We start from the raw sequence: 288,358 nt of genomic DNA, 5'->3' as shown, positions 1-288,358 counted from the left end.
ACAAAATTGTAAAAATACTTCACAAAATGTTACTGTGCTTTCGGACTCTTTAGCCTTTCTGGCATGATAAAAAACATTTACTGCATAAAACACTGTGTTTGAAATCAGATAAATGTGTTGCTGTGGTAGAGCTGTCAGAACTGTTGCTCTCGGTTCATTCTTTTGGTTTTAAATTCCTTATATACTTCCTGTCTGTCTTAAGCTAGTGTGAGGACTGTATTATCAGGGTCTTGTCAGAATTTCACACCTATATTAAAAATGCCTGCAGTTTGCCTTCACTTTGACCTGCTTTGGTATCATCTCCATGCTCTCTCGCTTTCTTTCACACAGACACACTAGAAGCATGGTCACTTTAATCTTCAGCTGAGAAATATCTGGTCAAAAGCATTGAGCCATATGTATATATGTAACAGAAGAACTAACATGTCTGAAGTTATTTTAACGGCTGTAAAGGATAAAGTAAACAAGAGTCTGTGATTTCTGCCGAGAGCTGATCTGTGTGTGTGTGTTTGTTTTGTGAATACTGGCAGCGATCTTAAAGAGAAGGTCAGAAAGTCAGTCCGGGGGTTTGTGAGATGAAAAGTTGTCACTTGTCTCTCCTCACAAGAATCTCTGATCTGTAATCTCTCACACCTTCTTTCCATAAAACCGCCTGAGATTTTCACAGTGCTCTGTCAGAGTTAATATTTACCGTGACCTCTTCTTGTACAGAGCGAGAGAGCCGAGGAACGTCTCTTTGCATATAAGTTAGAATTATTACCATCAAGTCAAACTGACAGTGTTTGCAACCCCTTTTACCAGTGATGTATAGTGTACTGACATACAATATTTGATGGAAAAAATACAATCAAAATAAAGAAAACGTGGCTGTCAAATTTAAGATAAACATTAAGAAAAGGTTTTTGTCAGAAATGAGAAATATACTCTACTTTTCAAAATTTCATAGTCATAATATTTGAAAGAAGCCTTGAAGCCTCATGCAAGCCTGCATTTATTTAATCAAAAATGCCATAAAAAACAGTAATATTGTGAATTATTATTATGATGTAAACTAAGAATTTTTTTTTTATTCCAGTGATGCAAAATGTCTCAAGGTTACGAATGTAACCCTGGTTCCTTGAAGGAACGAGACACTGCGTCGAGCGCTTTGGGGGAACGTCCCTGACAAGACTGACTCTGAATATCGTGTGCAATCTGTCCAACGGAAGGGCGTGACGTCACGAGCGGGGTGACATAGCGACCAGGAAGCTATAAAAGCACATGCCGTGCAGCTGGCTTCAGCTTCGAGTAGGGAAGCAAGCGCCGGCAGGGGTGACGGGAGTATGGCTCTGCGACGCACCGTCTCGTTCCTTCAAGGAACCAGGGTTACATTCGTAACCTTGAGACTTTCCTTTTCAGGAACTCGAGCTGCGTCGAGCGCTTTGGGGAACGATGTGCCCACGCTGCCAGACTTCCAAATCCCTGCCTAGTGTGTATCCGAGCACAGCTAAGATGAGAGAACAGAAGAGCCCGGAGTGGCTCGCATATCAAGGTCATAAAATCTGACAAATGTTGAGGGCGTGGACCACCACTGCTCGCACTGGACACATACAATTTAGCTTTTCCTGGTCTGGCTCCCGAAAGGGAGGAAGGCAGAAGGCCTGCAGTACAATAGGTTGTGGTGTAACAGAGGGAACCTTCGGAACATAACCCGCTCGAGGGTATAAGAATGCTTTGGCCATACCAGGGGCAAAGTCTAGGTAAGTAGGGGCCACCGAAAGGGCCTGAAGATCTCCAACTCTCTTTAGCGAGGTGATAGCCAGTAACAGGGCAGTTTTAAGCGTCAGATGTCTATCTGAGATATCTTGTATTGGCTCGAATGGAGCTTTACAAAGAGCCTCTAAAACCACAACCAAGTCCCAGGGGGGAACACGGGACCGTACTGGAGGTCTCAGCCTCAATGCACCGCGGAGGAAACGTGTAACTAGGGGGGGGTGTCTACCCACTGACTGATCATTGAAAGGGACATGGTAAGCAGCTATGGTCGCCACGTACACCTTTAAGGTGGAGTGGGTTAACCCCGCAGGGAGCCTACCTTGTAGAAACTCCAGAACTGTACCAACTGGGCAGTTAACAGGTTCAAGCTGGCGGTCTCTGCACCATGAGGTGAAGAGTTTCCACCTCAGGGCGTACAGTTTCCTCGTAGAGGAAGCTCTGGATTGGAGGAGGGTCTCAACAACCTCAGTTGAGAGACCGGATTCTATGAGCTGTGCCCCCTCAGGGGCCACACCCACAGTTTCCACAACTCCGGGCGAGGGTGAATTATCGTGCCCTGCGCCTGTGAGAGTAGGTCTGTCCTGATCGATATCTCCCACGGAGAGCCGTCGAGGAGCGAGACTAGATCTGCGAACCATACTCGGCCCGGCCAGAACGGGGCTACTAATAAGAAGTTCTCGCCAGAACTCCCGGGAGCAGAGCGATAGGGGGAAATGCGTACAGACGAAGCCTCGGCCAAGTCTGTACCATAGCGTCCAGTCCCAGAGGAGCTGGATGAACTAGAGAGAACCAGAGGGGACATTGCGATGTCTCCTGAGTCGCAAAGAGGTCCACCTGGGATGTGCCAAATACTCTCCATCTCTCCAAGTTTCCATTCCCCGGGCCTCGGCCCCTGTCTCGACAGTATGTCTGCTCCCATATTCAATCTCCCAGGAATATACACTGCTCTGAGCGAGAAATAACTGGGAGCAGCGCTCGCTGGAGGCCACTGCGCCCTGAAACTCTGGCAGGGTTGGCAGACCGACCTCCTGAGGGCACTGAGGTGAGGCGGGCACCGTATAATGATGTGGACCGCGCTCTACCCCAGAAGGGGCTACCCTCTGGATCCCTGTGGCACTGGCGTCAGGATCTCTTTTTCGAGGACTTCCGGGCCTCGATAACTGTTCTTAAATCAGGCTTAGATTTGGAAGTCTGACTGTGCTGTATTGACTGTGTCACCAAACAGGCCAGAAGGCTGAAGCGGGGCATCCAGGAGGCAGACCCTGTCCCTCTCTTTAATTTCTGACAGGGTCAGCCATAAATGCCTCTCCGCGGCCACTAAGGCTGCCATAGACCGCCCAACCGCGCGAGCGGTCTCTTAAGTGGCGCAGAGGGAGAGATCAGTGGTCCTTCTAAGCTCTTGAATATCATCAGACTTGATCCCCTCCCCGTCGTCGATATCTCCCAGCAGGTCGGCCTGATATGCTTGTAGGACTGCCATAGTGTGAAGGCAAGCCCCAGCCTGACCTGCTGCCACATAGCCTTTGCCCACCAACGAAGATGTAACTCTAAGATGCTGTGTGGGCAACATCGGAGCCTTTAGAGACGATGCCGACCCGGGTGACAGATAGTCCAAGAGCGTCTGTTCGACCCGTGGCACCGCTCTATAACCCCGCTCTCCCAGCCCCATCACGTTGCCATAATATAGTGAATCAGGGACGAAGAGGGGGAATGAATATGGGTGATTCCACGATCTCGCGATTTCGTCGTGGAGATCGGGAAAGAATGGAAGGCTCCGACGTGGAGGTGGTTGCCTCGGCCGCAGAAAGCGTTCATCTAGCTTTCTTTTCTGTGGCTCAGTATGTTTCTCATTCGATTTTTAATCTATCAACTGCGCGAGTAACCACCTCCAAAAGCTCCTCATATTGGGGCGACAGGGGTGGCGAATCCCCAGCAACAGTCTCCACATCGACCTCCTCAGAGGAAGAGAGGTGAAGAGCTGATCCCTCACCCTGGGGGGAAGAAACCGACGAGCGTGCTTCCGAACCCAGGGTTTGGGCGCCGGATCTGGCAGATGAGGAAGGAGATAAGGACTGGCCCGTCTCCATTCCCTCTGACAGATCCACCTGCGAACCCCACAAGTGCAGCAGCCATTCTGCCTCGGCAGAAGCGGGACCAGCACCGCGGGGAACGCTGGTGAAGGCTCCCTCCTCGAAGAGAGCCCTCCGGGATCGAAGCGTCCGCATTGGCAATCGTTCACAATGCGGACAGTCGGCCCCTTCGAGAGCCGACTCAGCGTGCTTCGATCCCAGGCAAGCCACGCACAAACTGTGTGTATCCCCACCCATGATGTAGCGAGGGCAGGGAGGAACACACAATCTATAACGTGGCTTGGAATCGCCCCTCACATGTTTGGTCTTAGCTTTCACTTTTGCCATATTGAGCTGTTCTAGTGATCTTTTAATGCTTAAGAGACAGACAACAATAAATAGGACCAACAGGACAGACTTTTGACATGCACACACAGACTGCTTGCTGACAGACGCGAAGCTGAAGCCAGCTGCGTGGCGCGTGCTTTTATAGCTTCCTGGTCGCTACGTCACCCCGCCCGTGACGTCACGCCCTTCCGTTGGACAGATTGCACACGATATTCAGAGTCGGTCTCGTCAGGGACGTTCCCCCAAAGCGCTCGACGCAGCTTGAGTTCCTGAAAAGGAACTGGATTTTCAGCGTCATATGATCTTCAGAAATCATTCTAATATGCTGATTTGCTGCTCAAAAAACATTTCTGATTATTATCAGTATTGAAAACAGTTAATAATTTTACAGAAAGCAAGAAACTGTACATTTTCATGATTGTTTTTATAAATACTAAGTTCAAAAGAACAGCATTTATTTGAAATAGAAAAGTTTTACAAAGTATCCAATGTCTTTACTGTCACTTTTGTTTAATTTAACGCATCCTTGATGAATAAATTGATCAATTTCTTTCTTACTGACCCCAAAGATTTGAACTCTAGTTGATTTGTTATATAATTTTCAAGTACTAAAAGAATCATTAAAAGGTTAGTTCACCCAAAATGAAAATCCTGTCATCTTTTACTCACTCTCATGTCGTTCTAAACCTGTATGAATTTCTTTCTTTCTTCTGCTGACCACAGAAGAAGATATTATAAAGAATATGGGTAACCAAACAGTTAACTGTAACCATATTTTTTTTAGTCAGTGGCTACTGTCATCTGTCAACAGAAGAAAAAAACTCAAACAGGTTTGAAACGACCAATCCTAATTTTTCACACTGAGTAGTATGGATATTATGTGAGCCGGGATGCAGCATGTTTGTCTGTTTTCTCAAGGTAGTTGTTCATAAAGCAAATGAGAGGGCTGAATACATACCCAGCCTGTAGGAGGCGCTGCAGCAGGATTTACCCTGAGTATAGAGCGCTTAATTCTCCCGAGTGATCGCTGGTGGGGACAGAGATGCTCAGCATGGGACTCCGCCCCCTTCTTTTCAGAGTCTGCGAGGAGCTTTGGGATGGCGTTAAAAAAGAAGATTAGGTTTCCTCCCAAGAGCAAAGCTCCTTAAGGAGTATCGCTGTGCCTCTCAGTCTCTGGTCACTAACAGTGAGAGGAGGAGGGGAACCAGACTGCATTCATAACACGCACCCATGCAAAGGCCACCAGGGTCATCCCATACACTCAGGTCTGAAAGATAGACGTGATGTGATTATCGAGTCACCCCTTCATGTGGCTTTCATGTGGGGTGGAGAGATATTTTTAACACAGGCCACGTTCATGGCATTGATATATAATGTGCTTTTGCTCTTGCATATAGCTTTTGCTTATTTAATCCTAATTACTGTGTGATTGAGGACACCATTAGCATCCAAATCAGGAGGAGTCACGCTGAGGCGAGAGAACAGTGTGAAGACAATCTTTGTGACATAAGTGCAAGGTCAGAAATTAACAAGGTGTCTTGAAAATAAAGTTTCTTTTTTGGAATTGATGGTTCCGTGAAGAACATTTTTAACGTCCATGAAATGTTCATTCCACAAAAAGTTCTTTATAATAAAAAAAAAGATTTTTATCTATCTGTTGCATCTTGCATTTAATATATTACAATAATTGCTCAATTCTAGTTATGGGTTTAATACCTTTACTGGTTTTGTAATTAGCAAATACTGGATGTGAGATGTCAGCAGTGAGCATTGTTCAGTGTGTAGCTAATATAATAGTGTTTATTATATATATATATATATATATATATATATATATATATATATATATATATATATATATATATATATAGATAGATAGATAGATAGATAGATAGATAGATAGATGAGTTACAGTCATATTTAAAGAGGTTATGCAGAGGAAGAATGACAGATTTGACACTGAAAAAAAAATATATAGTGTTAATAGTTAATTGTAATTGTATTTTCTTGTAAAGTATTCTATAATAATCTTTAATACTTCAAAAAATATTCGTTACAGTATGATTACAGTATGATTTGACTTTATTGCTATTATACTGATCTGAATTTTTTTGCCAAAATATGTATATTGGGCATAAATGCAAATGTTCTTCTCAGAATACCCTGATGACTGGCATCATTTGCTAAAAATGTGCAGTAAAAAGCCAGTGCTGTGTTTCCAAAAAGCATCGTAAGAATAAGTTAATTGTAGCTCCATTGGGTTCAATGGGTCTATACAATGTGCTTACGATGCTTTTGGGAAACAGACAATGTAACGCAGCATCGTGTTCTCTGCTGTTATGTGGCTGCAAACATCAGTCCAGCATTTCATTCACACTTGAGAGAGAGAGCAATAGAGGCAAATAAATTCCTTGCACATTCCTTTAGCTGACTGAAAACACCGATGACAGTGCTGAATGAAAATGTGCAGCCAAAAAAATCTAATGACTTATTGAGCTTTGTAGCAGGGGCTGGATAACTTTATCTGGTCCATTCAAATTCATGACGGTTCCCAGGAGGCTGGATAACTGCTCACGTTTCAAGACTGTCAAGGCCTGCCAATGGCTATAATGGCTCCTAATTCCACATTAATGCAGTCTAAATGAAGTGTCAGAGGAAGATTGATCTGTGGAAGTCGCTGTCTGAGTACAGCAGTGCCTCGGGCCCAAAGCATCAGCTGACTGTCCAGCATCACTGAAGACCTGCTAAATGTGTGCGTTACACAGCAGACACACGGACGTCGTGAATATCAAAGTGATGGGGGTTGTTAGTTTGTTAACAAGAACATGGGATGCTTTGATTTGACAGTGATTCTCGCTTGGTGGGCAACAGCCCAAAATCCATTCTGTTACCCTGGACAACAGGGAAAAGCAATGTAAAAAAAATAAATTAATAAAAACCAACAATTTAAAAATGACTGAATTTGGAATAGCATACCAGCATGCTGTCTATTCTGTTAAAAAAGCTGAATTAAAAAATGTTAAAAGAGAGCTTTAAAAACACAGAACAGACAAATATTTATTTGTTGGTTTATTAATTTTTTTATTTTCTTTTACATATATATATATATATATATATATATATATACATATATTTTTTTAGGCCTGGATTCACCATTGTAGAGAGTATATAGTTCCTATAAAAATATAGATCTCTTTATTTTCCAAAAGATTGTTATAAGGGTCCCCTGAGTTGTCATAAATTTATATAAATAAAATGTGAATCATTGGTTCTCATCTGGTGGGTAACAACCAAAAATGTACACATACATACATACATACATACATATAAAGTATGCTCATGTGCTATTTTATATTTTGTCTATGTTTCTCTTGCCTTTCAGTGTTGTCAATGATTTTGCATTGTTTGACCTACATACTTCTGCTCATACGTGAACTGAGGCTTTTTTTCAGTGAAACTATATCTTTTGCATCTGTTTTATCGCAGTATCATTGAATCCATTATTCTGTATTGTGTCACTTGCTACTTTACCATGTTCTCTTGCACAAACAGATATAACCTTTTAAAATCACTAATACCTCTTCAAAAATAATTGATCTTTCTATTCCTAATTTGTCAGCTCTTATTGATACTGCCATCATTCACAGGGCGGGAATATATACCGGTATGTATCATTTGTATTTGGTGGAAAGAGGTGTGTATTATGTGGACTTTGGATACAGTCTGTGAAAACAAATTCCCTCTTTCTGAGGACAATAAAGAATGAATCTGAATCTACACATCAGCTCATCTAAAATTTTTATTCCTATTCACTTATCTTATTCTTTAATGAATTTATAAATCTTATGATTATGACAAAGAATTCAGGGAACTTAAAATATTAATGGGTCTTAGTTGTGCTTAACAAAGCTTGGTAATTTTTTAAGTTATATTTTTCCCCAAAGACAGGAAACAAATGTATATAAAAAATGATGTTTTAAATTTAATTTAATTTAATTTAATTTAATTTAATTTAATTTAATTTAATTTAATTTAATTTAATTTAATTTAATTTAATTTAATTTAATTTAATTTAATTTAATTTAATTTAATTTAATTTAATTTAATTTAATTTAAATACAAAATATAATTATTATTATATGGTCACACTTTATTTTAAGGTCCAATTCTCTCTATTAACTAACAATTAACTATGATATTTGCCTCAAAAAATTCTCAATTTGCTGCTTATTAAAAGTTGGCAGTTGTTAAAGTTAGGTATGCTGTAGGATTAAGGAATCTAAAGTATGGTCATTCAAAATATTATCTTTTCATTTAATGTAATTTCTCCTCTCAGACAGTTACTGTTCCTTAATAAATATACAATCTGATATAAGTACATAAATGTCTGACCACTGTTATATAATAATACAGTGCACACATGTCTCTGTCTCTCTTATTTTAGACGACCCTCACTGGACTGAAGCTGTTTTGGGTCCATCACACATCCGGCCTGCGGTGGATGCTGGGAAAAGCGTGTGGATCCGCTCAGGAGCCCCTGACTAGTGCTGAAGCTGCAGCGGCTGCAGTTTGATTAAGCGTAAAGCAGGGTTTTAGGGACATGCAGGCAGGTTAATGAAACTCTGCAGGACAGCAGCTTCTCCTGGTTTACACCCTGCCTGAGAACCGCGGGTGACAGAACAAGGTTTAGTATCTGCAGTTAAATCCCTCACCTCAGCCTACCTGCTGACTGCTGGGCCACCAAACTCCCTGCGTCCTGTTCCAGCAGCACACTGCATCTCTCACACTACACTTCATATTAATATCAGTTCTAAATTACTAGATGTTTTACACTCTCCTTGTGTTATGCAAAGCTTTGATGCTGGGCTGTTCTCGGTGGATACCAGGATATTGGAAGGTTTTTAGTTTAACTCAATTTTTTAAAAAATTGTGTTTTCAAAACAACTTTTTAAAAAGTCCATGGTTCTACATTACGAATAAAAAAAATCTAGTATTTATCGTGCAGATAATGCATTCATCCATAACTGACGTCATGTACGGTATATATAATTAAGCAGAAACAATTTCATCATAGTATTACAACATATGGAAAATATTTGTGTATTAATACTATTTTACATATTAATCAGGAGTTTCTGTCATCCTCACAGTCCTCACTGGGGACTTTTAGTCTTCTATTAAAATTAAAATGATATTAAAAGTTATTTTAAAATAGCAAAAATGTATTAAAAAAATATAGCGTTTTTCTTTACAATTATAAAATTAAAAAATTCAAACATTAATGATGGGAATGGTCTAATGCATCTGTTCCAAAATGCATCCTGTTTACTTTAACTTTTTAATATAAAAGTGTTTTATTCTGAATTAAAGTGCATATTTATTAACAGTTTTTGTTTACAAAGTAAATGTAATATATAAATATATATATTAAATAACTGCCTTGAGACACATTCGTAGAACAGGCAAATAAACATTTTCTAATTACTATTTATTTATTTATTTATTTATTTATTTGTTAGTTAGTTGGTTGGTTAGCTAGCTAGCTAAATAAAGCATCAGATCTAAAATCATGTCTGCTGTTTATTTCAAAATATAAAAATATTTTAATTTGATATATAGTGCCTTTAATTTACATTTTTATTGACAATAAATTCAATTCTGTGAAATATGAAATAAAAAAACTTTCAGGATGAGCCTTGAAACACAGACATATAACAGGGAAATCATTTCTTTTTATTTGTTTGTTTGTTTTGCTAGCTAGTCAGATAGATAAATCCAAATTACAAGATTACAAACCAACAAAATCATGCATCCTGTTTTAATTAAGCCAGGATTCGAAAGGACCAGGTTTCACCATTGTATGGATGGCAGAGATCCTGTAAAACTATGGTAAAGACCTCATCTGCTCATAAATCAGCTGTCGAACAGAACAGAGGTATGTACTGTTTATGGCAATAGTCAGGGAATGTAGGTTAGTCTAAAAGCACCTGCCTTTCATTTCCACCCTATAAACTAGCTCCTTCCAGCCCAGTGGCTGACAGATGCAGAAGTAGGACATACCGTTGGGAGAGGAGCGCAGTTTTGATGGTTCCCTGCCTCCTCGGGTTTGGGCTGGGAGGGGTTCGTCTAATCTCCAGCGATCCACTTGGGTCTCAGATTTATAAATTCCCAGCAATCTTGGATTCTCAAATCCGTCTTGATTTTGTAGGTCTGAGGGTGCGGGGTGGCGTAGGGGTAGTGCTGGGGGGTTGCAAGTTGTTTGTGGTGTCCTTTAGAAAAAGAGCTTATGGGTTCAGTAGAAGAAACGTGGGGAGCTAATGTGAAGATTTAGGACTTTCTGTGAGGCTTGGCCTCCTTTAAGCTCTGTTTGCTTGAGCCGTTTGTGGGGTCCTGCTCGTACTAAACCCAGATTAATATTCCTTTATATCCAGCAGCCCAGAATCACACTTACACACTCACAGAGGAATCAGTCCCCCCTGCAAACGCACACACACACACACACACATATAGACATGCACACCTCCTCTTGGCCATAATCGCCTCCAGTTTCTAATCCATAGCTGCTCATCTTTCCTCCTATCTGTCTTAAGTAAGCACCTTTCTCACGGGTTATTTCCATATGGAGGGTGGGAGGAATGACACTGCCGTGTTTGCTGTGTTTCCCTCAATGTCCTTGACCACATACACCATTTTTATTGATGAAAATTTCAGTCACATTCAGCCTCATGATGTAACACGTTTAGAAAGACAACAAAGAAGGTTCATGTATTGTTTTGGTCTCTTGGTGTAAAGTTGTTTCTTTTCTAACATCAAGACATGCACCATTTGTATCCAACTACACAAGTTGGACAAACATTGGATGAGTAGTTATATAGTATATATATCTAATTGTATCTAATGGTTGAAACATCTGCTATTTTACATATTATACAAGTCAGAAAAAGTAATGAAAACGTATTTGAATGTTATGTACAAATCAAACATTAAGAGGTGGATCCTGGGATGCTCTTTAATAGTTTGCATGATGAGCACTTGTTTGCTACATGCTTTAGTGCATGTATTAAAAATAATAATAATAAAAAAGTATAATAAAAATGGTTTCATAGAACCATACGACTACACATAATTTACATAGACTAATGTATTTAATAGTTAATGTAGTCTCTCAATTAACAAATCTCAACTGGATAATATTAAAATTAATCATTCTAATATACTGAATTGCTGCTTAAGAAACATTTCTGATTATTATCAATGTTGAAATAGTTGTGCTGCTTAATATTTTTGTGGTAACACGATACATTTGATCAGGATTCTCTGATGAATAGAAAATGCAAAAGAGCAACATGTATTTGAAACAGAAGATTGTAGAACCCTTGTCAATTAAATGAATGCTTCCTTAATAAAATGTAATGTCTTTGAAAAAAATCCCAAAGCTCTTGAGCAGTGTAGTGTAACAAGTAGTCCACCAAACGCAGGTTATCAGAACCCATGTGCAGTTTATTCAACAACAGTGTGAAATCCAAAATCCAAACGAAGACTTAAAACAAACTTGACTTGAAACAGACTTGACTTGGCATGAACAGAAACACAACTCATCAACAGCAGGTTACACAGATAATAATCGACAAGAGAGTTCCAAATGCTTTTTTAAGACAGAAATGCCCTACTCCCTTCAAAGAACACACTTCAAAGGCTCTGCCCTTTGAAGGGAGTAGGGCATAGGGATGCACACTTCTGTTGGGACAGTCACATGGCGTCTGCGCCATCTCAAGTCAGACAAAGTTTCTAACAGCCATGCACTGCTTCAAGTCAGAATTTGATTGATCTGCACAGTGCTGTGTTAAGTCGAACACACCTACAGACAAGAGTAGCACATGACATGATCACATGAGGGGCAAGGCACATGAAACAAGGCAAAATATCAAAATAAAAGACCAGAAAACCTAAACAAGAAACAAAACCCATTACCCCACATTGCATGTAGTGTTTAATTGTCTACATTAGAAAACATAGTGTTTCACAGTTTCATGTCAGCTTTCCAGTTCCTTTTTTGTTGCTTTCCATTCTCGACGTGAGGCATGATACGGCCGCTGTCCGCAGCTCTCAGCCAGATAAACCCGAGTTGTGTTCCTAAAGCAGTTTACAGCTCCTTCAGTGCTTCTGATCTCCCGTCTGCTCAGCCTAAAAGCCTCTTCCCTTTCCCGCTTTGTCTTCCCTTTTGCTTTCTCACCTACTTTTCTCTTCTCCAGAGTTGTCACAGTGATAAAAAAGAAAACAAAGTGAGAAGAAAGAGGATGAGTTTTAGCATGCTGAAGAGCCTCTCTAAACCAATTACCTAAGTGTCTTTTATCCGCTATATGCTTTTGTGTCTTGATCAGCTTTGAATCTCTTGAAATCCCTCCCAAAGATAACAAACAAATGTATGAGGAGAGAATGAGGAAGAAAAGCTTTTTGGCATGGGGAAATAAACCGGCAATGGTTGGAGATTTCATCTGTAGGGAAAATGCATAAGATTATCCACAATTATCCATATTCTTTCTCTTGTAGGTGAAAAGTTTGTGAGAATATCATAGAGGAGACTGGGGCTAGATGTCAGGCTTTCAGAATACTTCTAAAGCCAGGTTTCTTTTTAAAAGTAAATTTTTGTGTATGTGGCAGATTAGTCAGATCCTCCCTGTAGTGACGTCATGTTATTGGTAGCCTATCTCCCCGCAGGGAGGTGTGTTTAAATGGCTGTTTGGTGCGGGCCGGAGGTGCGTCATCTGTTCTGTGCCTGCGCTCTTCCTGTTTACCGGCATTCAACAGAGGTCTGTGGTTAAAACACAGCCGTTTGGGCATTTTAACACCGCTTGTGTTATTTCTGTGGGGCTTTGCGTGCACTGGAGAGTCTATTGTAAACAACCGTTACGTGCGGTCTGGCTCGTTACACTGCCTAGTCCCAGCATTCCCGTGTGTTTACCGGTTGAGTGGGGATATCCAATATATGCTGTTTGGCATCTACTTCATTTCTATCCCGTGGATACTGACGTCAGCTCTGCTTTCTGGTGTGGCGAACGGCTGCGTTATTTGGTATGTGTGTTTATATTTCCGATTGCTGTTCATAAACTAGAACTAGTTTACTAATCGTCTTCTTATCTATTAAGGGCTAAGACTGGGCGTGCTGCATTTCCCTACTACATATAGAAGCACGCTGCTGTTTTGTTCCTGCTGGATTTGCTTTCGTTTCTTTTCTGTATATTTTTGCTGTGTGTTTTCATCATTTTGTTCTGGGTGATTTAGCGCGGCCCGATTTTGGAGTTGTTGGTTAAAACCTGCTCCTACTGTGACTGTATTTTGAAGATCTTTTCCTCGTACGTTGGGAAATAACGAGTTCGAGGGCCGCGCTCATTCAGATATTTATTTCTTCATTTGCCCTTTGTGGTGTTTCTCATTTTGGACTGGTTCAGAATGCTGAGATTTTCTCTTGGACATTGTTGTCTTTAAATTTATTTTTCCTTTTCCTTTTGTGTTATTATCTAGCTGTTTAAGCTAGAATTTATTTCTTTTCTTTATGTTGGAAGGGTTTCTTTTGCTCCCCTGCATTTAAGTTTTTATTGATTAATTTTTATTAATTTGATTTATTTTGGTTTGTATTACAATTACAGGAGCTGTGTGTCCGACGGCAGTGAGGCTTTCCTTCACCGTGTGCTGTGTTATGCTGTGTGAGCACCACTGATAAAATCACGGGTATTGGAGAGAGTGTGTGTGTGTGTGTGTGCACTTAGTGTGATTTTCCTCTTTTGCTCCCTCTCTTAGCCCATTTGATGCCAATAGGCCACAGCTCCGAAGTAATTGTGAATCCTTATTGTGGATTGTGATTGCCAGTTTAGTAATTGGCTGGGTGACTATTCCTGCATTTTAAACTTTTGTACTAATAAACAAACTCTATTTTGCTACCCACGTCTCTTGCTCACATTATTCAGTGGAATGCACCTGGGTTCCTTATAACATTTTAAGTGAACTGTGATTCCCTGGTATAGTCCCAGGGTGGCGTAGTCTATTGTATATCTCTTGAGGGTTGAATATCGCCAGCAAAAAGACCACTTGGCCACATGTAGACACAATGTACACTAGAAAAAAGCTACAAAAGCTGTTCGTGAGCAGTACCCTTTTAAAAGGTACACAATTTTACCATATTTGCCACTTAAGTGTGCACATAAGTAACTTAAAGTGTTTATATTATTATTTTAATGTTACTACCTTTTGAAAAGGCATGCCGTTTTTGGACCTTTTTTAGTGTGTACCTAAAATCTTAGCTTAAACCATTTAATCACTACTGCTCTGGAACAGAATACATTTTTTTACACTCTCACAAACACTGCCTTAAGTAAAAAGCAATAATTTATTAATTTTTGCAAATGCTGTTATCCAAAATCACTTACAATAGAGGAGCATAGAAAATTAATCAACAGTATTCACTGTATGTCATGGTTATTAAAAAGCTTCTTTGATTTTAATAGGAACCTTGATTTGAACCTTGAATGCTAAAAGGATATAGAACCATGCAGATTTTCTTTAAGAGTCTAATCTATTGATTTCATTGCAATAGTACTGGCCACATGGATGACAGGAGTTAATCTTGCTTGGTTGTGGATATCTTTATTGTGCAAAAGTAGAAAAGAAGATTCTCACTCACTGCAAGTAAGAGAACCCGGTATTTGAAAGTGACGTATAATGAATGCACCATAATCTCACAATGGTGGTCATTCTTATCAGATTCACTGCAAAGACTTTTCTAATAGTTTTGTTTCTCTGTAGCCTGAGGCACAAACAGCAGAACAATTGAGGTGATGGGTCAAGAGCAGCTTAATCCGAACATTCTTCATCCTGGAATATAATATCACTGGAAACCAAGGGGCATGTAAGGGAAGAATGTGTTCGGAGAAGGTAAAAACATGAAAGAAATATTAACCTTCATAGGAATTCAATCACAAATGAAATTTCTGGCATTATTTACTTTACTTGATGCTTAAAATCCCCACTTTTGTTTTCCACAGAAAAACTAACAGCATATGGATTTGGAATGACATGAAGGTGAGCAAATAATATGATCTTTATTATGTGACCTGTAATATATGTATATGTTTGATAGTTGTGATAAACTATGGCGTTTCCTCCAGTAGCTCTCTCTCTCTCTGTCTCTCCCAGGATACTGGAGAAAATAGATGTCATTAATAACAGCTTCACTCTTCCACCCGATGTGTGGTTCATCAGCTCCACCGTGCTCTCCTGGAGCAAGTCGTCGTTTCTAAGATGTCACTCAATTACCTCTTAAGTGCTCAAACAAATGGAGAGACCTGGCAAGTGACATCAAATCAACTCTGTCACAGGTGATTGAGTCTAGTCATCAAGTCAGGGCGAACACCGCTGCCTGTCAGGAGCGGGAAAACACAAGAGCAGGACAGAGATTGTAATGGACTCTTATTAATACAGAAACACTTTCAGGTGGTAAAGATTGAAATATATTTCACCTGTCCTCTAGTGTATTGCCGTCTTATGCACGCTTGTGGGTCATGTCATTCCAACCCTGGCAAAGACCTCGTTTTGTTTAGTATAAGGATGTGCAAAGTTTTACAGTGGCCATGTTTATGTGCACATGACAGTTTCGGTCATATTCTAATCTGTGATGTAAATGCATAAACTCTAAATCATTATGAGCAATTATTCTGGTTTCTAGAAGTTTGAATAAGACAGTCAGCATATGCTTGTATTAACCCGAATTCTGTGTAAACATCTCATCTTGAATATGCATTTTAATGCACTGTAATAGAAAAGCGACATATTTTCCAGTTTACGTGATCTTTTGAGTCACAAATACAAAAAATTTGAATTACTTGAAACTACAAGAAAACTTGCATCAGAAATCCCCAAATGTTGTCCCAACACAATTGTCTGAAGATTGATATACTGTGTTGCTATTTGAACATTTGCTGTATAAGAAATCTGTAGTTGTCTTGATAAATTTATTGGATGAATGAGACATTTATAAATCCACCATTCATTCATTCATTTTGCATGGAGTGAGCACATTAATAGTTTTATTTGGGACAATATTTAAGAAAATAGTTGGAAGCAGAGCTTACAAAGCATCAGGTTGCCTTCATTATTTTAAGTTTTCACTGTTGCTTGTTGCTGTGTAAATTAAATTGTAATACATTTCAAGTGTAATCATCAGATTGACAAATAATTCCAATAACTGAAGCATAATTGTGTTTTGGAATAAAGCTTAAACAATAATTTTGAGAATGATGTGCATGTAAATGTACCCATTGTTTGCATATACCTGCATGTTTTAATATGAATCTAAATTTGGTCCTACTGTGATTTAGTATGCATCCTTTAAATGCATTAACCTGATTGCCATTCGATTTCTATACAGACAGCTTGCTTTTGTCAGTGTAAATTGGAATATTTGGCTATGTAAACACTTCTTATTTTTTTGCAAATTATTTGAACACCACTTTTTAGAAAGCATCATCAAAAAAGTGATCTTTATCCCTTTTTTATCCAAATGTTAACCAGTCAACATGAGCAAACTTTGTGAGCATAGTATGTAAACGGGCCTTGAGTGCTGGAACACGCATCTGATGGAGGCAGGAGGCCGTAGGACATTATCAGCGAGATAATATTGTCAGTGGCTGATGTAAATTGCAGGGCTACATAGTCAACAGACATGGCTGAGTGGCTGCAGTGTGTCGGGGCCGTGACACTGACAAATGGAATATTTTTCGAGGGCTTAATCGTAGGAAATGGGGTTCTGTCTGATGGTGACATGCCCACCCCCCGCTCCAATGGCCGCAAAAAAGAAAACTGATTGTCTGGACCGCTCACTCAATCTCACCTTCTTCAACCTTGCACCCTCCTCCCTTTCCAAACACACACTGATACACAATTGCTTTTTCCCTCGCTGTCAACAGAAGAGGCCTGAAATGAAAGACACACTCATCTGTTTCATTAAATAGGCAAATTAAGACATTGCGTGCTCTTTTTCATATTCATTCCACCCCAGAAAATGTTTTTATTGCTCAGAGATGGATTTTCCCACACTTAATAGGGTGAAAAAACACTTTTCCCTCTTAAAATCAATATAATGTTTAATAATAATAAATGTAATAATAAAAGAAAATAAAAGGTGATGTGATTAGTGACTTTTTCTCAAGTGAAACATATAAGATATTTCACATACCCTCCACTTTCTGTCAGTTATTGCTGTCAGTGCAAAACAAACTAAATCACATTACCATAGTAATATCGTGTTTCAGTGCGTTTAAAGGGTTAGTCCACCCAAAAATGAAAATTAGCCCATAAATTACTCACCCTCAAGGCATCCTAGATAACTTTTTTCTTCCCTACGAATCCAGTCAGAGTTATATTAAAAATTGTGTTTGGTCTTTCAAGTTGTTTAATGGCAGTCAGCGGTTGTTGCAGTGGATCAGTCCAAAAGAAGTGAAGTAAAAATTGCCCATCCATAAAAAAAAGTGTCTCACAGTGCTCCGGGGGGTTAACAAAGGCCTGCAGCGAATCGATGTGTTTTTGTAAGAAATATAACCGTATTTAAAATGTAATAATCACTTTAATCTATCTTACACTCACTGTTGATATTATTGGGATATTATTGTGCTTTATTGCAGATTTGGATCTTCAGGATGTGATCAGTGCACTTAAAAAAATAATGTTTAGTAAAAAAAAATTATAATAATAATTGTCAGACTAGATATAGGATTGTTCAAATTAAAATTGATTAATCAGAAATCAATATTTTTACCCAGTTCTACTATATTTCTGCATGAACCCAGTAAAATATTTTGCCTGGGATAATGACAATGGTCTTTTACAATTGATGCCACAATTGATGCATTTTACCAACTTTGTTCATAATTCTTGCGATGTTGAAGTTATGGCTAGCAAGCGCTTTTGTGCTGTATTCTTCAGAGCACTATAACCATGAGCTGCTAATGAATGCTATTCAGCTTCATGATGTCTGTGACTAGAAAAGTTCAGATTTTATGGTCTTATAGTTTCCTGTAATGATTTTGATAATGATAGCTTGTGGCCTTGAGGGCCGAATGTCAGTGTCTGGGGCCAAATTAAACCTCTCAGATTGAGAAACAGGAGCTGTGCTTTATTAGGCGGCTAAGAGCTGCCGTCTGATGCTGGACGTTCAGGTGGAGAGACGTCCCCTCAGCAGCGCTTCATCACTGTTGTTACCCGCTGAGAAAGAGCAAGACCGTCCCACTTCAGGCATGAATTATTTCCAAATGCGTCTGACCCACTCTCTGTAGATCAATGATAATTACCAGTGTGACATGAGTACAGTTATTACTGTACAGGATCAGGGGCTGCAGGGGAATGCTGGGAGCTCGATGGAGCTTGAGTTATGGCTCTCAAGGCCCGTGTGAGTCTCGCTCACTAAGCAAGCCATTTTACACTCTTGTATGACAGCTTACAGCAGGATATAAGCCTTAACGCTTGATGGCCATGGAAAGAGTGGCCTGTTTCACCTCTTCCTCGGTTCTCTATGATAGAAATCACATTTTATACTTGATTTTTGAATAAAATAGTACTATGGAAACAATCAATTACTGTGCCTGCCTGGTCACTTTGCAAAAGTTTACAGAAAATATAGGCCCATTTTCAAGTTTCAGTTAAAGCCCTAAAAACATTTAATAAAAGAAGTTAATACTTTTATTAACAAGGATGCATTAAACTGATCAAAAGTGACGACATTTATGATGTTACAAAACATTTTGGTTTCAAATTAGTGCTGTTCTTTTGAACTTTCTATTATATCCTGAAACATTGCAGTTTCACAAAAATATTAACTACTTTTGAAATTAATAATAATCAGAAATGTTTCTTGAGCAGTCAGCATATTAGAATAATTTCTGAAGGATCATGTGACACTGAAGACTGGAGTAATTATGCTGGAAATACAGCTTTGATCACAGGAATAAATTATGTTTTAAAACGTATTCAAAAAATTTATATTTTAAATTGTAATAATATTTTACAGTATTACTGTATTTTAAGTGTATTTTGGATCAAATAAATGCACCCCATTCTATTTGAAGTGTTTGGTTATTCTGAAGAAGTTGGTGTAAATTAGGGCAGTGTGAACTAGCAGCATAAAAAATACAAATATTTGAACCTAAAGTGTCAGAAAGAGAGTTGAACATGTTAATCAAATCAAATGTAAAACGTTCCCAGGTGCCAAAACATTGTAAGTGGACCTTGAGAAAAAGCTCAAAAAAATATTTGACCCATTAATGGAGCTGCTGGATAAGTAAAGCACCTCTCATTCACACACACACACACACACACACACACACACACACACACACACTCACATCCTCTTATCCCAGTATTTCCAAGCTATGTTTGGCAGCTCTCATCTTCCCTTTGATTCCCTAAGTCTGCTTTCCTGCGGTGTGTGTGTTTTCAAGGATCCAGTCGTACCTGTAATCATAATCTACGACAGGAAACTTCAGAGAATCAATTAGTCCAACCCTCATCCTGCGAGCGAAGACGATTCCCCTCGACTTGAGCCGCAAACACCTTCTATCACGAGTCATTTTGCCTCCCTAACACCCGACTTCTCTTCCCTGAGCCCGGATAGGTTTGACTCTAAGCCTCTAAAAAGTTGACAACCCAAAAGCGCCTTTCCCCCTCTCGCTCTCTCCACGGCCCTTCTCCCCTTTCAGCCTGTCGCAAAAGAAAGCTGGATTTGTTTTCCTGCGCCACCGATAGCGGAGCCCGTTATGGCATTTCATCCCCAATTAAATAAACAGTCTTTTAGAGTCGTCTACAGCAAAGACTCGGGTAAATAGGTGAGTCTGCAGGGGAAGCCAGTGGCTCTACACTTTCCTTTGTCCCGGGGAAAATGAGCCTCTGAAGAGAATTCATTGTGGCCCTGTTGTTTTTAAACGCGGCAGTGTCGCACAAAAGGAAACGTAAACCTGGCTCGCTCCTCTCGGCTAAAGTGGCTCCTCGGCTGGAACAAACACCTCATTCAGGGGTCAAATTTAATCCACCCCGCCTCAAGCTTTTGTATTCAGATTAGAGACTAAGGAGGATTTGCAGCGACTCGAAGCCTCTTGTTAAAAGGCTGTGTTCCCCACTTAACTTGCAATTTACCTGTCACTTAAGCCCTGAGTGGAGATGGAGCTCACCTCTTCAGGAGAGGTTCAAGCCTTTCTCCTTCCCTCTCAATAAGTGCTTTCTCAAATGCTTACTGTACCGAGAGAGGCAGAGACAGATTAGAAGAATCAAAACCACCCGGCTGTTTGGATAAGTAAAAAAGCATATACACCTGAATGAAACCGAGAAATAAAACACAGACTTGTGAGGCGAGCAAATAACTCTTTTATGTTCCAACAAAAACCTGACTGTGGTAAATCCACATGACAACACTGCAGTAACAAAGCAATTCCATAATGCACTTTTGTAATGATAAGCACTACTAACTGTTTAACCGAATGCTGCATGTATTCATGGCAAGTTTTTATGCTGTTAAAAGATGTTTACTGAATATTAACAAATCAACACAATTTGTTTGAGGGTTGTTTTAAAACTCGTTGCAGGAGTCTTGATGCCTGTACTTTGGATAAATGGCACCTCAGTATGAGTTAAGACGGCCCTTAGAGTGATATAGTGTAGATAGGGACAATAATTTTCCAAAGCATTTTGATAAAGCAAGTTTTTTATTATTATAATGTTTTCAGATAAATACACTGGAGTAGGAGTTTTTAATGTTGTCTCTTCTGCTCACCAAGACAGCATTTTTTTTATTTTATATTTTAATATACTGTTTTCTATTGTTATATATTTTAGCATGTAATTTATTCCTTTGATGTAAAGGTGAATTTTCAGCAGCATTACTCCAGTCTTTAGTGTCACATGATCCTTCGAAAATCATTTTAATATGCTTTGAAAATAAACTCTTACATCATACTTGTCTCTTATGCCACTTTTGATCAGTTTAATATACCTCCTTACTGAAAAAATATATTTTTGATTGGAAAATTGGAATAGCATCGTAGCATCTTTGCCAATCATTCTTAAGACCTGTCATTGTGATCATAAACAACTGGTTGGCCACCTACTTATTCTTGAGGAGCATTCATAGACAGCTTGTGTCTCTCGTCCTCACCTTAAACCTCTCTCACTTTGTGTCGCGCCACAGACTAATTACGAGGGAAGCGTATTTCACTTCTATTTACAAACCACATTATTCTTTTTCATTAGCTCAAACTAGTCAAGCAGCTCGACTGGAAATATAAAACCAAAAAGGAATGAAACATGGCACGATTATGAACGCTGCAAGACCGTAATGGTCTTTTCTGTACTGCTGCCATCATCCTCAACATTAAACAGGCCACAGTTAATCAGAACCCACTTTGATTTTTAATGGGAAGAAGAAGAAAGAAGTGGGATGCGTTAAATGCCGTCTGTCATGGCGAAGCTTTTCCATCTGAGTAAAATCAGTGTTTATAAATATGGATTATTATCGAGGAGTTCACAATGTGTTTTCTGCCCTGGATGGTAAAGATGAGAGGGTTGTGTTTGTGTGTGTGTGTGTGTGTTTGTATATGTGTGTGGATACTACCTCCACTCGTCTGGAGTCCCTAGGCTCCTCGGCGTTCTTCTCCATGAAATGATTTAGTAAATTCAGAAGGCCCTGGGGCTACAGAGGCCCGGGTCTCTTTCAGAACTGGATAATTGACTCTTTTACCTTGATAAGTCATAGCTTGCATATGCCAACTAATACATCAGCATGAAAGCCTGTGGCTGCTCTTGCATCACCCCTGAGACCCTCGAGGAGATTGAGACAACAGACAGTGAGAAATCACCCTTTCTGGCTTTATGTATGAATTTTGTCGACAAAACATCTTGATAAGTGCATGGTGTCATCTTGTGTTTATGACATTACTAATTTGCTAGTTAAAACGAGGAGGAGATGGATGGAGGGGGAGATGAATCCGCCAATCAGCTGGTAGAATGATGATGTCTCTGGATTTTGTTGGTCTTTTAATACATTCATCAAAAGCTGCCATGTTCCTCCCCCAGTCTTTAATATTGCCCTTTTCAGGAATGAGATTAGCATTATTGTGAGAAGAATAGACGTCATTTGTTATTTCAATGGGCATGTCAGATCCTCTAGTTTTCTTCATGGATTCATTTGTGTGCTCATTGAAAAATCATGTGATGTAAAGTGGATTTTCATCCTTTTTTTGATGAATTGTCTAAAAAAGAGAAAGAACAAGGACAAATTTTTAACATAACATTTGTCTACAATGTGACTTTCTGTATGTAAATTCAGTTTGCATATTCAGATCCATGTTCTGCAATCCATTAAAAAGGTTAATTCTATAAAATTAAAAGTTAGAAGTATCACACAGTACTATGAAATGTATAATTACATTTTGCAGATGCTTTTATCCAATGGAATGAAATGGATCCCAGGTTTTGCTAATTTGACTGAAACAATCCTACAGATGCTAATGTGTTTTGTTTTAAACTACTCAAGTTTGTGCAGCATATGGTGTACTTTCTTATTCCAATTTTTGTTGTTGTTGTTGTTTGTAATGTCTGCGCTCAGGTGTTGGTCTTTGGGGAGATGTCTAAATGCAAAGAGGTCAGAGGATGCTGGGAATCAGACATTTGGGAATGTGGAGGCAAATGCATGAGTTCATGGCCTTGGCACTCTGCAGTTGCATCAGTGCTTTCATCAGTGCTTTCACACAGAATTGACTAATACATCCTTGAGGTATTTAATATTATTGTGAAACTTTGTTTTGAGCATCTATTTTTTATATTTATGTAAAATGTTTGGTTTGAACTGGCAGGTTTCATGTGTACATATGCAATCCACATTGCTATGCACCCTCTAATGGTTCTAAACAGAAAATTTTATGTAAAAATACATGGTTCTTCTGCCCCCTGCTGGCATATACTCATACAGGAACAGTGCACTATTGCATAGGCCTATATTTTACAGCCTTCATCTGAATAAATTACAGAGGGACTGTAATTTAATCATTTCACCATGTAGGTTCAAATTGTTTATTATATGAAGCAAACTAGGCATGTGTTCTATGCTGTTTTTACTAAATACAGAATTTCAGAATATTATGTGAACAAAAGGCATATACTTTAAGTGGTAAGTGTGGGGGAAATAAACATTGAGGTAAATGCACAGTGCATATAATTTCCAGTCAACCTGTACTTTTTAATCTATGCCTAAAATGTGAAAATATAATTGTGTATATTTAAACTACATAAAATGCTGTCTGTGAAGGTTTTTTTTTTTAATGCGTATTTCCAACGCGGCTGTTGACTCCATACATAATATGAGATATGGTGGATTTGCCACTGTAGTGAAAGTTTTATAACTTTCAGGAGGGGAAAGATAAAAAAATAAAATAATTTTAAAAACAATACTAAACATATTTTCTGTTTACCCAAATGACAACCAGATCTCTAATACATCCAGTCACATAAACTAACACAGAGTGATAGTGAATTAGTGTCTTCTTCCAAACATCTTTGTTTCCCTCAGCTCTTACTCCCATTTGTTTGTCATCAGTTTGAAATTATGCAGACTTGATTTAGGAACTCACTGATGTCTGGTCTGCTCTTCACATAATCATGATGGCATGCTCCCTAGTTATATAATGGGTCTGAACATAAGTGGTAAAGTTGCTTATTGCAGGAGAAAGGCGAGGGATCAGCTGTAGTGGATCCTCAGGCAGAATTAACACATGGCACTGACTCATAAATGGTACCGTATGTCTGGTTTATTGAGATGATGTTACATTTACTTGTCCTCCACGTTACAGCTACTGTATGTTTCCTAATCAAATAAGTTGTTAATATATTTTTTTTTTTTTCACAGATAGTATTTGGAATTTATTTATTTATTTTGCTCCAGTTTGATGGTAATTCAAAAGAGAATAAGTGAATTTTCTGTTCCAATTTTCAGATATGCACTGTAGTAAGACAATTTTTATAAAACAGTTTCAAATTTATTTGCATTAAGTTAACAATAATGATAATCATATTATTAATGTCATACTATTATTATATTATCATATATATATACAAGTTTACAGTGATGTGTAAAGCCACATAACTTAATAGAGCTTGAAGAATTTTTGCAACATTAAAACAAACCATCTGTAGTCCCATATGCTGATATATGAGATGAACCTGATTTTCAGGTGTTTTGACTTCACTGTGTGTAAGAGGCCGTAAAGATGTCCATGATCATGGATGTGAGGCAAAGGTTACCGTATTTTTCGGACTATAAGGGTGTACTCACACTAGGCACGGTTGCCATGAACCGGGCCCGAGTACGATTGTCCCCCCTCCCCACTCCCCCTCTGGCCTGCACTCACATAGGGTTTCAGCATTCGTGCCGGAGCACGCTTACGTCATTATGGTGCGCGACGGTTTCGGGATAAACAGGAAGAGCGGCGCTCTCTGAACACAATGGAGTCCATCGCTCTGTTTTCTTTGTGGATAATTTTGTGTCGTTTGGTCCACGGTGGTCCACAGCCCTCTCACAGCCTGTTGTTAAACAGATGTGTCGCGGCGCGAAAATTTTCACGTAATCGTGCTGCTCGTATGAGGAGGTTTGCAAGGTACCAGCTGAAGTGCAGCAAGGACTTTGCAGCTGCACTTTTGGAGCATCGCAAAACCGTGATGCCTCACATCCTGTTCCGTGCTCCAGCACGGTTAGCGCTCACACTGCATGCGAACCGCGCCCGAGTCCAACTGAACCGTGCTCTGGCCCACCTCTTCCAAGCGGGCCAGGGCCGGCTAATCGAGCCGCGCCCGGGCACGGTTCAGAGCACTCACACTAGTCAAACGAACCGCGCTTTGGTGGTCAAACGCACTCGGGCACGGTTCAAACTGGCTAGTGTGAGTACACCCAAAGACGCACCTGAGTATAAGTCGCATCAGTCCAAAAATACGTCATGATGAGGAAAAAAACATATATAAGTCGCACTGGACTATAAGTCGCATTTATTTAGAACCAAGAGAAAACATTACCGACTCCAGCCGCGAGAGGGAGCTCTGTTTTCAGTGTAGACTACAGGAGCACTGAGCAGCAAAGAGCGCCCTCTGGCGGCTGTTGGTTCATGTCGCTTAGTTCATTTCTCTTGGTTCATGTCAAATTAATTTTGATAAATAAGTCGCACCTGACTATGAGTCGCAGGACCAGCCAAACTATGAAAAAAAGTGCAACTTATAGTCTGGAAAATACGGTATATGGTGCTTCAAACAAAGGTAATATGCTTCTAATTTGAAGCAGAAAAATAAAGTAACATGCACTGTTCATATATTTCTGATATAGAAAACAGTGTACGCTAGTCATGTATTGATAGTTTACACATTTATGCAGCTCTGCGTGAAGTCCAGTTGTTGGAGAACATCCCTGATAATGGTGTTATCCTGATTGTTTCCAGCTCTGTTCACTTTAAGCCCTGTCGTCATCACTGGAATAAAACTGAATTTATGTTTCTGCTCAGATTCACGTTTTATTGTTTTTTTTTACTGCCTGACATGCCTTGAACACCACATGCTCTGATGTTTCAGCTTCAGTTCATTGGTAAGGTGTTTCCGCACAGCATGCTGATGTACATGTCATGTAGCTGTATATCACAACAGGTCAGGACGTTAACGATCCATGCTGGAATTGAATAAAGGATTTCTATGAATCCTTTAAGCATTTTTCAGACACCAACAGTAATTATTTGAGTTAAATGTTTTTACATAAAAATCATTAAAAGGTTATTTTTGTCCATTTAAAATCATAAATGAACCTAATAGCTGGTTTATTTAGTTGGTAAATGTCCGATATTAGATTCATCCACAACCCTATATACAGGAGATGCTTCAAAGTCTTCAGAGTTTATTCAGGAGAATAAATAAATAACACTCCTGGCATGTGAAACAATAATTGTTAAGCTTCTCACTACCTTCAGTGGTACAGTATCTTAATCGACAATATTTACTAAAACAAGTCTGCCGTACTTCTGCATGGCAGATAAAAGCAGGAACTTTCACAATGTATGTTAGGGTCAATGAAATAGCAAACATTTATTAAATCAATGGTAATTCACAAAATTCTTGACATTTCGATACCCTGTTTAAAAAAAACCCAGCAGGTTTGGTATGTTTTGAAGCATGGGAGCTGGTTTGAGCATTTTTAAGTTGGACCTTAGTTGGTCATGAGCTTGTTTAAGGTGGTCCTGGCTGGGTTATAAGCTGGTTATTAGCTAGTCCTGAGCAGGAGCTAGTTGCTTAGGACCAGCACTAGACCATCTTAAACAGCTCATATACTCTGGTTAGTGACAGGAGCCAAATGCCAGATTGCCCTCCAACAGGATGCCGCAACCCAAGTTGGACGTGTCTGTTGTGACTACCTTCCTTCTGGAGGTCAGGCCTAATCTTGTTCCTGTTAAGAACAGGCGAGAGGTCATGGGCAACAGCTGACTCTTGTGCGGGTTGATGATCAACCCGAGGCACTCTAAGTGGCTGAGTAACAGTCCTCTGTGAGCAGCAAACTCCCGTTCTGTCCTGGCTAGAACCAGTCAATCATTGAGGTAGTTCAAAATATGAATTCCCATCTGTCTCAGAGGGGAAAGAGCTTCATCTATGCACTCCGTGAAAGTACGTGAGGCCATAGACACCCCAAACGGAAGGACTGTATATTGATAGGCCACTCCCTCGAATTCAAATCTCAAGAACTGTGTCTGTGATGGGGGGCTAGTGTATTTTCGTTTGTCATGGATCTGAGGAATCACACAGTCTCTGGGTTTTGTTTCCAGAAGAAAGATTTTATTTTCAAGAGAAAATCAAACCGTGAAAGCTCTGCAGAACAGTCTGTCGAGTCTGTGTCGGTTCTCTATTTTATACAGTGCTTCTGAAGGCGTGCCCATGTTCAATACATTTCATACATATGGTTCTGTTTATCAACTCTTTTACCTTACATGGCTGTCTCCAGCTTGCTTGTAGGATGTAGAATTTATTTGAAGTGAAACGAGGAGGCATAATCTTATATTTTGTCTTATGGCAAAACAGGACATGCAACTTTACTATATGCTGTATTTTGGTAATGTCTGCACCAAGGAGGTCTGATCATATATTTTGTCTAATGTCCAAATAAGGTTTGCAGCTGCACCATATATTATACCCCTGCACTCTCTGCACATTCCATTCTCAGGCAGGCCTCTACATACAGTCAAATGCATGATTATAACAGTAGAATAACTTGATACATAAATGGCTAGATTCACATTGATTATTCCTGATTAGTTTACATATTGACCAATAAAAATCTTCCACATTCTCCCCTTTGAGACTTAGTAAGTCTCACATTTGATTATTTTTATCCAGAGTGCTACTCCATAATCTAGTCATATTAGTTACACTACCTAGTAACTAAATAAGTCACATTGTATTATCACCAGTGACTAGATTATGAAATTCCACTCTGAGGGATTACTGAACCAAACATCTCTCTCCTAATTTGAAGAGGAGGGAGTAAAAGATCCAGTCTCCCTAATTCCTTCTTTAATAGTACACAATGTTATAAGCATGAACATGCAATTGGTTCAGCATTAACTCTGGTTATCCCAATTATGTATAAAAGGCATAAAAATACATACATCATTGTCCCCCAAACATAACACATACTTTTCCTTCTTCAGGTTTCAAATAATCTCAAGCTTTTCTGTTTTGCTCTTTTCATTCTATTTGTTGCATTCAATTGCTCTATTCTCCCTTCAAATCTTCCTACATCCATATTTCCCTTCTCATAACCTTCAAATTCTTGATCTGACATTACTTGACATTATCTTTCTACTTTTTCTTTTCCATTTGTTGGCTCACATCTGCTCCCAAGTATTTTGATCTCAGTAGCAGTCCCATCACTCTCTCATTCCATCTTCACCAGGGAGACTCTTTGCGAGTCGTTGCAATGGTCTTTCCCTCGTTGGCAAGGGTGGGTCGTTACTAGCACGCCCTTCATCCCTCACTTCATGCTGAGTGAAGTTGTGACAGGCAGTCTGGTCTCTGTTTCCCTGAGTCTCCACTAGTGGTCTCACTTCCCCATAGGCACCTCACCGTAGGCACTACAATTCCCACAAAGCCTTGTCCCTTCATCACAGTATGACACTTTCAACACCGGGCTGGATGACCCAGTTCCTCGTAATTAAATGGAGCAGTTGGACGCTTATAATTTCTGGGAGTTTGTATTCTATTTACAACATCTGTCTCCGTGGAATACTCCAGCCACACCTGTCTCTCCCGGTGGGATGGTCGATTCTAGACTGGGGTCTACAAACAGGAGGACCGCCAGCCCAGCGCCACTGCACAAGATGGCCGCCAGCCCAGCGCCACAGCACAAGGTGGTCGCCAGTCCAGCATCACGGCGCAAGATGGCCGCCAGCCCAGCACCATAGCACAAGATGGCCGCCAGCCCAGTGCCACAGCACAAGATGGCCGCCAGCCCTGCACCACAGCACAAGATGGCCGCCGACCCAGCGCCACTGCCCAAGATGGCCGCCGGCCCAGTGCCACTGCCCAAGATGGCTGCCGGCCCAGCGCCACTGCCCAAGATGGCCGCCGGTCCAGCGCCACTGCCCAAGATGGCCGCCGGTCCAGAGTCTTGGCAAAAGATGGCTGCTTGTCCAGCACCTCTGCACAGGATGACAGCCACAGTTGACCCTCCAGAGTCGAGTCAGGTTCTCGTTGACCCTCCAGAGTCGAGTCAGGTTCCCGTTGACCCTGCAGAGTCGAGTCAGGTTCCCGTTGACCCTCCAGAGTCGAGTCAGGTTCCCGTTGACCCTCCAGAGTTGAGTCAGGTCAAGTCACCGTTGACCCTCCAGAGTCAGGTCAAGTCACCGGTGACCCTCCAGAGTCATGGCTAGTCACCGTTGACCCTCCAGAGTCAGGGCTAGTCACCGTTGACCCTCCAGAGTCAGGGCTAGTCACTGTGACCCTACAGAGTCAGGGCTAGTCACCGTTGACCCTCCAGAGTCAGGTCTAGTCACCGTTGACCCTCCAGAGTCAGGGCTAGTCACCGTTGACCTTCCAGAGTCAGGGCTAGGCTAGTCACCGTTGACCTTCCAGAGTCAGGGCTAGGCTAGTCACCGTTGACCTTCCAGAGTCAGGGCTAGTCACCGTTGACCTTCCAGAGTCAAGTCAAGTCACCGGTGATCTTTATGGGCAAAGGCAAGTCACCGGTGATCTTTATGGGCAAAGTCAAGTCACCGGTGATCTTTATGGGCAAAGTCAAGTCACCGGTGATCTTTATGGGCAAAGTCAAGTCACCATTGATCTTAATGGTCAATATCCAGTCACCGGTGTTCTTCATGGGCAAAGGCAAGTCACCATTGATCTTCATGGGCAAAGTCCAGTCACCAGTGTTCTTCATGGGCAAAGGCAAGTCACCATTGATCTTCATGAACAATTGCAAGTCACCATTGATCTTCATGAGCAGAGTCATGTCACCAATGATCTTCATGAGCAGAGTCAAGTCACCAATGATCTTCATGAGCAGAGTCAAGTCATCTTTGATCTTCCTGAATCCAGTATAAACACCACGGAATTACCAGAGTCTCTCCACGTCTCTGCGGAACTACCAGAGCCTCTCCAAGTCTCTGCTGAACTACTAGAGCCTCTCCTCATCTCGGCTGAATTACCAGAGCCTCTCCTCGTTTCTGGGAACTTCCAGAGCCTCGTCACATCTCAGCTGAACTCTCTGAGTGCTCGACTGATCATATCGTGGCCACGGAGGCCACCCTTAACTTGTTCATGTTCTCTGTTTCAGACTTGTCTAACCAGAATTGCTCTCCTGTGTCATTGATCCCACTGTGGTTGTCTTCTGCGCCGCCCTGGTGGTCTTCTGTCTCGACCGCACGGATGTGGTGGTCTTCTGCGCCACCCTGGTGGGCTTCTGTCTCGACCACACGGATGTGGTGGTCTTCTGCGCCGCCTTGGTGGGCTTCTGTCTCGACCGCATGGATGTGGTGGTCTTCTGCACCGGACGGGTGGGCTTCTGTCTCGACCGCACGGATGTGGTAGTCTTCTGCGCCGCCTTGGTGGGCTTCTGTCTCGACCATATGTATGTGGTGGTCTTCTGCGCCGCCCGGGTGGGCTTCTGTCTCGACCGCACGGATGTGGTGGTTTTCTGCCCCGCCCGAGTGGGCTTCTGTCTCGACCGCACGGATGTGGTGGTCTTCTGCTCCGCTCTGGTGGGCTTCTGTCTCGACCGCATGGCTCCAATTCCACCTTGCTCCTCTCTGGATTCCTGCCCTGTCGGTTCGGCCCTGGGGACTGAACGTTATGTCTTTCCTGGACTTGTGTTTTGTTGTTGTTTTGTTTTTTTGTTTTTTTTGCTCTTCTCTCTGTTTCCATCTATGGACCTGGCCCTCCGTCCCTCCCCCTGATCCTCTGCCGGTCCACCTCTCTCCTGGGCTCCTTGTCTTTGTTTTTCTCTCTGTTTCCCTCTATGGACCTGGCCCTCCATCCCTCCCCCTGATCCTCCGCCGGTCCACCTCCCTCCTGGGCTCCTTGTTTTTGTTTTTTGCAATTCTTGTCTCTGTTTCCCCATTTTACCTGGCCCTCCGTCCCTCCCCCTGGTCCTCCACTGCTCCACCTCCCTCCTGGTCTCTGTGTTCCTTGGTCTCTTCTTGGGTTCGGGTGGAGCATCTGGTAGCTGCTCCGTGGAGGAGGGGGTAATGTCACGCTGTCTGGTCTCTGTTTCCCTGAGTCACCACTAGTGGTCTCACTTCCCCATAGGCACCTCACCGTAGGCATTACAATTCCCACAAAGCCTTGTCCCTTCATCACAGTAATTGCACTCCTGTTAATTGCACTCAGGTGTCTTCACTTGTTAGTCATTATCCTCCCTATATTAACCAGTCCTTTTCTGTTTGTCTGCATGGAGTCCTTTCTTTCCGTCACCCAGTTTCCTCGCCTTCCGAGTTCCTCATCTTCCGAGTTCCTGTTCCCGTTCCTTTTCCTTCCCTGTTTGTTTATTTGTTGGATGGATTTATGGTTTTGACCCCTGCTTGTTGATTTCTCTTTGGAATGACCCATTAAAACCCACACTGCGATTGGATCTCTTGTCTCCTGTGTTTCCCTGGGTCTCTGATCGTAACAAGTTGTTGAAGTTGGTTGGCGTATATTAAGGTTAGAGATGTGAACTCAGGTGTCACTCTGTAACCGTTTTGCTGATTAATGCAAGGCTCTCCCTTGAGATCATAACTGCACCCTCACTGGTTCTCTTTGATGGAGCAAAGCATTCCTTGGCCTTACTAGAACTGCTGTCACCTGTTAATGTAAAACTTACATTTTTTGTTAGTGATAGAGTTTATTTTCTCACACAAACACAGCCAGTCACACAGACACTTACATTAAAACGTATATAAATACAGAGTACTCTACACTCCTTCTGATTGACCTGTCAGTTCTACTCGCTCTTTCACTGATGCACTTTTTCAACACAGTAAAAAAGCAGTACCTGCAGGATTTCGCCTTCCCGTTCAGACCTCTGTATCTTACTACATATACAGAGCGGTAGCCAAAGGACTTTTCCAGGCTTTCTATACTACATCTGGTTCATGTGTATTGCTGTCCCTTTTAGGCCCAGTCTGCAATAAACACAGACCATTGCATGCAATGTATTTCTGCTTACACTATCCAGATTAAAATGAGGCCTTTTTCAAAGACCTTTCAGTAAACCAAATATGTGCATGCAGTTTTTCTTCTGGAAACAAAACCCCACATTTTTATTTATTTATTAAGTTCTAAATTTGGAAGAGCAGATTTTAAGTGACCTTACTGCTCAGAACTGACCGGTCAACAATACACACTAATTATATAAGCAAAAATGCTTACCTTATTCTATGGTGGCCACCACTGTGTGTGTATTGCTCATCAGTCAGCTCAAAAGTGGTCGTCCACTCTGCGGCTCCTTTCCAGTCCCTGTTTGGGCGCAAAATGTAGTGTATTTTCATTTGTCATGGATCTTAGTAATCACACAGTCTCGGGGTTTTGTTTCCAGAAGAAAGATTTTATTTTCAAGAGAAAATAAAACCGAGAAAGCTCTGCAGAACAGTCTGTCGAGTCTGTGTCGGTTCTCTATTTTATACAGTGCTTCTGAAGGCGTGTCCATGTTCAATACATTTCATACATATGGTTCTGTTTATCAACTCTTTTACCTTACATGGCTGTCTCCAGCTTGCTTGTAGGATGTATAATTTATTTTAAGTGAAACGAGGAGGCCTAATCATATTTTTTGTCTTATGTCAAAACAGGACATGCAACTTTACTATATGCTGTATTTTGGTAATGCATGCACCAAGGAGGTCTGATCATATATTTTGTCTAATGTCCAAATAAGGTTTGCAGCTGCACTCTCTGCACATTCCATTCTCAGGCAGGCCTCTACATACAGTCAAATGCATAATTATAACAGTAGAATAACTTGATACATAAATGGCTAGATTCACATTGATTATGCCTAATTAGTTTAATATTGACCAATAAAAATCTTCCACATGTGTCACAGTGTTCTGTCTGTGTTTCCCTGGGTGTCCACTAGTGGTATCACTTCCCCATAGGCACCACACTGCAGGCACTACATTTCCCACAAATCCTTGTCCCTTCATTACGGTTAATTGCACACCTGTTAATTGCACTCAGCTTTCTCCACTTTCATCGGCTTCACCTATCTATATAACCGGTCTGTTTTCTATCTGTGTCATGGAGTCCTTTTTTTCTGCACCCGGTTTTCTCGCGTTCCCTTGTGTTTTCTAGTTTCTTGTTTTTCTTGTTTCTGGACTGATTCTGTGTTATGACCTCTTGCCTGTTCTTGGATTACGATTTTTGGATTACCCCATTAAATACACTGCTATTGGATCTCTCGCTTCCTGTGTTCAATCGTTACAGAAGGACTCCATCATGCCCAGATCCAGCGGTGTGGGACTTCGTATCTGTTCCCCAGCCAGTGTGGAGGAGTGGAGGGCGAGGTTCCAAAACCTAACCACCCTCCGTCAAAAGGAGAGTGAGGTGGGTGGCTTGGCGCAAATGTTCTGGAACATGGCGGTAGGACTGGGGTATAATGATGAGGCCCTGAAAGACCAACGCCTGTCTGGATAACCTGTGCCAGAATGGGAAATGAATGAGCTGGAGATCTTGGATTTTTGGGGGTTCATAATGTACCTGCAACATCGGCCCTCCGTCCCTCCCCCTTAGCCTCCACCAGTCCACCTCCCTCCTGGTCTCTGTGTTCCTTGGTTTGTTTTTGTGTTCGATGGAACATCTGGTAGCTGCTCCTTAGAGGAGGGGGTAATGTCACAGTGTCTGGTCTGTGTTTCCCTGGGTGTCCACTAGTGGTTTCACTTCCCCATAGGCACCCCACTGCAGGGACTACATTTCCCACAAAGCCTGGTCCCTAAATCACGGTTAATTGCACACCTGTTAATTGCACTCAGCTCTCTCCACTTTCATCGTCTTCACCTATCTATATAACCGGTCTGTTTTCTATCTGTGTCATGGAGTCCTTGATTTTCGTCACCCGGTTTTCTCGCGTTCCCTTGTGTTTTCTATGTAGTTTCTTGTTTTTCCTGTTTCTGGACTGATTCTATGTTATGACCTCTTGCCTGTTCTTGGATTACGATTTTTGGATTACCCCATTAAATACACTGCTATTGGATCTCTCGCTTCCTTTGTTCAATCGGTACACTATGTAGATGTGAAAGTATGCATCTTTCAGATCCACTGTCAAAAACCAGTCCTCGGGGCAAATGTGTGCGAGGATCTGTTTGATAGTTTCAACATATTGAACAACCAGCGGATGAGTATTTCAGATGTCTGAGATCCAGAACGGTTCTGAGCCAGCCATCTCTCTTTGGAACGAGGAATTAGCGACTGAAAAAGCCTGACTCACTTTTTGCTGAGGGTACTATTTTCACAGCACCTTTTGCGAAAAATGTTTGCCATTCTTGTGGGAGAACGAGTGCTTCATTGTCCAGAACCGACGCTTCGGAGAGGGGATGTGTTTTGCCGTCTGGGGCAGCCAAGGCTCAGACATCCATTGAGGCTGAGGCTGCGCTGGCTTTGCAGTCTGAGTGGCGGGATTCTTCTGGTGGCCCACAGCCGTGGGGCCAGGGCACTTGGGGAGGAAGTGACGCAGTGCCTGTGACGGCACTCCGAAAACCTTTCTGCAAACCCATCCACAGCAGAGCAGAACAGGCCCTTTGTTGAGACCGGTGAATCGAGGAAAGCCATTTTCTCAGTGTCCCTGATCTCATTAAGGTTAAACCAGAGGTGGTGCTCCAGCACCAGCAAACTGGCCATGGTCTTGCCAAACGCCTGTGCCACTGCTTTCATGGCACACAGAGCAAGGTCTATTGCTGTGTGCAGCTCTTTGAAAGCCTCCTGGTGTTCTTAGCCAGACTCATCCATACTGTGGAGAAGCTTGGCTTGGAACTCTTGAAGAACTGTTATTGTATGCAGCTCCAACCAGCCCTGATAAGCCCTATTGTCTAGTGCTGAGGTGGTCCTGCAAGGCTTAGAAGGGTGTACTGCATGGGCCTTTAATCCAAGGGCAGATGGCAGACACAGATGAACAGCAGCTGCTTCCTCCAGAGACGGGAGCATGTTGTATCCCTTGTCGTCAGTGCTATCAACGGTGGTGAGAGCCACTGCTGTAGAGGGATTTACTTGGGCTGAGTAGGGGGCATGCCATGTCTTGGTGAGCTTGTCATGAATTGGAGGCAAGAATGGGGTGGGGCGTTGGCAAGAGGATGGCAAGAGGATAGCAGGTACAACTTGTCTAACAGACCGTGGGCAGGCTCTCCCAGAGCCGACCACTCAAGGGCCAGATCCTCTATCATCTTCAACAAGATGCAGATGAGTTCGAAAGAATAGACTAGACTAGAAAGAATGTGTATCAGATTTAAGAATTATAGAGAAAGATTGTAAACTGTATGAATCCATTATATTGAGAAACACACAAAAATTTAGATTTGCTGAAAATTTACTCTTTACTTTTTTTTAGATTTGGAGAAATGTAGCATTCCTTCACTTGCGCACCAATGCATCCTCTGCAGGGAATGGGTGCTGCCAAATTGCTGATAAAATATCCACACCACTCTAGTCCATTAATTAATGCCTTGTGAAGCAAAAAGTTATGTGTTTGTAGGAAACAAATCCATCTTTAAGATGTGTTATCTCTAAAACTAAAACACAAAATACAAGTCTGTGATCCATAATAATGCTTAATTCAGTGAAATAGTCAATATCCTGTTGTCCTCTCACATAAGAATCCACACACATATTTGTTCAGATTTTGATCTGTGCATATTTCTCTCCTGATTCAGACTAAATAACATTTTCACCGGAAAAATAAATATTATTGATAGAGGATTCATATTTTAGCTGCGGTTTATAGTTAAAAAAAATTGCATTCAGTTTGGACCTTCATTCTGATGACACCCATTCACTGTCAAAGGAACCAGAGCAATTGATATAACCCTAAATTTCTCCAGATCTGCATCTTTGTTGGAAAGTGAGAAAATGTTCAACAAATAAAATTTTTTGGATGAGCTATTCCTTTAACATGCCTTCAGTAGGTGTTTGAGAACAATTTGTGATAACTTTAACCATAACAAATAATGCTTGACAGATCAGTAATTAATGTAAATTTTTAAGGTGCACAAATAATCTGTTATAAATTTGTAACGACTGGGGTGAAGGAGTGGCAGGAAGCAAGTGCGAGGTTAAGGTAATTTAATGAAAACAATGAAACAATACAATACTGGGACACAAATAATGCTGGGAGGAATGCACAGTCCAAGATGGTGGTGAGGAATGACGAATCCGGAAGGCGGAGGTGAGTTGGCAGCAGGAGAGGCTGACACAGGAACTGCGAGGAAGTGAGCCGAAGATAAGTGGTGTTGCTTGGTGGTGGGTTGCGTAGAGTGGACGGGGTTCCGGGGAAACATGGACATCCAATGCAGAAACACACAAGAAAGCAAAGCACAGGTCACAAACATGAAACAACGCTCTCATGAACACAAGATGCTAGACAAGCCAACATATAGGGATGAGTAATGAGTGACAGCTGTTGCTGATGACAATTAACGGAGACGCCCACAAACTAATCAGTGTTGACGCGTAACACACAGACTTCACCCACAAAGTGCAAAACCCAGAGATCACGGTTTACCAACCGTGACAGTACCCCCCCTCTAAGAACGCCTCCTGGAGTTCCCAGAAGGGCCTACCTGCTGATTGTAATCATCAATAAGGGAGTGATCCAGTATGTCCCTAGCAGGTACCCAACTCCTCTCCTCCAGACCGTAACCTTCCCAGTCCACCAAGTACTGGAATCCTCGTCCCCTCCGTCTCGAGTCCAGAATACGATTAACCGAATAGGTCGGTTCCCCATCTACAAGACGTGGCGGCGGGGGAACCGGGGTAGGCGGATTAATACGTGAATAAAACACGGGTTTCATTTTGGATGCACATTATGTGTTTGTAAATTTGGCAGTAAAAGTTAATTGTTTTGGTCTTGGTTGAGCTTGTGTGTAAAAGAAGTTCAAGCATTTAAAATGTGTTAACTGCATGCATTTTGTGTCAAAGCAACAAGAAATGTGTTAATTGTATAGCCTACACAGATGGATGTAGTTTAACTAACTGCATTAAGCGTTTAGAAAAATTGTTATATGTCATAGTGATTGTAAAAAACTGTCACATGAAAATGGAATGTTGCTTTGTCAACTGGCTGAAATAAAATAAGTGTAAAGATGTTATATTTTAAGTTGTTCATTTTATTTGTATTTTTTAATTTTAATTTTTAGTTTTAGTTTTTGTTAACAATAATAACCCTTGCATGCTGTCATATTTTTTCTGTAGGCCACAATTATCTTTTTTAAAGAATCTTCAGAATATCTTATCACTTAAACTCTAAATTTTAATATCAGTACATATTTGCAGCAGTCAAGCTACACAAAATGCAAAAACACAGTAAAACACTATAAAACTCAAATCAATATGACACCAGAAGTCAAGGTTAAGGTACAATGTAAATCATGTTTGGTCACAATACATGCAAGAAACAAAGATGCTTAAAAATATATTATTGATGTCCACTCTAACGTTTTAACATAGGTTTGAATTTATATCTTTAGATCAATGTTTAATACATTTTTGTCTTTTTTCCCCATCTTTCAGATGACTGTAATTTGGAACTGGGATTTTTGGTGGACAGTTCAGAAAGCGCCAAAGACAACCATGCTCAAGAGAAGCATTTTGTTGCTGATCTTGTTAGCAGGATACGAAACATCCATCTCCAAACTGGACAGGGCTTGAAATTCAGCAGTGATCTGGTAAGCTCATCATGCACCTCTGGGAAGAAAGGCACCAGGGTGGAGCCCCTTTGACTTTTGCCAGGAGGAACACTAGATCTAGGCAGAGGCACTGGAACCACTGCCTCTTTGCAGGCAACTCCTGGACGGTCATTCTCCCACAATGAGAGCACGACCCATCCACAAAGGCTGCCTCAGCATGCTTAACAGCCAGACACATGAGGCAGTGATCGTGAACATCAACCGGTGCCAGGTAACAACTGCATCCAGAAACCCATGACTGCTCTTTTAAGATTTGTTCTTTTTATGTGCTGAAGCTCAGGAGAGTTGGCTGCCTGCACTACAAACAGGGGGTAGTGCATCCAGATGTGTGCAATCCACTCGACAAGGGATCCTACCACTGCTGAAGAACCGTACCCACAACACCAAGAGCTCCAAAAAGCTTGCTGAAATCGTTCAGTCTTCTTCTCTCAGAAGAGTAGTCAGGAGCTCGGCTCCGAAGTGAAAAGCTGAGTATGTGTTGCACCTGCTGCCTAATTATACTCGCGCTGCGATCAGCGGCAGCAGTATGCACTTATCACATGCCACTGTGCATTGGCTCGTTTAGTTACACTCGAAGTAGATTGGTCTCTCTAAGATCCCGATTTTCAGTCAGTACCGATGTGACATGGGCTGCATCCGAAAAATTAGGCAGGTGACTTGCAGCCTTGCTGTCTAATCAGGCAATGACTTTGCAGGCAGCGTTTTTGCCCGAAGGCACCTCATGAAACGAATTGATTTCGGACAGGCTTCTGAGGCGGAGTAATGGTTTAATGATCTACAGCAAAATATAGAGAGCTTTGGTGATAACTAAGTGGATATTTCATTACTGCAATATTAATTTCTCGCTAGAAATTACATAAAAAGTGAAAACGTTGTTCAGAGACATTCATATACACACAAACTGACCACCGACCGCAACTTTCAGACGACCATCTTTATTTTTTGGCTTAACTGTCACAGAATGGAACGCACAGGATTGTGGGATATCAAAATCAGCGAAGGATACATCTATGCTGCCTTCAAAAACCGGCCAGATGAAGGCATCTCAGGAGACAGGAAATGAAGCTGACATTGATTTCGGACGTGCCTTGATGCCTTCCTACCTTGGAATGCGACCTCCGAAGGCAGCATTTTTCAGTTTTCGGATGCAGCCATGGACAGTGACCGACTGAAAAAGAAACTACAGTGACCAAGAGGGGACATTTTGGGTTCACGTTTTGTCATGGCCATGGCATACTGACTCGTGGGAACGTGATAAAATGTTGTGGCTTCAAAATCCTATGTTGATGGAATGACATATTTTTCTTGTTGCTATGAATTTAATGTGTAAGCAAACCTGCTTGACCATAGCAACCTGATATCATCATTAATGGATTTATTAATATTTTATTTTGAATTAAGAAATGATTATATTATAGAAGTTAAAAGATTATTAAATTATATTCATTATTTTAAGAGGCCTAGGCTACTGGACAGCATTACACACAATATATTCAGCATTTTAATGAAGCTTATCATGAATAAATGTTACATAAAGTACATAAAGAACATAATAAAATAGGCCTTCAAGAAAACATTTTTATCCATCTCACAGCCTTGTAAGTCTGTTTACTGATTTTCTGTTATATTTTTATATTATTATTATTAGACTATTTTTATTGGTAATGCTGTATACTGGGTGTGGGGGGCATCACTAGATTTAGTCATTTTATGACATTTAATTTTTTACTTATTTAAAACTGCAAAGTCTGCTGCATAAGCATGCGCAGGATGTGTGATATCACATGGATTCCTATATTATCTTGTCATCAAATTGTCTATATTTTCTGCTCTCACTGAACTCAGTTCTGGTACGGAGGCTGTGATGGGAACTGGAACCGCTTTGACACAGAAGAAGAGTGCAAAAAGACATGTGTTGTTGTGAGAGCAGGTAAAATACACACTTGAAATAAACTTTTATTTAGTAAATGAAAACGGACACCAGTTCCTTCCATATAGTCACATTCTTCATTCATTTCTTTGCATTTAGGAGGCTGATATCCATTTGGATACTTTTCCCTTTCTCCTCACACTCAAATATGATGGATCTGCACTGAAATACACAAAGTATATGAAAAATTGGTAGGACAGGAGATTTCATTGAGAGTAGGTAGTTAATGAAGCACAGTGCTTTTCATATCACATCCTGCAGAACTGTGAAGAAGCAATACTGTAATATTGTACATGCAACATTCTTGAATTGGCATTAATGTAATAAATGAAATGTAATCTGGATTTTGAGAACTATTTTGTCAGTGTAATAAAGCTTGTCATTTTGTATCTTGTACTTTTTGTAATAAAATATTTTGTACTTGGAAAAATGGGCTGGCTGCTACACTGTCAACAAATCCAGATGTTGTGCTGGTTATAGTAAGAGTTATAATGAGGTAGCATGGCATATGTTCTGTATTGACTTTGAGGTTGCACTCTGCCATCTCTTAGAGAAAAAATTTTATTAGCAGTATTTTGATATTGTGATGTCTGAGAAAGCTGAAAACCCACATGCTGAATAAACCTCAGCTAACCTTAGTCAATTAAACTGGTATGTTTTTCACTCGTCATCATCAATATCTCCTCATGCTTCCTCTTTAACAGTTTCACACATCTGTCCCTTATGCTTTGACTTCAATTGCACATGTCTCCTTCCACCAACACATTTCTGCCTGCTTTAATTTGAGTATTAGTATGTGACTGGTGCTCTCCTCTGAGCCCTGAGATCATTCTAGAACCATTTGATAGAGTTGGGAAAACGAAATCCTGCATATTTATGATGGCTCTTTTGAATAGCACTAAGGAATCTCAAACTATTCGTCTGAGTTGTATTTATAATGACCCCAAATACTGTTTAACCAGGAAGAGATCATCTTTGATATCGTTTGTACATTTGAGGTTTTTGTTTTTTAGCTGTTTTCCACACAGAATTTGCAAAAAGTTTACCTTTAGAGGTACATCTGGTGTAGTAGGTTTAAAAGGTCCACTTTGGGTGGTAATATGTAACCTCAAGGTACTACCTTCAACCTTTTATTGGTAAAATATGTACAAAAATGTCCCTTCGAGGGTGACTTTGAAGCTGCTGTATCCCTAAAGGAAACTTTTGCACTATTAATTGAGAGTGCACAAGTATGACCAGCTACACTAAGAGTTTTGTCTCCTCCCAGGATCTGACGCATGCATAATAAAGTTCACAGCTGAAAATGGCTCATCACCTGTTGTAGTCGCAGCTGTCTCCAAACACTGCTAGTTAACCCTTCATTTATGTGGGGAATTAAACTCAAAGACACTTGAATATAAACTTGCGGACAAAGCATAGAAGAAAGGTCTGGGATTGGTCAATTTTGCCGAGATGTAAGTCTCCTCAAAGCTTTATTCGTCCTGTCCCGTTGTGACAGCTGCTGTCTAGAATGGCCATCACACTGGGATCCCTTTCTTCACAACTAAGATTGAGGGATGACAGAGGCAGTGGGGGTGGGCAAGAGCGAGAGGGTTATATTTAGAATGGCAGGATTAAATAACAGCCTCTGCACTCTGGGAATCTTTTTAGCACTCTGTCCTTTTCCAGCCTGGCCGGTGTGGCGAGCAGACCTGGAGCCACCTTCTCCCCTTTTTCTTCTCTTATCCGTCAATTCCCATCCTGAAACGCAACAGCATGGATCCTAAAGCCATAAAGGATGAGCTGCGGCTGTTCCAGAGCACCTTGCTTCAGGATGGACTGAAGGAACTTCTGAATGAGAACAAGTTTGTTGACTGCACTTTGAAAATCGGCGACCGCTGCTTTCCCTGCCACCGCCTGATCATGGCCGCCTGTAGTCCTTACTTCAGAGAGCTCTTCTTCTCTGAAGATGGCAAGGAGAAGGAAAGTGGCAAGGAAGTGATTCTGGATGACGTTGATCCAAATATCATGGATATGATCATCCAGTATTTGTATTCCGCTGAAATTGATTTGACAGATGACAATGTTCAGGAGATCTTTGCAGTGGCGAACCGATTCCAGATTCCCTCAGTGTTTACAGTATGTGTGAACTATCTCCAGAAGAAGCTGTCTCTGTTTAATTGTCTCGCCGTCTTCAGGCTCGGCCTGGTCCTCGGTGTTCCCAGGCTCGCCATAGCGGCACGCGATTTCATCGCTGATCGATTCGAAACCGTGGCAGCTGAGGATGAGTTTCTTCAGCTGGCACCTCACGAGCTCTTGGCTCTGATTGGTGGAGACACTCTTAACGTGGAGAAGGAGGAGGTTGTGTTTGAGTCGGTGATGAAGTGGGTGCGCAACGACAAGGCCAAGCGTGCCAAGAGTCTGGGCGAAGCATTCGAGTGCATCCGCTTCCGCCTTCTTCCAGAGAAGTACTTTCGGGAGAAAGTCGAGACCGATGACATAATCAAGGCAGATCCAGAACTCTTGAAGAAGCTGCAAATCATCAAAGAAGCCTTCAGTGGAAAACTCCCCGAGAAGAAACCCAAAGAGAAGAAGGAAGGAGAGGCTGGAGCAGAGGAGGAAGAGGAGCTGCTGCCGGGATACTTGAACGATAATCGTAGACTGGGGATGTATGGACGAGACCTGATCGTCATGATCAATGACACGGCCGCTGTGGCGTACGACGTGGCAGAGAATGAGTGTTTTCTGGCTGCCATAGCAGAACAGGTGCCAAAGAACCATGTGAGTCTCTGCACCAAGAAGAACCAGCTCTTTATCGTTGGTGGCCTGTTTGTCGATGAAGACAGCAAAGATTCTCCTCTGCAGTGCTACTTCTACCAGGTACAAAATGATTTTAAAACAAGGTGCTGGTGTGATGGTAACCACACTAGTTTTCTTAGTTAAACTTGCTTTACCAGAAGGGATCTCTATGGTCTTCACCAAGAGGATCATGCTGGTCCACTAGCTAGACAAGGACCAGTATGGAATCTTTATGATCTTTTCATGGATCCTTGAACTGAATCTACAAACGTCAATCAATTTCCTTGGTACTTTAAAAAAAGTTAACTTTTTTCTTATGTCCTATATTTAAGGTCTCTGAAGTAAAGTCAATTAATTTTATGCATATGGTTTCAAAGAAGTTTTACAGAAAATCAAGATGTTACTATTAATAATATCATATGAATTTAGCAGATTAGAGCTGGGTGATAATATAGTTCAAACCTTGCGACAACATAATTTAGTAGTTTAGTTTATATATTACCATATGCGAAAATACTGTTTATATGCAGATATATCTAAATTAGGTGATAATGTAGCAACATTTGATAATATATGAAAACATTATTAGTCTACAATATTATAAATTTGTTTATAAATGAAAAGGAATCTATATTAATAAATTTGTTAATTATTAGTTAATGATAGCTACTCTTAAACCATATTGTATGGTATTATTGGAAATTATTTGTCATTTTAAAACTATTCTATCATATCCAGCTGGACAGTATTGCTGCTGATTGGAAGGCAATGCCTCCTATGCCCAGCCCTCGATGCCTGTTCAGTCTGGGGGAATCTGAAAACCTGCTGTTCGCCATCGCTGGCAAAGACCTGCAGACCAACGAGTCCCTCGACTCCGTCATGTGTTATGACACTGAGTATGAATTCAAAAGCTTTGTCTGTCCAGCTGCTGATTCTGCCCATCACACTTGACTGCTGGCTCGGATCTGTGGCTTCAATAGTATTTCATGTCATTGCAGAAAGATGAAATGGCACGAGACCAAGAAGCTTCCTCTGCGTTTTCACGGCCATTCAGTTGTCTCGCATAACAACATGGTGTACTGCATCGGAGGAAAGACAGATGACAAGTAAGTGTGTGTGTGTGTGTGTGTGTGTGTGTGTGTGTGTGTGTGCAACTAAGATCAGAGGGGTTAAGGAACATATGGTGCTTGCAGCTTTCTGTGATCCATCAAAGTTCCTCAAAAATCTTATATACAATGTGAAACTTAAAGGGCTCTTATCATTAGGAACAATGATGGAACTTTTTAGATCAAACAGCTTGATGAAACTTTATCCTCAGTCCTAAGCATTTATTGACTTTTATTCACAGCTATGACTAAACATCAGAAGAACTAGTAAAAAGTAAAGAAAATTTGCCAAACTGTGAACTGATCTTGATGTGTAGCACCTACAGCTCTGCATGTTTGAAACAAGTGGTTTAAGATTAAATTGATATAAATACATAATAGAAAATTATACAATTATACATGTAGTTATAAATGAAGAACAGCCCCTTTTAAGTCAGGTAAGTCAGACTGAGATGAAGCCAAGCTACTACATTTTAGAAAGAAAGATAACACTTTTTTTAAAGTAACATGAACCAATGTATATAAAAAACTTAAAGTGAATAAATCTCTTTTGTCTCTCACAGCAAAGCTCTCAATAAAATGTTCATGTACAACCACAAGCAGTCAGAATGGCGAGAACTGGCTGCTATGAAGACGCCCAGAGCGATGTTTGGTGCCGTAGTTCATAAGGGAAAAATCATTGTAACTGGGGGAGTAAATGAAGACGGACTGACGGCTTTATCTGAAACCTACGACTTTGGAACAAACAAGTATGATTTATCTCCAGTGTTATTTAGTTATATATATATATATATATATATATATATATATATATATATATATATATATATATATATATATATATATATATTGAACTGGTGTTTATTTGTATAGATTTGTTTTTTATTTTAGTTCAGTTTGTTAAAAAATTTAATGTGCTTTTTCTTTTTTATTTTAAATATTTTCATTTATTTTTGTTTCAATTTTAGTAATTTTAGCTTTAGGTTTTATTTATCTTTATTTCACTTTTAGTTTAAATAACATTTTATTTCAGTTAGATTCCAAGGCAACATCTCTAATTTAGTTTTCTCAAGTTTTTCATCTAATTATTTTATTTTATTTTATTTCAGCTTTATTTCAATTATTGAATTTTGTTTAAAGTTCTAAATTTAGCTAACAATAACAACTAAGAAACAAAATAGATTCTATGCAATTTACAGGTTTGCTTGTGAAATTATTGAAATTGCCTGCACTGCTTCTGCATGTAATTACATTACATTAATATTACATTAATTAATGTAATGTAATTAATATTATTCGTTCTCAGGTGGGACACATTCACAGAGTTCCCTCAGGAGCGCAGTTCGGTGAATCTCGTAAGCACCGGAGGAAACCTCTTTGCCATTGGTGGCTTTGCTATTGTAGAGCTGGAGGACAAAAACATCGGACCCTCTGAGATCACTGATGTGTGGCAGTAAGTCATCCTGATTCAGTGTCCAGCTGTTTCTGGAAGTGAAAATTTTTTTTTTCAATTTATTAGTCAAGTTCCAAGAAAGTGCCCTGGAATAGATCCAGCAGAACTGAATGTCAGTTTATGTATTGACCTGTTTTCTTTCACAGGTATGAAGAAGACAAAAAGACATGGAGCGGCATGCTGAGAGAGATGCGCTACGCTTCCGGATCGTCCTGTGTTGGTATGCGTCTGAATGCTGCCAGGATGCCCAAACTTTAAATCAAACCCTTTTTATTTTTATTTTTAACCCCCTCTGTCATCATGTGACCTTTGACCTCAGCACACAGCTGTCTGTGGCCAATTATATCTAGTCTAAAATGAGAAGCCAAGGGAACTAAACCCTTTTCATAAAAGTGCAAAAGCTTTTGGGTTCCCTAAAGTGTTTTACTTTTACACTTTAGACAAACACAGGTTAATGTGAAATGTGTGTGTATGTATGTGAACATGAGCCATTTCTCATTTAATGCTTTGACAGAACCATGCAAGCAAGAACAGGCACATTTCTGCATTGTTATTATACTGTAATAAAAATGAACCCTAGTTCTCTACTTCAAAAATACTAAAATATGTGTATTTTTTTTTTGTAAAATAAACATTTTTAAACCATATCAACTTGTGTGTTTTAAGCACATAGATTTCTCTGGCTGGTCAGTTACATTATTTTAAATGCAACATGTTTGTAGTAATATTTTTTTATTTTCAAGTTCACCTATCACAGTTTCTCCATGCATCCGTTGTAACACTTCTTTCTATATCACTATTTGATATTGTTTCTATAACCTTTTACTAATTACTACATTATATACAATATATAAATTCATGTTTATTTCTAGCAAATAGAAAATATAGTTGATACAAAACAAGTTATTTATTTTTTTGTTTTGTTTTTGTTTTTTGCTGCTAGTGTTTCTTTGAGAGCTTGAAGTCAATGCTTCACAAGGTTTCTCCAATGCAGGACTGAAAGCCTCTCAGTAGTGTGGTCTCTTCTGGTCTGTATATCTGTTTAGAGGAGATCTGGAGCGGGAACGATTCCCTCTCACATCCCGACGACTCTTTGATTCTTGGTTGGGAGACCGGGATCGACAGCTGTAGGAGTGCAAAGATCTGGTTCCATTCCTAAAATGATTCACCTCCTGTGTGAGAAAGAATCAGAAAATAGCTCTGAAGATGCAGAAGATGAACTACAAGAAGAAACAGCGTTTAAGGTCATACTTGACGCAAAGCAGTGTTTGCAGTCAAACTGTCAGGAGAAACATCTGACTGTCTGCAGGATGGACAAACATGTCCGTCAGACTCCAGCAGACACGTTCTGATACCTGACACCAAAAGATTGTCAGAAACAGTCTGTTTGCTTCTGACTGATGTTAGTTTGATCAGACACTCACATTCATCACAGGAGCTGCTCCTGCAGCAGGGACTCATCACGGCATCAGTCAGCAGATCCTTACAGATCAGACACAGCAGAGCAGCAGGAATCGGATCGGATGAGGAAGGGGATGAATGCTCATTCTGGGGTGAGAAGGGTGGCTTCTCTTTCTTCCCAATGGCATAGGCATCGCTAAACAGATCAAACACAACATGATTCAAGCAAAAGACTCAAGTACAAGGCAAGACCAAGTACAGTAAACTCACGCATCCATAACGGGAATGACGTATTTCCCACTGCTGTCCATCATGACTCCCTTTCTGTCAGGATCATCCACCTCCACCAGGAAACTACGAGGAATCCCTGCGCATTTCCGCATGCGTTTAAGAGGAGCATGATTTTTGTCCTGTGAATTCATGAATGACATTCAATCTCTGAAAGACTGACGGAGAAACGAGCTCAAGTTCACAGCAGCTGTGATCTCTCAAAGCCCAGTTACCGCATTGCTCAGACAGTTTTTAATGTGATGTCCTGGAATCCTACAGCGGAAGCAGATGTAGTTTGGGGGAAGCAGTCCGATCAGCTTCATTGCGTCACTGATGAATTGTGGAACATGAGCAACTCTCATGGGTCACAGATTCAATCAGATCAATATCTGAACACTCACCTGCTGGAATAATAGCACAGACTGGACTGGTACATCACAGCTTTGAGTTTGTCCTCCTCTGATGCATTTGCCTCGGCCAGATTCTCAGTCTGTTTCACAGGCATTTGGATGTTTTAACGTTTAGCACTGAGACACTCAAACCTCCTGGAAGAAGCTTCTTGTGTGTCGTTGTGGATCAGAGTACATGGTGTATGATATTCAGCACTTATTGTCTTCATAACTACACTTCGTATGCAAACTCTGAAGTTCATTACAGTGCAGCAAGTGTGTGTATTTCTCACTGTTTTCAATACCTTCAGAAGCAGATCCAGTGAAACTGGTGAAGAATCACCAAACTGCTGCTGAAATAAACATGAACACAAGAGGAGTTTTACCTCTGTGAGAAGACACAAGGCTTATTTAGGACAATAGTGAGGTCAGTCATGTAGAGTTTGGAGACCAGAGACATGAACAAGACACACAGAGACATAGATGAGACATGAATGGGACACTTGTCTACGGAAACCAAATCAGAATAAAGACGCACAGCCTTGAACCGCCAGGGAATTAATAATAGTTTTATTGTGTGATGTTCCAGTAATCATACAGCAAATGTAAGATAAAATGCGAGCAGATAGAATGAAAATTTAGTGGAAGTGGGCTTACCTTCGAAAAACAAAAACAGTGTAACATTAAACGAATTAAACGTGGTTATCTGTAATATACTGGAGAAGCCATTCGACAATGTTAGGGTACAAAAATAACCATACGGATTGTCCGAATAATGTTAATAAACATGAATACCAATGCAAACACTTTTCTACATACTGTTTGTGAAGATCCACATGATGGTTCAAGCCAATTACTGCAAAACCAAACAGCAAAGAGTCCAAATGACTAAAACACCAATGACACATCTTCATATTGCATATACATTATGAAAGGTGTGCTTATGTCACGTGACTTACTTGACAAATCTTGTGTTTGTGTATTTGAGCCCAGCAGCAGGGATTCGTCTGATGATGACTGATGTGTTGTTGGGAATGAGAGCTTCATCATCAGTGTATTCTGACAGCAAAAACACCAATAAAAGCATTCGCTTCACTCTCACAGTACCATATTCTTTGAGTGACATTAAATATATCAAAATACCAAGATGGAACCCCATACATGTCATGGTAACTGCTTATTGAACATAAAAGCATTAATTAATGTTCTGAAAGTTTAAGGTTAGTTTATTGCACTCACCCTCATTGGTTTGCGCGCAGCTGATCTGCAGACCACAGAGCTTCAGTCTCTCGCGCTTCATAATTTGTTGTTTTAACTCTCTCACAGTGATGTGAACGCTTTCAAACGGGATCGTGTCGTGAGAGAGTTTACTTCGAAACTTATAATGAACACAAGGCATGTTTACACCGTTCGGATTTCGTCACACAAAACAAAACTGGTCTAAACGATCACAATTGCGAAGGGAAAATCCAGCAATCGGTCGATTAACTCAGCTATCAGCTCAATAATCGTCGCAAGGTGCTGATAAGACCATAGATATTTATACTATTTATGAGACGGTCAGATTTACAGAAAACGCAAACAGAACGTTGCCATGGATACTGTTCAAACGCGTCCAAATAACATCCGCCATGACGCAAGACGCACCTGAATGCTGAAAAACTTGAAATTCTGTAAATACGTATTAAAAATATGTGAAATAAGATTTATAAGTACTGATCTTTAAGAATAAATATTAATATGAATAATTATTCATCTTTATTCATATGGTTTAATGTATTTTTGTGTGCTTTTTAATAAACCAATTATTATATTTTAAAAAAGCTATTTTAGTTTAGTAACAGTTGCTTCCTTGTGCTTCAAAACTATTAAATATTATTTTGTTGCATGCTAGTATGTGAGTGGTGCGGAAAAAAATCAGTATGTTTACGCCTGTAGGTGGCGACAAATTAACGTCTATTTTTCTGAGGGAAAAAAGAGTGAGTAAACAAACTTCAACAAATGACACAAGATTACGTAAGAAAATTATTTAAAAAAATTAAGATAAATGTGTTTACATTTAATGATACTCAAATGAAACGAAAATCTGTCTAAATCCTATTTGATTTTTATATGTTTTAAGCGCTCGTGGTCTCTAGTTCAGGCGGTTCTTTAACGTCTAGTAGGTGGCGGTAAATGCACTTAAAGCTTGGTTTGCCAATCGCCATAAAACGCCAAAGAAGAAGTAGTTCAGGCGGTTTATGTTTTTACCCAGAATGCACCGCTGGTCTCCACTGCGCCATCTTTACAGACCTGCGCGCTGAGGACACGAGAACGAAAGTCAATGTTATTAATGTTTTTGTTCATTTTGGTAGCATTTGTTTAACTTGGATCAAACATGTAAGTTATACTTCCTAACATAGATATATATATATATAAAAACGTTCAGTAGGACTTGTACAAAGAGAAAAACGAGATGGAGATCTCAATATACTCACTCATGGACACATGTACGTTAGCATGCTAGTCATTCAATCATTAAAAACGTCGCGCTTTTAGTGCTTTATGAGTAAATATAACTAACTGCCCGGTCCTCTAAAGCTAATTCGAGAAATATATAGTTTAAACATATTGGGATTCTCAAAGCGTCCTGCTGCTGCTGTTGTTGATTTGACGTGTTTAAGCACAAACTGAGTGCAGTGAGACACAGAACACAAACATCATTTTAATGTCGTTTTATTCTGAAGTTATTTATAATCTCAAATGTACTCTGACTTTGATGCTTAATTAGAGCATGCTAATAAAATGGGATGAACAACTATTGACATGAAGGAAGAGGACTTGCTGCATATGAAATATGAAATGCTATACTCTTATGTGGTGAAGTTTACAAAATGTCAAAAAACATGTTCAAGTTATAATTCTGAACAAACGCAAAAGGTTTTGCCCGTCATGGAGTCTGTTGTTATTAGTTGTTATCGTTATTAGTTGGTGTAATAGTGTTGGTACACTAGTGAAATAAATTTTGATGGTATTTTAAGGGGTAAGTTCACCCAAAAATGAAAATTATGTCATTAATAACTTACCCTAATGTCGTTCCAAACCTGTAAGACCTCCGTTCATCTTCAGAACACAGTTTAAGATATTTTGGATTTAGTCCGAGAGCTCTCAGTCCCTCCATTGAAGCTGTGTGTACGGTCTACTGTCCATGTCCAGAAAGGTAAGAAAAACATCATCAAAGTAGTCCATGTGACATCAGAGGGCCAGTTAGAATTTGTTGAAGCATCGAAAATACATTTTGGTCCAAAAATAAAAAAAATGAAGATTTTATTCAGCGTTGTCTTCTCTTCCGGGTCTGTTGAGAGCGTGTTCATGACGCTGCTGATGTGTTTTCTGGTACGCCAATAACTAAAATAACATGTCAGCAGCGTCATACATCAACAGCATTTAGAATGCAGCTCAGGTGTGTGTCTGTAATAGTGTGTGTTGTGTTTGTGTCTGCAGTGTGATGGGGGTGAAGGCGCAGCGTCCTCGCTGCTTCTTTGACATTGGCATCAGTAATGTTCCAGGTGAGACTCTGCACAGCTGCTCTTCAGGACCTCAATGGGAAACTTTTTCCTTCTTGAAAGTGTGGGATGTATTTCCCTGTATAATATTTTTCTCCCTCCGGTTTTCCTTGCTGCAGCGGGCCGAGTGGTCATTGAGCTTTTCTCGGATGCGTGTCCCAAGACATGTGAAAACTTCCGCTGCCTTTGCACAGGTATTTATACATATAGAGAGAGAGATGCAATGTGCACTATTAAATATTATGCAGAGATGCCGTATTAAGATGCAGTAAATTTACTGTCGGTGTGAGAGATTTTACATCGTCTTCCCGGTCTGTTTATGCATTGCTTTGTGTTTTTTTTTTTTTCGTCCTCTGTCTTCAGGTGAGAAAGGAATTGGTAAGACTACCCAGAAACCCTTGCACTACAAAGGAAGTCTGTTCCACAGGATAGTGAAGGACTTTATGATACAAGGAGGGGACTTCAGTGAAGGTACTGCTGTTTTTTTTTTTTTTATCATGTACATCATATGTGTGATGTTATTTGACAAATGTTTGACTTAACAGGAAATGGTAGAGGTGGGGAATCTATATACGGAGGTTTCTTTGAAGGTGAGTGGGCTTTTTTCCACTTAAGAATCATGTGCAAATTAATAAAATATTGCAGGTTTATATATATATATATATTAGGGTTGTGCCGATAGATGATAGTAGATGTCTCTGTCGATAGTCGACGATATTAGGCTCATTCTCCTGTTAATGTTTTAAATAATAATAATAATAACTTATTTTTATTAGGCGGCCTATTATAATTCGGCTATCAAACTGCCTAGCTATTTCACTTCAGCACTGCATTTCTCACACACACACGTGCGCACACGCAAAAGAGGATTAGAGCCTGTAGTCGGTGAAGTTGTACCGCTTTGACTCGGATAACTTCTTAAATCAATGAAATAAAAGAGATCGAAAACGAGGAGTTGGTGTCCCACACATTTTATGGCTGGTGTGCGGCAACGCGCTCTTCTCAAACATGAGAGATTAACTTTCTTGGTATTACAAATAAAGTAAAGAAAAAATTATAAGGCGGCAGAGCGAACTTCTCATCCATAGTGATTCTGCAGTGGGCAGCCATTTATGCTGCGGCGCCCGGGGAGCTGTTGGGGGTTCGATGCCTTGCTCAAGGACACCTAAGTCGTGGTATTGAGGGTGGAGAGAGCACTGTACATGCACTCCCCCCACCCACAATTCCTGCCGGCCCCAGACTCGAACACACAACCCTTCGATTGCGAGTCCGACTCTCTAACCATAAGGCCACGACTTCCTTATGTGTGCATTATAAGTTAAGTGATTAGTCTCTTAAAGGGCACTCCGCACTATAATGTGATGCATGCAAAATACATAGTTTTGGCCAATACGAAGTCTCCATACACAAACAGACATACATCGTCTGCAGATAGAAGGCATTTCATTGCACTTTAACAAGTAATCTGAACAGGATATGTGTAGTATTTTAAACAAGCCCTCACTAACTGAGTTTAATGCCACAGTTATGTCAGACCGCATCTCATTCTTGTTTCTGTGGCGGTGCGTCAAGCTCTTCATGAGGTGCGCGGTCCGGAGCGATGTATGACTGATGTTTCAGTTCAATTCAACTTTACTCCCTATTATATACTCCAAATATATGAACTTAACTGTTTTGAATACCATATTTTTCGGACTATAAGTTGCACCTAAGTATAAGTCGCATCTGTCCAAAAATACGTCATGACAAGGAAAAACACCTATATAAGTTGCACTGGACTATAAGTTGCATTTATTTAGGACCAAGAACCAAGAGAAAACATTACCTATGTACCTATCCTGCGCAGTTTAAAATGCCAAATAGTTATGCTATGACAAGAACAAAGAGTCTCTCTCTTCCTCCACACATGCACGTTAATATCGTGTATCATCGGTGATGATATGACGATTTGAAAAATGACCATCACCCAACCTTTCCTTAGCAGGATATCTAATTTAACTTTTTCAGTGTAGGTTCTTTTAAATATTTTATTTTAGGTGTATTCAAGCACTTTTTAGTAATTTTATTTATCAAGTTCAACAGTGATTTCAATATTCTGACATTTCCTGTATCTAGATGAGAGCTTCACAATGAAACATACCAAGGAGTTCCTGCTGTCGATGGCAAACCGAGGGAAAGACACCAACGGCTCACAGTTCTTTATGTGAGTCCAGCATACTCGCTTCTAATGGATAGCACCGGCCTCTTTGATTGAAAATGGACGATGATCTGTGACTATCATTTTCTTTTTCACAGCCTCGATGTAGAATAGATGTATATGTCCTCCTCAGTGCATTGGTTTGGTCTTGAGCTAGATATGTACTGCAAATGATAATGTCTCAGATCATTTTATGGTGTGCATTAATCACTGTTTTTGTGTTTGTTAGATTTATATTTACATTCTGCCTCACTGTTTTGTGTCCCTGACCATAGAACTACAAAACCAACTCCTCACTTGGACGGGTAAGTGTGCAGCACAACGTGTTACTCCGTATTTGATAAACAAACTGCTAGGTAACATATCTTATGGAGTGTTGAAAAGGTTTTGTTGCTTTGTTCCACAGACTTCATGTGGTGTTTGGTCAGGTGATCTCCGGCCAGGAGGTGATCCAGATGATCGAGAGTCAGAAGACGGATGCCAACAGCCGACCTTACTCTGAGGTCAAAGTGCTCAACTGTGGGGAACTTGTTCCAAAATCTAAAGGTGATATTGCAGGTTTCTTTTCTCATAAGCCTTTCTTCTTTAAGCCTAGAAATGTTTAGATGTTCTATGTTGTTTGTTTTAGCTTACTGTATTTTCCAGACTATAAGTCGCACTTTTTTTTCATAGTTTGGCTGGTCCTGCGACTTATAGTCAGGTGCCTCTTATTTATCAAAATGAATTTGACATGAACCAAGAGAAAACATTACCGTCTTCAGCCACGAGAGGGCGCTATATGCTGCTCAGTGTAGACTACAGGAGCACTGAGCAGCATCTCTGGCAGCATAGTGCAATGTTTTTTCTTGGTTCTAAATAAATGCGACTTATATATGTTTTTTTCCTCATGATGTATTTTTGGACTGATGCGACTTATACTTAGGTGCGACTTAGTCCGAAAAATATGGTATATTTTTGTGTACTTGTGTATAAATATGCTTCTGGCCTAAGTAGGCAGTTTTTTTTTTTTCCTAATTCATTTTTATTTTTATTTTTTATACATTTTTTGGATTTTAATAAAAGTATTAATCAAAAAGCATAATTAAACGCCTTAAACTTTGACAATTTAACAAATTATGTAAATTAAAATAATGAATATGTATACACATGCTTTTTTTATTATAATAAAAAAATGGGATAAAGCAAAAGTTTAAGATCTAGTCAGGGTTCTTCAATCTCATTCATTTTGTGGTGACTTCTACACACAAGCATTCAGAGCCACTGTCAGTTAAGAATTGACTAAATAACTTATTTAATAGGCGAGTACAATCAATGCACATCAATTGTGAACTGTCCAATGTTATGAATGTCAGTATTTAATGGTCACTATGATTACTTGTCTTATTCACTACTATCTTTTTAATCGTTTGTGCGGAATGTTCCTGTAAAGTCTCTAAATTAAAAATAAATTAAAATTGGCAATGCAAAAATAACATCTCAACGAGATCACACTTTGAGACTACAATCTTGGTTTAATCCTACTGATGCATTTTTTCCAGTCAAATTGTTATACTGTATTCTAAAGTATTGCTTCAACTTCTGTCATCCAGCAAAGAAAGAAAAGAAGCATCAGTCATCCAGCGAGAGTGACGACGACTCTTCCTCAGACAGCTCCTCCAAGTCAGAGGAATCAGAGAAGGAGAAGAAACAACGGAAGAAAAATAAGAAGGAACTTAAGAAAAAGAAAGAACAGAAACCCAAGAAGAAAGACAAGAAAGGGTGCAGTTGCCTTTTTATGATGGGAGTCTTTCACCCTACAACAACCCTAATATAAAATGCTTCAAAATGTGAAGTATTTACTTTCCCTGTTTTGAGCACATCATTACTAAAAGCTCAACAGAGTACCAAGATTATCACAGACATAATAAGCACTCTTTAAATTCATAACATATAACAATATCTGAAATAATTTTACCAGCCAGACTTTTTTTTTTGTACGAACCGTGTTCATTCTTGCTGAAAGTGATTTTTAAAGTAGTCATTCTTCAGAAGAGTAAGAATTTCAACATGTCTTATTATGTAGGTCTGATGAGGAAGAGGCTGATCCCCAACCCGTGTCGACCATCCGCCCAGAGGAAGTGCCAGCTATTCCTGAAAACCTCTTCCTATTGAGGCGAAGCCCCCAGAAGGCCAAAGAAGAGGAGCAGGGGAAAGAAAAGCAAAAGGAGGACTCTGGAAAAGACCGACAAAGAGAAAGAGACCGGGGGGGAGAGAGAGAGAGGGAAAGGGACAGGTAGAATGTGATATGTTGATATTTCATTCAGTAATGTTGTGGAGGATGCTTTGTTGTACAGACATGGATGAAATGCCTATGTTGTAAGATTGTTATATTTTGCTCTCCACGGCCATGACTTGTAAATTATATTCCAGACCCATGGGGAACTCCCGGCCAAACCGCACGAGACTGGTGATGACCAGGTCAGGGCGCAGAATTAAAGGAAGAGGACCGAGGGTGAGAGAATAAATATTTGCTTTGAAAGCCAGATCGTGAGTTAAATGTGAATACACTTAAACCGTTTGGGCTCGGTAAGATTTAGGAAAGACGTCTCTTATTATTTATTTATTTGATCAAAAATGCAGTTAAAAAAACTTTAAGAATTTAACAATTTTTTTATATTTTAATACATGTGATCAAAGCTGAATTTTCAGCATCATTACTCCAGTCTTGAGTGTCACATGATCCTTCAGAAATCATTCTAATATGCTGATTTACTGCTCAAGAAACATTTCTTCTAAAAAAAAAAAAGAAACGTTTTTTTTTTTTTATGGAAACCATAATGCACCATGAAGTTCAAAAGAATAGCATTAGTCTATAAATAGAATAAAAAATATATATATAATACATTTCTTAAGTGTTACTTCTGGTCAATTTCACACATCCTTGCTGAAAAAAAATAAAATAATAATAAAAGAACTGATCCCAAACTTTTAAACGATCTATGTTTTGTTAAACATCTTTTTGATTTTAGTGAATAAAATGATAGCTCGTTATTATGATTTTTATTTATTTTTCCTTAGCGCTACCGGACCCCATCTAGATCTCGCTCGCGGTCATGGGATCGGTTTCGTCGCAGTGAGACGCCTCCACACTGGAGGCAGGAAATGCAAAGGACACATAAAGCTAAAGCCAACACATCCGCCACCCAGGATCGATGGATCAAAGGGGACAAGTATGTGCAATTTTTAGAGTGCACACAAATGTTGCATCCAGGATTCATGCAATGTGTTCACAAACTTGTTCACTCAAGAGTTATCTATTTTATATAATTTGTAAAAAAAAAAAAAATATATATATATATATATATATATATATATATATATATATATAATAAATAAAAAATCTGTTGTGGTTTTTTTTTTTTTTTCTCTCTTCCAGAGGAGATATGTCAGAGGAAAAGGCTGAAGCCACTGAGCCAGCCAGCGAGAACAAAGCTGCAGGACAAGAAGCAGCAAAAAAGATCTCTGAACGAGAAAAGAGAGATTCAAAGCGGGACAAGTCACGCAGTCCTTCCAGAGGAAGAGACAGGAAGAGGGACAAACATCGCTCCAAAAGCAGAGATAGGGATGCACGGAAAAAGAGCGATGCTGATGCGGAAAAGAAAAAAGCTCGCAGCCGGAGCAAGAGCAAAGAAAAGAAGAGAGAAAAGGAAAAGCACAGTAAAGCGGATGACAAGCAGGGATGCTCAAGCAGCAAAGACAGGAAAGAGAAAGATGCCAAAGAGCATGACAAGGAGGGCGAGCAAAGAGACCGAAGCAAAGAAAGTAGCAAACAACATTCAGAAGGGAATGACAAGGAAAAGTCAAAAGAGGTGGAAAAGAAGAAGAATGGAGAGCAGCGACGTGACCGATCTAGAAGCAGAGAGAAGGGTCGGGACGGGTCACGGAGGTCCAGAGGCCGTGACAAGCGTGGCCAGTCACGCGACCGAGGACGTGACCGACGCCACAGCAGCAGTCGAGACCGAAGATCATCTCGCCAGTCGAGAAGCAGAGAGCGAGACCGACGAGACCGCGGGAGAGACACAGAAGACCGAAACAAGAGGAAGAGTGCAGACGAGTCAAAGAGCAAAGAGAGCAGAGGACGAGACAGGAGCTCCAAAGAACGATCCTCCCAGAGACAGAGAAGCCGAGAGCGAGATGATCGACAGAGCGGCAGGAAGCAGAAAGAAAAGAGTGACAGTGGAAGCAGCAATTCAGAGAGCGATGCTGAGAAACAGAAGAAAAGAAAAAGGAGCGAGAGTCCGAAATCTAAAGAGAGAGTGAAGGACAAATCTAAAAGTCCAAGCAAAGATGTGAAGAAAAAGGATTCCTCTTCCAGTGACTGAGAGGCTGCATGTAGCACTCCATTTGTTTTCGGTTTCCCCATCAGTGACTTACTAACGTTGGATACAAAGAGACATTTTAGTCATCGTGTGTAACAGACATGCCCCTCTCCTGAACGCCTGGAATATTTTTTTAATGACTTGATACGGATCACAATGTCCTGATTTTTTTCGGTTATATTTGTCCTGCTTTTATCTGACATTTATTTTAATTTTCTTGCCCATATCTTGACATAAACGTTTAGTGGAAATGGTTGCGTAATTGATTTTTCTGTCCAATCTGAGCTGTGTTTTTTAAAATGGGTTTGTTGGGGACATGTTTGCATACATTGGAGTTTTGTAAGGGCTTAATGTTTGTAAGGAGACGACAATGTTAGGTTCTGTTGAATTTGACAAATAAAAATTGATGCTCAACCTGAACTTGACTTTCAGTGGTCCTGTTTATTGAAGTCTCTTTCTATTTTTCTTTAAGATTGCAGAATGTATTGGTAGTTTTTTTTTCTTCTTTCATTTATCTGTAGTCAATTTATATAAAAATATGAATTTTATTTTTGTTTTGTATCTACAGGTGTATCTCAAATTAGAATGTGGAAAAGTTAATTTATTTTAGCAATTCAACTCAAATTGTGAAACTTCTGTATTAAACTGTGTGCATTTATTTATTTAAGTCTTTGATTCTTTAAATTGTGATGGTTTTGGCTTACATTTTACCAAAACCCACCAATTGTGTGTGCACTTGGATGGGTTAAATGCAGAGCACCAATTCTGAATATGGGGCACCATACTTGGGAAATGTCACGACTTTCACTTTAAGGTACCACATGGTTTTTTTATTACTATATTCAAGCTTGAAATCAGTGTTTTAGGCATAAATTGAACTGGCACCTGTTTGTGCGTTATTTCATACCTTTATTACTACTATTCTAAAATATTTACTAACAGTATCTATATTTTAAGAAAATTCCATTCTCATTCAAAATACGCTGATTCACTTTGAAACAGAAACTCAAGTTCGATTCTAGTGACCAATCGGGGCCTACCAAGACGTTTGAGTGACGTGAGCGGCAGCCAATCAGAGACGAGTCCTCGCACGCGGGGAACTGGCAGTGACTAATCACGCTTTGTGTTGTAAGCGAGTGTCAGTCTGAGTCTCAGAATCGCAAACGAAATTGAATAATTCACTCAGACTGCCGCTTCAGGTCAGTATATGTTTGGTTTGATTTCGTGCATCTCGTTATTTAACTTTCACAGACTGATATATTGAATACTGAACTTTTTTTTTCTCGCTCATTATATCAATACCGTGTTTTTGTCTCATTTCCAGCACAGAATCATGAAGACCTTAGTAGTGTTCGACTTCGATTACACTATAGTGGATGACAACAGCGACACATGGGTGATCCGCTCCGCTCCTGAGCAGACGTTACCGGACTGGCTGAAGAAGTCCTACCAGAGAGGCCGCTGGACCGAGTACATGGCTCGAGTCTTGACCTACATCGGTGACCAGTCGGTCCGGCCGGAGCACATGCGCGCGGTGATGGAGAGCATCCCGTTCACCGACGGCATGATCGAGCTCCTGACCTTCATATCTGACAACAAGAAGGACATCGACTGCATCATAATCTCCGATTCCAACAGCATGTTCATAGACTGGGTTTTGCATGCATCAGGGTTGAAGTCTGCTGTGGATGACGTCTTCACCAACCCTGCCAGCATCGATGCGCGCGGCTACATGAGCGTGCGCTGCTTTCACGCGCATGACTGCCAGCAATGTCCCGTAAACCTGTGCAAGAGCAGGGTGCTGCATGATTTCAGAGAGAAGCAGGCTAAGGCTGGTGTGCATTACGAGAGGATTTGCTATATAGGAGATGGAGGAAACGACTTTTGCCCCGTTCGAGAATTGAAAGAAGGAGATATTGCAATGCCTAGGAAAGGATTCACCCTTGAGAAACTGTTGTGCAAAACCATTTCGGAGGGTTCAGAAGCACTGCATGCGAAAATCATGCCCTGGGCTAGTGGCAATGAAATCCTCAAGGAATTAACAGCTCTTATTGAGTAATATAGTAGTATATGCAATATTGTGACGAACTAGACTCACTTAACTAATAGAATAATCACATGGTAAATCTGCACTAAATGCATCATGTGCATGAATGGGCATCCTATTATAGCTCATTTCCCCTTTAATCTACTTGATAAACTTATTTGGGCATGGTGTAATATATTTTAGAATTAAGTTTATGTTTTGGTTTCATTGAACATTTTAAAATGTAATGTTTTTCGCAGTTTTACATATAATTGTTTTGACAGATCTTTTTGAGATTTAAATAATAAATAAGCTCACTGGCTGAATTTATGTAACAATAATTTAACAGTTTGAGGTGCTTGATATTTAATCCACTGAGGTTTGCTGCAGAGTATTACAATGAACAAATGTAAAAGTTTTAACATGCTGGCAAAGTATTTATTTTAAAATCTGCACGATGAAAATCCTATCTATAAATCCTATCCCAATGAATGCCATTATTGTCATGTTGTAAAAACGTAAAGCAGCACGACTGTGACCTTAATCTTTAACACTGCAGTTTGCTACTGCTATGAATTGAAAATAGTTTAATATTTCAGTGCAGAAGATATAAAACCAACCTTATTTTTATTATTACTAGAAAACCCTATCTGCATGTCAGTACCATATTCCTATAAATACACCAGACCCCTTATTTTAGGCTTATCTTACTAATTTTCTTTGATTATATTTTATTTCTGTTTTTTAAGTTGATTTATGTATTACAAATAAATCTAATAATTTGATTAAATAATGTTGTTATTATTAATGAAACACTTCTTTTCAGTGTGGATTTTCAATGTGGTGTCAGACTTTTGGATCCTGTTGTATGTTTCAGTCATGTTTGGAAAGCCAGCTGGGTCATAGACACTCGTGCTGAGTCCTGATAACAGCATTTTGGGGTCAGACGTGTCGCTCTTGACTTTAGATAAACAGTGTTGTGAATGTTTGTTCCTGAGTGAGCTTGAATTTTACATGCGTATATTGTAAATGCAGCCGGATTCTTGATTCAAAGTGTTGTATTCAAAGCAGAGATGAACAGGGACTCTAGTATTGGCTTATAAATAAACAAAGTTTGCATGGCAGAAAAGTTTGTTAATATGACCAGAGCATCGTCATATTCTCCTACACTGAGACCTTGTTCCTGTTAGTGTTTACAACAAATCTAGTGTCATTTGTGCTTGTGCCACACAGGCCATTCACATGTTTAGTGTCTGATTATAAATGAATAAATATTACCCAGTCTAATGTTTGTGTCTTTGTTTCTTTGAATAAATGATTGTATCTGAATGGAGGCTAAACTAAGCTTAGATAGCAGCACTTTTCAGACGATAATGTTATTAGGGAACAGGACCTGGCTGCACAAACCTTTAAAACCATTAGTAATTATATGATGTGTTTTCTTGTACAGACGGCTTCTTGTAATATTCAATAAAACAATATTCAGGCGTTTTCAGTTAGAGAACGCTGGAATATTGTTTTATTGAATATGACTTATATTACCTTTTAAAATGTAGGCTATTAATAAATTGCCTGTGTTTTAGCAAAGCGGTGCATGGTACAAAAATAAATAAATGGTAATGCACAATCAAACTAATGAAATTATTTAAAAACGATTCAAAACAACATGATTTTAAAAGAGCTGTTCGATGTTTATGTTAAAAAAAATGAAACTTTCAAGAAATAAGGGGATTCCGAGTTGAACTCACTTTCCCATGATCCTTCACCCGGACTGTGGGTGACGTCATTACAACACGACGCGACACGTTCGGGTAGCAATTCGTGTGGCGTTTGATTTAGTTCAGATTCAAAACGCAAGCTAAGTGAGTATCAGGATTTTTCAACGTTGATTGTTTTTCTAATGTTTACAGTGTCGCTATGCTTCAGAACGGAGAGGAAAACAGCAAAGTCAGATCGGGCGCTTGATGTTTGTTCAGTGTCATTCTGTAACGTGGAGCGCGTGGAGCAACGTTACATGATTTATAAACATTACATATATTGACTGCATTTATATCCTAAAGACAGGTTATTTTAATTATATTAAACACTGGATATATTCACTTCAACAGCCAGCACTCGATATAAAACAAGCTGCATGCAGTTTTGCTGTAACGTAACACACACGTGTTTTGAGGATAACACATTTGTCTAGTCACGCGGCTGTCTGGAGACCACACACATTTCTCATCACAATCTTTTACCTAAATTATTATGCTGCTAATACAGGCTTGTGATGCCAATCGAATAGAAACAGTTTAAAAGTTTACAGACTTCTTGCACTTTTGCAAAATGGAAAACACCATCTGTTTCTGTTACTTCTCGTCCCAGCAGAGATGGCAGACGATCAGAAAATGTCTCCTCTGGAGAAGAAGGTGGCAGAGCAGATTGAGGTGAGACGATGAGCCTCATAATTAGGTTCATTTTCTCCTTCAAAGCCTTGAATGACACGAATGTGATGTTTCTGTGTGTTCAGTACTACTTTGGGGACCATAATCTCCCTCGAGACAAGTTTCTGAAGGAGCAGCTGCAGTTAGATGATGGCTGGGTCCCTCTGGAGACGATGCTGAAGTTTAACAGGTACATACGAGAGAGATGCATCATGTTTCTGGAAATTGGAAAATAGAAACTGGGTTTCCGGGGTCCTTAAATGTCTTAACTCACGGTTACACACATGAAGTCCATGAAAAGGTTGTACATTTGAATAGAAAGTCATAGTTTTGTAAAGTAACGGCATTAAATGTTGCACTCGCTGCAAAAAATTCTCAGTATTTTTGTTTTGTTCTACAATACAAATACATAAAACATCCTTAAATCAAGATACGCTTAGTTAAAGATGCATTTTGAAGAAATGATACTAAATTAAGTGCTTCAAACAAGAACTAAAGAAAATGTCGATAGGTAAAAAAACGTGTTTGCTTTCTGAATTAATAGCTTTCACAAAACCTGCAGAAACCCTGAAGAATGCTTTTCATTTCCTGAGGTCACCACAAACTGTTGTTGCATGAAAAGAGAGCTGCTGCTTAGAAATATTCCTTAAAAAAAAAAAAAAAAATCACTCATAGTCAGTCTATGTAGCTTGTTAATCTAATGGCCCAGGGTTCTTGCTGCTGTTGTGTTTGTCTCTCATTTTGTGTTCGTCCTCACAGACTGAAGAGTCTCACGTCAGACGCTGCTGTTATTGTGGAGTCGCTGCAAAAATCTAAAACGGGTCTGTTGGAGATCAGCGAGGACAAAACCAAAATAAGACGAAATCCCAACAAACCTCTCCCAGAGGACAATGAGGAATACAGGGACGCGCTCAAACACAAATCCATCTACATGGTGAGCGAATGGGAACAATGACATCAAGTTCCTCTTCGCATTACCTTTGCTCTAAAACCAACAGCATATAATACGGTTTTTAACAGGTCATCTTGTCCTGTTTGTATTACTGCGTCCTGTTGTTTTCCTCTTTTGTCAAGCCACATGTGTCTGTTGGTTGACTGATATGAATGTTTCAATTCAACAGAAAGGTTTTCCTCTTGAAACCACGCTGGATGAAATTAAAGAGTGGTTTGCAGATAAAGGGAGAGTTGAGAACATCTACTTGAGGAAAGGAGCACAGAAGACTTTCAAAGTAAGGCTTTTAATGTGAAGTATCTCAGGAAGAATTTTTTACGACTTCAGTGGTCAGACCAGTGTTATTATCTATATACTCTTATGGTATTAATATTTTGAATGTTTCAATTAATTATTTAAAGATTTCTATTTAGATTTACTTTTTTAGTTTTAGTAATTTTAATACACTTTAAAAAAATTAACAAAACATTAATAAAACATATTTAGAATACATTTTACAAGAAAATGCTTGAAATTCAGACTTCAAAATTTCACATTTATATCAATGTGTTGCTGTTTCTTTGCTAGTAAATTTCACAATTAATAAGAAAAAATTGCTTGTGCGTTCAGTTTAAGTGTATGTCAAGCTTGTTTTATTTTAGTTAAATGCCAAGGCAGCATTTTAAGTTGGCATTTTGTATAATACTTTTGTTTCAGCTTTGTTTTAGACAGTCAATCAAAACATGTCAACGTTTCAGCCGAAAACAGGAAACTTTTTATCTGTTTTGCCTGTTCGTTTACACAGAAAATGCATATTTTTGAACACAAGTTGCAAAGTAAAGTTTTATGAAAACGGCACAGTTATCATTTCCGTGTAAACGCCCAAAATGTGAATCTTTTAAAATGGTAACGTCATGCGCGTGCGTAGTAAATGTTACATATTTAGACGTGGGCAGTACGTGTCGATTTTAAAGGCAAGTGCGAACAAACATACACAACAATGGCAGAGTACGTTACCGTTGTTGCTGCTCAAAAGTTTGTTACAGCAAAGTGTAGATTTTTAGGCCACGACGGGGAAGTCGTGGCCTAATGGTTAGAGAGTCGGACTCCCAATCGAAAGGTTGTGGGTTCGAGTCCCGGGCCGGCAGGAATTGTAGGTGGGGGGAGTGCATGTACAGTTCTCTCTCCACCTTCAATACCACGACTTTGGTGCCCTTGAGCAAGGCATTGAACCCCCAACTGCTCCCCGGGCGCCGCAGCATAAATGGCTGCCCACTGTTCCGGGTGTGTGTTCACAGTGTGTGTGTGCGTGCACTGCTCTGTGTGTGTGCACTTCGGATGGGTTAAATGCAGAGCATGAATTCTGAGTATGGGTCACCATACTTGGCTGAATGTCACGTCACTTTCACTTTCATTTACTTTACCGATATTACAACCAATAGCGGAGACACTTCATAAACAACATATAACTTCCCTTCAAGTACTGTTTAGTAACAAGGTGAGAGCGCCAACTACTGGCCTGGCATATGTAATACAGCGTTTTTGCGAATGTTTAAATGTGAATCTTTTGAAAATGTTATCGTGTATACGTGAAAAACTCAAGGGAAAAACTTAACCGTTTTTGACTACACCAACAAGATTACAATGCCTAAACTGTACTTAGCATTGTAAAACTATTTTACTGGGAGTTAAACGAGACAATTTGTATCTACCTCAGTTTTTCTGTTTACGTTGCTGTTATTGTCTGCAGGGATCGATCTTTGCGGTTTTAGAGTCTGAAGAAGCCGCCAAGGCTTTTGTGGAGCGCGCTGATGTCAAAGAGTACAAAGGGAACGAGATGATCATCATGATGAAGTAGGTGCTTCTGCAGGTTTTATTTCCTCATTTGTCTCTGAGCATTTCATGTTGATTTCTTAGTATCTGAATGGCTTTGAATGTTCTGGTGTGAGAGTTGTTAACCTTTGACATCTGTCTGTAGAGATGACTATTTTACTAAAAAGATGGCCGAGAGGAAGCAGAATCGTGTGGAAGCAAAAGCCAAAGCAAAAAGGTAATGCACAACAGCCGTTTTCTGCAAAAAAGTGAGATGAGTGAAGTTATAATTGGTAAATGTGCATTTCAGTGAAAAGGAGGACAAGCAGAAACAAGCCGAAGAAGAAGAGCTGGTGAGTTTTCATGCAGAAACGCAAATGAAACCGGTTTTCAGATGTGACCGTGTTAATAATAAATGGCTCTTCTGTCTACCCAGAAATCCCTGAATGATCAGAAAGGCTGTCTGCTGAAGTTCTCCGGTGAACTGGGTCAGACCTCGAGAGAGGACTTCCACGCGATCTTCTCCGATCATGCTCGGATCAAATGGATTGATTTCACCAGAGGAGCTAAAGAGGTGTGGAATGAACCAAATACTTCCCTCACACTCTTTATTAGCAATATGAGTTACACCTTAAAGATGTCTTTGATATCTCCTTCAGGGCACCATCCTGTTCCACTCGAACGCCCAGGAGGCCCTGCAGAAGGTCCGAGAGGCTCACGGAGGAGAAGACCCAAAGGTTAAAGAGCAGGATGTTCAGTGGGAGGTACTGGAGGGAGACGCAGAAATGGAGATGCTGAAGAAAATCATCGAGGATCAGCAGGAGTCCATGAACAAACGTAAAGGAGGCAGAGGTAATCCAGAGGACGCAGTAAACACACATGCAGGTGTCTCAGAGTTTAACACATTGCTCTTATGCTTCGCCGTGTCCTGTGAGTGCAGGAGGTCACCGGGGTCGTGGAAGAGGCAGGGGGGGACGCAGAGACCGAGGAGGAAGAGAACAGACCCAGTTCAAGGGAAAGAAGACCAAGTTTGAAAGTGATGAAGAGGGAGATGAAGGTAAAAGGGGACACTGATGTCACATACACTGAAAGAAATGGCGTAGAAACAGTTTTCACTCTGAAATTGCTAGTAAATTTTGTCACACACTTTAGTTTGGGGACCAATACTCACTCTGAACTACAGCTTTTGCCTCAAAATCCTAGTTGGCTGCTTATTAGTAGCTGTTGAATGTAGGTATGGAATAAGATCCAAATATGATCATCTAGAAGAAGGCATTAATATGTTCTTTATATGTACTAATAAACAGCCAATATGCTAGTATTATGCAAACTAGTTAATAGTGAGAATTATCTAAAATCTGAAATATAGTTACAAAAAAACAGCAAGTATCATGTTGTTAAATGTGAGATTTTGAAGTTGAAAGACCAGCGTAATATTTTCTTTGTTTACAACTTTGAAAAGTAATATTTTATGTAATTTAAATATAATTTAAATATAAATGTAAAACAATAATATTATGGGTATAATGATTTTGTTTTAAACATATATTTTTATTTATTTGTTTATTTAACTTATGCCTGGTAATACTTGTCATTTAAAAGATTTAGAAGTAGAATTAAATAATATAATTAAGACACAGTCAGACGTGGTCGTAGTTTTCATTAATACAAAACTACTACAAATCAAAACCAAACAATGTTATGAGCTACGAATTTGTTGCATAGCCTTTTCTATTTTTTTATATTTTAAAATTGTAATAGCAGCAAAGTAAATTTATGTCCGTGACACAAAACTGCCTTTGTACATGCATTTCTAATTTTAAGATTTATGATATTTTGTTGAGCCTGAGGCTTAGACTGGAGGTTAGTCAGGCTTTTTATTAGTTTCATCACCCGCAGACATGTAGTATATTAAAATGCCGGAGTAAATAAAGTTTGCTTAGAATTTTTAGCTTTAGTCATATGAAATCTGATGCATTTTCTCCTTCAACAGAACAAGCCAGTCCGAAGAAGAGACCTCTGGAGTCTAATGGTCAAGGTAACGAAGAGCCGGCTTCCAAACAAGCAAAAAGCGAGAACGGTTCTTAAGGGCAAAGAACTGTGGCCTTGTTTTGGAACGATTTTCCCTAAAATCGAGAAACCTAGAAATGCATTCTCAGACTACTTCCTGTCAAAAGATGCAAAAAAAAAGCTTTATGCCACACTTTTTTTTTCTGAACTCGCCATGAAAAAGGATTTTTTTTTTCTTCTGTGAACAAACATACTGGGTGCCTGGATGTTGTGTATTTATTTGCCAAACACATGCTTATGATTGCTGGTATGATTTAAGATCTCATCTGCAGCTCAATAAATGTGTCATTTTTAAAATCTATTCATTTTAAGCAGTTAGCTGGAAGCGCTTGTATAACTCTAGACATCTTTGTGTATTATATGTACTATAATATACAATATACTCTATATAGACTATAATTGCATTCCCGAGCACTGACAGTCTGCAGAATCTAAACCGATAATCAAAGAGCTGATTATCTGTTCTGACAGCGTTTGTTAAATGCAGTACTGTATTATTATTATCGAACTGTTTGAGGCCTATAAGAGAACTTAAGTTGTTGTTTTTTTTGACAATGTCAGAAGTTTTAGTAATAAGCATTGGTCAATATTGTTTTTTTTTCCATTAACGAAAACCTGTTTCGCTTTCACAAACGTAACATAAGAGAATAAGTGTGTGTTATCCTGGTTTCTTTTATACGTTGCTGTAAAGTTGCTTTAAGTGGTTACAGAGGCATGTAGATCTGAAGAGTTTTCATTAGGAGGAATTAGATTTAACTTGAATACATATTTTCTTTATCACAGACACATGTCTCTTAATCTAAAGTGCAGTTTTAGATGCCATGCTTTATATTTACCCATTAAGGGCTTCAACAAGCACTCATTGTTATTTTTTTCCCATATTTTTTTTACTGTCTGTCATCTGTTGAGATAAATATTACACAAATTTAGAAATTCAATAAAGAGTCATGAAAAATTCAATAAAGAGTCCTGTTTCTCTACTTTCTGTTACTGAAAGAGGCTTACCAAGATGTGTGTAAAGACTTTCCGGTCATATTTGAAACCTAACATAGATGCATTGGCCCTTACATTTTATTTTGTAAAATGTAGTTTACTCCGTTTACATTGTTTACTCTGAGACTGTAAAAAGAATAGTTCACCCCAAAATGAACATTCTGCCATTCACCTACAATTTTAAGTTGTTTCACACCTGTATACACTATTTATTTATTCTTTTTTTTTTTTTTTTTTTGCTTTACACAAAGGAAGAATATTTGTAACCTAACAGTTCTGGGGCACCACTGACATGTGTAATTTTTTGGTGCCTCAAACTGTTAGGTTACAAAAATTCTTAAGAATATCTTCCTCTGTGTAGAGCAAAAATAAAAAATGTCTAAAAGTGTGGAACAACGTGAGGTGAGAACATGACAGCATTTTGCTTTATTTCAGGAGCTTAGGGACCCACCCACAGGAAAAGGGGTAGAGGCCGGTAGTGTGACTGCTGCCACCTGGCAGTGGTACACTGCAATGGATGCTGCACTCCAAGGGCAGCACTCGGTTACTATGCCCGTAGTTGTTGCATCAAACCCACTGCCACTACAGGTGGCTCAGTCAGCACACCAGGTTCTACCCCTTCTGTGGAAGCCAGGAGTAGCCAGCAGTCAAGAAAGAGGCGACGGGACAGCCAGGCTCTTCTTGAGTTTCTAAAAGAACAGGCAGAGAGGGAAGAGGAGAGGGAGAGAGAAGCATTGGCGAGAGAAGAGGAGAGAGAGAGGGCAGCAACAGCCAGAGCAGAGACATATCTGTCTCTGTTTGAAAAACTTAATAAATTCTAAATTAATGTTGTATTTAATGATAAATGATTTTATATAGATTATTTGAATAAAAAAAAATAAAAAATGAATGTTTCAATTTCAACCCTGGCAAATCATTGTTATAGCAACAGTGTATTCTTTATATTTACAACAAAAACACAAATAATATAAAATAATGTAATATCCAATGTCTATAGTGGTATACAATTATTTACAATCATGCAGTTAAATCTCAAGAAGAACATACCAAAATTAAGAAAACGTATAAATGTATCTATACCCATCTACTTGCACATTTATTCATACCTATCTTTCTAATTAATGTCATAGCTATTTCAACTCTTTATGTTGCTCTTTTAATGAACATGACAACATCTGGAAAGGTTTACTGTCTAGATGTAGTACTGTTCAGTTAGACACCCAGGCAGTTCCACGGGAGAAGAAAGCTGAGCAGCCAGACGTCCTCGGAGATGGTTCCCTGATAGGTCCCTCTCACCCACTGCTGCATTCTCACCATCCTCGCGGTCTTTTTGTCCTTGGCTTTCCTCCTCCTCCTCCTCCTCCTCCTCCAAGAGATCACCTCCCATCACACAGATGTTGTGGAGGATACAACAGGCACCAATCACCTTTGGGGCGAACAGTGGCCTGATCTCCAGGGCCCGCAAGAAAATTGCACGCCAGTGAGTTTTTAACATCCCAATCATCGAGTATATATATCCCATCATCGAGTGCGCTCGATGATGTTCCGTGCTTGTGCATAATGCCTGTTGTATCGGGCTTCAACTTGGCCTGTTAATCAAAAATCGTGTAGAAAATGTGTAGTGTATTGCAAATTCATAACAGTAAAAATTTGGTTTATCGTGTGTGTCTGTCTGTCTGACATAAAAAAAGTGTTCTTACTTGCGACAGGCTGGCGGTATGGGGTCATGATTGCAATAGGATGCTGCAAGCAAGGGTATCCCCCATCTCCCAAAAGATAGTATCCAGCTGGTGAATACAAAGCCTGCTGGTACATTGGTGATCTGCGCAGCACAAGGGCATCCTGTACAGAGCCTGGATTGCCAATATACACATCTATAAATATGCCTTTAGCATCACAGGTGCCCTGTAGAATGATGGAAGGGAAGATCTTTCTATTTATGTAGCATCTTTTTTGTGGCATTGCAGGAGGAACAATCCTGATGTGGCACCAGCAGCACAGCGGCTCATGGCCAGCAAGGTGAGCAAAGCCACCCCCCACCTCATCCATTTCCTCTGCTTTTGGAAAATGAATAATTTTGTGGAGGATGGTCATCATCTCCTCCACAACATTGTGAACAGTCCTACAAACTGTTGAAAGTGGCATGCTGAAGTCATCTGATGTGACCCTGTAGGATGCTCCACAGGCAAGCCAATAAACCGTAACAAGTACTTCAATTTCACGGCTCCATCCATGGGCTTTTTGACGGGGCAGCATCTGTACCAGCATGTTGATGCTGTTCCTGGAGAGCCTGAAAGCTGGCTTTAAATCCTCTCCAGAAAAAAACTTGACCAGGATTGGTACCTGGTCATTGATCTGTGAATACCTGCGAGTGGGGCTTTGTTCCTGTTAAAATATATAGATAATATATTAAGAATGTTTTTACTTTTGTTGTATTATGTATTTGTTATATGTATTGCTTTTAAAAAGTTGTTACTATATGTACTGTCGTTGCATTGTATTTATTATATTTTTGGATTTAATATAAGCTATATACTCAGTTGTTTTAAGGATTTTGTCTAAAATTTACTAAAATCTGCCATAATTAAATCTCCCTCTAACATTTGCTCTTTTCGTGAAGTATTTCTTTATACTCTATTTCGGTTTCATTCATTTATTGATAAGCTCTAGCACAACATTCATCCCAGAGTCTAAAAGTTGTAGCCTATATGATTATTATAGATATTAAATTGTCCTGTTTGTGTTAATGCAGTAATATGATGTGCACCTAGCTATATAAAGATGATAAACTATAAACTTATTTGAGCACCACAAAGACAAATAAAAGGTGTGTGAAGTGTAAGCTAGTTAATTTAAATGTTATCAACTGTCAAACCTATTGTACTTGTCAGTTTATTTGGTATACTGAAAAATCTAATGTAGTCTCATTACATCCCTGCAATAGTTTACATAACTTTTTGTGAGATAGTACTTTGTAGTCTGTTGATAGGGTGCCTATATGATACATTATAATACATTTTTATTATGACTTTTCATTTGGATATACCTAACTAAGTCCACATAAGTATATGGGCAGTTTATGAAGAAAGAATAATTAGAAAAACGTACAATGCTAGAGAGACATGCTAATATGGCACGTCTCTTCGCCATCCTCCGCTGCATCCTGGCTTTTCTTTGAAGGATTCGTCTCCTCCGTTCGGCAGCCTCCTCTTCAGCATCTTGATAAATAGCAATTGCAATGGCAATCCTAAGCTGTTCCATTTTGATTTACACTTATTTACAATTGATTTACACCTTTCAACCGTTTTTCCCGCTTTTTTATTTAAATTGTAGCTGAGTGGGTTTATTGCTAGATTGTTCTTAATGAAAAGAGGCAGTTGTTTTCACATATTTTATTTATTTTGAACGACGTAAATATAATCACAGTATTAATGTTACCTGAACCACATATTAATGTTTAATAGTTTTTAAAATAAAAAAGAGACAGTCGTTTAATATTATATTCAATTTCATTATAAATATAAAGTGAAAATAATCAGAGTAGGTACATATTAGTTTTTTAATACTAATATATTTAATATATTGAAAATAAAAAAGAAGTTAATTCAAGTAAAACATGCATGCTGAGTGATGCTATCAAGTACGCTTCCGTTCCATTTGTAGAATGACTGGACTCGCGTCCTCCCGTCCTCGAGAGTTCGTTCTTCTGAGTCCAACTTGGCATGTCCAAACTCGGAAGGACGGAAGTCCAGACTCTGCGAACTTGGTATTGAGAAATGCCCTGACTGTCTGTTGTTGGTCTCAAGTTCGGTGTCTATTCCCGCAGTTCCCCTGGCTGTAAGCCAAAACGTGATTGGTTGAAGCGATAACGTGCTACGATTGGTCAGCTCAATGTGGCCGTTATTTGATTGGCTTGAGTAAACGGTGGGTGGAGTCCACTTATTTGTGGATTTATCTGCATGTCGACGCTAGAAGTGTTTCAAATCCACAAATGCACAGGAATCGATCCACAAATGCGTGCAGTGATTTACAAATGCACAGACAGCGGTTCACAAATAAATACCAGGTAGAGTTGTGTTTGTGACATTAAACACATTTGTAAATATATATATTTTTATTTGCAAATCTGATTTTATTTATTTGTGAGTTTTAAATTTTTTTGTGAAACTCTTTATATTAATTTGTGAATTTGATATATTTTTGTGAATCTCGTTACATTTATTTGTGGATCATAATCTATTTATTTGGAATAATGCAACAATTCTAACCCCATATATTAAAGCATTGGCCAATCAGAGGCGTTCAGATGAGTCATCGCTAAAATGCCGGTGCTTCCTTCACTCGCTGGCTGACTGGAGACCTCTTTCTGGCAAATTCTCTCGTCAGAAACAACAAAGTGCAGATGTGTGTACGAATCTTTAATTAAGATATTGATTTCACAGTGTTAAAAGTTTCAGTGATTTTAATGGGAGTTTCTGAGAGTGATTGAACTCTAGACTGTCAGTGAAAATGATCTTTAATAATGTAAATGTTATTTGCTCTCTTTCTGAACAATGAAAATTTGAGTAAAGGCTGATGAAATATATACATTTATACACGCACACATACATTACATACATTTTATCTATATATATATATATATATATATATAAATAAAAATAGGCTCAGTATATATGACCCAAAGTAACTAGTAACTAACTACTTGAGTAGATTTTTTATCCGATACTCTTTTACTCTTACTCAAGTAACTATTCAGACTAGTACTTTTACTTGAGTAAATCTTTCTAGAAGTACTTTTACTTGAGTACAGTTTTTGGGTACTCTACCCACCTCTGGTGGTGTTGTCATTTTTGATGCAGTAACCTTGGCATCACACTTGTCAAGTGCATAAATTAATTTGTGTTTTTTTTTTTTTTGTATTTGTGAATGTTATTTATATTTAAATGAATATTCTTGCAGTTGAACAAGCCTTGCAAATCTACAGCTTTAAACAGTGGGATATTGCTTTATATTGTAAAAAAAAAAAAAAAGCAAAAATTATAATAACAGCAAATAACTTTATACTCGATGCTTTTGACACAGACTCAACCATAGTGAATCCTTCCAAGATTACACGTAAAACTTGCTAAGAATTTATCATAAAAAGTAGTAAATGTTGTCTAGCTGGAATTCTCATTTAAAAATGTAAATGTTTTATATTTAGATTGCAACAGTGGCAGACAGAGAACTATTGTGCTCAATGGAAATATGTTGTATCATGTCTACAGACTGAATCTAAACCTGATATTGCTAATATGAGTACCGTGTTTCTGCCTTTCTTAAGTCTTGATTAGCCCTTCCATACATGAAGGCCTTAAAAAGGTCTTAAATCTGAGCAGAAGAGATTTATTTTTCAAAGTTGTGGCATTAAATGTTGCTTGCACTGCAAAAAAATAAAAAAATAAATAAAAAAAGAATACATTTATACAATACAAGATACATTTACTTGAGATACAAAATTATCCAAAAAGTATTGTTTTCTGAGAAACTGATCCAAATAGATTTCAATTTTGAAGTTTACGCAAAATGACGTTTTTTTTTTTTTTTTTTTTTGTAAATTAAAATGTTGAAAAGTAAAAATCTGTTGAAATTTTTATACTTCGAAAAACTGACACTGTGTTCCCTTCAATTTTTTCATCAAAAAGTATTACATTTGCCTTCATAACAGCTGCATGAAAATAAAAATGATTATGATTACCTGTAATTGAAAGGCTTTTATGGTCACAGCACAAACATCGCTTCATCATTATGATGTATGATGTCATATTGTGTTGATAGGAAATATGTAAAGCTCAACTTTTGATCTGAATTATTATTGTGATATTAGTTCACATCCAGCAGGGGGCGCCATGCCTTCAGTTTAATGCCCAACTATCAAGACGTTTCACTGCAGTTTTTGCATGCTAAATTCAGGGTTGCTGTGCTTAGAGGTGGTGGTGCCCTTTGGTGTTTTTCTTTTGAGTAGGATGCAAATACTTTTATCTTTGGTTGTTTTCCTTTGGTGCAATGTCACTGTTGGGAAGCAAAGAAAATCTCCAGTAGACTGCTGTTGATCCTCGGCTCACCGCATCGGCACATTGCAGTTTCTTTAACTGCTCCCACCATGGTTTGAGAATTGTTTGTCGAGCTCCATGTTTTTGAAATCTCCAAATATATTTCATGTCCATATTATGTCTAGATGTTCATGCAAGTGTGAAAATCTTTGGCCTGAAGAGATGCTCTGTAAATCAAGAATGTCATGCCTGGGCCAGTGAGCATCAATACCCAAACCAACCAGTTTAGGCACTTTTTTACCCCCAGCTCTAGTAACCTGTTTTGCATGTGCAAATATCATATCATCTTTGTAGTGTCACTCTATGTGACAATCTGATTGTTATTCTCATTTCTCCCAGTTAAGATGCATTATTATTTTCTGATGTTCTTCCGCTATAATGTCTTAGATTTTTGCTGTTTTCATTGTTCCCCCACATTTTTGATGTCAGTTGACATGGAGCAAGCAGCTCACAGTATCATGCACGCACACAGGTCTTCATGCATCAGTGCACGGTCTATTGTCATCCTTGATTTGCATGCACAAGCAGTCACCAGCATGTCAATGACTGTCCCTGGTGTCTTTCAATGTCTGCAGCACCTGAAAGTCAAACATTCATCTGTGGCTGTTCAACGCACATAATGCATGTCTTGTGAAATGAATGCCAATGGCTTTACGATCTTTTACAGAGATATCGCCATACGTGACTTGAACGTGACATGAATCGTTTGTTAACAAATAGGTTGTTGGGTGTCATTTAGTACACAATCCAATATCTACAGACCATCAGTTGGAAATTCACAGCACTTGTTGAAGCCAAGTAGATATCAGACTGGATACAGAGGATAATGCGTCAGTGCTTTGTAATTACCTTTTTGCATGTAAGCAACCCGTCACGTCACTCTGTCCCAGCATGCATGCTGCTGATGGACACTCATTGTTATATGACCTTGAAAAGTGCATGTGTATAACCAGCCACAGGCACCTACAGCTCGCTCTCATTCACACATGGTCAATACCTGAGCAATCAGGGCTTTCGTTTAGTAGTCTGTGGGTGGCGAGGGCTTTCAGAGATGAATGGACAGAGAGATCAGCCTGATAACGGAGGGTTAATTCCAGCCTCAGTGCATTATGTCCAGCCGTTAATCAGTATTGTAAGTTGATAAAGTGCTGTAGAGGATATAAGAGAAGAATCATGTGTTTGTGTGCAAGAATTGGGGAATGTCCTCTATTCAAGGTCACGGTAAAATGTGCAATTGATGAACACTGGATGTGTGTATTTTGACTGAGATATAGTTTGGCGTAAGCCATACAAGGGCGGAGAATCAGACTAGTGGGGTTCTTCTCCCTGAGGCAGTCTTGACATCACAATGACAAGATGATTAATTTCTATTGTTAGACTTTTTTTTTTTTTTTTTGCCAAAGTCATGCTATGATACTTAATTGATTAAAGTCTTTAGAAATGTCAGCAGTATCTTTTGATTATAAAAAAAAAAGTGTTAAAATCCTATTCATGATGTAATGATTTATGGTTTATTAGGATCAGACAATATTTGACCGAGATACAGTTATTTGAAAATCTGGAATCTGAGGGTTTAAATTGTCCAAATCAAGTTCTTAGCAATGCATATTACTGATCAAACACTAAGGTTTGATATATTTACAAAATGTACTAAATATCTTCATGGAATATGATCTTTACATTTACGTCCTAATGATTTTTGGCATAAAAGAAAAATCAATAATTTTAACCCATGCAATGTATTTTTGGCTATTGCTACAAATATACCCCAGTGACTTGAGACTGGTTTTGTGCTCCAGGGTCACATATCTTTATTTTGAATTCCTTGTCTATGCATGCATTAATAATTGGTGTTTGCCCATCCTCAGATTTCCAGCCCTAAATATAAACATACAGTATATTACCCAGCACCATTAGTTCTACAAATGTGAAGGCATTGTATGATTTGGTATTGTGTTTAAGTGATTCGTAAAGGATAAATCCAGTGAGAGGTGATCCTTACAAATAAAATCTTCATTTTTACATTCACTATTTAAAAACTGTTTAAAGGTTCTAAAAGTCGTAACATTTTTGGTTCCCCAAGGAAGCTTGTTGAACAGTTCTTAAAATAACTATTTTTAGTGTTAAGAACATTTTAATAACTTAAACTTTATCCACTTTAAATGTTTAAAAATTAATTATTTTTTAAATTTAATTTAAGACTTAATCTTTAAATTTAATTTGAACGATTCCTTTCACTTTTTAGCGGAAAAAAAGTGCTGCACAACTAAGGTTTAAATTAAAAGCATAAAAAATGTTGATATTGTGTGATATTTCTTTAAAAAATAATGTTTTAATAAACAAACTTTTGTTGTTGCAATTCTACACGATATTATATTTGTGTCATAATTTCCAAAAGTGTAACAAAACTTTTATTTTGGCAGTTTGTAGTGAAGTCCTTTGAGTTTATGTTTCCGTGCTCCAGTATGTAAGTAGATATTTAAACAGCTGTCTTTTGTGGTTAAGTCCATATCACAATTTAATTGTGTATCCCTTACTTTTGATTTATTCATAAAAATTTGATGAAATTCCATGACATTACAATCATACAGTAAATTTTGTGGATTTCATCATACGGCCCTACAAGCAACATCCTGGCATCACTGAAGGGATTTTTGTCTGGGCAAGTAGGCTACCACACATATTTTCTTTTAGGGTATATAAAACTACTTAATTCTGTAAAGTCATTTGACTCTAACAGCCATATCACTATGTATCTGTGAACAGGTAATTAGTATCTGGTTGCTGGTCCTGTGTACCTGCCACTAATTAAATAGATGATTAGCTTTAACAAATTAGCCAAACATCGCTTGCCTACCTGTCATAGCAGATGGATTGATTGATGGAGTTTCTAATAAGATCTGGAAGCAAACTAAACACCAGTCCTCTGCCTTATAAGCAGCCTGAGTATATGACATTTGCTGGATTAAAATGTTCGTCCAGCCTGACCACGCATGTGGTTTAAGCTGGTTGACAAGCTCTAGACCTTTTTAGGCTCGTTTAAGCTGTTTAAGCTAAAGTAGCAATGAAACTGAAGCATCCATATGAAGGGCCATGAAAATTTTTTTAATTAATTAATTAATTAAAATATATATATATATAATCACAATTCAGACTTTGTTTCTCAAATTTCGGACTTTTTTTCAGAATTTACATAAATCAGTTCTTTTCTTTTCTTTCAATTTTGAATTTACATTTCACAATTATCTTTTTTCCGCCATGGAATAAAAAAATCTAAAGGTATTTGCTACTATTCATCTAACAGTTCTGACCTTATTTCATGCAATGTTAATAACAGTATCTCAAAATGATTTTTGTTTTAATTATATCAGAATTATGAGACGAATGTAGGGTGGGGATTTGTTTCTGGCAGATCTGATTTGCAAGTTTGCAGTAAATTTTAAGTAAGGGGCGGTGTTTAAGTGGACAAACTGATTGGAGTTATTTGCCATATGTCACCAGACACCAATTGAGTTGCATATAAATAATGACATCAAAACAAAACACACAACTGAAACACATGCATGGATGAATTGTTCACTTTAAGCTCATGCATTAAGAAAATAGATGGCACTTTAAGTGCAATCAGTATATATACAGGAGTATGTGTGGTCACATCTTGTTTCCACCCCGTTCTGCAGTCTCCCAGAGATAAACGCAGAGATGCAGTCTCAAGGTCAGCTGAAGATCTCTCTGCATTGGGCTTTTCCACTGCTGTCAGTTTTGCAGCTGTAGAGATATTAATGCTCAGGTCGTATGTGCAAATGATTAGTGAGTTTTTGCTTTGATAAATGGCTGTGGGGTCGCTATCAGCCATCCTGACAATATTAATGACCACACCGACGCTAAGCAGAGGGAAGCCAATGAACAGAAATATTGCTGTTATCTGTGGGGCCATAATCATAAAGAAAATAGAGAGATGTTTAACGGCGGAGCACAAAGGCATTTATCATCTGAAAGAGGCGTGTCTGGGTGGTGAGACTCGCGGAGGGCCGCAGTCGTGTGGGGGACTGTGACATACTTTTAACATCCATTTTGTGTAACTAGGACATGGAGGGTTACGTAAAAACACATTTACTTCAGTATAATGTAGCTTTTCACTCTTTGTCGATAGTGGTCACTATATTTAGGGCTGAGGATCTGAATAGACCTTTAACCAGTTAGGTTTTCAGCATCTCCAGTTTCCTCTGACATTGTTTTGGAAAGGGAATGAAAAAAATCTGCATGATGCAATTATAGCTATTAATGGAGTAATTCATTTTCAGCATAGTTAAACTGCCATTTAAAAGTTTGTAGTCAGTAAGACTTTCTTTTTGAAAGAAGTCTCTTCTGCTCACCAAGGCTACATGCATTTGATCAAAACACAGTAAAAACAATAATATTGTGAAAAAATATTACAGTTCAAAATAACTGTTTGCTATTTGAATAGATTTCAGAATGCATTTTATTTCTGTGATCAAAGCTGTATTTTCAGCATCATTCCTCCAGTCTTCAGTGTCACATGATCTTCAGAAATCATTCTAATATGATGATTTGCTGCTCAAGAAACATTTCTGATTATTATCAATGTGTAAAACTGTTGTACTTCTTAATTTTTGTGCAAACTCTGATAATATTTTTTATTTTTTATTTGTATTTTTTTAATATGTACATATAAACACATCCATGTATATATTTAAGAAATATATGTAATACACAATATATATTGTATATATATATATATATATATATATATATATATATATATATATATTTATAAAATGTGAATTTTAAATATATACATGTATGTGTGTATATATATATATATATATATATATATACATACATATAAATATAAACATTACACACATGTAGTATATAAATACTAGTGCTTGGCAGCGATTAATCATGAATAATAAAATAAAAGGTTTTTGTTTATATAATATAAGTGTGTGTGTCTGTGTATTTATAATATATCTATAAAGACACACATACACACACAGTGTATGTTTTGAAAATATTTACATGTATTTATATGTATATATTTATATTCATATATTATATTACATGTAAACGTCCTTAATATATAAACATATTTAGGCTATATATACATAATAAATATACACAGTACACACACATGTATTATATAAACAGTTTTTTTTATTTTGGATGCAATTAATTGCAATTTATTGTTTTGACAGCAAAATATCATTATATGGTCAATACCTGAATATAAATATAATTTTTTTATGAATAAAATAACTACAAACCATACTGACCCCAGACTTTTAAACAGTGTATGTGACGCAAGATTGATGTACATTTGGTTTACAACAGATGTACAGTTTTCACCTGGTGGATCATAAAACTCCCAAAAGGCACTGAAGGAGAGATTCAAGTGCATAAAGACTTTGGTTCTTTACGAAATGTGCCAGTAAGCAATCACCCAGCAGCCACTCAGAAAGCCCTAGCAGCCCACCTGTCTGTGCGGGCAAATGTTAATGCCAATTTTTCAGTGGGCCAACCTGCAAAGAGAAACACTGGAGGAATCGAACACATACTCCGTCCAGATCTTTAACCCCAGATGGTCTGTTTCTATGACAACCCTCCTCTGGCCTGTGGAGGTGGGAGATGAGGGGCGTCGAGCGCTCACTCTTGACCAGTGGGCCGTGGAGGGGCTGTCAATACTGTTCTGCCCCATCACAACCCAGAAAAAGAGAGGCGGGCGACTGAGACGGAGGAAGATAAATGCAGCAAGAGGAGGTGCGAAACAGAGAGATGATTGTCATAATGTTCTACGTCAGAAGGTCACCCATGTTTTCTTCAAATAATATGCCACAGCTGTCCTAGAGCATGTTTAATGTCAATATTAAATCAAAATTGACCCTGTTTACTGGTTTTAGGGACAGTTCACAAATTGCTTTTTGAATTATCGATGATTGTAAACATGCGCTAGATGGACACATTGCCTGTTAAAATAGCACTTTTTTTAAGCATTACATTCTTAAAAATAAAGTTCCAACAGGAGATTTTTACAGTGATGCCACAGAAGAGCCATTTTAGGTTCCCCCAAAGAACCTTTCAGTGAACAGTTCCTAAAATAACCATTTTTTCTTAGTGTAAATAACATTTTAAAGGAGATCTATTATGCCCTTTTTACAACATGTAATATAAGCCTCAGGTGTCCCCAGAATATCTCTATGAAGTTTCAGCTCAAAATACCCCACATAATATTTACTATATAATTTTGAAAATGGCTATTTTGAATGGAAGCAGACATCACGCTGTTTTCATGCATGTCTCTTTAAATGCAAATGAGCTGCTGCTCCCCGCCCTCTTTTCCAGAAAAGGGCTGCCTTACTGGTACCTCAGATACTCTGCTAAAAAAAAAAGGGTGTTTGATTTTGGTTATCATGTCTATCACGCTGAAATTATGCGTTTTAAAAATGTTAATGTGTCTCTTAACAAAAAATACAAAATTCTGGATTAATCTTTCACATTTTCTTGGCAGGTAGATGCACCCAATTATCGCACTTAAACACGGAAAAAGATCCTTTTCCCACTCTTAAGAATCTACTGTGCAATGGAAAGATTACATGAATGTAAAAACTTCTTCATGGAAACATCAATGCCGAAAAAGAACCTTTATAAATTGTCTCAAGTTAAAAATGGTTTCAATTTTGTTTGTTAACCAGTGGATCAGTCAGATGAATCTATGGCCAGTATTAGCATATTTTCTTGTTATGGACAAGCTTATAGAGTGCTACAGGAATGAGTCTTAAAACCCAGAAATCTATTTTCCATAAGTCAAAGTGTTTATTGAAATAGATTTTGGTAAATGCCTTTAATAAAGTCAGTGATTAACACAAGCTCAAGACATTTTAGTGTTTTATTCAATGACATAAAGTCAGGGCTGTTGATAGTAATTCTGGGCCCTGTGCATTGAATTTGCTATGGGGCCGTTTCAGAATCATATTTGAATGGCCCTGCTAAAAAAAATAAATAAATAAAAAACATTAAATTTGCTTCACCACAACTTTTTTCACCTAATGTAATAAATCTCTCATTTTTCAAACCCTCCATCCATAATCAATCAATTTCTGATGAATTAATTTTTTTCTCCTATTTAATGTTCAGTATCCCTCAGAAATATGTCATATTGCACAAGTAAAATAGGTTGCATTTTGCATTTCATGTTGACTTGAGACCGTGGATCAGCACTGTTTATTTGTCCTGGATGAGGTTTATACAAACCCATGTATGTAAAATCATTGATACAAGCTCAAATGTGTTGTAATCATCCATGTGGGCTGATTCCAGCCACTGTTTGGCCAGATTAACCTGTCCATGTGAGACAAAGTAACACCGAATCCTGAGCTGCACGCGGTACAAGGAAATGGCTTTTGACAGACATCATAGGCATCTTTTTCCATTCTTGTGGTTGCCATGGGGATGAATAAGTAGGTTTCCCTGCTGGGCAGAAAAAGAGATAATTTCAGTGTCTTTGTGTGTGTGTGCAAGAACATGAATCATGGAGTGCGTTTCTGACTCTATAGCTCTGTTTCACAACAGTGAGCTGCTTGGCCATTTGCAGCCTATATAGACAAAAGTGACTGATTTGTAACACTTTATATAGACAGCAGCTCACAAATAGGGCTTCTTGCATGAAATGCAGGGGAGATTCAACTCACCGTTGATTTGCATTAGAGTTTGATGTTAGCAGTTTAGACTTACTGAAACTCTAAGTCTAAAAATACATGGTACCCAAATATTGGGTCCATTTGTATAACAAATGTAATTGTTTTAGTATTAAATTATGTATTTATAATCCAGATTTTCTTGCTTTGTCTGTTATTCTTAATGTAGGGCCCTGTGATTCCCGTGATCTGGAAAACATGGCAGAATTGCAGAATCCATGCATAAAAACTAAATTTACTGTATAACGCCAAATGTTACAAAATTTGCGGAATCTTGGATGGACAAATCAAACATAGGTCAGCACATTTAAATAAAAACAGTCAATTATATACTACATGAGAACATGAACATGATCTCAAGAACTGCTCTGAGAGTCACTTGATGAGCATTTAACTATTGCATTTGAGTAAAATTATCGTCATATAAAGAAATAGAAAACTAAAAGGTCACAACAACCCGTCAAAATAAAAGTTTGGTTTAACTTGAAGAAACCGTAACAGAAATATTACTTAATGTTATGATAGAACTACTACTACTACTAATAAAATTATAATCAAAACATAATTTTTTGGATTATTAAAGCAATATTTACCAGAAATATTATTTACCAGAATTAATGCTTTTGATTATTCATTTTTAATGGAACCATTCAGATGAAATCCAGAAAACCTGAATATGGTTTTAATAGATATTAATTGATATTGTTCAGTGCATTTGCTTTCTTCATGAAACATGCATGCATTTCTCCTAAAGATTCTGGCCAAAATTAGGTCAGTCTTTGAGTCTAAAGCTTTAGCAGCAGGAAGCATGTCTTTGATGCCCTGTGTAAGAATATCAAAAAAACTTTACAACCAAATAGTGTTATTTGTTTGTTTAGTTAACAGATCAAGTAAGCTCATTTTGTATTACTGCAACAAAGGTCCTTGACCTAAAATGGAAATGTTGCCCTTCTGCACAGTTTGTGCACAAAAAGGCCTATTGGCTGCCTCTCGGCTGCTTTAATGTGCAATGATAGCTGTCCACAGCGATTAACTAACCCTCACGTTAACATCCTCTCCAGCTATTTACAATGGGCTTCATGCTTGCATGCACAATTAGTGTCGGCATGGCAACCATGAATAGTCACAGCTCACATTTGATCATTGAGTCCTCATCCCATTCACTGTTTTTTAATCTCCTGATTAATCATTGCTATTCATGGTTACAGACATTAATTTTTTTTTGCTTTATAGGTTTGTATATATTACTTGTGTACATACATCCCATCATTATAATGTCTGTCCCTCTGATGATTTCAATCATCATATTATCATTTTTAGAATATTGTCATATTATTATTTGATTTTGTAGCCTGTGAAATAGAAATAAAATATGATCCAGTTGACTGACCGCTACTTCCAACCAATAAAATTCCATGCAAATTAAATGTAAATACGAGCGGTTTTGTTGGTGGGAAGATTGCATGAGTAATTAACATAAACATGTGCATTAGCATATGGCAGTGAGTCAGTGGGACATATCATCCAATAGAAGAGAGGCGTAACGTTGGCGTAGGCTGTAGCCAATCAGAGGACAGGAAACCCTAGAGGCTTGTGACATCAAAGACACCCACTTCATACAGGAATGCCCTGAATGTGTGATGCACTGGATTAAAATACACACATTCAATCTCTCTGTGTCCTTTTAGACGTCATCTCCATTCTCGTCACGTGTTGCATTTCCTCGCCACACCATTTGCTCTTCTGAAATTCCTTCAGTTCCTCTCAAGATGTATCTTTTATAGTCTTATTTGCTTCTTTCAGAAGTCACTATGCTGAAGGGGTTTCAGTCAGGATCCAGTGTGAGTGACAGGCGTCAGAGTAGCTGCTCTGTTTTACTCTGTTGTATCTACAAAATTTCATGTAACCTGGACTTTTTTTTATTCCAACATGCAGGAGCATCAAATACTGTGACCAGAATATTCTTTGAGTGAATTATTAAATTAGTAAATTATTCATGTTTTAATGTATATATTAATGTGAAAATGGTTCAGTGGCCCCAAAAATTTTTTGACTATCAAGATGCACTTAAAATATCTAAATGTCACTGTATTATTTAACAAAATATCAAAGCAAGGGGTATTTACTTTTAAGGAAAAAAACCCAAGAATGCTTTTCAAAGACAGTGTTTTACAGAGAGAAGCTTTCCCGTGTGTTCATTATTCTGTATCTTTAATGCAGTGGCATTCAGTTATTTTTACCTGAGGTTTAAGTATCCAAAGACATTATTGTTGGTAAGTTTGGTTGCCTGCCATAATAAAGAGTGCCGGTAAGTCCAGACACAAGATGCTGAGGAATTGTCAGAAGCATGAAGTTAGCAGCTGTTTACATGCTCAGAGTTCACAGGATTAAATGAATATGTTCCTTTTTCCTTTGTTTCCTTTGTTTAGTTTTTTTTTAATGAAATAATCTACATTGTTCCATTACATTTCTACATGATTCTATTTCTCATTTGTATTTATTTATTATTTTATTTATATGTGCAAAAAAATGTCATTATATCTATCTATCTATCTATCTATATATATATATATATATATATATATATATATACAAATAAACAAATAAATAAAAATGACTGAAACAATTTTTACTCAGAAAATTCTGTTTATTTGTGATTGTTTGTAAAATTTGTAAGCGTAATAAACATGTATTCATTTAAAATCGTATTTAAAACTTGGGATATATATATATATATATATATAAATTCTGAAACAAATTGTTCTCATATGCGCTTCTCGTGTTTCTCTTGAGAGAAAAGGCCTGATAATGGCCTTGATTTCTCATTAATGCCTCAAACTGTGCTCAGGTGTCTCAAAATGTCAAGTCTGCAAAGTCGGATATCTCTGTATGAATTCAAACAATTCTCATTAAATTCTTCTGACCTGCTGTCCACATAAACTGATACTAATATACGCTCAGAAAACAGGTACAAAAGCTGTTACTGCGGAAGCACCTTTTCAAAAGATACAAATATGTACCATTTAGGTATGTACATTTTAGGGAAACTTGTGTACCCTTCCAGGGAAAAATAAGGTACAAAGCTGCTTTTATACCTTTGTTTTCTAAAAGTAAACCTTGTGTCAGTAATTGTCTCATTTGAGTGTATTTTACTTCATCTGAGGCAAAGTTGATACTGTAATTGGTAACACCATTACATCTCCTGAGCAATGAAAGAGCAACATCTGAGCAGTTTTTCTCTGGGCTTTCATCTCTCACACACCACCAATGTCTGGTGTTAATACGCCATTACCAGTGACTTCTGAACTTTACACTCTGTCATCCTCCCTTTTTTTCCCTGTCTGTGTTGTGTGTGTGTGTGTGTGTGTGTGTGTTGTGTGTGTGTGTGTGTTTGTGTGTGTGTCTTATCAGCTCTCTGCAGATGCTCTCCTGTGCCGTTCACATTTCGCTGTAAAATAGGCTTTTCTCTCAGCAGGATAGCGAGGGATTATCCTCTTCTCCTCCGCTCAGCAAAATTAGCTGCTGGAGTAACCAGCGACCCATTTTCAGCTTATTTTAGGAAGCGCTGAAACACACTGCACTGCACATCATGAAAGGCCTGAGCTCTCTGATTTGAGGGAAAGATTGCTAGCAAATGTGCAAGGTCATACATTTACAAACAAAACGTGAAGAATAGCCTAACAGAAAGGGTCTAAAATTACAAAATGCTATCATCATCTGTTTAATTAGGTTGATGAAGGGGTTGTATTATTATTATTTTTTCTAGTTCATTTATATTATATCATAAGACCACTTGAAAACAAAATGAGAGTTTTGTAGTATTCAGTCTGTGTTAGCTTTTAGGATAGTTTATGCCAGTGGTCTCCAACATGGCTATAAATAGCCTGAATTGTAATCTTTCATTTTTTTTATGATAATGGCATAAAATGAGAAAATAACTATTGGTGACATTTCATATACCATTAAAACATAATAAAATAATTCAATAATTTAAAATATTTAGAATCTGCACGTCTCTCTATCTCTCTCTTTCTGCTTCTCGTGCGCGCACCTCTCTCTCTCTCGCTCTTCGTCTGGCGCGCGCGCGCGCACCTCTCTGTCTCTCTCTTTCGCTCTGCGTCTCGTGCGCGCACCTCTCTCTCTCTCGCTCTTCGTCTCGCTCGCGCACCTCTCTGTCTCTCTCTCTTTTAATTTAGTTAAACAGATATTATGTTGCTTTTCTAATTTTACATGCAAGTATGTAAAGTATATCATTCAGTCACTATTTCATATTTATGCCGTTGTTCTTTCTCCCTTTCCCCCGTGATTTTGTCTATATCGCGAATATAAGACGACCCCCCATTTTTTAGGACAAAAAAGCCTATTTTTAGGACAAAAAAAAACTTCTTATATTCGGGTATATACGGTAATTATATATTCAATAGTCATAATATTTAACAATATTACTGTTTTTGTTGTATTTTTCAAATCTTGAAACTTTGTGTGTGTGTGTGTGTGTGTGTGTGTGTGTGCCTATATCAAACAAGTAGCCCTCAAGACTATTTTATCCCTTCAGGGAGCCCTCACTCACAAAAAGGTTGGAGACCCCTGGTCTATGCATAGACAATTTCAAAATTCTTTGCTAGATTAATTTTATGGTCTTTCTCTTGAAGCAAAATGGATTAAAACAGCGATGACTCATGTTGCACTTGACAGATTTTTGTCCAATCAGATGCCCTTTAGAATCAATATGTCCCTCCCACTAGTAGTAGCAATACATATAGAGGCAATTATTTACAGTATACAATGTTGAATATATGTAGCCCTAAGTGCCTTCCAAAATAAAACATTTAAAAGGACAAATTTTTAGAAAAAAGGGCGTTTAGCATAAGTAAGACACATGTATAGTGTAACCACCAACACCCCCATTAACACGTTAACATAACACTTCATTTTAGATTTTTTTTTGTTGTATTTATATTTGTGCCTAAATATTATCATGAGATGGATTTTTTTTTTCAAATGATAACAGAAAGCCATGATCAGAAATACAAATATTTTGTAAATATAGGCATATTTATTATTTTTTTTTTATAATTGAGGGCATCAGAAAATATGACTTAGTAATGTATGATTTAGTAAAATAGTGATGATTTCCATAAAACAGTGTTATTTTAGTATCAAGAGACTATTATAGTTTTTATTTTTATATTTTACATTGTAATTTTTTTTAAAGTCTGTTTGATTTGTTTTATTTGTTGTTTTTATTTTATTAGTTTTTGTTTTTTTTATATGTCTACTTTTTAATTTTAGCTTTAGTTTGTTTTCCATTTTTATTTCTGTTTATTACCTAAACTAAATGAAATTGAGACGTTTCCTTCACAACTAGCAGAAATACAATACATTTATTTATTTATTTTATTTTAAATAATGTTTATTTAATGTAACAATATATATATATATATATATATATATATGTATGTATGTATGTATATATATTTCATTTAATTCATATAATATATATATATATATATATATATATATATAGTTAACTATAATAATGTAGCATAAAAAATATGTGAATAAAATACATCAGTCACTGATTCCTGTTGTATTCAATTTTGTATGAAATTAAATAAAACACTAAAAAGTTTAAAACATATTTGGAATATTAGTAAAACTTTACTAATGTATTGATATATAACAGTTATGTTTTTGTTTGGTAATTTATTAATATAATGTACTTAATTTTATTTAGACAAAAGTAAATAAAACAAAATATAGAGCCAATTTTAATTGTATATTATTTTTCATTTAATTCATTTTGAGATTAGCATTATTTAGAATTACCAATAGGGACCAATTGTCTAGGTGCCAAAATGCCGAGAAATGGCACTGTGAAGAAGAACACGGCCTGTAAAAGTAAAAATCCTTACACATACGAAAGCATGTTGTGTTTTAGCTGAAATGCTTATGTAATCGTCTCTTGCTATTGTGTCAGTTTAAAAAAGGTAGTTTCTCCTTAATATACAAGGACTGCCATGACTCATTGAAGATCTTAGTCTCTCTCTCAGCAGAGCTGTCAATTTCACTTTAAATTCCTCCTCTATGTGTGTGTGTGTGTGTGTGTGTGTGTGTGTGTTGAACTGTCAGTTTAGCTTTTTCATATTTGTTTATGCAGCTCAGCTCCTCATTTTCACTGTGAGCTCGATGCTGACTGAAAAGCACGTGACAAAAACGTGACAGACATGTGAGAGTGTTCGTTGCCCACCATTTATGGTGTTTAATTGTGCATCATTTGTCCTTTGATCATAAACATGGAAACCTACTGTAGCTTTACAGTTGTATATCTTCACAGGTTGAAGCATAACAAGTTGTATGACTAAAGGAGAATCCTTTATGAAAGACAAATACACAATGGCACATAACAGTCACTGCAGGGGCGACGGTGGAAATTTCTTATGCGATGATGGCGTCACCCGTGATGACGATGTTGAAAAACGTCATAGGATTAGTTGGTAAGGAAAGACTGTTATAAAATCCCCCTCACCCTCACACAACCCTACAGATACTCAATGTGTACAATGTCAAGCCTTCTGTCTTTAGGTGGCAGCAGAGCTCAGCATTATGCCCACTGAAACAGAACGTACTGGACAGCAGGTGTGTCTTTGACACGTTTGGCCCTCCAGTCCTTTTAGAGCTCCTCTAGATGATGAGGTGATAATGTGACACCAGCAAGACAAATACTGCATATGTGTTGAGTATCATATTTGATGCTTTAGGCTTTTATGACTTGTATGGTATAGTGAGAATATGGAGGAGGAAAAACATTCAGATGCCCAGATTGAGCAAAACTGTGCAAATTGGTGCAAATGCTGATATTTTTATGGCCAAAAAGATAAAATTCTTATAGCTTGTAATGAAAATCAATGAGATATTCACAGTATAACAGACTATTTGCATAAAATGCACATAAATATCAGTCGCCACTCTATATCTCCCATTAATGTCTCGTAAGATGATATTTAGATGCTTAGTCTTATGATCAAATCTCTGTAGTTTCAAATCATATAATGCAATGCAATACACTGATGATTGAGAGATGTTCCTGAAAAGCCTGGTTATCATATTTGATACATTTTAGCATGATTTTTCTACAAAATGATGTCTGCATAATCGAGTAAACCTAAGTTGCTTCATTTCAGCAAGTGTTCATATTGAAATATTACTAACAATATAAAAGTTATTCTTACATTTACAAAATTTATTTGAAAAAGATTTCAAAACAAAAAAATACCTGAACCACAACCACAAGGAGGACATTTGTGCAATTATATCAAAAGGACTTTTACTTGGTAAAAAAAAACGTTTGAACTATAAATCAAACAAAAGGCATATTGTATAGATTATTATTATGTGTTATTATGTGACTGCTATAATGCTGGAAATCAGCTTAGGTGCTGCTGATTATTTTGATAATATGGTTTATAATTATTAGTTTTCAATAGAAATATGCACAATAGAAGCATTTGTTAGAAGTTTGTAGTCTGTTCTCCTTCAGTTATTTTAGCAATATATATTATCTACAGCTGTCACATGCTATTTTTTGAATATCTGTCAATAAATGTTTGCAGAAATGCATTGTTTTTGACAAAATACTCTATTTTACTGTAGAGCTTGTATATATTTACCCCATTTGTTTTTGGTTTACAGTCTTTTCCATTTGCAAAGCAGTTTTCCATCTATATACAGTACACCAAAACCATAAACGTCTCTAGGTTACGCATGTAACCATGGTCCCCCGAGGTAAAGAGACACTGTGTCGAAACACCATGGGAATGTCTTCAGCGTGACCACGCTCTAAATCACGTGTGTAATCAGTCCAGTGGATGAGTGAAACATAATGAGCGGGGTGATGTAGTGACCAAAAGCATGTGCGGTGTATACAACGACAGCTTCTGGTAGAATAAAGGAAGTGCTTGCAGGGATAACGGAAGAATGGCAATGAGATGCAGTGCCTCGTTCCCTGTGGGATCTATGGAGACCTAGAGATGTTCAGGATGCATCAGAACACTATGGGAACGAGTATGCCCATGACGCCAGACTTACAAATCCCTGTGTAGTATGGAAGAGCACAGCTAAGGTGAGAGAAAGGGAGCTAGGAGTGGCGCAGAATGCAGGTAAGAACCTGACAAAGTTAGCGGGTTGGACATCGTGCAGCATCCTGAAGCCTTAACCCCCAAGAGAGAGGGGAGATCAGCAGACTTAAAGCTATGGAATAGCATCGTGATCCACCACTCAGCATAAGCTTCTCTGACCTGAGGCCTTAACTAGTGGGTCTCTAGTGAAAGACTGAACACCAAGAGGGGTGTGGTAAGCAGCGAGGGCCACCACGGAAACCTTCAAGGCGGAGTGGGATAACCCTGCAGAGAACCGTACCTGCAAGAACTCCAGCATTGAACCAACTGGGCAGTTAAATGGGTTGAGCTGGTGGTTGCCACATCAAGAAGTGAAGGTTTACTTCAATGAGGACAGTTTCCTTGTGGAGGGAGCTCTGGACTGGAGTATGGTCTCAACAACCTCAGTTGAGAGACCAGAATCTATGAGCTGTGTGCCCTCAGGGACCACATCCAAAGTTCCAACACTCCGGGCGGGGGGAAGGCAACGCCTCAGAGAGGAGATCACTCCTGACGGGAATCTCCCACAGAGAGCCGTCGAGAAGGGAAATCAGGTCCAAGAATACACTTTGCCCAGCCAGAATGGGGCTCCCCATCCAGGTGCATTCGCTCCATAGATCTCAGGAGCAGAGCAATTGGGGGAAAGTCATACAGATGAAGCCTTGGCCAAGTCTGTACCATAGCATCCAGTCTGAGAAGATTTGGATGCATAAGAAAGATCAAGAGGGGTCCTTTGCGCAAGGTTTCTTGAGTCGCAACAGATCCACCTCCAAATCTGCTTCACCATCTTGGGGTCCTTTGATAGTATTATGCGGCGACAAGCAGCTCTCAGCACCAGGCCCTGAGATAACAACCAAGGTTTCCACCAAATGTCTGAGGCACAAAGGCATAGCCACATGACCTTGATTACGTGAAGTGGATTTCCAAGATTAAACCCCTTTTTCTAATCCACCACTGTAGGGGTCTCATATACAACAGGCCAACAGATATCACAGTGGATGCAGTTGCCACCATACCCAGGAGTTTTCAGAACTGCTTGACAGTGAGTGACTGGCCCTCTCACATTCTCACGACCGCTATGAGGATTAAACCAAACCAAGCAAGAGACAATTGTGCCTGCATCAAGGTTGAATCCCACACCAAGGCCAGATAAGTGGTTCTCAGTAATGGAGAAAGCACACTTTTCTTGGCGTTTAGTCTTTACTCCAGCACTTTCATATGGGCATGAACAACACCTCGATTTTGAACAGCCATCTGCTCCAATTGAGCTAATATCATCCAAACTTCAGTATGTTGATGCCCTGGAGTCGCAGCGGAGCCAGAGCAGCATCCACACACCAGATGAAAGTGCGGGTTGAGAGTGCAAGCCCGACCGGAAGAACCCAATATTGGTATGCTTTACCCCAAAAAGCAAACCTCGGGAACTTCCTGTGTTGTGGAAGGATGAGTTATGCATCCTTTAGATCTTTCATGACAGATCTGAGACACGACCTTGAGAGTGAGCATCCTAAACTTCAGTCACATAACTGAGCGGTTCAGTTGTGCAGATCCAAAAAGGGACCCCCCCCCCCCCCCATCCTTCTTTTGATCACTGAAGAACCAGCTATAGAACCTGAACTCCCTATGCGAACCCCCGGACTCTGGTGTAATCCGAGCAGCTAGCTCGGTGCCCTGAAGCAGTGGACAAGCAGGGGATGACCAAGCTAGCCGCTTTAGAGACCGCTACATTTCTCGGAGGATACTGAGAGTAGTGCTCGCTGTAAACTGCTGTGCACTGAAGCACCGGAGGTGGCAGAGTTGACAGACCGAGGAGAGACAGGCACCGTAAGATGAGGTGTACAACGTTCTTCCCCATAGGGGCCTGCCCTCAGAAGGCCTGAGCCATAGGCACAAGGATTTTCTTTTGGCCGAAGTCTTGTATTGAAAATGACAGTCCTCAGACCCGTCATCTCCTTGGAAGATTTCGACTGACAGAACCATAGCCTGCTTGGGGCAGGACCCAATGGGACACATTTGGCAGGAGCTCCCATACCACCGCCAGGTGACCTACTAAGGAAGCCAGTCTCTCCATACTGGCCTCTGGTGTACTTACAGTGGCCAGCTCTGTGCCTAGAAGCAGAGGTCCACCAGGGGATGACTGAACTAGCTGCTCTAGAGACCTCATTTGAAGAAGTGAGCACCCCAGAATGTTTCCAAGCAGATAAAATCACTTGCAAAACGAACTGACGTATGGCTTTCCCATGAACTGACACACGTAAAACAAACAGCAATACTGAGCTACATCTGATTTAATGCCAGGTCAGAAAAAAATGTGCAAAATCTGATGATATGTTTTAGTTATCCCCAGATGCCCAGCAACATTATCATGAGCCATAATTAGAAATTGCTTGCACAAACATTTAGACTAGTTGGAAAACAACATCCCAACCAAAATCATCAGACCTCGTCAGAAACCAATAACCAATGATTTCCCAGATACACATACAAACAATATGATACCACAAAAAGAGTTAAAATATATTTACAGAGCATTAAAGTTTCCCATAAAGTGACATATTTAAATGAAGAGCTACATGCATACATAATGCATTTTTAACCATTTGTTTCCACTTTGTGAACCAGAAGAGATGTTATTTCTTATGTTTAGTTAATTTTATTGTCTATCTCCAACGTTTCTCCTCTCTGACCTTTCTTCTCAAAGCTTTTTAATAAAACATATCATCACTGTATGACATTTATAAGAATATTTCTGGAGGTTCTGGTATGTAACAGTTTGCTGACCTTTAATTTTCGGATGAATAGTTTGTGGTTCCTGTAAGTGTAAGCAGTTCTGAAAGTTTTAATAATTGGGTCACAAACTTACTCTGACATTTAAGTTTACAGCACGTGAACAGCATTCAGCAGAGCAGAAATATCTGCATGTGTGTGTAAATTGGTTTATGGATGCATTTGACTGTTCTTTATTCAGTTTAGGGAATGAAAGCGAATCAGTTTTCTTGAAAAACAAATTACGTTTAGCTATAGCGCCTAGGGTTCATTATGAGTTTTGGGGGGTCTCTTTGACTACGTAAAATATGCAGTTACTAAAACAGAGGAGATACAAGGTCAAGGTCAAGGTCAAGGTAGCATTTGTTGTCTCCCTTAGGAGAAATTTGTTTTAGATAGGGAAACTGCTGCCACATCAAGACATAACAACATATAAAATGAAAGAGTAAAACACATTTCAATTCCAAAAACCTACATCATAAAAACAGTACATATATCACATATCAGAATTCATCAGTGTATACTCAGGATACAACACATGCGAGGTGTCTAATAAAATCTTGTTGGCCTGCTGGGTGATACAAAGCTCAAAAATATCCTGTAAAGAGCTAATTGTCTGTGTCCCCATGATTTTTCCTGCCACTCTCAACACGTTATTTATTTGGGCTCTCAATTTTACTGTTAAAATTCCAAACCAAACAATAATTCCATATTTTAAAACAGACTCAATCGTTGCTTTATAAAAAATTAACATGATATAACTGCTCACTCCAAACAATCTCAATCTCCGTAAAAAATGTAAACGCTGGTGGATCCTTGTTTAAACTCACTATCGATGTAAACCCCCAAGTATTTATAAGAAGAGACCTGTTTAATAGCTTCACCGTGGACCACAACATGAGCTCCTATCCCCCACTGATCTGGGATCTATGATGACCTCTTCAGTTTTTTTAACATTGATCTGTAGATAATGGTCATCACACCAGCCCACAAAGGCTTCTATACCTGCATTGTAGTCATCAGTACTGCAGTCTCTTGTCAACAATTTCAATATTACTGTGTCATCCGAAAATGTTATAATAAATTGATTTGATTGCTGACTAATGCAGTTGTTTGTGTACAAAGTAAACATAAGTGGCGAACTTACGCACCCTTGAGGGGCCCCTGTACTATTTACTACAACATCCGACAACACTATGTTAAATTTTACTTGTTGTGTCCTATTTGTTAAAAAGGAATAATACCACTTTAATTATAAAAGGATTAACTTGTAGGTTAATTAATTTCTCTAACAGTTTATGCCGTTGGATGGAGTTATTGACTAAAATCAATAAAAAGCAGCCTAGCATAAGCAGCTGGACTCTCCAGATGCTTTAAAACAAGGTGCGTTAATGTGGAAACCGCATCATTAGTACCACCATTGCTTTTATATGCAAATTGATACTGATCTAAGGATGGCTCCACTTCCTTACGCAACTCTCCTATTATAATCTTCTCAAATGATTTCATGACATTCGACGTTAAGGCCACTAGTATATAGTCATTATTGTCCTGAGGGCATGAATTTTTTGGAATTGGAATTACAATAGATTTTCTCCAAAGCTCTGGTACTGTATGCGTATCAATTGAGAGCTGAAAAAGGCGATGCCAGGCTGATGTGAGCTCCTCAGCAAATGTCTTTAAAAGAAAGCATGACATCCCATCTGGTCCCTTTGCTTTACTAGAGCATAAATTTTTTTAAACCCTTGTAACATCCCCTGAATATATTAATATTCTCTCATCACTGATGTTACAGTTTACATTACCTAAAATATCATGACATTCCTAAAAAGTGTCTGTCTCAAATCTCATATAAAAATTATTAAATTCATTTGCTTTATCAGTTTCATTGATGGCGAACAATGGCTTCTTTTTCGGGGTCATGTTGGTCATTCCTCGAATTGAATTCCATAGTTCATTAGTATTGCATTTTGCCAGCTGTTGTTCAGCCTGTTCCTTATATTGTATTTGTGCTACCCTTAGTTGCTGGTTAAGTTCCTCTTGTGCTGCTTTAAGTCCCATTGTATCAGGCCATTTTTTTCTTTTTAATGCAATATTTAATTCCCCGTAACATATGGTTTGTTATTTGAATACCTCTTAATAGCTCTTTGAGGGATAACTAGATCCACACAAAAGGAAATATATGCTGTAATTGTTTCAGTGACCATATCTATATTTGCATCTTGATAAAAAATGTCCCAATCCGTACAGAGGAAACATCCCTTCAGCTCCTCTATACTATCACTTGACCACACCTTAACCACCTTTGTAACTGGTTTACTTGTCTTAAAAACTGACCGATAGGTGGGAAGCAAATGAATAACATTTGATACGGGCGGTCTTAGGTTACCCCATCCTCTCATCCTTCTGCGAAAAAATAGAAAACTGTCCTGCCTGGTTGCCATAGAAACAAGTAATTGCTGCACCTGGCAAATTGCAGGCCACTTTAAAGCGGTTAATTCAGCGTGTTTTCTCAGCTCTTCCCATCCTACAGGCCTGACATGTGACTCTCTCTTCAGAGGCAGGAATATCTCCTGAATCCCTGATGTCAGCAGAGCCGAATTTGTCGTGTAATGATAATGTACAAATAGAAAGGTCAACTAGTTTCAAGTGTTTTGTGTGAGCTTATGTTTGTACATTTGCATGTTTGTGTGTATCTTTACATCCATGGCATTATTTGTGACTAACAATAGAACAGAATTCAGTTTTGTGTGAATGTAAATTTGTGTTTGAGCACATTTTAGAATAGAACAGAACATGTTAGTTTGTGTACGTACATCTGTTTTTTGAGTACATTTTAGACTAGAAATAGTATAAAAATAGAATAGAATGTGGTGATTTCTGTATATGCATTTGTGTTTTTGAGTACATTCAGGCTAGGAATAGAATAGAATAAAATATAATGGGATTTGTGTATTTTAGGCTAAGAACATAATAGAATGCGCTGCTTTATATGTAATTTTGTGTTTTTTTAGAACCTTTTTTAGGAATATAATATAATAGAAAGTGGCGGTTTATGTTTGTGTATTTGTGTTTCTGAGTACATTTTAGGCTGAACAGAATAGAATAGTATAGAATAGAATAGAATAGAATGTGGTGGTTTGTGTATGTACATTTGTTTTTGAGTACATTTTAGGCTAGGAATAGAATAGAATAGAATAGAATGTGGTGGTTTATGTACGTACAATTGTTTTTGAGTACATTTTAGGTTGAGAAGAATGTAGAATAGAAGAGAATAGAATGTGGTGGTTTGTGTACGTACATTTGTTTTTTAGTTCATTTTAGGCTAGGAATAGAAAAGAATAAAATATAATAGAATGTGTTGGTTTGTGTACATACATGTGTGAATTAATTGTTTTGTTACAAATAGAACAGAATAAAATTGTGAGGGTGTTTTGTTTATGCACATATATATATATACACTACTGTTCACAATTTGTGGTCAGTGAGTTTTTTTTAAAAGAAAGAAATTAATACTTTTATTGAATGAGAATAGAATAGAATGGGGTGGTTTTTATATGTACATTCGTGTTTTTGAGTACATTTTAGGAATAGAAAAATTAAAAACACTTAAACAATTTTTGGATTAATTAAATGCAGTCTTGGTAAGCATAAGAGACTTATTTCAAAAACATTTAAAAAATCTTACTGATGCCAAACTTTGAACGTTATGTGTATGTTTGTTTTGTGCTGTTTGGTTATCAGGTTGGTTTTGTGTATCAGAAATCCGGAATTGAACACTTTTGTATCTTGTCATCCGTCACACATCCACTCTGGTGAAATGTCTTTTAAAAGCTTGAAGGATTAAATGAGGTTGAGATGAATCTCTGTCTGGTTGAGATGAGGATGCTAGAGCAGAGCAGGAGCTTCTAATCACAGAGATTTTTGTCCTCAAGATAGCAACAAGATTGAGGGCTTCTCTTCAGCGAGGCAGGCAAGAGAAAAATACTTCCTTTAAACAAGATAACCATCACACACACACAGCTTTAAATGAATGAGACCCGTCAGCAAGAAATGAATTACTCGAAGGAAGTGAAAGATTTGGGATGGTGTGCAGGCCACTGATTATCTGAATTTATAGAGGAGAGTCGTGACAGTCGGAAAACGCCTCCCTCTGACTCTTTCTGCGTTATATCTATCTCCTTTGCACCCCGTTGCTTCCTCTATGCAGTGTTTAATGAGGGGTTCTCGCATTCATGCTGTCTATGTTATGTAAAAGCTGTCAAGGTCAGGGAAAGAAACTAGTTTCCAGTTTTCTGAGCAGTCGAAACGGCTTCATAGTTCAGCACGATGTCAGTGTCTTCAGGGTTTGCTGGAAGCATCATAGCTTTCAGTTAATTTGGACTACAAAACAAAAGTTGCTGTAAGTAACCTCCTTATCTTCAACAGAAGTGTGTTTCCATCATTAGAGTCAGTCCCGGCTGAATTTATGCAAGGGGTTTAAACGAGCATGTTAAGTGCTGTAGTCTGCACTGGAATCGATCATCATTAGGTTGCCCTGGCGTTTACTATGAGGGATGAAAAGAGAGCAGCACGTTAGTTTATCAGAACTCTATTAAAAGAGCATTACGCCCTAAGAGTTAAAAGAGAGTGCGGCGAAAACAAATGAACCAACAGCCACTCAATGACTCAACACATTTCCACACGAGTCTCTAGAACGTGAGCGAGAGTTGTTTTCCTGAACGCCTCCTGCACATGATAATAACTGCACTGCATCACCAAAGTGTTTGCTGAGTACAATAACAGAGGTACAAAATGTACTTTATAGTTTCTGGGGGGAAACTTATTTTAGACTTTGTGTTGCAGCACACAAAGCCGTTTCTTGTTCCGTTACTCTCATTTTCATTATGATTTTCATAAGAGAAGAAAATTATAATACCATGTAAAGCAAAGAAAATTTGTTCAAAGGTTTGGGGTAAGTAAAATCTTTCTAAGAAATATGTTTATTTTGAGATATTGATCGAAAGTGACAGTTAAGTAATGTTACAAAAAAATTATATATTTTAAATAAATGCTGTCTTTTGAACTTTCTATTCATTGAAGGATCCTGATTTTTTTTTTTTAAATGTTTGAACAAAAATATTAAACTGTTTTCATGGTTGATAATAATAAGAATGTTTCTTGAGTGAATGATTTCAGTAGATCATGTGACACTGAAGACTGGAGAAATGATGTCAGCTATGATCACAGGAATAAATTACAGTTTACAGTTCATTCAAAAAGAACACAGGTATTTTGAATGGTAAAAATATTTCAGAATATTACTGTTTTTAATGTATTTTTGTTCAAAATTAATGCAGCCTAGTTGAGTGACTACTTTTCAAAATCCTTACAAATCTTTGAGTTTTTGTATTACACTAAACATAAGGGAATTGAGAAAAATGTAAAATAAAAAAGAAATAAAAATCATAAAAAAATATAAATAAAACTGTGAAAACAACACTGCACAAAAGCATCAAATGCTTAAAAAAAAAATTGGCTATTACTTGCAAATATTTTGCAATTATGCAAATATTACACATCATGTCTCTTTTGCTCACTTTATTCTCTCTGAATGAATAATAAAATCTCTCTTTCTTTTTGAAAGACTTACAGTTGGTTAAGAAACAGATGAATAACTTCTAAAGGAAAAGGTTGAGTGAAATGAGGATGAAATGAGAGCTGCTAGTGTATCCTCTCTCTGACAGAATGATCTATGATATATTGTTATAACTGATATCTCTGTTACAGTACTACGAATATAAGGGCAACTTTCAGCCCTCACTTGATATCTATATTGAATGAAATAAAATTACATACTAAAGCATAGATAGATAGTGCCTGAACGTGTGTGAGAGTGAATGTGTGTGGCATTAAATCACACGTGTCCAGATAAAGGATGTGTTCTCCACGGGAAGAGAAACAGAGAAGGGAATTATGTGAGAGAGGGATGACAGATATTAAGCCTGAGGAATGATGGGATAGTAAGATCCCACCCCCAGAGAGAGAGAGAGAGACGGGTGGAGAAGAGATTTGTCAGCAAGGAAAAAAACGAAACGTGGAAACAGGTCTTCAGATTTGTATTCTGGTATAGAATGAGAGAAAAAGAAATATTTATGGGTGAATGAGTGCGAGAGATGACCTAATTCATTCATCCTTACATTCACAGATCTGTATTTTTTTTGTCTGCATTCACCTTCACTGTATAACATATATACACTGCTCAAAAAAATAAAAGGAACACTTAAACAACACAATGTAACTCCAAGGTATTTAATAAGACTATTTCCTTCATTCAGATCTAGGATGTGTTGCTTTAGTGTTCCCTTTATTTTTTTTGAGCAGTATATATATGTGTGTGTGTGTGTGTGTGTGTGTGTGTGTGTGTGTGTGTGTGTGTGTGTGTGTGTGTGTGTGTGTGTGTGTGTGTGTGTGTGAGAGAGAGAGAGAGATATTCAATAATAAAAAAAGTTTATTTTTATTTTGTAATACTACATCCAGACATACAATGCTAGCTGTAGATTATTATTAATATTATTATTGTTGTTGGTGTTGTTTGTTTGCTTGTTTTTATTTTAGTTCATGTTGTTCCAAATAATGAAAATGTTTCATTTTGGTTTCAGTTTTATTTAAGTTAATGATAATAACCCTGCTCTAAATAAAATGTTAATCTACAGCTAGCGTTGTATGTCTGGATGTAGTATTATAGACATTGTCAAGTGTTCTGACAATAAAAAATAAACTTTTTTTATTAAGTTTCTCTCACACAAACACACACACACACATGGTTCAATAGCAGTAGAGCTCATTAACTCATTGATGCGGTGTCCTGGGGGAGATGTTGCTTTTAATTATAACAACAGTGAAATGTGTGTTAGTGTGTGTTCACTGCATAACATACCCTGTGGCTCCATCACAAATTTATTATCTGTTAAACACTTCTAAACCACTAAAACATTTTTAGGATCTATCTAAACCTTGTTGAAATTTATCTGGTAAATGTATCTGCCTTGTGGCCAAGTTTGGCAGCTATGAAAGAGTTATTTACTGTTATATTGCACTATTGTGAGGTGGGAGAACTATTTGTCTTTGACATTTTATGACATGTAAATGAATGTGACAGGAAATATGGCTCAGAGAGATGGTGATTTGAGCGCACGTTGATAAATCCATGTAGTTCTTTGAAGATCACAGAAATGCCATTTTCAGCTTATGTTTCAGAGAATAATGGAATGAATATAGGTATTGAAATGACAGAAATAGAGAAGAACGGAGCTAGTTTTTTTATGTACATCATTTTTGGATTGAAGTGATTTTTGTTGGTTTAAAACACCTTGTTTAAAAATGCGTTGAATTAGTTATATATATATATATTTTTTTTTTTTATTGGGGCCCGTGTATAACTGATACAGTTGGTTTGGATACGATGGTTTTGAATTTTTATCCATTCTCTTTTACAAGATAATAATTGTTTTTACTGTTTACATTTTTATGAAAAAATATAAGCTGTTTATTATCAATTTGCTCCATTGTGACAAATAACTCCATATTATATTGTGACAACATGCCCTGATATTACATGTTCAATAAAGTGAATCCTTTTGTTCTTTGCATTGAGGGTGGAAATGTACTTGTGGTAAAAAGTGTGACGGCCTTTGTCTCCTCTATATTGCATGTATAAATATATATTTTCAAGCATGTGATGAAAGGAAGCATAAATGAAAGGAAAAGAGGGGCCAGTATTTTTCCACACTTTGTTCTAACCTGTTTTCAGTTGGTTACATCACATTTTGCCATCAGCACTTGTAGCAGAAGCCTTTTCTTTCCACATGTTTAAAAGAAATGCACCAGATTATAAAGATGGTTGAGCGTGGAGGTCACAAAAAGCTCCTGTCTTGTGTGTTTGAGCCTCAGGCTATTTTCACTGCTGTGTAATGCTATAGACTTACAAAGAAATGCACCGCTCTATTCATGTAGCTGGTTTTCTGTAATAGTTACCTCACGGATCTATTTATACTTGATCTAACTCATGCAAATTACTTTTAATATTCCAATAAATTTTTTTTAGATCACCTGAAAAAAAAAATCTATATTCCCTGCAAATTAAACATAAACATTTGATATGATATTGGTATCAGTTACATTTACAAAATACAATACAGTATCTGCGATGTACACAATATACACATAACAATTTTATCTTTCTCTTTTTTTTTTTACTAATTGAATACATTTTACTTTTAATTGTTTTATCAGCATGATATTATGCATGAGATTTCACATTTTATTTGAGTTTCTGAATGTCATAGTATTCAGTTCGCCCGTGCTATGTATAGATTTTGTTTTGTTTCTTCCATTACTTTCTGTAAATCCACATTATCTGTTGATCGTTGAATACTGAGTGAATTAAAGACAATTCACAACCTCTTGAAGTACAAATCAATGAAATGGAGACCTGTCCAAATATAACATCACTGAGCTCTCTAACCTTCCCTAATCGTGAAGGACTGATGTAGTTTTTTCTTTGCTGGACTGAACTTTTAAACTTTCCTGAGTCAGCACTGCGTCTTCATGTGACAGCTTGACATTCAGATGGGACACTGTGCATCAAGTACACTGTCTGTAAATTAGGACAGTGTGTGGAGAGAGATTTTCCCAGAGAACATAGATTGTAAGAGTGAACGCGATAGAAGATTGTAAACAATACAAAGTAATGTTTAAAGGACTTGTTCACTCAAAAATGCAAATTTGCTGAAAATGTGCTCACCCTCAGTCCTTCTAAGATGTAGATGAGTTTGTATCTTCAACAGGTTTGGAGAGATGTAGCATTGCATCACTTGCTCACCAATAGATGCTCTTCAGTGAATGGGTGCCGTCATAATGAGAGTCCTAACAGCTGCTAAAAACATCACAATAATCCACAAGTAATCCATACAACTCCAGTCCATCAGTTAACATCTTGTGAAATGAAAAGCTGCATGTTTATAAGAAACAAATCCATCATTAATGTGTTTTAACATTAAACCATCCCTTCCAGCTAAAACATGAGCATAATCCATTATTATGCTTCCTCCTGTGAAAAAGTCTCCTTTTGTCCTCTCAAATCAAAATCCATCCACATATGTGTTTAAAGGTGTTATGGACCGTTTTTCACTTGTAAACGGTGATCTGCATATTTCTCTCCTGATTCAGGTGTGACAACTTTTTATGGAGAAAGCAATATTGTAGATAGAGGACTCAATTTTTAGCATAAAGCAGTGGATTACATGTGGATGATTGTGATGTTTTATAAACTGTGTGGACTTATTATGACGGCACCCATTCACTGCAGAGCATCCATTGGCAAGCAAGTGATGTGATGATTCATTTATCCAAATCTGTTCCCATGAAGAAATAAAGTCATCGACATCTTGGCTGGCCTGAAGGAGAGGACATTTTAAGCAAATTTTTCATATTTAGGTCAACTATTACTTTAACATGCCTTAAATAGTCACATTAAATTGTGGAACAGATGCACAAGTAAAATGAAAAGGAACTGGATAGCATCATTACTTTGCCTGTAAAGAGCGCTGAAATGTTCTGTTTCAGAGGACACGAGATGCACACTTGAGATGCTGATGGGGGTAAAACAGTTTTGTTTCCATGACAACCAAATGGAGCAGTTGCACAGGCGTCGTAGCGAGGGATATTTTGGTGTGGGGTTGGAGGAGGACAGACAGTGATTGCTGTAATCATGCTGGGAAAATATTAAGCTAATGAGTGGTGACTGAATAGCATTTCTCTTTTCCCCGGGGCTGTATATCTTTAACCTTCCTCTCGTCACAGATGCCTTCTTTATGCTCTCTGGGTTTCTCTCTCACATGCTGACTGAAGCTGCTCTGTGCCAAAATCTGTGTGTGTCCATGTGTGTGATGAATTCTCACTGTGGCAATGCTAGTGCACTGTTAACTGTGCAGTATATATCACTCTCAAAAAAAGGTACAAAAGCTGTCATTGGGGTGGTACCTTTTACTCTTATGTGCCAAATGTAATATGTGCCATCAAGAATTCTAAAATGCACCCTTTATGGGTAAAGAAGGTACAAAGGTGTACCTTTTAAAAGGGTACCACACCAGTGACAGCTTTTGTACCTTTTCTTTTCTGTTAGTCTATTAAAAATAATGTTCATTCATTTAAATAATGTAAAATATAAAATAGTAGATAACAGTTTTTTAAAAAACCTAAAAAATACATTAAAATTATAAATGTTAGCAAATAACTGAAATAAATTAAAGTAATTATTAATAAATCGATTTGAAGTACAAAAATGATTAAGTAAATAAAAAGTCTATTAAATCTAAAGATCAATGTTAAAAATATCATATAAATGATCAAAGAACATAACAAAATTAACTTAAATAAAATTAAAATGAATTTTTTTTTTTTTTTTATGAAACTGAAAATACAAAAAGAACAGCTAATTCAAAATATCAATCAAATTTAGAATAGTGTAAAAATAATACAACAAAAACACTGATATGCTGTAACTGCACAATATTTCCAGTAATAATTTGCTACATTCCTGCATTATTACAAAAAAATATCTAACATTTTGCAGTAAAATTAAATAATGTGTTCAAAATTATGTACAACATTCAAATACAACAGTAAAATATATTTTATGTTACTGCAAATGTGTTTACTTGTTTCAACTAGTCTAGTCTAACTAGTGAATTTTCAATCATTTTGTTATATTTATACTGTAAAATTAGACACACTACTTTGTTGTTGTTGTTTTTTTTTTTTTTTTGCTTTTTACTAATACTTGTTTTTGCACTGTATAACCATGAGAAGATTTCAAAATGACTCCAATCCACTCAGAATGAATCCATTAGCTGATTTTACAGTCATATATGGCACTTTTTGGCAAATACAGTAAGTCATCCAGGGATTCCATATATACAGAAAAATCTCTGTATATTGTTCAGTGTAATTCACTGTATTCTGTTGAATTGTAAGTAGTATGCTATACTGAACATATTCAGATATTGCTGTGTTTAAAACAGCATTGTTTCTCTGACCGTAAGCACCAGTACTGTTTCCCGTGCTAACGCTCTTCTGCTGGATTAATCTGAACAATGTTCCTGTTTGCATAATAAGTAGATTGCTGATTGCCTAAATGGCTCTGAGCGGCTCCGAGCGAACTTTAATTTTAGAGTGCGCAGGGAAAATCGATCCCCCGCTGAACAAACTAAATGTCATGATGTTTTATCCTGACAGGACATGCAATAGTATTATTACTCTGACTTCATCATCAGATGCTTTACAGGCCTTTCTGTGATCCTACATTTAAATAATCAATAACATGAAGAAGATCTGAACTTCAAAATGTTAACCGTTTCATCTCTATATTCTACTTCTGAACTTGGATACTAGCTCTGATCTAAAATTTTAAAAAATAATCTTTCATGATTTAGGGAGTTGGTTTATCTTATATACCTTTATTTTAGCTAGAAAAATTATGAAGACAAGCTTTAAATGTTGGCTTGACTTTTTTTATTTGAATATTATTCAGAAAGTTATACAGGCTGTACTTATATTATATGTACTTTTAGGCAGATGGACAGATAACAAATGGACAGACAGATAGACGAATAAAGGGATGTATAGAGAGACATGGATAAAGAGATGAATATATAGAGACGGATAGATGGATGGATGACAAATGGACAGAGAGATTAATAGAGGGATGGATAGGCGAACAGAGATGGATAGATGATGGACAGAGACAAATAGATGGACAACAAATAGGAAGATAGAGGGATTATAGACAAATAGATAAATAGACAAATTGGATGATAAATGGGTAGATAAACAGGAATAGATGGATGGATGGATGGATGGATGGATGGATGGATGGATGGATGGACGGATTGACGGATGGACGGAAGGATGATAGGTGGTCGACAGATAGACAAACAGAGGGATGATAAACAGATGATGGATGGATGGACAGACAGATGAAAAGAACGGATAGATATAGATAGATAGATAGATAGATAGATAGATAGATAGATAGATAGATAGATAGATAGATAGATAGATAGATAGATAGATAGATAGATAGATAGATAGATAGACAGACAAACGAATGGATGGACAGATGGACAGATATGTGGCAGATGTAAATGGAAAGCTCTTCATTATTTGGTATTCCTCTCTGTACATAATCAGAAGTAGAGGTCAACTCAAGGTTCATAAGTGGGCATCACCCTACACACACACACACACACACACACACACACACTGTCCTTTATGCCTCTCCTCTTGTCTCTCTCTCTCTTTTTGTACATATGATCACACAGGCTCTATGTTTGGACACTCTTTTATCACCCGCTCACACACACACACATGTGCTATCTAACCTCTACTGACATCACAGGACTCTTTTTCCTCCAGCTGATCGCTGCTTCACATACATGTGCAGGAGAAGAAGGAAATGTCTTCTGCACTAACTGATCTCCATTTATATGATAATAGGCAGCCCGAGGAAAGGCAATTAAAGTGACAGCAGCCTGGTTGTTTTAGGCACGCTTTGTCTCGTGGTGAATAATGGAAAATAAGGAATGGTTCTGTTTAACAGCTCTGTGGCCGGAAATAAGACACGCATACACAAACACACACTCATTAGGGTTTCACCACTCTAATTATATTGTCTAGCTGCTCTTAGAATAGCACATCAAGTGCTGTTTTTATTGCGAGATGCATGTGATTTTCTCTGAGCATGTTCAGTGTGAGTTGTGTAAAGAGTTGGAGACTCAGCTATGACTGACAGCTCTCGATGCCACATGTCTGGTTTTTACCACAAGGTGGCGTGTTGCTCACACACTGAATAATGAGAGTGCTTTCAGAGAGTATATCGGCATCATTCCTGAAACACATTTGAATTCTGTAACCTTTCATATATTAAATATGACTGTAAATGAGTTTATTTATAAAAGGGCTTAGTCTGGGCAATGCACTTGAATCTCGATTATTGCCAAAAAAAAAAAAGCATCATGCAAATAAAGATTATTTAGAGCCTACAATAGGAAGACAATGAACAGGATGGAAATAAAGTGCCCGAGTTGGTCATTGCTAAGACACTGAAAAGCAAATCTTTTGAAATGTTGAAAACCTCATACTCAATATTTTTTTTTTTGTCATGATTGACGTGAAAGATAATTCAATAAAATACTTAGCTAATTCTAACTGATGCTTGTTATGTTAAATTTCCTCCAAAATGATGTCACTTCCTGGAGGATTTCATTGGGAACAGCCTTTTGGTGTTTTTTGTTTAAAAAGAAGGGAAATTTGGAAGCTGCCACAGGATTAAACTAAAATGAAAAGGCAATTTCATATTTTTATCTCGCAATTCTGATTTTTTTTCTCAGAATTCTAATTCTCTAAAAACAATTCTGTTTTTTCCCACCATAGAATAAAAAATGGTAATTGCAACTTTTTTCTAATAAATCCAACTTTTTCCTCAAAGTTGCAAGTTTATATATCAACCTCAGACTTATCAAAATTGCAAGTTATAAACAATTGTCTATTCTGTCTCTTTTTCTCAGAATTGTGAGTTTATATTTTGCAATTCTGACATTTTGTCCCAAGATTTCTAGAAAAAAAGTCTGAATTTTGAGATTTATTTATTTGAGTCTTTTATTCAAATAAAGTAAATTACATTTATTTTGTGGAGGAAATAAGATTCCATTGAAAATTAATGTTGACAACACATACGGAAAATAAATAAATAATGAAAATAACTCATACGTTCATGAAGCATTCACTTAAATCGTATTAATGAACTAATTTAAAAGTCACCCTTATTGTGATACCTTAGTACATATTCCAATATCAGACAGACTGGATCGGCACATGAACATGTACTGCACAGTAGAAATGAACCTTCGAACCTGATCTCTGTAAATGAACTCAAGCCGAAACAGAAGTTTATAGCGAACACATAAAGCTCATGGTGGCAATGAAGCCGACCCTTTGTGATACAGGTTTGTGATGCATTCAGCATGACTTTACCGGTATAAATGTTTGGCAAGTGCTTAAGGAAACGATCACAGTGCATTTACATAACAGATGGCGCCTGATGGTAATTTTCACGTGCAATTAACTCCATTCATGAAGATGGCAAGCTCAAACACTGCGTTACGAGACTGTTTGTGTGTATATGTGTTTTATGGTGTTGGCTATAATTGAGAAACAAGAGGTCACAAGAAAGATTATGTTCGTTTGTTTACACTTTTCGCCATACTGTTGTTATTTTTATGTTCAAGGTTTTGATTTTGTCTCATCAGTAGTGGACTCTTACGCTCTATCTCTGCATGGTTTCATATGTGCTGGAAAACGAAATACAATGGAAGCAGAAAGGCAAGGGGTAAGTGGAAATCCTTGTGTATGTGGGTAAGTGTGTGTGGGGGAGCAGTCAGAACAAGGCTCTGTCCCAAAACATGGTGAGCTCACTACATAGACATTATTCACATAGAGTCGCATGCACTATACCTAAAAACATTTTACAAAAAGATGGAGGATTTTATCCAATGTAAATTACAGTATACATGAGGTGTACTCAAAGTGATTTAAATCCAAGACCTTAAAAGTCACGTTCTTCGTGATCCCATGTTTTAAACTTCAGTTAGTGTGTAATGTTGTTGTTAGAGTATAAATAATATCTGTAAAATTCTAAAGCTCAAAGTTGCCAAGCGAGATATTTTATTTAACAGAATTCGCCTACAAAAAACGACCCGTTTGGACTACATCCCTCTAGTTCCTGCAGTAATGACATCACTAAAACAGTTTTTTGACTAACCTCCACCCACATGAATACACAAAAAAGGGGGCGTGGTCTTGCTGCGCTCCGACGGAGAAGGAGAAAGAGTTGCGTTTGAAGAGTGCTTTTGTCGCCATGTCGTCGAAACGCTGTTATTTTCATCTCGGAGTCCAATCATCTTTGTTTGGGTTTCCCAGGGACGCTGTACTTAGAGATCAATACTTACAATTTATGTTGTAAATTATTATCGGTTCCCGAAAATTATAATCCACATGTAAAACTATGTGCAGCACATTTTGCTGAGGACAGCTTCCTCATTCTCAATCAGTTTAATGCCGGATTCGCACAAAGATTATTCTTGAAAGATGGAGCAGTTCCCTCTTTGTCTGGAGAAGGCGTTGTTTATGGACCACAACCGGTAAGTGTATTTTATTATTTAAGTTGGTGTGTTTAACAGTTTCTTATTACACTTATTAATTAACAGAAACTTATTACACAAAAGGCAATGCTGTTTAGCTTTGTTAACTAGATGGTAGGGCTGTGCAAAAAAATCGAATGTGATTTTCATGCGCATCTCGTCAGTAAAAACGCTCCTGTGATTATAAGTACATCTCCTGCACGTGCGTTCAGATCAGGATTGCCAGGTTTTCAAAACAAATCCTGCCCACTTGCTTCTCAAAACTAGCCCAATCACGTTTCCAGGAGGGCAGCGTGCGCTCAGCTGCTGTCGAATCACAACACAGGAACCGCTGGCACAATCAGAACTGGTTACGTATTTCTGAAGGAGGGACTTTATAGAACAAGGAAGTCATCAGCCGTTTTTATGACAGTGAAAACAGCGGTATACAGATAAGTGAATTGTGTGAAAAATACTGTGTTTTTTTTACACGCGAAACATGAACACGTTATATTGCACACTGTAAACACAATCAAAGCTTCAAAAAAACACTAAAAACGTGACCTTTAATGTTGCAAGTATACTAGTTAAGCCATACAGAAACCACTAAAATTAAACTTTTTAAAACCAGTTTTTATGCTATAACAATAGTGCATTTTAACAAGCTCTTACATTAAAATGCATTCATTTGACATCATATTGATTAAAAGAGTTTTCATAAACAAATCAACTTCAAATGAAATATTTTACAAATTATTAGTCTTCAAGTACAAGTTTTTATTTTTGAATTTTCTGGTTTAATTTTTATTTTAGCTAAAATGTAAAAAAAAAAAAAGTTTTAGTTATTTTAATACATTAATTTTAACTTAAACTTATTTTAATACAGTAATTTTATTATATTGTTCATAATTTTGTGTTTTTGTATGGTTTTAGTTATCTATAATCACCCTGCTAGTCAGCTCACTAGGGTTTGGAACAGAACCGCTCTGAGTGTGTGTGCACACATCTGTGTGTCTGGGAGCGAGTGCAACCAAGCGTGAAATGATTCTGTTAGTGTCATTTCTATAACACACACACACACACACACTTCCAGCGTCCACACGGCGGGGCGTCTCTGCATGCTGTGTCTGAGAGGCTGTGACGGCTCCCTGCGGCCTCACTTCGCAAGGTGTTTGTGTATCCTGCCATTTTTATGCAAGGCAAAAAGAAAACGGTATCACTAGCTTTGTCAGGGATTTGGAAGCAATTCCATTGTCACCTAAATCGTTTTTTTTTTTTATGAAGTATAATGGATACAGCATTGTACACAGATTTAGAATTGCTACTATTGCTTATTATGAGGATTAGTGATTTGAACATATCTAATAATTAAACATCAGCAAGTAAAACATCCAGCATTGTTTGTGCTGTAGACATCAAATCATGATACTACAAATCATGCGGAAATTTGAATGTAATATCACAGTTTTGAAAGGGGTCTTTGTGTTTCCTTTCTTTTGCTTTAGGTCAGAGTTTGTTGCTCCCAATTTTATTTTTGGAGTGAATCTAAAATGTGATCTGTTTTAAAACAACCTCAGACTTTATCACATAACAAACCCTGCAGTCCTGCTGCAGACTCTTCACAGGCTGCTGAGCAGCTGAAAAAGGTTAATTACTCTATACTAAGACCACTTATGGATGATAATTGATGTGTGGGGGCATTATTATAGCAGATGACACTTCCATAACCCACTCTTATACATAATCTATGCCAACACACACACACATACTCACACACACACACACACAGCACAGGAACTGAACAAGAGATTTGATACTGTAAAAAAACCTACAGTATGACTAAGCAAAAAGGTTTTTATATATATAACTTTTTTTTTTAGAAGTCCCTTCTGCTCATCAAGGCTGCATGTATGTAATCAAAATACAGTAAAATCAGTAATATTGTGAAATTGTTTTCTTTTGTGATTTAAGTCCCAAGTCCCAAAAGGGAGTACGGATGAAAATAAGCCAGTGTTGGCTAAATCTGGCACATTTTACATATTTATGTATTATTAATGCGCATTGTCTCTGATTAAAAAAAAATATAAAATGTAATTTATTCCTCCAGAAATCTGCTGCTCAAGAAACATTTCTTATTATTACCAGTTTAATATTTTTGTGAAAACCATGATGCAATTTTTATCAGGATTCTTTAATGAATAGAACGTTCAAAAGAACAGAATTTATTTGAAATTGTCATTATAAATGTCTTTACTGTCCATTTTGGTCAATTTAATGCATCCTTGCTGAATTTATTTTAAAAACAATAATACCCCAAACTTTTGAACAGTGTATATGTAATTTGTTTTTACAGTACAATGGCATATATGATGCATATGTTGAATGTGTTATTAGAAACTTGTATATTTCTGTAATTTTCCTTCCAGGTTTTGTTCTCATCTGTCTGTCTGGATGGCATCAGCGGTTTTAATGTGAATTCTCTTTGGATTGACATGCAGCTCTCTCCTGGTGCTTCTCCTGTTGCGTTCTCTAATGAGGGTCAGGTTTATGACTGCGGCCAACAGAGACTAATTCTGTCCCGTTAACTGCCACCAGAGTCCATATCATTTATCAATGCTCTCTCTCTCTCTCTCTCTCTCTCTCTCCCTCTCTCTCTCTCTCTCTCTCTCTCTCTCTCTCCCTGTGTGTGTTAGAGAATATTTATTGTTTCAAGGATGATGTTAAAAGAATAGTTCACTCAAAAATGGAAGTTCTGTCATCATCTGCTTTCAAATCACATTGACGGTCATATGCATCTTTCAAAAGGATATGAAACTGTTTTCAACATTGATAATAATCCAAAATGTTTCTTGAGCAGCAAATTAGAATGATTTCTAAGGATCATGTGACACTGAATACTAAAATAATGATGCTTATTAAAATTCAGCTTTGGTCACAGAAATAAATTGCATTTTAAAATATATTACTATAGAAAACATATTTTTAATTAATAATATTTGACAAAAATTAGTTTTTACAGATTTTTTTATCAAATAAATTGAACTTTGGTGACCAGAAGAGACTTGAAAAACATTTTTAAAAATCGTGTAAAGTAGTGTATTCAGATTTTTTTCTCTTTGAAAGTCATGTGAGTTTCAGAAGACACGTGGGTGAATGAACAATGACAGATTTTACATTTCACTGATTTCAAGCCATTTAACCAACTGTTTCTTTCCAAATAAAATTAGGTTTTGTTTTCTAATGGTAGTATTTATAAGTTACTAATGAATGTCTAGAACTTTCTGTGCTTTTAGTTGTGTGTTTGGAGAACTTTCAGAGCTCTGTCTGTCATGCTTTGCAGGTTTCATAATGCACATGAACACAACAGTCGAACTAATAATTGTCCAAGCTGTCACTCACCTGCCTGCAAAAGTATGAAGAGGAGAAAGAGAAATGATGTGTGTGTAACCCAACAGAGCCTGACAGTTACTTTACATTTCTCAGCAGTCAGATTCACTCATTACTGTGCTTCCAACTCATATTCATCAAAAATACATTCTTCTCCTCCACCTCCTCCTCCAAATTTGTATGCAATAATTTGCATTTAACATTGAGATTCTATTCTGCCTTTTTGTGTTTGCACATGTGAGTGTATACAAGGAATTTAGTATTGAAATATAATGAAAGTTTATCATTTTATCTTCATTCAAATGAATGAAATTACCTAAATGATCATGTTCATTTTGCTGAATGAGATCAAACAAGAGTCAGTAAAAACATTCAGTCTTCCAATCAAGTGTTTTCTATTTTTGCTTTTATAAACTAATTTTTTTTATTTGTTTGAATCTAAATCAATTTAAATGAGTTTACATAAAAATTTTAACAGGAGTGTACTTTTGGATTTAAACTTACTTTCTGATAGGACATTTTGTAATTGTTTTTTTTTTTTCTCAATTATAAACTGAACTCAGAATTACAAGATATTTTATTTTTCACGGTTCTTTATATCTCACAATTTACTCTCTTTTTTAAGTTGATATCTTGCATTTTTTCCACCATGTAATAATGTGATTTTACATCTTGCAGTGAGAACTGTGGGTGAATTATGAAATAAAATGTCACAATTTCTTTAAAAAAAAAAAATGTTATCCTGTGGCAGAAGAAAGCTTCTCATTTGCACTTGAGCATATTCAGACTTAAAGAGTGATATGACAAACACAAGATGTCACTGAAGTCAAACTTGGTGAGGTGCATCTTCTTGCAACATTTTTAAATGTAATTGTTTTGTGAATTATGACTAGAATGTGTGTCCTCACAAAAGCTATCATTAGGCAATACATGGATTGCTTTATAGTACATTTTTAGAGTTCAAGAGCCCCCGGTCACTTGCTTTCATTTAAAAAGCAGCCCAGAGGTTTTCCTTTTGGAAACGAGAGAGTAAAGTTGTGCTCATACAATTTCCGTCCTAATCAGTAAAACGCACACAGAGCATGCGGATAATCATTCCTGTAAAGACTGGCAGCATGTTGTGATACAGGATGTAAAATATTCTGTTTGCTTTCTTCGTTTCTCCATTATTAGGACTGTAACGCATTGAAAGACACAGGGTTGTTATTCCATTATTTATAATGAAAACATCAGGCAGGTGAAGCACAAGCGCACAGCACGCGTCTCCTGTAATTGACTCATTTATACACGTTAGTCACTCATTCGTCTGTGGCCTGTGATGAATTAAACACCCGGGCCGCGTCCTGTCCATAACGTGTGTGTTATTATCAGTTTGCCACACAACTCTCCCCCAATGTGTTTCTTTCCAGTAATCCTCAGATTGCCTGTAACCCACCGTCCATCTCTCACTGTGGTAAACGACATCTCAGAGCCAATAAAACACGGTCATAAAGTCTCTGCGATCAAGATTTAAATCACATATAACACCCACACAAAACAAAATCAATGAAAACTCGTTATTTGGGGGAAATTAGTATCTCAAAAACAACCCTTCAAATTCTGATATTAATCCTCAGAGGGATATGCTGTAACTGGATTTCATTATTGCTTCGTTTGAAGACAACTATTAATAGTTTACAGGTTTTAATGATAGCAGCACTGTTTGACACGGGATGCATGTCTGAGATAATCCAATCGACAGACAGACTCTAGTCCTGTCTTTGTTTTCCTTATGATTGTCCATTTCCTCTGCATGAGAAAAATAATTTAATTATTAGCTTGTAATAATAACATGAGTTGAGTTTTAATAATAAGTTGTAATAATAACATGAAAAGTCAGTTATGTTGAAGTTATGAGATGCTTAGTTATTATGACATGTTGAAATGATGAGTTTTCTCAATTTTGACTTTTTATGGCATATGACTTTATCTTATAGTTATGACTTGGCATCTTGTGATTTTTACTTCTTATTATATTTGTGATTTAATTTCTCCTTTTTGAATTTTATCATAATTATGTCTTTTTTTATCTCAAAATGCTAACATGATCTTTATGATTTCTTTACATTTTAGACCCTAATTTACAGTATGCATATACTGTAATAAACATATTCCAAATTCAAAAGTCCAAATTCAGGGAAGGAGTCAGACACAGTTCTCCAGCATCTCTCTTCTCTGAATCCAGTAAATCATAAAGTGAATCGTAAATCCGTTTATGATTTGATACAGTTTAATTTTGTTCATTGTCAGACAGAAGCTAAATGTGTTTATGACTGATTATGGTGGTATTCAGTGTCAGGGTGTTTCTGGTGCTCCCCGAGGCAGACATGAAGTTGCTTTGTGTTTTTCCTCCTCTTTTAAACAGTGGAAAAAATATTAAAAGTCCCTGAAGATGAAGTTTGGTGACATTTCTCTATTTCAGCAGGTAATGATCCATGGAGAACAAGATAGAAAAAAAAAGTGGATTATTGATCCCATTGTTTCTTCATTATCACTGGGTGTATATTCAGCCTCTTTTAGAAATGACTTTGACTTTTATCCAAGATGTACTCAGTTCATCTCTGCGGTGATGAGCTTTTAAATGATATTCAAATGCTAAAGAGACAAAGTACCTAAAATAGACAATAAACTGGTGTGCTGTGATTGGCTTGAAGGCAGAAAACAAGCATCTCTCCCGAGAGACGGAAGATGAATAGAGAATCTGATTCCCCAAGAGCCAGCTGCTCCACAAGGCCCTCGGGAACCTTCACCTCTCAGTCTCCCGGGACGGTCAGGGTTAATAGATGATGAAGGGTAATCTCATGCTGAATTAGAGAGAGACTGTGCACATGACAAAGAGAGAATGCTGAATAATGTAGCTCCTATATATTCTATCAGACTTTATTTGGCAGTTCATTGTCGTAAATACTATACGAATGAAACTACAAATATTTCCATTTAATGTGCAAATGCCCTACAAAACAAAACTATTCGAAACATGAGCTCATTTGTGAGCTAGTTTGGTGCATATTATTTTTGAAAATCTTAATTATTAACAAATGTTTACATATTAAATCAAAATACTGAGCTCATATGAACAATGAAAATTTAAATTAGGCCAATCAATAATGACATACACCTGTAATTGAAATTATGAGATACTAGGTTACAGCTGTGAGATAAAATGTAAAAATTACATGTCATGATTATGAAAATAAAAGTAAAAAATATGAAATATTGTTAACATTTTGAGATAAATCTCAAAATTGTGGTATATGTTATACTTATGTTATATGTTATAAAAAGTTGCGGAGTCATAATTATGACTTATAATGATTATGACTTAGTTTCTCATAAAGTTGACTTTATGTCATAGTTATGAGATAAAATTCTGACGTAAGTCCATGTTTTATTTTATTTCTTTTTAATCTATGATTATGACTTAGTATGGCATAATTTTGGCATTTTATGTCATATTTATTCATTGTTATGTCATAATTATGAGTAACCAAAGCATGTTTTTTTCCCTTATGTGTGGCAGAAATGCCCTTCCATTTTCAAGTTTAAATAATACATAAATAAAAACTTAAATATTATGATTATAAGTATATGTATAAGAATGAAACTCTTTGAAATCCCTCTTTGAAGGTCTTAATATGCATTTGCCCTAGAAATCAAGTGGGCCAGTTTTTGAGCTAGCTTGGTGCACCTTGTTAAACCAGTGGAAGATGTTTTGAGATCCCAATGATTTATAAATCATTAAAGTTATTTGTTCCCCAGATCGTTTCTGCTTAATGCTGTTTCTGGATGTCTGATGAGGGTCAGACAGCTGTTGTTGTGCTGCACTGTATTTGACTGGCATTTACGGTGGCCGAGAGAGCTCAATGCGCTGCAATTTAAGAAAACAAATGCAAATTGAAAAAACACCAGCACAAAAAAAAACATCTTCATCAGTTTGACAACACAAGTGTTGCAAATCCTCACAGCACATGCATATAATGAAACGCGCTGCAAATCCTTCACAACACATGCATTAACAAAAACCCGCTGCAAATCATCATAACACCTGCATTAACGAAATGTGCTGCAAATCTTCACAACAAATGCAAATTAACAAACGCGCTGCAAATAGCACTCACCACAATGGAAATGTTTCAAGGAGACCCCAAAAAGTGTCGGACCTGGCTGGGATTTGCTTATTGTGCAGTGACTACTGGTTAGTGGAGTTGTTAGTGAACTGAAAGCTGAGTGTTTTTTTTTTTTAAACACTCTGGTTGCATTATTCCTTTATCTATTGGAAATTATTAGCCTAAATAAGCTGAATAATTACATGATTAAATGTAAAACGTTACTTAAGATTGCTAACTTTAATATCCTCAGCTAAATAGAATTTCAAGGTATAATGATAATAAATTTGCAATGTTTCATTAATTGTTTCTTAATGTGCATGTGTTGTGAGGATTTGCAGCGTTTCTTAATTTGCATGTGTTGTGAGGATTTGCAGCATTTCTTAATTTGCATGTGTCGTGAAGGATTTGCAGCGTGTTTCGTTATATGCATGTGTAATGATGATTTGAAGCGTGTTTCGTTGTATGCATGTGTAGTGATGATTTGAAGCGCGTTTCGTTGTATGCATGTGTAGTGATGATTTGAAGCGCGTTTCGTTGTATGCATGTGTAGTGATGATTTGAAGCGCGTTTCGTTGTATGCATGTGTAGTGATGATTTGCAACACTGGTGTTTTTTCAATTTGCTGTGTGTTTTGATCTCTCTCGGCCACCGTAGTAGATATTTAATTCAAGAGGTGGTTTGTTTAGAAACATGCAAAATTCATACCTAGTCTATTAGCTGAAGCAGGTGGGGTGTTTCTGAATGAGTTTGGACTAGAGCAGGGGTTGGCAACCTACGGCACGCGTGCCAACAGTGGCACGCAGAGGGATAATCGCTGGCACGCAAGCAATAAGGAAAACTGTATAATGACGTACAGTTTGATGTAATAACTTCTCATAGTCACACAGCCTGTTAGGAGCTACAAATACTATTAAAGTGTGAGAATTAACTTGCATGGATGCACGTGCAAACACTGCACATACTAGGTGCTTCAGATCAAAGCCTCGGTCTAACAGCACTCGTCAATGTCAAAATGACTGAGATGGCCAATCAGATCAAAGTAGGCGGGGTTTACTGTTCACAGAAGCAGAGCGCGAAGCGTCAGTTTAACGTTAAAGAGAGTAAGGTAAGATGAAGCTGCAAATCAATTAACATTAGTCAACTTTTAATAATACGTTTTACCATAGAAATGTTAAATGACCTAAAGCTATATCCAGTGATGAAAAATTTTCTGAAATATGGCCATTTTGAGAGAAAGAAAGTGGGGGGGGGGGGGTAAATTGTCTCTCTCTGCAGACAATGAAGCGATTTTGCCCCTTTGTTGTTGAGAAATATAATGTAGCGATTCAGTATCGATTAATAAAAGTAGCGTGACAACACTCTGAATGCTACTTTTTGCACAGCACGATCTCAGATCTCTGTGTGCGAGTGGTGTGTGTTGTGTGTGTGTGTGTGTCTGTGTGTGCACGTTCATCAATTAAAGCAGTGCATTAACGTTGATTAAACGTTAAAAAACGTTTTTTTTATCGTACAATAAAAAATTGTGTATGTACCGTTTAAATATAGAATTATATCGGGGTGTGTGTGTGGGGGGGGGGGGGGGGGCTGTGTTGGCACAGTGGTTAACCATAAAAATAAAAAATGGCACGTCATGCCGAAAAGGTTGCTGATCCCTGGACTAGAGGTTTTAAGAGTGCAGAAGCCTTGAAGGGAGATACCTGACATGTTCAGTGCTGTCATCAGTACATTTTGATTTTTGTTGGTATTAAAACATTACCCAAGCTGCTAGATGGTAAATGTGACATTTTTTGAGAAAAGTGAGGCAAGTCGTTTTAACTGTACCAACAGTATCAAAATGTAGCTTCTTTAGCTCAAGTCATACTATTTTTTTTTTAAGACTGGCCAAACTTCTGAGTAAATAAATGAATTTTGCCTATATCAAAAGCTGATTGGTTCTTTTAACTGAAAGACGGGATTCCATTATAATGAGTGAAAGAAATTCCCTCAGTGGTTTATGTCCTTCCCCTTATACTGTCTCTGACTTATTAGTTAAAGCAGCAATACTCTTAAGTACATAGTCCTAAGTACATAGGGTAAAATGTCAATTTCATTAGATTTGGCTGTTTTACTTAATATTTTTTATAAATGTAAGATTTTTCAGACATCCATCTACTGTAAATAGTTCAAATAATTCTTACATTTTAAAGAATGTCACATTTTAGGTAATCAAGTGAAATAATTTTCTGTCTGTAGCATCAGTTACTGAATGTCTGAGGGCAGATTGAATGATTTGGACAGCAGACAGCAGAAGACAGTCAGTCCTTCTTGTTGAGTTTGCATGAATGTTATTAATCTGCAAAGCTGAAGTCCTGGATTTCAGTGCTAGCTCCCCATCATCCAGCGTTCTTACAAATCAGTCTTTGGACAACTTTAAAGCTGTTTGACCAGAGATGGTGACTAAATATCTGGCTCAGGGAAACAGATCTTCCAGACCAACTTTAAACGACATGAAAGAAACCTCAGTCTTTGTCATTTTGGGAAATCCTCTTAGCATCACAGAGAAGTGTTAACAGGATCCAATGCCCGAATGCTTATCGTCAAACTCTGTCAGATTTGCTCACAGGTAATCTGCTGCTAACACACACACTGTTCCTCTGAATGTCCCTCACCTGTCTGTGAGATAGGAGGGATATTCTCTGTGGTTTTCCTCGGTTCTGTAGCCATAAGCGTCTCTCTTTGACAGGAAGTGCAGATGCTGTTCCACAGCGTCTGAATGCCGCAGCTGAAGAAAATCTTCAAGCAAATATGTTTAAACCAGCTGACAAAATTTTATCCAAGATGACTTAAAAGTTAAAAAGTGACAGTTTAGTCCTGCTGTGCACAAATGGACGGATTTCATTTCAAAGAAATTAACTGCAACTTTCAAAGAAATTTTAATAATTTCTGTTAATTTCTGTAATCGTCTATATCGTCGAAGACTCCTAAAGTTTGTCCCACTTAGACTGCATGACCAATGTGTAAAGTACTCAACAGCAGTTTGCTTTGTCTTTACATGCAGTTTATGGAGTGAGAAGATCTGATATCAGTGAAAATAATCAAACTGATAGAACATAAATATATTTCATGTATTTAATATAATATAAATCTGATTAAAGGTTGCAATTCTCCCAAAAGCTTTCAAGTGTGCAATGTATACTGATTGAATTTAGATTGAAGTTTGGGCTTTTGTAAGATATAAGAAATTACATTTTTATTCAGAAAGAATGCATTCAATTGATCAAAAGTTTACTTTTACATTTTTACCTAAAAAAAACAACTCAAATTTAAAATAAATGAAATCCTCAAGAATCCTCAAAAAGTATATCAGAAAATATTCTAATATTCAGAAAATATATCTCAAAACTACCCAAAACAACAGTCCAGTCCTTAATTGATCCCGTTTTGAATGCTGCCATTCATAAAACATTCCCTGCCCCTTTGATGATCAATTATTTATTATTTTAGGTTGTTTGATTGGATTCAATTACTACTAAAAACATAATGCACTCAATGCTTTTTAACATCTTTTAGTGTTTTAATTAATAATACAACATCTCCCAGATTTTTTATTAAAAAAGTTATTCAGATTTTCCTGCATGCAGATATCAATCCTTCCTCCATCTTATCAGCTGCAGGTATTTGCATCAGAATATCATCTCAGTGAAGGCATTCAGAAACGCAGCATTGCAACTTTATTCAAGGCCATGGCTGGTACTGTAATTAACATTGATTGTGACTTTGATGTGCTTTCTATGGAAATGGAAATGTGCTCATCAAATCAGGTTCAGACATCATTATCCGAGCAGCCCCGTCTCCTGTCAATTACTGAACTACCTCATTCACACACCGTCTCTAATGGCAGCCTACAGCCCTTTATCACTCTCTTTATGATGATTTTAGGAGAGAAAATCCGTTGTTTCATCATTAAACTGGATTTATTGTAGTTCTTCAAGCCAGCATTGTGGCACTCGTTTAATGCAGTTTTAGAAGTAAGTTTAAACTGTTGTACTTTACTTTTTCCACACTGCATGACCATTTAAAAATGAACTAGTCAAAGAAAAATAAGTCGCAAGAGCTAGAATATACGTGTAAATATTAACAATCCACAAAAACGTCATGATGTTGGCAAATGTAAAGCACTCACAGGCAATACTGCAAATATTATAAATGCCACCCATACAGATGAAGCTAACTGACCCAGAGCTCTTCTGATTGGTCCACGTGCGATCTGCTCTAATAATATTACCACAGGAATAATTACAGACTAGGCTTAATGTTATCATTCCTCTCTCTCTCTCTCATTCCCTCTTTATTGTTCATGTCTCTTAAATGAAAGGTCTGATGTAAACTGGGTCACTCTCACACCCCGGAGTGCATGTTGAAAGCGTTCTGATTCTATTAACAGGCATCTTCCTCCCCAGGCTCTTCTGACCCGATAACATGCTTTTTTACTTGTCATGCGTAGTGAATTCTAACCAGAGGTGGGTAGTAACGAGTTACATTTACTTCGTTACATTTACTTGAGTAATTTTTTGGGGTAACTAATACTTTTCGGAGTATATTTAAAGATGGGTACTTTTACTCTTACTTGAGTAATTTTTGGGGGGAAAATCTGTACTTTTACTTCGTTATAGGCGACGCTCCTCTCGTTACTTTATCTTAATGCAATAAATGTTATAAATGCTTCAGTTTATTCCAAACGCGCCGTCTACTTTTCTCTGGGCAATGGGCGATGCCCATTCGCGAATGATTCATTCATTTGAGTCAATTCTGTTCAAAGGCTTGATCAAACCAATTGGCAAACGAGTGAATTGGTTCATGAATCAGTTTGAATGAGTCGTTCAGTTCCCTGCCGCACGCGCTGAGCGTCTGAAGTGGTTCACTCGGAGTTGTAACGTTTAAGAATATCAGCAGCGTTGAAAACGTGGCTATGGAACTGCACTGAAATGAAATCTGCAAAGGTTATTATTTGCTAGCGATGGAGATCCTTATTAGATGAACACCGCGTGTGCTGTCTACTGTTTAACAGGTAATAACTTGGGCTACATTCGATTACAGTACACAATACCACTGTGACATTAGTTTGTTGTACGTGTGTGGCTTATAACAGAGGGAGTCAAGTTGAATGCAGCTTCCAAAAGACAAAAAAATGGCCGATTAAGATTTTATTAATTTTAATACGTATCATCAGCTGCTAAATTCAGATCTGTGATTGCTTGCTGGCGCTGAGGCAGAGATAGATGCGTTTATACCGCGCTGCGCATTATAACAAATCACACATGATTCTTTTGAGCTTATTAAAGCATTTGGCCAATCAGAGGTGTTCAGATGAGTCATCGCTAGAATGCCGGTGCTTCCTTCACTCGCTCACTGACTGAATACCTCTTTCTGGCGAATTCTCTCGTCAGAAACAACAAAGTGCAGATGTGTGTACCAGATGTGTGTAATCTGTAAATAAGATATTGATTTCACAGTGTTAACAGTTTCAGTGATTTAATGGGTTCAATTAAATCTCAGTGAGTTTCTGAGAGTGATTGAAATCTAGACTGTCAGTGAAAATGATCTTTAATAATGTAAATGTTATTTGCTCTCTTTCTGAACAATGAAAATCTGAGTAAAGGCTGATGAAATATATACATTTATACACGCACACATACATTACATACATTTTATCTATATATATATATATATATATAAATAAAAATAGGCTCAGTATATATGACCCAAAGTAACTAGTAACTAACTACTTGAGTAGATTTTTTATCCGATACTCTTTTACTCTTACTCAAGTAACTATTCAAGACTAGTACTTTTACTTTTACTTGAGTAAATATTTCTAGAAGTACTTTTACTTTTACTTGAGTACAGTTTTTGGGTACTCTACCCACCTCTGATTCTAACATTTGAAGTAAAGAGCTGCTTTGTGCTGAGAAGACATGTTGTGTAACAGTAACCTGAAGCTTCCTTTTGGCTTACAGTTACATATGAAAAATTGTTTTACAGTGTTTATCATGCACATAAAAACCAGAAGAGATATTTTTTACCCCAATGTGTATATTCAAACTGACTAAAAATGCAGCAGTTTAATATTTATGTGTAAATTTAGCTTACCTTTTTAGATTCGGTTTTTCTTACTCTATAAAAGAACAAAATACATGATTAATTACAGTTATTTGAATAATGACAAGCATAAAATATTTATTGATTTATTTTTATTGATTTATGCACGCATGTTTACATTTACATTAAGTTCATTCTGATTCTAGAGAAATACACTTTAATTAAATAATCTGAACACTTCTGCACTATTACACTAAAAATTATTTTGCATAGTTATTAAATAAATATTACTTTTGTACATTTTACAAGAAAATACTATTTCCGACTTTCTACTTAGAAATCATGTTTAATTCAATGTGTTACTTGTAATATCTTTAATTTGTACATTTTCACCGAACTGAGCACCTTATAGTCACACTTTACTCATTATTTTGTTTTCTGTCTGTACCGATTAATTCAAATTAGTTATTTTAATCTATTGACAAGCAGCCCTAATAAATTATTTATTTATGCATTTTTTATGCATTATGCATATATTACACATCAGCAAAAATTAATGAACATTTCTGTACTATTACAGTCCTTCTTTGAATGACTTTGAGTAGAAATAACTTCCAAATAATAGATCAAATGTAAACAAGAGTTTGAAAAATGAGTCTAAGAAGTCTCTTTTCAAACTAGAGTATAATTTCCCAGAGGATATTTTGTATTGCACATTTTGGTTGCTCTTTCAGGAGCTCTTATTGAAGCCTCTTGTATAAGGTCTGATATGTTTCTTAGATGAAATAGACCCAAATGTTCAAATCAATAAAATCATTTAGACTTCAAAAGATTTTATGAGAAATCTGAGGTTAACTAGGTTTACACAAAGTTTAACTGGGGCAGTATCTTTTTAAAATACCCATTTATTAACAGTGACTCCTGAGTAATTGACTGCATTCATCAGCTTATGCACTCTTAAGCAGGACCGGTTCAAACGGCCCACAGTTCATGACCCAGGGCTAAAGTACTCGCCAGAACTCTGGCTTTTAAACACAAAACCAGGCTCCACCTCAAAGGTTCACCAAGGGAAACAGGAGAGAACTATCGCATTACTGGGGGAAACTTTTAAATTAAAGAGACCCAAGTTGGAGGGCCTTCATGTAGGCCTGAGAGAACAATGGCTGCTTTCTGTCTTCATGAGACTTCAAAGCTGCGTGCCGCGAAGGAACAGAGTTCTGCTTTGTTGTGGAAAGCCACAGATGTTGCTCTAGTTCTAGACACCCTTGTAAGCACTTCAAGAGGTATTCAATAGGCCAGCCTCCCACACGCTGCCTCTAAACCATGTCCTTCACTCTCACTGCGTCATCGTGAAAGGACCAGCGAGTTTCCATGCTGTTCTTTTTAAATTGTTGTAATATTATTAAACTGTAAAATCTTTTGAAATGTTAAATTCAAGGTTTCTCAAAAATAGTTGGTGAAAGAAATTATAAAAAAGTATTCGAAATTAATATTAAAGTTTTAAAGTTTTGTGTGCAATGTGATTTAGCATTATATTTGTACAGATTTCAAATGTGTATAATTTTTCAAAAATACAGAAAAAAAACACTAGTTCTTCATTAATCCTGTTTTGAATTTTGTTGTGAAATATATTATTAAAATACTAAAGGTTTCTTTTTTAATCCTTATTTATGCAGTCTTATCCATTTGGATTGTTTATCTGTGAAAACCCTAATAAAATGAAATGGAACAAAATGCCTCCACAATGTTCCATTATTTGTTTGTTTGTTTATTCCAAATGAAATACAGGCAAACACATATTTTAAACTAAATTCAATCCAAAAGAGCAATTGTGTTCAGATTTTGGTGCATGCTGGGACATTCAAATTGTATGTTCCTGAAAAACTTGTTGCTATATTTCAGAGAGTATGCTTATGTTCCTGCATTCCTTTTAAATTATATTGAACCATTTTGTTTGTTTAGCTTATATTGTTCTAATTTTTTAAATAACTGTTGTTACAAAGATTAAATTTTAAACTTCAAAAAATGGCAATAAAACAGAAATGGCTATAAACAAGTTATATATATTCTGCTATGAAGGGCGTCAACACAGTTTTATAAACTTGCACATATTATTGTTTTTATTTTTCTTAAATGGAACTAAAGAAAACTTTCATTGGTAAGCAGTCCTAGTATATATATCCTTACATGTATGTGTGTTTATTTATTTATTTCTATTTTATGTTTGACCAGGCAAACCTTAACCTGTGTAAGTACCCATTTATTTAATTTAAAGTTGCTTTTCATATTTTTCCACATTATCCACCTAACATGCATTAGTGCATGATATATGCAAAAAAAAAAAAAAAGAATTCAATCACGCCTAATAAAAATAAGCCACATTTACTGTGTTTAAATGTATCTCTTCGGTGAAATATACACTACATTTTGATTATTTCTTTGATCCATTCAACTAATCCAGATTAATTCATTCATTAATTGCACCTCCTTCATCTCTACACATTTCAACCCTCCAAATAATCAATTCTTTTATCATCCAAAGCAGCAAACACTCAAAAGATTTGAGCTCTTCCGTAATTCTTTGATGATTGGGCAGCGGTAAACTTCAGAGGGAAAACTCTTCATTCTGACTGGCTGGAGTTCTGATCAAACTCAATGAAATGATGCCAGTGTGTTCACTTTGCTCCAGGATTCTCCCGTGAGTTGTTTGAGGTGCGCAGTTTTGGGAACTGTAAGGATTCTGGCTCGACAAGGCTTCATTGGCGTGGCGTAACTGCGAGAGCCATAATGCGCAATGACCCACTGCAAGCTTTCCTTCAGGTGCGTAAAGAGTGTTCTCTAAAGGGGAACTGTGTTAAACTTATCGTTTTGAGGGATTTAAATCATGCATGTTGATTTAGGGGGGATTCATTATTTTCATTAACTTTAAGCATTAAACACAGTGCCAGTGCGATTCAGAGCAGTGGGTCTCACTCTTAATCATTGCCTTACATAGCCCAAGTTCTAGAATATAGAATTGGATTAGAGTACTAATCAATCAAACGTACGTTTTAAGTACTGATATTTTATTTCGTAGGATCGTACGCCAAACTCCACTCCAGAACCGATTAAAGGACCCCCCTTGATGTTGCTGGAAGACACCTGTAATCGCATCTGCCATTCCCGTGCACCCAGATCCATGGAGCACCAGCACATCTCATATGAAGGCTCCCCACCAAAGCTCTTCCATCCCTGGATAAGTGATTCATCTTTCTCACAGCACCTCCAGACCCCGTTAAGTCCACACCACGAACTGCCACTGACATCGCCGGCCGAGCACTATGACTTCTCGCCCCTGAAGACGTTGCCTTGTGCGTCAGCATGCGCTACTCTTCCCACGTCTTACGTGCCCACGCACAATGGATTTTTGGACCAATGGTGGACTCCCAATCACTCCTCAGCACATCAATTCGAGATCCCCCGCGGGTGGGTTCTTGGTCACCCTGAGCTCGGACAGTACCAGACTCAAATCGCCACCCTGTTGCACTCCAAGTCTCGCAGATGCCGGAGGTGCATGTGCCCCAACTGCCAAAAGAGCAGCGACGCGCCGGGGAAGAGAAAGCAGCACGTGTGCCACATGCCGGGCTGCGGGAAGGTGTACGGCAAGACGTCTCACCTGAAGGCGCACCTGAGGTGGCACGCAGGTGAGCGGCCGTTCGTCTGCAGCTGGATGTTCTGCGGGAAGAGCTTCACGCGCTCGGACGAGCTAAAGCGGCACGTGCGCACGCACACCGGCGAGAAGCGCTTCACCTGTCCGGACTGCGCCAAACGCTTCACGCGCAGCGACCATCTGGCCAAACACCTGAAGACGCACCTGATGCGCAAGAACAGAGCGCTGTTCCCGGTGCTGGAGCACGTCAACAAAACTCTTGAACACAAGTCTTAGATAGAATTTTGTGAACACTTTTTGTCAGTATATAAAATGTTGGGGTGTGTTTTTAATTCAAGTTAATCTTTCCTTTGGGGCAAGCTGTCAAATTTGTTTGTAAATGTTATACATGTGCATATTCATTTTATTAATTACAATATTTGTTGGACAAATCAATAGTTTCACATTTTTGTGTGTCTGATGTTTCATCAATTGTTTTCATAATTGGTTTCAAAATTCAACAGAAAAGCTGTTTGATGTCAACATGCTTAAAAGATGTGGTTAGGCCAAGTCTTTCTTTCTTTCTGACTTTCTGAAATGTTCAAAATCGTTTTAATGTCAGGATTTTAAGGTAAGTGTCTTTACAGAAAACTTTTGACCTTATGAAATTCTGAAGTAATAATGTTGACCCTATGCAATATGGGTTAGGGTTAAGAGGAACTTAAGCAAATACGTTAATTGCTTAGTTTTCTAAAATACATTACTACTAGGCTATATCAAGTGCAAAGCCTATTTTTTTTAACCACACACACACAAAATAATAATAATAATAATAATTTTAGTTGTTTTTTGATAACGTGAAAGTTAAAATACTCGTGGGCCAAAGAAAAGCATATTTATAAACAATGCACTGTTTATTATTTAGAAGAGTATTGTGTATACAGTCTATTATTGTTGTTGATATTATTATTATTATTTATTTTTTTAATACAGTAATTTTATGCTGTAACATATTTTGGAATACAAATATACTGTGTTTGTATTTTGCTCGGGACTGGGGCCAGTTTTGCATGTTTCAAGTGTTACGTCAGACGTTCGTTCCGCGAGGAGCACGTTGCGCTCGGATTATTTAGAGGTGACGCCTCCGGTTGCTATGGAAACAAGACGCTTTTTCCGCTGCAACCTTCCAGTGTCTTCTCAAACTGCGACGAGGAGGCTTAGAAAGTCAAAGAAGCTTCAGAAAAGTGTTACTGTAGGTTTAACATTCTATGACAGACAAAAATACCCCTTTATATCTCAAATACAGTCGATAGATCTTTATATAGAGAGAGTTAGACACTTCGCACAGATGAACAGGTAAGAGTGCTCATATGGCACTTTTCATGTTATTATTAGCCAATATGTTTTACATGACTTCCGTTATTTTTCACAGTTTACACCAGTTTTTCTACTTTAGTTGGCTTTCTTTGTTCGCTGTAAATATCGCAGTAGAATGTGGCTGATAGTTATCAACACTTAAAAAATTCAACAGATTCTTGAGTTACAGTCAGTATAAGTTACTGTACATCGAGAATGCTAGCTTTATGTTAGTATAACATCAGGGTATATTTTTTCATTAACTCAGCATGAAAACACAATTGTATTTTTTTTTAAATATGATTTTTATTTGTATAAATACATATAAGCCATTTCTTTAACTGATAAAAACCTGTTTATTTTTTATTATAAGTTTACAGTGTGTCGGAAGGCCCTCAGAAGTCTCATCCAAAGTCAGTGAAAAGGTCAGGACAGTCTACATTTGGAGATCATTCATGTTCCAGTTTGATACTGATATCGAGTTTTCTTTCAGAACTTAAACATTTGTATCTGATGTAAATCATTGTGCTATTTTTGTAGTATATGTATTATTTGTAAAGCATTGTTTTGACTTAAGTCTTGTCCACAATGTGTCTTTTTTCTATTTCTGCTAAAGGAGGTTGCACCCTTAAAACCAGAGGTTGGCAGCTCAGCAGGTAAAATAATTTAGGTGTTAGTCTGCAGGAATTAATATCTATCTATTCATATACACACAATGTCTATAGCAACTGTTTTGTAACATTTAGCAGTTACATGCACATGGGTTTCCTTAAGGCTTATTTTTCTTCTGAAAGGGTTAATAAAATGAACTGCTTTGTTCTGTAGATCCAGTGGCAAAAGAATCAGTGGAATGCAAACCAAAGTAGGTTTAAAAATGTGTTTCTAGGCCACTACCATTATATATTTTTCGAATGCTGACCTCTAAACAATAAAGATTTTTACTGGATTTGCAGATCCATCAGGTCTTTTGAATTCGATATGCTTTTTGATTCATACAATACACGTTACTTGATTTAAAAACCATGTCCATGTCAAATGTACTAGGTGCTTTGTTTGATTTTGTGTAGGCAACACAAACCAAAACTTAGTGGAAAGACAGAAGGACAGGGACCGTCTGTAAACTCTGAGACAACAAATATGAAACTCAAAGCCCCATGTTCAACAAGGTAAAAGCAGTAAAGACATTTTATAACAGTGATTAATTAATAAAAATTGCATGCAGCTGTCAGTCAACAGGTCAATGTAAAATAACTGTGATATTTACAATTAGTTGACCGAAATGAAAATTAGCTGAAAATGTACTGACTTCAGGCCACCATAGATTTAAATGAGTTTGATTCTCCATTGGAACAGATTTCGAGAAATATAGCATTGCATCACTTGCTCACCAATGGATCCTCTGCAGTGAATGGGTGCCGTCAGAATGAGAGTCCAAACATCTGATAATAATCCACAAAAACGCCGCATGTTTGTAAGAAAGAAAAAAAAACAATAAGATGTTTTTAACTAACAAACCATTGTTTTCATCTTAACTACAAGTCCTCTTTCCATAATATTGCTTTCTCCGGTGAAAAAGTTGTTTCATCTGAATCAGGAGAGAAATATGCAGATTTATTGTCACAGTGTCTGGTCTGTGTTTCCCTGGATGTCCACTAGTGGTCTCACTTCCCCATAGGCACCCCACTGCAGGCACTACATTTCCCACAAAGCCTTGTCCCTTCATCACGGTTAATTGCACACCTGTTAATTGCACTCAGCTGTCTTCACTTTCATCGTCATCACCTGTCCATATATACCAACCTGTCGCATTCTGTTTCATGGAGTCCTTGTTTTCCGTCACCCGGTTTTCTCGCATTCCCTTGTGTTTTCTAGTTTCATGTTTCCGGACTGATTTTGTGTTATGACCTCGTGTCTGTATTTGGATTATGATTTTTGGATTACTCATTAAAACACTCTCGCTTCCTGTGCTCAATCGTTACATTTATGAGCAAAAACAGTCCGAAACTGTTTAAAATAAAATGACTTGTAAATTTTGTTGTGTGAAGACAACAGGGGATGCACTTTTACACAGAAACATTATTGTGGATAATGGTCTAATAATTTGGCCAGAAGTGATGATTTAAAACCATCTTAATTATGAATTTGTTTTTACAAACAAGCATCTTTTCACTTTAGAGGATGCTAACTGATGGACTGGAGTGGTGTGGGTTACTTGTGGATTATTGTGATGTTTTAATCAGCTGTTTGGACTCTCATTCTGACGGCACCCATTCACTGCAGACCATCCATTGGTGAGCAAGTGATGGAATGCTAAACTTCTCCAAATCTTGAATGGGCTGAGATTAAGGAAACTATTTCTTTAAACTTATTTACTTGAAATAAAAATGCATATCTGGAAGATTTTTATTGTACTGATCCACTTCAACCATCATTTAGATGCTTTGGTTTTGTATATACAGGCAAATGAAGGCAAAACCTGGTGAAAAGACAGAGGGTCAGGATCCTTCTGTAAAGACAGAGGTCAATCCTTCCTTGAACTCTGAAACATCAGATACCACACTTAAAGTATACACTTCAAAAAGGTAAAAACACAAGCATTTCATTTCACAAAATAATAACTAAAAGCAACAAGTTTTCTATACTAGAGAATTAAGATAGATGCACAGTACTGAAAGGAATAAAGAAACAAGCTCATTTTTAATTTGAGTATATCAGTTGCTTTTTGTATTCCGGTCAGCATGCTCTTTGGGTCATGCATGGGATGTGGTTTATGGGCCGTACGTGCATAAAGTAGGGAAGCTGATGGCATTCATTCGCTCCAGTGATCTCTAATAGTTGACCTTTTATCACCCATTTTTTTCAGCAGCAGAGGGTATAATGCCTCTAAAGCACCGTCCTTCAGAAATGTAACCAGGCATGGACATAAACTACCTAAACAGGCTCCACCTATTATGACAGGTACTTAATCTGTTTTATCATTTAGTCCTTTTAAACACATTTATTGTTCAATCTATTTGTCTTTGAATATCTGAAGCATTTTGTGATACCCATGGTGTCCAAAAATGGATTTCCGTTTTCAATTTAAGCATTAGAAAAACAAGAGGAATGTGATGTCCAGTCAGAAAGTGTGCATGAACTACATATCCAGGCCCCTCAAGTAGTGCTCTCTGCAAATGACCAGGATCCTCATGAGGCACAGAGTGAAGAGGATGGAAATGAGAGCGCTGAAGGACACGTGCCGCTAGAACTGTTTGCAGAGGTGAGGCATATAGGGCACGTCATGTACCTGATGTGTTTGAAAATGACTATTGACTAAACAAACATTCTGTTTTTGTTTCTATGAATCCAGTTTCTACAGGCCATGATGACAAGGAATTACCAACTTGCCAAGAAACTCTGTCAGATGAGTAAGTAGCCATGTGAATTAGTATTGTTTACAATTGGCATTTCGCATATAAGTGATACTGATGTTACCATTCTTTAAATTCAGTTTTAATTTATGAGCCTCAGAACTCAGAGGCTAAGAGCTTCCTGCCTCTCATAGAAGAAAAATTAATGATAGGTGAGATTATAATCTATTATTTTCTATCTATCTATCTATCTATCTATCTATGGTAGTTTCACTTTGCTTTGACCCTTAAATTGTTAAATTGTGGAATTTACATTCTTATGACAAAAACATGCTTTTCTATGATTTTCCTCCTTAGTCTTTAAATTAGCGTAGTGATATGTATTTCTAAACTGCTTTAACCAAAAATGTTTTCATAAGCACTGCAGACATTAATGAAAATTAAATACCGTTATTTAATTAGAAGCAATGTTCCAAATGGCTAACTTTAATAATGTGTGAGCAAAGACTTGAAATGTGTATAGTGTTGAAATTACCTTCTTTATTTGAATATGATCATTAATTCTAGAAGCAGATGAGGAATCAGATGATGATGAATCTGATGATGATGAATCTGATGAATCAGACACATCTGATGATGATGATGATGATGTTGAAGATGATGATGATGAGTCCTCAGATGAAGAGTCCACTGACGGCACAGATGATACATTATCATCTTCATCATAAACAACAAATAAACAAACAAACAGTCTTGTAGATACAGTGGTCCTCATCACGTACAGTATTGTTTTTGTTTTAATACATCTAATGCTCATAAACAATGTGTGTCATATTAAGCATCTCTTGCATGCTCAGTTATGTCTAATACTGACTGGACTTGAAATTGTATTCTGCGTGAACTGTAATCTATATGTTTTAAGATAATAAAGTAGCTATTTCCTACTTGATTTTATCGGTTTAATTGTTCAGAAAGGTGCAAGACATTATAGCGCCATCTAATGGAGGGGAAAAACAGTTCCACAATTTGAACAGGGGTTAGTTGTCACACTGGAAAGTTATCTTACAAGAAAAGATTTTTTTTTTTTTTTTTTGGCAAATTTTCTGTAATGGTTCTCTCAACATTATCAAGTAACTTGAATATAATTTTTATTCAAAGTTATCTGGTCTTTAATAATGTTCTCAAAATGTTAGCACAAAAACATAATTTATACATCGTCCATTTAACTTTTTAGGCGTTTATTTTGACGTTCATCTAACATTTATCTAACATTCATAAATGTCACTACTTGTTTTAGAATTTTCCGAGAACATTCAAAGTGTTCCTTTAATGTTTACGGAATGATAAAATGGAATGTTCCTTTAACGTTAAAACATTTTAAAACTGGACGTTTTGAACGTTAAGGAAACATTCAGAAACTCAGTTGGAACATTAGAAAATGTTCTTAGAACATCATTTTGTTTAATTAGGTCATTTATATAATATATAGAAGGTATAATATTTTGAGTAGTCCAGTTATTTTATTTTTTTATTTTATTTTATTTTTTGCAGTGACTTTGATTCCCAACGTCTTCCAATTAATTTAAACTACAGTTGTCGTTAATTTTATTCTCTTAAGTTTATTCTCATTTAAGTAACATTTTTAAAATAGCTGTTGCACAGTGAACACAAAATCACAATGAGTTAAGAGGAAATAATATATATATATATTTTTTGTCACAACTTGCGCCTACAGGGTTTGAATATGGAAAAACCCACCCAGAGAAATACTGACTGACTGCTAAATGTGTGACAACTAGCCCCGGTCTCTTCTGAATGCAGGTGTTGACTGAGTGGAGCTCTCCATGTGCTGAAAAGGCGGTAATGATATTGCGCGCTTATAATTAACAACAACCAATGAAAAGTTGTCGTCAGTATTGACAAGCGTAATCAGCAGAGGTTCTGAAATAAACTATCTTACAGGCATTGTACACAGCAGTTCAAGTGATTTTCCAGGGCGCTGCCCAAAAATCCTTCATTCAAGTTCAAGTTGGTCCGTTCTCTGTTGCCACCTCGTGGATGTCGGTGTTTTTATAATTCCAGACGTGTCGGTTAAACTGGGGCTGATCCACAAGTCATGCAATTAAAGAAAAAAACTGCTTCTAAAAATGTTGTTAAATTGACATGGAATTAAAATTGTTTATGGTTTCCCTCCAAAATAAGAAGTAACACCTGATGTTTGCGTCCTTGTGATGTCTCTCTGTCTGACTCTCTTACCCTCTCTCTCTCTCTTTCTCTCACTCCCCGGTTTCTCACTCCCACGGTATTTTGACGTGTGTGTGTATATATATATATATATATATATATATATATATATTACTCGGAGAATTAAACTTCATGTGTCTGGTGGCTTGAGTCCATATAATAATATCGAGACGAACCCGTGGATATTAACCGGCTTAAAATATACAACAGAAGTGAATTTTGGAAATTCTCCTGTCGCCTTTTGAAGGAGAAACACTGAATCAAGAATTGGCGGTGGATGGATTTTTATTTTCTTCTTCACTCTTCTGCTTTTCTGATATCAAGCGTCTCACAGCCACGTCACGCGGCGTGAAACATCCTCCGCGTGCCTCCGTTTTTCTGGATTTTATTGTGACACCTGTGACTTCGTAAGGTAAGCGCTCACCTTCTGCGTTCGATCTAAATTCAAGCCCTTTTTTCGTCTACAGTGTGGGAGGAGGATAAGAATATTTGAAAAAGGAGTAGAAACTTAATTATGCTTTTTATACTCGATGATAATAAATGCATGTGTAGATATAAACCAGTTTCTGCCAATATAGGAACAGGTCATGGTAAAATAATGAACTAAAAACATGGTATAATTTAACACATGAGCAGCGCAATGATTTTTTGGCCATATTTCACTAACCCCGACAGTGATTGATGCGCGTTATTTGAAGATATTTAAAGATCATTTTAATTGACAAATCAATAAGTCACTATTTTTCTAATCATTTTCTCTATCTCTTTCTCTCTTTGAGGGACTGAGCATTGGTTAAACGAACTGAGCTTCTGACCTTCTCTAAAATCATCTGACACAAAGAAACATATTTGTCATCGTCATCATCGTTAATAATGCTTTCAAAAAAGATCATTTTCATCCTGACTTCGTCGCCTTTGTTATGCCGCGGTTGAAGTGAGCAGATTCTTCATTTCTGCGTTTTAAATGATTCGATTTAAAGACCTCGTTACAGAGCCAATTAAGTCAGACTTCACGGTCTGCTGCGCGCTGGAGCTCAGAGGTGCGTCTGGAGAACAAGAACCGGACCGCCGTCCAAAATACCAAGTTATATAGGTCGGGTTATTTTCGGAACTTACCTACAATTCTTTTAGTTATTTCTTAAGTATGTGTTGCTTATTTCTCGCGCTTTGGATGCGCTGTTAGGTGCACTGCTCTATCAGAGCGCATTTCTGAGCATGACAGAACACAAGACAAATTGTCCTTGTGACGGGGAGTGAATTACTGCCATTTCAGAAGGATATCACAGATGCGTGAAATTATGCTGGAGATTCCTTGAAAACAAAAACGCTTGCTTTTATTTTTATAAGCAGTATATGAGATACAGGAAGGTATTATTTAGTATAATTTGTGTCATCACTGTTTTGTCCCAATTCTCCATATTTTCCGTTTAGTGCGTGTTTTCTTTTTTCTCTTTAGTCTGAAAGCTGTGAGGTGTTTCTCCTGGACTGATGGCGTCTTCTGCACCTTCTTCCTCGGCTCCTGATATGGACCCAAACACGGCTAATTTACGACAACCTGCCACAAGTAGGTCTCTCTGGATAACGCGTTTTTCACTTGGCTTGTTTACTCCGTGGGGTGGCGATGTTCTTCACTGCCTAAAAAAACACACATCACCGTGTGAAATGTCTATTAGCTGACAGAGACAGCTAGAGAGACAAATTATAAATTGTCTGATGATAGATAGATAGATAGATAGATAGATAGATAGATAGATAGATAGATAGATAGATAGATGTTAAAACGGAAACTCGATAAACAGACGATGTGTGCAGATGTGTATAATAGCCTACTACTACTAATAGTAATAATTTTATTTTATCTCTTTGTGTGCAGATATGTAGTCTATAATAGCCTACTACTACTAATAGTGATATTTTTATTTTATCTCTTTTTCGTTTTGGGAATGGTTTTAGTCGGAATTCATATATGGAGATTACAAATAAAATTATATTCTTAAATTTTACTCTCAAACAAGAGCATCCTACTTCTGCCTAATTACGTGTTGCAGTTAATTATGGTACCGATCTTATAACAATAGTCTTGCTTTTTGCTACGTTTTTATGGCAGCTTAAATAACAGCAATCAGCCATCGTCTGCTCTCAACAGTCCCACTTTAATAGCGTAATTACAAAAATTACCCACCATCACGGTCCAATTCACAGTTTCCTTTGTAGCTACGTAAAATGCCCGAGCCAGGGCAAAAAAAAATGCATGAAATAAACGGGTTTGATCTGATTTGATCGGGTTTAATAAACCTCTGTGTGCCTTTCTGAAGCCTATATATGTAAAAAAAAAAAAAAAAAAAATATTTTAAAACGTCAGACACAAAAATAAGCAATGCAATAATATAACGACGTAGTAGGCTACATATGTTATATAGTTTATTTATATACATTTTGTTTTTAATCCATGTGGTCAAGAGAATTATATGTTGTGTTGTTTTATTGTGCGTGCGTGTGTGTGTGTGTGTGTTCTGCGTGTTTTGCCATTATCTCCCTGCCACGCTCTATCTCACGCTCACTGACCTGAGGGGCGCGCGCTGTCTCTGCCTCGTGCTGACAGCGCGCGCCCGGGGCAGATAGAGCTAGATCTGCCCCCAGACACAACCCACCCCGGAGGATGAGATCAATTCATATCAAACTATTGATAATAGGCCTAATAATAAATCTGCTTCGTTTCCTCTTCTATGCACATTTAATGCAAACACACTATATTGTATTGTTTATATAAAAATGCAAGCTCAAAACGTTATGACTATTGTTCTTCATGCTATATGCGAATGCTTAATGTTGTAAGTGTGTGTGCATTTTTGTTTCATTGGCATCTGTCTGGTCACTAATGCTGGAGGTCATCCATGGTACATTTTTTCTAGTCTCACTGTATGACGGCTGGCGAGTCAAACACAAGCGTTTCACTCAATTAATTCCGAGACCTCATTTCATGCCCGCTTATTTTAAACCGCCTCTTTGCCGGATGTGTGCCACCATCTATTAGCTGCCTGCCTTTCTGATAGCCTCTATTGATTCCTTAAAAAAAAAACTGAAATAGACACAAAGAAGGAAAAAGCCACAGAGCCGGCAAAGACCCAAATCTGTTGCGCACATTCATTGCCTTCTGCGTCAATGCATGTTGACCCTGCTTTATTAGGCACACACATCCTCACCCATAGCATAAAAAAATGAAATATGGGATGTTGAACAGCTCTCCAAACGTCTCGTTTTAGCCGGCGACGCGTGGTACGGGGTTGCACACGGATGCACGAGGAAACTGGGCATGAAGATCTGTGGTAAGTTTCAGCCAACATCTTTTCAGTCAGTGGGGTCACTCAAGGTGGCAAAACCAAGGGCACCTTTATCCATGCTGTTGTTGCTCTATTGACCCAGGTGTGAATACATTTGTGCCCTAGATAGGGAGTGACTGTCATTGCGTGTTTTCATCACACTAAAGGTCAGAGAGCTGATATGTACCCTGTAGGCTACTGTGCGAACAGGGTCTTAGTCTTTTGTTCCCCCATATCACCCCTTGTACACTCGCATTATTATTTTCCGGACAAAGGCATAGAAATCAGCCCGAAAAGAGAGGTTTGCGCCAGCAAGACAAGAGAAAAATAGCTTAGAGAGTGCTGTGAATCCTCAGGGTCTGGATGGAAATATTCTCTCACGGTCAGTTAGATGGGTTTTCGTAACTGGATTTGTTCTTCAGTGAAACTCTATATATCAGGAGAAAAAAGGGCTGCCGGTGTTGCTCTCTAGTCTATTAGTTTCCTAGTGGGTGGTTCTCTGTCTCTCTCTCTCTCTCTCTCTCTCTCTCTCTCTCAACTTGTCTTTTTACGCCACGCTGCTTTTTATAGCCTGCTAAAAGATGTGAAGAGGATTGGGTGTTTTTAAGATGATGACGTATGGGAGGATGTGGCCATTTCTCCGGGTGAACTTTAAATCGTTTCATTCTCTTATATAAAGCCAGGGTCCTCTGGATTTAATTTCGCCTTCATTTAAAAAAATATTATACACTGACCATTTCAAAAACCATGAAGCTCATTAGTAGTAAAATGTATATGTTAGGGTGCAACCTACAAGAAAACACATAAAATGATTATTCTGTTATTAAAATTCTTTTGTAGGCTATACAGGGATACATTTAAAGTATACGCAAATGCATACAAGTACAAAAAACTATAAATAATACAAATATTTTAAAATGTTTTTCTTTATGCATTCATGTATTTCATTATGTATTTATTTTAGTTTATTTCTTTGGAGAGAGCTCATGCAGAAATAGATTTTGATTACATTTAAAGAAACGAAAAGAAATGGAATTAAGTCCAGAGTGTGAAGTCATATCTTTAGTATATTCAGCCTAATTTAAGCGTAAATTATTTTGTACAGCTATTTAATCAGAGTGTGTGTTTTATTTAAATTGCATGTACGATAAACATGCTTAACGTGCTTGAGGAGACCAAAAAGCCTTGGTCTTTAGCTTGAGAGAAAACAGAAAAATCTATATAGTCGCTATAAAATCGTGTCGCCTATTGATGTTCAGTGCATCGCCAAAGATTTACGACATCGAATAGTCATAAGCTCTTATCAGAACTGAGCCTGAATGAGAGAGAAGGGCTGCACGGTGGGCAGAGGGGAGTATTAACGGGGGTCTGTTTTCTCTGATAATATTGTGTGATAGTCCTGCTCAAAATGAGAGAGATAACGACACGCAATGACAGCCCGGCCCTCGTGACCGAAAGACGGATACTCTAAGGAAATATGCTGTTAAATATTGAGAAATATTCTTTATAATCTTACCAACCATCTATGACCCATGTTTTACAATATTTAGTGGCTCTAAGCAGTTTTCCATATAAAACCATTCAGTACAAAATGTAGCCTATGAATTATGTTGCATTGGTGTTTGCTCTCTTTCACATTAAAATATAAAAGTTCCAAATCTGGTTTTTGATTTACCAGTTGGGTTCCCCAAAGCTATCAGTTTTTAAAAGAACCATTTTTGGAATGCGAAGAGCACTTTAAATCTAAATAACGTTTATAAAGAACTTTTAATGTATTCTTTAAGGTTCTTCGTGGAACCATCGATGCCATATATTTATATATATATATAATTGGGTCTTTATTAAGCATTGCCTAAACCTGTTTGTCCATAATCAAGCAAGATGCTCTAATAAAACATCCTCGATAGATGGGAGTTTCAATCTATTAAATGTGCCTGTCGGCAGTTAATGGCATGGATCACCACAGTCAGTCAAGCGGAATCTGTGGAGGATGACAGACCCAGACGCAACCGTGTTTTTTAACAGTGTTTCATGATCCAAAACACACACACCCTACATGTCCTCTGATGTCATGGCTACAGTAACACCTCTGAACCCCCGCCAATCCATAAATAGCGCTGTCCTACTAAAACTCCAACAGCTGGAATCACCCTTAGGTATAAATATCAGAGAGCAAGCCAGCCGTTTAGTTGCTTATGTTAAAGCAACTGGTTAGAGATACAACTTTTCCCCTCTAGCATCCAGAATCAAGGCTGAGGATATGTTTTGCAATTCTTCTCCGTGTTGTAATGATGCAGGTTTCCTGCAGAAGAACAATAGTCTGGATGAGAAGAATCGGATGGTGGGCGCCTTCAAGGAGAGCGCGAAGAACCAGATGACGTGTGACAACAGCGAGCGCTTCACGCGCGCAGAGACAGACTTCTCCAACCTGTTCGCTCGAGGTAACCACAAACCTCCTTCTGAATCGTGTTTTCATAGGCTGCTCATATATGCCAGAGAGTGCCTAAACCTCGGAAACTAATGCTTTCTTGCTGCATCCAAATCAAACACTTAAAAGTTAAAGAGATTACATTTGATTGTTCGTATATTGTTGTAAGCTAAAACCATGAACAGATACACTAATCAACATCTGAAGTGGATCTAAAACCAAAATGCTTATTCTTGTCTTAGGACAACTTTAACTTTTTTGATCCACTTCAAATGTCGACTACTGTATATCAGCAAGATAGATAGATAGATAGATGTTTTTATAAATTTTTTGTAGATATTTTCACTAGTTGTCTCAGATGGAATAATGAACACAAGAAATATCAGGAAAATTATTATTATCAATAAAGATATTTAAAAGGTTATTTTAATTTATTTCAGAAGTTTATGAATTTCCATGCATAAACATAATCAGTGTCAGTAACTGATTATTGACCTATAAATAAAGCAGAATCTTAAAATCTCTTTATTTTTAATTATATTTTTCTTAATTATTTCAAAATCATAACCAGGTATTTTTAAGGATTACATAGAAAAAAAAATCTTAATTTTCAGTGTGGATTTTTAGACTTTTCACCTCCACTATATTATTATTATTATTATTATTGCTTCACCTGTCAACACATTGCACATAAACCATAGATATGTAAAATATGCTGACTCACATGCTGGCTCACTCCATTCCAGATCTACTGCCTGCTAAAAATGGCGAGGAACCCACAATCCAGTTTCTTCTCGAGGTGGTGGAGATCCTCACCAATTATGTGCACAAGACCTTTGACAGATCCACCAAAGTGCTGGATTTCCATCACCCTCACCAGCTCCTAGAGGGGATGGAGGGCTTCAACCTGGAGCTGTCTGACCAACCAGAGTCGCTGGAGCAGATCCTGGTGGACTGCAGAGACACGCTCAAGTATGGAGTCAGAACAGGTACAGGCCCATGGAGCAATTAGCACTCTGTCCAATCAGTCAACAGGAGTCCAGCTTTAACTTTAATTACTATCATTCACAGCTGACTACACAGATTTGAGTTGATTATGATGTTAAAGGATAATTAATTTATGACAGGTTCTTCCTATTTATTCACAGAAGTTATATCTTGATCATTTGAAAAGAGCAGTTTTGAAAATTGTTATGCTTACAGATGAGCAAATGAGTTTGACTTACTTATAATTTAATTTATAGGTAATATATGGAAGCAAATGGAGAAAGCTAATGATCTAATGACCAAAGTCACTTGATTAGATATTTACTGTCTAATGCCATAAACTGCATTTTCAAGTGGGGCCACAAATATTTTTGGGGAAACTAAAACCCTGGTGATATCACTGTTTTTATATAGAGTACCGTTCAAAAGTTTAAGATTTTAAAAAAATAATATAATACTTTTATTCAGCAGGGATTCATTAAATTGATCAAAAGTGACCAAAAATAATATTTATTAAATTTTTATTATAACAAATAAATGCTGTTCTTTTGAACTTTTGAATTCAACAGAAAGTCCTCTAAAAATGTATCATGGTTTCAAAAAAAAATAAAATATATATATATATAGATATATATATAGATAGATAGATATTGATAATAATCAGAAATGTTTCTTGAGCATCAAGCATATTAGAATGATTTCTGCAGAATCATGTGACACTGAAGACTGGAGTAATGATGATAATAATTTAGCTTCGCTTCACAAGAATAAATTGTGTTATAAAATATTTTACAATAGAAAGCACTTATATTAAGTGCTAAAAATATTTCACAATATTACTGTATTTTTTATCAGATATATGCAGCCTTGATGAGCATAAGATATTTTTTTTCAAAAACATTAAAAAATCCTACTGACCTCAAACTTTTCAACAACAGTCTTTTGGTCTGATTGTTTCATTTTATGATATGGAAGAGTATGTATTCGCAATTTGTACTTATAACTCCTGTAAAATCTCTTCTTCTAGGTCATCCTAGATTCTTCAATCAGCTTTCATCTGGTCTGGACATCATCGGTCTGGCTGGAGAATGGCTCACCTCTACTGCCAACACTAACATGTGAGTTACTGAAGCCACCGATCGCTGTCCTCTCGCGGGGGTCATTCGCCAGTAACAACACGTTGTCTGTGTTAAGTATTTCCGTGGCTCTGAGGTTATGTAAAGGGTTTTGTTTGAACGCTATGGCTCGAGGCACTGTTTTTGTCAAGGCTGTATCGAGTGATGTGTCTGAATGCTGTATCCACCCCGTTGCCCTCCAGGCCTGTGAGATTGCATATTGATCAGCCCATAGAGTTAGACATTTCACTGCTGATATAAAGAGCAAATTGAACGGAGCTGTTCTATTGGACATTTCTGTCTGATGAGTTGCTCATGCGATTAGTATAAGAAACGATAGTATAGATTGCACTGATGCATTGAATATTTTTGTTTCCATTGAAATGGCAGAAAACACAAAGGTATGGGAAAGACTGGAGCTGGTTGTCACATATTTTCTCCAGGGAATGTTTTTATTTTTTAATGCCATTTTCTGTATCGGCATAATCCTTCAAGTCTACCTAAAAATTGAACTACTGTAAAAAGTCTATGGTAAACCCCGTTATTCACGTTTCTGGACACAGTGAGAACTGTGATAAATACAGTGGGGTATTTAATCTAATTTTACAGTAAAATTTACAGTTTTTGGAAGTCAGAAAGAACACGCTATTTTATGATTTACAGTGGAAAAACTCTAAATTGAATTCCTGTGATACTTCATATTTGATAGATTTTCATTTAAATAATTATGTTTCTTCTCAGTGTTTTGCTATCAGCTATGTACATTAGGGTATTATGTTATCTTATGTTGTTAAGTGAATGCTGTTAATTGCATTATTTTAGTGTCACTTATAGTGTTACTATAATGGTGGTTATATGATACTTATTCTATTTATAGCTTGTGCCAATGTTACTTTAGTATCATTGAAATACTAGTTTTTATTAATATTTAGAAATTGTTATATATATATATATATATATATATATATATATATATATATAATTCATATTTAAAAAAAAAAACATTTTTTTATCATTTTAGAAGTTCTTATTTATTTTATATATACAATATAATTTTAATGAAAAATAAAATCAGTATAAGCTTTAGTTATTTTAATACATCAAGTTAAAATAAATATGAAATAAAATAAATATGAAATATATACAAATAAAATGAGAAATGATGCCTTAGCAATATTTTTATATTTCCTTTTATTTAACTTTTTTTTTATGTCAAATAACAAAAATCTTCTTTTATGGTTTTAGTTTTAGTGCCTGGCTTGTGCCAAGACTTCATTCGTCTTTCTCTTTACCAATTGTATTAGTTAATATACTAAACGAATTTAGTATGTTGGTATATTAGCATTATATCAGTTTTTTCTTTTCTTTTTTTACAGTAAATTTAAGTCAAATTCATAAAAACCTAAAACATTGTGTTCCTTATATAATATACATCACCCAAATTATTAACTAGAAAGAACAAGCAATTTGTGCAACTGGACATTTGGAATCAAAATCTGCTACTTAACAAGCTATAACCGTTCCCCAGGTGAAAACTAGCCCTTCTTCAACTATACAACAGAAGCTGATGGGTTTTTTCCTGAATCTTATGCTGCTGCTGTTAGTGCAGCACTGAGGAGTCTTACAGCACTAAAGCACAGAATGGACTTGTACCAAATCTATTTAACAGCCCATTGATTGCATGCGACTGTGGGCTGGTAGGAAGTGTGTGCCAGCTGGGACCAGCCAGTCGGAGAGCGTGTCCCTGCGGGCGAGCAGTCTGGCCATCGTATTTTACTCCCGCAGGCCATTTTGATCTCAGAGGACCGAACACTTCATTACAGCTGCCTTTCTTAATATAAATAGAGAGCTTCCCATAATAGAAGTCAGTTAAGATGAAAAAAAAAACCTTGTTAAATTGCCATAACTATGAACAATGGGTTTTTGGCCAAAGGGAATTACTTTGATTAATATGCTCTTAAGCTAATTCATACCAAATATGGAGAGGAAGAGCAGTGCCAAAAACATAAAAGAATCAAAGTTTTTACATCCATATCATATTTGCACACTTGCATTTCTGCAGTGCTTGTTTATCAGTAGTGTGACACTGAATACTCATAGGGTCTGTTCAATTGTGTTACTTATAAATGGTGTTACAACTAAATATCTGTGTTACAGCAAATCACCAAATACTAAATGATAAACTTGCTTTCCCCTCACTGATCTCTCTATATAGAGAATAATATCTATTTCTGCCATGTTTCATATCGACCCGCTCCTTTAAATGTCGCAATTCAGCAAATCAAGGGCACATATAAAAAGATATTCCCGGAGAGCAGTGTGATAAATTCAGTGTAATATGGCAGACAAAGCAAGAGCATGCACTTTTATATTTGTTGCCTATTTCACCTTATGTGTGTTTGCAATGTATGGAATAATCTGTGTATTTTTTTTGCATTCGCTGGATGCACACAGTCAAACAAGTTTTCATTTTTCACATGCAGTAAATACTAAGGTTTCAGAAAAGCTAGCAGTTTTTTTACTTTGTGGCATTTAGTTTATACGATTTTTACCACATTATAAAGAACGTCCTCAAGTGCTGCTGACATTTGAGAAGTCAAGAGGCGATCGATGTGTATTTCTGTATTAAACCTTGAATTTTGCCCTTTCTTCATGTCTCATTCCTGTAAAGCATCAATATGAGGTTAAAAACCACCATATTTGTGTCTGAAGGTGGATGGAACAACGTTGGCTCTAGTATGAAGCACTATTATCAGAGGTGTGTTAGTTCAGCAGATGAGAGTGTGGGAGTCTCTCTGTCGATTAGTGCTTCACTCTGATGCTGAAGCGTTTTCAGGATCTCAGGATAAATGTTTCTCCATCTCTCCCACATGATCCCATTGTCTTGCTCCAGGGATAAAGCTGTTCTTTTGGCCTCCCACTGCTCTCTTCCCCATTTTAAAGGATTTCACCTGCAATGTTTGAAAACGTTTCATTTCATCACTGCTGAGAGTGTCGCTTCTGCTGTTGCCAGCTTCACACACACACACACACACACACACACACACAAGCGTGCTATAGAAAGGGCTTTGTGAGAAGAGAAAGAGGAGTGTCCTCGTGTCTGTGATTCAGTGAATGGACGGGATACAAATGCTGCTTATTCTGTCGTTGATAGTAATGCTGATAATATTAAATGCATAATACACTAAGTAAAATTTAAAATTAAATTTACACAATACTAACTCATAATTGAAACTTAAATCTCATATTACACTCTGTAAAAAATAATTTTCTTATTCAGAATTTTTGTACTGTTTTCCATTAGAAATATCTAAACATTCTGAAATCAAGATACATTTACTTGAGAAGCAAAAAGGCATAAGATATAAAGTATCGTATTCAGAGAAATGTATCAAAATAAAGTGGAGTTTTGCTAAAATAAGAAAGAATAACTGCCAATGCACTTAATAATAAAAAAAAACTTGACCAACGTTCTGTGTTTTTATTTATCTGATTATGATTTTTTTTTTGTTATGCAAATGCATATCACAAAATGCATTTTAATTTCATAGTTGAATAAACGGCCCCCTTTTTATGCATTCAGGCAGATATTAAATTTCCTGTTGGTTTTTCCTCCTTTGTACCTGAAAATGTAATTTGTCAAATCCAACACGTGTTACAGTCCGGCTCAGGAAACATTGTTCTATTTCTACGACATTCTGACAGCTGAAATCATGTTTTCGCTGCGTGTTATTGATGAGTCCCCGTTATTTTACTGTCTGAAATCTTTGTTCCTTCTCGTGACGGAGCTGAACAATGAGTCTGCCCGGGGCTGTTCCGTGTCCTAGTTGTGTTCCATCACACGTTCATCCACTTTCGTCCATCCTTTCTGTGAATGAGACGGATTTGTGCCGAAACGCGGTCTTATCTCGCGCGCGCAGCCGTCCCCTCATTTGTGTGCCGTCTGCCCCCCGTCATCCTGAACCTCTCCATTTAGACAGACAGATAGCCATCAGAGTACTGACTCCCTTCATTAAAACAGCCTGAAATGAGCCCTTATCTCGTCTATCACAGCCGTCTTTTAATTAGCGATATTCAAAGCAGCCGAGAGGGACAGAATGTATCTCTGATGGAACAGTTTGTGATGTCTGCAGGAACTGTGATTCTCTGAATGAAGCAGTTGTTGCCAGATTTGGACAATTTGCACAAGTGGAACATTAATTTGATAGCATAAATACGAATAGCCATGTCCAAATTTTCAAATTTCAGCCCAAAAACGAAGTAAAGTTAACCAAATCAATAAACTGTATCCACTTTATTATGCTAGGCGAAATTATGCTATTTTTTGGTTAAGGCTAGAAGGGATACAGCTTGCGGCTACTGGGCATGCGCATGTGTGTCACACAATAATAACAACTGTTTTTGCATTATTATATAACAGGTGGTTTACGGGTGGGGTAGGTGTAGACGTTAATAACCCTGATGAAAAAAACAACAGACACATTACAAAATGTGTAATGGTTTTACTGGTTTGCCTATAATGGGACTTGTAGGCTATTGGTTTTAATGGAAACGGTAATGGACCCTGTATGTTTCTACTGATAATTGGTCGCCTTCTATTGGTTGCTTGCTAAAGCCAATAGTTCCTAATGGAATATGTCCCAAAACACACTAGAAAAACATTAGAAATCACTAGAAAAAAAATAAAAATAATATATATACATACATATATATATATATATATATATATATATATATATATATATATATATATATATATATATATATATATATATGTGTGTGTGTGTTTGTGTGTGTGTGTGTGTGTGTGTGTGTGTGTTTCAGCAGGGAAAACACATTCTAATAAATATAAACATTCAATTTATTGGCCCTCGCTTTATCTCTTTTTGCAACAACCCTATTTTTTTGGTGAATGCGATACACTTCTTATTCATTAGCTGCAATAGGCTATAAGTAAATATTTATTAAGTAGCAAAACTAAAAGTGCAGTAGAATTTCCCTGTTGAAAAAAAAATACTGCATTTGCTGGTTAAGTAGCTATGCTTTGAAGCATGGCTGCTGGTTTGAGCCGGTCCTTAGCTGGTCTTAACTAGCTCCTGCTTATGACCAGCACATGACCAGTTAAGGACCAGTTTAAACCAGCTCAAACCAGCAGCCATGCTTCAAAAAATAGGCTAGTCCAACTACCTAACCAGCATATGCTGGATGTTTCAACAGAGTTGAGCTACAGATCAGTGTGTTAATGAATACTAAAATAGATTAAAATAATATGAAAAGAAATAGTGACCAATTTACAATATCTGGAAGCATAACGTGGAGTTTTTGTACAGTTAAAATAACTGGAAGCCAGTAACACCGGAAGTCTCGCATATACAAGTTACAGATGACCCGCTGTTAGCCTTCATTAAAATAAGGTGGAGACACGGTGGAGACAAGGCAAGGCAAGTTTATTAGCACATTTTGTACACAATGGTAATTCAAAGTGCTTTACATAAATAATCATGAAGAAAAATAATAACAAAAAATAAAATTTAAAAACTTTTAAAATGATCAAAAAAATTACTTATTTAAAATGAATTAAAAACAGTTAGAAAATGATGAAAATATAGTGCAATCAGTTCGGACATTGCACAGTGCTCATTCAATAAATGCACAGCTAAACAGATGAGTTTTAAGTCTAGATTTAAATGTGACTAGTGTTTAAGCAGATCTGATCTCTTCTGGACACAGAAACATCTAGATATTTTTCTGCACTGGAAAAGATGGGGTTTCAGTGGTGTAAATAAAACAAAGCTTTTACAAGAAAATACAAATTCAGTCTCATGTGACTAAATCTGGTCTAACTGTGTGTTGCTCAGGTTCACATATGAAATTGCTCCTGTGTTTGTTCTGATGGAGCAACTGACCCTCAAGAAGATGAGAGAGATCATTGGATGGACTAATGGTGATGGCGATGGACTCTTCTCACCAGGTAACAAACCGAATAATGAAATATCACCATTACAAACATAACCCAAAGGACATACACCTGGTTGTGCATACAAATTATGACATTTTTGTGTTGGCTGAACTATTTCTTTGGCTACCCCATTTTATTTTGGTGCTGTAATGTGATGAATCTGTTCACAGGTGGTGCTATATCAAACATGTACAGTGTGATGGTTGCGCGGTACAAGTATTTCCCTGAAGTCAAAACCAAAGGCATGTCTGCAGCACCACGACTTGTGCTTTTCACTTCTGAACAAGTAAGTACTGGTACTCACTTTCACTGCAGTTAAGCAGAGGATATGACTCCCTCTAGGGGTCATATATTACACAGCCCTTTGTCTTGAATATTGGATTTGCCAAGAATGCTAATATGATTCCTAATTTGATGCTGAGCTCAAAAATATATTTGATATGTTATGTTACAGTTGATAAGTAGCTTAATGCACTTACTAAAATAACAAAAGCAATCAAAAGTTTTGGTTTTAATGGCAAAAAAGGATATTCAAAATGTATCATTTATCTTACAATCTGCAAAGGACTGTAAAACTACATTCAAATATTCAATGTAATGTCAAAAAAATTTTCTATCACTGTCTGAAACACCCACTTATGTAGCAGAAAGAATTTGGCTCATGTTTGCATTTTTTCCTGTCACTGGCCATAAAATCACATAAAATCAGCTGAGGATTTTTATTCCTGGCTGAGAGGAAGATATGACTTAGTGGCAGTTTTTTAAAGTATATCCAAAACTTCACCTTAAAATTGATCATAGAAGACAAATATGCTACAAAATGTGTGGCATACTCATGCAAAACAAGCACTATTTTCAGAATCAGAAGCCCAAAATTATTATTAAAATTATGTATTTACATTTCAATCAGCAAATATGGTATTATTGTACATTTGCATTAATTTTATACTATTTAGCTGTTTGATTGATTGGCAACTCCACTGTTTGTTTTTTGCAGAGTCATTATTCAATCAAAAAGGCAGGAGCAGTGCTGGGATTTGGCAAAGAAAACGTAATTCTCCTGAAGACAGATGAGAGGTATCATCTTCTTTTGAGCTCTTAACCACTGTAACTTTCTTTCAAAGCTCATGTTTTATTTGCTAGAGTCCCTCCCACTTACACCTAATTGGCTGTCTTGTTTCAGGGGGCGTGTCATACCTGCTGACTTAGAGGCCAAGATCATTGATGCCAAACAGAAGGTACGTAGATGCTCAGACTCACTGTTTCCAAGACAAGTGAGTGAAAGTATTTAACCTCAGTGCCTGAATAGTTCAGTGGATCAATACTGAAGCAGGTATTCTCAAGCTGATGGATGATTTGACGTTTAAGTACAAATTCTAAGTCTCTCTGTTAATAAAGGGAACTTGCTTCAGGCCATGTACTATCAGCAGTGAATGAAATTTTGAATGTTGATTTTAGGGTTACGTGCCACTGTTTGTGAACGCAACAGCTGGTACCACAGTATATGGAGCATTCGATCCCATCAATGACATTGCCGACATCTGCGAGAAGTATAACCTGTGGTTACATGTAGATGTAAGTTTGATTCAAATATATACATGCATTTCCCTTGATTGCTTTCAGAATTTGCTGAAATGGTAACTAAACAAATGAATGTAAAAAATGGAGAATTAAATAAATGAATTAATACATCTTAAATCATTCAGTCAGTGGTGTTTGTACATATATAGGGTGCTTGGGGTGGAGGACTGCTGATGTCCAGGAAACACCGTCACAAGTTAAGCGGCGTTGAGAGGTATGTAAAAATCACATGAGATGAGGTGCTAAATTGACTGTATATCAAAATGAAGATACTGTGTGACCTGAAACCCCACATGTCTGTTTGTTTCAGAGCAAACTCAGTCACATGGAACCCTCATAAGATGATGGGTGTACCACTGCAATGTTCAGCCATCCTGGTCAGAGAGAAGGTGAGACAGGAAGTCTCCAGGATTTATCACACACTAGAGCTCCATTTACATCTGGCATTAACTTTTCTCTTGGAAAAGCCCATCTACTTTACAGTAATATTTTTTTATTTTTTAAGAAATTATTACTTTTATTATATTTTTTATTTCTGAAGGATCATGTGACCCTGAAGACTGGAGTAATGATGCTGAAAATTCAGTATTGCATCACAGGAATACATTATATTGGATATAAAAATCCTGTACAAGAATCTTGGATATGCAGATTCGCGCCAAACTCATTTGGATAAATACAGAGTTCCGGCATGGAACTCTAGATGGCGCAGTCCAATAGGTCTAACTCAATCTGACCTAATGACATCATTATCACATGGCACAGCTGATTGGTTCTCTCCTGTATCAGTAGCCAATGAGCTTGCTGCTCAACATTCAAATATATGACTTGTGCTTGCCACAGCAGTTGCAGCTTGCTTCAGAAACCCTACACCTTCCCCAGCTCCACCTGTATAGATCTGCTACGAGGTAATTCATGTATGCCAGGGTTATTCAAATCTTGCCCTGGAGGGCCAATGCGGTGCAGAGTTTAGCTCTAACCCTAGTCAAACACACCTGAGCATGCTAATCAATGTTTTTGGGATCATTAGAAAATCACAGGCATGTGACTTTGATCAGGCTTGGAGCCGAACTCTGCACCGCATTGACCCTCCAAGGCAAGATTTGAATAACCCTGATGTATGCTATATGGGGGTTATTTCATGTATGTTATATTGCAGCAGCAATATTTCTTACATGCTCACAGCAGCATTTTGTTGGATGTATTGGCAGTAGCAAGTCTCGGTACTTGCTCTGCCACAGCAGCAGCAGCATAGCAGATCTTTTCCACCAAGACCACATACATTAACACTGCCATGCCAATCCCTCCGAGAGTTGTCATGATAGAAATGTGTCTGCTACATGAATTTATGTAGATCAAGTCAATTCAAATTTATTTAAAGTTTAGTTATACAGCTACTGATCACAGGAGCTGTGTCTCTGTTGCAGGGCATTCTGCAGGGCTGCAACTCCATGTGTGCTGGATACCTCTTCCAACCAGACAAACAGTACGATGTGACCTACGACACCGGCGACAAGGCCATCCAGTGTGGCAGACATGTAGACATCTTCAAATTCTGGCTCATGTGGAAGGCCAAGGTGGGTCACAAAAGCTGCTGTTATGCCATATTAAATAAATTATATACTACATAGTGCTTTTCACAATACACATTGCTTCAAAAACAGCTTTACAGAAAATTATGATGATGTATCTTAATATCTTAATGCTTAATAGTTGCATTTAGCAGATTAGAGCTGGGTGATAATATAGTTTACATTTTGTGACAAAGTTAACAATTTGAGACTAAACAAACAATCAAGCAGGTATTTAAATGTCGTATATATATATATAAGTATACTGGATGTATGTGGATAAAGTTGGACATATATATGTATGTTTATATTATATATATATATATATATATATATATATATATATATATGTATACAATGTATATATGCAAAGATAGTTTGATATAATATATACAATAATAGATTACATTCACAAAGCCAAGATTTGCTATATGGTATATATATATATACATATACATATATATATATACATATACATATATATATATACACATATATATATATATATATATATATACACACATACACATATATATACACACACACACACATATATATATATATATATATATATATATATAACTTACTGTATGTATGTATAATTATGTATTATGTATGCAGGAAAAGTGGTATATATTCCAAATATTAAAATAAAAACAATTATGTGGCTAGAGCAAATTAGCAATGAGTATTTTGCCGAGAAAAACACATTTTTATCCTGACTGTTGATTTTTTTTTCTGTGCAGGGCACAATTGGGTTTGAGCAGCACATTGACAGATGTCTGGAGCTGTCTGAATATCTCTACAATAAAATCAAGAACCGTGAGGGATATGAAATGGTCTTTGAGGGCCAGGTTTGTATCAGGCACATGCATACTCAAGTATAGACTGAAAAAACTGCTTACCTAATACTGCATGTAATTAAATGTTCTTATTGCTTTTCTTTTGTTCTCTGCAGCCCCAGCACACAAATGTTTGCTTCTGGTATATTCCACCAAGCTTGCGTGGCATGCCACATGGAGACGAACGAAGGGAGAAACTACACAGGGTACATCATCTCATTTCAGTTATACAAAATGAGAGTAACAAGCACACATACTGGTAGTGATCAAAACCAATTTTACAATCTTGTTTCGGTTCAGTGGTATTAAAGCTTTTATAAAAGAGTCATGTGATTTCAGCAGAACCATAGATTAAAAACATTTTACAATTCCAAGGATTCGCTTCTACGCTCTTAAGTTTCCAAAAGAGGGCTTGCCATAGAATAACAATTTTGGTTTTAAACCGTTTTAAAAGAATAGTTCAGCTGAAAATGTCCTCACCCTCTGGCCTTCCAAGATGCAGATGAGTTTGTTTCTTCATGGGAACAGATGGCATTCCATCACTTGCCCACCAGTGGATGATCTGCAGTGAATGGGTGCCGTCAGAATGAGAGTCCAAACTGCTGATAAAAACATCCCAATAATCCACAAGTAATCCACTAATTACTCCAGTCCATCTTTTAATGCCTTGTGAAGTGAAAAGCTGTGTGCTTGTAAGAAACAAATCCATCATTAAGACTTTGCTTCTGGCTAAAATAGGAGTCCATAATCTATAATTACATTTCCTCCAGTGAAACAATAATTTCATCTGAATCAGGAGAGAAATATGGTCGGATCAAGCGCCATTTAAAACTGAAAGCAGTCCAGAACAGCTCTAAACTAATGTGTGGGTGAAATTTGATGTGAGAGACAATATGAGATGGACTTTTTCACAGGACGAAGTGTTATGGATTATGGACTGGTATTTTGTCCAGAAGCAGCGGTTTAGGGTTTAAAAAAGATGTTAATTAATGAACTGGAGTGTGAATTGCTTGTGGATGTTTTTTCAGCCGTTTGGACTCTCATTCTGACGGCACCCATTTACTAAATTGGATCCATCGGTGAGCAAGTGATGCAGTGCTAAATAAGGGAAAGTTCCCTGGATGTTAAAGCTTCTTCATGGAACCATCGATGCCAATAAAGAACTTTAATTCTTAAGAGTGTAGATGTTGTTGATCTTGTGAACCCACGTTCTCTTTAAGTTTGTAGAGGATGCCATCATTTGTACATATCTGGGTTGTATTTTCATTCGATTTACACCGTTTTGAGTCAGCATGTGCCACAAGTTTATGTTTTTTCCAGTGCTTTGAATGAATCACTTTACATAGAAAATTGGTTCTCCCATCACTAAATTACACCATCTCCCCTGCAGGTGGCGCCGAAGATCAAAGCAATGATGATGGAGTGCGGCACAACCATGGTAGGATACCAACCACAGGGTGACAAGGTCAACTTCTTCCGAATGGTCGTCTCCAATCATGCCGCCACCAAGTCCGACATTGATTTCCTCATCAATGAGATCGAGAGGCTGGGTCACGACCTGTGAGAGCAGAGAGCTGCAGCTCTGTGTCTATATTCAAGGCTTAGGCATCTCGATAGGATGTTCGCCCAGTCTATACATTTAATGGCTATGTTTCGACGTCGTATTGTGGTCCAATATGTTCTGTCCTTCTTCTCAATGTCTTTAGATCTTTAACTTACAGATTATGTAGCCTGAATAGCTACACGGTCACCTTATAACATAGTTTAAATCCATTGGGATCAGGTGTAACAGTCGGTGCTTGGGTTTGTAAATACAATATAAAGACGAGCAAAGACGCACCACCCTTTTAATGAAGTTCGAACCCCTTTCTGTGTAGTAGTGGGGTCTGTGTGTAAACCAGTGGTTGATCTGTATTTCAGTGTTGTGTTTCCCAAACTAACCTTGTAGTAGGTCATGTAAAGTGTTTAATCAACACCTTTGTGAGGTGAAACATAAGAATTCAATTTTCAGTTTGAAATGTATTGATATGAATCTATAAACAAAGACTTTATTCATATTGTGAACCAATGGTGTTCAAAGGTATTTCTCCCATTTGTAACAGTTCTTCATTTGTATTTTAAGACAAGTTATATATAATCAAACAAGTTTAGGCTAAATGTTTATGGTCCAGTAGTGTACTTGTGAGCCAAAGACAGAACTAGTGCCATACATTTTACAATATACTCAACATTCTTTGAAATAAGCAAGCGTATAAATTATAGCATCAATCTATACACATTTATATAAATATGAATATATTGTATATGTTTGTGGTTGAGGCCCTTAACTCTGTGCAATCAGTGTGTTATTGTTACAACGTTATCGTGTGTATATTTGACTGAATGTTATAAGCAATCCTATCAATAATCTGAAGGTGGTTAGTTACCAGATGTATATTACTATTTATTGATATTCAACTCAGGCGAATATAGCATCATATTTAAAAGAGAGTGGGAAGAAATAACAAAAGAAAACAATAAAAGCACAAACTTAGAAGGAAGGCTTGAAATGTCCTCAGGATGCTGGAAGATTGTGTTCATATTCATATTTATTAAAAGTTTATTGCTATACGGTATTTAGATTCAGCTGTTGTCTTTGGACTCTTTATTTCATGTTCTCTATTTGTTCAAAGTGTATTTGACAAATGTGAGGAGGGCGATCTGGTCTCCTCAGTAAGGCTGGCACTTTAAAATGCAATCACATTATATGTAAACGGTTATTAACATATATACTGTACATGGCACAATAAAAAGCTATTAAAGTATAAGAATGTTCTGTTAGTCGTCTTTTTAAAATGTATAAATAATGCACCTTTATTTTAAAGCATATAATAAACTTGCACTTCACGCCCAGTTTGTTTGTGTTCTCTTTTATTTCATTCTTATATTAAAGCAGCTGTTCTCAGGATGGTACATCATAATGACAATATTCAACTATATTTCAAAATATACAGAAAAACCCCAAAAAGTATATTTGCTCAAATTTATTTCAAAATGTATTTATTGGAATAAATTTTATACCAACATATTATTGCTCACTGAAAGTATATGATAAAAATCAATATTTGCTTTTAGTCTAAATGTACAATCACCTAAAGGATTATTAGGAACACCATACTAATACTGTGTTTGACCCCCTTTCGCCTTCAGAACTGCCTTAATTCTACGTGGCATTGATTCAACAAGGTTCTGAAAACATTCTTTAGAAATGTTGGCCCATATTGATAGGATAGCATCTTGCAGTTGATGGAGATTTGTGGGATGCACATCCAGGGCACGAAGGGATGGTCATAAAGGGATGGACATGGTCAGAAACAATGCTCAGGTAGGCCGTGGCATTTAAACGATGCCCAATTGGCTCTAAGGGGCCTAAAGTGTGTCAAGAAAACATCCCCCACACCATTACACCACCACCACCAGCCTGAACAGTGGTAACAAGGCATGATGGATCCATGTTCTCATTCGGTTTACATCGAATTCTGACTCTACCATCTGAATGTCTCAACAGAAATCGAGACTCAGACCAGGCAACATTTTTCCAGTCTTCAACTGTCCAATTTTGGTGAGCTTGTGCAAGTTGTAGCCTCTTTTTCCTATTTGTAGTGGAGATGAGTGGTACCCGGTGGGGTCTTCTGCTGTTGTAGCCCATCCGCCTCAAGGTTGTGCGTGTTGTGGCTTCACAAATGCTTTGCTGCATACCTCGGTTGTAACGTTATTTCAGTCAAAGTTGCTCTTCTATCAGCTTGAATCCGTCGGCCCATTCTCCTCTGACCTCTAGCATCAACAAGGCATTTTCGCCCACAGGACTGCCGCATACTGGATGTTTTTCCCTTTTCACACCATTCTTTGTAAACCCTAGAAATGGTTGTGCGTGAAAATCCCAGTAACTGAGCAGATTGTGAAATACTCAGACCGGCCCGTCTGGCACCAACAACCATGCCACGCTCAAAATTGCTTAAATCACCTTTCTTTCCCATTCTGACATTCAGTTTGGAGTTCAGGAGATTGTCTCGACCAGGACCACACCCCTAAATGCATTGAAGCAACTGCCATGTGATTGGTTGATTAGATAATTGCATTAATGAAATATTTAACAGGTGTTCCTAATAACCCTTTAGGTGAGTGTATAGGTTAAAAACATGCTGTAAACAGCTTCACTATATATCACGCATATTCATATATTTTGGCTATATACCTTTTTTAATTACTAATTAAATCTGGTTTATATATGAAATATACTATCAAAATGCCCTCGAAAAAAATACTTATTTGTGGCAAAAAATACTTAAAAACAAATAATGGTGTAAGTTGATAAAACCTTTGCAATTTGATATATATAGAACAACCTTAATACCCAATGATTATCATATTCTTATGCCATGAAATTACCATGGAACATGGTCCTATCAGAAAAATATAGATATAATGCTATTATAATTGTAATGGTATTATAATGCTACTATATAAATAAGTCATCCCATATTAGACACCATGGGCAGCATAATAAAATTACCATGTTACTATCTTCAAAATACTGTACAATGTACTTTGTGTTATTTATACTTTATTTGGATCACAAAAATTAAATGTAAACATTATACAAATATCAAAGGAAAGTTCAGCTGTAAAATTATTTGCAATAGTGAGATTTACAGTCTATTTAACATGACTTTTAACAAGTTTTCGATTTGTCTATAGTTTCCTGCTCTGTGTATTATCATTTATTTGCCACAAGGCAGCACATCTACAGTGTGACGAAGGAATGAAGCATTTGGAAGCATGTTGCACATATTTGACTTCCTCCAGGAAGCGCTATTTGATCTCTGCTCTTTATGCTTTTGTTTAACAAAAAAATCATACCATAAGTTAACATTTTGTACAATTTTATACTCTATATCCAATGTTTGGAGATTCAAAAATATGTCTATTATTTTTATTATACACACAAACACAGAAAAGAAAGGCATTTATGAAGACATAAAAGGTTTATGTTAACTCAACAGAACTGCTCGGTGAACGAATCATTCAGATAAGTGTGTGGACGGTTCGAACGACTCGTCAAAAAGATCCGACTCACGTGAATGATTCGTTCACGAATTCGACATCGCTAACTGTGCGTTCTATACTTGTATAGCCTATGGTTCACATGTTTTACACTTAGAAACTAGAAATAAACCATGATTTCGTTATTAATAATATGACAAAACGCTCGCTCCAGTCTCACCTGTGCGCCACATAAGCACGCGCCCTCCTTCTTGCACTGCCACGTCATTCAGCGCCGTCGAGACTCCGACGTGTCTGTGCACAAACCGGCTGGTGGGAGTTAAAACATTAAAACGGATAATATTCTCACCGGTGACACGGAGCGGGGATCATGGGGGGATCACAGAGCGTGGAAATTCCCGGAGGTGGCTCGGAGGGCTATCACGTTCTCAGAGTGAGTGTGTTTTAGAGTGCGTCTCATTTCACTCATGCGGTACTTCTCGAGTCGCTAGCGGCACACACAGTTCAAATCGAGGCCGCGGATGTCAGTGCGGCCTGGCTAAACGCTAATGTGGCTAAACGAACATTTCTGTATATATTGTGCATGGGAATTTTCAGCATTTGACGTGCAAAGACTGATACAGCTTTAAAAGCACACCTTCATTTATCCTACTGTACAGTGTGTTTTTTTTTCTGAAATTGTTGGACGGACTGTTGAAGAAGCTACAGCATGTCATGATGCTTCACAGTTTAAATGTTTAGTTTTAATCTGTCATAACTCAAATTGGCCCAACTTTTGCAGTTTGCTTATGATCCACGTGAAACATGTAGGAAATAACATGCTGTTCCTACACGCATCTGATTTTTTTATAATTATGTGCATGACTGCTTCTTTTAATACTTGACATCTCAGCCAGGAATCTGATCTGAAAGTTTAAGTGTCTACTTTGACATTTACTTGTTGCAAAGCTTATTATTTCATGATCTATGTTAAATGCCAATTTAGAGTTTTGCCAGACGATTGGAATATTTGTTTTTGATTTTACTGGATCATTCATTGTTTTTTTTTAATGTTAAATGGGGTGTTTTTTTGTGTTTTGCAGGTGCAGGAGAATTCTCCCGGTCATAGAGCAGGTCTCGAACCCTTCTTTGACTTCATTGTGTCTATCAACAACACCAGACTGGTAGGTTTGTTGACCATAGTGAGGGTCTTCTTTCATTTATCTGCTATTTGCTGAGCTGAGAAGCAAGCTTGATTTACTCTGAATGAACAGGTGTTAATAATTTCAAATGGAAAATCAAATGTATTGAATAACTGTGTAATAATGACACTCATGGGATAATGCATTGAGTTAAACTCATTATAAATGAAAATCTAATGATTTAGAGACTCTAAACAGTAAAACTGACTGTTCTGGCTGTAAAATCTGATTGGATGAACAACATTTGAAGCCATTGTAAAAACTGACACCTGAACCACATGTTTCTAGTTATAGTAGAAATGTCAAACCATCAGTAGTATTTTTGCTTTTTTTCTCTACTAAGAACAAGGATAATGACATGTTGAAAGACGTACTGAAGGCTAGTGTTGAAAAACCGGTAAAGATGCTGGTGTACAGCAGCAAAACCCTGGAGCTGCGGGAAGCCACTGTTACTCCCAGCAACATGTGGGGTGGTCAGGGTCTTCTGGGGGTCAGCATCCGCTTCTGCAGCTTTGAGGGAGCCAATGAGAACGTCTGGCATGTTTTGGTGAGTGAATGAAAGAGTGCTGAATGCAATCAGAGAAAGCTGAAGGCATGAGGTATTTACACTGCATATTTTGTAAGGGTGGGGTTTGATGAAAATAGCATGCCTGCTTTGAACGCATTTTGTGAACAACTTATGGTCAATTAGTTGTAATTCAGCAAAGTGTTTGAAAAGGGTGTGTTATTGTAAAGCAGACTGGTCGGTCGAGCTGTAAGATGTAATGCAAACCTAGTTTTTTATGCATAATTTACCTGTTTTTGTAGGAAGTGGAGCCAAATTCTCCAGCAGCATTAGCAGGTTTAAGACCACACACGGATTACATCATCGGAGCAGACACAGTCATGAACGAGGTTCGGTTCTCTCTTCATTTTATACTCCTTTTCAGATGTCTTGATCAATGTGGCGTACAGACCTACGAAAATGTACTAAAATTCTAGAGTACATGTGTTTTTTGGTTTTGGATGAATTGTCAAAGAATGTCACTCTCTGCAGCTCAAATATAGATTAGAATTATGATTTGCAAACAAACGCTGGTTTTTCAGACTCCACAGAAAATAGCTGAAATTACCAAAAATTGTTGTGGTCATTATTCATTAATAATATAAAAAGACTGTTTGAAATTTTAAGCAGTGCATTAGAAATTTAATATTGGAGACATTGTATTTTTTAATAAATGTTATGTTCACTTTACAAATTCCATTAAAAAAAAAAAATTACTGTGTGAATTACACAGCTAAAATCTGATTTCAAAAATCCATGAGCACAGATTTTCTTAAATGATGGCTTGCAATGCCAAAATAATTGCTTTGTAGTTCAACACAATGCTAGTGTTGAAACCAGCAGTAGTTATAGTTAGCTTAAACTATTAAAAAATCAATTTTGAAAAAATGTGTTGTGGCAACAAACTGAAATAAGTTTAAAACTGAAAAGTCTAAAATGACTAAAACTTCAAATAAAAGTTTAAAAATCTAATAAAACTAACAAAATTAATGAAACGTAAACTAAAATTTAATCTGAACATATTAAAAAATGCTTATGCAAAATATAAATAATTACTATAATAGAATATAAATGATACTAAAATAAGAAGTCATCTGTGTTAGCCAGCTAGATGACATTTTGATGACAAATCAGCAGAATTTGCAACAGTGAACCTCACAAAGATCACAGAAAAGCAAATGTTCTTGTTACAAGGTATTAAAAAATGAATCTTTTAATCATTGTGTAAAAATTTTAGTGGCACAGCAGCACTAACTCAAAAGGCAAATGACTGCTTCATCAACTGGCCCAAAAAGATTTTTCATTTTGTGGGTGTTGTGCTCTTTTTCTTCAGTCAGAGGACTTATTCTCATTGATAGAAACCCACGAGGGCAAAGGCCTGAAACTCTACGTCTACAACACTGACACGGACAATTGCAGAGAAGTGGTCATCACACCCAACGGTGCCTGGGGTGGAGAGGGCAGGTGTGTGTGAATCTCTCTCACTTTCTTTGCTTCCTGTCTCTGTGCACATGTCTGACATGATTATTTCCTTCCTTCAGTCTCGGCTGTGGTATCGGCTACGGATACCTGCACAGAATCCCTACTCGGCCCTTCGAAGAAGGCAAGAACATCAGCTTCCCCGGACAGACCCCCTGTGAGCCGGCCAGCCCGCTGAAGGATGGCTTCACAGAGGTTAGCACGAGTGTCACATGGTGATTCGGATCGATGTGGTCAGACGTTTGACTTCCGTGATGTTTTGTTTAGGTTCAGCTGTCTGCGGTGACTCCGCCCCCTGTGTCACAGCCTGTTCCCACAGGGCTTGAGGACAGTCTGTCCGGCCTGTCACTCAGCTCTCCCTCAATACCCAGTGAGCTCCACACAGGTCCATTTTTTTCTGCTTTTATTTTGTGCTTCATATTTTTCATACGTTGTGCATAATTCATGATTTAATTCATTGCATTTAGTGCAAAATTTAAAATGATTGTCATTTCTGGCAGGTGTTCCCACAGTCCCCCTGCTGCCCACTCAGGTGACCCCTGGGCTGGGACCCCTTCCCATTGTCAGCCCCTCCACCACCTTACCAGGTAAAGAACATGCACTCTCTCTGTTTTGTTTATTAAGGGAATACAATTCCATAGTAGGTATGATATTCAAATATTCATGTGGCTAAATGATTTAGATTTTGTGTCTTCAGGTTTGATGTCCTTACCGTCTGGCCTCCCTCCCCTGCCAAACCTGACTAACCTCCCAAACCTCAATCTACCGTTACCGGACCTTAGCGCTGTATCGTTAGCTGGAATCAGTGGGTTACCTCCCACTACAGCAGGTACACACACCAGATCTATATTACAGCTTATTCTGACCAAGAACTGCCCACTTAGACAGGGTTTCTGCATCTCCTTAAAGGGATAGTTCACCCAAAAAATGAAAAATCTGTCATTTACTCACCCTCATGTCATTCCAAAACCATTAGGGTTTCCGAACACAAATCAAGATATTTTTGATGAAATCCGAGAGCTTCCAGGCCCTCCATAGAAATTCATAAACTTAGTTAAATCACTGATGTCACAAGGACTATTTTAACAATGTTCTCAGTACCTTTTATGGACCTTGATCTCGGTAGGACCCTTGCTGTCTGTGGAGGATCAGAAATCTCTTTTAATATTATTTTAATTACATAAACATTAATTGATATATTATAAATAGATATTTTTTCAAATACTTTTTTTTTCTCATTTTATTTTTGAAAATACTAAAACAACTAAACTAAGTTGAAATATTAAAATAACTCAAACATTAAAAAAAAACTATGTACAGTAGACATAATAAAAGGGAACAAACATACAAAAAAGTAATAGATATGACAAAGCACACTACAAATAAATTTTTTTAAAGGGGTCATATGATGCTGTTTCAATTTCTCCTTTCTCTGTGGAGTGTTAGAAGCTCTTGGTGCATGAAGATCTGTAAAGTTGCAAAGACTAAAGTCTCAAAACCAAAGAGATATTTTTTATCAAAGTTAAGACTCCGGCCTTAAAAACGACTTGTTAAAACACGCCCCACATCTCTACGTCACTATGTGAGAAGATTTACCAACGCCGCCCCATATGTTCACACAAAGAAAGAAGGCGTGGTTTCAGTAACTCAGTGTTGAAGCAGTCATGTCAAAGCAAAAGCACTTTATTTGGATTTCCGAAAGTAGATGCATTTAGGCAAAGTTGGGACATGGAGCAATTTAATTATATATTAAATAAAATTTCTTTAAAATTTCTTTGAGTTGTTCTTCTTAATTTCTTGAATGATTTGAGTATATTATTTGCAGTTCCCATTTGGCTAATAAGCAGAGTTAAAACTTTGTTGATTGTGTGCTATGGCCTGTTTAATCAAGTAAAATAATCTGAGATGCATGATTTATCTTGAGATCTGTTGTGAATAGACGTACTGTATTAATTTTATTTGTGCGGGTCCTTAACAAGGTCTTAAAAAGCCTTAGATTTGCAGAAACCCTGTGTAACGTAACCAGGCATAGTGAAAAACCTCTTTTAATTTCTGTGACTTTATTAAAACAGCTGAATATTGATGTGATCTCTCTGTCTGTAGGTTTGCCTCCTCTCCCTCCTCTGAACCTGCCCGGCTTCTCTGCTCTGCCCATGCACACCGTTCTCCCTTCCACACTTCCCAGCATGCCCGGGGTCACGCTGCCATCTTCCCTGGCACCATCTGACCACATCCCACCAGTCTCTTTAGCTGCCCAGCAGACTCCAGCGCTCATTCTGGATGCCACGCTCACGTCTGCGGTCAAAGACACGCCTTCAGAGAAGCCTGCTGCGACAGATGCGCAGGCGGCCCCAGGGTCCTCGTAACGGCTGGATTGGGGTCGGAGGGCGTCCCTCCATACGTCTCTCTCTTGTATTTATTCAGTACAAAAAGATTCCAGTGTATGAACATGCACACAGAGATAAACACAGTTCTGTTGAGAGACGCCAGTGTCTGCGAGTAATCAGTGTGTGGAAGGACGGCTGATGTAAAAAAAAAATACATTTAAAAAAAAAAAAACTGAGATAGCTGTATGTCTGGTTTGCGCTCTCCTCAGAATCAGTGCCATCTCGTACTTTTTCTTTCTGTATATCCTGTAATCAACTTTCAAATGTTAGTATAGCATTCCCTGTTATTATCAATTGCTATGTGATTTTACAATGTAATGTCTGACTTTCTTTCTTTGCACCGTTTGTTTCGAATGCTTTGACTTCCTCAGAAACAACTCCATTCATGGTCAGACTGGGCTCTGGGCCTCCGTTTCTCTCTCGCGTGCTCTCACACACTCTCTGTATAATAGCTCTGCTGTCACAATGTAGGAAACATAGTTACAAATGCGCTCGGGCGCTGAATGTGTGCTTGTGCAGTTTGAAGATTGTGAAGGAATCTCTTATTCAAACATACACAAGCAATAAACTACCCAGTTTTACACTAGGGCTGTCTCGGTCTCTTTAATTTTGGAGTTGAGTATAAGTTACATATGTTTAAATTTAGTTTGCATGAAATCACATAGCAGTTCCTTGCTTTTACCATAGTAAATCGATAAAGTATTTCAGTGGTCAGTGCTCATTTTTAGGCCGCAGGTTGGATAAGGATGGACAGTATGTGGGCGTACAGTTAGAAGGTCATCACAAATAAAACCCATCAATGATCAGAGCCCTGATATAAAGCAGAAATCTTTAACCACCGACTGCCACAACTGACATATTAGAATCAACTTCTAGAAAGAAGTAGAATAAATAGATAACACTTGTTTTATACATTTCACTTAATCCTTAAAAAATAAAATGTACTTTATGAACAAGGATAACTTACAGATGGAACCTGGTAGAATGTTTAATGAGACAAGCCGTTATTAATTATTGGTGCTGAAAATGACAGCTATTGGCCATAAAATCGTCTGGGTTGAAGTCATGTAGTCTTTCGGACTCCGTAGCTAAGATTTTTTTTATACAAGGTATCTCTTTATACAACTTTTGACAGCAACTGTAAGAGTTGCAATATACAATCGAATCATTAAAATTCCATAATTCTGGATTTTTCAAAAATGGAATGTTCAGTGTTCACTTTAAAACGAATTTGCAATTTCCAGTTGTTCAAGATTATATTATATATATATATTCCAAGTTATGTTAAATTAAAACTTTCCATGACTTTCCTATTCTGGAAAACACTTTTTACACTCAAGGTTCTTGGTTCTTAAATAAAAATCATAGTTGTTGGAGAGAAAACATTTAAATAAATATACTACTCAAAAAAATTAAGGGAACACTAGTGGGTTACATTTAAGTGCTCCCTTAATTTTTTTGAGCAGTATATACATGCATCTTCGTTTGTAGTTGTTTGCTCATCTTGTATCATGTTAAGTCATCTTGTGGCCCTCTGGTTGAGAACCACTTGACTACTTTAAGAATTTCTGGTAACAGACAAAAATAAAACAAGCATTTAAAGGCTGTAAGGAATTGCTACTTTAGAGCTCCCGCAGCCCTGAAAAACCTGGAATTATCAAAGATTGTAAAACTGATTTCCAGACCTGGAAAACTTATGGAAATCCTTTTTGTAATATCCTACATTTAAAAAGATAAATATACACTTAAATGAAACCACAGACATTTCTATAGTGAATATTCGAGTGCTTATGCTCCGTTTTAAAATGTTTCAATGTTTTTTTTCTCCATACTATGTCCTTATAATTATCACTCAGCTGTGAAATACAGGCTGACTTTTGATTCAGTCCAGCAGGAACCCTGAGAGCAAACAAATAACAGCTCTACCATTACAAGAAATTAGGGAAAGAAAGCACATGCATCCAAATATTTTCAAAAAATTTTATTTCTCTTTTGGCTACATTCTCTACAATCGCAGCAGCACTTGGAGACGGATCGCCATATGTTGAGCTGAAAACTGCTTCTGGGGTTTTTAAGAGTATTTAGAGAGAGGAAACAACAAAAGCTGAGATTCATCCCCTGAAAACAGACTCTGGAAGCTTCGAGCGTTCGATCGCGTCGTTCGGAGATGCTGGCCTGACTCAGGCTCCAGGATCAGCGAGGGGTGATAAGCAACATGACAGCACTGGGTCTTGGCATGAAGGGGTTAATATCCAAGGGCAGGGTCCGGCCCACCTTCCGTCTGTTCTGTCAATCATCACTCACATCACACACACACCTCATTCACAACCACGATGGAGATTTATTCATGCGGTTTCCTGGTAAAGAAAATTCATATTTGGTCTGAATTATAATCTTGAGTAAATTGCGAAACTAAAAGCAATGTCAGGGTGCAGCGAAGCAAAGACGCCGCATCAGACAACAAAAGTCTAACAAACTGAGAAAATATGAAACCCTGCACAGGCTGGATTAATTCATTAATGTACTTGTGTGTGACGTTTGTCAGCTGCTATAGGAGGTCTGTTCTACTGAGATGATTTAATGGTAATCCTCCTACATGCAGGACAAACAGGTGAATCTCATGACTGCTCAACAACATGTCCAGGTCATTTTCCACTCCAAAATCTAAAGAAATGAAGAACCCCATTTTATTTGGGTGAAAATTGCTCACTGTAATATGAAGAACACATTTTATATGCACATAGTATTTGTCATATTGCCTTTAACTCATGCTGATGTAAATAAAAAGTACTTTAGAAAGTGCGCACACACACACAGTTTTTCCATTCCCCTCACAGAATGTGTGTGTGTGTGGACAGAAGACAATTTTCATGACCCAAACTATTACAGGAATCGAATTTCTACAACATATATATACAAATATATTTATACATAAGCGTGTGTGTGTGTATGTGTGTGTGTGTACTGATGTAAAATAAACACCCTCCATATATGGGTGTTCATTCACAAACACACATTCAAATATATATTTTTTATAAAACAACAAAAATACTACATATTATATATTTTTGACAATCAGCTAAAATCTGTATTACGAAAAAAAAATTTATTTCTTTCACGTAAATTAAGTTACCTTTTTCCCTTTGATTTTGGGGTGAAATGTGACCTGGACATTTTTGGTGAGATTCCCCCATAGACATTTTGCAAATATTAAGCCTATTTAAACAAACTGACATACATGTTATTTTGAAGTAAAATAGACAAAGCATTTTTGTAACAAACACACTTGCAATCTGCCCAACACACGTATGTTTTGAACAGCCAACATATAACGCTGTGGCGTAAAACCTCCATTTACAGGCGCGCGCACACACACAATTTCTCTTACAGACACGGTTGTGTCACATTTAAACACTCATTCTTCTATTTCCAATCACACTACAATTAATAGTCTCTAAATTTCACACTTACACAAAACAAAACACCCCGTTAGGGAGGTGTAGCTCAGGGAGGATATCAACAAGAAGCTAAAACGTTAGCGCGACCCTCCCAAATCTACTCCACAAAATGCCTTGTGTAGAAAACAAATATCCATTTTCAAATGGTTCTAGCTCTGACTGACATCTGGATCCACACAGGAAATGACATCAGCCATTCCCGCCCCCAATACCAATGCCAGTCACTCTGGCTGCTGTGGGCGTGTCCTACAGCTGACATATATAGCCCCTCCCCCTTCCTGTCCAACCCGAGGTGATGAAGGGAGGGAACTCGCCATCAGAACCGTCAATCAAGATCGATCAGCTAATCAGTAGGAGATGATTCCTGAAGAGGCGGGGCTTGCGGGCATGGCCTGCAAGTTCCCTGACGAATTGGATCGTCTCATGTGAGGAAGAAGGTATGAGTCGCTGCCCAGCTGGTGGACGTCAAAGCGATCCTCCTTCCTGTAAGCCAGACAGCGGCGGATAAACGCCTGCGGAGGACAAGAAGGGAATTCAGACCATTGTTTCCGCTAGTGGTCGACCGATATAATGAGCACGCTTACATGCACCTTCTTAAACCAATTACGCTTAAGCCGAAAACACACATATGGTCATAAACCGGTCACAACAGGTAGTTTTTTTTGCCTCTTCAAGTTTGCATGGGATGTAAACACAATCCACTTTTTGTCAGCTTATTGAAGTGTGCATATGTGATACGTGACAGGAACGTATTGTTAGTGCAGATTTAAGCGTATCAAATGTCTTGCAGTAAAAAAAAAAGAAGGAAATATCACAAAAGCAGACTTTTTCATGATTCAGAAAATGATAATGTGTTTTCATTTCGTGCAGCAGAAGTAGAAGTGGTTCAGTCACAATGCTGTGCTTATAACTACATGAGAGGATAATATACGAGCTGCAAGTTTCCCGACATGTTGCAAACTTAATTTAACATCACAAATGACAAATGAATGGAATACTCAGATACACAAATGATTATATTTTGACATCACTAAAGGGAAATAACCATATTTATTAATAAAGTCAGGTAAACGCAGCTCACTTGCATTACCAGGTTACTGATATGCATGTAAATGGGGAAAACTGGTTATTTTGATAAGCGGATATTTGTGAGTTATCAACTTACTGGTGTGAATGTAAACGTGCTCATTGGCAAAGCCGATATATCATCTATTATTGAGATTGCCCGATAAGTTTTTCTGTTTGGCCCATGTGTTCGAGGCGGGACTTTTATTTTGACAGCGATGAACAGTGAACTGTCATCATTTATAAGTGCTAATACTGATAGAAGTATGGGGGGGGGCTTAAATGCTGCAAACAAAACATTATATAACCAAACAAAATAATATGTAAATTACTAAAATAATATAAAATACACTTAAATAATATAAAATAGTAAAATAGGCCAATTTATTTGAGTTTCTGATTTATTGTTTTATTTAATGTTGAGTATTTTAAAATATTAATTTAAATGAAATCATCATGTAAAAAAAATTACTTTAAATAAACGAATGAAGATTTTTTGGAACGAACCTCTTCAATGAATGATTCAGACATCAAATAGCTACATTTTAAGTCACTATTGACCACTTAATGTCATAAACGTAACATAATTTTTGAAGCGTAACATTAGTTCCAAAGCTCAATTACTCATTTTGATCTCTGTAGGCGTGTCCTACAGCTGACATATATATAGCTCCTCCCCCTTGCTCTCCAACCCGAGGTGATGAAGGGAGAGAACTTTTGCCGCAACATCAGAATCTCTATGCGGACAATAAAATTTTATCTTAATACTTTCGTTTTTATTGAATGTTTGCAATACAGAAATGTAGCCTACTGTAGACTGTGTCATAGCTGACATGATGAGTGTTGCTCTCTCTGGACCTGATCAATGGCTGCGCAAAAGCAGGTTTAAATATTCCGATGTGATAGTGATAGTGATAGATCTTTTAATGATTTCTCGTGCATACACATTAATTTTTGTAGTCTGTCATATTTGTACCAGACCTTCAAAGTAACTTCCGTGAACCATGAGTCTGCCTAATAATCAGATGTAACTGTTAAACAAAGGAATTAAAATGTATACAAAAAAACTATCATCATGATGATTCATTGCTTTTATATTATTAGTAATAGAAAGGCAAAGATTTCTCATTTGTGACCCTGGACCACAAAACCATTCTTAAGTGTAATTTTTTGAAATTGAGATTTATATATCATCTGAAAATTGCTGTCCATTGATAAGCTAAATAAGCTTTCTATTGATGTATTATTTATTAGGATCGGACAATATTTCGCCAATACACAACTATTTGAAAATCTGGAATCTGAGGGTGCAAAAAAATCTAAATACTGAGAAAATCGTGTTTAAAGATGCCCAAATGAATTCTTAGCAATTCATATTACTAATCCAAAAATTAAGTTGAGATATATTTACAGTAGGAAATTTACAAAATATCTTCATGGAACATGATCTTTACTTAATATCATAATGATTTTTGGCATAAAAGAAAAATCGATAATTTTGACCCATACAATGTATTTTTGGCTATTGCTAAAAATATACCCCAGAGACTCAAGACTGGTTTTGTGCTCCAGGGTCACATGTGTCATCAGCATTCAGAAAATACACATTTATACGCATGCCTTAAACTGACCTTGGCCTCGTTGCTCGCCACAGGTTTGGCAGGAAACTGCACCTCGGTGGCTTTCAGGATGGTGTTCTCTTGAAGGATGTCTTGCTGGGATTGATTGTGGCCAAACGGCTACAGAACAACAAAAGATCCAATGCGGCGTCATCTTAAAATGCTTTATACGTCAGTAGCTGTGTGTGGCTGCTGTTAGAGAGTGGTTTTTAAATTTGCCTCACCTTTCGTCCATACAAGCACTGGAAGAAAATAACACCCACAGACCACACGTCTACTTTATTAGAGATCTTTGGAGGTTCTTTACCAACGACAAAACACTCTGGTGGCAGATACCTGAAACGCCAGAACAATTCGTTTTCATTAGAACATTTAACCTTGTAAAGCCCTTTACATACAGGCCCTGTTTACACCTGGTATTAAGATGTGTTTCGGTTGATCAGATCACAAGTAGATGAGGAAGATACACTCCTGTTCACACCTGGCATTTTAATTTGTCTCTTCTGTCCACTTTCAACATCTTCTGTCATGATTTCTTTTGAGGGAAGGGTTTTTCTGATCTAATATTACAGAAAAAGCTCAAATGCTGTTGTTTTTTGTTTTCTCCAAAGCTATTTTTAAAACCTTTACTTGATGGATGAATTCTGCTATACATATACATACATAAATATATACACACATACACACACACACACACATTTATATATATAATAGCATTCGTACACAACACAATGCTTTAAATTAATGGTCCTTGTCATTTTTATCATCAATAAATATAATTTTTGGTCATAAAGATAGGAGTAAGACAGCATTTTAAAATGTACATTTGAAACTTACTTTTATGCATGTATACTCACAACAAGAACAAAACTATGCCTTTGTAAAAATAAATAAGATATGCTTTCAGCCACCTTGGTTTCCTTAAATTTGTGGTGCAGCCATAAAAATAAAAAATAAAATTAAACTTTTTTTGTTAATTTGTTATTTATTTGTTATTGTTATTTATCTTATCACATAGGCCTATTTATTTATATCTATCACATGTCATTTCATTCTGTTTTTGTTCTTTTTCTCCTGTGGAAGAGTTCATTTTTTTGACTAACTCATTGTAGACAAGGTTTTAACAGGGCTATACGTTCTTTAAAGTTTCTGGACTAAAGTGTGTAAATCATATGAACAAATTTATGCTGCCATTTTTGTCCTTTTTGGAGCTTTAGAGCATAGAACTATTCTTACATTTCAGATTCCACAATTAAAATGTGTTTGTATAGGGTTGAACACTGGAGTAATGTTCTGTAGTGCACTGAACTGACCAGTAGGTTCCTGCTCCCTGTGATGTCAGGTCCATCCCGTCCACGCCATAGCTGTCGTCATCCATGATCTTAGACAGGCCAAAGTCTGTGATCTTTATCTCCCCACATGCTGTTCCATCCACCAACAGGATATTTCCTGAGCAACCAAAAACAAACTTCTTATACAATCTGTATAACAAATAACCACCAACAATCTATCTATCTATACATGAATTGCACAAGTGAATGATACAGCAGTTAAAAGAACACTTCAGCCAAAAAAAGACAATTTTTCACAAGATGTAGATGAGTTTGTTTCTTCGTGGGAACAGATTTGGAGAAATGTAGCTTTGCATCACTTGCTCACCAATGGATGCTCTGTAGCGAATGGGTGCCGAACAGTTTAAACAGCTGATAAAAGGCAGAGGTTTAAAGTTAAAAATCTTAAAAATATCCTGCTTTTAACCTAATAAGACATTCATTGATGGACTGAAGTGGTGTGGATTATTATGATGCTTTAATCAGCTGTTTGGACTCTCATTCTGACGGCACCCATTCACTGCAGAGCATCCGTTGCTGAGCAAGTGATGCAATGCAATGAATTCATCTGCAACATATCTTCAAAGGCTGAGTACGTTTTCAACATTTATTTTTTGGTGAACTATTCCTTTATGGTGTGTGTTGCGTTCACCTGGTTTCAGGTCGTAGTGGATGATGGGCGGTTTGATCTCATTGAGGTATCGGAGGGCGTTGACTATCTGCATGACGATGGAGCGAGCCTCTTTCTCAGACATCAGCTTGTGTTGCTTCAGATAAAAATCGAGATCATTCCCCTCACAGAACTCGAGAACAGTGCAGAATCTAGAACAGAAACACATGAAGTCGATATCTGCATGCTTTGCGAAAACTAGAAATGGTTTAGCAGAACAAGTGACAGAGACTTACGTGTCAGTGTCCAGGGAAAAGTAGTCGTAGAGTTTGACTATTCTGGGATGGTCCAGTTGCTTGTGGATTCTATATTCTCTACAGGCATGTCTGGAGAGGACAAATCAACAAATGAGCAAGTCCATAAAAGAAAGTGTGAGAGTGAAAAGACGGCCAACATACTTGTGGTAGTTCTCCTTCTTTTCCTCTCTCCAGTTCTTGTTGAGCTGGTGGATCTTCACAGCAGCATATCGCTGCTCAAACAGGTCAAATGCCTTCACACGACAACATAAAACAGGTTAAACAAGCCACAGTGTCTCACAAAATAAACTCCCTGAAATATAAGCTAAGGTTAATAGTTGATCTCTATGGCTGTCTGTATACATTTGGTAAAATCATCCTTTTTTTGTCTTTCTAGCTGCTGTTGTTGTTTACAAAAAAAATATACAATTATATATAGATAAATAAAATACCTTATAAACTTCACTAAAACCTCCTCTTCCCAACAAGTGTAAGAGTAGATATCTTTCATTCAGGGTGGGATGGTCTTTAAACCTACAAACACAAACAGAGTTCGATTATTCCATTTCAAAAGATGCATAATGATGCAAACAGCAAAGAAAACTAAAGGAAGAAAAAACAAGTTTTCCATTTACAGTTTATCACTGAAATGCCTTTAAGAATTTCACAAGACCTCCAAAAAAAACATATTTAAGATTTTCAATTAGATTTAATTTAGTGTTAGGCAATGATTAATTGCACCCAAAATAAAAGTTTTTGTTCATATAAAATATGTGTATGTACTGTGTATAATATTATGTATACACACACACACTGTACATTATATATTTTAAATATATTTACACACACACACACACACACACACACACATACATGCATACATACATACATATACATATATACATATACATATATATATACATATAAACAACACATTTTTCTTAAATATATACATACAAGTATGTGCATTTATATATATACATAAATATGAACAGTACACACACATATCATTTACACAAAAACATTTATTTTGGATGCGATTAAATCACGATTAATTGTTGTCTAGCACGAAGTTTACATTTAATCTGAAGTGGGCGGGGCTTACTGAGAGCTGTCCTCATTGTTGATTCTTTTAAGTTCTCGAATGTGCAGATTTCTCACACGCTCCAACCGCTCCAGCTCCGCCTGGATCTCTGCCTCCTCCTGAACACACACACACACACACACACACACGTTAGCACTAGGGATATGCCGGTATCAAATTTTCCTGTTGCGATTAATTGCTCATGCTGTTATCACAGTATACGGAATTATCACGGTATTGAAATTTAGTTTAAAAGAACTAATACAGTATAACAGGTTAAATAACTTTTTTCTTAGAACAAAAATAACAGAACATTTAAATACAATACTGCAATACTGAAAAATATATAAAGTTTTACACAGATTAAAGTGCAAAAGAATTATAAAGACCAATAGGTATCACTTTACAATAAGACCTCATTAGTTAACCATTAACATTCACAATGAGCAATAGCTACATTTGCTACAGAAGTTATTAATCTTTGTTAAAAAATACAAGTCTTAGTTCCGGTTAGCTCATTAAATAACACAGTTGCAACTTTTGATTTTAATAATGTGTTATTAAATATTGGAATACCTAAGATTAATGAATTTTCAGAAGAATTTTTCATTGGCAGTTTATGTTAACTAATGTATTGACTAATGTTAAAAATAAAGCCCAAAAGTAAAATGTGAATTAAAAAAAATTAAATAAAAAAACAACTTGGGCATGTTGTAGTCCAGATTCAAATGAAAAAAAGCCTATTAAGTCTGAATACTTTACTGAATATGTTTTAGAAAGTGGTGCAGCTGCTTTATTAATGGGGTTTCCAGGGTAAGGGCTGCATTTCCTGCAGTTTAGCGCCATCTGCTGTCACAGAGTGAATGTGCTTTCATTCTGCGCGTCTCTCACGTGTTCCTCCATGTGCTTCTCATGCGTGCTTGTTCACATCAGAGCGCACGTGGGTCTTTCAAACAGCATACAGCAGCATTGTGCATTTTGAACAGTTGATGGGAATACTAATGCATTCCAAATTCTGAATAATTTGTAATATATAATTATTCACAGTATTTAGAAGTGCCCACGATAACAATATTGTGCATATTCATAATCGTGATATATCGCATTACTGAACACCGGCACATGTCTAGTTAGCACATATTAACACACTGCTTATGTCGAAGCACTAATGCTCCATGTTACTCTCTTTTACACATCCTACCCTAATGCACATGAGTGTGTGTGTGTGTGTGTGTGTGTGTGTGTGTGTGTGTGTGAATTGTGTGTTTATACCTTTTTGAGATGACCCAGTCTCAGTTTGAAGATTTCTTCCTGCTCGTGATACTCTGCCACAGTCAGCCTGCACATTCAACACAGAAGCATTTCAATAACACCGTGTGTTTCTGAATCATTTTTGAAGAGAACATTGCAGAATAACACAGCCTTCAATCACAGTCTTCGGTGTTCTATAGATCACACATCCTTCTATAACGATCTTAAAATGATGAACTGTGCAGACCTGGTCTATATTAATCCTAATTTTCTCATTTTATTACCATTAGAAATCAACGGGAAGTAAACTAATGTATGTGTGTGTGTGTGTGTGTGTGTGTTAATGTCTCACAGTGTAGGCAGGCTGGGTTTGAGGAAGGGGTCGTTGTCGGCTCCATTGACGGCTTTGGTCTTTCTCTGTTTGGACTCATTGGGGGTCGGACTCTGGGAGGAGGGAGTGCTGGGAGGTTTGCGCTTCGCTAGAAGTTTCCGCTGCCTCTCGATCTCTTCCCTCTGCTGGTTTATCCACTCCTGCTGCCTATCAACACAGATATAAAATATATAAATAATAAGAAGAAGAAGGACTTGCTCTACTATTATTTACAATGGAAGTGATCTACATTGCATTCAAAGTTACTCACACTTTTCTTACATATGTAACAATGTTTTTGCTGCCATGCCTGATCAAGGTTATTATAGTTAACTAAAACCCAAAAAATGTTTGTTACTTTAAAATAAAATTAATTAAAATCACACTTATTTTTAGTACATAAAGTAAAAAAAAAACGTATTTGGTTTATCTTGATGTCCTAAAATAACTAAAACTGCAAAAAAAAAAAAAATCTAAAATTGCTTAAAATTTACCTAAAATTAAAATTAAAAAATTCTAAATATTAATAAAAATTAAAACAGTGTCTCAATAATAGTAATATAACCCTGTGTCTGATGGTGTTTGCCTCAATGTTTGTACAAAAATTATATATTTAATTAATTAGATTCCACTAACATCCCATCTTTATTTTATTTATAGACTAATGATAATAATCATTTCTGTAAATTAAGGACAGCTTTTATGCTTCATGTCACATTGCATGAGCAGCACCAGGGTTTACTAAGCTAAAACCATAAAAACACATTTTAGTTACTTGAAATAAAATAAACATCTACTGAAAAAAAAATAAACATAAATAAACATAAAAATCATCCCTATTACGAATTCATTTGAGCTAGCTGCCAAGGCAATATTTCTCATTTTCACTTAGTTTATTTACTAATACAAAACTGAATTTCTTTTTTTATAAGAAAAAATGTTTTACTACAACTTTTAACTAAAATATAAAAATACAAATAATATTAATAAAACCTATAGTAGTATGAATAGATAGGTAAAAATTGATAGCCTGAATGCACTCTAAGTCGTTTTGGATAAAAGCGTCTGCAAAATGCATAAATTTAATTTAATTTAGTATCTCGGTAATACTTACATGACACAGAGCAGGACATGAGCACCCTGGTCAGGTATTGAATATTGCAATTGCAAAATGATGATATTGTATGGAAGTAGATTTTTGCACTTTTTCCAGTAGTGTTCAAAACCAGCTTTAGTGTGTCTTACTTGACCAGGTTCTGGAAGGCATATCCGTCTGTCCACTGTTCGGTGTAGGACGCTCCGCGCCGGACCGTGGTGAAATGCCCCAGACGCAGCCGGTCCTGCATGCTCTTCTCACGGCAGGACTGCTTCTCTTGAGTGCTCTAGAGAGACGATAACACACTCGAGAGTCACTCGACCTCCCCTGACACATGAGAAACAAGCAGCTTGGCGCCAGCACATCAAACACAGCTCACCTTCTCAATGAGCAGTTTTTTACTCATCGTAGTGCATTTGTTCAGACGCTCCTTGAAACGTTCCAGCAGCTTCTGCTGCTCATCTATCTGTCTGCGGAGGTCACAGTTCGCCTGGGGAGAAAACATTAAAACCACTCAATGTCTGAACGAAAAATGCCACAAAGAAAAAAAACTCAAGGACAGGTGACACTCACCCTGAGTAGATCATCTATTCTGCCCTCCTTCTTCTCAAGGTCAAGATTCTTATTGCTCTCAAGTGCAGCCAGTTTCAACCGTGTCAAATCCGTCTGAAAACAGAAGGAAAGAAACTTAAACATGGAGAAGGCAAATAACAATATCCATGACAGCATCGGTGATCAGCAGATATACGGTCAACGGTGCATCATATACAGTACCAGTGGGCTTATTTAACAACCTCAGAGCATGTAACAGTGCACATACACAACAGTGGCAGCAAACACAGTCAGTGTATGTTCTGCAGTGTCAGTGTGCAATGCATAATTTAAAGGCATATTTTTTTACATTTAAAGGGTTAGTTCACCCAAATATTAAAATGATGTTATTAATGACTCACCCTCATGTCGTTCCAAACCCGTAAGACCTCCGTTCATCTTCGGAACACAGTTAAAGATATTTTAGATTTAGTCCGAGAGCTCTCAGTCCCTCCATTGAAGCTGTGTGTACGGTCTACTGTCCATGTCCAGAAAGGTAAGAAAAACATGATCAAAGTAGTCCATGTGACATCAGAGGGTCAGTTAGAATTTTTTGAAGCATCGAAAATACATTTTGGTCCAAAAATAGCAGAAACTACGACTTTATTCATCATTGTCTTCTCTTCCGGATCTGTTGTGAGCGTGTTCACTGCAGTTTAGTGATATCCGGTTCGCGAACGAATCACTCGATGTAACCGGATCTTCTTGAACCAGTTCACCAAATCAAACTGAATCTTTTGAACCGTTTGAAACAGTTCACGTCTCCAATACGCATTAATCCACAGATGACTTAAGCTGTTAACTTTTTTAATGTGGCTGACACTCCCCCTGAGTTAAAACAAACCAATATCCCGGAGTAATTCATTTACTCAAACAGTACACTGACTGAACCGCTGTGAAGAGAAAACTGAAGATGAACACCGAGCCGAGCCAGATAATGAACGAAAGATTGACTCGTTCACGAGTCAAGAACCGTTTCTGTCAGACGTGTCCGATTCGTGAATCGAGGAGCTGATGATACTGCGCATGTGTGATTCAGTGTGAAGCAGACTGACACACAGAGCGTCTGAACCGAACTGATTCTTTTGGTGATTGATTCTGAGCTGATTGTGTGCAAATTTTATGAGCCCAGGTAAACCGAAGGCTTGAATCAAGGGCAATCATCGCAAATGATGCCATTACGTCGAGCGCAAAAGAACCAGTGAACCGTTTTCTTCTACCGGTTTATTGAATCGAACTGTACGAAAGAACTACTGGTGATCCGAAAACTGATGCAACCGGATCATGACTCGTGAACGAGTCAATCTTTCGTTCATTATCTGGCTCCGCTCGGTGTTCATCTTCAGTTCTCTCTTCACAGCAGTTCAGTCAGTGAACTGTTTGAGTAAATGAATTACTCCGGGATATTGGTTGTTTTAACTCAGAGGGAGTGTCAGCCACATTAAAAAAGTTAACAGTTTAAGTCATTTGTGGATTAATGCGTATTGGAGACACGAACCATTTAAAACGATTCAGTTCAATTTGGTGAACTGGTTCAAGAAGATCCAGTTACATCGAGTGATGTAACTGAATTCTAACTGACCCTCTGATGTCACATGGACTACTTTGATGATGTTTTTCTTTCCTTTCTGGACATGGACAGTATACCGTACACACAGCTTCAATGGAGGGACTGAGAGCTCTCGGACTACATCTAAAATATCTTAAACTGTGTTCCGAAGATAAATGGAGGTCTTACGGGTTTGGAACGACAAGGGTGAGATATTAATGACATAATTTTAATATTTGGGTTAACTAACCCTTTAACATGCAGCATGCCTGTAAAACTGTTCACTGTACAGTGATCATTTTTAACAGTGCCAGAGCATGCAGTGAACAAAATAAACAGAGGCAGTATATTGCCCCGTTTCCACCGCAGGAACTTTACCCAGGAACTAGGGACTTTGGCCTGGTACTCGGTGTGTTTCCACCACAGGAACCAGGAACTAAATAAAGTTCCGGGTAAAAAAATGCCCCTCAGAAAGTCCCTGCTGGCGAGGTGGTACTTTTTCAAAGTTCCTGAACTTTCGGGGGCGGGACTTGGCCGTTTATTCATATCAACATTTTCAAAATATTACTGTTATTGTGTCATGAAATGTAATTTTAAAAGTATTTCAGGCGAGAATGTAGTTGTTTAAAACTCAAATCTGTGGTTTATTTATAAAGACAGCGCCTATTTAAAAATGTGTTTCGCCAATCTCAGAGACGGTCAGCTCCACGCGACCAGCGGGAGCTCAGTGATCATCTATCCACCGAGAAGCAGCCTCTCCTCGGCTAGACCTTCTGATGTGTGCCGCTGGCTCTGATGTCTCTTTAGTGGTTAAACATAAAATATAATTCAGCTGCGGGGTAAATCTAACAGGTTTTCTTTGGTCTGTATTCAATTTATCTATATGTTAAAATGAAAATAAAAAAGACAAATCTATATAATATTTTGTTTCATTGTAATGGCTGTATATCCCTGAACTAAGTACATTTATGCAGCTGTTATGTTTAAATGAAAACGAAAGGAGGCAGTGGTATTTGATATCCTATTTAGTTTTATTGTAAATATACTGAGAGGAAAATTGCAGAAGCCAAAGCGAGTTGAGTTCACGCAGCATTGATTGAGTTCAACCACAATTTAGTCGGATCATGTTCAAAATATTACTGTTTTATTGTGTCATGAAATGTAATTTTAAAAGTATTTCAGGCGAGAATGTAGTTGTTTAAAACTCAAGTCTGTGGTTAATTTATAAAGACAGCACCTATTTAAAAATGTGTTTCACCGATCTTAGAGACGGTCAGCTCGACGCGATCAGCGGGAGCTCAGTCCTCATGTATCCGCCGAGAAGCAGCCTCTCCTCGGCTAGACCTTCTGATGTGTGCCGCTGGCTCTGATTTCTCTTTAGTGGTTAAACATAAAACATAATTCGTTTTGGGTAAATCTAACAGGTTATTTTTGGTCTGTATTCAATTTATCTATATGTTAAAATGAAAATAAAAAAGGCAAGTCTATATAATATTTCGTTTCATTGTAATGGCTGTATATACACATATCCCTGAACTAAGTACATTTCTGCAGCTGTTATTATGCTTAAATGAAAACGAAAGGAGGCAGTGGTATTTGATATCCTATTTCGTTTTATTGTAAATATACAGAGAGGAAAATAGTAGCCATGGTCAGCTGACTGAAGTTATCAAGTATATATGCTGCTGTTTGCAGATTTACTGGACTTGCGTCGTCGCGGACATCACACTCCCGAGATGAATGCACAAAGTCCTCACTACCGAGAATGCACGTCCAAAATCAGCGTACTTTGTATTGAGAAACGCGCGCAGACCTACGTCACCAGTCTATTTGCCTAATCTTCCCGGTACTTTACACCGCGGTGAAAACGCAGAAAGCAACAGGTCTGGGGGGGAAAAAGTTCCTGGTACAAATGTTCCGGGTAATTTCGGTGGAAACGCGGCTTATGCAAACCTTATTTAACAAATGATTGTTTTGCAGTGTCAGGGTACAGTGCATGTTATCCAGTGTCAGTGTGCAAGGCACTTTTTACAGTGTCAGAGCATGCAATACACACACTCAGTGTCAGAGTGTAGATGTTTAACTGAGTCAGTGTGCAATGCAAATAAAACATACACTGCACATTTATCAGAGCACTGCATACTGACACGTGACGTTTAACAGAATCAGAAAGAAGAGCATGTGATGCAAGTATTACCTGGACACTTCTGCTGCTCAGCTGTTTTGGATTCATCGTGGGATCCATGAAACACAGGCTGGTGGGTGAGGAGCTGTTCTGTCTCACCTGAAGAGTGAAAAACAGCAACGTTTAAAAAATAAAAAACAATCACTGGCTCAAATCTGAAAGATGAGCACTTACGATAGAGCCGGGTGCAGAGTGAGAGTTCTGTGGCGAGCGCAGGACCGGAGGAAGCCCCCTGACAGGACTGGATCCGTTTCCTCCCTGGAACTTCAGGAAGCAGATATGCTCAGTTTTTTTTTTTAAAACAGCACCACACAACATACAAACAGGATGTGACATCATCACAATGTTACTAAAGACGCTCCAGCGATTTCACAACTCTACAAGTCAAAGCATCTTCTGAAGCAAGCACCCATTAGAAGATGAAATAGCAGTTTTACTCTGACTAAAGGCTCTCTGACACATGACTGACATTTAATAAAGAGCTGACTAATTGCAGAGTCATCCACACAAAGCTTTACTCACATCAAAATAATCGCTGATCTTGGGCCCTCGGCCGGAAGACTTTCCTGAGAGGTTAAAAAAACAAAAACATGGTCATTGGGTACAATCACTTTTCGATCATCATTTCTGCGCTTAACATTAAACGCTCTACTTCCTAATAAACATGAAGCACATTATTCTCAGCTGAAATGTTTCCAAAATTCCAGGATGGTTAATTGTTGAAAAACTTACTTTATTATGTCTCATTAAGATGTACTTCATTCATTACCTTGGCTGCTCTCTGACTGGTTGTCAACCTTCCTCTTTTTTCCTCTGGATGACTCGGAGTGCTTCTTCTCTGGAGTCTTGGGGAAACAGGAAAAAAAAAGTGTGACTTTTCTTTTCAATCAAAACTTGTTCCAAGAATCAATAGTAAATGCTTCAGGTAAGCTCCAAGCTGAACTGAGGCCTCAAAGGAGCTGTATAATTTTCACCAATGACACTTCCAGACTGCATTTATATAAAACATCATTTACCATGTCATTCCAAACCCATTTGAATTTTATATTAATATGCTGCATGCCATTTTCAATGTAACGAAAGTGAATATGGATGGACAGGTGCTGACATGATCCAACATTACAAAGATGCTCAAGCTATCACAAAAGTGATTCATACAAGGTTTGCCCTTAGAAGACATTATGAATTGTCACATTTGACATCAACAACATCACCACATAATACCTTCATAACTCAAATGGACCAGTTTAATGATTCTCATTTGTCATTTCCATTCACTTTCATCATGCAGCAACCAAGGTATTCAAATATGCACCTTTTGTGTCCCATGGAAGAAAACTTGTATGGATTTGGAACATTATTACATCTATGTTTTTGAGAATCATTCCTATTGAAATAAGGCAAAATAATGTCAGACTCACGGAATATGCAGGCGATCCTCCTTTCTTTATGTCAGAGTTCTTTACAGGAAAAGAAACCCACACATTTTAGACACAGATCTGTTCAATAAACACAATGTTTCGATGAGTATGCATGATTATAGTGATCACCTCAGACTCCTTGTCACTAGATGACCCCAGGCTGCCAAAACTGTGACTGGAACATTCGTTATTGTTCAAACCCTAAATAGATAGATCAAAGCAGGTTTGGTCCAGGGTATGACCATTACAGAGAGTCTGCACAATAGAACTGAAATATAAATGAAATATTCACACTGATCAAACTAAATGAAGCAACATTAACATGAATATAGTGTCACTGCACAGGTCTTGTTCTCTTAGAAGAGAACCTGGAGATTTGGTTTGGTCCTCACACTGCACATAGTGTGTGAACCACTAAATATAACTTAAAAAAAATCAAATGAATAAGAGTGATTACATTATTGCTAATATATACTTTTTTATAAGAATTTAAAATTTTCAAACTTAAAATCAGCAAGATTTTATTTCTTAGTAAGTATATGTGCTTCCCGGTTAGGGCTGCTGATTAGCGTCAGTAAATGAAATGTCACCGTTTTTTTGTGGACCACTGATGTGCAGCCCTGTACACTAGGGATGTAACGATTAACCGCAAGCCAGATGAAAATCGATTCAAATATGTGACGATTCAAATCAGTTGAGATGCTAAACAAATCACGATTCAATTAGGTGTAGGAGTTTATATGAAAGTATGTCTGAAGGGAACTTACTGTCTTTAGAAAAGTTTAGATGGTATTTTTTCTTTTCATCTCTCCTCTGTATAAAGCATATTAAAGTTCATAAGTGCAGCGCTGCTTTGTTTACAGCGGAAACCAAGGAAACACTTTAAGCTCCACCTGCTGGCAGAGAGTGAATCTGCGTCTCGTTCAGCTCATCTGCTGTTTCTGTTTCATGCAGATATTTTTTGCGTGCAGTTTCACAAAACCGAAGTCAAATTTTTCTGTTTTTGCTTCAAATTTTAACATTCTACAATCAAACTTAGATTAAAAACCGCTCATGTTGCACGTATGCAGCATCTTTGTTTGGATCATGGTTAAAATGCAGTGGTTGCCTCTAATTTTAAATGGAAAGAGCACAGATAAAGCCTTATTTTGTTTATATGAAGAGATCTATTTGATTTCTGTTATTTATTTGATTTGGGGCTTGTTTTAAAATTTAGTTTTATTATTTACATTTACATTATATTTAAATGTAGTTATTTAGCAGACGCTTGTATCCAAAGCGACTTACAAATGAGGACAATAGAGGCAATCAAAACCAACAAAAGAGCAATGACATACAAGTGCAGTATTAGTATATTATTATAGTGTTATATTTCAATTTCACAAAGAAACGTGTAGTATTTTGTCCAAGCAATAATAAAAGGATACATTTAATTTATCACTGGTCTTAAATCTTGTTTTGTTAAAAAAAATCATGACTTCCCATTACATCCCTACTGTAAACAGACATATATTTGAAACAAAATTAATCAAAAGTAATATAATAATTATATATAATTTAAAATATATATATACAATGAAAGATAATCCATAACATCATTCAGCCCAAATGCACACAAACTAAGCATATGTGCATGTGTGTGTTTGCATGTGTGTGCATTACTTTAGGTCCTCCGCTCGCGCTCCCCGTGCTTCCTCCTGTATTTCCACTAACTGCTCCGATGAAACGTGCCTCCAAAAGCTCCTGCCGGCGCGGATCCAGAGAATGCAGCTCATCCATACCTACAGACACACACAAGCACATGTCAATCTCAACACAGGTAGCAGGGCTGAGGTTCGGGAGGGGTGTGTTCACGCTGACGCACCCTCCTGGAATCTGACGAGACCATATAGTCATTGTTTTCTGATCCTATGCCACCCTAAAAGAGCCAGAAGATCAAAACCTACTCATATTACTGGTTTAAAGGCAAAGGACTTTGTCAACGATATGTGTACATTACAATAAGATGTGCTTCACAGATCTGACCATCCACATTTTTCCATCTACTCTTTTATCCATTTTTCACAGCAAACTTCTACAGAGCTTCTTCCTGCTGGAGTGAGGATTACAAACAGGAAGTACTTTGAGACGTTTCCTGCTCATTATCAGCTGATGCCACTGACGGAACAGCTCAATCACCTTATTTTAGCCTCAGTAAACATTGACGACACAATCTTCAATTTAATATAAAAATGTAATGTTTTAAGTAAATATCACTGTGATCTCAATATTACAGATAATACGAGACTACCATAAATACACGGCTGTTAAAAAATGTTGGCTCAGTGAGTGTTTTTATTTAAATAAATTAATACTTTTTCATCAAGAATGCATTAAATTGATCAAAAGTGACAGTAAAGACACTTACAATGCCACAAAAAAAAAATTCTACTTAAAATGAATGCTGTTCAACATGTTTTATAAAAATATGAACGTACAGTCAACTTTGATAATAATCAGAAATGCTTCTTAGAGCAGCAAATCAGCATATTAGAATGATTTCTGAAGATCATGTGACCCAAGACTGGAGAAATTCAGCTTTGATCACATGAATAAATTACATTTTATAATATATTCACATAAATAAAATGTTATTGTATTGCATTTCTGACCAAATAAATGCATCCTTGATGTTCATAAGAGACTTATAAGACTGACCCCAAACTTTTGAATGGTACTGTACATTTTGTGCAAATGCTGATTAGAATGACATTTTTTGTTGAACCATTTCTTCCATGTTTGACATGATCTGCCAGCAGATGCCTGAAGATCATCATCATCGAAGCAGCAGCCGTTTCTTCAGCAGCACATGAGACTAATACAGTATCAGCAGCCGATCAGAACAACGTGAAACATCATCATAAAACCTGCCTAAAGAAATCATCTGGTCTAAAAACTCCGTTACAGTGACTAGACAAAACAGCTCCGCTTCACTTGTGCTCTCCAGCCATAAACACCAACACCACTGCCATGATAAGACTCGTGCCAGAAAGAGCTCCAAGCCAAAGAGATCCCAAGATGGTTGATGGGTGAAGAAACGATGAAGGTCAACAGGGCAGGAAGAGAACAGCTGCCCAGATAAAGGACATAGATGATCAATCAAACCACTGGGAATGAGTAAACACAAACCTAAGGCCACGTCTGTTTCGGCAAATAACCCGAGCAGCAAAGAAAACAGCACTGGGCTAAAAAAGACACCTCCCAAACACGCTGAAGGTGGAGTGGACATGACCAGGAAACACATAAGCCACATCCTAGTTTGTGCACTGATGCACACTAAATATTATAAAACAATAATGATCAAACTTCTTCTAGACGATGAATACATAGCTTACCTTTATATTATTATATTTCCTTCATGCACCATGGCTGAACCAAATGCATTTTTACAGCTGCTTTTATATTTGATATTGGATTTAATTTTAATGAATAAAAGCCATAATTGCTTAACTTGAAAATTTCAGTAACTCAGTAAAAAAACAGTAAAAAAAAAAAAAAAAAAAGGATGAAACCAACCATGCTAAAAATGGCTGGAAATCAATTGCTGGGGTAAATATGAATGCTACTTAAGTTTTGGAATTTTTTTTTTAAATGTATCAATTAGTATTAAAAAAAAAAAAAAATATTTAAAAAAAATTAGTAAAAATATTGTGAAATATTATAAGAACTTAAAATACCTGTTTTCAATTAGAAATTATTTTAAAACGCAATTTATTCCTGTGATGCAAAGCTGAATTTCTCCAGTCTTCAGCATCACATGATCCTACAGAAATCATTCTAATATGCCAAGAAACTTATTTTATTACTATCAACACTGAAAACAGTTGTTCCGCTTCATATTTTTGTGGACCTCAATACATTTTATGGGATCCTTGGATATTTAGAAATTAGAAGAACAGCATTTATTTTAAATATTCACTTTTTTTTATGCAAAAAAAGCACAAGCATGTAAAAGGTTCCATTCTTTCAAAACATTGATCAAAATTAAAGGCAGAGTCTGCCATCACATGGCTGAGGACTTATTCTTGGACAGGAGGATCTGAGTGATGCATTAACACACATATGATATTACACTCATCAGTACACAGCACATATTAACACAGACTGGTCTGAGTCTCTGGTGGATATGATAGATACCACAGGAAACAACCAGTGCAACTTCGGTTCATCAAAAACAAAAGAATCCGTACGACGAATTCCAGAAAAAAAGAAAAGAAAAAACAACTCAAAAAAAATCTTTTTTTTAATAAATGAGAATACTAACAATGATGCAACACCTCTCCAACAAATGCATATTACTTTTTCTGAAATAAACAACCACAAATTCATGTTTATCATGTGTCTCCAAAATTTGACATGCCTACCTAGAAAACATTTCTGAGCTGCTGCATTTCATACTGATAAATAAACACACACACACACACACACACATAAACACCAACTACTGTGTATCAAGTACTAGTGGTGTCAAAGCCTAGACTGCTGCCTACCTAGACAGCATTTTTGAGCTATTGCATAACTTACATTGAGTGCTAGATAAATAATTCAATAAATTTAACCATGAAAACATAAAAATCATGTTTATCAGGTACTTGGCATCTTATTAAAACCCAGTGAGATGTCTACCTACACATCATCCTACATGCATTGTTGACTGGATTCTCAAGCGTAAACATCATCTTAGATGTAGACCTGCCAAGTGCCAAATACAGAATTATAGAATCACAGCATCAACTCGTCTCATATGTATTATGTGGCTGGTTGTGTCTCAAAATCCTTATAGGCCACTGCAATGCATGCATGAGTAAATATATATTAATATATACTCTCGATATCACTTAATCTGTCTACCTAGACTGCCACTGCATGACATGCATAGAGTACTAGGTAAATAAATACCAATAAAAGCAGCAACTCATGTTTATCGAATACTGCCAATGTCCGAAACCCCAGTTAGTTTCTCCCTAACAAGTATTTCAGGCCGTTGCATTGCATGCACGGGTGATAAACATCCTTAAGCACACAGACATCAACTCATGTTTATCAGGTACAGACTCGGGTCTCATTTTGAGCCATTGCATTGCACACGAGTGATACACAACGTGCTCTAAACCTCAAAAACATCAACTCATATTTACGAGACTAGCTGCATGTCAAAACCCAAGGAAATGCCTACCTAGACACAAAGACAGCTTTCTGGGGCATCATGAAGAAAAGCACCTATGAAGCCAAAGAATGCTGTCTAAGTAGTCATCTCGCAAGGTTTTGAGACACGGCCAGTAACTGAGTCCCCTAATAGGTGACCATGGGCATCCTCAACTCAAATGAATCGTGCAATCAACACAAAAAACGACAGAATTCCATCGCAAACGGTTTAAAACACAGCAGCTCGTGTTTAGGACTCGATGCTTGTTATAAAAACACGGAGAGACACAGACAGCAGACGAGAGATCAGCGGCCTCCGACACGACCGCTTCGATTAAAGGCCAGATTTACTCCAAATCACACGTCAATCGAACACAATCCCGACCGATTTCACACGAACGAGCTTCAAATCGACATTCACGCCAGGTTTACCTTCCTTACACCTCCGCGGAGCGCAGATATCGAGCGGAGAAACTGAGCCCGGAGTCGGAGATCCAGTCGAGAACTGAGAGCAAGATGGCGCTCCGTCCAAACTTCCACTGCTGTTGCTGTTACTTTGGACACTCATGAAGACACTTTCCTCGCGAAGAGACGCCCGAGCGCATCGCACGCATGATCTCCGTCAAATCACGCCTGTGTGTGTCTAATGCATCATGCACAACCCCTGAGGATCAATGCAATGCTGCTCATGTTTTCAGCTCCGCACTGCGCACAGAGATCTTCGCTAAGTGTGTGTGTGTGTGTGTGTGTAGCCGATGCGTGACGCCAGTTGCAAAGGTGACTACACACATGTACACGGCTCACACACATCAGTGCAAAACTTCAGAGCACACCTCAGATGCTTCAGTCCTTCTAGCAAATTCTATTATGCATAAAATTACTCTTTGCCTCTATAAAGTATATGCACGATCAGTCAGCTGAATATTATTACAAAAAAAAAAAAACATGACATTAATTAAGTGGTCATGAGCAGCTTTTAACTTTTATATAAGACCATAATAGCCTAAAGTGTATTTAAAAAAATATTTTGTCAAAAAAATTACTTTGCAATAATTATCAACTGCCTGCATTGCTGCGTTGGTATTAAATACCTACTTATCAAATCAAAAGCTAGGCTATGCATGATCATATATGAGTTGAAATTAAATAATTTTCTGAGACCACAGGCACAGAGAGATACTTAGCCCAGTCATTGCTCAGAAATTTTTGATGATATTAATGTTCTATAGGCCTTTATATTATTAATTAAATAACATATCAATAAGGACTACACAAATTGCATATAATTACACATTAATTAATATAATAATGACTGATTTTACAGTCAACCAACTCTATAATAATATAATGTAATATAATATCGTAAACATCGATAAAAATATGTAGCTATATAGTAATAATACTATGCAAATAATAATAATGTGTATTTACAAACATCTTCACAAAAATAAGTGCATTATTAAGTAGAATAATGGCACATTAGAACTAAAATAATAATAATTAAAATATCTATAATTAATGTCCTAGGCAGCTGACTAAAATAATATAATGTAATATAATAAATATAATATAATATTTACAATAATTTACAAGCTTCTTCACAAATTATGTACACATTAGTTTATGCATATTAATTAGAACATTAGAACTATATAGTAACAGCACTGCAATGTAAAGTGAGATTGTATTCGTTTATTGGATGAAACTACCTTGCTTGTCTTTCTCTCTCTCTCTCTGTGTGTGTGTGTGTGTGTGTGTGTGTAAATGGTTGTACATGCAGATTTATCTGCACCACAGACATCTTCATCTGTGATTTGCTGACTCAGAGATCTGTCTAGAGCTGAGCTTTACCCTCTGAACGGCTCCAGACATATTTCACAACATCACACTACAGTTATCTTCCACTGAACTCAGGCATTCAACTCACGGTTTCACTGGAATAAAAGCACTCATTATATATGCTGCTGAAATGAAGACAGTTTTAAAATCCAGATACATGTTCTGCCTGTTCATGTCAACAGCTTTATCGGTTCACAGGGTTGATCAGTTTATGAATAGATGCCGCTGATTCACACCAGACTCTGAGGAACTGCTTTTTGCCATCTGACCGGAAATGTGTCAGGTTCCTCCTTCAAAATCCGAAGGTGTTCATGGAATATTCTCAGTCTACAGTTTCCAGAGACATAATTTCTCCTCCACAATCATAAAGTTATAAAAGGAAAATACATACATTCTGGAGCTATAGGCATATTTGCAATAGTAGAGAGAATTTGACTGACACCTCTATCCTGCCTGCAGTAATCTGAAGGAAGTGTCTTGCTCAAGGATAAATGCTGATAGGGCATCATGACTTGCTCTTTGTAGGACTAGAACTTTGCATTTATGAGTTCTGAGTTTTAGTCACTTATGACACACCAAACCCAAGTCCAGTGGACAAAAGTCCCCTCCTCAGATGCCCATAAACCCCACCCACTACACAGACTGATGAAAGCAAAATGGAAAGTGTTTTGGAAAAACTTCATAAGGTCTCACAGGTTTCTTTATCAGTCCAACTTATGTTTATTAGGCACCAGCTAGTGGCCATTTTGAGGAAGAAAAAGCCCTGACATGTCTCATCTTACACTCCAGAGAGAGCAAACAGAGGATTAGCCTTATCATTAGTAAATTTTTTATAGCCTTAGTTTACATGTCAGGAACAAATTTGAACAAATTTGCTTAAAGGAACAGTTTACGCAAACTGAAAATTTGCTGATAATGTACTAAACCCTCAGGCCATCCAAGATGTAGATCAGTTTCTTCATCAGAGGACACTCTTAAAACAATAAGTGTGCTTCACGATGTCATAGAAGAACCTTTTTGTTTTCTAAAAGGTTCCACAGAGAACCTTTAGCTTCTGCTTTACAAATGGTTCTTTGTGGTGAAAGGTTCTTCAGATTACAAAAATGTAAGAAAGAGAAAACCAAAAATAGTTCTTCTGTGGCATCGCTGTGCAGAACCTTTTAAGCACCAGTATATTTAGCATTAAATCAGTTGCTCTTTTGCAGTAAATATCTTTTAGCTGAATGTCTTGTCACAGTATTGATGAATTTCAGACTGTTATTGATCTAAACTGAACCAACACTGATCTGACTTGAGCTGAATAATGACTCTTCTGAGCTGCTTCACAGCAGAATCTAAATTGTCTCCAAAGTTGAGTTGAGTATGTTCCTGTTCATGGTGAAGCTGCTTGTTTTTTTTCTGTATAAAGCACTAAATAAACATGGATTCACTTGACTTGAATGGGTGCCATCAGAATGAGAGCTAAAACAGTTGCTAAAAACGTCTCGCTGCTTTTGGCTAAAATAAAAGTCCATAATATTGCTTTCTCCAGTGAAAACTTAATCTGAATCAGGAGAGAAATATGCACAGATCAAGCACAGAGTGAAAACAGAAAAAAAACAGCAAATATGTGAGTGGATTCTGATGTGAGAGACAACAGGAGATGGAGTTTTCACTAGAGGAAGCTTTATTGATTATGGTATCGTATTTTGCCCAGAATTGAAGGTTTAAAGATAAAACGTCTTAATGATGGACTTGTTTCTTACACCACGCAGCTTATCACTTCACAAGATATTAACTGATGGACTGGAGTAGTGTGGCTTAGTTGTGGATAATTGTGATGTTTTTATCAGCTGTTTGGACTCTTATTTTGACGGCACCCATTCACTGCTGAGCAAGTGATGGAATGTTACATTTCTCCAAATCTGTTCCAATGATAAAACTAAATGTTCACATAATTTTTGGATACATTATCCCTGTAATAAAAATAATGATTAATTAATTAAATATTTTTTGGGGGTGTGTAGTTTGTGCATTTTTTTTTAAGATCTCTCTTAAGATATAGCCTTTTCTGCCTTTCAATATCAGACCGTAGTTAAACTAATGTGGTTGTGGTAACAGGTGACTTTTATGCCTGTTGCAGATATATTTCCTCAGATGCTGAGGGAGTGTGATTGATGTGGGGTGATAAAATATAGTGAAACATCTGTAGATATATAGAAACATGCATGTTCATGCACCTGCTAACCCATAACCTGATTTTTAGTCACAGACATGTTGCCATGGAAACTACAACAGCCTTTTACAGCCATTGTCATATGGCAAAAGACAAAGGAGATGTGGGTTACAGAGCTTTGCTCATCTCTTCCACACACACACACACACACACACACACACATACACACAGAGAGAGAGAGATTACTTCACCATGAAACAAGTCCCTGAATCACACACACAAGCACCAGCATGCACACACACACACACACACACACACACACACACACACACACACACCTATTCATGTTGTCATATTTCCCCTCATATATCAAATTCACAACACTTCATGAATGAAATCACCAAATGCATTGGCAAACAGGGTGGGGTGGGAAAAGAAAAAAACAGTTTTATTTTTCACTTACTTTGGTGTTATTTACACAAAAATGCCATTGGTTCATACATACAGTACTAAGACAGTGCATATTTTGAATGTACAGAAGGGAGAATGTGCATTTGTTTGTGATAGTTTTTTTTGTTAACCCTTAAAACTGAATTATGTTGGTATAAGTTAATGCATCAATAATGTTAAATAAAATTGTTGACTTTTTTTCAGTGCATTTCTATGTAGATGTATACAGCATGTATATATATGTTTTTTGTTGTTGGATATTCTTAGTAACTATGAATTTTTATTCCATATTGTCATATGGAAAAGAGATGCACATGAAAAAAAACTACTGAACTATTCCTTTTGCTCTTTCTATTACTGATGGCAGTATCCAGGTGAGTAAATATGTGAATCAATGCATTCATTTATATTTCTATACTGATTATGCACAAATGTTTGCACTTCATGGTAGCTGAAAATGCACTACATTCAGACTTAAACAAGAACAATAATACCTGACGAATCATGAACCAGTGGCATAAATAGAGCTCACATCTACCGCCTACACATGTTCATCTTTCCCTTTATAACAGGAAAGTGCCAGTCTGGAGTGACTGAACACAGATGTACAAAATCGTTTACTCACTGCTTAAACGTCATGTTAATACATCAGGTACATGTGAATCCATTCCTCTGACGGAGCAACATTTATTACATTACATTTACATTTAGTCATTTAGCAGACGCTTTTATCCAAAACGATTTACAAATGAGGACAATGGAAGCAATCAAAATCAACAAAAGAGCAACGATATGAAAGTGCTATGACAAGTCTCAGTTAGCTTAAACGCAGTACACACAGCAAGGTTTTTTATTATATAATAAATAAATACTAAACAGTTAGAATAGAAAAAGAATAGAGCAAGTATTAAAGGCCTTTTTTTGCTTTTGTTAATTGTATAATCAACAAAAAGAAAACAAATTGATAGAATAAAAAAATTAGAAAAGCTAGTGTTTTTTTTAAGAAAACAAGCACTTAGTAAATTAATATTATTAAATTAATCATTGTTCATATTATTCAATTCAAGTTTATTTGTATAGCGCTTTTTACAATACAAATCGTTACAAAGCAACTTTACAGAAAATTACGTTTCTACAATATTTAGTAGTAGCTTATAAGTGTGTCCATATGACAGGATTTTTTAGAAAAGTTAATACAAGACGTAGTCAGCCAGACGATGAACATTATTAACAACAATTATTATATGATGCAGTCACACTTGTAGCAATATTTGTTAGTTCTGTTTGTTGATTCAGGGTTAGCATCATCTGGGGTCCTCTGAGGATCAGCATCATCTCTTCTCAGGTGTTCTGGATCCAGACTGGAGCTACAGAGAAACAAATAGGGACATCATTAGCATAGCTGCTATTCCAACAAAGTAAAATTAATTTGCTTAACCCAAGCTTAAGAATAAGAATGCACATTTGATCAGATGCAACTGCAGTCACAATTTAAGAGATGCATTATTCGAATGCCTGGCGAAAGAGATGCGTTTTTAATCTAGGTTTAAATAGAGAACGTGTGTCTGAACCCCGAACATTAAATAATATGTTTTTTTATGGAAATATTGTTTTCAAAAGACAAGTTGCTGTCTAATATAACATATTTTGACTGTAATTAATATCTTTGTCTTATCCGAATTTAATATGAGAAAATTATTGGTCATCCAATCTTTTACATTTTTAACACACATTGTTAGCTTAGATAATTTAGAAGTTTCATCTGGTCTCGTTGAGATATATAGTTGAGTGTCATCAGCATAACCATGGAAACTAATCTCGTATTTTCTAATTATATTACCAAGAGGCAACATGAATATTGAAAATAGAAGGGGACCTAGGACGGATTCTTGTGGCACTCCATATTTTACTGGTGATAAATAAGATGACTCCCCATTTAAATAAACAAAATGGTAGCGATCGGACAGGTAGGATCTAAACCATCTTAGAGCCTGCCCTTGAATACCTGTATAGTTTTGTATTCTTTATGAGTATGTCATGATCTATGGTGTCGAACGCAGCACTAAGATCAAGTAAAACTAGCAATGAGATGCAGCCTTGATCTGACGCAAGAAGCAGGTCATTTGTAATTTTAACAAGTGCAGTTTCTGTGCTAAGGTGGGGCCTATATTCTTCATATAGGTCTCTTTTTTTTGCAGGAAAGAGCTCAATTGAGCAGATACAACTTTTTCTAAAATTTTAGACATAAATGAAAGATTTGAAATAGGCCTATAATTTGCCAGTTCACTAGGATCTAGTTTTGGTTTCTTAATAAGAGGCTTAATAACCGCCAGCTTAAATTAAAACTTATTACTGTTTTTATCCTTTATTTTTAGTAATTATTTACTTATTATTTTATATTCTTTTTAATTTCCAATTCTCCCTACTATCCCTGGCCTTTACTCTTAAAATAATTGTTTAATTGAGTTGATGATGCAAAAATCTTATTCAACATGTTTAATAATTGTGTACATTTTTGTTGGGTTTCCTTTCATTTTGTATCTAAAAGTTATTATTTAGGTTATTTTGTATCTAAATGTAACTTTTTATTAAGTCTCTGCATCAGAAAACGATGTAGGTTTTGTGTTGCGTTCAAAAGGCAGTGGAGTTCATCACTAATCAAGTGAAAGCGGTTACCATCTAGCGGTCACTTTATGAAATGCGTCATCCGCTGTGTTTGAGAAAAGCACTTGACGGCACCCGTAGCCGCATCCCAGACTCAGCGCTGCCGTCACAACAAGAGAAAGAGGATAATAAGTTGTTAGTCCGCTGACAGAAAAATAATCCTCCCGAGCTGCTAACATATTATTTCAAGTAAGAATACTATTTTTCTTTATTAATCAGTAGTGTTTCCGGTGTTTGACTGCAGTATTGTGTGTTTTTAATGGCGATGTTTCTTCATTGGTTCGCGAGAGGCCGTCTGACGTGTGCGCGCTTTAACTGTCATTTATATCATAACGTTGACAGTAAACCTGAAATTAATTTAAAATAAAAGCGCAAAATGTATTCCTCGTGCGCGGTGTTTTTTAAAACATCAATTTAAATAATTTGGAGGAAAATTAAACGGAAATTAACAGCTGATGCAACTAGACAGATTATGTATTTAACAGACCAACAGTGCTGAGCGCGCAGTTTAAACAATCTCATTAAAGTCATTAATGACCTCATGACTAATTATGACTAATTGACTAATTATGATTACAAACTGATGGTTTTCTGTTAGTTTGCGAGCTTTCACCGGCTGCGCAGCCATATTGACTGACCATCCGGGACTTTTACAGGAGTGTCCCGTGTGTGTGTGTGTGTGTGTGTGTGTGTAGTCTCTCTTCTCAGGCTACATGGTCAACGGGTTGTCTTTCAGTAAACATCAACAAAACATTGTTTTATAGTATGTTCTACGTTTATAATCATGAAGATTTGATTTTGATTTCTTAATATTTTTTTTTCAAGTGTACTGAAAACAAGGATGTGTGTCATTCAGAATTGAGCTAGAACCTCTTGCAATTCTAGATCAGTTCCTGTTTTTGAAGTAGCACAGATGTGCATTTTAAATAGATTCTAGTGTATTCTACATGTGAGAGAATAGCCTATATTAAAATTGATCAAAATTATGATAGGAAAGCTGAAAAGTCATCTGATAAATCGACTTCTGTAATTCCTCTGACATTAATTGTTTTATTGAATTTGTTTTTAAACCTTTATTAAACCTCTTTAAATAACAAACAGGCATTATCATTGTTCAAAACAGACTCAATAAATCCAAGCAGCATACATTGAAAGAGACTAATGACATGGGTGTGGTGTGGTGTGGTCCAGAATGATGTGTGTGATATTCTCTGAATGACCACTAGAGACTGCTCATGTAATATAAAAAAAACAGATGCAACATTAGGATGATCAGGGTTATAATTATATGTAACCACAAAGAACCATTATAAAAAGAACTAATAAAAATGACAAAAACACACATAAATACTATAATTAAATTGATAACAATATATAAAAATAAAAGCTAATTAAAAAAAACAATGTGTTGTTTTAAAGTGTTACCTGTTCATTTTTGTAATTGCATTATGTATCAATTAATACCCCAAGTCTTTAGGATTTACAGACGAACAATAAAGGCATCCGAAGGATTTTTATTAATTTATTTGCATATATAACTACTACGAGACCCAGATTTGATTTAAATCTGTCTGCAGAATGTCTGACAAAAGTGAGCTGAAAGCAGAGTTAGAGAGAAAGAAACAACGACTGGCTCAGATCAGAGAGGAGAAGAAGAGGAAAGAGGAAGAGCGCAAGAAGAAAGAGGTGAGCTGGGGCCTAAACTGCAGTGATTTGATGTCGTGTTTGTTATACTGAAACAACCTCTCTCTCTCTCTCTCTCTCTCCCCCTCTCCCTTTCTCTCTCTCTCTGTCTCTCTCTCTCTCTATCTCTCTCTCTCTCTCTCTCCCTCTCCTGCTGCTGTAGCTGGATGGACGGAGGGAGGGAGCATCTCCTCCGCAGGATGACTCTGATCTGGAGAGGAAGAGGAGGGAGGCAGAGGCTCTGCTGCAGAGCATGGGGATAGTGGACACCTCTATGGGTACGAAACACAGCAAAGCAGCTTGGGAGATCAGGCTTTGTCACTAATAAGAGTTAGCAACAAGCATGCTTTGTTCTTACTGACTGACTTTCTGAACTCAAAACCTCCTTTCCAATGAGAAATATTACTTTGGCATTACATTACAGGGAACTTGTTAATGCTGCTGCGTGAATGTTAAGTGTTCACATTTTATCCTTTTTTTGGAAACTCATCTAAATGCTCTCAGGGGACTGAAAATGTGAAAAGTGTCCTACTTCAGCATTTTTCTGTTGATCAGACAGATTAACATGTTAACACACTTGTTACATGTATACATGTTAAAAATGAACATTCTGACATCATTTACTCACCATCCACTTGTTTCATACCTGTATGAGTTTCTTTCTTTTTTTTTTTTTTTGCTGAGCTCTAAAGAAGATATTTTTAAGAATGTTGGTTAATAAACAGATGACTTCCATTGTACTTATTCCCATAATATGGAAGTCAGTGGCTACCGTCAAGTGTTTGGTTACCAACATTCAGTGAATGAGGATGGTATTTTTATTTTTGGGTCAACTTTCCCTTTAATCATGCATCACAAAAACCTTAATCTATTGTAATGAGATCATAAGGAGATAACTGGATACCTGTTATCATTTCTTAAAAACATATGTGATATGATCTGGTTTAGCTGGTTGGTTAGCACCTTCAAATAAAGCTAATTTGTTTAGTAGTGTTATCCATTCCTTCATTATTTCTTCTTTCTTCATGAAATAATTTGGTTAGGTTTGAAATGAGCACTGATGTTTTATTTTTTCATGCATGTGGATCCTGCATGAATATTAACCACTGTCCGTTTTGTCTTCTCTTCTCTTTTTTTGTATTTTTTGGCTCAATCCTTTGGTTTTGCTGCTTCATCGTGATTATTACACCACCCTGCTCTCGTTTGATGTTGCATACCTGCTTTTTATATATAATTTTTTTTCTTTGTCCTTTTTTTCAAACCCCACTTTGCTTTGCTTGCTCATGTGTGTGCATGTAGTGCAACCTCTGCGTGTGGTAACAGAGGATACATGTCTGTTTCACTATTTAGTCCCCCCTCCCATGTCCCCCTCGGCCAAATCAGTGGGCACACCCAGTGAAACGGGCAGCCAGGACTCAGGAGACGGCGGCACGGGGCCGAGGTGAGACGCACATGTGTGCACTGACACCAGAGACCTTAAGATCAGCCTAACTGTATATACAGTACCATTCAAAAAATTGGGGTCATTAAGATTTTTTTATTTTTACCAACTAAATGACTGATCAAAAGTGTTTTTTAAAGACATTCCATTCAAATAAACACAGTTCTTTTGAACTTCCTATTCATCAAAGAATCCTGAAAAGGCAGCATACCACCGAAATGTGACACTGCACACCTGTGTTCAACACTGATGATAACAATCAGAAATGTTTCTTGAGCAGCAGATCAGTATATTAGAATGATTTCTGAAGATCATGTGACACTGAAGACTGGAGGAATGATGCTGAAAATACAGATTTGATCACAGTATATATTCACATACAAAACAGGTCTTATAAATTGTAGCCATTTTTCACAATATTACAATTTCTACTGTATTTTTGATCCAATAAATGCAGGTTTGGTGATTAGAAGAGAGTTCTTTCAAAAACATTAGAAAATCTTAATGACTCCAAAACGTTTGAACAGTGATGTAGCTCATTTTGCTTGACATTTAATTAAAATATGGTTTATACTTTAAAATACCAGATTATAATGGCTGTTTTTGGATAATTAAGTGAATTAAATCATTTACAAATGAAAGATTCTGCATCCAATTTTTTCTTTGTTATTCATGACATAAATTATAAAAATGGCTTCACAATATAAAACATAGATCATTATTTGAACATGTTGGCAAGCAAGCATAAGCAACTACATTTTGCTCCACACTCTGTATTTCACATTCCTTCATGTTTCGCTGTAAAAATGTGTTCATCATTGTGCTTTAACGTCTTTTCATCTTTTATTACCATTCTTATAATTTGTCACATTTTCTGTCATTTTTATGAAATGTTTTGAGTTTTGTGTCTCTACAGGTTGGCACGGTTCTCACAATTTTAATATGACTAAAAAGAAAAAAATGTGAGACCACAATTAAACGGACGTTTTCAGTTTTAGTGAGTTTAAAAAATAAATCAAAATATCAAAGACACATACAGTACATTCAGAAAGTATTCATATACATTTTCCACATTTTGAATTACTAAAGAAATCTTTTAAGGTCTATTATAATGTTAAAACATGAGAATGTTCACAATTCATCTCAATGCTGTATCCCCTGCACACATTTGATCCATCACACATTATAAAAATATTAAACGCAGACATACAGATAAACTATTAAACTGCAAATGTGAGTTTCTCTGTTTCATATTGTGTAGTATGTGAAGCTCACCTGAAGCGTGTGTGTGTGTTAGTGGTAACTTCTCTCTTGTGTAACTGTCTGCATGCGTGTGTCTCTAACAGGACTCTTCATTGGGACTCTGACCCCTCTACTCTACTGCTCCATTCAGACTCTCAGCTCGGGTACTGCTGTCTCTCTCTCATTAACCATCACTCCTGCTGCGCTCCTCCTGCACTCTCTCCTTCATTTATCCTTCCCTCTTGCTGTCTTTGTTTTCTTGGAGAGTCATGATGAAGCAAACAGAGTGAATACGATGTGAATTATATTTCCCTCTAGCATTGCTAGCTAAATGCTCTCTAACTATATTAAAGAGAAGTTCTTCAGAATTGATTTCAAACAGGTAGATTGACCCATGATTTGTTTATGTACTGTACAATCTTATTTCCCGTTCGGAAAAATTCCGACATTGATCCTACTGTTGCTATATTGACCTTTTCTGACCAACTTGAAATGTTCTTTATGTAACCTATAGGCCTGCTTTCACAGACAGGGTTTAGGTTAAGATGGGATTAGGCCATAGTTCAGTTATAAGTCATTTAAAAAAAAAAAAAAAAAACACATTACTGATATGCATTTTGAGACAAAACAAAGGCACTGATATATTTTAAGATCAGTAATTACATTTTAGTCTTTAAATAGCCTTAAGCCTTGTCTGTGAAACTGGGGGATAGAATTAAACTGTACTTAGTTTAGGATTTACTTCATAAAACTCCCTAAACCTTTCGTTTTGACATCCTTGCACGGGTTCAAGCCTCTCATAAACCTGTTATTCACATAATGACTTTCTGGACATTATATCACTCCTCAGCAGATGAGATTTTATGAATTTCTGGTTTTCCTGCATCCTGTTTGTTTATTTATTTATTTTAAAAGTAATTACTTATTATATTTTTATTTAAACAAATTAATTTATATTAAATAATGATTTAATGTTAATGTACTTTTTATTTATTTATTTGTAATTTATGTATGTTTTATTAATTATTTTAAATTATTTAGTTATTGTTTAAACTATTTTTCATTTTTGTACTTTATTTATCGTTTATCATTTATTTTAACTAAGTAATTTATCTGTTGTTTTAATTATTTTCCCTTTTTTATTGTTTTATTTTATTTTTTCATCGTTTATCATTTAATTACTATTTTAATTTAATTTAATTAATTATTTGTCATTTCTCATTTATTTATTTATTTTTATATATTTATTTGTTTATTTTAGATTTAATTATTTATTTATTACAGTATCCCACAGTCTTTTTCAGTCTAAAAATATGCATCTGTATTTTCTGCAGACGTGGCCCGTTGAAACTAGGCATGTCAAAGGTCACGCAGGTGGACTTCCCGCCGAGAGAGCTGGTGTCGTACTCAAAAGAGACTCAGACGCCCACACAGACTCATCACAAAGATAGTAAATCACACACATTTCATTTCTTTAATGCATCAGTGTGCATATGAAACTAAACTCCTCCTCTGCTGTGTGTAGATGAGGAAGAGGAGGAGGAAGATTTGGCAGTGATGCAGCCTGCTCTGGAGAATCAAGATGAGAAAGACTCTCAGAAAGAGGAAGAGGAAGGTAGTGCTCGCAGACATAGTTAAACATGAAATACAGCTGAGCTTTTCCACTGCTGAAGGGAGCTGTTTCTGTGTGTAGCGCTCCCTCATGAGCTGACGGAGGAAGAGAAACAGCAGATTCTTCAGTCTGAGGAGTTCGTGACTTTCTTTGACCACAGCTCTCGGATCGTGGAGCGCGCTCTCTTCGAGCAGGTGGACGTGTTTTTCGACTACAGCGGACGGGCTCTTCAGGATAAAGAGGGGTGAGGGTGGTTACCTGTCAGCAGATGTGGTTTGTCTCTGGTGTGCGATGTGTCGTTTGTGTTTGTTTCAGAGAGTCTCAGGCTGGAGCCAAACTCTCCCTGAACAGACAGTTTGCGGACGAGCGCTGGTCCAAACACAGAGTGGTCACCTGTCTCGACTGGTCACCGCAGGTACATGATCACGCTGGAAGTATCTAACTCTGCTTGTAAGACTATTTCATTGAGGTTTGCCTCTGTTGTCCTGTGTTCTGTCCTTCCCATCAGTACCCGGAGCTGCTGGCGGCGTCATACAGCAGTAATGAAGACGCTCCACATGAGCCCGACGGTGTGGCTCTCGTCTGGAACATGAAATATAAGAAAACCACACCGGAATATGTCTTCCACTGCCAGGTGATGAGCTTAAATAATGGAAATGATATTTTTGTCTTGGTATTATTCTGATCACTTCCTCAAGTTCACAACTTATTTATGTTATGTTATCTTAATAGAAATAAGTTGAAACAATAATAATAATAAATACCTTAAAATGATAAAAATAATAAATAAAATGTGGCTAAAAAGTGGCTAAGTAAAATAAATGCATAAACAAACAAACTTATTAATTTAAGGTATTAAAAGAAAGACATAAGGACACAAGTGGGTTGAAGCATGGATAAATGACTCATTAGAATTAATTAAAATAAATGTATGAATAAACAAACAAATAAACTTATTAATTAAAGGTAGTAAAATAAATCAGTCAATCAATTAATTAAGATCACAAGCCGTTTGGAAAATGGTTGGATGACTAATTAAAATCAGTTCAAAAACGATGCATGAATAAACAAACAAACTAACAAACACATTAATTAAAGTTAATAAAATCTTTCAATTAATAAATCAATTAAATACAATAAGTGACAAATTAAAATTAATTAAAATAAATGCATGAAGTACATACCAAACTAAATGTTGTGTAGTCATTTAGTCTAAAATACAATCTTTTTATTTGATGTAATAATCTATCATTATGAAGAGGGTCTTATGGTATGTGTGTGTGTGTGTGTTTGTTCAGTCTGCAGTGCTGTCAGCAGCGTTTGCACAGTTTCATCCTAATCTGCTGGTTGGAGGCACGTACTCGGGGCAGATCGTCCTGTGGGACAACCGCAGTAACAAACGCACCCCTGTGCAGAGGACGCCTCTCTCCGCCTCGGCTCACACGGTACACACAGACACACACAGACTCATCAGCATCATCTGCATCATCCACACTGCTGTCAATCATCTGTGTGTGTGTGTGTGTGTGTGTGTGTCTGCAGCACCCGGTGTACTGTGTGAATGTGGTGGGGACGCAGAACGCTCACAATCTCATCAGCATCTCCACCGACGGCAAGATGTGCTCCTGGAGTCTGGACATGCTGTCCACGCCACAGGTACAAACACAACCACGTGAAGAACATTTCCCTTCCACACCCCTAGCACAGCTTTCTTGAGCAGCAAACCAGCATATCAGAATGATGTCTGAAGATCATGTGACACTGAAGACTGGAGTAATGATGCTGAAAATCAGCTTTACATCACAGGAATAAATTACATTTTAAAATATATTCAAATAGAAAACAGTTATTTTAAATTGTAATAATATTTCATAATATTACTGTTTTTACTGAATTTTTTTTATCAAATTAATGCATCCTTGGAGAGCAAAATAGACCTTTCAAAAACATTTAAAAAATCTTAAATACCCAAACTTTTCCTAGGCAATGCATGAAATCCATTCGGATAAAAGCATCTGCCAAATACATTAATATAAAAATGTCACACACAAAAAAAGTCACACAAAATTTGAAACGTAGCCATCGTTTCTCATTCATCCATTCAAAGTCGCGCATCTGAGTGTGTGTTTGTGTGTGCGCGTGTGTGTGTGTGTGTGTGTGTGTGTGTGTGTGTAGGACAGTCTGGAGCTGGTGTTCAAACAGTCCAAGTCAGTGGCCGTCACCTCCATGTCATTTCCTCTGGGTGACGTCAATAACTTTGTGGTGGGCAGCGAGGACGGGTCGGTCTACAGCGCCTGCAGACACGGCAGGTGAGTGTTCAGCTGTTTGTGTCCGCTTCACACCCACACAAGTGAGTTATACTGGTGCATTGTGTGTGTGTGTGTGTGTGTGTTGTAGTAAAGCGGGCATCAGTGAGATGTTTGAGGGTCATCATGGACCAATCACAGGCCTCGACTGCCACACAGCGGCAGGACCGGTCGACTTCTCTCACCTGTTTGTCACTTCCTCCTTCGACTGGACCGTCAAACTCTGGAGTAACAAGGTGCCAAACACACTACAAACATTATTTATGTAGTATTAAAGTATTAATATTAATACTAGTAAAATTTAACTTTTATTATTAATAACTTTTATTTTTATATTTTCTATTTAGTTGTTAGTTTATTTTGTTACAGTATGTGCTTTTGTCTTTTTAAATTTTTTTTATTCTGATTAGGTTTATTTTTATTTCAGTTTAAGTAATTTGAGTTCTTAGACCAATTTTATTTCAGATTTAAATGTAGATTTATGTTCAGATTTAAATATATATGAAAAAAAAAAAAAAATATATATATATATATATATATATATATATAAAAGTTAGTTTTATTAAACAACACTGGTCTCCGATGTAGTTAAAAATATATTTTTTAGCAATATTTTACATTATTGTTAAGTTATTGAATATTTATATTTTATTTTATATTTATAAGTTTTATTGTAAACGATAAGTTTAAAAATTTGAAATCTTTTTATTTTTTATAGTAAGTTTTAGTAAGTTTACTTGTTTTATTTGTTTCTAATTTTCATTTGGTACTATCTCTCCTGACAGAACAATAATCTTTATTTTTATTTCAGTTTTAATTTGAGCAATTTTGGAACCTTATATGCCTTAAACTTAAAACCTTAACTTTAACTATTTTTTTTTTTTTTTACTGTATGTAATATCTGCTTCATTTCCATGAATGAAAGCAATATTGAATATGTTTAGTCAACAGTATTAATGCTGGTCTGTCTGTGTCTCTCCTGACAGAACAATAAGCCTCTGTACTCCTTCGAGGATAATTCAGACTACGTGTATGACGTCATGTGGTCTCCCACACACCCCGCTCTGTTTGCCTGCGTGGACGGGGTCGGACATCTGGACCTGTGGAACCTCAACAACGAAACTGAGGTACTGAAATCTCCTAGAATCATAGTCTGAACAAATCCATGAATCCAGAATGACTGATAATCTGCTGCTTCAGGTTCCCACAGCGAGCGTGACGGTGGAGGGAAGCCCTGCGCTGAACCGTGTGCGCTGGACTCATTCGGGACGAGAGGTGGCTGTCGGCGACTCTGAGGGCCAGGTCCACATTTATGACGTCGGAGAGGTGAGGATGCAATTAAATACATTTAAAAGAACTTCTGCAGCCGCTGTCTGTCATTAAAACACATTTCTTCTTTTCTCTACAGCAAATCTCAGTGCCGCGGCAGGACGAGTGGACACGCTTCGTGCTCACGCTCACCGAGATCAACGAGAACCGCGAAGACGTGGAGGAACTGGCTGCTCAGCGATTGGCTGCATGATCACTATAGCAACCCCTGCTGACCAATGACGTTTCCCCTGCATTGCATATCCCCACCCTCTCTGAAGTTACTTTAGTAACAATCTTACACTCTTTTTTAATTCTGGAGACAAAAGGATTATTTCAGAAAGCAAGACTTTGCTATTAATAATTGAAGCACTTAGTGTCGCGAAACATTTTGGAGTTCTAATCATAGCGGGATTGGGTGGTGAAAGTAGAAAATATCAGGTGGGAGTTTGAATGTTTTTATCTATCTGTAGGATTAGAGGCTGATTTGGATGAAACGGGAACACTTCCAGTATGCAAACTATTGTACAGCAACTTTAGACACTGACGTAACTTACTACAGTAACAGAAGAAATATGCTTTTAAAGAGGTGGGATGTTTTTTTAATTCCCCCCAGATAAACGTTCACATTATTGGATTATTTATAACATTTTAACAATGCATTTTGTTTTTAGCTCATAGAGACTGAACATGCGTTTGTAATAACCAAATCAGCACACTTTTAATCATGTAACTCCGTTCTTATGAATGCCTTAAAGCTAATTTTATAACACACACACACACACACACACACACACATACACATATCCACAATCTTCCAGCACACAAAGCATTACCCTCTTGGTGCTTGTTTATTCCAGCACTTATGACTGAAAATTGATTTTTTTTTTTGCCTTTGCAAAACATTGGTAGAAATCTCTAGATCCCTGTTTTAACCACTTCAGCTGTTATTTTGCATAGGCATATGCAATATTGGACCCACCGGTGGGTCCCCAGAGTTGATGTGGTTAAAAATGTCCCATGATTTGTCATTTGAAAAGAACTTGGAGAAAAACCATGGTCCTTTAATTAGCATTTCAATTTAATTCAAGTTTATTTGTATAGCGTTTTTCATGTTGCAAATCATTGCAATGCAGCTTTACAGAAAATTAAAGTTTCTATGTTATATTTAGTAATAGCTTATTAGTGGCAACTCGCATTTCAAACTTAAAACTTCCCTTTGGCACATATTTAGACTAGTAGACAGTGTTATTTTGCCATTTATTTGACTAACACATTTTTCTTTTAATGGTTAACCGTTATGTGTTTTTACCATTTTAATCTGTCATTTTACATATTTTATTTGTAATTTGACAATAATGCGACTGCTTTTACAAATTTGTTAAAATATTTTAGTTTACTCATTATCTGTGGATTTTAGTAGTATTTATGTAATTTATGTATTTACTTGACATTATATAAGACCTGAAATAGCTTCCCTTTTACATTCATATAAATTCTAACAAATATTAGCATCTAGTAATGTTTTTAATGGATGTTATGTAAATTTAGTCTGGACTTTAACTCTTTCCCTGCCAGCATTTAAAAAAAAAAAAGTTGCCAGCCACCGTCAGCGATTTTGCTTTATTTCACTATAATTTCACAGCCCCCAGAATATGTTGTTGTATGTATATCTAAACACACAATACATCAAAATAAAGATCAGACCCTTTATAAAAAATAAAAAAAAGTTTTATTGTAGCTTCAAGCATTGCTTTTTTTTTTTTTAAATCAACACTTGAATATATATAGGTAGGATTCATAAAAAAGCAACAAGCTGAGAAAATGTTTAGATTACATCCATCAGTAATCCCAAAGCTTGCACAGGCCTTTACCACATTCTGAATTGATATTTCACTCCGTTTTCATTTATATGCAGTTAGCGTTGGTGATCGCATTATTTTTCATATGCATACATTTGAGATCGCTCCTTTCTGCGTCTTCATGGTCTGTGTTGTTGAGCGCACTTTCTATGTAGACTCATAAGCATAATAGTGCCCCCTAGCGTATAACAGTGGAAACTCTGAACATTTCGTGTTTGGTGGGAAAAGTTTAAATATTGCGGCTTTAAATGGTTCAGAACAACTAAAATAAAATTAAAAAAACTTAATCAGTCCATAAAGTCAAATCTAGACAAACATTCCTTAACAACGCTTGTCTGTTTCTTATAAATGTCGTTTTTCTGAAATGAAGGAAGCTCTGGATACTCACCTCAGTATCTGACATCTGAACAGATTCATAAGTGTCCCACAATCATGAAAACACAGATATGATCAGGGAATTTTTAAATCTATATGCTTCCAGCTCTAGAAGATGTTATAAAAAGAATAAAAGTTTAAATCTTCGAAATGTCTTTATCTTGGGCTGTCCTGGTTGTGAGCTTTTGGCTAATGATTGATTGTTAAATTATTATGAACAATTTATTAGTTACTGATTAATACCCATACACAGTTAATGGGTTAATTTATTCATAATAAATATAAATAATGTTTATAACTACACAATACAATGACAATATTAAGAATTCCTAAAAGCATTTTTTTTTATATTTTAGATGCACATTTATTCATATTTGGTTAAAATTCCCTCATTTGGATGGTAATATGATTGGACTTTCAAAAGCACATTGAGCAAAGTCCAAAAACAAGCCATATGCAAAATATTTCCTCTGCTAGAAGCTGTGATTTGTGCATGCATTTTTGATTAGTTTTTTGTTACATGACCAGGACAAACGTGTTGATCTCACGTGTGTTTGGTCCTCCAACAGCTTCACCAGTTCACTTCATCACTGACCTCTTTTGTAGCTTGCAGTAATAAATTCAATAAAACCTTCACAAACTAGAAATAAAATGTAACCGTTGATTTATTTCATTAAAATACAATGAAATGCATTTAAATTATTTTCTACATTTCAAGTCAACCATGATTGCTCTGATCAATCGGACAAGTTCTGAAACCTCTGTACATCAGTCAGTGTGACGAAGAGAGAGAGAAAGAGAGAAACACGTCTCTGTGCATGAGATGTACATGTATATACAGTACATGTGCAAGCTACGCAAAGCCGAATGAGCAAATGAAGAGCGCTACGGCATTCTTCGGTCACATCAATACATCATAATCACGAGAAGAAAACTCAAAAGCAGCGAATGTGCATCTTGGGGAGCAGAGGAACACAAAACTGACAGTACATGGTTTCTCTTTAAGGAGTGTTTCATGAAAAGCTAATTAGCTTTTGTTTCAGTGGCTGATGAACTTCTCTAGAGCCCCTTGTTATGTATTTCACTGTGCGTGTAGCTTCAGGTCTCGATCGGTGTGGCAGACATCTACCTTGTGCTTCAGAAAACACACTAACTATGAGCTTCAACCAGTGTTCTTCGTCAAAACTGAGGCACTGCTATGGGTTAAAGCAACAAGACTCTGTAAACGAGTATAATTTCCAATTTCCCCCCACCTATAAACTCAAACTAAATGAAAGAGAAAATAAAAAATGTGAAAAATATAGGCAAATGTACTGCGGGAGGGAGGCATGCAGCCATTGGAGGACAAGGCCGTGGTGGGCGGGGCGTGATTTACGATGCGCCGGCTTGTTCCTTGGGCGTTTCGGAGTGAATGGCCATGACCCCAGAGGATTTGAACTTGGGCAGGTGCAGTCCAAACTTGTTCTCCACGCCGGCGAAGGTGGCGGCTGCCAGACGGTAACCACCCACGTGCTCAGGACTGACAGGAGGAAGCTCAGAGATCCGGGATTTGGGCGTTGGTTCAGAACCAGAAGGGCGACTAGAAAGGAAGAGAAGAGTTTTTTTTTCTTACAGCAGATGCTTATCCAAAGTGACTCAACATGCAATATTTCTCAGCTTTAATTGAGAACTGAATTAAATACTTTATCAAGTGCAACAACACCCTTTCTCTAAAACCCTGCACTCTGAAGTCATGCAAGTCAAACTGAGCACAAAGTGATTTGAGACATTTACCCAGCATTGCTCTCTCAAAGAGATAGTGGGGATTTCTCAGGGCCTACTTCAGATATTTTATGTGCAAGAAAAAGAAAACCATAAACAGAAAACCAAGTCCTTTAACAAAGATCATTCTATGCATAACATTTCTTTTAAAACATGAAACAAAGTAGTCTCATGTAAGACGAGACTGTATTTATTTGATCAAAAAAGGGGCCTACAGTAAAAAGTAATATTGCGAAATATTTTAAATTAAAACTGTTTTCTATTGTAATATATCACGAGATGTCATTTATTCCTGTGATCAATGCTGTATTTTCAGCATCATTACTCCAGTCTTCAGTGTCACATGATCTTCAGAAATCATTCTGAAATGCTGATTTGCTGCTCAAGAAACATTTCTTGATTTATTTCAAAAAGAAAACTCTCACTGACTCCAGAGTAGTGGATATTATCAATAGAAGAATTTAAGATTTTAACCATTTTAATTGTTTGAAGCTGGATTGTTGGCAAAATAATACAGAATTCAGGTGATGTGTAAAAACGTGTATAGATCAGCTGTTTTATAACTAATTTTATGGTATTTATGGATGTAGCTCATCCATCAGATCTATGTGTTAAAGGCATGTCCTCATGCTCTGCGATACAAGTTTCTTAAGATTTCCTGACTTCATGAAGTAAAAAGTGTGCTCAACGTGATCAATACTTACTGTCCCCCGAAGTCAACGTAGAACCATCGCTGCAGGAGCTCGTAGGTCACCAGGGTCACACCGAACTGAGGAGAGGAACGGAAGACACGAGCTACGGAGAACACAGAGAGAGGACTGTGAGTGAGTGTGTGGATGTGACTGAAGTTATATCTGTGTGTGTGTGTGTGTGTGTGTGCACCTCCAGCTCCCTTCCACAGAGCGCGGAAGCCTTCCTCCTTTAAGATCTTCCTGAAGCAGTCGATCACTCCAGAGTAAGTCGTCTGACCGGCGCGAGCAGCCACCTGCAGTCGTGTTTTGATCACATCAGCAGGGGTGACGAGCGAAGCAGCCGGGACACCTGTAAAATAAAATCATCCAGACATCTATTCATTCAAGCTAGAAAATCTCTGATCTTAAACAGAAAACCTAGTCTTGATTCTTCCATATATGTTACTTTAAGGGAATTAGGATTTTCAGATGAACGCAAGCTTGCATTCAAGATGGGTTTTAAGAGGACTAAATTTCTTAGAAGATCAAGTTCAGACATTTTTATTAAAATTTACAGTGGCAAAAATTAGTTGTATACAGAAAATAAGATGATCAGTAATTTGCTTTTACATACATGTGGGGTGCATTTTTATTTCATGAAGGTAAAATAAGTACTCTTCAGTCATTTTACACTGAAAAAAACATGCATTTTGAATTGTTTTTTTGATTGTTATTAATCACACAGCACAGAGTTTTGAACGGGATAAACTCAAGTGCAAAGTAGACACGCACTCGCACACAAGTCTTTAACTGAAAGCACACCGTGTCAAGCGTGAGACATGTTCTGACCTGCGATGGCTCCAGCGGTCAGCAGCTGCAGAGGACCCAGCCTCCCATCCTCATCCGCCATACTTGTCTTCGTATGAGCATAAACGGGGAAATAGATGGCAGAGAAGGGGATATCACGCAGGAAACAAGCCTTCGCACCCTGTGGAGGAAAACCAGTAACATTTATGTGAGTATTGACCTTATCTTAAAAGCAATTCAAGAATAAAGAGCAGTCACAATGGCAATTGTTGTTCGATAAACCAGTTTAAAAATTGGTGATTTCCCCACCTTGTACAGGCCCAAAAAGCCAAGGTCTCGGACTACGCTGAGCGCGCTCACTCTGGGGCCTGTAGTGATCTCACCGGCCACCTGCAGACGAATCTTAACAATCTCCAGAGGATTGGTGAAGATAACCTGTGACCCACCGGCCTGGAAAGACGGAACATTTGGCCATTTAAGTACAACATAACCCAGTTCGAACAGTGTACAATTCAAAAGTTTAGGGTCTGAAAAATTGTTTTAAATTTAAATATTCTGATTATTCTCTCATACTCACACATCCACCAGCGAGAATCTCAGCAGCCAGAGGTATCGTATCATCTTTAGTGGTAAATTTGTCTCTCACAAAGTCATTCACCTGGAAGACAGACACAGAGGCACTCGTGTGATTGGCTTTACTGTCATCTGCTCAGAAACAGCTTTATGTCAAGATGTTTAATGACACTTACAGTGAGCTTGATGGCTTTTTCTGGAGCCACTCCGATGAGCTGAGGTACAAGACCTGTAGGTGAAAACACAGACACAGGAGAAACAAAGAAAGGAGTAGGAAAAAAGATCATCAAGGTTAAGGAACATAAAAGACAAACATAGCATAAGACGATTCCAACCTCTATAGAAGCCGAAGACGCCCTCGTATCGCAGGACTTTCTTGGCGCAGTCAAAGCTGTTCTTGTACATGAGCTCTCCTACGAAGGAGCCTGTGGAGCGCTGGTTCTGCATTCGGGTCTTGACCAGGTCTATGGGGTACACGGCTGTGGCACCCGTGGCTATAAACACACACAGGACAAATTACATTTCACTCAAGTACATTTACACTTATCCAATGAAAACAGCATATCTTTTGAACTTAAAGAGGCCATGGAAAACAAGATTGTTCTTTTGAAATAAAAGCAGAAATGCACTATCATTCAAAAATTTGGGGTTGGAAAGTCCCTTATGCTCACCAAAGCTGCATTTATAAAAACAGTAATATTTTGAAAAACCATTGCAACTTAAAATATCTGTTCTCTACTGTAACATTTTAAAATCTAAATTATTTCTGCGATTAAAGCTGAATTTTCAGCATCATTCCTCCAGTCTTCAGAGTCACATGATCTTTCAGAAATCAGTCTAATATGCTGATTGGACGCTCCAGAAACATTTCTGATTATCAGTGTTGAAAACAGTTGTGCAGCTTAATATTTTTTGTGCAAACTGTCATACCTTTTTTTTTTTTTAATATTAAGTTCAAAAGAACAGTTTTTATTTTAAAACAGAAATCTGTTGTAGCATTATAAATGTCTTTACAGTCACTTTTGGCTGACCCCTTTTAAAGAATGAAACTGGAATTAAGTGTTTTCCAGTCAGTTTATCTAAGCATTGAAGTCTCTCCTAAAATATGACAATTAACTTGAAATGCAATGCATATTTAAAAATGAGTTTAACACTTAGGAAAACAGACCAACAACTCATCTTACAGAAAGACAATGTCTCTCCTTCCTAACACCATCTGCATGTAGCAAACCATGTGAACTAAAAAAAAGGGGATGCCCTCTTGACACATCCTGCTATTATCTTCCTTTGCCATAATGAAATACGTAAACTGTACTCATTTTGTGTGGTCTTTAATATAAGAAATGAGCAGAAGTCATTGACTCAAACCTCCAGCGATGGATCCCAGAGTAAATCTGTACGCTGACTCTGCTGCCTGCAGCCACACAGGCCGAGAAACATCCGCTTGTGAATTCTGCAATGACAGAAAGACAGCATCAGACTACATGAACAATGCTTCTGGACCGCCCTGGATTTGAGATATATGACTGCAGCCTGAATATTAAGTTTAAAGACATCATCTGAAGAAAGGAAGAGTGGTATCAAATCCATAATAGTGAAAGCATATTTTCTGCAATAATTAGAGGTGTTAGCCAAAGCAAGGTCACGGATAACATCACAACGTTCCCACAGTAATATACACATTTATATAACCCCTAATAGTCTCTTATCTGACCGTTTACACAGATAAACTCACCTGTCTCTGCATCTCAGCTAGATTATATGGCAGGGCTCCTTCCTCTAGTGGTGCTATCCGCTCGATATCAGCCAGGTTTAAGCGTCTACACATCATTACATTAACAAACACATGATCAGCTGATAATGCTGCTTATATTATGTGTGAATGAACATGTTTTTGTTTTAAAAGGAGAGTACCCTGTTTGGGAGTGCAGTCCTGAAAGCTGGAAGAGGATGTCGATTTCCATAGGAGTAATCTGACCAAACTTATTTGCAGCATGAACAAACTCCTCTACAGATGAAGAAAGTGTTTGATAACACTTAAAAACGTAATTCTGAAGTGCAGATGAGCAGAAACGGAAAGCATTACAGACCTTTGGTGACGAGCGTATCCTTGCGAGACCCTGCGAGAGTGCTGTAGATCTTACGAATCAGCTCCATGTGGTTCAGGAGAGAGTTGAAGGCATTGAAGTAGGAGAAGCTCACCATGTGAGAAGTGCCACCAACCGCTGCCTGAGAGGACACAAACACTTAAACCTTTCACAGTAACCTCACAACTAACATCTCACCAGATGGAAAAGAGAGCTGCACACTTACAGACACAAGGTTTTCCTCCACGAAAGGTGTGAGCATGTGGTGTCTGATGGTGGACATGATGTCACTGAAGTCCAGGGCAGAAACAGCGCCGCTCTTGACCTTGTCTTTCTGTGCGAACGCTTGTCTGGCGTGCTCCAGCTGCAGCTCCTACCACAACAAACACAGACAGAACAAATTAGATGTTTGTTAAAGGCTGTACTTATATAGAAATTTTGCCAAAGACAGATTTGGCTGGTTAGCATGGGCCAGTTAAATCCTGCTAGGGGCCTTATTATATTAAAACATTATTAAATTAACATTATTATTACTATATTAAAAAACATTACTAAAAGTAATTACAAGTTCAAGTTGCTTTATTGGCATGACATTTGTGTTACAGTATTGCCAAAGCATTTAAATACTAAATACAATATAAGAAATAATATAAAATAAGTAAAAGGAGACAATAAATAAGTAATAAATGAGAGAAAAATAGATCAATACAATACAATAAAAATAACAGCAGATAATATTTCTAATATTAATAATAGTAATTATTATATACAATTAAGAATATCAAATAAAGCAGTTGAATAGAATAAATTATCCATTTCGTATGGTGTGTATGGTGTATAAATTAAATGTAATATGAATAAATAAATAAATAATTATATTACATTAAAAATAAATGTAATTACTTTAACTGTAACATCAAATATTATATTCTATTATTAAATTAACGATACATTACTGTAGTCAAATTCAATTCATAGCTTATTATATAAAATTATTATTGTAACATTAAAAGATAAATATGATTCAATTTAAAGGAATCATTAAAATAAAGATTTGATATTAAACTAAAATTAATTTATATTCATGTTACTACATTATATTGTATACTAAATTATACTAAATATTATAGTAAAAAAAATTTATATTGATATTTCACTAAATTAAATGTATTATTACTATGAAGAAATTAATAGTATATTGCAATATAATTACACCATCATCATTATTATAATTATTATTTAAAACTTATATTAAAGGAGTCATCGGATGCCCATTTTGGATCCACAAGTTGATATGATTCTTTAGGATCTTAATGAAAAGTCTGTAACATAGTTTGGTTTAAATTTCTCAATGGTAGAGTAAAACAACACTGTTTCTACTCTGTCAAAAACAGCTCTGCTCATAGAAAGCTGTTTCCTTGCATGTTGCTTTAAATGCTAATGAGCTCTGCTTGCCCCGCCCCTCTCTGCCGAGCCGCTCTCTGAGCAACGATAAACTTTAGCCGCATTCATTGTGAAACTTGATAACTAGCACATTATTAGGAAATGTGATTTGCAAAGATTCATGAAAAAACGTTAAACTCACTTCATCTGTAGATGAAGGTGGATTGCGAATGATTCTTGCAAACATAGACGCATTTAAGTAGATCGGGGGTGCATTCCCGACAAAAAGCAAATGTAATCCAATGCGTTTTCAGTGCCTCGGGTGTAAATGACGACTCTGTTCAGTTCAAACAACTTGTAAAAGTACATGTCGCATACGATGGCCCCTTTAACATACAAAATATTTTAGAACAACAAGAAAAAAATGTGATATTTGCATAACTCTGAGCATGGCGACAGGTGACACAGGCAGTGACTAGGGCACAAAATGACTGTGGGGCGATGCAGGAATTTAGTTAGTTTTTTTTTTTTTTGTGCGCCCTCGTGACCATCGTGCACTCCTACATCCATATATTAAGCAAAAAAAATTCTAACAGTTAACAATTGTAGTACCGATTGATCACCGAACAGATTAAAATAATTTTAGAATAAAATAAAATTGACATCAACAAAAAAACTAAGATTTGACAACGTCATGTTGGACTAATTTAAGCAGTTTCTGCATCATGACGTATAAGACATGATCAGAACTCATTAAATATGCATGAACATTTACGTGCACTTAACGTATCATTTATACAAAAATAATTTGAAAAAAGAAAATTATCAGAGGCACAAGGCAGGAAGCGACGCAAAGAAGAGGAGCAGAAAAATATCAATATAGAGGTAAAAATCATTAGCTGATGACTGTGTATTAGCTCGTGATGTTTATGTAGTATTTTGAATTTTTTTTTAGAACATCTTAACTGGCAACACTGACACCGTGGAACGTTTTTGCTTGAGTTTTGCTTATTTAGTTTTACTTTATTATTATTTTTTTTTTTTACAATAAATGTAATCTTCTGTAATGTTTTAATTTCAGTTACATTACTGCTTGGTGTTAATTCACCAAAAAGGTGTCTAAATGTCTATAATCTAGCATTTATAAAATGAAATAATTAAGTTTAAGTATGTCATTTTCCACTGTATGCACAAAATTAAAATGAAACGTATGGGTATGGTAGACTAACAATAATTACAAAATGTAGCCTTTATTTTGTTGCCTATTTGTCTGTTAGACAGAAATTGGAAATCTTGCCTAGGGCACCAACAGAGCCTGGGCCGGCCCTGACTCAGAGTGAATAATTGTCTGGGTGTGGTACCTGCAGGAATTGGGAGAACTCCAGGTAGCTGAGACTTTTTTTTCTGTCATTGCCGAAATGCAAGCGGATGAACTCACAGTCCCAGTTGAAGGGGATGTGATGGTGTACGGTGGTCTGGCTGAAGATATCACGCACATTCTCTGTAAACACACGGAAATGCTCAGATTTACACTCCTGAGGAACATAGCGGTTGTTGCAACATTACTGACAGGGTTTTAAAGGTCCTCTGAACACGAGAACATGTGCATAAATGAGTCTCTGTTTTCAAGGTTAAGCTGTTTGTTTGATTAGCATAACAACATTACAATCAGCTGACTTTCTAAAGGGAATAAAACACTATGGGTCAAAAACACTGCAAGCTGCTTTGCTATCTACATACTGTAGGCAGCATTAAATGAAAAAAGGTGAATGAACTGGAACGACCTACATAGTAATCTCCATACATCACACAAATTCTAAACCTTGAACTGGTTTCAATAGAGTTTGATGTCAGCATGCACAAATACAGAAGTTTCTTTTAAATAAGGCTGAACATTTCTATACAGTCAATACTGTTCTCACCGAAGGACACACATCCAGTGCCTGTCTTGTCAAACAGCTGGAAGGCCACGATGAAGAGGGCATCAGGCACACACAGCACCGACTCAAAGGCCAGAAACTCTTGGAACGAGATCAGACTGAACGGATAAAAAAATAAACAGAAGAAACATTGAAAACACAAACCTGTGGTCATTCTGCAATCTCTTTCACACACACTGCTCTTGAGCAGCAAATCAGCATGTTAGAATGATTTCTGAAGGATCTTGTGATCCTGAAGACTGGAGTAATGATGCTGATGAAGCTTTGCAAAGAAATTAATTGCATCTTACAATATATTTTTATTGCAATAATATTAGCTTTTTTCAATTGTAACAATGTCACAATTTTACTGTTTTACTGTATTTCTGATCAAATAAATACAGCCTCCTCCCTTGCACAAAATCTTACAGACCCAAATGTTTGAGCAATAGTGTATGTGCAACACAGAAATTTGTACATTTTGAAATATGCATCTGGCTGCTACTGCAAAAAAAACAAACAAAAAAATATGCATAATCTAATGAATCTAATGAAAGTGGGTGAATTTCTAGATCTGAGCTGAGGTTTAAGCTTCATATCAAACCAACAATAATTGAAATACAGAAAAAAAAAAAAAAAAAACTAAACAGGATGCTTGTCTCACCCATCTTTTGTAGTGTCTGCCACACCGGCGAGCAGCTGCACAGTTTTAGGATTGTAGTGGAGCTGTGTGTGGAGGCCCAAATACTTCTGCACGAAATCATTGGGTGTCATGTACCGCTCCCCATCCTTTTCCACCACACTGGCATACTGAGGAAAAACACCACAAACACAGTAACAGCATCAGTGTGGATGTGAAGCATGATTAATGTGCATTTGCAAGAACAGATAACTCCGCTTTTATTAATTTTCTTAAATCATGTTTTTTTTATTGTGTTATGTTTTTATTGTGTGTTAGTTAGCTGTATTTTATTATTATAACTATTATTATTATTATTGAATAAAACCACCCAATTGTAGCTTGATTGATATTAAATGGAATGCAGGATAAAAACAAACAAACATGATTTTTGAACATTTTTAAAAACAGTTAACTGATTTGGCAAATGAACTCCTCAGTTCTATTATCCTCATTTGTTGGGCGTTTGGTATGATTAATTTGCATGAAGAATAAAAAAGAACCAGAAAATCAATGGCACATACTTGAAGAGTTTGAAGCATGCAAAAATAAAAAGTAGTCGGTTGTGTAAAATAACACTGGCTTTCTTTCAAACAACTGTGTTGGCAATAGGCAAGCTAAAACTGTATTTATTTGCCAAGTACCAAACTCTGTCTAGTTGGACAAATGGGCAAAGGTGACAATTAACATTCATGTGGCACGTGAGTTTTTTTCCCAGTCTTGATCAGCAGCAGCTAAACCGGATATGAAAAACTAAAGCGAGATGCCCCCTGACCTTATCAGGACATTCTTCACTCATCCATCTATTGCCCTGACATTCAGGTCTTCCTCCAAACATACATCTCACACACTTGAGGCCTATTAATAGAGCAACACTGCACGCAAGTCGCTGAGTTACCAGACACCTAAGTGAATGAACGCAGCCAAAGAAACAACTACTCTCAGCTGACAGATGCACAAGATCTCACTACACTAATATAAAAGCCCTGGCTGACATTTAATGAGAAACAAACTTTTTCCCCATCCATGCTTGAAAATAAAGAATACACACAATAAACTGCTTACCCACAAACACACACAAGTGTCTAGACTTTCCCAAGCATGTGATTTCGCTTTGGGGAAAAGGAGACTATAATAGAGAGCCAATTAAAAATGCATCGTCACTAAAGCAAATAAAGATCTAATGGCAGGCCAAAGTCATGACACTATCAACACTGTCTTGTAAAGTTGCAGACCCGGTTTCTCACAGGAATGGACAACAGTGGAACTAAAATGAAACTGAAATGAAACTAAAAAAACACCATAACCTGACATTACACCAAAATAAGAATAAACTTACCTTTTGGAAGATGACCTTCAGCTCATTAGGGTCGGCCCTTTTGGTTAACTGCACCTGCAAAACAACAGCACAGAATAACAATAAGGTTTCTTGATTTCTATAGAGATGAATTGAGAACCTTAAGAGCTGTGATCTATATTTATACCCACAAAACCATCAGAATATTTAGCGAAATGCATTGTTTTAGAGCTCTTCCTGCATCGATTAAAGGTTTTTCACAGAGTCCAAAGATGACGAGGCTTTACTGAGAGTGAGTCTAATGTTGAAAAATACATTTATTTCTAAATGCTCATTTAAATATCAAACGATCTTTACGGGTTTGAGAGCACATTTAACATTATTGGGACTTTCTGGCACAAAAACCTTGCACATAATGTATGAACCTAATTTTAACAAACAACAAAATAACAAGTTAGTAATTAACGCAACGTTACACCACACAAACACACATGAAGTCAGAGTCTCTACAATTTCACCCACACAACATGATCCTCACATGCCGGAGTACAAACCCAATCTCTAACAACAGAAAAGCCCACTAAAGGGCTGATTAATGCTGTTTAACACACAATTCTGGTATATTTTATGGTTTTATGATCCTCACAGACACTAAGTCTCAGCGGGAGTGTGGTGATAAGCTCAGTGATGCTCGCGCCGGTCCGTTAAAAACGTTTATCATTGTCTCTACTCCACCCATTTACACATCTATTAGCATTCCTGCGGTTAAAAATCAGCAACTGTAATTAAAAGTCTACTGTAAAGAAACGTAAACGCAATTTTTCAGTCAAACGAGGAGTCGCCAGAGTCACCTTGGCCGCCATGCTGCTGTCTGACGTCACGTGTGGTCATGGGGTCGCGCAGGCGCGTGGCCGATGACAGAGCGCGTGAGAAGAGCAGCGAACTAAAGATGCGCGTGCACCTGTGATGTCATACCTAACAAAGTCTAGCACTCTTTTTTATTATTATTACTGTAATTAATAGTATTATTATTAACATATTTTTTCCCATTTATTTTAAGCTACATACCCCCTTATTGTTTTATTTCTCCTCTTTCTCTTACTTCTATCTTATTTTCTTTGTGAATGTTCTCCTAAAGGTTATTGCATATATTCATCCGATATGTATGTGTATATATATATATATATATATATATATATATATATATATATAAAGATTTCCAAACAATTCTTTGAAAATGTTGATGATTTAGGATACTTTGATGAATAAAAAGTAAAAAAAAAAAAGCTATGTTTTTAAAATATGAATATTTTGTAATAACAATATACACTACTGGTCAGTAATTTGGGGTAAGTAATTTTTTTCTTTCTTTTTTTTTTTAAAATAAAATCAATACTTTTATTCAGCAGTTTCCCATTCTATCCCCTTTTAAAACTGAATTAAACTCACTCATCTCCTCTTCTTGTAAAGAATAAAAAAGATTTCTGAAATATTATACGTATTCAAAGAAAACTCATGCATTTAGATGATTTCCTTGTTTGTGATTGCTTGAATCTCATTGTAATGTCTCTGAAACAACATTTACGTTCTGTTTTATTTGTTTGTAACAATTCTTAATTTATTATTAACGTATGTGTTTTAATGTTTTATGTTTATTTAGAATTATTGGTTATTTTCTGGATTTGTATGTGATCCCTTGGCCATGTTTACCTTTTGTTGTCTAAGCATTAATAATAATAATACAGATTTTAATATTTAAAGAATTTTTCTTAATGTAGTTACTATCGGATCCTTATTTATTTACATTGTATGATGAATGTCTTGAGAACCTACTGGAATATTTTGTATTTTAGAAAATGGGATACATTATGTGTGATCAAAACCATATGCATGCATTTAAATCTCAAAATACATCAGAGGACAACATTGAATGAACTAAAAATCTGTTTCTTTAAAAATATCTTTATTGTACACGTTTTCACAAGTAAAAAGTGCAGCATCCTAGCAGATATTTTATGCACTTTCCCGTGTTTGCGTTTTCAAAAACAACATTAAATGAGGGCTGAGTATCAAATTAGGGGAAAAAAAGGTTCATGACAACATAAACAACTGAAATTAATTTCCTCTACAACCAAACTGATATTTACAGATCATACAAAAAGTCAGAAAGTCCCAAAAGTGTCTACACTTTCCATCCGTCTTTAAGAGCAGATGTGCACTGAAGCAATGTCCTTCATGTGTCCTGCTGTCCTTTACTGGACCCTGTGCTTGTAGAACCAGCAGAGACCTTTAGTGAAGTTCCAGCCGAGCGAAATGGAGAGAACATACAGGAGTCCCAGCACAGCGAAGGGATACAGAAGCACCACGGTGTTCTTTAAGAACGGAAGTGCTAAAGAAACACAGAGAGTAAATCAGATCATGTAAGCTTGTGGATGGTAAAAACACACAGTCACAATCACTTACCATTGTAGCCTAGGAATGTGATGTAAATGTAGTAACTGATGGCAACAAGCCACAAGGTGTTTCCCACAAAATAACCCAGGAACCAGTCTGAATTTATCACCACAACATCTGTCAAAAGAGTGGAAAAGATGTGTTTACAACGTCTAGACACTACATTATTATACTCGTGTATCCTCCTGTTTACTTACGGTTGATGAAGAACAGCTGTAGGAAGTGCAGAATGACCAGAAGAGGGTAGAAAGCATTCAGATGGACGTCAAACGCGTAGGCCCACTCCACATCGTTATCTCTGCTAGGATGTTTCTGTAGATATTTGTTTGTGACAAACCTGGAGAAGAAGAAAAACAGGGATTACTGTACAGTTTTACATTCATAAGTTCTCTTCATGATGTATTCCAGCAAAGTTCGGCTGATTCTTTAAAGCACTTGATTGTGATTTGTCAGTCACAGCAGACAATATTGTATAATAACTACTAAACTGTACAATCTGGCAACAGATTCCCTGACTATTAAAATACATAATGAAGTCAGACCAATATTTCATGTCTATTTATTAATTTGGTAAGAGATGATGTATTATACAGGACAATGTACAGTCAGCCAGTCAATTTTCATGTATTGATTTTTTTAGTAATGAGATTTTTTGCATTTATATATTAAAGTAATTATAGATTTTTTTTTTTTTTGGTTTTCATTTTAACTTGACTAATTTTGTCTACTTTTACTAGTTTTTATTTTGTACTGGTAGCCAGTCAATATATATTTTTTGTATTTATAATTTTAGCATTTATATATTATAGTATTTATTAAAACTTTTTTTGTGTTTGTTTTGCCATTTTAGTTTTTCAGATTTTTATTTTGTACTGGTATTTTTTGTATATTTCTATTTACCCATTTATATATCTGACAAACATTTTTTTTTTTCAGTTTTAGTAATTTACGTACTTTAACTTCAATGAACTTTTTTCAACTAGCTTTAATATTTAGATTTAATTTTATTTCACCTTTATTTTCATTTTACGAAAACGTCTACTTATTTTTTAGTTTTACTTTAAATTAATTTGTATTATTAACTTTTAATTTTAGTTTTAGTCATTTTAGTACTTCTAAACTTATTTCAGCCAGTTTCCAAGGCAACATTTTTTATTTTAGCTTTTTAAGTTAAGTTTTACATCCAATATTTATATTTTACTTTGCTTTATTTAAGCCTTAATTCAATTACTGACAATAATTTTAGTTAATGATAACAACATTGCTTCATGCTAGGCTCATAACCACCCTGCCCAGGGTTATTTTTTAATAATGTAAACTTTAAAAAAAGTTAAAATGTAGGGGGAAGTCGTGGCCTAATGGTTAGAGAGTCGGACTCCCAATCGAAAGGTTGTGAGTTTGAGTCCCGGGCCGGCAGGAATTGTGGGTGGGGGGAGTGCATGTACAGTTCTCTCTCCACCTTCAATACCACGACTTAGGTGCCCTTGAGCAAGGCATCGAACCCCCAACTGCTCCCCGGGCGCCGCAGCATAAATGGCTGCCCACTGTTCTGGGTGTGTGTTCACAGTGTGTGTGTGTGTGTGTGCGTGCACTGCTCTGTGTGTGTGCACTTCGGATGGGTTAAATGCAGAGCACAAATTCTGAGTATGGGTCACCATACTTGGCTGAATGTCACTTCACTTCACTTTCACTAAAGTTCTCTTCGCAAATAAGACATTATTCGGAAATAAACAATAAAAAGAATGCAAAAATCCGTAACCCAGAAAAAGAAACTGGATCAAGCCCATATCAGCACATTTTTTGGCAGCCTTTGTGAGTGTTTGTGACTCCTCACCACATGAGTGTAGATATGAGCAATCCGACTCCGATACAGTCGATGAAAACCACCCACAGCAACAGCTTCAACGTCTCCACAAAACCCATTTCTAGAACCAGACCGAAGCCCACCGTCGACACTGCAGAGAAAACACGATAAGTGAGCCAATGCAAGTTTAATTTCCGTATCCTTCCCATGTTTCCATCAAAAGTGCTCACCACAGAGCCAGACGCTGAGCAGCACCAGGAACGCAGGGTCGTCTCGGGCCCACTGGTCTTTCGTCTGTTTGCGGTACTGGAAGTTGCGGTACACTTTCTGCGGCGATGTGAACAAGTAGAGCATCTGCCAAATGGCAAACTCAAAATCCATCTGTCTGAAGTGCAGCAGTCGCCGCAGGTATTTGTAGCGCTTGGAGCCGGCCGTGTGCCGCGCTGCATCCCGAGTGTTCAGACTGCCGTTCTGATGGATCTGCGGGGAACTCGTCGGCAACATACTGCTGTGGGATAAGAGAGAGCTATTACAATAGATATCGCAAACACATTAACACTTGAGCAAATTAAAGCAAGAATCATTCATTTCTGAAATAGTGGAAACAGTAGCCCAAATATAATCTTCCTAAATGTATCCCTAAATCACATTAGGAATAAACTTTGTGACTAAATGTGAGTGGTTGGGTCATCATGACCAACAAATACAGCTTGGTCTGTTTTGACAAAACGAAAAAAGTCCAACTTTTCAACAGTTTCATTACAGTAAGTGTTGAAATAGGAGGTACAGTAGATCTCTCTCTCTCTATGTCTGAAAACTACATCTATTATCTGTCCATGAAAGAAGCCTATAGACTTTGCTCAAGCTTCGTAATCAAATGTGTCGTCGGTTCATCAGTTCTTCTGCTTCCTAAACACATGATCTGCTTTGTAAACATCTATAGCTGATCCTAGATCAGTGGTATTAACGTACTCTTGTTTGCTTTACACAGCATAACTGACAGCAGTGCTACAGTAGCTCTAACACTGCAACAAAAAAGTAAACCTGCTACTGTTAATGTGGTCGGTAAAAAGGATTTTGATTTTAAGAACAAAGCATTAGCGTAGTTATGTTGTTCCATGGGCCTCGGTCCTACATAATAACCTGGTAAACAAGTTAGCTAGCATGTCGCTCCTGCTCGGTGTGTAAAAATATGACACTCACCTGCTCTACGGCAGTATCAGCAACTAATAAATCAAAGATCTACTTAATCAGTGTGCAAAAAACTATGCAGCAACCGTGACATATCAACTTCCTCCTGCTTGGTCCGAACACGTAGCAGCGCAATCCGTACAGTGACGCCGCTTCCTGTGACAAGGCCTTCTGGGAAATGTAGTTTTGGGGTAGAGAGCAGCTTTGCCATTGCTCGTTCACTCTTAACATACAGTCATGGCCAAAAGTTTTGAGAATTACATAAATATTAGTTTTCAAAAAGTTTGCTGCTAAACTGCTTTTAGATCTTTGTTTCAGTTGTTTCTGTGATGTACTGAAATATAATTACAAGCACTTAATACGTTTCAAAGGCTTTTTATCGACAATTACATGACATTTATGCAAAGAGTCAGTATTTGCAGTGTTGGCCCTTCTTTTTCAGGACCTGTGCAATTCGACTGGGCATGCTCTCAATCAACTTCTGGGCCAAATACTGACTGATAGCAACCTATTCTTTCATAATCACTTCTTGGAGTTTGTCAGAATTAGTGGGTTTTTGTTTGTCCACCCGCCTCTTGAGGATTGTTCTCAATAGGATTAAGATCTGGGGAGTTTCCAGGCCATGGACCCAAAATTTCAACATTCTGGTCCCCGAGCCACTTAGTTATCACTTTTGCCTAATGGCACGGTGCTCCATCGTGCTGGAAAATGCATTGTTCTTCACCAAACTGTTGTTGGATTGTTGGAAGAAGTTGCTGTTGGAGGGTGTTTTGGTACCATTCTTTATTCATGGCTGTGTTTTTGGGCAGAATTGTTAGTGAGCCCACTCCCTTGGATGAGAAGCAACCCCACACATGAATGGTGTCAGGATGCTTTACTGTTGGCATGACACAGGACTGATGGTAGCGCTAACCTTTTCTTCTCCGAACAAGCCTTTTTCCAGGTGCCCCAAACAATTGGAAAGGGGCTTCATCTGAGAATATCAACAATTTATAGGATCATCAAGATCTTCAAGGAAAGAGGTTAAATTCTTGTAAAGAAGGCTTCAGGGCGTCCAAGAAAGTCCAGCAAGCGCCAGGATGGTCTCCTAAAGAGGATTCAGCTGCGGGATCGGAGTGCCACCAGTGCAGAGCTTGCTCAGGAATGGCAGCAGGCAGGTGTGAGCGCATCTGCACGCACAGTGAGGACAAGACTTTTGGAAGATGGCCTGGTGTCAAGAAGGGCAGCAAAGAAGCCACTTCTCTCCAAAAAAAACATCAGGGACAGATTGATCTTCTGCAGAAAGTATAGTGAATGGACTGCTGAGGACTGGGGCAAAATTTAGGTGCAATCTTAGTAGCCACAATATCCTTGCCTGTGAAGCCATTTTTATGCAACGCAATGATGGCTGCTCGCGTTTCTTTGCAGGTCACCATGGTTAACAATGGAAGAACAATGATTTCAAGCATCACCCTCCTTTTAACATGTCAAGTCTGCCATTCTAACCCAATCAGCCTGACATAATGATCTCCAGCCTTGTGCTCGTCAACATTCTCACCTGAGTTAACAAGACGATTACTGAAATGATCTCAGCAGGCCCTTAAATGACAGCAATGAAATGCAGTGGAAATGTTTTTTTGGGATTAAGTTCATTTTCATGGCAAAGAAGGACTATGCAATTCATCTGATCACTCTTCATAACATTCTGGAGTATATGCAAATTGCTATTATAAAAACTCAAGCAGCAACTTTTCCAATTTCCAATATTTATGTAATTCTCAAAACTTTTGGCCACGACTGTACATGCGATATATTTGCTGAGCTATATCATATTAATACATCGGATTAAATATTAAACTCACACTTTTGAAAGATGAAAAACTTTTGTGTTCTTTTACCAAAATGTCAAATTTGGCTCCAATGAAAAAGTCAATTTGGTGTGAAATAGCAACTGGTTTTTTCAGGCTCTAATCAAAATCTTAAAAACAAAGGAAAAAAATCTTCAGGATGTTGTTTTGAACTGGTAAAACATCAAACATTAGTAATCATTCAATGAGGGATTAAAAGATGTTTTGTTTTACGCCACCTCACTGGAGAATGTTTAGGAAAATCCCATATTTCTTTGTTTATTTCCTTTGCCAAATAATTATAATGTACAAATGACCTAGCTTGACCATATTTCTGAAATATGTGCTGGCATGTAATTGTAAAGCTATTGAAATATTTCCTTGAATTACAATTCATGTTTGTTCGTTTGATGCACTTTGATATGCTTTTAGTATAAAATTATTATTGGGAAAAAATCACTTAATTTTCCCTTTATTTTATAAACAATATTGAACATTAACAAGATACTTCAGGCTTCAATAACTGATTAACACTATTGTGATGACCCAAAATATTTTAACAAACTTTAGATTTTAATATGAGTGTTATATTTAATTTTATTATAGCTATGTATTTCTATTATATGTATGTCAGATTATATGTCTGCACTGTGTCTGTACTTTTTCTTTGCACTGGAAGCTCCTTGTGTGTGTGTGTGTGTGCACTAAAGTCTGCTCACTGCATGTCTTGGATTCAAATGGATATCTAGCACCTGGGAGAACACTTGCCAATAAAAAAGCCCTTTCTAATTCTGATTCTGATGTTTGCTACATGTTTAGAAACAACAGATGGCGCTAAAGTACCTTATTCCTTCCTTCTTTTTTCTCCTTTGTCACGTTAATACTGTATAACTTTTTTTAATGAATTGTCATAACTTTTTAACAGGATTATAAAAGCAACAATTAAAAAAAACAATGATTTAAAAAAGCGATTCAGAGAAATCATTTTAACAAAAATCTTGATTTATTTTTAATAGCCTAGTTTACCATCAGTTAACAAGCATTTTGTTTTTTTGCGAGCATTGTGTTCACTTTGAAAAGAAAAAAAAATTAAACATTTGACCCTGCAATAGAGTTTTTTTTTTTTTTTGGCCTTTATTTAAACCAATAACTAAAACAAGCGAGCGGAGAATAGTTCTTATTTTTACCTCCACATTTCTTGCAGGTCACTGGAGCAGAGCTCAGCCGAGAGAAGAGCACATCTCAGGTGCTTCTGTGCTGTTCTTCATTCAGAGGCATTCAAAAGAGCAGTTTGATGTTTTCCTCATATTTATTTAATAAGCACCTACCACCGCATCTTTCTTTTATCTCTTCATTCTGTTAAATCCACTCATGTGAAATGTTCTGCACATCACTTCAGAAACAAGGTTTATTCATGTCATAGTGAAACAGCTTGTCATCACAATACATGAAAAATTAATTCTTAGTCTTTCCATCTTTCTAGTGTTTAGTTCAAATTTTCACATTTTAAAATATATATTAAAAAATGGTAATAGAATGTAATACATAAAATGTATGAAGACATATTTTTGAACACTTATCTCACATATAGTAATGTAAATATCCGTTTTATATGCATGAGGGGACATTTATTTATAATATTCTGCATAGAAAGCATGAAAATGATTATGATTACATTAATAAACTCAAAATGAGAGTGTAGTTTGTTTTGGTGAGCTTAATGTATTTAGAGACTTGAATGGGAAATCAAGTGAAGGATTTCCAGAAAGAGCAATGAAAATGAAAGAGGTTCATGAAATGCTTCTCCTGATGCTGTTTGCGTTGCTAATGAAGACCAGACTATTGGATTAATTGAGAGCCGTGTTAACATTCTTCAATTCCGTTTACTGAAACTATGACACTCGTTCTTGGCCCATTTCTTGCTCATTTTAATTAAATTCTTCAAAGGGAAGCTTTGGAATTGCCCTTAATGTGACGGGACAGAGCAGTGAATGACTTCATTGTCACAGAGACGCATGTGAAGATCATCAACAAGGCAGTTTAGATTGTGCTAAATTTACAGCACATTTCAGCTCCAAAGATACTGGTGAAAGAGCTCTTTTATTCATTCCTGGCTCTTTTAATTTTTGTAGAATGTGATCGCAACTTCGGAGTTAGTAAATCACAAAACAACAACATTAAGAAGGTACGTACGAAGAAGCAAAACTAGCTGAAGTTTGATGACACATGAAGATATTGTCTTGGCAAAGTTTTGGTCAAGAGTTTAAAACTTTAAGCATGAAGGTTAAAGGTTTCACTCAGTAAAATGTTGTTAACATGTTTAATTGATATATCGGTGTAAATATATTTATACACATATAAATATATATATGTGTAAATATGGACATAAATCTCCCTGTTGCTGAAATCTGAAGTTGAGAGGGTTTTCTGCTTCTGTACCTCTAGTGATGTTAATGTCGACACATGTTAAGAGTCTGTTTGATCACACAAATCCATCCCGAACAGTCGCCTTTCATAGTATTAGGTGAAGCTTAACCTGTTTTTCTCAGTTTAATTCCCATGTTGACAGCAGTGTTGTGTCGGTATGACTCACATTATGATTCACATTGAATAAAACGTCTCTCTTTTGATGGATCTGCCACAGCTTTGTATCTTAAACAAGCCAGACACTGAGGCGGTAGAAATCTGGGTATGACATGGAAGAGAAAATCAACTAGAGATGTTTTTAAAGTCAAAGAGGTTCACAACAGCTGGAACTATCCCTTTGAAAATTGGCCCTCTTTTGTAAGCCAGACCATTAGTTATATTTTCATAACACTCCTCTGTTAATTTTCCTCAAAACTACTCTCTGAACTGACAGGCTCAGAACATTGACATTAGTTATGAAAATGAGTAGCAGATTTAGCTGTAATGTCTAACTAATCATCAGTCCACCAAGAACCAGAGGGGATTTTTGATGGATAATACACTATTTGACTGGAAGAGAATGATCAATATGAGCACAGCTCAACATGGCTCATAATATTAATCACAGTCTGTGTCATACTGTCAGTCTGACTTGAAAATCACCCAGTAAACTCTTTCAAGTAGTCATTTGAGTTTGCACTGGACTGTGAACAGTGGACTTCTCTCCTATACTTACCTTCAATACTGTTGAATTGGCTTTGACTGTATTTACTAATAACCCACACAACCTATGAGATGACTTCAAGAATGGGAAGTTGTTTCAGGGTGGGGCAAGTTTTACCTTTTGATGAAAGATTATGAAAATGTACATTTTACTGTTGAATTGTGTCAGATATATATATAGGTTAGGTTAGTTTAGTTTAGTTTAGTTGTAATAATTTTGTTGTGTTTTGTTATTTTTTAGTTTATTAACTATATATATATATATATATATATATTATTCATTTTTATTTTAGTATTAGTTTAAATTGTCAAGCTAAATTCAAAGGAGAAATTTCAGTTAATGTTTATTTTATTTTAAATATCACAGTTTTTAATGGTTCAGTTTTCATATATATATATATATATATATATATATATATATATATATTTTTTTTTTTTTCAAAGAAAAGATTATACCTGTCCAAAGTAAATGTCGTGTTACATTATATCCACCTGCATTGTTCTAAAAGGTGTTCCATTTAAAAAAAAAAGCAAATAATTAAACAAAAACTGTAATTACATTTTATATTTTACATTTTTAAAATCAAATTCACTTGTTTTGCATTTGACACTTGAAAAAAAATGTATACACTACATATATATTTATATATACATATACATATATATATACATATATATATATATATATATATATATATATATACTCCTATTCTGATCTCTAAGACATATATAATGTTATATTTGTATTTCAAGTAATTGCTGTTTCTGTTCATTAAAGAAACCTCAAAACATGTATCATGGTTTCCAGAAGAAATATGAAGCAGCACCATTTTCAACACTGAAAATAATCAGAAATGTTTCTTGCGCAGCAAATCAGCATATTAGAATGATTTCTCAAGGATCATGTGACCCTGAGGACTGGAGGAATGATGCTGAAAATGTAACTTTGAGTCACACAAACAAACTGCATTTTAAAATTTATAAGTGACTTCTTTCAAAAGCAATTCGACATCTTACTGACCCCAAACTTTTTGCATTCTGACTTCACACTCACATTAGTCCTGATGACCTGGTTTCTTATCTACAGTATGTGCATTATGTAAATGCTTGAATAATCCATGAATCAATGCAGACATCTTGAAGACGACAGACACACAGCACAGCTTCTGATTTGCTGACCACAGCAACCTCGAGTTAGAGCAGCTGACAGGGATCATTTTACTCCTGCAACAGAGAAAGAGAAAAATGTAAGTGCAAGATGAAAAACAAAACAGCTTCTCGTAACAAAACCAAAAATAAAAAGTAACCTGTACAGTTCAAAGTTTGGGGTAACTTTTGAAAGAACTCTCATATGCTGACCAAGGCTACCTTCATTACAATAATACTAATAATTAAAAAAATGTAATTTATCCCTGTGATGTAAAGCTGTATTTTCAGCATCATTACTCCAGTCTTCAGTGTCACATGATCTTCAGAAATCATTCTACATTGCTTAGCATTGCTTATTATTATCAATGCTTTGCTTAGATTTTTTTCGGAAACCATGATATTTTTTTGAAGGATTCGTTGATAAATAGAAAGTTAAAAAAATATTTAAATCCTTGCTGAATAAAATTGCTGTTCATTCCTTGAAAAAAAAATCTTACTTATCTCGAACCTGTGAATGGTAGTGTAAAAACAAAAATAATCAAAAGCAGTTAAAGGGACAGTTAGAAAAAAGAAAAAGTCATTTCAAGTCATGCTTGGCTATATTCAAAACTTCTCAAGTTCACTTTGAAAAAGCTTACATGAGCTCTAATTGCAATGAATTGGCTAAAGCATGTGACAACGAACCCTCATAAATCTCCATGTACTTCACAAGGTTAGAGAACAGCGGTGAATAGTGCCAATTAATTCTTCACCCTTAAACTAAATCAAAGAAAGAAATGAACAAATACGTGCATACTCAATCTTTCATACTCATGTAATATTAATGCCTGTAAGTGCAGAGGAGGAGAGAAAGATAAGAGAAAGAGTGCTGACCTCTTAATGACGCCTACTGTGCCCTACTTCTGAATGTCAGATCTAAACACCAACACAGCTAAACACAACACAGTGATTTAATCAAATGCATCCCAGGAGAGGAATCAGAAAACTATCACAGTCATATTTAGAAAACGCAGTCCAAGAAATAACAAAGGAGGAGGCCAGGAATTACATCATTTCTCCTTAGCTACAGAGAGTTTGTGTGTGTGTGTGAGAGAGAGAGAGAGAGAGAGAGAGAGAGAGAGAGAGAGAGAGAGAGAGAGAGAGAGAGAGAGAGAGAGAGAGAGATGGTGAGATCATGATATTCACTCTGGCTCTAGTAAATTATACTTTTTTTATTCTCTACTGGCAGTGAACGAGTGACTGGAAATGACACACCCACATAATCACACACTCACACACTCCTCCACACCTCCGTCACTCATAAACACACTCCGGCTCCAATCCATCCATGCAGTATTCCAATACGACATCTCTCTTTGGCTCTCACTGTCAGCTCTGATTAAAGAGCCTAATCACTGCGACTCTGAAAATAGAAGTGCATCAGTGCTGTGTGTGGGTATAGAGATGGACGTCCTATAATAATCATCCATCAGAACATCTCAGCCAATGCAATTATTGCAGAATATCTGCGCCTGTATGTGTGAAAGCACTTAGATCTCCATTGACTACATCAGTGATTCTCAACTGGTGGGTTACATTAAAAAAATGATCACAGGTCTTGCAAGATGCAAGAAATATAACTAACCATACAATCATGCATGGTTAGGATAGAAAACACTCCCCAATCAAACTCGGTGCAAATTCATGTCATTTGGTAGAAGCTGTAGTCCAAACAAAGAGAAGCTAAATTGACAGGTTGCATGATGCCCAAAATCTAAAAAAAAAAAACGAAACTTTGCAAGGTAAAAGAAAATGAAACCTAGAAAACATTAAATATGAGTTGAGGGTTTCGTATTGTGTTGGGTTACCACATGACGTCTAAACATACAACATAAATGCATGGCATTAAACTGAGGCTGTCCACAATGTGCTTAATACTTGTTAATTGCATTTATTTAGTACATAATTTGTTGAACTGATGAAGAAACAATAGAGAGGATAACTATGAAAGTGCATAGTTTCACCTCAAAATCAAAAGAACAAAAAACATTGCATCAAGACAATTAACCTCATGCAGATTTATATTATGAGCATTGTGATATTATTTTATTGATAATTTGAACGGATTTGAAGAAATTTAGCATTATATTACTTGCAAACCAATGGACACTCTGCAGTGAATGGGTGCCGTCAGAATGAGAGTACAAACAGCTGATAAAAACATCACAATAATCCACAAATAATCCACATGACACTGACAACGAGCAAGTGATGGCATGCAAAATTTCTCAAAATCTGATGATGAAACAAACTCATCTATATCTTGGATGGCCTGAGAGTGAGTAAAAATTGAGTTTCAGCAAATTGTTCATTTTGGATTAACTATGACTTTAATCATAAAATATCCTTCACATACTTTGTATCAATATTTTTATTGACATATATTCCTAAGTAAGAAATATAAGAACTATATTTTAGAAGTTTCTTTAGATGTGTAAATAGCTGAAGTCTGAATGTCTTTGTCTTTCTGTTTCTTTGTGTCTACACACACAGATACACACACACACACATGCTCACACGGCTAAGTTTTATACATGCTCACACAACCAAAAGAGATCATCAATCAGATATCAAAGATGAGCTTCAAAGCAGCTTCAGATCTGTGATGAACTGTAGTTAAAATAATGCAAAGACAAGCTCTGGCTGTCGATCGTCCATTGATTGACTGTTCTTACAGAGATCTGTTTTTAATACTGACGGCTCAGAGAGCATTTAGGAGTCCACTGAGTCAATTTCATGTGATTTCCAGGCATTTCAGTAAACTTTATCATTCAAAGATTTACTGCAGAAATTAATGGTGAGTTTTAATACACCTGTGGCAGCATATAATAGGCCACGACTGACAGCTCAATCAGTAAAGTCCACTAGCGACTCTACTAATACGTCTCATTCAAACTGACAGAAGTGCCTGTACTTATTGTGATGGACAGTTGCTGATTTCTAATTTCCATTTTCTCACATCTCAGGACGGTATTTGTCAATCATATTGCAGTGTTATTCAAATGTATAATTTCTCTGTTGATTGGCAGGTTTGAGACATGAGAACATAGGCCTACAATCCTTTCACCTTAGCAGTAGGCTACTTAATGCCTTTGAGAATATCACACAGAATTTTTGTTCATGTAAGCCTTTAAAAACATCTGATTAGACTGTAAAGGGCCTTGATGGCTTTCCAGTTGGCAAATTCCCCGTAATAGTGTTTGAACCCCAATACCTGCCTCAGTTCCTTTGCCAAATACCACATTATCCAACCTCACATGATCTCTCAGCCTTTGAACCAGCTCATTCCCTGTCAAAGCATTTATTTGATCGCTAAATGTTAAAATATGTTTTATTTAGTATTAATATTGCTTGTCAAGTACAGACATGAACATTTAAGGATAGAATTATGAATGTATGTTTCACTTCAGGCACTTTTAGTGCTACTTTTCTAATAAGGAGACAACAGTGTCAGTGAAGTGCAGGCTTGAGATGAACACATTTGAGACAATTATGAAAAAAAGAGAAATATATCAAGAATTCAAAGTAAAGTTAAAATAAATAGGCATATTAGCTAATAAATACAGTAGAGTTAGAAAAGTGTGTTTTAAGAGAGTTTATTTTCTTTGAGATCTGCAGAATAATTTATCAGTTTGATCGTTGTTGTAAAGATGGCTGAATGTTGGTTTAGTGCCACCATTTTCCTGTCCCAGAATTTATTAGTTTTATTTGTTTGTTACTTAATGTTAATGAGCCAAACCTTTTTCTTCCTTTTTTTTTATTGAACAAACATAACAGCAAATATATTTTCATCTACAAAGACAAAGAGCAAGTACAGTAAGAAGCAAGTAAAATAAACAGACAGAAGTAAAATAAATAAAGTGATAAAAAAATAATTAATAATACATTACAATAATACAGTAATAAAAAATAATACATTATTAATGAGCCAAACCATGGCCATAAGAAAGCTACGAAGCAACGTCAGTGTAAATTTATTAATATTCATAAGCAAACCTTCCTCATAGGCGCGTAACGGAGCAATGGCAAGAACGACCTAATTAATATTCATGAGCTGTTCGGCAGCGGCAGCAGTGGTAGGATTCGTCCCGGTTTGAAGCGGTGCTGTCGGCGAGAGCTCAGATGCCTTTACAGACCTCAGCAGACACTTCTGAATATCCCTCACACTGAAATTACTCCTGGATCCACCTGACTGGAGAGGTAAGATCACTCTTACGGGTTTCCTGACAAAATATGACCATGTTTACAAGCAGAACCGCAAGTTAAAGCACCGTTGTGAGTTTGACAGAAAGTTTTTTTATGTCTAATATTTTTGCGTGGTTTTAAAAAATTGTTTTCCATTGGCCATGTCTGTTTTAAGACTGTTTATTCACTTTACAATTAATGGCACTGGTTGATTGGAAATATAATTGTTATGGTGTAAATAGTAATGTAAGCGCAGGCCGGTAGAGGGCTACAGTTATTATAATTCTGGGCTTTGTACTGGATGATTAGCCTAATATTACCTTATGATTTACTAATAGTCTGCCTTTGTTTTGTTTATGCATAATGAACAGTGTATCATTCGTATATATAACGTTACTATAGGCTACATCAGAATTCTTAATGGTTAAGCTTTGAAGTATGTAGATGGTTTGATATGGATTTTTTCATGCTAATTCTCCATGCAGTGGATGGAAGCTGTGGTCTTATAAGTATGTCTAGTCATGAACAGATATTTCAATCTTGCCTGCATGAGCAAGTTTAAATCAGGAGTTTAGGTGATGCAGAGGTTCAGCACTTAGACTGTTACATGAAACTGCATTTTCATTTTCTGGACAGACCACCCTCATATTTTCATTATTAAATGCATAACCTCTGGCCTTGTCATAATAACCTCTGCATGTGATTTCTCTGCTGGCTCTCTTTAGCACTTTGTGAAATTAAATGTTGATGTGCATTCCATCAGAATGCTTACAGAAATGACTCAAGGAGCATATTGCGCTTTCTTTTTGTGTTTACTATAAGAAGGAATTTGTGGCTGGACATATTTGAATCATTTTTTTAAAAAGCAAATAGATTTTAGTTTGCATTACAGGCTTTTTTTATTAGACAGTTTGTATATGCCCATTCTATATTTATTGTCTGTTTTGTGCATTTTGAATGCATACAAGTCAGTTCTAATGGTCACATGGTCAAATCAGGTCTCATGAAGCACAAAAAGACACAACTGAGATCATTGTTGACATACAGTAAGAATATACAGCTATAAATTATAATTGGTATTGCCATATTGAGATTGAGGACTTTTGATTGCAGCCTTTAGTGAATTATTTTGAGACATTGTTGAGATCTCTTCTGAAACGCTTTGGAGACACGTGCAATGTGTTTTTCTCTTAGACAGGAGAAACTGGAGACCAGGAAATCTTCCTTTTCTCAATTAATATCATTGCTGTGTTGAAGAAACAATTTATGCTACAGATTTAGTGATTTCTCTGTTTCTTATTTTTTTTTAAGTCATTTTCAGGTGAACAAAACATCTCTTCAAGTGTATGTCAAACTTCGTTACAGATGCTTTTCATATGCTTATCAGCAGTCATGGTTTAAAATGAATATGTCTCTACCTCATTAACACTAATCGGCTTTATAATCTGGGTTAGTACAGGGGAACTTGAATTAAGAAATACCCCAGTTACCATATTCCCCAATGGCCACGAGCACCGTTTCAGCAGTTATCAAACATTTAGAAGTGCATTTTAAAAGTCTGTTACATGAATTATTGCTGTGGCAAGAACAAAATCATTAATATTTCATGTAGGGCTGAATGAACAGAACTGACCCAATAGTCACGCTGTCGAACGATGAAAACAAACCTAAATTCACCTGCTTAAAAAAATATCCTTAAAATGTAGTTAGTTATTGATGTATATACTAAACTTTCAATTCATGTTTACATTTACAAACATATATTTAGAGGTATTTTTACATTCAATATTAACATTTTACATACATATTACGTTAACTCTTACTTAAATTAACATGGTCTTTTTGTTAATGATTTTTTAGTCCATATATTAAAAAAAAAGTCCTATTGAACAATAGATTATATAATGGAAATAAAATTATAATACATTTGGTTGCTAGTGTACATCTTGGTGGTTGTTGTGGGATTTTAGGAGGTTACTATATTACTAAACAATAGTTCACCCCAAAAATGAAAATGTACTCAAATTTACTTAATCAGATTTATAGAAATTTAGCATCACATCATTTACTCACCAATGGATCCTCTGCTGTAAATGGGTGTCAAAACATCATAATAACCCAAAAGTAATCAATTGTAATAAACACTAACATATTGTGAACTGAAAAGCTGCATGTTTATAAGAAACAAATCCATCATTAAGTTGTTTTAACTTTTGGTTAATCTATAATAATGCTTTCTCCAGTGAAAAAGTCCATCCCCTTTTGTCCTTTCACGTATAAATCCGCCCACATATTTGTTACATTAGAATTGTTTTGGACTGTTTTTGCTTGTAAATGGTGCTTTATCTGCATATTTCGCTCCTGATTTAGATAAGATTACTTTATCACTGGAGAAAGCAATATTATTGATAGAGGACTCTTTGTGGATAGTGTTTTTATGAGCTGTTTGGACTCGGCACCCATTTACTGCAGAGCATTCATTGGTGAGCAAGTGATGGAATGCTACATTTCTCCAAATCTGTTCCAATGAAGAAACAAACTCATCTATTTCTTGGACGGCCCGAGTGTGAGGACATTTTCTGCAATTTTTCACTTTTGGATGAGCTATTCCTTTAACAGAACAACTCATGAAACTAAGTTTTGGTCTAGAAGAACCATTACATTTAAAAGTTTACTCAAAACGATGTCAGAAAGTGACTCTATGGCCCTAGTAGAGTCTCAGCGATTCTGACAGGTCACCAGTGAAATGTGATACCAAAGGAGAGACTTCCCTCTGTCAGCTCAATTAGTCTCCTCGACATGACCCTTCAACCCCATTCTGTCAGCCCTCGCTCTCTGTTTCTCTCATATCTAGCATCGGTAAGTCACTAGAGAGGAGACAGTAGTGTGCAATTTGAGAAACGCAAACCTTGCAGAGTTGGACGAGGACACGGTGAAAACTTGCTCTCTGAAAGTGTTTGTAACCTCAAGGTTCTTCTTTTCAGAGAGCCATTTAAACTCAGTGTCTTGATTTAAATCACGCTGGTCCATTAGCTGTCCTAGACACCCTTATTTCATGTGGAATCTATCAGAAATGCCCTGAGCTGGGAGCTCAAGACAAGACTTTTACTGGAGGAAAAACTCAGAGTCTTCCCTTGAAATGGATGTTTGTTCTTATATATTTATATGAAAGGTCATTTGATGCGATTTAAATTTTTCCTTTCTCTTTGAAGTGTTACAAGCTCTTGGTGCAGAAAGCAGATCTGTAAAGATGCAAAGAATAAAGTCTCAAATCCAAAGATATATTCTTTATAAAAGTTAAGACTCTGCCACGCCCCCTAAAACACCTAGTTTGAACACGCCCCCACATGTCTACATCACTATGCGGGAAGATTTGCATAACGCCGGCTAAATGTTCATGCAAAGAAAGAAGGCCATTCCTCACTCTTTGCAAGGCGCTTCTGACTCATGGTATGTAATTATGTTTACATACAGTATGTAAAGGATTTGATTCAAACGCATGTTTTGAGCAGTAGCACTCGTTGTTTTTAATTTCTCCGATCACAAATGCATACACAGTTTTATGTTTATTTGGTGCAAAAAGACAATATAAGTCATTATAATCAGAAATGATGTTCCCACTGAATGCAACAACTGCCTCGTTTGTAATGGGTTTTATTGTTTTTGTCCTGTCATGCCCGTGTTCTGACCGAGACACGTCATAACAGTATATGTTGAAGGGCATAACATTTTTATCAGACGCTTGAAACATTTGGCTAATCACAACGCACTGGATAGCTGGCCAATCAGAGCACACCTCACTTTTCAGAACAACTAGCTTTGTAAAAATCGACGTGTTTCAGAAGGCGGGGCATAGAGGACAAACAATAATGTACATTATGTGGAAAATAATGTGTTTTTTGAACCTTAAACTACATAAACACATTTCATTACACCAAATACACAAAATAATGTTCTTTTTAGCAACATCATATGACCCCTTTAAGGTTTGGGGTTCATGATATCTGTTATGTTTTAAAAAGAGGACTTTTCTGCTTACCAAGGCTGTTTTTATTTGATCAAAAATACAGTAATATTTTTTAATATTATTATAATGTAAAACAATTGTTTTTTTATTTGAATATATTATATAATGGAACTTATTCCTGTTTTTTCAGCATCATTACTCCAGTCTTTACTGTCACATGATCTTCAGAAATTATTCTGATATGCTGATTTGGCATTTAATGCTTAATTATTATTTTTTTAACTAAAAAAAAAAAACATTTATATTTCTATGCACTCTCTTGGCCACGTTGAGAAGTATTCATTGGTAAACATAATTCTTTTTTTTTTTTTTTTACTTAAAATTAGTTTGTAATTTCTTTATCTTGCTCAGGGGTCGGCTGTTGGGGGAAATCATCACACCAGGAGAACAGATAATGTAGCTGTAGAATATGTTGATTATAATGGGAGTGTCTTGTTGTGTAGAAATGTTCCACATGCATCAAGACATGGAAAAAAATGTCTGGATGTTATAATTCACACTAAATAAGTCATTTTGGAGATACATGGGCCTGTAGTTTCAGTCATAGATTTAATAAATGTAAAGTTCTTCAGGAATGCCCTGGTAAATATTCATATAAAACGTATAGATTATGCATGGACTCAAAAAAGAATAAAAGATGTGATCAGGGCAATCAGAACGTATTATTTATTAAATTATTCAGCTAGATTTGCAATTATCAAGTAATTTGAGAGTGCGAAAAAGAAACCTGACTGGATAAACCTGACTAAATTTGTTTTTCTTATGATATTAAAGACATTTTTACTTAAAGTATTATGCTTAAAATCAATTTTTGTAGACATAAATTGTGCAACATATCAAACTGTTTACAACAAATTTAATTTTAGTTTTTTATTGGTGGATGAATTGGACTGTATTTGTGAGTTTTAATAGAATTATCTCTGCATTGAACAGTGTGTGTGCATTGAACACACACACATGTGTGTGTGTGTGTGTAACATTCTAGCAGGTAATTTTATAGTTAATGTTAAGTGCATGATTGGGTCTAAGTGAAGCTGCCACAGTAAAGGTCAAGTTCACTGCTGTTTTGAGGTCATGTTAATCAAGTCAGTGAAAATAACCCCAAATTACACCCTGTTCCTCCTAGAAATAATTGCAGAAACTCCAACATTTACTGAGATTTATGCTTAAAACAACTGAAAGTGTCTGCCTAGAACAAGACAAAATGTGTTTGTGAAGATTTGATTTAAGATGCAAGACTTTTTAGAGGCTGTCGAGCTCTAAAAAAGAGGAAAGGATAAATGAGTGCATTAGCCTGGGATGTAAACCTTCATAAAATAAACATAATAACTTTTATACTGTTAGTAATATATCAAGATGAATACTTACCGGACTGAAGCAACTTAAGTTTACTTGATTATCCATGCTTTTTGTTTTTAAATGTGCTTTATGTCTTTTTTATTGCACTGCATATATGCATATATATATGTAGTTTCTGAAAATATAATGCAAATATATGCATTTAATAATGCATATGTAATGAAAATATATATGTTTTTAATGCACACATAAAAAAAGATATGCATTTTATACTGTAAGTAGTTTAATGCTAATTTCATATGTCTTACTTTACAGGGTAAATTTAATATTAGTTGTAAAATGTGTTAATGATTGTTTTGTTTTAATGAAGCAAATGTTTAGTTGTCGAAGCAAAATTAGCATTTATCAGCACCAGGTTTATAATGACTTTATCATTATTAAATATGGAAAATAGTAATGTTGAATGAATAGATAGTGTCTAATCTGCCTTCTCACCTGCCTGTCTTCTTTCCAACCAGAAACCTCTTCTGAAACCTCAGCACTCTTTTACGGTAATCTAAACCACTAGTGGAGCGCTAAACCTCAGGTTAGACCGAAAACATATCATCCAATACTAGCGCCACTGTTCTCCACTTCAGCCTGTGTCGCTTGTGGTCAGGAAGTGGAGAAAAGATAGATGAGGGAAAAACTGGGTGATGAGGAACTGTGGGTTTTCCATATCGGCTGCCTCACGTTGGGATGGTGAATGGATGAATTGGGCTGGAGGAGCCGCTTTAGGGGCTGTTTGTGGAGGCTGATTGTAGTAAAGCACAGAAGCAGTGCAGCGAGACCCGAGGGGATGAAGGACAACACTGCCAAGCTTGTGTGAAATGGCTCAAGCTAAATGTTTTAAATATTAAAGCAAATATTGCTGTTCCCAAGGCCCAGCCGCACAGAGACGTGCTCTGTCAGGCACAAGAGACACATTGATGCTTCTGGCCACGGCGGGGTGTGTTGTGTTTTAAGGGGGTCTGTGCACCTCCAGACTGGGTTAGTCAAACAAGCAGGTCTTTTTAAAGAGAAATGTGTTTTTATAAGGCAGGATAGCTATCTTTTTTCCTATCTGTTCATCCGTCTGGTCAGTGCAGAGGTTTTAATACTACTGTTTGACAAACCTCTACTGATGGAAACTTAAATAAGCATAGTATACTTGGGGGAACCAGCTTGCTGTTTGCATTTTTCATATGAATGCATGTTACTCTTTACATATACATTATATAGGCCTATATTTTCCTGAACTATTTTGTAAACATTTGGTTACAATATCATATATATATATATATATATGATTTTTTTTTTTAGTATTGCGATACTATTAATGATTTTATAAATGTTTTTAATTTTATTTAGATATTTTATGTTTAAGTTGATAGTTTTTCATTTTTATTATTTTAATATCGAGATAATATTATTGATTTTATTATTCATATTTTGAGTAAAAAAAATTTATATTTTCTTTTTTCACCTTAATTTTATAGTTTGTCATTTTTATTAGTTTTTGTTTAGTTTTTTTAAACAAATTATAGGTATATATATATATATGTAAAATCAATAATATTATCTAGAATAATAAAAATGAAAAACTTTCAAATTGAACATAAATTATATAAATATAAAATTCTAAACATATAATAAAATCATTAATAGTATCTCAATACTAAAATAACACTGCTACATGATACTTGTTTAGAAGTGAGAAGATTCTTTTTTATAATATTTTATTTTAGAGCATTATAGGTAATTATTAATGGCGAGTTTGAACAATCACATAAATGTCATTATCGTAATCATAAACAAAACACCTTCTGGCATTCAGCACAAACACCCTGGCATTATATTTGTGTGTTGTAGAGCTGTATGTGTTTAATGCATTCCTCACGGAAATCATCGACTGCTGTCAGAGTGTGAATTGCAGTGAAACATACAACTCTGCGGTCGAGATTCACACTTTTGACGTCAGTATTCCCACGTTAATTCCCAAGTTGTTTGACACTGTGGTGTGTGATGAGTTTATAGTGATGAAGCAACACAAAAGAGTTCTTAAACAATTAACATGCTGCATGAGTGTTCACTGATTTAAATAAATACCTGAAAATGAACATTATGGCCACATAATACTCACTTTTTTCTTATGTGGAACAGAATAGGGACTATAATTTTATATACTCCTTATTATGCAGTTTTAGTAATATTCTGAAGTAGTTTTATTTTTAATAAACTATAAAATATATTTGAATAATATATATATTTAAATTTAAGTTAGGTTAGTTTTAATAATTTTGTTGTGTTTTATTATTTTTTAGTTTATTAACTATATATATATATTATTCATTTTTATTTTAGTATTAGTTTAAATTATCAAGCTAAAGTCAAGCTAAATTCAAAGGAGAAATTTCAGTTAATGTTTATTTTATTTTAAATATCACAGTTTTTAATGGTTTCAGTTTTAGTCATCTGTAATAACCCTGACAGAAGTAGATGTTTTGTGGAATGTCCAAGCGATTATTTTCCTGTCATGTGAGAACCCTTGCAGTTTGATGTTAAATCTGGCATTACTTGTCCATGTGAAATGTACAGTTCAGTCTGTTTTATATAGAAATCTATTTCAGAAGACTCTAAATATAGGGCTCATATGGAGATTCTTCTCAAGTGGAAGCTTTAAGTGGAGCTTGATAGATCACGGTGTGCTTTTGTTGCATGGATGTTCTTCAGAGCATCTCCTTTAGCATTCACTGAAATTCATGTGGACTTTATTTGACATAAGGGTGAGTAAACGATGACAGAATTTTCACTTTGGGTGAACTGTTCTTTTAAATAAGACGTGAATCATATTTCCAGGCAGTGACCTGTCAAGAGTTGTGGACGAGGCCATTTTTTACTCCCCTTCCAAATGTGACATAAAGTTTCCTATGTGCATAGGAACAGTCAGTTTAGTGTGAGTGATTTCATGAGCGAGGGCAGGAAAACTCTGCATCTGTTTTCACAGGGGAGGAAAAACAGCGCTGCATTCAGGACGTCCCAAAAGTCGTAAGTTTGATCCCCGGTTGTTTGAGTTTCTGAGATCTCCAGTCATGTGTTCTTGATTGAGGCACTTAAGCCTGTTTTGTCCCAGGAGGGGGACGGTCCCTAATATTAGCGTACCGCAAATCGCCTTTGAATGAATAGTGTCTGCACACCCGACGCTCTTGAGCTTTCTCTTCACCGCACGTTCACCTTCCCAGTCCACATTTGTCTCAGTCCTAGTGAAATTGGTCTAACATAACTCTTTCTGCTGGGGCGTCCCACTGTTTTGTCTGTTTTTGGAGCGTTGCAAAGAAAGATGAATGGTGGTCTCGCTGATGGCTTTAAAGGTTAAGAAAATGTCAGAACAGCAGAGCTATTAGTCTCCTTGAAGGGGCCGATGACTTCCTCCTGAGATGTGGGATATGATCTATGCGTGCGGGTAATTGCTGTCGTGTTTGTTGTGTCCGACAGGTCAGGCTGGGCCTTGTGCTCTTTTCTCCCATGAGCCATCTGGTTTCAGGACTGACATTTCATTCTGTCACTTAGTTGCTTGAAGGCACACGGGAACATTGGTTCAGAGCTACGACTAATGATTAAAGCAGAGTGTTGCACGAATTTCATGATTGGATGTGATGAATTTCTCAGTTCATTCGATTCAATATCCATTCATTTGTATATATATTAAGAAGAGTCCATATCAGTTTTCTTCAAGGATAAAAAATCCCTCTCAACTGTAGACTAATGAACGCTCTCAGTTTGTACATTACGAGCTGATTTGTTTAATTGCACATAAGGCAGTTTTAACAAAATAACTGCATAATAACCTTCAGTGATATAATCATGTTTCTACTCCAATTAGTTTTTTGAAATATAAACGTTTAAACAGTGACTGTCAAAAAAACCTTTCATGATGTGTTTGTTCAAATATACATAAAATATTGATGTACAGTTTAAAAATATGATGAATATGTAATGTAATGTGTATATTATTTAGCAAAATGTTACTCTCTGTTCGCTTTGTTCTGACCAACTGGGGAAAAAAACATTACAATAAATGACGCTACCAATAGTGATTTAATCTAATGATCGATTAGCTCATATTTGTTTGTTTGTTTGTTTGTTTATTTATTTAAAAGGGACAATGCACATTAATGAACATAAGGACAATGTCCAAATGTAAATGAGCCAGATATATCCGTACAGACTAATTTTCATCTGGAGTCCCTGGGAGGTTGTTATTATAAAACTGTAAAAAACATTGCATACATACACATTAAAAACATAAACAGATTACATAGACACAGTCAACATCAAACAAGCACAAATAATGTCACATAGAATATATCAACCTGTGAGTAAATAACTGCACTACTACAGATTATGACAACATATTTGATTGTCCAGCAACCACTGTTTTATAGTTTTTGAAAAGGTGGTGAGAGGTAATGTTTCTTACTTCTGTAGGTACTGTGTTCCAGGTATGCGCTGCACGGTAGGAAAAGGCTGACTGTCCAAAGGAACTTTTCCTATATGATATTTTACAATCACCTCTAGAAGTCGCTCTGGTGGATGCGTTAAGATTTTGTTTAACAAATTCATTGAGTGGAGGGGGGGCTAAACCATGGAACATTTTATACACAAGCAAGATATCAGCGAATTTGACCATATTTTCCCAGTTTAAAAAAACATGTTTCTTTAAAATATTACAATGATGAAAAGAATTTGACTTATTATCCATTGTTTTCAAAGCCCGTTTCTACTGTTTCTACTGACTGTAATGCGGTCCTTCCTGTCTGCGTCCAGCTGGTCATACAGTAGTTCATATGTGACAATATCATGGCATCGATGTACAACTTTGAGGCCTCTGTAGTCAAATTACTTCTAATATGCCTTCTACTTCTAATAAGTTAAATTTAATTCTGTTTACAACTTTTTTAACTTGTGATTTAAATGTCAGTTGTGTGTCTAGTATTATACCTAAATATTTAAACTCCTGTACAATTGACAGTGTTCTTCCTGCTACAGTAACTTCTGGATCGGGATCTTTATTTGCCGATTTCGAAAAGAACATGCATACAGATTTACTGGTATTAAGATGTAAACAAGAGTTTGTTAGCCAATTAGAAATATTGACCATAGTAGCTGATAGTTCCTTGGCAGCTTGCCTCTTGTTTTTTGCATGTACATATATAACCGTATCATCAGCGTAGTACATCTGACAAGTTACTGCAGAAGGACAAACTTCAGGTAGATCATTAATATACTGGCAGAACAACAGAGGACCCAAAGTTGAACCTTGCGGTACCCCCAAGTCATTATCAGTTACTTGGGAAGTTTTATGGCCTATGCAAACACATTGTTTTCTATCTAAAAGGTATGATTGTATCCATTTGATGACACTGGATGAAAAATTAAACTTTGATAACTTTGTTATTAAAATCTCATGATCTACTGTTTCAAAAGCTTTCTTCAAATCAAGGAAGACCGACCCAACTACACCTCCTTGGTCAAGTTCAGACTTTATATTTTCCAAAAGAAAACAATTAGCTGTTTCAGTGGAATGATGTTTCCTAAAGCCAAATTGCATTGGATTTAATGTAAAAGATGTAGCATTTAAATGAAATGTTATCTATTTTCGGCAATTTTTGATACTGATGGGTCTATAATTACTAATAGTCATATGATCACCTGATTTATACACTGGTGTAATTGTAGCAGTTTTCCAAGCACTTGGAAAAACTCCATCAATGATAGACTGATTAATAATTTTTATAATAGGAGGAATGAGTGCCTCCTTATGAGTTTTAATAAATATTGTGTCCATTCCATAAACATCCTTTGCCCTTGAACAATTTAAGGAGGAAATAATCATACACACTTTGGAATTAGTCACTTCTCTAAAAGTTAAAATGGGAGCATTAGTATTCAGAGGAGCGATAGAATAGTTCAGTCCCGGGGAATTGTGAGTCAAAGTTTTTATAGAATCAATGAAATAATTATTAAATGCTATGGCCACTCTACTTGGATCATCGATCACATTTCCATTTATATTTAATTCGATTTTTTTATTAATGGTATTATATTTCCCGGTTAATTTATTCAAATTCTGCCAGATTTCTTTACTGTTCCCTTTTGTTTCACTTATAGCATTAGTAAAAAATGTTGCCTTTTTGAGCTCTTTTACAACCTTATTTCTCAGTGTGGCAAATAGACGCTTCTCATGATCCACTTTGTTCCTGAGAGCCATCTTAAGAGCTTGGTCCCTTTGTTTCATGAGTGACCTTATGTTTTCATTTAACCACGGTAGATAATTTTTTTTGCCTGGTTTATATTTCACTTTCCTCATAAAACTTTGTCTAGTTGTTTGAAGTTTGCACATTAATCTATTCTATATCACCGCAATCTATTCTATATCTTCTATATCACTGCAAATTATTATTATTGTTATACTTTATTCTCAAATTCTTAATGTTAACATCATCAGCATTGCGTGACTATGAGTATTGTGTGTATTAGCATGTAGATTTCAACTTCTGTACAGTCTAATCTCTAATTGTCACATCATTCGAATTTCATATAAAGAAATTATTTTATCCCAAAGAGCAATCTATGCTCCCATCGAACTGGTTGTCTTCAAAATACACATCTTGTGTAAACCCAGGTTATCTGTAATCAGAAGCACATTTCACTGGAATATAATTAAATTTAATTCACATGCGTTGCAATCCGCCATCAAAATTATTTTTTGACATTTAATTATTCCAGCTGTTTTGGGAATAGGCTTTAATTAAACGATCCGTCACCTGCAGGATCCTCACATGCGATTGTCTAGTAGCTGGGACGACTTCTTTATGTTTACAGACCTGACGTAATGATGCAATGCCATCCTCGAATTTCCCGCGAAAACCTACCCGAACCACTCAAATTAGAAAACAATATTATAAATGAACCATTGTGAATCGGGCTAAAGTAAGGCGATGGTTTCGAACACTGGCTGGTTATGTACTTGCTCAGATATTGATTTTGGATCATTTTTAACCAAAAAAACTTACGGACTGCAGCTTTAAGCTTATTGTGATTTATTAAGCATTCTACTACTAGATGAAAATAGAAACTGAGAAATTTGTTTAACAATTTTGACTATTTTGATTAATCTGTTGGTTGAATGTCAATTTAGATTGGATGAAAAAAAATTACAAAAATATATTAATTTTTAAAAATAATAATTTGAAAAAAAAAATTACAAAAATATTAAAACATTTCAATGTCTGGAAGTGCAAATTGAATGGAAGAGCTACAGCTGAGTGGAGAATATAGACTGTATGCACTATGCAAATTAAATTATGCTTTCAATGTTAATCGTTATTTTTTTATGGTACTCTCTCTGCCCGTTTCTCTTTCTTTTTTTGGATTTAATTTGCTTTATTAAAGGGATAGTTCACTTTCAAATTAAATTTTGGTATGTTTTAGCTTACCTCAAGGGCATCCAAGATGAAGGTGTCTTTGTTTCCGCAGTAGTTTCCATTTTTATATTTTTAGGTCAAACTGTTCTTGTCTGTGACTCATATAATGGAGGTCTATGGTCACCACCTCAAAGAGCACGCACAGAGAAGTCCAAATTAAACAATTCCCCATCGTAAGTACACATTGATGACCTAAGACACGAAACGAGCAGTTTGTGTAAGAAAACAAACAGTATTTATATTGTTTTTACCTCTTGTACACAACCACGTCCAACTGATCTGAGGGCGCGTGTGCTTCCTGATGTGTGATGTGTGCCCGCGTTCTGGCTTAGTCTGCGCAAGCGCGGAAAGCGCTGGAAGTGATCTCTCACGCATGAACGTTACTCATTGTTTCCTGTTTACCACACGATACACCACCAATCTGCACTGTCTGAAATATAATGCAGTAATTAATTAATTTGTTTATAATGCACCCTATAATCTTTGCGATTATAATAAAAATACAACACATTAATCACTCTATTGACAGCATGCCAATGAGTCCCTCTGGCATTGGACGTCGCCTCCAGTTTATACGTGGCAAACTAAACACAACGTGCAAAACGCTGCGTCTCAACAGTGGAGAAAACTCAGGATCTTCAGTCAGGCAGGTGTGTGATGCGATATTGTCAATGTCCTCATCGTCGTCTTGTAGTTGTGGCATTGCTATGTTCCATTCGTGACAACATATGCTCTCCACTTCTGTTGGCATCTCACAACACTTGCTACTGAAGCACCAATTGAGAAGAGCCTCTATCTCTCTGAGGCTTGAAGACGTGCTGCTGTGTATTCTGGTTCAAATAAATATGGGTGTGAAAAAAATTCAACGTTGTCTGTTGATATATTGAAATCGTCTTCCATTGCAATTTCCTGTACGTCTAAATATGTTTAGATCTTTACAGTAAAAGGTAACACTTCCGAAATCTCTGTGTAAACCATAGACAGTAAGTGTAAACAATGAGTGACGTACACGCGTGAGAGGTCACTTCCGGTGCTTTCCGCGCTTGCGCAGACTAAGCCAGAGCCCGCGCACACGTCACATCAGGAAGCACTTGCGCCCTCAGATCAGTTGAATGTGGTTGTGTACAAAAGGTAAAAACAATATAAATACTGTTCGTTTTGTCACACAAACCACTAGTTTCGTGTCTTAGGTCATCAATGTGTACTTACGATGGGGAATTGTTTAATTTGGACTTCTCTGTGCGTGCTCTTTGAGGTGGTGACAATAGACCTCCATTATATGAGTCACAGACAAGAACGGTTTGACCTAAAAATATCAAAATGGAAACTACTGTGGAAACAAAGACACCTACATCTTGGATGCCCTTGAGGTAAGCTAAAACATATCTAAATTTAATTTGAAAGTGAACCATCCCTTTAATACTTTTGTGAACAGATCACATTTTTCTCCAGTGGAGGACTTCTTGTAATTTTCTCTTATCTTTTTCCTCTCTCCTCTGTCTCTTTCTCTCCGTCTCTGAGGAACCGTAGGTTGTGTAGTTACTGTATGAACATCTGAGTCTCAGCAGAGCGCTCAAACCTGACTGAATCCCACCCGAGGATTGAGGAAATCTCTTAACCATTCACCTGTTTTTGTTTTGCTAGTTCTCCAGAGGAAGATTTTATTGCTCAGCCGTTGCTCTTTTGCGGCTCAGGAGACTTTCTTTATGTATCATCTTTATTTGTCCTTGGGGGAAATAAAAATAGATTCAAATGAGGCAATCATTGACATACAGTGTGATTACAGAGTTAGGTATTTTGGTCTTGTCAAGCTACATTTTTTAAGCTACTGCTTCTCTGTTGGATTTATCCAATTTAGTGTGAAACGTGTCTATATTTCAATAGTTTATGCCAGAGATTTCCACTTTTTTGCCAGCCAAACACTTAATAAATAAAATAGGCCTATTTGTTTGAGATTTCAGTATCTCAGATTTTAAGTTAATATTTCAATAATTTGACAACATATTTGCTTTTTCACAGTGATGTTGGTTAATGGTCAGATAAACAAATAAAACATTTCAAGCATTAATATAAAGTATAAAATGTGTTTTATTTATATTTGTTTACGTTTTTAATTTTAAAATTCTTATTTTACATTTTTATAATTTAATTTATTATTAAATTATAGCTCACAAACCCCTGCTTCCCAGTTTGGGAAAACCTGTTTTATGCGATAGATTTTGCAAGTACATTTTTCTTGTTTTAGGGATGTTCAGACATTTTTACTAGAAAATAAGGCAAAAAATACTAATTAGAGAATGATTTCTTAAATAGCTTGATGCAGCATGTTAATGCATTAATGCATGATGAGATCTCGGTTACCTTTTATTGGTCTTTTTGGAACTTTTAGTTGTGGCATGCAAGATTATTGTGGTATTGTTTCAGGAGACACATCTGCAGGAAACTTCAGCAAAAGTCTTAATTTGCTCTCCATTTCATCTCACAATGCAAGTTTGATTTTGAGTGAAAGATCTCTTTTTTTCACCTTGCTGTGGTATCTTGTAGACATTTTTTGATCGCAGTCAGACATCAGACTGACCAGGAGCTTGACAGCACTGTGAGGAGTGCATAAAATGAGTTTAAATAACCCAAAATACATAACTAAAGACCACTGTACTCTTGTCTCTGAAATACTGCGTGCTCAGACACCCAGACTTTATATTTTACAGAAATAATCTTTTTAAATTTAATTTAGTTTGAGTTAGCTTTCCAAAAGTTTTACCTCATTTCCCTATCTATTTCAATCCAATTTTCATTCACAAACACCCACATTCAGTGCCTGCAGAGAAGAATATGGCACATATCCAGCATACTGCTTGTGTTTATAAAAAATGATTGCGAAGAATTAAGTCAAATCAACTGGCAAGTGGGAACGAATAAAGTGTCTAAAAATGTGTGCTGAATTGAGATGATTACAGCATAAGTCATGTATTTCACAGTGAGATCATGTTGGCTAAATCTGTTTTGTGTTTCTTCATTCAGTGCTCTAGCATGACTTATGGTCCTGGCATCTGTTTAGACGTGACATGTTCATAGTGAACCTCTCGAGAGGGAACACACCCGTGAGGGGCAGATCCAAGACTAATTAACACCAGACTAACTCAACGCTGAATGCTAACTCTTTAGCTTTACAACTTTTTTGTTTTTGTATTATTCCTCTCCTTTGTGAATAAATTTGTGTTTCCAATGCAAACTCAGGCTATTTTATTCTATTCATGTATTTTTTTTTGGTTTCATATTTTTCAATATGAAACGTGAATTTCCATGCAGGTTCGGGCTGATTTATGCTGCTTAGTTTTGGAAATGTTTGATGCTGGTTAGTATTGTTTTGGTACTAGTTCAGGCTAATTTAGTGCTGGTTAGTACTGGTCTGGTGTTTGTCTAACTGGTGCTAACCAGTCTAGCCATGTTGTTCACTAGCAAAACATGAACTTGTTAAACCATCATGGATGGCGAAGATGCTTTACTGATAGCAAAAAAGCAACAGGTTCTTGTTGGTAAGCTATTGTGATTTTGCTGGTTTGGTACTAGTTATGGCTGGTTAGTGCTGGTCAAGCTGGAGGATGAGCAAAGCCATTCTGTTCAAGGTAAAACAGTATGGTCTTCATCAAGCTGGTTGACGTTATGGTTAAATCAGTAAAGCAAAAGGTTCTTGCTGGTTTAGCTGGTCAGTTAATGTGATTTTGCTGGTCTGGAAGTTTGGTGACTGGTTTATGCTGGTGTTACGTTCTAGCCTTTTTTTTTTAAGTCTAGGGGAACTACGCATAGCAGTAACAAAGTTTAACAAAACAAAAAAAAAGTTTATAAAAAGTAAATAAATAACAAATAAAGTTCCCTTTCTCCCTAACTACCCATAACCAGGAGAAAAGCAGATTCAAACAAAAATGGCACCCACCTCCCAACAGGTTTCCTTAAAAGAAAATCTTAAATTCTAAACAAAACCATAAGTCTCCAACTATATCTTCAATTGCCCCAATAGTTAACATATTTCAACAACATAACAGAATGAAGCTATCTGGAAAAAGGGGAAAAGAAGTCCATGTGGCAAGTTAGCATCTGCAACCCTCTCTCTCTCTTTCTCTCTCCATGTTGTGAGATGGTGCTGGCTTTATATGCTGACATTCTCCCGGCTGCAGCCAATCAATGGAGCTGAGGTTAATGGGCAGCCAATCAACAACAGGTGATCCCAATCACCAGCATGAGCATGGTGGCGGTAGACATGAGGAGAAACAAAAAGAAAAACACACCACAATGCACTTTAAGGCCCTGTCCACACGGACACGGGTATTTTTATAACCGTGACTTTTTTTACGCGGTTCGGCCTTTCGTCCACACGAATACGCAGTTTCAGGGTACCGAAACCGAACATTTTTGAAAACTACGGCCAGGGTGAGCATTTTCAGAAACGCTGGTTGCAGTGTTGTCGTGTGGACAGTATAACCGGGGTTTTTGCCTTGCGACATCAGATTGTGCGCCGTTATCCGCTGTGTTTGACGTCAGATTGTGCGCTGCTGACTGCTTCTGATTGGCCAAGGTGACTTTACAATTTGGGTTATATCGCCGCCTGCTGGTGTGGCATGCTCTTGACAGCGCTTGATAGCATGTTTTGGCGTTTTCATGTGGACGGGATTTTTTTTTAAACGCAGGAGGAAAAACTCCGGTTATAAAAATACCCGTGTCCGTGTGGACTAGGCCTAAATGATTACAAATAAAATACGTCTTAAGATGCAACACTGGTTAGAGCTAATCTGGAGGTGGTTCATTCTATGCTAGAGTTGAGTAGAAACAGTGACTACGTTTACAAGCTGTTAAAATTCGGGCTATGGTCGGGTTAAGGTCACTATTCGGGTTTCTGAAACATTCGGGATAACCCGTTTACATGCGTGAGCAGAGAGAGTTACTCCTGTATACATGGAATGTGTAATCAGTCGCCAATATCCCGATGTAACGGGACGTACGGACAACAAGACGCAATATGCCTCATTTCCGATTCTTCTTCCTGTATCCAAAGACAACAACAACAACAGCAGCAGCAGGCGGATAAGGAATAGTTTGGGGCAGATAGCGATAGTCTTTGTCTGCGCTTTGGCGCTGGTACTGATCCACCAGCAGCACTTGACACTACTGTGCCTCTATACTGCACACAGGTTTTTTTTATGTGCCGTCTCTACTCAAAAGGCCAAGATTCCTTGCGAATAGAACATGCGCAGAACACACATTTTGATGGGGATATGCCGAAACACGTTTACAAGACCAAATATTCGGGTTAGAAAAGGGGTACCCCAGGTATAATATACCGGTTTTTAAAAACCGGGATATGAGCATATCCGCGTTTTTGCCGGTGTTTTCATGGCCGTGCGCGACCGGGTTATTGCTAATATTCCGGTTTTGAACGGGTTATTGGGTGCATGTAAACGTAGTCATTTTGGTGCTTGTTATGGCTGATTAGTGCTGGTCAGAGTGTTTTTACTAGTTAAGCTTACTAGTAATGTGATTTTGGTGCTTGGTGGCTGGTTTATGTTGGTTAGTACTAAGAATGAGCCGGTTCATTCTGGTTAAGGGTTAAGTAATACTAGTTTGGTGTTAGTAATTGCTAGTTAGTGCTGGTCAAGCTGGTTGATTTTCTGATTAAATCAGTAAAAAAGAGAGGGTTCTTGATGGGTAAGCTGGTCAAATGTGATTTTGGGGCTTGGTAGCTTGATTATGCAGGCTAGTTTTAATCTGGAACTAGTTCTGATCAACACGGAGGACAAACAAAATAATGCTGCTGCACAGCAAAACAGCATGGTCAGAATATTCTGGTTAAATCAGCAAAGCAGAATGTTCTTTCTGGTTAAGATGATCAGCTAATGTGATTTTGTTTATTTAGTAGTTTGATGGTTGGTTTATGCTGGTTAGTGCTAATCTCTAATTGGTTCATTCTGGTTTAGAGTTAATTTAGTACTGGTTTAGTGCTGGTTGATTTGGTGGATGAGCAATGCCGTGCTAGCTAGTTGACTTGCTGGTTAAGTAATAGAAGCATAAGCTTCATGCTGGTTAAGATGGTAAAAAACTGATCTTGCTGACAAAGAAATGTGAGCATGCACGTTCAAGATGGGACAATAAGTAGTGTTACTCAATTAATGCTTCACTATCAAGCCGTCTTTGTTTTGGTTGTGTAGTAAGTTTTTAGCTCAACTAAAATGACCACTTTTTCCCTGGTGTAGTCAGCGAGATCTTTTGACTCGTAGAAAACCTTGTTACGTTGTGAATCCGGTGCAACTCTTGTATAAAATATCATCCTTTCCCTCATTCGCCTCAGAGAATAAATGAATGAATAACTAATTTCAGTCTGCTGAATTAAGCAACTCCGTTGTATGGAGCCACAAATGAATGGATGAATGAGTGAGTGAGAGAACTGATTGATCTCAAGAGAAAGTTGTACAAAAGTTGAACTCGAAATCAACCGCCCCGTTGCGTATTGTGTTTTTGTGTGCGACGGGGGCCTGGAGAGGGAGGGAACCGTAATAATCACAGAGGGGACTGAACATGTTTCTTGATCTCTTTTCACCTATTCTCACTGTGAAATGTCAAATTTGAATTGATTGAAAAGAAAATTACAGCTGTATTATGGGATGTCTTGGGGGAGGGGTGCTGTTGCCACAGAAACTAACTTCTCAAAGTGCTGTTCTCAGCTAATGAGGAAGCAAACGTCTCAGGTCGAGTATACAGTGGCCCCAAAAAGTATTTGGACCCTTAAAAATGCCTGAATGTCAATGCATCAAATAACAAAATATCCATTCAAATGGCATTTATTTTGAAAAAAAAAAGTATACTTATTAAGAAGAAGGTTTCACAGACATATTGTCAAGTTTTAAGTGCTAAAACTGAGGAGCTTAGTCAGGGTAGATGCATCTATAATTTGACATGAACGGAAGTGTGATGAATGTCCAATTGGTTATATTGTTTTGAGGTTTCAGGTCATGTTTAGGAATATTTTTTAGAGTCACTCAATCACTAAACAGTAAAACTCACTGAATGGACTGTATTTGTGTACTTGACAGCCAAAAGACATTTAAGATTATATGCAGAGGTGGGTAGAGTACCCAAAAACTGTACTCAAGTAAAAGTACTAGTCTTGAATAGTTACTTGAGTAAGAGTAAAAGAGTATCGGATAAAAAATCTACTCAAGTAGTTAGTTACTAGTTACTTTGGGTCATATATACTGAGCCTATTTTTATTTAGATATATAGATAAAATGTATGTAATGTATGTGTGCGTGTATAAATGTATATATTTCATCAGCCTTTACTCCAATTTATGTAATTTATTATAAAACCCTCTCTGTTTACTTAAGTAACAGACATAGGTGTCATGCCATAACATATTTTTAATACGACTGACTTTATATTAAATGTGAATTTAACATTGAAAGTTAATGTGATATAAATATTACTACTAATCTTTCATTGTTCAGAAAGAGAGCAAATAACATTTACATTATTAAAGATCATTGACAGTCTAGATTTCAATCACTCTCAGAAACTCCCATTAAAATCACTGAAACTGTTAACACTGTGAAATCAATATCTTAATTAAAGATTCGTACACACATCTGCACTTTGTTGTTTCTGCGAGAGAATTCGCCAGAAAGAGGTATTCAGTCAGTGAGCGAGTGAAGGAAGCACCGGCATTTTAGCGATGACTCATCTGAACACCTCTGATTGGCCAATGCTTTAATAAGCTCAAAAGAATCATGTGTGATTTGTTATAATGCGCAGCGCGGTATAAACGCATCTATCTCTGGCTCAGCGCCAGCAAGCAATCACAGATCTGAATTTAGCAGCTGATGATATGACTCGCTGAACGAACTTGCACCAGTGTGATTGTATTAAAATTAATAAAATCTTAATCGGCTATTTTTTGTCTTTTGGAAGCTGCATTCAACTTGACTCCCCTCTGTTATAAGCCACACACGTACAACAAACTAATGTCACAGTGGTATTGTGTACTGTAATCGAATGTAGCCCAAGTTATTACCTGTTAAACAGTAGACAGCACACGCGGTGTTCATCTAATAAGGATCTCCATCGCTAGCAAATAATAACCTTTGCAGATTTCAATTCAGTGCAGTTCCAGCCACGTTTTCAACGCTCTTTCTGTTCTTAAACGTTACAACTCCGAGTGAACCGCTTCAGATGCTCAGCGCGTGCGGCAGGGAACTGAACGACTCATTCAAACTGATTCATGAACCAATTCACTCGTTTGCCAATTGGTTTGATCAAGCCTTTGAACAGAATTGACTCAAATGAATGAATCATTCGCGAATGGGCATCGCTCATTGCCCAGAGAAAAGTAGACGGCGCGTTTGGAATAAACTGAAGCATTATAACATTTATTGCATTAAGATAAAGTAACGAGAGGAGCGTCGCCCACAGTAACGAAGTAAAAGTACAGATTTTCCCCCAAAAATTTACTCAAGTAAGAGTATAAAGTACCCATCTTTAAATATACTCCGAAAAGTATTCGTTACCCCAAAAAATTACTCAAGTAAATGTAACGAAGTAAATGTAACTCGTTACTACCCACCTCTGATTATATGTTAAGGCTGGCCAATTATTTATTATTCAGAGTGATTTGCTGGCAATGTAAAATAATGCAGGATTGTGAATATTGTAATGATTGATGGGTTATTTGACACATTTCACTTGTTTAAACTTTTGCCAGAAGCAAAAGAAAAAAAAAAGTAATTTCTCAAATCAATTAAAATGGTCAATTTCAGTAACTGATTTAATAATTAATTTCCATCATCTTTTAAATGTCCACAGCAGTGCTTTATGTTTTACTTAGGAAATGCATATGCACTACTGTTCAAAAGTTTAAGGTCAGTAAGATTTTGTTTTATTTTTTATAATTTTTATTTAGCAGGGATGCATTAAAATAATGCTAAGTAATAGTAAAGAGTTGCTGCTCAATATTTCTTGCGCAGCAAATCAGCATATGAGAATGATTTCTGAAGATCATGTGACACTGAAGACCGGAGAAATGATGCTGAAAATACAGCTGCGCATCACAGGAATAAATTACATTTGAACATATATTCAAACGGAAAACAGTTATTTTAAATTGTAATAATATTTCAGAATTTTACAGTTTTTATTGTATTTTTGATGATCTTAGTGAGCAGAAGTGATTTTTTTCAAAAACAAACAAAACAAATCTGACCCCAAACTTTTTTTTTTTTTTGGTCTATATTGTAACATTAATTAGGATTAATGTTAATCAAGACAAAAATGACTCTTGTGAGATGTGAGTGAATCTTTTTGATCTATGAATGCCATCTGTGGTTACTCTGCTTGGACACCTGTGTGAAGTTTTTGGTGATTTTTACTGGATTTATGAAGAGAAGCATAGAGAAAAGAAAAGATACAAAAGTTCTTATTTTTTATCAGATATTTGTAAGCATGGCATCAGTGTTGAAATACTGGAGCTGCTGTACGCATCTGAGGTGCACCAGCCTCAGTTTGGGAACAATTAGAGGAATTTTAACCCTTTCGTTCCCCGCATGAGCTCATCACACACACACACACACACACACACAGACACACACATACACACACACACATCACCGTCGTGCCCCCAGCAGCCTCCCTCCATTGAGAAAGTTAACAGTTTGTTTTTCACAGGGCTGAAAGCTTCACTGCACACATTACTGAAGCCCCTTCATCTCCCCCCTTTCCTCGCCCATCCGCGAGAGACTGACTAAAATGATTTCTCTCCCTCTCTCTCTCTCTCTCTCTGTCTGTCTGTAAGGATTGCATTAAACAGATCTGAAGTCTATCGGATGCGCTCCTCTGGAATGAGCTCTTGCTGACACCTTCCTCCCGGTGAGTGCACTCTTTCTGTCCTCCTCTGTCCATCCGTGGACAAAACTATCCACTTCCTGTGAGTCTTTTCATCTTGTTGCACTGTTTTCCTTTCTTCTTTTTGTCCTGAGAGCAATTTTGCCCACATGTCTTCCCTCCCCTCATGTCCATCCCGTATCTTTTCCAATTTCATCCTCTCTCTCTCTTTGTGCTCCATCCCGTCTTCCCTCTCTCTCTCCGTCCCCTCCCTCTCTCTGTGTCTTTGTTGAGGTATGCTGATAAACAGTTTGGCCGTCATCTACAGACCTCCCCCATTGTGTGTCCAATTTTCTTTGTTCTCTCAGCCTGTGGAACTGGCCTGTGTGTGTGTGTGTGTGTGTGTGTGTGACTGACCACTTCAAGTGTGTCTGTGTTTGTCTGAATAGACGGAGCTACTATGCAAGAATTTAGCCACATTGTCCATAGTGTTGCAGCATTTTGATTGTTTTTGTGTCTGTCTTTTTCTCAGTTCCGTTCAGTTTCAGTTCAGTTAATCTGTTTTTGTTGTCATTGGAGTTAATCTGTCTGTTTGTTCTTTATGTTTCTCATAACTGATTTTAAATTAGTTGTTTTTGTTGGGGTAATTCTTTTTTCTTTTCAATACAATCAGATTAGTCTTTGTTGTTATGACAGTTCATTTAGTTGTTCTGTTCTATCTTTGTGTCCCTATTCTCTCTCAACTTGCATTTTAATTACATTTTATTTTGAATTAAATCATATTCATGTTCATTTTTGTTTGTCTTGACAGTAATTTGCACCGGAGATATGGAGAATTTTAATCTAGTGTATACTGTATAATGTGGATTGCTAAGACCAAATATATATTATATAATTAAATTACATAAATCAAAAGTGACAGTAAAGACAATTATAATGATACAAAAGCGTTTTATTTCAAATAAATGCTATTATCTTCAACTTTCCATTTATCAAAAAATCTTGAAAAATAAAATGCATCACAGTTTCCACAAAAATATGAAGCAGCACAGCATTAATAATCAAAAATGTTTCTTGCAAATCAGCATATTAGAATGATTTCTGTGACATTTCTATGTGACACTGAAGACTGGAGAAATTGTTCTGAAAATTCAGCTTTGCATCACAATAATAAATTACATTTTACAATATGTTCAAATATAAAACATTTATTTTAAATTGTAATAATATTTCACAATATTGCTGCTTTTAATGTATTTGTGATCAAATAAATGCTGGCTCGGTGAGCACATTAGCACTTTTGAATGGTATAGTTTCTTTATATGAACCTGAATTAATACAAAATATATCATACATTTTGCAGCATTTATACATTTTTGGTTAATGATCATTTATAAATGATTCTTTGTTTATTCATTCTTTTAATGTTAAACTATATAACCTGTATTGTTAAAAAGTTAAATGTAAAAATTAACCATGTTCATTAAATGCTGTGAAAGTAATGCTCGTTGCTGGATAAAGCCCACTATTGGATTAACTAACATGAATTAATGTAGAAAGTTTTTACAGAAAAAAACATTAATATTATTATTATTTTTTTAATCTATGAAATGCTATAAATATAAATAGGGTGGCTGTTGGATCCATTATATAACAGAATTAATTGCTAACAGAAAACCTAAACAACCACGTTAATGAAAATTCATGCATCTGCAACTTTGTGTCTAAGTGCATGTTGTCCATTATTCAGGGCCAGCTGTCGATGTGCAACGGATCATAAACAAATACGCAAATTTACAGCTGTGAGCTGTGTGTTTTGTATCAAGCTCATATAACGTTAATATAAACATTCTTTTATATCTGCTTGAATAAATAAAATTATTAATACTCTGCTAAGACAGATGCTTCTGTCACAAACCTGACGTTGTCAGTGACACAAAGAGAAAGAGAGAATGAGTGAAACGTGAATGGCGTGAGGATGGACACAATAAAAGGCCGGTCTTGTTGCCGTGCTGTTTAAGATTCTGCCTGGTGTCGGGTTCGTGGTCAGGGCTGAGTGAAAGTGCTCAGCTTTGGCGGATGACCACGTGCTCGCTCAGAGCGCCCGTAAAGCTCAACAGACTTCATTCACGTGCTAAAGAGCCACTGCTTTGACAGATACTTGGCTGCTCGCACAGTGAAGGCTTTCAAGCAGAGACAGCGAAAGAGTGGAAGGTTTAGGAGAAAAAAATAGCAAACAAGAAGCAAACACTTTCAGAGATACAACAAATATCCTAGAACTGCTAAGTTATTGGCTGAGTCTCACCGTACATCTGTCTCAGGACGACAGAGGCTGCTGGCCCATCTTAGTGCCCTAACTAGGGTAGTGCACGGACCTCCAGCTGCGTCAATGGGGATACAGTTCATTCAGGGTCTCTTTTGAGGGATGAAGGTTTCAGTTGTGTGACCCCTAACAGCGTTTAGAGAAATGTTGGGGATTGAGGCTGGCTGGGGTCTAATAGGCAAAAACTTGTTTCCTGTGGCCAATGATTTTTGAGAAGTTTATCTGGAATTTTTGACTGTGAATCTAGCTGCGAGAATTAGCTTAAATTACATGCTCTCTGCAAATGATTAAATCTAGTGCGTCTACAAGACAGAAGGTCTTCATCATGTGCACATCTTGTTTTCTGTCATGTTTGACGATGCTTTACGTGAGTAATCACAGACTACGGACTTCATTCATGAAATGCACACAGAACTAATTTCTCAGTAAATCATTTGAATCCATCATTCATGGAATGTGCCAATTTATGTAAGGATGGTTTTACAGATGATTCATACAGAAAATCGTGTTTGCATTTCATGAATGAGGCTGTAAATGTATGATTAGAAGAACAACATGCCAACAAATACATATATACATATTTATACACACAAGTAGTTGGTAGTCATTTTAATTTTACAGCATTTATTAATCTTGGTTAATGATAATTTATAAATGATTCTTTATGGTTTATAAATTCATCACTTTATATTGATTCATTGACTAATGTAAACAACATTTGTTGTTATAAAAACTATTAATATTAACCAATTTTGTGAATTCTTTAAAAGTAATGTTCATTGTTGGGCGATGTTAGGCTAATTAACTTCACTTGCATGCACTGTGCAAATGAAATACTGTATAATGATTAACATTATGATTTTTGCAATGCTTTTAAAAAAAAAGCATGTTTCGAGGCTCTTCAAATGACATATGATACAGAGAGATTATTTGCTGTAACTGTGCTCAGACCTCGTGTTATTTGCCAAAACAATTCCTAAACAGCATTTGTCTCTTGCTTAGCATTGTCTGGTATAGCTTAAGTTTTTAGTGATTATTTTTAATGAAAGAGTATGAAAGCAAAAAAGATTATTTGATTTAAAATTCACAATAAGTCTCGAAATGTGCATTAGAAAGTCTCTTGAAGAAAAGTCCAAAGATAAGGTTTCAGATTTCCTGTTAATAAGAAGTAATTTTCTGTGTTGTTGTAGGGTACAATGCCTGTAAATTTACCAGTGCCTTGTTGCTGGCATCTTTTCCTTTTTTCTACAGATTTTTTTTCTTACAGTGTAAAAGAAGTCAATTTCTACTTTCAATTAAAGTTACCCAAAGTAGGGGCAGAAGTTACCCAATGAAAGGATTATGAAGATAAATATTTTTTCCTTTGAAATATTTTGTAACGATGAATCACTCGCAGTGCAGGAATGTCTGTTAAATCAGTCCATTTGATTTCACATATATTTTAAGTAGTTTAATAACTAGAAAGGTAATGTGACCAGCTCTGTTCTTCTGTAACATCTGGACTAAACTGATGGCTCCAGCTGTCTGGATTTCCTCAGTTCATCTTGAAACGCTTCCTGCAATCCCAGCTGCTCATTATCACTTCTCTTGTCTTGCTTTATGACTTCCCTCCCTCTCGCTCTTTCCCTGATGAAGGACAATTAAAGATGAATAGAGGCCATAAAGGCCCTTTCTGAGCGTGCTTATGCTGCAGTGGTTGTAAAACGGCGACACAGTGGGACAGTGTTTATCTGAGAGCATCTACAGTGGACTAACATTAATCCTTCTGTTTATTCCAGACTGTTTACACTGGCCAGTTGGCTTTTGAAAGATTTTTAAATGTCTTTACTGTCACTTTTAATGCATCCCTGTTGAATAAAAGAATACATTTATTACTCAGACAGACAGAAACCTGAGTAGAAGTGAAACCACATTTAGGATTTTTTCAATCATTGTTACAACAAAAAGGGAGAACAGTCTCTATTGTGTAATAACATTAGTTGATAATCTCATGCTCTCATAAATCACTGATTGTTTTGCTGGATTTTGCACTGCTTTGCAAGTGCAAAAAACAAACTGCCTCTAAAGCAGGAATGACCTCGAGCAATGTCGCAATATTGTGTAGAAACAGCACATGAACATTTGAGAGGAGTCTGAAAAATTTAAGTTGTCTTGTGAATTATCATCCTTGGAAATCTTGAGTAAGTTTAGCGCACATTGTTTGAATTGTTCCCTCATAGTCTAATCTAGTTAGAAGAGCTGTCAGCCCGTTATTAACCTGCACTGACCTCGAGGATATCTGTGTGATTGTGTGCATTTGTGCCTGTCAGCCATCTTTGAACGTAATTTTCATATCTCCTCTATTAACCCAAAAGGAATCGTCCCAGACGGGCCGTCAGTGGCCCACCTAGTCTGCTCATTGTCTGACCCTGGCCTCCCCTCCGGTGCATTTGTCACTGCCATCATTGGCTTTCATGGTTCTCCCTCTCTTTCTCAATCATCCCTCCATCTCGGTGGCCTCTGATGAGTCTGAGAAGGTGGGCATGAATAGACTGAATGCGGGAGTGCTGAGGGTATTAAGGGGGATTTGGGGGATTGAGGGTCTTTTGCTATTGAGGTGCATTAGACATGGTCGGCGATGAAGTGTCTGCTGCACAGCGGAGCCAAGAATAAGAGCAACAGTACGCATGCGACGCATGCTGCCAGAGAATTCCACTGAAAACTCTATGCATTTCCAAAAGAATTCGAAAAAAACACCATTCGTAAAATTCTACACATCCCCTCCCCTTGCTGAGACAGTTTTTCCTTATTAACTGGATTTTGAGAGTATTGTATAAATGTTGTATGAAGCTGAAAAGTGCAATTTCTTTCGGTGTCATTAAGTGGACCCGTAAAAATAAGTACAGTTTTCAAAAGGGTTTGGTAAACACTTCCCCTGTCTGCTATTGGTGAGACACACGGAAAGTCCCGCCCACAATGAACCAGTGTTGCCATCTAGGATGGGAAGTTTATGTTGTTTAGGGGTTAAATCAACTTATAGTTAGAGTTGTTTTCTGCATAACAAACTGGTATATGAATAAGTGTTTTAACCCTGAAAAAGTCAGCTCACACATCAGTTTATTAAATACCATGTAAAATCAAATGTAAATATTTTTGTATCTGCTAAAATGAATCTTCAGCTGAAAATAGAGACAGGGTATTATCTGTTTTGTTTTTTTCTTTTTGATAAAATAATAATTGTGTATAAAAGCTGTTTGAATTTTTTACATTAAAAAATGTAATGATGCTTTCAACTCAGTGTTATTTTAATATAATTAAAATAAACATTTATATTTTCATTTTCAGTTTTCATTTAAATTTTAATTTGGGGTTTGGGAATTGTTTTGTGCTTTTATAATTTTTATAATTTTCTTTTTAAATTTGTATTCACTTCATTTTTTATTTATTTTAGTTTTAGTAATTGTAGTACTTATTTCAGATAGTTTCCAAGGCAACTTCATTGAAAATTTATATTTTATTTTAATTTTAGCTTAATTTCAGTTCCTGAAAATTATTTGTATTTACGCAAGCATCACTCATTGAAAAATGAATGTGAAAAAGTTTAACATTCAATATGGCGACTATAGAAATGCCAAAAGGCCAATAGTTATTTTGATAGGGGCATCAGCTGTTATTAATAATCTTGACATTGTTTTGGAGTTGTTAGGCTTTCCTTTTTAAAGTAGTTTTTTCTAAATGAAATCTAGCTGTTTGGGGGTGTTTCTAAGATGACCCGAGACTTGCCTTATTACAGTATATAAGTATTTCCATTTGATACTTTTATATGGTATCAAGTTTTAGTGAAACAGTACAAAAATGTGAAAAAGGTGGGCCTAGTTACAGATAGAGGACATCAGACCACGTCTCTACAGAGTGGACAGTGTTTGGTGTGTTTGTGTTTGTGTAAAATCAAGACAGATGCTGCAGTGGTTTCTCTATGACGTGTCAGGAAGTATGTTTAAGTGTGATTGAGCATGTGTTTGTGTTGACTCTAGGACTAACAGGGAGGTTTGTATTGAAGTGAAGTTGTGTGTGTATATATATATTCGGAGCTTATGTAAGATCTCAGATGTGTGTTTATGCGTTGGGCTTCCCTGAGCCTCAAGCGCTGTCAAACACCTACTGGAAAATAAACTGGGTGAACCGTTTTAAGCTTTAGGGAGGTCATTACAGACACTTATTGATTCCCATGACAGGCTGAAAATATATCAAAATCCCTTCTTCAACTTATAATTAAACTTTTAATGATCTGCTGGCTCATCGTCCACAGGCTGACAATTACAGCAAAATCAATGTTATGTTTTAGAATAACATTGTGTTGAACCTCTGCGGGTCTTGGAAGAGGTCCAGTCGTTTACTCTGATGAGAGATGGAGGTTAATTAGATTAGAAAGAGCAAGACTTACAGCATCAGGAGAAGATGAAGCCGTTTCTCTGCATTCTGTCTGTTTATCTGTCTGTTGAACTCACTTGCTGTCTGGTTGTCCATCTGCTTTCTTTTTTATTCTTCAAGAAAGTTTCAATCTGTTATCTATACTTTCATCATTTACAACATCATTTTCATCATTTGAAGATTTATATTGGTTTTCCATATAATTACAATAAGGGACTGAAGCTTTCAGAAAGTCCATATTGCAAGTCTTTATTTATTTAATAACATGGTATATTTAAGAGTGCATAAAAAAGAGTGCAGTAATGGCCACTCTCTTTTCCAGTGATCTGGATAAAATTTTCCCATAAGGATTTTTAAAAAGTATTTTTTAAATGGTTAAAAGCCATGAACTAAACCAACCAGTTGGGTAATGTAGTTTTTACTACAACTTCATCTGTCAAACTTGATTACTTCAAAAATAAGCTGAAGTAATGTGGACTGATGGCTTCAGCAAAAATATAAACCATCTATTAACAACCTCATTGCTCACAACAGGTCTGTCTTTAAAGGTTTAAAAGTTATCGTTAAAATCAATTTCCCTACAGTTTTCACTTCCCAAACCGAATGTTGCTTTTTCTTCTCAGGACTCTGTCATCGTTCCTGAGTACAGAAGTGGTTGTTGCTGTAATCATGACCGTATTGCCGCTCCGGCTCGGACCGCTGTCCTCCGCTGGACTTGTCATCTTCCTCCTCCTCTCTCTGCCTCTCGTCACGTCACAGACGCCATCACTCCCAGCGACCTCTGACCCGGAGTCTGTGCCCTCTCTGCCTGAAGAGTGCAGGAGAAAAATGCACCCCGTTACCTCCTACACAGGTGGGTGTAAAATACCACGCTCTCTCCTGCCCTTTCCATCATCGCATTTGAAGCCAAAGGTTAAAATGATAAGCCTCTGAATGATTTTTTCCCTGAACATCTCAGTAATATTGGTTGAGCTAGTAGAAGTCTTACATAGCCAAACGTCCACACTGCAGCTAGATCAGAAGAGACCATCTAACTGAAACTGAGCTGGGATAAAAACTGTCAAATGAATGGGAGAAATCACATTGCTCATTATGATGGCTGTAACTTTAATTTACAAGAGCCTTTTTGAAAAAAAAAACACATCATTTGGGTTTTATTATTAAATGTGCATTAGCTGGACCATACTTATTCAGCAGGGATGCATTAAATTAATCAAAAATGGCAGTACAGACATTTATAATGTTACAAAATATTTCAGTAAATCAAGAGATAAATCAAAAAAATAATGATGGTGATAATTCAGCTTTACATCACACATTATAATATATTCAAATAGAAAACAGCTATTTAAAATTGTAATAATATTTCACAACATTGGTGTTTTTATTATATTTTTACATCAAATAAATGCAGCCTTGGTGAGCAGAAGACACTTCTTTAATATTCAAAAATATTGTAAAAAAAATCTCTTTAAAAATCAAAAACTGACTTTCAAACAGTAGTGTAGCTTGATTTGGGCCAAAGAAGTTAATTACACCATTGTGTACTCAATTACACATTATTGAAATATAACCTTGATATACCTTGGAAACCAAATTGCTTTGGAGGGACTTTGCTGAGATGTAAAACACCAAACCAACTCCATTTGTTGCACTTTGACACCTGAAATTGCCTAAAGTCAGTCATTCAGATTAGAGCTGTCTGTTTTGAGGAAACTTCTGCTGTTTTTATGTGCAGTATGCATCAGCCCGTCCATTAATGGCCTGTTGTTTTCATCTGAGACTAGTTAATTGCCAGCGGCCTTTTATTGGTACCTGTCCGCGTTTAACAGTTTTAATCATATGCTGGCCAGATGTTAAAGGTTAACACAGCAGGAGTATTTGTTTCTAATATCACACACTAATCGACACACTCTGCTCTGTGAGTATGTGAGGCTAGACTGTTAGTGTTATATTGTCCTGTTATTGAAGTGTTAGTGAATTGCAGTATAGTTTTCTGTTGGCGGGGTGAAGATCCTCCTTTATGTTCTTTGTGCCAGAATCATATTTTGATGGATTGTAGTAGTTTAAAGTCCGTCAGAACTTTTTATTTTCTATTGACTGTTATGGAAAGATTTTTAATGCCAGATTTATTTGTAGAACTTTTTATCTAAGATCAAATTTAACTTAACTAACCTCATTCCCACCATGAATATATCCGAAGTAGCTCACATGGCGGTAAGTTTGAAACAAACAAAAGTTGCAGATCACTGCTGTACACTAAAGACATTGAGAGAGTGATTTTGCCCATTGAGAGAGATTCAGGAGCATTTATTGTTTTGTGAGTGTGAGACAGTGTAGTCGTCTGTTTTAGGGTGATAACGACTCTGATTTACACCAGCGCTTGCTTCAGCACTGTTTGGAGAACTAAATGGGCTCCTTACACAGTGTTTCTTCTCTTCAGCCAAACTGCTCCTGAAATGTCTGATCGTTTCATCATTAGTCACTGTTTTCTTTTTGCCACTAAAACATTTCCAGACATTTAAATCACAAATTTTAAAGGTGCTATAAGCAATTTCACCTGTTCTGCTTTTTTCCGCCTGGTTCACACAGTATGATTTTCTCCACGATTTAACCATCTTAGACACATTTTTGGAAATCATAAAAGATTACGATTGAACAACTGACACAAACACTGATTGAAGCTATGAGTCACCAAAAAAAATAAATATATATGTCATCATTCACTCACCTTCATGTTCCAGTGTTGGTAACCAATTTGGATTCCTACTTGAACCAAACAATACAATGGAAGCCAATGGGAATGGAAACTGTTTGGTTTACCAATATAAGAGAAGATATTTTGAAGAATGTTAGTAACCAAACAGCTTCGGTTCCCATTGACTGCCCTTGTACGGGATTGCCTGTTGTATTCCTCATTTCTGCTAAATTAATAAATGTAATGTGGACACAAGATACAATGGACCTGAAACAGAAACTGCTAGTATGTTCCACAAAAGAAAAAAGTCTTCTAGTTTAGACCGACATGAGGGATATTCCGATATGAAAAACAGTCAATGTTGCACAGTCTTGGCCTTTACGCAAGATTTCACCAGGCTCATATCGTGCAATCTGATGATCAGAAAGTGCAGACTTCACCAAAATGCTCTCCTTCGAAATAGCTTTTGTGTTTTTTAATTGACTAAATGTTCTGATGGGCAAATCAGCACAGTCTGCTTCAGATGGACAGGTATTTATTTAGCTGTTTATGGAATCATTTTTGCGTGTTTTTCTAAAAGAACTTCTAAGCACCTTTAAGTGATGAAATAACATTTAGGTCCACAGCATCTTCTCCTCCTTCTCCAACAAGCAGCAGCCCATGACGCTGCCTTCCCTATTGCTTAGCAGTACACTCACACACACATTACTAAATGATTTTATACAGTTATTTTGAAAATAAATAGTTTGTTGTAGTGTGTTACTGGCAGCACACCCCAAAAACTAGTTTTGCAAAGGTTGCATTTAAAGTTTCAGAAGTCTATTCCTTCACCTCCTCTCTGTCTTTCTGTATGAGAGTTGTGTTGCGGCTGATGATGTGATTGGGCATCTGGTTTTGTGAGTATCACACCTCATTAATGGACTCCCAACCCTTGCTTTTCTCTTTCTCTGTGGCTGTTTCTCTTAAACAGGACAGCATATATTGTTGGCTGGAGTTCACCAGGTTGCCAGCAGCTGTCTCTGCCTCTGAATGCATTAACGTTGTTGGTGGGCTGTGAAACTTGCCATTGTTTTTAAAGATCTAATCATGCACTACTGTGCAAAAGTTTGGGGTCAGCAAGATTAAAAAAATAAATAAAAATAAAACTCTTGCTCTGCCTGTATGCATTAAAAATTCACAGCATTCACAGTGATGAAAAAGGTTTATTTTATGATTTAACTTTCTGTTCATCAAAAAATCCTGAAAAAATGTATTGTGTGTCAAAATATTAAGCTGCAAATCAGCATTTTAGAATGATTTCTGAAGGATCATGTGAAATGATGCTGAAAATTCAGCTTTGATCACAGGAATAAATTACTTTTTAAAATATATTCAAATAGAAAACAGCTATTTTAAATTGAAATTATTTTTTTTTTGGTCAAGTCAGTGCAGCCTTGGTGAGCAGGAGATACTTCAGGAACAAAAGTTCATGTTTTTGTGTAAATTGCATCAGTGTATAATTTGTCTTATCATGAACAAGATAGTTAATGCATGAATCAAACTCTCTTAGACAGTTCCTGACACGGTTTACTAAATAATGTGTTATACAAAAGTCGCTAAAGAGTATCTTGTGGGATTTTTCTCAGTTTGTGGTATTACAAACAGTGAAGCCAGCAGATAAACAGCAGATTAAACGTGTTGGCTCACAGCTAACTGTGACTCTTTTCTGCCGTAGCTTTGAGCCCATGGCTGTCCTCTTTCTCTCTGCCTGGAGTGAATGACTACTCACAGCTCGCACTCGACCTCACCAGGAACCAGCTGATAGTGGGAGCCAGGTAACACACACACACACACACAGAAGTAAAAGCCCAGCTGATACTGTCAAACCTAAAGCACCTCTCTCTGTGTAGGAATCATCTCTTCCGGTTGAGTTTGAGCAACGTCTCTCTCCTGCAGGTAGGACTCTCTTTATTCTCCTTCCCATCTGTCCATCCGATCATCTCGACGTCTCTAGAAATGCAGAAGCAGCATTGTCCATTTAATTCATCCCATGCCAGACATACACTTAGACTCAGTATTTTATTATGATTGCCCACATGTCAAAAGTGCTGACGCACAGAAGCAGAAATATCCAACAAATCAAGCACAAAAAAAATATATATATATATATTTTTTTTATGAACTTGCAACAATAGTTTGGTTCCTCTTTTCAAGTGATTCAGAAGATATATATATATATATATATATATATATATATATATATATATATATATATATATATCAATATGCAGTCGTCTGCTGCAGATTGTGTGTGAAGTAAGGAGCTTCTGTAGACAGCTGGGAGTGGGTTTGTCTTGAAGGATGATTCGAGACCACCTCTGCACTTAGCGTGTGGTGGGAACACTGAGATTGTGTTGTGCTTGTGTGACAAGCCTGATGAAAGCTTTGAGCACTTGTGTGATATTTAAGAGTGACTTCGCTGGTGTTTGTGAAAGACCCTGCTGGTGAATCTTCTGAACGTTCACCGTGACGCCTTGGAGGCAGATCTCACAAGAATCTGTCAGAATCCAGTGATTTAGGGTGACCTCATGACACTGTGTCCACAAGAGTGACCCACAGTCACCCCTCGAGCAAGCACACACACACACACACACACACACACGTTTGTTTTTGTGAGAAGTGGGGATATCCCATAGGCATAATGGTTTTTATACTGTACAAACTGTATAATCTATGGCCCTTCACCAACCCTACACCTGAACCTAACCCTCACAGGAAACTTTGTGCATTTTTACTTTCTCAAAAAAAAAAAAACTCATTCTGTATGATTTATAAGCGTTTTGAAAAATGGGGACATGGGTTTTGTCCTCATAAGTCACCCTCTCTTTGTAATACCTGTTTCATACCCATGTCATTATACAGAGTTGTGTCCTGATATGTCACAAAAACAAGAGCACACACACACACACACACACACACACACACACACACACACAGCAGTATGGCAACCTCCTCAATGCACTCCACTACATCTCTGTTCTGAAAAAAATTCTTTGAATTTCTTTTTGAGTGAACATATTTCACTCACATCATGTGGATCAATGGGTAAAACTGCATATTTGCAGGAACCAAAGATATAATTTTGACAATTTGTCCATTATTAATGAATGTCATTTCCATCCCATCATTGATCTTGTGGTGCAAATTATATTTTAAAAACACTTTTAATAAAAAAGGCAGACACTTCGTTTAAGCTAAAACAAAACAAAAATTCAAAGGTGATTTTAGTCATCTTGGTAAACAGTAAGTATGCAAACCTTTGAAAAAATGTTTTAGGGGCAAAATTGTTGGTTGTGGTAGAAATGATGCTAAAAACTTTTTATGTTTTATGTTTAAATTTTGTTAAAAAATGATGAGATCGTTGTCACACAATAAATATTTAAATTGTCTATTTCATTCTTTTTTGAATAAAAATGTCATTATTCATATTTTTATTTTAGATTTTCATATTTTAAGATTGAAAGTTTGATTCTGGGACAAGGATAATAATAAAAGCTATACATTTTTATTTTATTGAAAATCAGTAAAGTTACACACATCAGCCCCATCTTTCAGTATATGAATGATAAGAGACGTTTGAATCTGTTGCATGTCAATGATTTATTATATCCATCTTGAAATCGTTCTAATCCATGGATTAATGATGGTTCTGGTCAGACTCAGGACCAGGCCGCAGAGAGAGATCGAGAGGGCAGATAAGAGCGTTTTAGCTGAGGTCAAATGATGGTGCCTGGATGAGCAGATCTTTAGTGTGTTGGAGAAAAAACATCCAGGGGTGACACAAGTCTGACCCTCACAGATCTTCTCAGGGTGAATCCTGCTCTTCAAATAATGACTGCAGAGGCACGGTTAGATTGATGATTGCCTTCTGAACCCTTGTGCTCCCTCTTTTTGTTTCTCTGTCCTTCTCTTAAACAACAAGCATGAAATGTAGTTTGCAGAAGTCAAGTAAACAGATGCAGTTTTTCAGAAAGTGTGTAATCAGCTTCTTTTGCAGACGAGTGTATGCTCATCAGAAGCACTTGCTGCTTTTCCAGAGTGCAGAGGCACAGATGTCACTTATCCATTGCAAAATATGCACTTCAATTCATTTTCTTTTTATATTAGTGCATGCAATGTTGTGCCTAAAACTTATTAAACTTCTACTAAACAGCAAAAGCACTTAAAGTAAATTGATCATGCTCAGAACGGCATTTTTACAACATTATGGCAGTATTTCAGGCAGTCGGTCATGTATGGCTTTAATTATTGCTTGATTGTTGCATTGTTGTATTTGAAACCTCTTGTCCATTGAACATCAATCTTTGCTCCATTAAAGTCAAAGCAAAGTTTTAATGGGGCTCTTTAATATAATTTTAGTTTTGTAATTCCCTTTTTTGTATCCTCAGTGGTGACTTTCATTAAACTCCCATTACTGTAATAAAGTTACTATGTTATTTAAAAACAATACTGTCATACAGTACAAAGATGCATTGCATTTAAAGCAGCATAACTCAACACAGTACTAAGTACTATGGATACATATATCTACATATTCTTTAAATTTTAAATAAAATATCTTTATTTTTTTCTCTTTACAGTAATGATACATTTTTGCTCTGTCATTTAGCAGATGTTTTAAACCACAAAATTTGCATTTATTTGATCAGAAATAGAGTAAAAACTGTAAAATTGTGAAAAATTATGTTATAAAACGTCCCCCGGCTCAGACGTTAATCCGTGAAGAGCTCTGTGTTTTGTCTGTGACCTTTCCACTCGTCTCAGGGTCCTCACAGTTCTTCAGCTTATGCCTTCAGTAAGCGTCACATGATCCAATACAAAATAATGCTTTATGCATCCTTCTATAGTGTGTGTGTGTGTGTGACTGTGGTCTACATCGTTATTTTCTAGCCAAATGACAACACAGATAAACATGACAAAGCAGTCTGTGAAAGGAGAGGGAGGGACGAGGAACAAAAGAGAGGAAGAACGTCTAAAACGAGTGAAACAACACATTCAAGGGTTTTCGTTTCAGATAAGGGAACCAATGCGATTAGGACAAACCATCCAGTGTTCCCTAATTAAGTGTCACACAGTTGCTTTTCCTCACTATAGAGTCATATTGTGTATACGCAGAGAAACTTTCTGCCTTCCATCTTTTTTCTTCTATTATTGTGCGTTTCGTACCTTCAGTTTAAGGAAAGAAGCTGAGTGAAGGGAAGAGCTTCCCATGACTGGATATCTTTCATAGTTCATTTACTTATTCTGCCTCCTAATCATTATAACAAGAAAGATTTTTAATCAAAGTTGTCATGGCTTTTTAAGGTAAAAGGCATTTCGATATTTGCACTTTACAGAATTCGTTGGTTTAGGCAGTTCGTTTAAAGGAACAGGTTGAAGTAAACAATTTACAGATTTGTTTGAATCATCTCGGTGTTATCTTTTACAATTTTTTTGTGAACTAAATATTTAAATACTGTTGTTTATGATTCTGACTTGTCACACATCACAGTTTTACATGCAAACAAGGAGTGATGAATGTGTTGTGAATCAGTTCAGTCGAATCATTAAAAAGATTAATTTTCAAATCTGAAAGCGGTAAAGATTTTCAGTATGTCTGGCAGCTGAAACATTCCCTAGATAGTCTGCATTACAGAAAGGCAAAAAACAGCATCTTCGTCTTGAGTTGTGAGTGTAATAGTGTGAGTTGTAACATTGCTACAAAAATGCTGAAACACAAACAGTCCGATGCATTTGACATGCTAAAGTGCTGGACTTAATGTAAAACCATTAAAAACATTTAATTTCAGTAAATGTAAAAAAAAACTGAAATAAACTTAAATATATAAATATATATATATAAAAACAAATATTTTACTTCAGCTAGTTACCAAAGCAATATTTCCTATTTTTATTTAGTTTAGTTTTGATGTATTGTCAAAGGGTTAGTTCACTCAAAAATGAAAATTAGCCCATGTTTTACTCACCATCAAGGCATCCTAGGTGTATATGACTTTCTTCTTTCAAATGAATCCAATCTGAGTTATATAAAAATTGTCCTTCATCTTCCAAGCTTTATAATGGCAGTGGGTGGGTGTTTCTGTTCAACAGTTCAAAAGAAGTAACATAAAGTGAGCACATCCATAATAAAACATGCCTCACATGGCTCCAGAGGGGAAATTAAGGCCGAATTGATGCATTTTTGTAAGAAAATTACATTATAAACACTTTTCTCTCACTTCCGCTAACTGTCGTACTTGCAAGCCATTCTGGCGGATGACGTAGGACATTATAAAGCTTGGAAGAGCAAGGACAATTTTTAGGCCATATGTGACCCTGGACCAAAAAAACTGTATTAAGTTTAATTTAGATTTGTACATAATCTGAAAGCTAAATAAATAAGCAAATGGTTTGTTTGGATCGGACAATATTTGGCCGAGATACAACTATTTGAAAATCTCGAAATGCAGAGAAAATTGCATTTAAAGTTTTCCAAATTAATTCTTAGCAATACATATTATTAATCAGAAATTAAGTTTTGATATAGTTACGGTAGGAAATGTACTAAATATCTTCATGGAACAGGATCTTTACTTAATATCCTAAAGATTTTGGGCATAAAAGAAAAATATAATATAATTTTGACCCATGCAATGTTTTTTTTGGCTATTGCTACAAATATACCCCAGAGACTTAAGACTGGTTGTGTGCTCCAGGGTCAAATATACACCCTTGAAAGTGAGTAAAACATGGGCTAATTTTCATTTTTAGGTGAACTAACTTTTTAACCAATTCTAAAACCTCCATAAGTTGAAATAAAAACATTAACTGAAATAAAGTATTTACAAAATAAATAAATAAAAACATTCTGGTTCCCAAAGCAACATTTCTCCTTTTCATTTAGTTTAACTTTTAGATAGTTAGTTTAAGAGAATATAAGACATTGTATTAAAGATAAATAAATAAAAATGACTAAACACACACACACACAAAAAATTACTGAGACATAAACTAACATCAATATGAAAAAAAACCGAATTAAAAATTAATAATGGAATATAATTTATTTGAAAATAACACTGTTGCTTAAACTAAAAACTTAAATTAAAATAACATAAAACTAATTACACAAAAATAACATAAAAATGACAAAAACTCAACAAATGTACTAAAAGTTAAAGTAAATAATTAAAACAGATAATACAAAAAATATAAAAAATATTAGAGCTACATTTAAATATATATATATATCTATATCTTAGTGATACTAAAATTACAAGGTTCATGGTTTTCAGATGTTAGTCTATGGTTGCATGACATGCAGGTAAACAAATATCTAAAATAGTTTTTTGAATTATTATGAAATTATTTATAATAAATCATTAGTTATTTGTAAACTCTTGAACCCCTTCCATTCGCTCATGAATCTCTCCGAGTTAATGGATGCACATGATGCATGTCTTGATGGCTTAACTTCTAACCGTGATGTCAATTGGCTGTTAATTGCAGGCCACAGAGTGGGGAGTAGACGAGAGCACCAGGAGGTCCTGCCAGAGCAAAGGAAAGACAGAGGTGAGAGACGAACACTGGGATGTGGAATGTTTGGTTTATCATAAAGCTCTCTGAATGAATGTAGTGCAGCAGTAGGGTTCTGGAAGTAAACTATAATGTGTGTGAAATGAAATGTTTCTCCCCTCTCAGGATGAGTGTCAGAACTACGTTCGTGTCCTCCTGTTGAACGGCAGTTGTCTGTTCACCTGCGGCACTAATGCTTTCATGCCCATGTGTACGACTCGCCCTGTTACTGACATCTCCAGCGTCCTGGAGTCCATCAGTGGTGTGGCCCGCTGTCCCTATGACCCTCGACACAACTCTACAGCCATGATAACTGAGAGTGGAGAAGTCTACGCTGCTACAGTGACGGATTTCTCCAGCCGTGACCCCATTATTTACCGCAGTCTGGGGAACATGCCGCCCCTGCGGACCGCACAGTACAACTCCAAATGGCTCAATGGTACAGCGGGAAAACACACAACTTATCAATGAATCTAATCCTGTATAAAATATGTTTAGGTCATATTTTACATTCAAATCAAAATAACACCTGTTTTAAATTATATTTTCTTTAAAGAAGATCTATCATATTTTAGGACCTTATTGATTTTTTTTTTTTTTTTTTTTTTTTTGCATTATAACATTATTTTCATGAGAATTAAGCATATGTTGCCCTATATTCTCAATACCGAAAAAATAATGATCAGAATCAGAATGAGCTTTATTGCCAGGTATGTTTACACATACGAGAAATTTGTTTTCGTGATAGTTTATGATAGTTTAATTGTATTTATTAATAAATCATGGTAGTATATTTTTTTTACCTGCCTTAATTTATACATTCAAATAAATATGAACTATTTGTATGTAATGAAGTATCAAAATATTGTGTTAAAAATAGAAATGAAACATCGGGATATATTGTTCATGCTTTAAAAATGTTGCATTAAATATAAAAGTACATATTACAGTATATTTCATTGCAACATAATTTTTTACTATGATAACATTTATTTTTAAATAAAAAAATCATATTAGCTTATTTTATTTATGCCGCATTACTGCATAAGAAAATTCAACAATGAAACATGACAAACATTTTATAACTTCAAAAGTTAAGCATGGATACATTATTTATTTAAAAATTTTACATTCAACTTATTTTTACTGTGATAAAAAAAAAAAACTTAAAATAAAAATCGTTGCATTATACATTGTATTTTTCACAGTGCTAAAAAAAAATCTGTATTACAGTGGTGAGAATCACAAGTGAGAACAAAAATATGTAAAGGATTTTGAAGGAAATAATATCATAATTCAAACATCCTAATAGTCTTAAATATTCTTCGATCTGGCCATGTTTTTCCTAAATCACCCTAATATTTATGTCTGTTTTTTTGCAATAATTATCTTTAAGGAATTATATTTTGTCATGTCACACCACACCGCTGCCATTGAAAGTAAGACAAGCATGTTCTTCCTTCCCTTTCTCTCTACAGAACCTCACTTTGTCTCTGCATACGAGGCGGGTCGCTTCACGTACCTCTTTCTGAGAGAGAACGCAGTAGAACAGGACTGTGGGAAGACGGTCTTCTCTCGTGTGGCCCGTGTGTGTCAGAATGACATTGGTGGTCGTTTCCTGCTGGAAGACACATGGACCACCTTCATGAAGGCTCGACTCAACTGTTCCCGCTCTGGAGATGTTCCCTTCTACTACCACGAGCTGCAGAGCACCTTCTTCCTCCCTGAGCAAGATCTCATCTATGGAGTCTTCACCACCAATGTGTGAGTGGGTGCTTCACGAAGGAGTGAACAGTCAGATTTAATTAAATTAAATTTAAATGTTTTGCTGTGGAGAGAGGTGGATTAAAATAGCGTATAGCCTAGGTATGTATGTAGTTTTTCTAATGTTTGTAAACATTTCACTTTATTCACTGGTATTTTTGAGTAATTTTGATAATAAAATGTGACATCAGTTTTTCCTCATAAAATCTATTTTATTTGTAATACTTTTTTATTGGCAAAGGACCTCGAGATGGGATTCGAACTCGGGTCGCCATGAGCACAGTTGTACTGTATGTACTGTATATCAAATATTTTTACAATTCTTACCGTCAGTTAACGGTTAATTGGTTAACCGATTAGTATGAGCATCCCTAGATGCAACATTTATGGGAGGAGAATATTAAAATAAAACATACAAGGTTATTTATTAAGGTTTAAGGGAGTCAGTTTGCTGCTATTTGTTCCAAAAAAGCATATCGTAAATCACTTTGTGCTTGATATGGCTGCCTTAGTTGCTAATTTGCTTGGTCATTATGGAAATACTCCGGCTCCATCTGTGTTTTTTTAATTTGCGCATTCTCAGTAGATTATCAGCCGAACTAATTTGCTCTCTTTAGTAAATCTAGCTCTAAAAATCTTACCAGCCCCTAACTTTTGAACACTACTCTTTTTCTATTAAGATTTTCATTGAGAATGTACAGCACCACAGCATCTTTCACTTCTTCCTCTCATTCACAGGAACAGCATTGCTGCGTCTGCGGTGTGTGCGTTTAACCTCAGTGCCATCACGCAGGCCTTTAACGGACCATTTCGCTATCAGGAGAACCCTCGGACCAGCTGGCTTTCCACTCCCAACTCCATCCCAAATTTTCAGGTGAAGGAAATGAACTGCTGCAGCTTTCATTTCAAAGTATTTTACTTTTACCCTGAAGCCAACTCGCAATTTTATTCGAGATGTTTGGCACAAAATGCAGTAGTCAGTTCGATTTAGATTTACAGTTTCTCTAGTGTGCAGTTCCTCATTGCCTATCTCTGTGATAGTGTGGGACAGTGAATGATTCAGGTCCGGGCGGCAATCTAACAGAACGCAGTCTTCAAGACGCCCAGCGGCTCTTCCTCATGAGCGAGGTGGTTCAGCCAATCTCCACGGATCCTCTGGTCATGCAAGACAACATCCGTTTCTCCAGACTGGCTGTGGACATTGTTCAGGGGAGAGACAAGCTCTACCATGTCATGTACATCGGCACAGGTCAGGAAGGAAGAGAGTTTCACACTTTTGTCCTCCAGTGTTGTGCTCTGTGGTTCTGATAGTTTTCTTTCATTGACCAATCAGAGTACGGCAGCATCATAAAGGCCTTATCCACAACTAATAAGAGTCTGCATGGATGTTACTTGGAGGAGATGAACATTCTCCCAGAAAACATGCAGGAGCCAATCCTGAACCTGCAGATTCTGCACAGCGATAGGTCACTTTTCGTGGGACTTCCCAGCAGAGTGCTGAAGATCCCTCTGGAGAGATGCTCCAACTACAAAACTGAACAGTGAGTCACACGCATGCACACATCAACTAGGACATGCACTTCAACTAGGCTTTATGCATAATACCTCACTAGTTTTCTAAAATGTTTTGAAAGAGGACCAAGCAAAGCTGCATTTATTTGATCAAGAACACTGTAATATTATTGTGATTTAAAACAACTGTTTTCTATTTATATGTATTTTAAAATCTAATTTATTCCTGTGATCAAAGCTGAATTTTCAGCCTCATTCCTCTAGTCTTCAGTATCACATGATCCTTCAGAAATCATTCTAATATGCTGATTTGCTTTCAAGAAACAAAGAAAACAGCTATGCTGCTTAATATTTTACTGTGAACTATTAAACGATTTTACTAGGATTCTTTGATCTATTGAAAGTTTGTAACATTTTAAATGCCTTTACTCCCACTTTGTGTCAATTTACTTCATCTTTAATCAATAAGATATTTTTTTTTAAAATCATACTGACTCTAATCTTTTGAATGGTGGTGCATTTTCACAGAAATTACCTTATTAAACCAGATTTGCCAAAAGTATAATAGATTTTAAAAAGTGGTAGCAAGTGACTTCTTTGGGGCTAAATGCAATAAGATTTTCAACACTTGTGAATAGAACACCTATAAATTATCAAACATCATTAAAATATATAATGTATGCGTCACTCATCAAAGAAATGGACTGCATTTACATTACAGATGCAGTTAGTATCTCTTAGATATCGGAATATGGTTATTTGGTGGTAATTTCACAGAAATTCACAGAAATTCAGATTCCTGAGAAGTATAATAGGCTTGTACAAGACTGAAAAAATGGCAGAGAGTGATGTCTTTAGTGCACAATGCAGAAAGATTTTCAGTTCCCACATAATTGTGTCAGACTCGTTGACACCAGACTCCTGAGGTCAGAGTGTTCTAACCATGAACAGGACTGAACTGTCACATTCACATTGTATCAGTACAGAACTGAAGCCTCCAGATCCTGTTTGCCATGATTTTGACACTGAGTACCTATTCACACGTGATACTGAAATGCACATTTGCTGTTAAACTACAGCAAAGGCTGATTACAGCACATGTCCTTCAGAGCTGCTAATGCCCTTGGAGTCAGACAGGAAATGAAGCTCAAGGAGAGGAAGTGAATGACAGTACTTATGAGCAGTCACAGATATTATTATCTAATAAATCTTCTGCCTCTGGCCAAGAGGCGGACGAATGATGAACTAGGTCATATTTTGAAAAAAATCTCTCCATCGTGTTCTCCACCGCTGCTATAAATAGAACACCTATAAATTGTCGAACGTCATTAAAAATATATAATGCATGCATCACTTCTTGCAGGAAGCGACTGCATTAACATTAGAGATGTACTGTAATTAGATCTCAAATTCATAAAATAATGGCCTCCAAATGGATGCATTGGGCTGCAGAGCTGGATTTGTAAGAGCTTTGTGGTAAATTGAGTTATAAAATCAAACAAAATTTTTGTTTTTATTTTTTTGGATCAGATAAACGCCTTCGAGAACTCCACATATCACGTGTTTAAAATACACCATATAATAGAGATGTTTGTGTTTCGCCTACTTGCAACATGTCAGAGGTTTTCCATGTGGTCTGTCAGTTTAGAGGCACATATGTGCTTATGATTGGGGGTAATGACTTTAGAGGGTCTTTATGTGAGGAATGTGACTCTCTTCCTGACTTCCTGCTGCAGATGTTGTTGCACTCGGAGTAACTTGAGGCGGACATGTTTGATGTTAGAAGCTGTTATGGGATGTGATGGAACGGTGTTTGTGAAGCCACTTTAGCATGGCAATGCAATGAAAAATAGTCATTTCATTATATATTCTCCCCCACACACACATACAACCAGGTGGCAAAAGGTCAGATCTCACATGTTGTTGCAAATAACTCTAATTATTTTAAACCAGTTCTCATCTATAGAGGATGATTGACTTGCAAGTGTTTAGTCATGTCATTATAATTTTATATAAACTTTAATGTATTTAAATTTATTCTCTTTATGCATTTCTAGCTCATTTGCAGTTTCCAAATGTTGCTAGTGTTTATTAAATGGATGTTTAGTTGTTAGTGGGGCGCTGAGACACATTGTTATATTTGATTTGGGAGTATAATATGAGTGTGTATATACTACTGTTTAGAAGTTTGGGGTCAGCTTAATGTTGGAAATAGCTATTTTGTATGTAATTTATTTCTGTGATGCAAAATTAAATTTTTATGGGATGATATTAGACTTAAAAAAAATTCTACATTTAATGATTCTCATTAAAATTATTCTGTGGAATTTGGGATTAAATGATTGTGCAGCGACTTGAACAAGTATACAGACATGTTTGCAAATAAAAATGTTCTGTTCTGCATTAATAAATAATAAATTCCTCATGCAAAAAGGAATCCATGCATTTGTGGATCAGGTGACACACGTGCATTTATTGACATCTTGTTAGAGTCAATCTAAATTTGGATTTTGAGACTTAATTTTCGCAGTTTGCAGCATTTCAAGATGCCCACACACACAACTACCAATGAACAAGGCCCAGTGCAATTCATTAACATATACACGATTTGAAAAATTAGCAAATGTGCGTCACTACAATGAAACAAATGCTTTTCAACCAGTGTCGGCAGAGTTAAGAATTACATTAATGTGCAGCATTTTGTTCAAATAGAGACATATTTTTGAATACAAATGTTATAGTTTGTATTAAAATATTAAAGTATTATAATTTGTGCATGTTGCAATTAAAATGTGCATTTGTGGATCAGGCGACACGCATGTGTGCATTCTTTTACATTCTGAGTCTAAATATGTCTCATTTGTTTACGAATGTTTAATATTGTGTACACGTTAATGAATTGCACTGGGCCTTGTTCATTGGTAGTTGTGTGTGGGCAGTTGTGAAATGCTGCAAACTGCGAAAATGAAGTCTCGAAATCCAAATGAACTGAACAAGATTGACTCTAACAAGATGTCAAGAAATGCACGCATGTCACCTGATCCACAAATGCACAGATTCAATTTTGCATGAGCAATCTATTATATATTAATGCAGAACAGAACATTTTTATTTCGCAATCATGTCTGTATTTGTTCAAACTGCTGCACAATCATTTAATCCCAAATTCCACAGACTCAAATTGAAAGGCAATTGTTTGAGATTAGTATGATACATGTTTAAAATGTATGCAGTACATGGATAATTGTGCATGCATCTATTAATCATTTTGAGACTTATGTCATCCCATAAATTTTACAGCATCTAGTCTTAAGAAACATTTCTGATTATTATGATAGTTGAAAACCACTTTGCTAATTAATACTTTTATGATAAAAGAGGATGCTTTTTTTCAGGATTATTTGATTAATAGGAAGTTTGAAAAAAACAGCATTTATTTGTCACAGAAATCTTTAGTTACATTATTTATAAATGTCTTAACTGTACCTGTTAATCAATGAAATAATTTAATCCTTGCTGAATTAATTATGTTAAAAAAAAAGGCCTCAAACATTTGAACACTGATTAATAATTTACTGGTAATTTGCATTCTTTGGTTTTTCATACTTTGTTATTCTTAAGAATGACACATTATTAAAATACTGAAACATGCTCTTGATTTAATCACACAGTCTCACTCCACTGAGGACACAAGAAGACGATGCTAAGTCTGTTAGCTCTAATAAATCACCAGAGGTGCCGTCAGATGTTGTTTATCTCTCAGAGCAGGATTTGAGCTTTACTATGTCTTCTCTGTAGTTACTGTAACAGTCAGATCATATCACGCTCTGATCAGAAGCTTAGATTATATTTACACTTCAGCTCAGTGAATGATGTTAAGATTATAGACAACATTTTTCTAAACATTCCCTTGAGATTAAGTGATCAGTGTGAGAAAGGTGGTTTTAGTTTTAATATTTATTATACTATTGAGATTTATTCTTCAGTTATTTAAGGTCTGCAACATCCCGTAGAAGTCAATTACAGGCAGCCCGATCTCTCCTCTCCTTTTTCTCTTCTGTCATTAAGAAGTTCTGAAGAGCAGACGGGTGTGGTTTTTGTGGTATTTATTAAGACCTTATCAATTTGTAATCATAGGGACTGTCTGGGTGCCAGGGATCCGTACTGTGGCTGGGACCGGAAACAGAAGAGCTGTACGACGATTGAGGACAGTTCCAACATGAGCCAGTGGAGCCAAGACATCTCAAAGTGCCCTGTAAGACACACTTTCAGACAGCATCAACACACAGAAAAGACAAATCACAAATGGCATCTCTTTATTATCTCAGGTGTTTCTTCTACACAGAAGTTGAGTAAATAGAGTAAATGGAGATTCTTGGTTAAGTCTCCTGTAACTTTGATTATTATCTTTAGCAAAAACCCTCTGTTCTGTTCTTTTCTGTATTCTATTTTATTATTTTCTATACTAATATATCATTTTCTTTTCTGTTTTGTTCTATTCGGTTCTGTTCTGTTATATTCTTATATTCAGTTATATTCTACTCTTTTTGGTATTTTCTGTTTTCCATTCTGTATTCATTTTTTTATACTAATCTATACTTTTCTATTCTATTCTGTATTGTTCTGTACTCCATGCTTGTATTCTATTCTGTTCTATTCCATTCCTTTCTGTTCTGTTCTGTTCTATCCTGTATTGTTCTGTACTGCATGCTTGTATTCTATTCTGTTCTATTCCATTCCTTTCTGTTCTGTTCTGTTATATTCTTATATTAAGTTATATTCTACTCTGCTTTGGTATCTTCTGTTTTCCATTCTGTATTCATTTTTTTATACTAATCTATACTTTTCTATTCTATTCTATTCTGTATTGTTCTGTACTCCATGCTTGTATTCTATTCTGTTCTATTCCATTCCTTTCTGTTCTGTTCTGTTCTGTTCTGTTCTATCCTGTATTGTTCTGTACTCCATGCTTGTATTCTGTTCTGTTCTATTGTACTCCATTCTTTTCTTTTCTGTTCTATTATATACACTGCTATTATTTTTTGTTCTGTTCTATTCTATGTGCTTTTATTTTTTTGTTTTCTATTCTATTTATTTCCATTCTGTTTTATTCTATTCTATTATTTTCTTTTCGTTATGCTTCTGTTCTTTTCTTTTCTGTAGTGTATTCTGTTTTATTCTTTTTTATACTAATATCAAATTGAATTTGTTATATTCAGTTTTCTATTTTGTATTCATTTATTCTATTGTTCTATGTTTGCTTGTATTCTGTTCTGTTTTTTGTTTATGTTCCATTCTGCACAACTCTATTCTGTATTCAGTTCTGTTCTATTACATTTTGCTCTGTTTTATACTCTGTTCGATTCTGTATGATGCTATTTTCTGTTCTTTTCTATTTTATATGCTTCTGTTCTCTTCTATTCTGTTATTTTCTATACACTTCTATTCTTTTCTTTTCTATTCTGTTACTGTATATTCTCTTCTGTTCTGCACACTTCTCTTTATTTCTGTTCTATCCTGTTCTGTTCTATTCTATTCTGTTTTACTCTTTTATGTTTTTTCTGTTCTATTCTACATTGTGATACTCTATTCTGTATCATTTTCTTTGAGTAAACCATAAATCTCATAGGATTTTTTTTTTTTTGAGCTTGTCGTGAAGAATCAAATTTCTGATAAAGAGCCTTGAAACAGAGCCTGACGGCTGACCCAGCTGATCCGAATCCTTCATCTGACAATGTCAATTACACACTGGTGTTCTGCACGATGGTTGGCCAGTGTCACTCCTGTTCACTCTTGACACTTCATTAGGTTCATAATTAGACATCACAAATTTCCTATTATCTCTGATGGTTGATATCCTCCGAGGAGCAATAATAAACAAACCTCATTTTCTACAATGTTGTGGAAGCTTTGGCTTCGTCCCAAGTTGCATACTAATATTATGCATTAAAAGAACTTGCTATTATGCTAATGGACAAAAACAGTTGTTTCCATAGTAATAGCTTTAAGTTGAGACAGTGAATAAGAGTACTTTTCTCAAACTTTGGCAGAATGTATTGGTTCCAGAGTTATGGTGTAAATCAACACTAAGTTACAACATCCACAGTATGCACTACTGATCATTTGTGATTTGCAACATTAAACATTAAGCATGTAAACAAAATACGATTCTTGTCAGAAATAACAGCGGACTGATTGGATTCCATTGGACTTTGTGTTTTGCACAAAACACTATCTTTCAGCATTATATAGTGATGTTGACATTTACATTTTAAGACAAAAGAACATTATGTGGATGGGTGTTGTCTCAATAAATCATTTGTCCACTGCACTTTTACATATAACCAGTAAGTGCTGTTACTGTATTATATTTAGTTATGGTAACATTTTACAGGAAGGCTCTATTAATTAATATTAGTATTTATATTAATATTGTTAATGTATATAGTGTCATATGGCCAATATTTTTACATTTAATCTTTATAAATATTAATTTATATTATTGTATAACATCATTACCAATTAAAACGCAATGTGTGGGCTTTTTACACTGATCTCACAGTATTTCCTACATATTTTACTAGGTGGCTTATTCGTTCGAGTGACCACACCTAACACCACCCCTAAACCTACCCCTCACAGAAATCATGCTAAATTATGATTTATTGAGCATATACATTTTCGTGCACATCCGTACCCTGGGTTCGAACCCATGATAGCATGATTACAAATCAAGGTATAACGCAATAATATACCAACTGAGCTACACGAAACGCAAAATTTAGAGCACAAATAAAAGAGTACAAAACATTAATATGAAAACGACCTTTTGCCGATAGGGGCGCAATTGTAGTTTACGCTCTGATGGGTCGTATTTCAGGGATTTGGACAAATGACCTATACGAGCATATTAGTTGGAAGACAGGTTGAAACTATTGCATGGTTATTTATGACCATTTATTTAACTTTTTTGTGTCTCATTGGCAATGCAATTTATAACTGCTGCTACATAAAACAAAATAAATATAATCAGTTATTTTTACACTGTTTGTTTACTGTTTTAAAGCCTTCAAAGTGGATCAATAATAGTAAATATCATGTTATGTGACTACAAAAAACTTGGAAAACTTACAACAAATTTACAAATGAAGTACCAAATTAGCTACAAGCTGAACTGAAGATTTATTGAATCTCCTCTTCATTGAAAGGCTGAAGTTGAATATCTGAGCCGCAGGGGCATCAGAGGAAGTTGAAGGGGACTGTTATTATATGAATTCAAAAAAGGGCAAACTGATAAGCATTACATTAACAATTTTTGTCATGCATCAGGGAAAAGCCCTCGGTTGACCTTTTTTTTCAAGTACAGTGAAAGTTGATGCAGGTCTCGAAATTTCTTTTGCTATTAATTTTAATAACATTCGAGCGCTTCTGTGGTCTGAATACTGGTGAATGGCACTGAGTTCTGGACAGTTGATGTTGGTATTCATCTCAATGGGCACGTCGCACACCTGCTCCCTGTAGATTACCCATGCATGGAGATGAATTTGAGACAGTTTTTATCCTGTGCATTACATGAACCACCTTCTACTGCAGACTGACACACGTGAGAAAAATCTGAATGTATTATACATGCTCTTTACATAACAGCTGTTGGTCAAATTGCTTTATTAGATTATGTGGAGGCTTTGATGACTGCAGAAAATGCAGGTTCAACTCTCATATTGTGACTTTTGATTACAAGATATGTTTTCAATTAAGGCATGAATACTATTTTGATCTTTTAATCATAAAGGTGAAATGGGCCACACTTTATTTTAAGATCCAGTCCTCACTGTTAACAAACCATTAATTGTGACTTTTGCCTCAAAAACCTGCTAATTTGCTGCTTTTTCATAATTAAAGTACAGTAGTTGTTAAGTTTATCATTAGGGATGTAGAATATGGTCATGCAGAATATGTGCAGCCAATATGTTATTAATAGGCATGCTAATAAGCAACTAGTTCATTTTACGATTTGGTCCCTATACTAGTGTTAAGTGTTACCATTTCTCTTACATTTATTGGTCAGCTAAGCCCTAAACTGATGCTGTGGTTACAGCTTTACATTTCCTAAAAACTGTTGGGTTCATAACAACCAAAACAAGGAGCAAAGAAAATCTAAAGTCACGCTTTTTTTTAAGGACCCATTCTCAATATTGGCTTACTATTAACTATTTATTTTGCCTCAATAAACTCCTAACTTGCTGTTTATTAATAGTAAGTAAGCTAATTGTTGGTTTAGGTATTGGATTAAGGGATCTAAAATACGATCAAGCAGAACAAGGCATTAATATGTGCTGTATGAGTAATAATATACAGCTAATATGCTAGTACTATGCATGCTAATAAAGCAACTAGTTAATAGTGAGATATCACTTACTGAAGTTAGTTATAAAAGAAAGTTAGAATCTGGACACCAAGAGGTTTATTCTGAATGAATCAAGAGCAATGAATTTCAATGCAAACACTCAATGCATTACAACATGCCTCGTTTGCATCTATATTTATAGGAGCGTAACCTCACCCAGGATGGTGGATTTGGCCAGTGGTCACCATGGCAGGCTTGTAACAATGATGACGGGGGTGAAGGCACCAGCACATGTCAGTGTCGCACTCGGGCCTGTGATAACCCTCGACCCCAGTGTGGAGGGATGAAGTGTGGAGGGGAAAACATCGAGGTGGCCAACTGCTCCAGGTACACCTCCTCTGCTAACTCTTATGCTTGTTAAAGTAAACTAACCAAGCTGTTATTAATGCCACTGAGAATCTTCTTTTTTGATGTAGCTCTAAAATCCCATCTGAACCCTCCATTGTTAAATTGCCACGTAGTGATTGGTTACTAGATACATGAGAACCAAGTCATTTTGCTTCATTGATAAGAGCCATATTTGTATATATGTGTGAACACATAAATTATTTTTTAGAACTGTGGGGTTGGTTTGATTTTTTAAATGCTCTTTGAAAGAAGTATCTTATGATCCCCAAGGCTGCATTTATTTGATTAAAAATACAGTAAGACTAATAATATAGTGAAATATTATTATCATTTAAAGTAGCTGTTTTCTATTTGGATATTTTGTAAAATGTATTTTATTCCTGTGATCAAAGCTGAATTTTCACCATCATTACTCCAGTCTTTAGTGTCGCATGATCCTTCAGAAATCATTCTAATGTGTTGATTTGCTGCTCAAGAAACATTTATTATTAGTAAATTATTTTTTAACTATATTATCAGTTATCTTACTGTTTAGTGGTTTTCATTAAAAACATAACATTTCCACTATTGTTTTTTCTTTTCAGGATTCCTTTATAAATATAAAGTTCTAAAGAACATCTATTTTATGTAATAGAATAATTTTGTAACATTATAGATGTCTTTACTTTCACTTTTGATCAATTTAATGCATCACTAATGAATGAAAGTATTAATTTTCTCAAAAACTAGTAGGAATAGTACTTTGGAATAGTAGTACATATGAATGTTCATGGAAGCCTTGAAGTATAAAGTTGCACATGTCATATGGATATAACGGTGCATCTAATTTTTCAAGTTTGACAGCATCCCCTTATTCACTGTCAGTCCACAGGGAATGAAAACTCATATGGGTTTTGAAGGAGTAAATGATTTTGTTTTTGAATGAACCAGGCCTTTATAATCTGGGACTCCCCTTATTGGGGTGGCAGGTGTAAACAGTGTGGCTAGACTGATATATGAGAGTCAGAAAGATCAACCTGAAGTCTTCAATCACAGCCAATCAAAGTGTCAAAGCACAAAGCCCGTCTGCTTCAGCTCTTCCGTGAGAGAAAGGCACCACCCATCGCTAACAGCTGCAGAGAGTGAGGCCTCGACTCCATCACTCCTGAACTCTGATCCAGACGTGGCTTTCTTCAATAACTGCAAGCGGCTGACGCAGCGTTTCTGGCGAAGCAGCTCCTTCTTTCCATTATCCTGCAGTCACTTTCAGTCAGTGAATGAATGTTCCAATTATATCTTCACCTAGAGAGCTTGTTTAAACACACACATCACTGGGTCTGTGTGCGGGACGCAATGTTTCAGTATAACAGCAGAAGAGCAGGTGAGGCAGATCTGTAATAGATGAGTAATGAGCTGCTAATACATCTTTGTCAGAAAGCTGCTGTTAAGTTTAATAAAACTGATGTTACTTGTCAGGCTGTCCTTGTTATTCATTTGGAAAATAGGAGTTTCTTACTTTCTCAAAGTACAGCAAACGTTGCAACAGTGCAAATATCCTTTCAAACTTGTATGACAGGTTTAAAACTGTCATGATCTGCCATTGTTTTTATTTTGTACTGTTCTCTGAGGTCCACTTACAAAGTTATCAAGATTTTTACAACAAAAAGGATAATTTAGAAGTAATAAGCTATTTTCTGTCCTGCTTTTATCCCTCCTCAGCAGAAATCTCTGTTTGAATAGGCATGGCGGACTGTAGGAAGCCGGAAGTTAACGCCCACCGCTAAGATTGGCTAACAGCGTACATTCACTCCGCATAGATGGGTGCCGCTGTGATTTAGATTTAAGACACATAACTGAATACCTATCAAACGATCTGTAAGAAGAGACAAAGCAATAGTGACCACGTAATGAAAACGGTTACTCACACAAACAGTACTGTCGGATCCAATATAGAAGTCTTACTGAAGTCTATTTTATGTAAAAGGAGAGAGAGAAAGTGAAAAATAGTCATGAAACAAGTTATTACTGTGTTTTTACAAATATGGCCTCTTTAATGTACTACTGATAGCCTTCCAGACTGTTATTGTATGGTATCCTGTGTTTGTTCAGGAATGGAGGCTGGACTCCCTGGTCGTCCTGGGCCGAGTGCAGCACCAGCTGTGGCATTGGATTTGAGGTCCGTCAGCGATCCTGTAACAACCCAGCACCCCGACACGGAGGACGCATATGTGTGGGTCAGGCACGAGAGGAGAGGTGAGACGAGAGGGCAGAAGGACTACAGGCTGTGTTTTATGCTTCTGATTACACCCATAAAAAGGCCTCTTCGGATTCATTGGTTCGGGACTCCGGGATACTATCACTAAAAAGAGAATCAAACTTATAAGAGTCATTTGTTTGATTGTTTAACTAAACTGAACTGAATCATGAGTGTGTGTTTATTTGAGTCGACCGGAAGATGATTCGGTTGTATTTGTGTGTGTGGTTCAGATTGTGTAATGAAAAGACTCTATGTCCTGTTCCGGTGTCCTGGGTCTCCTGGAGCGCTTGGTCCAAATGTAGTGTTGCCTGCGGTGGTGGAGTCCATTCCCGCGTTCGGATCTGCGAGAACGGAAACACGTGTCCTGGTTGCCCTCTGGTAGGGTGTTCAACTTGTCATCCCCACCAAAAAAAAACCTAATATCAGAAAAAGATGCAAAACCTATGTGTGTTACTGTATCCAGGAGTATAAGGCATGTAACTTGGAGGCGTGTGCCGAAGTGAGGCGGACCACCCCGTGGACACCCTGGTACCCTGTTAATGTGACTCAGATAGGGGCGAGACAGGAGCAGAGGGTCAGGTACACCTGCAGGGCTCTCCTCGCTGACCCTCACGACCTTCAGCTCGGCAAACGCAAGATAGAGACTCGCCTCTGTCCCACCAGTGACGGAGCTGCTGCCTGCGAGACCGATGGTACACACACACACACACAGCCTCAGAGACACATACTCAGATATACACACATCCTGTTAGAGAGGGCGGCACCATTTGGAGGAACAGTCTAACTGCTGTTTTTCTGGTAAAAATTTTGATTAAAATGTGATTTTAAAAAAAGAGCTCTATGTTTGCTATGCTTGTTTGTAGGTACAATTTGGCCTGAAATGGTGTGATTATATATGAATATATTAAAAATAAAACAATAATAATGATCTTTTTATTTACTTTTATTTAGTAATTATGATTATTATTATTATTATTATTAACAAATGAAATATAAAACAAAATAAGAATTTAATAAATAATATTAATAATTATTGTTATTATTATTATTATTTTACTAAAATAATAATAATAATAATAGTAATAAATACCAAAAAATAAGAATTGTTATTAGTAGTAGTACATTATTTCTGTTTTTTATTAATAATATTATTGTTGTTGTTAAAAATATATTTTTTAAATTACTGTTGTAATATTTCCCTGTAAAAACAAAAAAAGAGTATTTAAGAGAAATAATAATTGTATTTTACAGTACAAGTGTAGAATTTACAACACCAATCTTTATGGGTGGTTTAATTTCTTAATTTTCAAGTGTTAAACCATTAAACTTTTATTTTGACAAAAATTGCAGAGAGTAGCTGGTTTATAAGCACTTCTCAATATTTGTATGGGTAGATGGTAACTCATTCCTAAATGCACGGTAGATAAGTGACCCAAAGTCAGATGCAGAGATGGAGTTTGTTTGGAGCAACACTCACATGTAAACCAAACCACTCTGAGATGCTGAAATCACTGTATCATGAGCTGCTCATGTATAAATAAACACAGTTCCGTCGATCACTTAAAAAAAACACAGCGCATAAATTTAATTCAATTGCATCCTTGATAACTGCAGATAAATTCAGATTAATCGTGCAGCCCTACTAAATGCACACTTTTACATTTGTATAGGTCTAGTTGAGGACTTGTTGAGAATGGGTCGACCTGTGACAAGAGTGCAAGGAGCCGTCTGGTCATCATGGGAAACGTGGTCAGCGTGTTCCAAAGAATGTTCCAAAGGCTTCCGCACACGCAAGCGTTCCTGCGCCACACCGGATGGCAAGAGCTCGCCGTTTGCCTGCAGCGGAGCGCCGGTCGAGTATCAGGACTGTAACACTCAGCAGTGCCCAGGTCTGAGAGAGCCTTGTATCCTCTTAAATAAGTCACTTGTGTCCTGTTAATGGAGTAGTGTAATAATAGTGTCGTTTTTCAGTGAAGGGGGCGTGGTCATGCTGGTCTTCCTGGTCTCAGTGTTCTACTTCCTGTGGCGGCGGTCACTACCAGCGCTCCCGTACCTGCTCTAACCCTTCTCCTGTTCACTCTGGAGACATCTGCATCGGCCTGCACACAGAGGAAGCGCTCTGTAACATACACGAGTGTGAAGGTGAAAAAAAATCACATAATAACAGCATTAAACCATGCTTTTTTTTCTTTCTTTTAAGGAATACATATTTGGAATCAAAATAACGTTTTAATAGTAAATACATTTAAAACAGTTCTTACAAAATGTGCTAACACACTTTTCACAGTCTTCGTCTTTACGTTTCTTGTAAAATCCAGTAATTGACCGTAACTGTATATCTATATTAAACAACTGTACTTAACAGTAATTCGAATAATTTGAGTAATTCGATTTACGAATCGATTGAACTGTAGCAGTTGTTCTGTATGTGACTGATTTACTAAAAAGAACTGGTTCATAAGAGTCACTCGTTCTTGAATTGGGTGAACTTCACCTGTTGTACTGTTTGTGTTTGATTCATTAAATACAACTGGTTCATAAGAGTCATTCTTTTGGGAATTGGTTGAACGCTACAGTTATCCTCTGTATTTGATTCACCGGTTCATAAAGGTAATTCATTCAGAAATCAAGTTTAACCCTAACTGTTCTAAGAGTACTGTAATTGTTTGATTCACTAAGATTAACTGGCTCCTTCAGTCAGGAATTGGTTGGTCTAAACTAGTTGTAATGTATATGTTTGATTCACTTAAAATAACTGTTTCATAAGAGCAATTAGTTTGGGAGTCGGTTGGACTGTATCAGTCATTTGTTTGAAAATTGTGCTAAATGCTTTTAATTCTCTAAGAGAACTAAAAGAGTCATTTTTTCACGAAACAATTGGTCTACACAGGCTGTTTTGAAACAGAACAACTTTTAAGAGTCATTCCTTAGGGAATCACAGTACACAAAACTCTAGTTATGCTGTATGTTTTTGAATCACTAAAATGAACCGATTCATTTGTTTGTGAATCAGTTGGACCACATTGCTGCAGGAATCAACCACTGCCCCTTTAAAGACTGCATGACTGTTCATGATGACTAAACACAATTGTGAGCTGTTCTGTTCATCTTGCTCACCTGTGTCAGGTGGGTGGGGGGTGTGGTCAGAGTGGGCGGAGTGTAACGAGGAGAGGCTGCAGCTCCGGATTCGTACATGTGAATTAAGCTCCGCCTCTTGCCAAGGAAACTTCACAGATCAGAGACAGTGTCACCCCAATGAGAGTCCAGGTTAGTTCCTTTCCTTCTTTTTGTTTGTTTCTTTCTAGCATCTCAGACTGCAGTATTGTTTCTCATCTTCATTTTCTTAATTCTAGTGCTGTCAAAGGGACAGAAGAGGAGCATAAACTGTGGAGGTAAATCTTACATTCAGGTTTTGATGTGTCTAATGACCCTAGTGTAACATTTCTTTCTGTTTTGTCTCCTGCAGGGTTTTCTCTGTTCCATTTGGTGCTGACTGGAGCGTGCTGTTTTCTGGGAGCCGTTTTGTTGTCCGTCCTGGTGTATGTGTACTGTCAGAGACTCCGCAAACCCCCTCAAGAGTCCGCAGTTATCCATCCCAGCACCCCCAACCACCTACACTATAAAGAGAACAGCTGTGCGCCCAAGAACGACTTATACACACCCATGGAGTTCAAGGTATCCCATCATGCCACTGTGTTCTCTCTGTATTACCCTTAACTGGTGGGTTGCAACCGCAATACAGTTTAGTCGCTAGGATAAAAACTGAATGGAAAAGATACTTTTTGTCATGTCTTGTTGGGACACATGGTGTTACAGTTTGACCCCCCCCCCCCCTCAAAAAAAATCTTAGTATCAAAAAATATATATGCTGACAGATCTAATAATTGAATCTGAAGAGATCCAGTCTGGAGATGAGCAGGAACACATGGCAGACAAAAATAATTCGTTTTTAATATTCAACAGGCAAAGTTCTTCTATCTAAATGCAAAAATGTTCAGAATTGAATTTAAATAAAACAGACTACTGGTGGGGAAAAAAATCTGAATATTTATCTTGTGACTGTTTTAACAATAATTATCATATTTTTATATTAAAGTGTATTATCTTTATGATTATTTTAAATGTTATTTACTTAGAATCGCGACTTTCTCTAATCTGTCTCAAAGGAATCCGTCTTTTCTGTCATTCCTCATTTTCGGGTTTCCTCTTTTCCCTCGGAGCGTTGACATCACAGGACCGCTGCAGCATGATGCAAAACATGCTGTGGCCTTTGAAATATTGAAGAGACTTTCGACATCTTGTGTGCTCACTTTCTGTGCTTTCTCTGTTCCCCGCAGACTCTGAATAAGAACAACCTGCTTCCACCAGACGAAAGCTGCAACTTCTTCCCATCAGCGTTACCACAGACCAACGTCTACGCCACCACATATTACCCATCTCCTCTGGGCAAATACGACTTCCCTTCCATGGATTCACCCTGCAGCTACATGCACAGCTGATGCACGGACACACATCTCATGCTTTCTTAGGGCTGTGTGACCATGGTTACGCACCCTCATCCCTCCATGCAGATGCATTGGAAAATGCATGGATCCACAGGAAGGCTGAGCGCATTATCTGCATCTCAAACGGTGCAGGAAAATGCAAAGGAGTGATGTACGTATAAGATGGGCCCATGTAATTTTCTTGTAGCATTTCCTTTCCTAAATGTCATCTCGAACTGGAAGTCACGAGTTCAGCTGATCACATGCGCCGTAACAACTACACTAAGCATGCACACTTCTTACAAGAGGAATTCTGTGATCAAGCTCAAAACTGAATTGTGACGTACTGTATGTGCTGGCATCTTTGTTGTTTTTCATAATCGAAAAACTGCAATGCAGAACTCGCTTTGAGTCATAAAGCATGACAGTTTCCAGACAGCTGTGATGTCTCACAGTAAGCCTGAACATCTGTTTCCTTTATTTGTTCCTGGTTTACATATTTTTCTGCTCCAGAACTCTAAGAACTACAAGGACATGAGATCCATGGAATCAGGATGTGACTGGTTAATGTCAGTGATGTATGGATGAACTCATGAAAGAGTGTTATCTTCAGTGTCCAATGAAGTTAAAAAATAAATCTGTAAAGTTTAGTTTATGCAAGTGCTGCTGAAGTAGAGATTTCACAGCCCTAAAACTCAGTAAACAGCCTTTAAAGGTATAGGGGCACAAATCAATCAAATGAAAAAAAACTCTTAAATGTGTATTTTGGATGTTTTCTTGCCACTAGTCTAAAAGAAGACGAGTCGTGGAAGTAAAACAGGCCACATTTTCACAGTTAACCAGTGAATGAAAGAAACGAAAACAAAATCAATGGTTTTGCTTTGCAGTGCTATAAAAGTATCATAAAAGTCATCCAAGTCTGATCTTCCAAGTCTGAACCATGCAGTAGTTTTAAATGAGAAACCTATATCTTTAAAGATTCAGA

General features: G+C 36.9%; 14 protein-coding genes and 2 long non-coding RNA genes across 28 annotated transcripts; 12 read left to right on the top strand and 4 right to left on the bottom strand.

Moving 5' to 3' along the window:
• The first annotated feature begins 12,827 nt into the window (after positions 1-12,827).
• LOC132160626 (uncharacterized) lies at positions 12,828-13,910 on the top strand. The gene is made up of 2 exons (XR_009438057.1): positions 12,828-13,244; positions 13,820-13,910. It is a non-coding gene; the product is annotated as an uncharacterized LOC132160626 (long non-coding RNA).
• Positions 13,911-41,227: 27,317 nt separating this feature from the next.
• LOC132090934 (kelch-like protein 41b) lies at positions 41,228-45,559 on the top strand. Its single transcript, XM_059497700.1, has 6 exons — positions 41,228-42,434; positions 43,092-43,249; positions 43,352-43,459; positions 44,023-44,208; positions 44,766-44,912; positions 45,059-45,559. The coding sequence occupies exons 1-6, from the start codon at positions 41,331-41,333 to the stop codon at positions 45,168-45,170; spliced, it is 1,815 nt and encodes a 604-aa protein (XP_059353683.1). The 5' UTR covers positions 41,228-41,330; the 3' UTR covers positions 45,171-45,559.
• A 269-nt stretch (positions 45,560-45,828) lies between these two features.
• LOC132160625 (E3 ubiquitin-protein ligase RBBP6-like) lies at positions 45,829-48,655 on the bottom strand. The gene is made up of 10 exons (XM_059570266.1): positions 48,212-48,655; positions 47,932-48,031; positions 47,792-47,828; positions 47,278-47,325; positions 46,985-47,073; positions 46,817-46,913; positions 46,584-46,723; positions 46,337-46,509; positions 46,164-46,267; positions 45,829-46,084 (listed from the first exon to the last, which is right to left on the bottom strand). Exons 1-10 carry the CDS (start codon positions 48,369-48,371, stop codon positions 45,920-45,922), a joined length of 1,113 nt encoding a protein of 370 aa, XP_059426249.1. The 5' UTR covers positions 48,372-48,655; the 3' UTR covers positions 45,829-45,919.
• Positions 48,656-49,209: 554 nt separating this feature from the next.
• Positions 49,210-57,492, top strand: LOC132090932 (peptidyl-prolyl cis-trans isomerase G-like). 2 transcript variants are annotated; one of them, XM_059497699.1, is made up of 13 exons: positions 49,210-49,351; positions 50,456-50,520; positions 50,637-50,711; positions 50,881-50,988; positions 51,063-51,107; positions 52,633-52,720; positions 52,990-53,019; positions 53,121-53,260; positions 54,304-54,472; positions 54,777-54,986; positions 55,124-55,205; positions 55,772-55,923; positions 56,130-57,492. In XM_059497699.1, exons 2-13 carry the CDS (start codon positions 50,460-50,462, stop codon positions 57,073-57,075), a joined length of 2,106 nt encoding a protein of 701 aa, XP_059353682.1. In that variant the 5' UTR covers positions 49,210-49,351; positions 50,456-50,459; the 3' UTR covers positions 57,076-57,492. The 2 variants fall into 2 exon arrangements, with proteins under 2 accessions (XP_059353682.1, XP_059353681.1); XM_059497698.1 differs by having other exon boundaries at positions 53,121-53,272; positions 54,313-54,472.
• Positions 57,493-58,118: 626 nt separating this feature from the next.
• LOC132090931 (pyridoxal phosphate phosphatase PHOSPHO2-like) lies at positions 58,119-60,385 on the top strand. The gene is made up of 2 exons (XM_059497697.1): positions 58,119-58,271; positions 58,397-60,385. The coding sequence occupies exon 2, from the start codon at positions 58,406-58,408 to the stop codon at positions 59,129-59,131; it is 726 nt and encodes a 241-aa protein (XP_059353680.1). The 5' UTR covers positions 58,119-58,271; positions 58,397-58,405; the 3' UTR covers positions 59,132-60,385.
• Positions 60,386-60,826: 441 nt separating this feature from the next.
• LOC132090930 (lupus La protein-like) lies at positions 60,827-67,301 on the top strand. Its single transcript, XM_059497696.1, has 12 exons — positions 60,827-60,960; positions 61,469-61,527; positions 61,611-61,714; positions 62,284-62,458; positions 62,646-62,753; positions 64,206-64,309; positions 64,434-64,505; positions 64,578-64,620; positions 64,704-64,841; positions 64,927-65,119; positions 65,208-65,324; positions 66,261-67,301. The coding sequence occupies exons 2-12, from the start codon at positions 61,471-61,473 to the stop codon at positions 66,353-66,355; spliced, it is 1,206 nt and encodes a 401-aa protein (XP_059353679.1). The 5' UTR covers positions 60,827-60,960; positions 61,469-61,470; the 3' UTR covers positions 66,356-67,301.
• Positions 67,302-105,976: 38,675 nt separating this feature from the next.
• Positions 105,977-125,275, top strand: LOC132160624 (transcription factor Sp5). Its single transcript, XM_059570265.1, has 3 exons — positions 105,977-106,513; positions 123,580-123,710; positions 123,967-125,275. The coding sequence occupies exons 2-3, from the start codon at positions 123,678-123,680 to the stop codon at positions 124,813-124,815; spliced, it is 882 nt and encodes a 293-aa protein (XP_059426248.1). The 5' UTR covers positions 105,977-106,513; positions 123,580-123,677; the 3' UTR covers positions 124,816-125,275.
• Positions 125,276-125,500: 225 nt separating this feature from the next.
• Positions 125,501-130,168, top strand: LOC132160623 (nucleolin-like). 2 transcript variants are annotated; one of them, XM_059570264.1, is made up of 11 exons: positions 125,501-125,874; positions 126,248-126,299; positions 126,491-126,530; positions 126,700-126,736; positions 126,942-127,040; positions 128,334-128,456; positions 128,741-128,832; positions 128,961-129,133; positions 129,224-129,281; positions 129,365-129,436; positions 129,792-130,168. In XM_059570264.1, exons 1-11 carry the CDS (start codon positions 125,672-125,674, stop codon positions 129,950-129,952), a joined length of 1,110 nt encoding a protein of 369 aa, XP_059426247.1. In that variant the 5' UTR covers positions 125,501-125,671; the 3' UTR covers positions 129,953-130,168. The 2 variants fall into 2 exon arrangements, with proteins under 2 accessions (XP_059426247.1, XP_059426246.1); XM_059570263.1 differs by having other exon boundaries at positions 128,738-128,832.
• A 1,405-nt stretch (positions 130,169-131,573) lies between these two features.
• On the top strand, positions 131,574-152,163 carry gad1b (glutamate decarboxylase 1b). 3 transcript variants are annotated; one of them, XM_059497693.1, is made up of 17 exons: positions 131,575-131,880; positions 132,925-133,032; positions 134,732-134,794; positions 137,086-137,229; positions 137,963-138,205; positions 139,231-139,321; positions 145,177-145,289; positions 145,448-145,563; positions 146,275-146,354; positions 146,461-146,515; positions 146,736-146,852; positions 147,008-147,072; positions 147,169-147,247; positions 148,286-148,435; positions 149,176-149,283; positions 149,388-149,477; positions 150,662-152,163. In XM_059497693.1, the coding sequence occupies exons 2-17, from the start codon at positions 132,957-132,959 to the stop codon at positions 150,833-150,835; spliced, it is 1,764 nt and encodes a 587-aa protein (XP_059353676.1). In that variant the 5' UTR covers positions 131,575-131,880; positions 132,925-132,956; the 3' UTR covers positions 150,836-152,163. The 3 variants fall into 3 exon arrangements, with proteins under 3 accessions (XP_059353678.1, XP_059353676.1, XP_059353677.1); XM_059497694.1 differs by lacking the exon at positions 131,575-131,880 and adding an exon at positions 132,368-132,561; XM_059497695.1 differs by lacking the exon at positions 134,732-134,794 and having other exon boundaries at positions 131,574-131,880.
• Positions 152,164-154,399: 2,236 nt separating this feature from the next.
• On the top strand, positions 154,400-160,491 carry LOC132090928 (Golgi reassembly-stacking protein 2-like). The gene is made up of 10 exons (XM_059497692.1): positions 154,400-154,747; positions 155,397-155,477; positions 155,839-156,042; positions 156,303-156,389; positions 157,373-157,503; positions 157,581-157,713; positions 157,786-157,903; positions 158,019-158,105; positions 158,216-158,347; positions 159,622-160,491. The coding sequence occupies exons 1-10, from the start codon at positions 154,685-154,687 to the stop codon at positions 159,882-159,884; spliced, it is 1,299 nt and encodes a 432-aa protein (XP_059353675.1). The 5' UTR covers positions 154,400-154,684; the 3' UTR covers positions 159,885-160,491.
• A 1,380-nt stretch (positions 160,492-161,871) lies between these two features.
• Positions 161,872-183,788, bottom strand: LOC132161583 (serine/threonine-protein kinase tousled-like 1-B). 2 transcript variants are annotated; one of them, XM_059571734.1, is made up of 22 exons: positions 183,448-183,788; positions 179,494-179,612; positions 177,961-178,032; positions 177,832-177,870; positions 177,180-177,255; positions 176,933-176,976; positions 176,585-176,668; positions 176,423-176,509; positions 172,659-172,751; positions 172,465-172,575; positions 172,235-172,371; positions 170,972-171,157; positions 170,641-170,707; positions 169,390-169,487; positions 168,737-168,818; positions 168,447-168,538; positions 168,285-168,374; positions 168,031-168,200; positions 167,361-167,496; positions 166,272-166,383; positions 166,060-166,167; positions 161,872-163,875 (listed from the first exon to the last, which is right to left on the bottom strand). In XM_059571734.1, the coding sequence occupies exons 1-22, from the start codon at positions 183,581-183,583 to the stop codon at positions 163,711-163,713; spliced, it is 2,304 nt and encodes a 767-aa protein (XP_059427717.1). In that variant the 5' UTR covers positions 183,584-183,788; the 3' UTR covers positions 161,872-163,710. The 2 variants fall into 2 exon arrangements, with proteins under 2 accessions (XP_059427717.1, XP_059427716.1); XM_059571733.1 differs by having other exon boundaries at positions 176,585-176,674; positions 183,448-183,787.
• A 6,373-nt stretch (positions 183,789-190,161) lies between these two features.
• Positions 190,162-200,646, top strand: LOC132161581 (dynein, cytoplasmic 1, intermediate chain 2a-like). Of its 4 annotated transcripts, none has more exons than XM_059571730.1 (17): positions 190,162-190,312; positions 191,701-191,809; positions 191,970-192,084; positions 193,157-193,247; positions 194,594-194,653; positions 195,824-195,939; positions 196,015-196,104; positions 196,183-196,345; positions 196,417-196,516; positions 196,610-196,735; positions 197,400-197,546; positions 197,644-197,757; positions 198,277-198,410; positions 198,499-198,643; positions 199,394-199,534; positions 199,608-199,733; positions 199,816-200,646. In XM_059571730.1, the coding sequence occupies exons 2-17, from the start codon at positions 191,702-191,704 to the stop codon at positions 199,927-199,929; spliced, it is 1,890 nt and encodes a 629-aa protein (XP_059427713.1). In that variant the 5' UTR covers positions 190,162-190,312; position 191,701; the 3' UTR covers positions 199,930-200,646. The 4 variants fall into 4 exon arrangements, with proteins under 4 accessions (XP_059427713.1, XP_059427712.1, XP_059427715.1 ...); XM_059571729.1 differs by having other exon boundaries at positions 193,106-193,247; XM_059571732.1 differs by lacking the exon at positions 194,594-194,653.
• An 843-nt stretch (positions 200,647-201,489) lies between these two features.
• Positions 201,490-202,604, top strand: LOC132161582 (uncharacterized). The gene is made up of 2 exons (XR_009438159.1): positions 201,490-202,242; positions 202,289-202,604. It is a non-coding gene; the product is annotated as an uncharacterized LOC132161582 (long non-coding RNA).
• On the bottom strand, positions 202,600-214,082 carry slc25a12 (solute carrier family 25 member 12). 2 transcript variants are annotated; one of them, XM_059571727.1, is made up of 18 exons: positions 213,981-214,082; positions 213,172-213,225; positions 211,818-211,963; positions 211,157-211,272; positions 210,596-210,735; positions 208,078-208,224; positions 207,855-207,993; positions 207,679-207,772; positions 207,500-207,584; positions 207,133-207,217; positions 206,100-206,258; positions 205,941-205,993; positions 205,769-205,849; positions 205,501-205,641; positions 205,234-205,372; positions 204,596-204,754; positions 204,418-204,508; positions 202,600-203,531 (listed from the first exon to the last, which is right to left on the bottom strand). In XM_059571727.1, exons 1-18 carry the CDS (start codon positions 213,990-213,992, stop codon positions 203,324-203,326), a joined length of 2,049 nt encoding a protein of 682 aa, XP_059427710.1. In that variant the 5' UTR covers positions 213,993-214,082; the 3' UTR covers positions 202,600-203,323. The 2 variants fall into 2 exon arrangements, with proteins under 2 accessions (XP_059427710.1, XP_059427711.1); XM_059571728.1 differs by lacking the exon at positions 213,981-214,082 and adding an exon at positions 213,776-213,933.
• A 993-nt stretch (positions 214,083-215,075) lies between these two features.
• On the bottom strand, positions 215,076-218,739 carry LOC132161578 (protein unc-50 homolog). Of its 3 annotated transcripts, none has more exons than XM_059571726.1 (6): positions 218,721-218,739; positions 217,618-217,895; positions 217,418-217,538; positions 215,781-215,920; positions 215,593-215,700; positions 215,076-215,518 (listed from the first exon to the last, which is right to left on the bottom strand). In XM_059571726.1, exons 2-6 carry the CDS (start codon positions 217,889-217,891, stop codon positions 215,382-215,384), a joined length of 780 nt encoding a protein of 259 aa, XP_059427709.1. In that variant the 5' UTR covers positions 217,892-217,895; positions 218,721-218,739; the 3' UTR covers positions 215,076-215,381. The 3 variants fall into 3 exon arrangements, with proteins under 3 accessions (XP_059427709.1, XP_059427707.1, XP_059427708.1); XM_059571724.1 differs by having other exon boundaries at positions 218,591-218,727; XM_059571725.1 differs by having other exon boundaries at positions 217,618-217,892; positions 218,591-218,727.
• A 10,048-nt stretch (positions 218,740-228,787) lies between these two features.
• Positions 228,788-288,028, top strand: sema5bb (sema domain, seven thrombospondin repeats (type 1 and type 1-like), transmembrane domain (TM) and short cytoplasmic domain, (semaphorin) 5Bb). Of its 2 annotated transcripts, XM_059571722.1 has the most exons (22): positions 228,788-228,921; positions 251,570-251,643; positions 258,955-259,184; positions 262,744-262,843; positions 262,919-262,964; positions 268,557-268,619; positions 268,749-269,061; positions 270,101-270,386; positions 271,125-271,260; positions 271,428-271,635; positions 271,720-271,927; positions 276,036-276,153; positions 280,448-280,632; positions 282,742-282,885; positions 283,120-283,267; positions 283,353-283,581; positions 284,560-284,778; positions 284,861-285,031; positions 286,016-286,156; positions 286,243-286,281; positions 286,356-286,564; positions 287,227-288,028. In XM_059571722.1, the coding sequence occupies exons 3-22, from the start codon at positions 259,001-259,003 to the stop codon at positions 287,386-287,388; spliced, it is 3,309 nt and encodes a 1,102-aa protein (XP_059427705.1). In that variant the 5' UTR covers positions 228,788-228,921; positions 251,570-251,643; positions 258,955-259,000; the 3' UTR covers positions 287,389-288,028. The 2 variants fall into 2 exon arrangements, with proteins under 2 accessions (XP_059427705.1, XP_059427706.1); XM_059571723.1 differs by lacking the exon at positions 251,570-251,643 and having other exon boundaries at positions 228,797-228,921.
• The last annotated feature ends 330 nt before the right edge of the window (positions 288,029-288,358 follow it).

The sequence above is a fragment of the Carassius carassius genome, chromosome 17, assembly GCF_963082965.1.
Source record: "Carassius carassius chromosome 17, fCarCar2.1, whole genome shotgun sequence".
NCBI lineage: Eukaryota > Metazoa > Chordata > Actinopteri > Cypriniformes > Cyprinidae > Carassius > Carassius carassius.
The sequence above is the reverse complement of the archived record's forward strand: the minus strand, read 5'-3'. Positions and strand labels throughout refer to the sequence as shown.

Coding starts and splice junctions, on each gene's coding strand:
- LOC132090930 (XM_059497696.1), top strand. CDS start 61,471: ATGGCAGACGATCAGAAAATGTCTCCTCTGGAGAAGAAGGTGGCAGAG. Junction 62,754..64,205: donor GAGCACAGAAGACTTTCAAA/GTAAGGCTTTTA, acceptor TATTGTCTGCAG/GGATCGATCTTTGCGGTTTT. Junction 64,842..64,926: donor TCACCAGAGGAGCTAAAGAG/GTGTGGAATGAA, acceptor TATCTCCTTCAG/GGCACCATCCTGTTCCACTC.
- LOC132160623 (XM_059570263.1), top strand. CDS start 125,672: ATGGAAACAAGACGCTTTTTCCGCTGCAACCTTCCAGTGTCTTCTCAA. Junction 125,875..126,247: donor CACTTCGCACAGATGAACAG/GTAAGAGTGCTC, acceptor TTTTATTATAAG/TTTACAGTGTGTCGGAAGGC. Junction 129,134..129,223: donor CGCTAGAACTGTTTGCAGAG/GTGAGGCATATA, acceptor CTATGAATCCAG/TTTCTACAGGCCATGATGAC.
- slc25a12 (XM_059571727.1), bottom strand. Junction 207,994..208,077: donor TGGAGGAAAACCTTGTGTCT/GTAAGTGTGCAG, acceptor GTGTCCTCTCAG/GCAGCGGTTGGTGGCACTTC. Junction 207,773..207,854: donor GGATACGCTCGTCACCAAAG/GTCTGTAATGCT, acceptor CTTCATCTGTAG/AGGAGTTTGTTCATGCTGCA.
- LOC132160624 (XM_059570265.1), top strand. CDS start 123,678: ATGCGCAATGACCCACTGCAAGCTTTCCTTCAG. Junction 123,711..123,966: donor CACTGCAAGCTTTCCTTCAG/GTGCGTAAAGAG, acceptor TTTATTTCGTAG/GATCGTACGCCAAACTCCAC.
- LOC132161578 (XM_059571726.1), bottom strand. CDS start 217,891: ATGTTGCCGACGAGTTCCCCGCAGATCCATCAGAACGGCAGTCTGAAC. Junction 217,539..217,617: donor GCTCAGCGTCTGGCTCTGTG/GTGAGCACTTTT, acceptor TTTTCTCTGCAG/TGTCGACGGTGGGCTTCGGT. Junction 215,701..215,780: donor ACAGCTGTTCTTCATCAACC/GTAAGTAAACAG, acceptor CTCTTTTGACAG/ATGTTGTGGTGATAAATTCA.
- LOC132090928 (XM_059497692.1), top strand. CDS start 154,685: ATGGGGGGATCACAGAGCGTGGAAATTCCCGGAGGTGGCTCGGAGGGC. Junction 155,478..155,838: donor CTATCAACAACACCAGACTG/GTAGGTTTGTTG, acceptor TTCTCTACTAAG/AACAAGGATAATGACATGTT. Junction 158,348..159,621: donor GTTACCTCCCACTACAGCAG/GTACACACACCA, acceptor CTCTGTCTGTAG/GTTTGCCTCCTCTCCCTCCT.
- LOC132161581 (XM_059571729.1), top strand. CDS start 191,702: ATGTCTGACAAAAGTGAGCTGAAAGCAGAGTTAGAGAGAAAGAAACAA. Junction 196,346..196,416: donor GCTCTTCAGGATAAAGAGGG/GTGAGGGTGGTT, acceptor TGTTTGTTTCAG/AGAGTCTCAGGCTGGAGCCA. Junction 199,734..199,815: donor ACATTTATGACGTCGGAGAG/GTGAGGATGCAA, acceptor TTTTCTCTACAG/CAAATCTCAGTGCCGCGGCA.
- LOC132161583 (XM_059571733.1), bottom strand. CDS start 183,583: ATGAGTGTCCAAAGTAACAGCAACAGCAGTGGAAGTTTGGACGGAGCG. Junction 176,510..176,584: donor ACTCTGCACCCGGCTCTATC/GTAAGTGCTCAT, acceptor TTCACTCTTCAG/GTGAGACAGAACAGCTCCTC. Junction 168,539..168,736: donor GTTTTAGTGAAGTTTATAAG/GTATTTTATTTA, acceptor TGTCGTGTGAAG/GCATTTGACCTGTTTGAGCA.
- LOC132090931 (XM_059497697.1), top strand. CDS start 58,406: ATGAAGACCTTAGTAGTGTTCGACTTCGATTACACTATAGTGGATGAC.
- gad1b (XM_059497693.1), top strand. CDS start 132,957: ATGGCGTCTTCTGCACCTTCTTCCTCGGCTCCTGATATGGACCCAAAC. Junction 137,230..137,962: donor CTCCAACCTGTTCGCTCGAG/GTAACCACAAAC, acceptor ACTCCATTCCAG/ATCTACTGCCTGCTAAAAAT. Junction 146,516..146,735: donor TCATTGATGCCAAACAGAAG/GTACGTAGATGC, acceptor TGTTGATTTTAG/GGTTACGTGCCACTGTTTGT.
- sema5bb (XM_059571722.1), top strand. CDS start 259,001: ATGACCGTATTGCCGCTCCGGCTCGGACCGCTGTCCTCCGCTGGACTT. Junction 259,185..262,743: donor CCCCGTTACCTCCTACACAG/GTGGGTGTAAAA, acceptor TTTCTGCCGTAG/CTTTGAGCCCATGGCTGTCC. Junction 270,387..271,124: donor GGAGTCTTCACCACCAATGT/GTGAGTGGGTGC, acceptor TCTCATTCACAG/GAACAGCATTGCTGCGTCTG.
- LOC132090932 (XM_059497698.1), top strand. CDS start 50,460: ATGGGGGTGAAGGCGCAGCGTCCTCGCTGCTTCTTTGACATTGGCATC. Junction 50,989..51,062: donor AGGAGGGGACTTCAGTGAAG/GTACTGCTGTTT, acceptor TTGACTTAACAG/GAAATGGTAGAGGTGGGGAA. Junction 54,473..54,776: donor AAGAAGAAAGACAAGAAAGG/GTGCAGTTGCCT, acceptor CTTATTATGTAG/GTCTGATGAGGAAGAGGCTG.
- LOC132090934 (XM_059497700.1), top strand. CDS start 41,331: ATGGATCCTAAAGCCATAAAGGATGAGCTGCGGCTGTTCCAGAGCACC. Junction 43,250..43,351: donor GTCATGTGTTATGACACTGA/GTATGAATTCAA, acceptor ATGTCATTGCAG/AAAGATGAAATGGCACGAGA. Junction 44,913..45,058: donor GAGATCACTGATGTGTGGCA/GTAAGTCATCCT, acceptor TTTCTTTCACAG/GTATGAAGAAGACAAAAAGA.
- LOC132160625 (XM_059570266.1), bottom strand. CDS start 48,371: ATGCCTTGTGTTCATTATAAGTTTCGAAGTAAACTCTCTCACGACACG. Junction 48,032..48,211: donor CTGCGCGCAAACCAATGAGG/GTGAGTGCAATA, acceptor TTTTGCTGTCAG/AATACACTGATGATGAAGCT. Junction 47,829..47,931: donor ACAAACACAAGATTTGTCAA/GTAAGTCACGTG, acceptor TTGGTTTTGCAG/TAATTGGCTTGAACCATCAT.